General features: G+C 38.6%; 2 pseudogenes across 1 annotated transcript; both read right to left on the bottom strand.

Moving 5' to 3' along the window:
• Positions 1–41478: 41478 nt before the first annotated feature.
• On the bottom strand, positions 41479–42100 carry LOC149162837 (tobamovirus multiplication protein 3 pseudogene; annotated as a pseudogene).
• A 4990-nt stretch (positions 42101–47090) lies between these two features.
• On the bottom strand, positions 47091–157812 carry LOC149162836 (protein NRT1/ PTR FAMILY 5.3 pseudogene; annotated as a pseudogene). The gene is made up of 3 exons (XR_016261461.1): positions 157510–157812; positions 157161–157378; positions 47091–47657 (listed from the first exon to the last, which is right to left on the bottom strand). The product of XR_016261461.1 is annotated as a protein NRT1/ PTR FAMILY 5.3 pseudogene (transcript).
• Between the last annotated feature and the right edge of the window lie 130546 nt (positions 157813–288358).

The following is a 288358-nucleotide window of genomic DNA, read 5'->3' as shown; positions in this document are numbered from 1 at the left end:
TGCCATTGTTGTTCATGAAATCAAAACCTACCCGGATGCTAAACCCATTCGGCAACGGTTGCGTCAGATTCACCCTCGAAAAGCGGCTGCGATTAAAGCAGAAGTCGAAAAGCTGTTGAAAGCAGGTTTCATTTATCCGATCCCGTTAACGGATTGGGTATCGAATATTGTTCCCGTCAATAAAAAACAAGGAACAATAAGAATCTGTATCGACTATAGGGATATCAATCGAGCTTGTCCAAAAGACAACTATCCTACGCCTTATATCGATCAAATTATTGATGATTGTGCCGGAAGTGAGATGTTTTCCTTCATGGATGGTTTCTCAGGCTATAATCAAATCAATATTCTACCTGCCGATCAACCAAAAACGGCATTCATTTGTCCATGGGGGACATTTGCTTATTGCAAATTACCTTATGCCGGGGCCACTTTTCAACGGGCGATGTCTTATGCATTTCATGACATCAAGCACATTGTGCAACCCTATCTCGATGATTTGCCTGCTCATTCTTTACAACGAGCTGATCACCTTGTCCACCTACGAGCAATCTTTATGAGGTGTAGGCATTATCGAATTCGGTTGAATCCCCACAAGTGTGTTTTCTGTATAGAAACAGGTCGATTGCTGGGATTTGTTGTTTCAAAAGCCGGCATTCGCGTCGATCCCTCGAAAGTCGAGGCTATCATCAAATTGCCTCCTCCTTCGAGTTTGCGCCAACTCCAAAGTTTGCAAGGGAAAGCGAACTTTTTACGCCGATTCATCCCAAACTACGCCGAGGTCACTAAAGGTTTTACACGGTTGTTGAAACAGAACGCACAATTCTTTTGGGACGAGATTGCCCAACAATCTTTTGATGCACTGAAACACGCGTTGACCCATGCACCGTTATTGCATCCTCCCAACTACAACCAGGACTACTTCTTATACCTCGCAGCTTCGCATTCCACCATTGGAATGGTGTTAGTTCAAGAAGATGAATTCAAAGCAGAGCATGTGATATATTATCTTAGTAGAACCTTAAATCCCACTGAGTTAAAATATTCGCATGTGGAGAAATTGGCCCTGGCAGCCGTTCAAGCTGTCCAGCGTTTTCGTCACTACATTCTTCTCCGCAAAACTACAGTTATTTCGGATTGCAACCCTATGATTTATATTTTGACAAAACAACTGCTAGGGGGCAAGTACTCTAAATGGATTGTTATCCTGCAAGAGTTCGACTTGGAGTTCGAGAAGTCCAAGTCTAAGAAATCTTTAGTTTTTGCGGAATTGATGTGTGATTTCCCGAGTGCTGACACAGAGACTGTGGCAGAGGAGTCCATTGCGGACGAATCTTTGTTTCTTATTAGCACTTTAGATCCGTGGTATGGGGATATAATCATCTATCTCCAAACCCAAACCTTTCGGCCTGAAGCTTCCAAGGAAGACCGTCGAAAAATTCGGTTTCGATCCCAGCAATACAGAATTATTGGAGATACACTTTATCGCCGGGGGCAGACTTAGTTTTTCGACGTTGTTTAACTCACGAAGAGGCTGAGAGAGTTTTGAATGATTGTCACTCTGGAGCATGTGGCGGTCATATGTCTGGGTATGCCACAGCTCAGAAGGTGTTGCGCGCTGGCTATTTCTGGCCGTCTATGTTTAAAGATTGTATCCTTGCTGTCAGAACATGCCACAACTGTCAAGTGTTTGATCGAAAGATGCGCGCTCCACCTGCTCCTCTCCACCCTATAATTGCCGCTGGTCCATTCGCCAAATGGGGCATTGACTTTATTACTTGTAACCCTCACTCGGCCGGGGGGCATGCGTATATCATCCTCGCGGTTGATTATTTTACAAAATGGGCCGAGGCGATGCCTACATTCGACGCAAGCGGCAAGACAGCTGCAGTTTTCGTATTCAATCATATCATAACTAGGTTTGGTGTCCCACAAGCAATCATTACTGACCATGGGAGCCATTTTCGAAACGTCATGATGACTGAGCTTACAAGCCAGCTTGGTTTGCGCCACGATAGCTCTACTCCTTATTATCCGCAAGCCAACGGTTTGGTTGAGTCAATCAACAAAGTTCTAGTCATCATGATTCGACGGATCATTGGTATCCATCGAACGAATTGGCATAACATGTTATTTTCGGCGCTATGGGCATATCGAACTTCAGTGAAAAATTCAACAGGTTTCACCCCTTTCCAGCTAGTTTATGGCTTAGAAGCTGTGTTACCTATTGAATGCGAAATCCCATCACTTCAAATGGCTGTCGAATTACTTCCAGCTACTTCCGAAGAGGAGAAACGGTTATTATACTTGGCTAAATTAGATGAGACTCGACGTGACGCTACTTTAGCTATCGAGACTCACGCGAAACGAATGAAAGCTCAGTACGATAAAAATGTAACCCCTCGAAGTTTTTCGGAAGGAGACCTAGTACTATTATATGATCAAGCTAACGATAAGCTAGGTGCCGGAAAATTCGTTCCCATGTGGCATGGGCCCTACATTGTAAAGCGAAAGCTAGCAAAAGGGGCTTATGAGTTAGTTGATTTTGATGGGGACTCTTTGGGTAAACCCAGAAATGGACTTTACCTAAAGAGGTATTATGCTTAAAATGATGGGTATGGAGAAATTTTTAGATAGGTTAGATTTCCTTTCTAGCTAGCAAGTGTGTTAGTTTAGTCAGTGTGCTTAGCTTAGCGAGTGTGGTTTTTCGTCATTATTCTGGCTTATCTTGGTTTTACTCTTGATATTGTAGATGTCGACGCCTCTCCAAACATACATTGGATTTGCTGATGGTGCTTGTCGTAATACACGGAATATCTCTTCCGCAGCTTGGGTTATCTATTCGCCCTCTGACGAGTTAGTTTCTATGCATGGGGTAAGCCTCGGTCAAACAACGAATAACATTGCAGAATACAGTGCAGTGGTTGAATTATTATCCGAATCTATTTCATTTGGAATTCGACGTTTGATAGTGAGGTTAGATTCTGAACTTGTTGTATTACAGCTTAATAGAGTTTATGCCATTAGAAATCCTGTGTTATTAAGGTTGTTTTTGAGAGTGCGTCTCTTGGAACGTGAATTTGATTACATTGAATATCAACATATTCCAAGGTCTTTGAATACATTAGCAGATGCAATTGCTTCTCGAATGTTGGACAGACATTTACGATAATCATGCAAGTAAATTTAAAAACATTTCATCACATATGTTAAACAAGATAAGCCGGTAATAGTGATATATATAGATAGAAGTGTGTCAAAAAATATATACATCGTCTTCGATCATAGGTTTAAAACACCTTATGATCGGCAAAATGATAGTACAAAAAGTCAAAAATGTCACATGTGACTACAAAAGTGACTAGTCAATCACTGGTGGTGCTCTCTGTACGACACCACTGCGCGGGCTACCTTACGCAAAAATCTCCTAAACGGTCCAGGGACCGCGACTACGAAGCGCTGAAGCCTGATAGGAATGTCGTCCATAGTAGTCTCAGGTATATCTGCCGTGAGACGCTCTAGATCATGCTCCAACTCAGCTAGTACTTCTGCTGTCGCGTCCTGTGGGGCCGGTACCGGTGCAGCTGGATGTAGTCTATCATAAGGCCGGAGGTTGGCTGGACGCTGTGGACCAACATCTGCATTTTGAAAGATTTACTATTAGTTTTGAGACGATATATATAAAAAATACAAAAAATACATAACTAGAAAACTTGTGAAAATAAAAAGTACCTCTGTCGTCCCATTGTTCTCCCTGTGGAAGAACCATGTCCGGATCACCTCTGAAATCCATTCCGGCATACGGAAAGTCCTGTATCACAAAAAGCTGGCCCTCTAACCAGTCAAAATAACTATCTGAGAATCGAACTACTGTCGCGCCCTCGTCAGGATGCCGGGCCATCACCGCAACCCATCGTATCAGCTTTGGCTGCCGAGGACCCAAGATATCAACAGTGAGTTGCTGAGGGATCAGCATTGGAATTCTCTCCAAGGCAAAGCTCACGACTATAGGCCCATATCCAAAAGTCTTTAGTCGTCCGTTCTTTGCCTTGGTCAGTTGGCTCTTCATATGAGCCGACACAGCTTCACACCAGTTGAAAATGGTGCCTTGGTAACAGTCAATTGCCATCCGCATTTGGGATCCGGAAGCAATGTGTAAAGCGGCCGCGCCGCAAATTCTGGTAACCGTGAACGCTATGACTTTGAGTTCCGGTAGAGTGATGTGTTTTATCTCTATGCCTTTTGAATGGTGAGCCCCACGTGTGCACCAATCCTCGCGGAGACTATCAAGGGATTGGCCACCCGGCCTAGTCCCCGCAAGACTGAGTTGCTCACCTCTGTTTGGCAAGCCAGTGAGAAAGTATACATCCGAGGGCTCTATCTCGAGCTGGTGCCCTCCTATGTAAAAGCATTGTTCTTGTACGTTCCATCGCTCAACCAGCCATTCCAAGAATCTTACCTGGCCCCTCATGCCCGGTATGGTCCAATATTTGTATAATCCGCATGCTCTTAGGGCATCCAGGGAAGGTTGATGATTTATTGCAGCTTCATCTTCCTCTACATGCTCTCTTTCTCTCCAGTCTAACATGATTAATGCCCTGCATATCAAAAATAGCAATTAGAAATTGATTTGGGAATTTTTGGTGGTTTTTTGAGAGAGTTGGGGTTTTGAAATGCGCGTTTCTCGGAGGACGCACCCCGGCTTTGTAGCACAGGGCGCCCGGACGCAGCTGGCCTGAAGGCGGACTGCGTCTTTCGACCGTTTTTCCGTATGAGAAAAAGTCGGGGGACGCAGGTCACCCGAAGGGCACCTGCGTCCGCCGAGAGGCGCATTCCAAAACCAAAACCCCCCAAAAAATGAAACTAAGACCTAAAAATTAATTCTAAACGGATAGAAATGCAGAGTAGGATATGTAAAATACCTGGATGAGACGGCGTTCGATTCCGACGGTCAGATTTTCCGCAGCAACCACGGGAAGTTTCTTGTCAAAAGCTCCTTTTTCAACCTCAACAGTGAAACGGTAAAAATGACATGGTAAAAGGTCTTTTTATAGGTTTTTTGGATGAATTAGTTCATTTTTTACCATGAAAAGATGTTTTTGAATGTATTTTTGCCTATTTTAAACAGGTATGAGTAATGTGTTGCTTTTGTGCAGGACAAAGGGATTTCGAGGGAATCAGAGTCATCTTTTAAGCCCTTTTCTGACTCCTAAAACATGAAAAGATCGCCGAGTGTTTCTTTTTCGCTCGTTAAAACGGAATTAAAAGACGGTCCCCTTTTAGCTCTTTTCTGACCGCAAAATCAGGAAAAGATTGCCGGGTTTTTGTCGTTTCGAACTCGATAAGGAAATAAAACGACGTGTCCTTGATCGCTTTTTACTTTTCAGGTTAACGACACTATTATGAAAGTACTCCTTGGTCGCAAGATCAAGCGGTTCCCCCAGGTATTATTTTATACTTTTTCGGGCTTGAGGGACACAAATATACGAAAAAGTTCAACGTGGAGTCTCCTTTAGTTTTTTCAGACTCTCTAAAATTGAAAAACGCCGAGTTTCTCCTATACTGGGCTCGTTAAACTTTTACAGTAGAGGACCTGTTCAATTACAAACAGGAACGAACCACTCCTTCCTAGGGTTCGAATTTAAACTAGGTTGGACTCGTCCGAAGGATGAGCTTATAATCAAGCATATGTTATCCTCCTCAAGCTTGTTAAAAATAAAGAGGTACTTGCCAGAAATGGTGGGGGAAAAGAGAGAAGAATGAACCTGTTTGTCACCTTTTGTCTCAGAAGAAACTTTATTACCACTCTTGAACACGACACTTTTCATTCACCTGGGTTGGGAAATCTTTTACCTCACAGTTGACCAAATCACTTTGAAAGTCTTTAACCGGGTTTCGGGGATTAACTTTGAGTTATTCGTCACCAAGCCATCTGTTGTGTCGTTATGTGTTCAAGAGGTCTGCAAGCAAAACTTTCATCTGCAAAATACTTGTCATCCATTTGACCATCCCTGAGTCAGTCCTTACAGCAACATTTCTTCAACTTGAACAATGATTTCGTGTTGCGGGCTTGCCTGCAACGGGTCGCTTTCTATCGACATCGACACATTATCTAGAAAGATGACTTAGGAATCGACAGTACCTTGAAGTCTGCATGCATCAATGGCAGGTTTCTCGCCTTTGACGTCAGTTTACATCATTGACTTTCGATCAAAGGATTCCGTGAAGTGTTCGACATCAAAACATCTATTCACATTTCACGGGTTGTGCTTGGTACTTTGAGAACCATTGACATTACTGGTGGTCTCTCTCACGCTTGTTAACAGTTTACATCATCGACTGGTAATCAAGTGGTTTCTAACATTTTCGACATCGAATCATTTAATCACATGGCTAGAATCGTACCAATTCGGGAAGTAGAAGTGAAGACCCTGGATCTAGTTTCTACCATCCAGGCTGCGAGGAGTTTTGTATTCATTATCTATGTAGACTAATCATAAACAGATGGCTGCGTCCATACTGTGTCTACAAAAGTCTATTAAAATGATGTACTGCAAGATCATTCCTGTATCAGAATAGTTAGTCCATTAGTTAAAGTTTTGAATCTGAGTATGGGAATGCCTACCTCAGTGATGATATAATCTTATCCATGTATTTTGTGTTGAAAATTGCAGGTTCCAACCAGGCCATCCACAAGACAATCCTTGAAATGATAAAGCGCTTCACCCTTCCTAGAATTACAAAACCCTATTCTATTCCAGGCTTCGCACTTTAGGGGGCAATCTGTTACACTAAAAAATGTCACCTTGACTACTTACAGTTAGTATGGCTCAAATCAACAGTCATGCTACCCTCTTAGGCAAGTCTCATGCCTCTGTTATCCATCTCAAACTCAAAGAAGAGAGAAAGTCTTGTAAAAACTATGTTTATCTCTGGGGTCGCAGGTTCTCTCTAGCCTTACCTGCGGGGACGCTGACCATGTTCACAAAATCTGCGTCCATGGACGCTCTGTATGTTAAGGGACAGGTGCGTCCCTCTGTAAAAGGCAAAATGCGCGAGTTTTATCTTGAAAAAGTTACTTGTGGTTACTTCTAGAACATTCTAGAGGTCGGTTTGATGAAATGGATGCGCCTCCAGTTGGTTCATGTATCTCTATTAAGGGGGAACTTATCCCATCAATAAGGGAGCTATCCCACCCAAAGAGGGGGATGATCCCATTGATAGTGGACCTGAATAACCTCTTTACAGCACTATAAATAAAGGCATTGAGCCAGAAGGAGAAGAGGTTGGAGCTATACATTTTCTTTGGGTAAATGCTGCAGGATTTAGGTCTTCCATTAGAGCCTTTGTGAGGAGAGATTGTCTTCACTTGATTCTACTTGGGAGAGGGTGAGCTTTGTCAAAGTAGAGGAAAACCCTTGATGGACCCTGGGAGGAACTTGCACAACACCAAGGCCAGGTTGTAAGAGTTTCTTTGTTTCGTTATTAATACAAACTGGTTTATTTTTCTCAATAGCTTGTGTTAATGAGTTATTTCATGTGTTCCTTGGTCTGCATGTTGAATATATGTTTTATTATATGAAATGCAAGTGCTTGGTAATTGTTTGATTGTTTGTGGTTGCAGGAATTGACTTGAAGGAGGAGCTCATCCGGATCGTCAAGAACGGACTTCAACAACAGCGTTTTGGAATAAGGTAAGCCTAAACACTTGTAGTTTTCATGTTGTAAAAGGTGTATTTAGAGAAAGATCACTCCATTTTGTCTTGTTTGTCATTAGAACGTCTTAGACTTCTAGGAAGGTCAGTCGTGTCCGCACCCTTGACAAATTCCGTGTGACAATGTCCACAATCATGACATATCAAACATTCAACAGTATTCATCAAAGGAAAGAACTGATTATCACTTCCATAGTTAGGAGTAAAGGATTTTCTTTGTAAACTGTCTTTCCTTGATTGTTGATGGGGTTGACCTCTTACCTCCTTGTTGAGAATTTTAGATTTTCCACTAGAGTTCTTTGCTTCAGTTTGTGAGCTAGATTCTCCTTTAACAATTTCATGAAAACAAAGACCATATTTGATGGTAGGAGACCTTTGACCACTAAGAATGATATCTTAGTACTATCTTGAAATAGTAAAAGTTTATCCTTTTCTCCTAATTTACCTTTTAGGATATTTACCTCAACCTGATATTGCTTCTTCATGATTTCTTTAGGTTTTCTTCCTTCTTCCACTTGTTGCCTTAATTCGATAACTGCGTTTTGTTGTTCTTCAAATGCTTGGAGTAGTTCTTCATTCTTCTTATTTGATTTTTCAAGATCTTATTTTAGAGAGATGATATTAGCTTCAAGATTTTCATAGTAACTGGATCTATCTTTAAGTTTCTTGATTGATGTACTCTTTTCACTTACTTCATTTCTTAATGAGCTCACTTCATCCTGTAGCTTTTGACATTGATCTTCCTTTCCCTTGTACTGCTTCCTTACCTTGTTTCCTTCCTCCAACTGGTATTTTAATTTGGTAACTTCTTCTTTGTAGGAACATTCCCTTTTATTAATTAGATCTTATTGATCTATAATTATATCTGTGAGCCTCTTAAATTCTGCCTCTATTTTATTTCTTTCTCTTTCACCCATAAGAGAAAATTCAGTTGTTTCGCTATCACTTTCATTATCTTCAAATGAACAGAGAAATGTATCACCAGAGGACAACAAATTCATACCTGATAATTCTTTTTCTTGTTCATCTTCATTCTGAGGTGATTCTGAATCTAAAGAGTTGCTTCCACATAATCCCCAATTGTCTCTCCCACTGTCACAGTTCCCTTGAGATGCCTTCTTCTTTTGAGGTGCTTTCTTCTTTCGCTTCTTTTCCATTTTTTGTACGGATCTCCTTCAAGCCATCAAGCTTCTATCAAAGGACTTGCTTTGATACTAATTTTTGGAAATAATACTCAGATGGGGGGGGTGAATCAGTATTTAGAAATCAAAAAAAAAAAATCATTTCCATAATCAGATTTATATATGCTACTTCAGAGAAGGGAACTCACGTGTGCACACAACTGTTCTTAAGGCAACCAGTGGATATCCAGTGAACTTATGATTCAGTTAATTCATCATATGTTGATCTTTAATCATTGCATCAGTACATTATTAAACATTAAACAATAACTATGTGTAGTAGTAAACCATCACACATAAGCAACACACATGAACACCAATATTTAAGGTGGAAACCCAGTGTGGCTGAAAACCACCTGTTGTTGTCGTCTCTGCCTTCTTTTAATAATAAGAAAATATTTTTATAATCTTGTACTGGTGCAGACTCATACCAGTACGTAGGTACCCACCTGCAGAAGGCCACAACATTCTCTCATTTTCCAGTTGCTACTCGAAGGGAGCTACAACCCCTTGGCTCTTATACTGGACGATATGTTTACCAATACGTAGGTGCCATCCTAATGAAGGTAACAACCTTCTCTCTTCTTCTAGGGAGCACATTTCATGAATTTAAGACTGGATACTCCTAGTACACAACAACACTATATGTAGGCCACATTTCATCCAATCTTCATACCGAACCCATCAACAACATTGGAGATCAAAATTAATCATTACTGCAATACAACCATGAAATACATCTGCATCAACCAATCACTAAAAGCCAATCATCAATCTTTGATATAACTAACACCCAATCATCACTCTCTAATATAACTGAAGCAAACAGTCACTAAAACGTCTGGTGTACTGAATCAAACAATCACTGAAACCTCTGACATACCGAATCATACAATCACCAAACCTTTGGCAGAGCTAAATCAACCATTCATTCAAACTTAATCAAATTCAATAAAACAACTGGAACAGATAGATCATTGTAACTAGTACGCGGATCTAAAGCCATATCGCTGCATCAACAACCATAACTAAGTGTAACTTTAAAAGGCATGTGTCAAAATGTACATGCCCCTTCAATTAATCCAACTTGCATTTATACACTACTTCCTTTAGCCCAACCTGCGTATATCTCTAAACATACTGAATCATAAAACTTCTAAACCACAAACTGTACCAATCTGTGACATTCTAAAGATCCAATGTCATATTACAGAGTTCTAAACAAATAGCAACAAGGATCACCCTTCCTTCTCAATCAGTCAATCAATCAGACTCAAGTTCCTTATACACTCAGTTCTACTTTTAGATCTAAGAAGACATCATTGACAAACAAGAGTAATACAACAACAAAACAATAGTATTGATCTTATACATTAGTCATCCCCAAACATCAAGCTTTTCTTCAGCATACACTACTTGGAAGAGCCGAACTAGCCTGTATACGCACCTTCACCAAAGAGAACGAGCATATAGATATGCAAATACTTACTTATAACTTCGATACAATTCCAGACTTCAAACATACCCAGATAATCATATATAAAGGATAAAACATGTGTTGGCAATCATATCTAGCCTATCCATTGTCATATCACATAATGATAAGTAATTATGATATTGATCCATCATTTGATCTCATCCATCATCATCCATATAGGTGCATCCTTAGTTCAGATCAAGCAAAGCATCAAAAACCCATGACCTGCATATTTTATCTAACACTTCATCAAATATTCAATGCTTTCACACCTTGGCCTAATGATATTCTCCTCCTTATATAGTTTTAGTCCGTTCTCAATACCTTGGACCAGAACCACTTAGGACCAATACCTTGGACCAAATACCTAGGATCAATACCTCGGACCAAATACCTTGGATCAATACCTTGGACCAAACTACCTTGGACTAAATATCTCAAACCAAAACCTTGGTTTTACAACATGTACGCACTTTTCCTCCTGTGAAAGTGTGTGTATACATATATGATCCTTTTATTCTGTTAACTCGAGTCTATACACTGCTTAGACAAGGTGAACCAACGTATACTTCTTAAACTACTCTCTTTCATTAATCTCTGGAGTCTGATCTGCAATCCTTTGTTGTTAACCTATTGCACTGTGAACTCTCATGTGAGTGAGGTTCCATCAAGGGCAACACTTGTATCATAATGCCATTGTACATTATTTCTGAACTAATTCCTTTGAACTGTCCAGCATTTTGTCACATCTATAAGCACAACTTCCATGCATTTTGTCACATCTGATATCTCTTTTGTAGATTCATCTAGTTACCATATAGAAGTGATTTGTTCTACTACAAGTGGGTTGACATCAAGTACAACACATGCATCATAATTCCAACAAAATGTTTGTATCAAAATTAATTTGTTACAAGCCATAAAAGAAATACCAATATTTGCGAAAACAATCAATCAATGAAGTACTCAAAGTTCAGGAATAAAAAGAAAGGACATAAAAAGAATTCAATTAGTCGAAAAAATTGTAGAGATCATGATGGGGAAAATGACAATTAAAAAATAATAGATTGAGGAATCCCCATTATAAAAATTCACATCAATGGATCCCAAACATAGTGATTGATCTAGGAGAAGCCATAAACATAATGAGTAAACAACTTATGGACTCACTTAGGCTTCATAACCTATAATACACACCAACACTATTGCAATTAGTAGATAGGTATGTGATCAAACCTGATGGTGTATGGGAGGATGTTTGTGTATCCTTAGATTCTTGGGAATCTCCTGTTGATTTTATGGACTTAACACCCAAGAATAATCTAGGAGGACATCCATTAATCCTAGGAATACCTTGGTTAGCTACAATTGATGCTTTCAACAATTGTCGATCATGTGACATGTTTATTTCAGATGGAAATTCTACAAATAAATTTACATTATACCCTTGTGCAAGAACACTAATAGAAACACAAAATAAATAATGTATAGATGATGAAGATGATATACAACTTGTTCTTACTACTGAACAAGTAATAGAGGAAGACCAAATTTTAAATCTATTGGAAAATGATGAATCCTCCTCAAATTATGACCGTAGTCAAAATGAATATCTCCCGTCTGGACAAGTATCATTGCTCTCTATGGAAAATTTTGGGAATTATTTAATTGAAATATTTCCAGGTAAAACTTTGAATGTTAATGAACATTTGGAAAAACTACAAAAGAATCAATTGGTGGAAATATTACATAAACATTCATCTTCTTTTGTATGGTAATCAATAATATGAGAGGAATTGATCCTAAAACTTGGATACATCATATCTACATTGAAGAAAGTTCAAAGCCAGTTAGACAGCTGCAACAAAGAATGGACCCAAATCTAAAAGAAATTGTTAAAGAGGAATTGCAAAAGCTATTAAACGTAAATTTAGTTTATTCGATATTAGAGATTCATTGGGTTTCACCCTTAGTAATTGTTCCAAAGAAAAATGGAAAATCGAGAGTATGCATCGATTAGAGGGAATTAAATAAAGAAAAGTTAAAATACCACTTTCCACTACCTTTCACAGATCAAGTCTTAGACACATTAGCAGGGAAAAAGTATTTTTCATTTTTGGATGGTTTTCGTGGATATAACTAGATTCAAGTAGTACCTGAAGATTAGGATAAAACCACATTCACCTATCCATGGGGAACTTATACTTACCAAGTACTTCCCTTTGGATTATGCAATGCTCCAACAACATTCCAAAGAGCAGTCCTCAGAATTTTCTTTGATCTTATTCATGATTGTGTGGAAGTATACATGGATGATTTCAGAGTTTATGGTGATTCTTTTAATGAAGCATTTGGAAATTTAGGACAAGTGTTAATAAGATTCAAAGAAACAAATATTTTGTTAAGTCATGAGAAATGTTCCATGATGTTTAATGAAGGAATTGTTTTATATCACCATATTTCATGAAATGGAATTAAGGTGGACGCATATAAATTCGAAGTTATTTCTATGTTATTAGTGCCAAACTACCAACGAGATGTTAGAATTTTTCTTGGTTTTACTATATATTATAGAATATTTATAGAAAACATCACAAAAATTTCATCTCCACTCTTTAAACTTCCTACCAAGGACTGTGAATTCAAATGCAATTCTGAATGTCAAACTGTCTTTGAAACTTCGAAAAGGAGAATTTCTAAAGCACCTATTTTAAAAGGACCTAATTGGAAATTACCTTTCCATATCTCAATTGATGCTTAAGATTCAGCCTCAGGAGCTGTTTTATGGAAAAAATATCTTACTCCTTATGTAATCTATTATACCAATACAAATTTAACTCCCACAGAGTTAAATTACAATGTAATTGAGAAGGAGTTTTTAGTTGTAGTTCATGCCATTAACAAATTCAATCATTATATAACTGGATATGAAACTTTCATTCACACAGACCATTCTGCCATTAGATACCTAATGAATAAACTAATCACTAATGGGAGAATAACTAGATGGCTCTTATTATTACAAGAGTTTAACATGAAAATTTTAGATATCCCTGGACAACAGAGCACAATTGTTAACTTTTTATCTAGAATTCAAAATGATAATAAATTTCATGATGAATATCTTTTTGTAGTATCTAATAAATCACCTTGGTATGCAAATATTGCTAACTATTTAGCTAGAGGGAAAATGCCATTTCATTTATCTGCTAGAGAAAAGAGGAGAATAGTCAATAATAGCACATCTTATTCATGGATAAATGAAGAGTTATACGAAACAGGACCAGATCTCATCATCAGAAGATGTGTTCGAGAGGATGAAGTACCAGAAATACTTAAAGCTTGCTATCATGAACCATGTGGAGGACATTTTTATGATAAAAGAACTTCTTATAAAGTCTTACTTTTAGGATATTATTAGCCTTCTATTTTTAGGGATACCAATGAATATGTTAAAAGATGTGATAGTTGTTAGAGAATGGGTAAACCCACACTTTCAAATGAAATTCCATTACAACCACAGGTACTAATTGAACCCTTTGAAAAGTGGGCACTAGATTTTGTTGGACCAATCAGCCCACCTTCCATGAAAAAGAGGTATATTTTGGTATGTACTGATTATCTCACAAAATGGGTAGAAGCTAAAGCACTTCCTTTTGCTATTGAAAATACTGTAGTTTCATTTCTTTTTGAGGATATTTTCAGTCATTTTGGTGTTTTAGGAGAGATTGTAACAGATCAAGGAACAAAATTCACATCAAGATTAGTGCAGAAGCTTGTGGAGAAATACAGAACCAAATAGCGAAAGTCTACTACATATCATCAACAAGACAATGGACAAGTTGAGTGTACAGATAAGGTGATTGAAGCAATCCTTACCAAGAGTGCACACTTACATAGGAAGGACTAGGCATAAAGGATTCCAGAAGTTTTGTGGGCTTATAGAACTACATGGAGAAGTACTACAGGACATACTCCCTACGAGCTTGTGTATGTGAAGCAAGTCTTACTTCCAATAGAGTTCTAGATCCAAACTTATAAAACAATAGTCCAGCTAGATCTTGACCTATTAGAAGCACAGAAGAAAAGGGCGAGGCAAGTTAATGAGCTTGATGAAATATGACAAGAATCCCTCCAGATAACTAGCCTAGTTCAACAACAGAGATCCAGATGGCATGATAAGTACATTAAAGAAAGAAAATTTCATCCAGGAGGTTGGATATTACTCTTTGATTCAAATTTCAAAAGTTTTCAAGGGAAATTCCAAACCCACTAGCTTGGACCTTATGAAGTTGAAAATGTCTTTAACAATGGTGCAATTAGAATCAGGACTATTGATAAAGAGAAAACGCATCTTTAGTAAATGGGCATTGACTTTGAATTTATCAGAAGCCATTGACAAAAGAAGAATTTGTCAAAATTTTCCAAGATAATTGAAAATTGAAGATGGTTGAAAAGAGTTCTCCTTCTTTTCCACCTTAGAAATTTTACTCCATTTTATACATAATAATAATAATAATAATAATAATAATAATAATGGGAAATTTTGGAGCTCTACAACTAAAACCCTTATGGTGGAAAGGCAGTAAAACCCTTGGGTGGGACGAAGGGAGAGCCAAGGGGCAGAAAACAAAACGAACCAGCAGGAATCAGTAGAGAGCTAAGAGACAAAAGGCATGACAGAAGATGTCAGGAGGGGAGAGATCCCCTCCTATCAAGATACGGTGATAGGAGATGGCCAGAACAACCAGGTGACAAAGGAGCAACAGATCGTAGGACCGATGCTAGGAGCAACCTGGCAAGCAGGGCGCAAGGGAAGATGCCTGCCATGTGCGGCGGAGAGACACAGGTCCGTGATTCCAGCGAATAAACTAGAGAGATATAGATGCTACATGAGGGATCATGCCCTTATCTACAAGTTCGTAGGAGTCTGGCCATTGGAAAGAGATTTTACCAAGTGGATTCAGCAAAAAAGGCAGCCCCAAGGCCACATCGAGCTCAAGCTAGGAGCGAAAGGCTTCTTCACGGTAATTTTATCAAACCTGCAAGATAAGGAAAAGGTATTTTAAAATGGCCCGTATTTCTATTATAATGTTGGTCTGTTTATGCATTTCTGGGAGGAATGATACAACGCTGATAAAGAAACATTTCTAGCAGTGCCTATCTCGGTTCGTTTATTTGGGCTACCTATAGACTTCTGGGACCCAGAAATTTTGGAGGGAATAGGAAACTCAATAGGAAGCTTCATGAAAATAGCAGAAAACATGAAGAAAGAAAGGTACACCTCGTACACTAGGATATGTGTTTATATGAACCTACCAAACCCCATCCCAGACTCTGTGGAACTAGAATATCATGAAGAAGTTTGGGAGCAAAACTTAGATTACGAGCACATCTTGTTTCGATGTCGTAGGTGCCATGTCCATGGCCATCTGGTTAAGGAATGCCGAATTACAAGGGAAGAAGAGGAAAGGTGGGGCCCCCTGCAAAAGAAAGAGCCAACAGACCTGGAAGGATACCAGGAGGTGAAAAGCAAAAGGAAAACAAATAAGGAAACCCCCTAAGAAAACATGAAGGAAAGAAAATCATCCCCAGAGAAATCAAACAACTTCGCAATACTACAGGAAGAGGGAAAAGAGGATGACCAAACCATGGAAAACCAAGAGGATAAGGGGTCAAACAATAGTGAGAGCAGTGAGAGAATCCACCCAAAAAGGAAAGCCCTGAGTGAGCCAATGGAGAAAGGCAAGAAACAGAATGAAGAAGTTGAACAGATGGAGACAGACTTGGAGAAAAACAGGGAAGATCTAAGTTAAGGGGAAGAAGTCTTAAGAAAACTATTGCACGAATGGAGAAACTTAGATGAGAGGTTTATTCTGGAAGATCAAAAGAGGTTGTATGCTGAAACCTTTCAGCAGTATAAAGCTAAACTAGAGAAAGGCAAAGCCACACCAGAAGAACCCCAGGAGAGCCAGAAGGAAAGCAGAGCAGATCAGCAAGGTTAAGGAAAGGGGGGAAAGAAAAAAATAGGAAGGAGAAATCTCAAAGACTCCATACAAATCATGGGAAAAATGTTGGTCAATACAGGGAGAGTAGTCTCTTTGTCAGTAGTGTTTCACAACCTATCCCAAGTTAACCAATGATTTTGACATCTTCGAATATTAGAGGCTTAAACAACAAAGGGAAACAGAGACATTTGGTGGCAAGACTGAAGAGGGATAAACCACAAATCATGCTTATTCAAGAAACTAAAATATCAGGACAAAGGATGGAGGAAATTCCCAATAAAATAAACCCAAGATATGAACAAGTAACCATAGACGCCAAAGGAAGTGCAGGAGGGATAGCAATTATTTGGAATCCAGCAGAAGTCCTAACAGATTGGTGGATAGGAACGTCAAGAACCCTGACAGGAAGATTCAGGCTCATTGGGCAAAGTGAATGGGTGGCAGTCTCGACTGTCTATGGGCCCCATACCCATGTTGATAGAGTCTTGTTCCTTAACCGACTAGAAAAGCTAAGAAATATGCACCAGGAGTAGAGATGGATTCTTGCAGGAGACTTCAACTTGATAACCTCTAGAGAGGAGAAAAAAGGTGGAATAAGCAGGGAAGACCCGAAGATGGAAAGATTCAGAGACGTCCAAGTAGAACTAAGGGTGGTTGATATCCCAACTATAAACGGGAAATTCACCTGGAATAATAGAAGAGGCGGGACCAAACAAATCGCATCAATATTGGATAGATTTCTAATCTCGGAGTAGATAATCGGGCTGGATATCTTCTATGAAGCCTCTATCCTACCCTCAATAGGGTCTGATCACTGGCCAATTAAGCTCAAAATAGCCTTGAATGATCTAAATAAAAAGAGGCCCTTCTGTTTTGAGTCCTTTTGGCTTAGAGCTCTGAACTTCCTAGACAAAGTAAGGAACTAGTGGCAGGAAAGCAAGAGGGGAACAGAAGGCTGCAACAAAATGCACTTGTTCCAGCTCACACTCAAAGAAATAAAGAGCAAAATCAAGAAATGGAATAGGGAAGAATTCGGTAATATCGAGCAGGAGCAAGGAAAACTTCAGTCCAGATTGGAAGGAATACAACAACAAATCATCACGGATGGACGAAATGAGGAGCTAGCCAAGGAGGAAGGTAGGGTAATCAATCAATTGGAGGAAAGGCGAAAACAGGAAGAAATTCTGTGGAAACAGAAATCTCGTGTCCAATGGTTAAAAGAGGGGGAAAAGAATTCCAAATTCTCCCATAAAGAAATGTTGAACCACCGCCATCACAATAGAATCTTCTCCTTGAAAGACAGCCAGGGAAACAGAGTAATGTAGCAGAAAGAAATGGAACAACTCTTGGTGGAACATTTGAAAGACATCCTCACAGAGCCAAATGACAATAGAACCGCGGAAATAGACAAGGTCTGCCAACATATCCCAAGGAAAGTCTCTAGATAACAAAACCTAGCTCTGATCAGGGTAATCACCAAGGAAGAGCTTGAGGAAGTGGTAAACACAATGCCGAAAATAAGGCCCTGGGTCTTGACGGATTTACTATTGAGTTTTACCAGGTTGCCTGGAGTTTTATGGGAAATGACTTGCTAGACCTAGTGGAGGAATCTAGGTGCTCAAAGAGCATGCACCAGGGACTGAATGCCACCTTCTTGTCTCTGATCCTGAAGAATGGAAGCTCGGACAAATCGCAGGGATTCAGGCCTATATCCCTTTGTAATGTAGTCTACAAAATTCTAGCAACAGTTATGGTAAACAGACTCAAGCCGATCCTGCCAGATCTCATTGCACCGAAGCAAACAGGTTTTGTCAAGGGGCGGCAGATTATAGATAGAATTATTGTGGCCCAGGAAGTGATACACTCCTTGAAAATTTCCCGTAACCCAGGTATGATTATCAAATTAGACTTGGCTAAGGCGTTCAATCGCATTAGCTGGGGATACTTGGAAGGTATTATCAAAGCTCATGGATTTGAACAAAGATGGACAAAATGGATCATATCTATGGTTGGCACCCTGGTGATGTCAATTCTATTAAATGGTACCCCCATCGAAGCCTTCAACCCCTCGCGAGGGCTAAGGAAGCGAGATCCCCTATCTCCTTTCCTCTTCATCCTGGCTGCGAAAGGTCTGGGTAGGTTGGTCAAGGCCCAAGTCTCCAGGGATCAGTTAAAGGGATTATAAATCTGTGGGAATGATCTCTCGGTTACGCACCAACAATTCGTAGATGATGTGATGTTATATGGTCAAGCCACGCTGAAGGAGGCCCAAAGAGTAATCAAAACTTTATCTGAATTTAACCAAGCTTCTGGGATGGAGATTAATAAGGATAAATCTGAAGTGTTCTTCTTTAACACCCCGTTGGCTGCCCAAAGATTCTTAGCACGCACTATGGGCTTTAGCATTGGAACCTTCCCGTCAAAATACTTAGGTATTATGCTGCATGAGCACCAATACAGGACAGCTAATTGGGAACCCTTAATTAAAAAATCAGAAACAAGATGGAAAACTAGACCTTTCGCTCGCTGAATGCCCCAAGCCGGCTAATTCTATTGAAAGCTATTCTGCAGGCTATCCCAATCTACCAGATCTCATGCCAAGCTATCCCAAAGTCTACAAGCCAAAAGTTGGTTTCCCTGTTCAAGAAATTTCTCTGGCAGGGAACCAGCAAGACCAGAAAGTGGGCCTTAATTTCATGGGAATGGCTAAGCAGACTCTCCAAAGATGGAGGTCTAGGACTTCAGGACCCCTTCGTCCTTAACCAAGTAATGGGGGTGAAGCTTTGGTGGAGGTGGACTCAAGGCGGCCATGATCTGTGGAAGGTGATCTGGGAAAGGAAATATGAGGCGACAGGGGACCCCGCAGGAAGAGTAAGAAGCCAGACAGAGGTTAGAGGTTCCGCAATCAAGAACCTTGCGAGGGGCAATAAAGATCTAATAAAAGAGTATAGTTTTTGGGAGATAAGAGAAGGAGATAAAGCCATTTTCTGTGAAGAATCATGGCAGCAATGTGAAAGGCTTATCCATAAGGATAACCTTCAAGCCATACGCGCTTTGACGGTCGAGGCTGAGGCAAAAGCTGTCGACAAATTCTGGAAACCAGGTTAAGGAGGATACTGGCGCAATTGGAAACAGAAAGAAGACTGGGAAAGTGCCCCCGAAACAGACCAATGGCAGGACTACTACAAAGAGATGGCATCCCGTAAAGTGGAAAGGAAAACAGGGTCTGACATTCTAAGATGGGGAAACCGAATTCAGGGAAATTTCTCAATAGAAGAAGCCTATTACCAAAAAGCTAAACAGAATCAACAGGTGGAGACAAAAAAATGGAAAAATTTATGGAAAATCAAACACTGGACGAAAGTTTCAGTCTTTGTTTGGACTATGCTACATGGCAGAGCGCTTACCTGGGACAAGATGCAGAGAAAGGGGCGCCAAGGTCCTTCCTACTATGTGCTCTGTAATTCACAGGCGGAGACCATGGAACATTTGATGAACCGATGCATAGTCGTTATCGGGAAAACTAGTGTCTATGCAGAGCTGCTAGTCCCACTAAGGCTAGTAGCTACCATAGAAGGAAACAAAGTAAAACTACTTTCGTTTTCCTATATGAGAAATAGATAAGAAGGGAATAAAGGAGACCAACCTCTATCTTGCGCTTGGTTCCTTGCTTGATTCCTCTCCCTTCTAATAGATCTTTACCACTTGCTTCCTCATATACCCAGCTTCAAAGAGCACCTCTAGAACCAAAGCAGCATAAGACTATCCAAGAACATAGATCTATTATCATAAAAATTATAGGACCAGATATATATTGACCACAAAAATGCATATATCATCAATCATACAAGAATGTGGAGGAAAACTTGAATAGCTTTATTAATAATCAAGAGTAGCAAAGAGTATTACAACCAATTGTTCTGACCCAACATCATCCTCTTAGCAAGAAAGCCCTTCTTCACCCCATGAAAAGCTTAGATCACCCAACACTATGATGTTGCACCACGAAACTAGCACCACTTCCTTACAAGATACAAAATTCTAGCCTCTGGATCTCTGGGATGAGGGATCCATATATAGATGTTTGCAACGGGGGTGAGTCAGCTTTTGAGATTTGATTAGTGTCTTCTCTTTCATAGTTCTTGATTCCACTTGGAGATTGATGATCTCTTACTCATCCCTAGGTGAATGTAGAGAGGCAAGTGTCACAGGAGAATTTTCTAGAAGATTCCATGATCCTCCACCTTGCAGATTGACCCTGCCATTTGTCCACTCTTGCCCATCGCACCCCATAGAAGGGCTTTTCAAGATGCATCACACCTCCCATGTGTATTTAGGTGGGATGCAGCGCACTTTGACCATGGAGCAGGTGAGATGGTCTAGTTTTGAGTAGTTCTTTTAGAGGTTGGAACAAAACTTTTAGGGACTTAAGAGCCCTTGGTTTATGGACATTTATGATTGGGGTTGCAGTGCCCAAAAATGTCTATAACAGTTACCCCCTAAAGCATGAGGTTGTTAATCTATTGATGTCGGGTGAAATGCTTTATCATGAGGATCTAAAGTTTTTTCGAGCTAGAAGGCGACCTGTAATAAGATACAATACAATACATTATCTTCATAATATTTTCATGATCTAGCTGAGGCGAGCATTCCCATGCTCGGCTTTATAAATTCATTTTCATGTACATAAGATAGACAATCGTCTGAGTGTAGACTGATGATTCTGATAGAGCCATCATCCCTTAGATTGGATCATTATGTGTGCAGTAACGATGTACATTTGATGTTTTTATTTTCCTGAATATATATCACAGCTCGGATGGATGAAACTAGATCCAGGGTCTTCCATCTCGTTCAATCTTCACTTAAAGTACAAGTCGATCCATGTGAGAGATGTTTCGAGACGAACATGGAAAGACATCGCCTGATTGCCAGCCAATGATGTAAGTTGTTAACAGACGTGAGAGGAATCACCGATAATGATGATGACTCTCAAGTTACTACAGTACAATTCACGTGGTGTGAATAAGGGACCTAGCGTTGAACACCACGCAAAATCTTTCGGTCGAAGGCCATTGATGTAAACCTATCGTCGGAAGTGAGAAACTTGCCATTGAGACATGCAAGCTTCAAAGTACTGAAAGGGTTGTTCCTAGATCGACTTCTTGGATAATGAGCTGATGTTGACAAGAAGCGATCCGTCATAGGAGGGCCTTAGTGCATCCCACATCAATGACATGGAATGGAGCAAATGATTTTAAAAGAGATGAAAACGATCTGGTGATATAAGGTTCAGGGTGGCGGACATGAAAGAATGGAGCGTAAATGTGTTGCAGTGGGTGAGACACACAAGTGAATTCTCTGAGCGACTTCTCTTGAACATATCGGTGACACTGACATGATGGATTGGTAGAATTAACCCCAAATATGGGTGGTGTGACGGAACCATGGATATGTGACCAGTGAATGGAACAACCTGACCCGACTCGGATGCAGAGTGAAAGTGTCATGTTCAAGAGTTACTTTCTACCAATAAAGTTTCTTCAAGTTTTCTTCCCAATTTTCCCCAGTCATTGCTCACCAGTACCTATTTATTTTTGTCAAGCTTGAGGAGGATAACATATGCTTGTTCTATAATTTTCCCTTCTGGCAAACCCATCGCTATGTTTTAACGAGTCTAGCGATAGTGAAACTCGTTCTTGTCTGTATGGACAAGTTTGTCGCTATTCAGTTTTAACGAGTTTAACGACAAGGATAACTCGGTCCTTTTCAATTTTAGAGAGTCTGAAAAAGGGACGTAAAGAAAACTCCAATAATCCTTTTTCGTCATATAATCCCTTGAGTCTGAAAAAAGTATAAAACAATACAAAAGGGATGAATTTTCGGTACTTTTAACGAGCCGAACAAAACAAGCGCTCGATCTTTTTGTGTAATAATCCTTCAAGTCCAAAAAGATTAAAATCTAAAGGATGGATAGCACTTCCAGTCCTTTTAACGAGGTGGAGAGGCCAATCGCTCGGAAATGTTTTCATTTTTTACGAGTCAGTTGAAAAGAGCTTAAAGGAGACTCGTTTTTTGAGGAACAAGTGATAAATTCGGGTAGCAGCTGATTCCAAGTAAGGTTTGGAATTTTCCAATCATGGCAATGTCACAAGGATGGCTATCATGATCACTCTTCGTAGTTGTTCCTCAAAAAGAGTAAACAATCAAATGGAGGTGAATGATTGGCCAAAACAAAGTGGAGGTGATGATGAGAACATGACCAAGGCTTCAAAGGCTGATGGTAATACATTCATAATGGTTATTTACCAGAGAATGGTTCATTTTTTAATGAGCTTAAACTCTGGGGGAACATTTTCTCATTTCTTATGCTTATTTTTTAACGACCTTGAATTCCGCGTTAAAACTGCTCGATCTAGTCGTATAATAAGGATGTCTCATATGAAAATGACATTTTTTCAAAGCTTTGCCCCACATCCTTTCTTTATGCAAGTTAGGAAACGACCAATCCTATGAGTTTAAAGGGTTATAGGACCTACAAATTTAAAAAATAAATGGTCGCTCTTCGCTTGCACGCCAAAAGGTTTGCATGCCCCCAGGTATAGCGAAGTAGAGTTTCCCAGGTTACCCCTCAATTTGAAAACAAAACATTTGTTTTATCGGGAAAGGCCTACCTTCTCCAAGTTACCCTTCAATTTGCAGAGAAAACATTTGGTCTATCGAGAAAGGCCTACCTTCTAACAGAGGTATCTTATTCCGGTTTAACCCCATTTTCCTAACCAGACGGGTATGTCAACCAATCATATATCCTTCGCGGAAACCTACCATATACCCAAGGTTTTCTTGTTGAAACAGGACAGGGTGCATGCCCCCTGGGTTTCAGTCATATCCTTCGAATCACTCGCACTCATCAGGAGGACAGACTGGGGATGGATGAGACATTCCTTGCGTGAAAAGACCATTCAGGGATGGTATATGACTATTTGCTATGCGTGAACCGGGGAATGAAAGCTGGTCTACGAGCTTGACCACTCTTCCTTCATGCTGAAAACACATTACTCTAAAGAGTGAGGAGACAATGGCTCCCATGCAATAAATATAGTCACTTCCAAGGAGTAGATTATAATCCAAGGGCCCTTGGACTACCATTACGTTCATGTGAACGGTTTTCCTTCTCAATGTTATTGACACATTGGGAAGGATCCCTAACTGTCGACTGGTTCCTTTGTCAAAGCCTGTTAGATTTCTCATCTTAGGCAAAAGCGATGGTGAACCAAGCGCTTTCCAAGCAGTTGAGGAAAGGATACTTACAGAAGACCCTTCATCTATGATGGTACCGGCCATGACTATTCTATATATTTGAGAAATGATTCGAAATGGTACACTAGCCGGTAAACGGGGTCCGCCTAGTAGATTCTAGTTAGAGGAAACAACCAGGTTTCTTGGAGGTGGGACCGAATAGACAGCCTGATATGACTCTAACGAACCTCCTTCCTGTGGTAAAGGAACAGGTAGACTACCCCCATGTTCATCGGAGTCTGTGCTTACGAAGAGAATTTGAACGGTGTCATTCTTATTCTCTTCGGTGACTATATCATCTAAAGATGGATCCTCTGAAGGCAAAACCAGGTCAACTGCCACCTCGACCTTTTGACTTTCGTCTGGTGTAGATTCAGATGGTTTATCTTCAATGATAGACACTTCGGGCGACCACAAGGGCGTGTCAGCCAGATTTTCAAATAGTGACGGATTCAGCAAGAGCTTCTTATATCTAGGAGGGAGCCGTAACGGTGAAACTGGACAGTCGTCCAAAACTCTTTTAGCCTTATCTAAGAAGGGACAATGGTAGATGGCATGATTGCCTTCACACAGTTTACAAGGAAATTTACATTTTCCTTTTTGACCAGGGGCTTCACTGTCACTAGTTGACGGTGTACTTTCAACATGATCATTAGAGGTTGATGACATAGGATTGTGCAAACGAGGAGACCAGTCCCTTAAGATCTGAGGGATGCAAGGAAAATCTCGATGATAGTGGTCTCCTTTGCAAATGACACATGGCGATTTAGGCCTGGACGGTGCAGTGTGTGGATTTTCGCTAGACGATGCTTGGTTGCCCCTTTTCGCCTTTGGCTCCTTCTTCTTCTTCTCTTTCTTCTTCTTCTCCTTCTTCTTCTCTGTTACTTGATTTTTGGCTTTACTAGCTTCATCAAGCGAAGAGGAAGGAGGAGAGGAAGAATTGGATGAAGTAGAAGGCTGGGGAGTAACTCTGGTATCGTTTAGTTGCTGACTTGATTGTTCAGGAATCACAGTGTTCTTAATGACAAAGGCTGAGAAGAGCATACGGGCAAGCCGATTGACAATCCAAGAAGCAACAATGTGGCCATATGGGGCATACCAACATCTCCCAAAGAGGAGAAAGGACTAGGATTTCCTGCAAGGGGAACTCCTTGGTTGGTGGGCTTCATTATTTTGAACCTAAGACCAATGTAGGAAAGGTGAAATTTATTCCGATTAAACTAAATTTTAGATGCTTTGACACAACTTGTTTTTTCACTTTTTAAGAGTCGAGAAAAAACAAAAGATGACTCTAGTCGCCTTCGACTTTTAATGAGCCTGAAGTGACAAGTGCTCAGATGGACCTTTTCTTTTAAGGAGTTTGAAAAGGAATGAAAGAGACTGCTCTGGAAATCTAGACAGAGGAATTACCAAACCAATCGCAAAACTGCAGAATACTTTTTACGGTACGGCAGTCAATCTTCCCGAATGCTGTGTTCAGTGCATTGTGATTGATAGGGCGGTAGACATGGCTCCCTATAAATAAAGGATAAAGCCTATTGTGGTCTCCCAATATATACTCGATGGTACGTGGGAGTAGAAGTCCGTACTAGCACTTATCGTCTCAAAGTGGAGGAATCACCCAACCATCGATGACAACAACAGTTACCAGGATTTACGACGCCGGAATACGTCTCTAGCCTAGACTTCTAAATATTGTGCGTTAGGTTCCAAAGCGTTTTTAGATTCATTAAATTTATTTTACAGTTGATGTTGCTTAAGAAATTTTCCTTTCACGTTCACCGCGTGATGTAGATGTACAATTCCTAAAATGCAATCTAAGATGATAAACAATTGTTTAATCTTCTTTTTGCAATGAAAATCCTAGCTACTACGGAAAGAGAGATGACGTTCTTTCAACATAGAGCAGAGAGCACACACTATATGCACTCTCCTAAATCAAACCAACAAACAGTCTAAATGCAAATTCACGTGCATGTATTTGTTTTCAGCCTTCTTAATGTGTGAATGATAAAAATAAAACTAAGTGCAAATCTGAATTATTTTTCAAAGCGACATTACTAACAAGTTTCTTTTCAAGACAAAATGAAGACAATGACGACACTTTGCGATTTGGAATTGAAAACATACTTTCGACACTTGAAAAACTACTAATTCAAACCGAATACAAGAGTAACAGTGTAATCGACTATCAAGAACAATTGGATTCTCTTCTATGACTGAGAACAACACTTGCGACACTTTCAAATCAAGAAACGACTGTTCAATTACGCTACTTCTTTTTAAAAGAGAACTGAAAATGGATCACATTACATAAAAACATTTATAGTTCTTTGCACAATGGAGGCAGAATATTGGCAAGGAAGGGGGTTTCAATGGAGGTGTACTGACTACAGGTAGCAAAACTCCTGTAGAGCTTAAAAGAGTGAACACAGAAACCAAAATCTGAGAGCAGAAGAGGCCTTGTCTGATCAGCGCACCTGTAACACAGGGAAAAAGAGATGCAGCGCCCCTACTACACTCGGGAAGTGTAATGCATCCAGAATCCAAAGAAGAGATAGTGCGATGGTCCAGGGACGAGACTTCAACTGGGTTTCGGGTCATAGTTTGCAGCTCCGTTCAGGGATTTAGGCCGAGAAAGTGGTAATCAGTAAATCAATCATAGGGGTAGATCTAAAGAGGTTACTAGAGCCACCACAAGGGCAATTAGAGAGTTTGTAAATCAATTGTTCAGTTCATAAACAAAACCTGGAGATAGAATGAAGCAGCATTGATCTACTTTGCACTTGCATAGAAAATGCAATTCGAAGGCTAGTTGGATTAACTTCAAGCTCTGTCTGTAAGTTTATAAAGTAAACAAATGTAGATAAACAAACAATCTATTCACTCCCCAACGGAGTCGCCATTTTTTTATCGGGAAAATTAGTGTCTATGCAGAGCTGCTAGTCCCACTAAGGCTGGTAGCTACCTTAGAAACAAACAAACTAAAACTACTTTCGTTTTCCTTTATGAGAAATAAATAAGAGGGGAATAAAGGAGACCAACCTCTGTCTTGCGCTTGGTTCCTTGCTTGATTCCTCTCCCTTCTAATAGATCTTTGCCACTCGCTTCCTCATATACCCAGCTTCAAAGAGCACCTCTAGAATCAAAGCAGCATAACACTATCCAAGAACATAGATCTATTATCATAAACAATATAGGACCAGATATATATTGACCACACAAATGCATATATCATCAATCATACAAGAATGTGGAGGAAAACTTCAATAGCTTTATTAATAATCAAGAGTAGCAAAGAGGATTACAACCAATTGTTCTGACCCATCATTATCCTCTCAGCAAGAAAGCCCTTCTTGACCGGATGAAAATCTTAGATCACCCAACACTATGATGTTGCACCAAGAAACCAGCACCACTTCCTTACAAGATACAAAATTCTAGCCTCTGGATCTTTGGGATGAGGGATCCATATATAGATGTTTGCAAGGGGGGTGAGTCAGATTTTGAGATTTGATTAGTGTATTCTCTCTGATAGCTCTTGATTCCACTTGGAGATTGATGATCTCTTACTCATCCCTGGGTGAATGTAGAGAGGAATGTGTCACAGGAGAAGTTTCTAGAAGATTCCATGATCCTCCACCTTGCAGATTGACCCTGCCATTTGTCCACTCTCTCCCATCGCACCCCATAGAAGGGCTTTTCAAGATGCATCACACCTCCCGTGTGTATTTAGGTGGGATGCAGTGCACTTTGACCATGGAGTAGGTGAGATGGTCCAGTTTTGACAAGTTCTGAGCAGTTTTTCATGGAGAACTTCTGGGAGAATATGTAATCAGTTGACCTTGTTCTTTTAGAGGTTGGAACAACACTTTTAGGGACTTAAGAGCCCTTGGTTTATGGACATTTATGATTGGGGTTGCAGTGCCCAAAAATGTCTATAACAATAGCAAGCAATACCCAGCGGGAAAGCCACTTCAAAATGTTTGAGCGCCACCATAGAAATTATCAAAACATCATAAACACCATAGAAAACTGGTCGAGGAAGCCTTACCAAAATCTGGTGGTCAATCATGCATGGCTTCTTTCCATCGGCTTCTTGCTTTGGAACATCTCGAAGGCCTGGAATTGCGTAATCTTCAAAACAAAAAATATAACTCCAGCTGACATATGGGAACAAACCACCAGGAACCTGCGAGAAACAATCTTAACGGAAAGTTGGAAGGATGAGAATTGGCAGGTGTCGCAAAGAGAGGAGGAAATTTTGAAAAGATTAGAGGTAAACTAGAATATGGTAAGTGAGGGCGTCAAAAGAAAAGTCTAGGATAGAGAGGTGGCAGAAAGAAACTGGTATTGCCATCCCCTGCATGGGTTCATAAAACTTAATTTCGATGGTGCCGCTAAGAATAACCCGGGAGAGGCAGGTATTGGGGAAATCTTCAGAGATGACGGTGGAAGAACCTTGAGAACCTTTGCGATGGACTGCGGGGTGGCCACCAACAATGAAGCAGAACTGCATGCTCTAAAACGCGGCCTGGAAATCACAATACAGGTAAAATTCAAGAGACTCCAAATCGAGGGAGACTCGAAGCTGGTGGTCGACATGGTAAGGAAGCTACAATAGCAAAAAATAGTGGAAAAAATCAGTAAGAGCTGGAGAACGATGTGGCTTATTGGAGAAATAAGGAAACTCCTACCCAGAATCGACTATCTAATTCTTTCACATGTCAGGCGATTGGGAAATAAACTAGCTGACTGGCTAGCAAACTGGGGCAGACAGAATAGAGGTAAGGTGATCGATAGTGAAGGCCTACTTCAACTGCTCCCAGAGGAGCGCGATCGACTTCAACAACTGCTTGACGTCGATAAGGGCGATAATGGCATGCCCGAGGTGAACAGCTAGGATTAGGTGGCACGAAGCAACTACAGGGAAAGATTTCAGCGGGTGGCGATGGACAGCACATTCGTGGGAAAGGACAGGAGTAATAGGAATGATGATGCCGGACAGATGACGGGACAAGATAGGACTGGCCGAGGTGACGGGGAAGAAGCAAGAACCGAGACGTCATCAAGGAAATATCTGGAGCTCGTATGGGAAGTTAGGATAAATAACAGAGAATAGATGATAGGTGGAATAAGGGGTACAGAAAGGATACGGTAGGAGCAGTTGGGAGAATATTGGAGTAATGAAGCATAAAGAAGGACGGAAAAGTTTTGCCACATCCCGAGGAAGGGATGTGGGGATGATAGCCAGAGAATTAAATGGTCAAGTGGAGGTTCGGTTGCAAGGACAACAGATAGATAACAAACAATAGCCAAGGGTGGCAAATGGAACGCTCATACGACTTCGCGAGAAACATGAAAGAATGAGGAAAGGTGGCAGCATGACCGAGCGACCAGACTTCATCCCCGGCTGCAGCAAGGAAAGGTGGTATGTTCTCTCTCATCCATGTCTTTCTGCTAGAAATCGAATTGTCTATGCCTCTCCTAAATTGCCCCACCTCAGTCATAGGATAGGCAGAAGCCACCTCAGCAATAAATCGAATCACCTCTCTCCATCCAGATCTAGGGGGGTCTTGGATGGTGAAAATTTTGGCTCCTATCGGGAGGCTCACCCCATGCCCCATGCAGAGAGGTGTGAGGGGAGGGTAACATTGTTGGGCCTTGTCGCGCTTCATGATAGGCACCGGCACCCTACCCTCGTCTGTTACCTGGATATCTCCCACAGGACTATACTTGGATGCTCCCCCCATCAAATGGCCAGATCAGTTGTGCTCAGCCAAGCTAGTCTACTTGGGCTCTTCAGGGCTGTTGAGAGAGGGTGGAGTGACATGAGCTGCTTAGCAGGAAAAGTTGTGCTATGGCCCCGGACCGCAAGCTGGAACCTCCCTCAAGACCGACTTGCTAAATCTTGGGCGGTAAGCGAGTGGATTTCAGTTGAATTACAATTTAAAGGCACTGACTTATGGTTTTCTGTTATGATAGGTAGAAAATTCCCCATAAAACCAAGATCCCAGGACTGCAGTAGGATGGCACTAAAAAAGGAAAAACCAGCTAAGGCTCGGGAAGAAGGCTCCAGTAGCAAACCAAGGAAGAGGGGCAGGAAGCTGGACTCACACAATAGCATGTACATGATCAACGCGTATATGGCCGGAAATTCTCCTGAGATCTGCACTCAAATCAATGGGTGGGAGAGGGAGCTGAGGGATATTAGTGAGAACAAAAAAATCCCCTGCGGGGAATGGGAGGATCTGATCTCGGACCCAGGAAACACTAGAATAAAAAACTCTCTATTCAATAGAACGCTTCAACAGTATTGGATAATGAAACATGTGGTTGCATGGGCTAGGGAGAGAATCACGCTATCCGAGAAGAAGAGGAAGAGGAACGAAAGAAGGCAAAGGAACAGTTCAAAATCCAAATAACAGAGGGATCAAAGAATCTAAAGGATTTCGTCCTAAAAGAGCTTGCGACCGTCCAAGTCCAGGCAGTGAGAAACCACCTGCTGCTGAAGAACATGGAACAAATGCTGTTGGAACTAAAATGGACAATTAAGCAGAAGTCGGCAAAACCAGGGACCAGTGCCTCAACACCCGCCCCGGTCAACTCGTCAGACGAGGATTAACTGAGCTGAGTCTTTAAATTTTGTTTATAAATGTTGTTAAAACAGGACTGCGTCTGGTTGTTAAGTAATGCTCCTATAGCTAGATTAGTTAAAATTAGTCAAAATCAGGCTTATGACAAGATGAAAGAGAAAAACATTTTTAAATTTTGGTCTGGTTACAAGGCCGATAGGTGGCGGTCTGGTTTCCTCCGGGCAGACTAGCTACCTGAACTTTAGTCTGCTGTAAATCTGTTTTCGTAATATGGAATGAGGAATGCCTAACTTTACAATAATAATAATAATAATAATAATAATAATAATAAGAGGTATAAACATGAAAACAAACACATGTGCTGGAATGTTTATACATAAAATTTGAAGTGAAAATGAACTCCTATTGGCACCCTAAATTTTCTTTTGAAAAATAAAGTTCCTTACTCAAGTTTTTTTCTTTCTTTTCAGCTCCAGAATCAAAAGTTTCTATAGCTCGGACAAGTTTCTGCAGCTAGGAAAAGTTTCTACAACCCTAATAAATTTTTGAAGCCACTTGATAGGAACACTTAGTGATTCCAATTGAAGGATAATGGACAGTGCAAAGTAACAATAGGAGATATCAAAGAAAAATTAAGGTTAGAAAAGTTAATCAAAGGTATGCGATACTTTAATTTAACAATGAAGGTTAATGTATTGCATATACAAACTAAGAGGACATAGCATTTCCAAAATAAAATGAAATCATTGCAAACTAAGGGTGAAGGTCGCCTGTCAAAATCATCATAAACCACCATTTAAAACCTCTGTCTTGTCCTTATTCTGAATTGGTTGAAGTAAATCACTGAATCATTATTTTGAATGTGCTCCAATGGTCAAATTCATTCCCATTTCCTTCATTAAAATTCATATGTTCTTCCATTACTCCAAATTCATATAACCTTTCTATCTCTCTGCCACTAACTGAAACCATACCAACACCATTTCTCTTGTCAAAATAAGTAGTCCTTGAGAAAAAGCATCCTCCATAATGGGTATTTTTGTTTGAATTGAGCCAACGGGAAAGAAATTCTTAGAAGGATATCCTTAGACCATGGAGTTGTTGTAGAACAAACAATGGTTACAATTCATAGAGAAATTCAATGGTTTCCACAGGGAAGTAACGAAGACTTTTTCATGCTCATTTGATGGAACGGAGGTTGAGATAGGAGATATTAAGTTCACTATAATGAAGTCTTTGATCACAAAAGCTACTAAATTTCCCAGAAGCAGAGAGAAATGGTTCAGAAACAAGGGAATCAATGGAGAAAATTGGAGAGTCTTCCTAAAAGATCCAAACATGGATACCACAATCTTCAAGAAAGGTATTCCTAGTACAACCCATAAGAGTAAATGGAGGAATTTACTTCTTGTACTTCAGAAATTTAGTACTTGTGAGGGTCGGTTTGGATACATGTATTTCTACCACATTAGGATAATGATGCATTTTCTTGAGGAACATGAGATGAATATTCCTTATTTCCTCTTGCATAGCCTTAAGAAAATGTCCATGAATGTTCAAAATAAGATTCAATTCATAGATAGTACCATGTATCATCATGGATTGGTAAAGATCTTGGTTGAATTCCACCTTTAGAGTGTAGGGGATAACTAGGAAAATTTCTTGGCAAGAAACCATTTTGAAGAAAAATCTCTTGAACAGCCCAGCAGTAGTAGAACCCTCAGAGGAAAGAAGAGAACAATGGAAACAATAAAAGAACCCTAGTCTCAACAGGAACTATCAGAAGATGAACTTCCCATAGTGGATATTTTGTAGAAAATGAAAAGGTGAAATCTTAGAAGAAATAAATCTAGCAAAAGAACATAAGATTTACCACAAAAGAAGTGGATATTTTGTAGAAAATGAAAAGGTGAAATCTTAGAAGGAAGAAATATAGCAAAAGAATAGAAGTTTTACCACAAATCGAGACCCTTCGTCAAGAAGAAAATCCAAAAGCTAGAAGAAGGAAAGGACAAAGATTACAGACCCCAGGACTTAGGAGGAGTACTAGGTTGAACACAATGCAACAAGTAGTCTCAGAAGCTATGGAATATATTGATCTCTAGGAAAATGAGCCAACTGAAAACTCTGAAGGCTCCTAGGAAGGATCACCAAAACTATCACCAAGAGTGTCATCACCACTCTGCAGTTCACCTCCGAAAGGTTGAGTGCACAGTCTAGGTGTTGACTCGGTTCAACAAGAGATTTATGACTACATAGATTAATTATAAAGAAAGGAAGCATCAACTAAAGAACCTATCCAAAGCCTTGGTGAAGGGAGCAATCAGTTCAATGAGCCTTAAGAACCTTCAACATCCAATGTTTTAAAGCAAGAAATCTTTGATGTGGAGACATTGAACATATATCTCAAGAATGAAAATTAGACATTGAAAGCACAAAATGGGATTCAAATTGAAAAAAGTGATAAACTTATCCTTCATTTGAATTTGTCGTACAAAACAAACAAAATGTTGAAGAAAGAGAGTATGGCAATGCAAAGAGAAATCATCAACATAAAATACAAAATCCTTATGAGGAAAACAAGGATGTGAATCATTGTCAGAAAGAAGAAAAAAGTGAATCCTGAAGGCGATAATGAGAAGCAACAAGAGAGTAAAAATGATGAATTGTAAGAGGACATAGAAAACCTCTAGTGTGGGGAAATGTAGAGTCCAAGGATTGTCTTACATTGACACCCTTTCTTCCTATACTTCTTCCTTTTTTCCTATACCTATCACCTAAATAATGAAATAGACATAAGGTTTTGTTAAAGGTAAGAACTTAAAGGTATTCTTCTTCATATTTGTCTATATACCTTGTTGTTTTGTTAAAGTATACATTCAACTACAAAATTGGCCTATTTCTGCAGCTAATCCGGATTTCCGCAGCTATCTCCATTGTTAATAGGGTTCAAACGCTCCAGCTCAGCCAAGGAAGGTATGGATGGATGAGTAATGATCCCCTCGTGGATTGTTTCCTATTCTCTCGAGCGAATCCTTCAAGAATATTGCATGATAACACGGTCAACCTCAAAGCCAACTGCAAGATTATCACTGGGACAGAGACCAAGCTTTCTTGAAATCTTATCCATTTTAATTTCCAAATAAAAAATTTATTATTTAGCGATATAGTTTGATTTACTAGGATTGAAATAAATATATATAGGCTTGAAGCTCTTGTACTATTATATAGAGAAGTATTATAAAAGCAATGGCCACTCTATATTCTGGGTGCGCGTGATACATGTAAATTTTAAGAACATCTTGTTACACTTGTTTATGAGTAATAGACTTGGTTTATGTTTTCCAGATTCCGTTGATTGGAGATTGTCAACTGTTTCGTGGAGGGCCCCTACATCCAGTACAGGTATTTAACCAATTGCACATAGATTTCCTTAATTGCTTTATTGTAGATGCTTTGTTCTGTATTTGAAATGCAGTATAATGGAATTCACAAGAAATTTCCTTTTCTTTATACATAGCTTAATTCTGTTATTTCGTTTTCTTTTTATCTAGTAAAGTTTGATCATTTTCCTTGCTTTCTACCTAGTGCAGTCAACTGTATCATTTTCATAGCATAGTTGGTTTTCAATTTATTAGATTTATTACTTGTTTAGATTAAGATGAATGAGTAAAAGAGTCACAATAATTTTCTTGACAATTAAATCCAGAACACATTCATTTACAATCTGATAGAATAGATCTCTTTAGCACATAGTAATTTAGGCTTGGTTGCAACATACAATTCAAAGAAAAAATCCAAAACAGTCTAACAAGAGAAAATCTTAGAATCACACTTAAACCATCCATAAACTGATGCAATAGAAATCAATTTCTAAGATAAGTAACTAACAACTTTAAGGAAAAATTCTTTAATATACAAGAACATATATATCTTAATGACATCAAGTATCTTCTAGCACATATAGTACACTTGTGCTTCATCATTATACCTACCCTGGTCGATAATTTATGCTCACAATTTAAGGACATTAAATTGGCTAAACAAATATCCATTTTGATTCTATGTGGTTTTATTACTAAGGTAGAGATGATAATTGTTACAACTATAATTTTATGAATCTTTTGAAGCAATGACTGTTCTCGGCCTATTCCAAAGATATTTTTTCTATGACCTTATATTGTTGTCATTGTTTAGGACTAATTATAATTGCATATCTAAGGTTGACCTCAGAATATGTAATCTAACACAAAAATATTTTGTCTTCTAAAGTATAAGTCACAAGGATTGACACCATGTGTAGTAGTTTAGTTGGCTTGATACTAAACAGATTTGTATGACTGGTTGGCATCACATCAAATTTTGAGGAGACATGGTTAAATTTTCATTGGTATAGGCATACACATTTATATATGTGCCTATAGGCCTAATCAAGCTGACTTATTTGAAATTGTTAGGTAATCGTGAGAAAAAATGAGATAATGTTGGAGGTTCTCCCTTACAGTTAATCAAAGAAACCTTATGATTGTGTTCTTGTATAACCCTAATATGTGGTAGTATCAACATTAATACATCTTATCGATAAGGGTATAAAACAAATTTGACCAAAGAATCAGAAGTACATGAATTATCTGTAGTTAATAACATAGACATTTGTTCCAGTTTCACTTGACAATTATATATGGTATCTACAATATTGATGTCTGGTATATTCAAGGTTTATGCGACCTAGATGTGTGTCATCTCTTTTAACTCTATGACAAGATACAATAGTGATTTTATGAAAATCATGACTTAACCCTTGATATGGAAAAATATTTGTATGATAGTGACCTTGTTGTATATGAAAATGACCTAAATTTGTTTAACAACGACTTCGATATATGGCATCGAATTTAACAGAGTAGTGAATATTGTTACACAATAGTCACCTTAATGAAAGAAAATGGAAAAATCTCATGTGACAGTGGTGTTTTGATAGTGCATCTATTACAGTAACTTCGTGTTAAAATTTATATTGTGAAAATATCTCTGAAATTATGATATTGTTGTGGTAGTTTCAATGCTTAAGGTTTTGAAGTTGACCTGGTGTGTTTGGTGGGTAGTGAGTAACTATGACACCAGGACACTTAACATAAGTAAATGTATATAGTCTTAAGCAGGAACAAAAATAGATGTTAGATTATAATACTAAAAGTATGTTGACTGTATTAATGCCTTAAACATGGTAAATGGCAAGCTATGGTTTCATGATGTATTTTCGAGAAAGTGCTAATAAGCTTATATATTATTAATATAGGTTGATGTCATTGTTCTAGGGCTTAAGCTACAACATTTCGATTAATTTTCAAGGTTTGATACTACGCGATAACATATGAATGTTGTGACAAATCTTTCTCCTCTACTTCACTGAAAATGTATCTACACCATGTCATGTGAAATGAGGCACCAGAGTTTAGGTACCACATTCTCTCCATCACTCTGCTTCACATGCATGTGATAATGGTTAATTCAAGCTCGAACTATGAATCCAATGCTTTACTCATTTCTCCTCCTGATGTATTATTTGCTTTCCTTTTTATGTGGAAACTTTGTGGCATAGTGCCTAAATTCATGGCAATGGTTGTTAGGTCCCTATACTACTACTGTAACCCCTTATTGTTATTTGTAAAATCCCCTTATTATATTGTTGTGCCCATGTAGTCCCCATATTGTTATTATTGTGCCCTAACATTATTATTGTTATTTCGACTCTGATTATAGTATGACCCCTTAGACTCCTATATATAGAAAGGAGGCCTTGTCATTTGTGTAATGTAAAGGATGTTGTGCCCTCAAAGAGGCTGATTTTTAAGTAGTTGATTTATCCTTTCTATCATTTTGTGAGCTATTTTCATAGAATTTGGTATCAAAGCTTCAGATTCTAGGGTTTTGCTGCTCCAAACAGGTCATCATGGAATTTACGCTATAGAGTTTTCTCTATGACTTTTCTAAAGATAAAAAACCATTTGAGACGAAATTGTTCTGAACCTAGGTTCCAAATTTCAGATCTTGTCTCGCTATATTTTTGGAGATATGATCTAAGGAATTTAGGGTTTTTGCAAGTTCAAGAATTCCATCACAAATAGGTTATCGTGGAATTTTCACTATAATTTTTGTTCTACGAAGGTTCAGACTCTAAAACTAAAACCTATTTGCACTGAAATCTTTATGAAGCTCGAGCCCAAATTTGAGATCTTGTTTCACTAGATTTTCGGAGATATGGTCTAAGGCCTTTAGGGTTTTTGCAAGCTCTCGAATTACATCCCAAATAGGTGCCATAACAAGAATCGTCATGACTTTCTCTCTAGGTATTGGATTAAAATGTTGGTAGAACTTTCCAAAAGAGGACAAAATGTAGTTTACTATGTATCATTTCAGGTCTAAAGGTTGAAACAGTGACACATGGTAGGTGGTACAAGTTCGCTCTACTAGACGAGTCTATAGTCATGTCATCCTAGGAGATTCTCCATAACTCTTTAGTGAAGAATCCAATATTGATTAGACTTGTGGGCTTAGAAAGAGGACATAGAGGGATACCACGGGCCAAACATTCAGAACTTGAAGATTTGAAATTACAGAGTTACAGTCGTTTAAATATCAAGATATTAAAAAAAAGAAAAATAATGATTTGAATCAAGAAAATAGAAGCACCTAGTAAGAAAAATTGGATGGATGATTTGAACAATGCGATTGAATCTAAAATAGCTAGTTTTATATGTGCCATGGAAGCTAATATCGATGGTATGGAAGTAGATTTGAAGAAATACATGGAAGATTTGAAGAAAGATATGGAAGGTTTGAAGGAAGGTGGGACAAAGCTGCTACAAGAAATGCCTCCTAATGACAAAAAGGTAGCAGAGGAAACTCGTGATGAGAAAAAAAAATATTAATCCTGATTTCATAGAATCTAGCATTGGATTGAAGACCCATCATATTCCAAAGATCGATATGAGGAAGTTTGATTGCAAAGATCACATAACATAGATACTAGAGATGGATAAATATTTTGATCTACATGATTTGCAATTGTTACAAAAGTATGTATTGCATCTTTATATTTAGAACCGAGTTAATTTTTATGGTATAAAGGGCTTTGTTCTTGTAAACCGCTTGTCACTTGGTGAATTTTCACAAAGGAAATGATAGCACATTATGAGGATACAAAGAGAAACACCTTCTTTAGCCAATTGATAAATCTCAAGAAAAGGGTTTAGTGGCACAACACATTGAGGACTTCCAAAAATTGAATATAACTATAAATGATATTCCATAGAAGAATAGGATTGATGTCTTCATATGGACTTTAAAGGATAACATTCAACATGAGGTTCGTCTTTGGGAACCTGATTCATTCGAGAAGGCATTTGGGCTGGAAAGAAAAATTGAAAGAAAAATTATGGCAAGAAGAAATCCTACCACTCACAATTATAAAGATGGAAGTGTTGTTTCTCCTACCCTTCCACAACCTACAATGTTGACAGCACAACAATTGGAAGAAAAATGAGAAAACAAACTTTGTTATAGTTGTGATAGCAAATACACTAAAGGTCATAAGTGTGCTAAGAAAAAATTATTTTACATTGACTCTGAGGAAGAGGAAGAAAGGTATCAAGAAACATAAAAAATAAGAGGATATATGCCAAGAACCAACCCCAGAGAAAGAGGAAATAAATCTGACCATATCTTGTAATGCATTGGTAGGAATTATCACTCCTCAAACTCTCAAGATAAAAGGACATATCAAGAATAAAAAAGATAACCACACTTTCATGCAGAATCAAATGAGACGACAGGTAGATCAACATCACAACAAACGAAGTTTTGACATAGGCAACTGGGTACTTTTACGAATTCAACGATACAAACAAATTTCCTTCAAGCAAGCTAAGAAGGATAATAAATTATCAGCAAAGTATTATGGTCCTTACAAGGTGCTACAAAAGATTGTTTCTATGGAATACAAATTGGAGCTTCATGCATCTTCCCGAGTGCCCCTAATTTTCCATGTTTCATTCTTAAACAAGGTTATAGGTGACAAGCTCCGAGTTCAAGCAATATTGTTGGAACTTGACAAGGAAGGAAAAATCATATTGGAACTTGAAGCAGTCACGAAATCAAGAACCCAATAGCCACAAAATTGATCAATTTCGGAGTATCTCATCAAGTGGAAGAAATTAACCGCTGAAGATTCCACATGGGAGGAAGAGAATTTTATATAGAAGCATCCAGAACTACTCAAGCGTTGTGGAAAACACTTTTTGAAGGAGAGTGGCATGTTAAGTCCTTATACTACTAGTGTAACAACTTATTATTATTAGTGCAACCCCCTTATTATATTGTTGTGCCCATGTAGTCCCCATATTGTTAATATTGTGCCCCATAGAAGCCCACTATTGTTATTGTTGTGCACTTACATTATTATTCTTATGTCGGCTCTAATTGTATTATGACCCCTTAGAATCTTATATATATAAAGGAGTTCTTGTCATTTGTATCATCCAAGAATTGTTCATTTGTGTAATGTAAAGGAGGTTTCCCCCTCGAAGAGGAAAATTTTTAAGTCGTTCATCTATCTTTCCTATCTTTCTGTGAGCTCGTTTCATAATAATGGAAGCATTTAATTTTGGTAAAATCTTTCTTCTTTCCCCCTTGAATGGACTCTAGTTTTTTTCAAGATTTCTTCTATTTTCCATTCTTTTCCTTTCCATCCAATGCAAATTTTTCTTCATCCTCGCCCTTCGATGAATTCCCATCTCTAGTATTTCGCCTTATTTCCTCCTCTACAAAACCATACCATAAGAGTTCCCAATTTGGTAATTTTTCCCTTCCATACATCAAATCTTGCTAGTTATTCCACCTCTTCTGCAGGCCCAAAAGGGCTAGGATTACCAAATCATCATATGAAATAGTAACACCAATGCCTGCAAGCTCATCATGAACTTGTGTGAACCTACTTCGGCACTATAGAAAAATGTCATTCTTTTGCATATTCATATTTTGAAGTATATCCTTGAGCGCCAACTTCCTATGGCCACTACTATAGCATAAGGATTTTCTTTCCCATGGATATTGGTGACAATGTGGTCTCATACTCCCTCCAATATTATTCTCCTCACCTTGGCTACATCTTTCTTCCACTCAGAAGGGTTCTCGGCATCAAATTTCAGTGGGTTTGCAACATCAATGTTGATGTATTCTAGCAATCCATTGTCATCCAAAACAACCTCCATGTGATACTTCCATGCAAGAAAATTAGAGGTTCCTTCCAAGGCATACTCTATCTTTAATCCATTGGAGGCTATGTTCTAAGCTCTTAAGTTATCTTACTACTATGAACTCCAAATTCGATCCTCCTCAGAAACAACTTCAAAATTCTTGCACTAATGTGAATACAACTTTGTTGGACACCTAATCCTCAATGGGTTAGTGTGGAAGCCGAATAGACAAAAGGAGTCCAAGATACCTTAGGATGTGAAACCCAACGGTCACAATATGTACTATAAATGTATATCTCTTGTTAATAAAAATTGATTCTCATGTTTTATCTTTCATATTTGTTGTTTCCATGTGTGTGCTTAACATGGTATCAGAGCAGGTGTATTCCTGCCCTGCATAATTTCTTTGAGCCATTTGTTTTATGGTCTTTATGAGCAGGTCCTATTTTTAGTATTCCTACCTTTGTAACTACATTTTCTTCCTATTTTCCTGTTCTGCCCATATTTTAGAACTGACACCCCTGACCTGGTATTTTCTCTGGGCTCTCTGGCTTGAACGCTGAACATTGTATGGTGCCTCCACGCAAGAATACATATTGAATGTGTTACTCATTTGAATGTTGCTCCAAAGCATTTGTCAGTACAGAACATTGTATGCATAATCCTTCATCCGAACCCATGTGAACCAACGATTCTTCTGTCCTCGCTACCAATGGGATACAGTGCTGAATGATGAAGGACCCAATGGGCTACGACAGCTGGTGCTCTTAACCATTAGGGGAAGTTTCTTATTCATCCCTTGTTATCTCTCATTCCGCCAACTGTCTGGGTATGTGTTGTGTCTATGTTTATCTTAGCTTAAATGCTATTGTGTATAACTCAAGGATTTTTGTTGGTTCATAGTTTCTTTCTCTGAACCTGAATTGGTTTTGTGCGCATGTCGTTTACTAGTAGTTGTAGTAAGCATTTTTTTACATGTCTATTTGGTTTCTCAACCTCTATTTAAGTGGGTCTGCCCATTTTCCTACTGGAGCTATCTTGAGAACAAGTATTGTTCTGCGGATGATTCTTGGCCTAAGAAGTGTATGCTGACGGCGGTCGCTTGGGTTCTTTTCGGACTTAACTGCGGGTTCTTGAGTTTTTTAGAGAGAAGCATTTGAACAATGGTGACGTTAGCGTAAGATAAACTTTTACGCTTTCTGATATATATAAAAATAAACTTGCATACTTTCCTATATATCACCACATGTCAGACCAGAGTTCGAAGGGTTCCAAAATCTGTCGATTGGCATGCAATATTGTGACAAAGTAGTTATTAAACTTGTGGTTTTATAATGTCTACTGAAGATCTCACTGGAAAAGGATTATCTCTGTTTTGGTGGATGCTGGAGCATTTCCATATGGCAGAGACGAGGGAGAACTTATTTCTATCAAAGATTTATTCTCATATCGTACGCCAATCATCCACTAGTTATCATTCTGTTTGATGGCTTCAAAGTTCAAAGTGCACCATAGGAGGTGTTATTATATTGGACATATTCATAAGGACTTGATTTATTTAATGTGATTCGTGAACTCTCTTCTGACTGTCGTCGATCCTTGAAATGCTAACAAAATGCTCTCTTAGAATTTGGTAGAAGTTTGATCGAGGAGTCAAATCGTATGAAAGTGTTGTTCGGTAAAATTTTATGACAATGTTGGCTTTCTGCTTTCTTGGAACAAGTGGAACACAACATTTGCTGCTTTCTTGAAACATGAGCCACCGATTTTACCTCAACAGGCTGCAATCTTCTCTCTCTGCGAGAGAAATTCGACACTGTGAAGATCTGTCTGAGATAACCAAGTTGTTGACCAGCAAATAGAGATGGAGTGATTATCATAATACAAGCCTATAAATTCCTGCTGTCAATGTTGGCATAAGCTATGTTTTCACCTCATGTTCGCCTCAAAACAACCTTGCACTTGGTGACACTAATGAGGGCACATATGTAGGTTCCTCTTTGAAAAGCGGTAGAAGTTTTATTATGAGAACAAGTGAAGATGGAACTATTTCCACTATCAAGTAATACATGAAGTTCAAGATCGGATGATCCAAAACATCAACGTTTGCACCTTTGTCAAATGCAGAGAAAAACATCATGACACATCTTACGAAAAAACAAGTAAAGCAGATTGTAGTATCATAGCCGACCTCTTGCAACTTCTTTCTGCATCCTATTGATTCAACTAGAAAACATCGAAGCATGAAGAACAGTCTGCCACCATAAAGTAAAATCCCCAACGCTGCAAAGAAGGAGACACCTGCAAAGAATAACTTGGAGAGGATCTCAACAATTGGACTAGGGCTCCACCAAGAGTAAATCCATATGCATATCTGAATGAGATAGATGATACCATTGATTGTGATAAAAGCAGGTCTATAACTGTCTATTGATTGCCCATGCTTGATAGAGTATTTCTGCCCAAAATAGGACCAACAGAGTATACGTGGTAAAAAATAGTAGGCCATACATATCAAGCAAAACATGTAGCAAAATCGAAAGTTCCTCTCTGAAACGTGGTAGCATGTATGGTCCTTCTGATGGGTAGCAGTTTTATTCTTGTGGCTAGCATCATACCAGTGGCGTCTAGTGTTTGAGATTGTCCCCACTCTTCCAATTCCTCTTTTAGAATGTTGATTTCCCGGAAATGCAGCCAACATATGATCTGGTAGCCTTTTAAACTTGGAGCAGCTAGTCAAGTGAAAGATCACGAAGGTTTGTAAGATTCTCGAACGACTCAAGCAGCATTAGCAACTTCCCGCTTGCGTACATTCTCAAATGTTTAAGGGAAGTGAGATGAAAGAACTCTTCCAGCAATAATTCCATAGTGCATCTCAGTTCAATCTTTTCAAGTTTCCGCAGGATAGTAGTTCACATCAATGATTTTATTTGGGTTTTGAGTAATAATTGATGTAACCTCTCCTAGCTTATCAAAATCAAAGTATTGGTTCTTAGAACCCGGGCTACGACCAAGCTTTGAAGGATGAGAATCAATAGGAATACCCTTTTCTCTTACAAATCATGGCAGAGAAGTTGATACCAAATTACAACCTACACTTTCTATTGGTCTAGTGTACTCGATAATTTTTGTGCAAAGATTTGAAGACTTGACTGTTCCCAAATTCTGCTAATTTCTCTTCCTGTTGCATGAGTCCTTGTACAACATATAAGAATTGCCAGTTTCTATCTGAGATTCTAAAATTGCAAACCAGAGATTCTGCGCTTGTACAACCTTCCTAGCCTTGCCCTGCTGCTCATTTTTAAGGTGTAAATCAGACATTGAAGAAAAAAATGGCCAGAATCAGTGAATTATTAGAGTTCCTTAAAACTCTGATATTGTCTACTAATCATGATACATTAAAAGTTAGCAAAGTTTCTCTCACAGACATTCAGGTCTGTCTACAAAATGCACAAGAGAAAATTGATTTTTTGCAGCTTGAAACTCAGCTACAGCAAGAAGAATTAAAACATAGGAATCATCATAATGAACCTGTTTCTATTCAGAACAATGAAATAGACTCCCATAAACAGCAAGTCAATATTGTTGAAGTTCATTCAGATCCAGTTCCCAATAAAGTAGCATTTGTACAAGCAGATGCAGAAACTCAGTCTACACTTCCCAAGCCCATCATGAGACCTTGGGAACAACTTCTCCACAACAAGCACAGAATTTGTCTTGGATATGACAAGAACTTGTCCTTTCATATTCCAGACTACTGAAAGCCCATTCAGTTTCAGAGTGCTGGATTCATTCATGACAGTTCACCTGCTCTTCATTATATTCCTCTTTTACAGCAACAACAACAGATTGTGAAATGCCAACACTTTGACTGAGTTGGCCATTTGAAAGATCACTGTTTTGATCTTCATCCATGTAAGCATTGTCATAAAACTAGTCATTCTTCACACAGATGCTTCAAAAATAAAAGTCCTGCAAGAACAAAGATTCATCTTGGATGGATCGCTTCTTGGAATTGGGCATCAACAACCAAGAAGATATTCCAAACACATGACAGAACTTGTTCCAGAGTATTGAATAGTCTTGCAGTTGAGTTTTCTCCATCATCTCACCTTGTATAATGATGGTCATCTACAAGCTTCAAAGCCACATCAAGCGAGCCTGAGCCACAACCTGCCACACCAGTTTCAGAGTTGTAGCTAGAGATAAAGATGCCTGTGAACATGCCTTCAGTTGGTAATCTGGGACACTTCCCCTAGCAGAAGACTCCAGATTCTTGCCAGTTTCGGAAGAATTCCAGGAACAAAATTGAGAACACTTCATCTATCAAAAGGCTCCAGCTTCTTGCTAGTTTTGGAAGAGTTCTAGGAATTGCATTAAGCATTCTAGAGTTGTTGGCCATCCTTAAACCATCATAAGTTGAGACTTCCCTTTTTAGGTTGAAGTTCTCCCTTTTATGGAGGGTGAGACCTCCCTTTCATGGTTGAAGGTTTCCCTCTTCAAAACAATAGGAGCACTTCCTCTAGCAGAAGACTTCAGCTTCTTGCCACTTTTGGAAGAGTTCCAAGAACTACACTAAGCGTTCCAGTGTTGGTGGTCATCCTTAAACCACCACCTTTTATACCAACATTTCAGAGAGCACATTCAGCCTAGTGCTGCCATGCATTTTTGCACATTTTGTATTACAGCTCTCTTCTTAGACTCATGCATAACCCTTCGGATTAAGGGGGGGAATGTTGGACACCTAATCCTCAATGGGTTAGTGTGGAAGCTGAATAGACAAAAGGAGTCCAAGAGACCTTGGGATGTGAAACCCAACGGTCACAATATGTACTATAAATGTATATCTCTTGTTAATAAAAATTGATTCTCATGTTTTATCTTTCATATTTGTTGCTTCCATGTGTGTGTTTAACAAACTTTAACACCCTCATGAAGTTGTGGTGTAGATTTTCAAGTGCTTATGAAGTTTTAATCAAAATGACAAGACACAAACCTACTCTACTTCTTTGCAGACATTAATTCACAATTTAGAAAAAAATCTCAAACATGCAATAGTGAAGCACACATATGTAAATAATATTTGTCTTTCACACAACAATATGTTAAAAACACCAATGCGTGCTTACATTAATCTGATGAATATAGATGTATTACAATAGCTTTTCTCAACTGAGCACAATCTGCAACCACACAACCTATCTCTCTTCTCACTAAGAAGCTCTAACCGAGACTTGGTCAATTTATAATGCTACTTGAACTCCTATTTCCTTGCACAATTCATTGAGAAATTATACCCCTATTAATTACGAATTTCTCCAAAATGGATTACAAAATTCCTAATGTTGATCATGAGACTTCATGCAACAAGTGTACTCTCAAGACTAGTCTAAAACTAATATTACAATGCCTTGGAATCTGCGCTATAATTGGGGAACTCAAATTCTCTACATGTACTATCTATTTTGGGTTGATTGATCCGTTAACCACATGCTTTTTGAGTTTGAATGAAGTCCCACTACACAACTCACCCTCCACTAGTTCCTCCAACTGTTGGAACTAGTTTAACTGAAAACAACTGCTAACATTGATTGCTACAAATTAGCAACCACAAGTACTTAACTGAACTCTAACTCCTCCAATTTGAAATTATGGAGTAAACTAAATAACAAAAGCCATATGAAATAAGTTAACTGCATCCAAATTGTTTCTTGATATGAAAATTTAAATTTTCTCAATTTAATAAGACAAAATCAAATTTCCTTGGCCCATTTTCAACAAATTTATGGTTAGATTGATAAAACAATAAGAAGTAAATTTCAGATTGATTAATATTGCTCACATGATGACACCACAAGGAAGAGTTGTTGCAACGAATAATGATTTATTTAAGATACAAACATGTATGCAATATTTTAAAAAAATATTGGTTTTCCAAATTCATAGCTACCTTTATCTAAAAATATAAAACTATAATCATTACTTAAAGGATATAAAACAGGGAAAAAGGTATTGAGCATTATCATATTTATTTGATCTCTTTTCTTATAGTCCTACGAGTGAAATAGAATGTGATGCACTTTGAAGTATAATTTCCATGTTTTCAATTAAAATCTAAGGTTTGTTTAGGTGGGGAAACGAAAAATTCCAACTGAAATCTTGACATAACTACGTTGTTGCCATATTACATTATGATATGTATTTGATTTTCTTTGCTTATATTCCTATGAGTGAAACGGATCACCTGCATTTTAAACTATTTTATGATTTCTATAGGATTGTGTACCTTTGGAAATGAAAAGGTTAGAAAAAAAGGTGTGAGTTAGGTGATTGTAGCCGGTTTTAAATAATAAAGATGTTGTTCATAATAATAGATATGGTATAATGTTTTATAAATATTTTAATTAAATTAAATTAAAATAGAAATAATTTTAAATTATTATTATATTAATGGATAGATATGTGATAAAATAAAATAATTTTAAAAAAATAATAAAACTAGAAATTATAAGTTGTTATTTTTATTTTTATTAATTTTTGTTATGTAATTAAAGTAAATTTGATTTCTCCATATTATAGGTTGTTTTTAATTCCAAGTTTATGATAACCTATAGTATTCATGAAATTTTATAATTATAATGATCATCTTATAAATGTTTCAAAGTCCTCTTTCAAAGTAGGTTTTAGAATTGAACTATGTATCAAGTTTTGACATCCAGTATTTCCAATATGCACTCTACATATTGTGAGCCACTCCTCAAGACTAATATTTGAAAAAAGTGGAACTAAGTTAAAATATGGATTACAACTCACTATGTTATTATTTAATTCCTCATATATGTTTATATTTAACTTATTTTTTAAATTGGTGCCTACTTATTTCTTAACCTTTGTTCATAACTCCCTTGGTATTATTTTACTAATTTCCTTTTACAAACAACTAATTTTTTAATCTTCATTAAGCTTCATTAGTCCCTTAAGATAAGTTAAATTCTTACTCTAAACATATGATATTTAAAAATGTATATACATGTCAATTCCTAAAAACTCATCCAACATCTTATAAACGTGTTCACCAAAGGCATTGTTAAACAAAATCTTCTAAAAATTAGAGATGCTAAGAGTGATTTTATTGAGCATGAAGGGGGAGACATAAATAAATGATGATTGATCCCACTTGAAACTTTTGGGGATAATATTTATAGGTGGTTTAGTCTTTTTCTAAAGAATTGAGTCATTTCCCTTTTTTTAAATAATTACCTCAGATTTGATAAAATAAAATGATTTTACTCGGGATGATCCATATGTGTTCCTGATCTCTTTATTATACAAGACCGAAGATACCCTCCTTTTGTTAGCAGATTTTTTTTTGGTTTCGTTTGAAATGTATAGGCAAATCAACAATTACAATGCAATTATTTTTAGAATATAATAATTAAGAAAAATCTAGCACGGACTTATTTCCACTGCTGCAATCTATTCATAACTACGTAGCTTTCTTATTCATATTGATTTGTCTCCAAATAGTAATTCAGGCTGAAAAAATAACGATGGAACTCACCTTAATTTTGGAGTATGAGAAATGGGGAATCTTCCTTCAGCAACATACTCCTTGGCGTCCAATTCGTAGAGTTGGTTGGGATCAGAAGGTATCTTCACTCTCCAATTCCGAGCGGATGCAACAAGCACCTGTGCCATGCGATTGAATGGACTCCCTTTCTGAACTTTGTGTCTGTAAAATGGAGTCCCTATCAAGAAAATTACTAACGATATGATCAATCCCGCGGTCATAATCCCATATGCCACACCGAATCCGACGTGGGCCTCCACGTATACCATAAAAGTAAAGGCAAATAGCAGTCCAACAACAATACCAAACATCCACCAATTGAAGAAAGAGGCCTTCTGCTGCTTCTCCTTGGGATCAAATTCATCGAACTGATCTGCACCTATAGTAGAGATGTTTGGCTTTGTACCACCAGCACCGGAAGCAATAACGTACAATGCAAGGAAGAAAAACCCAGTCTGAAGGTGTGAAACTTTCTCACATGTGCTGGACCCCGGGTTGCACTCTGGCGGTTTCAGAGATGGCAATGAGACAGATAATGTCAAAAGCATCATTCCCTACATCATATATAGCAGGGAAAATATTTTGAGCGGATGAATCTATATAAACTCCTCGTTAAGAACACAAGTATTCAACAAATCAAAATAAAGATTAAAATTGACATGTATATGGCAGTATGCGAAATCGAAAATTCATTTTATTAAGGTTGCGTAAATTTACACACCATATTATTGGGTCTCAAATTATATAGATAAAGAGTAATTTTTTAAAGGTTAGGATTTTGTTTTATTAGGTCAAAACTATATTTTTCATGGAAAAATGTATTAAGTTTTACTTTTTTTCTAAGTTCAAAAATTTAAGTTTACTATTAAAAAAATAAATTAATAATAAAAGTATTTTAGTATTTATTATAAATCATTATAGATTTATGTAAATATAGATCTAAAATGGGTAGAGATCAATTTTTTTCTAATGGAATTTTTTTAAGTGTAAAATACAATGTTTTATTTTTCATTGTTTAAATTGTATTTTTAAATGCTAAATAAATTATATATAAGATGAAAAAATAAATAAAATATCTATATATATAAATATATATAAATTTGATATATCTTCAAATAATTTATTTAAATGTCTTATTCAAATATTTTTAAAAAGTATTTGATTCACACATATTTTCTACTTTTATTTAATTTAGAATGGATATTTAGAACATAATTTTTATTTTTTATTTTTATTTTAAAAAAATATTGTGCCACAAACAAACTTACTCATCATCATTTCATGTTGAACAGTAAAATAGACCTCTAAACTCGGTGAATCTCTCCACTTAATAAATTATTTTAATATTTATCTTAAATTACAAAATTAAGATTAATATTGAAAATTTTATATTCTTCAAAATATGAGAAATTATACGACCCAGAGAAATTATACATAACCGAGACTTAATAGATTAAGAATATTGTTCCTCTTAAAATACTCAATAATTTTCAGTTTCAAAACATTGAAAAGACATGTTTCAAATTCCAAAATATTATTAAAACGCTTCTCCTCATGTCCTTCCATTTGCAGGCCTCTTCCATTACCTATCGAGCCAAATATGGTGTATTAGTGCATTTCGTCTGGGTGACACTTGGACCTGAGCGTTTTAATATTTCAGCCTTCGGCTTTTTGGCTCATATCATGGTTACAAGAGAAATTTATTCAGATGCATTCGTATTTGAAGCCCTCGTTCTATTCTGGTATTTTTGTTTTTTTGGTACTGAATGCTTTGCCGGAGAAGACAAAGAGTTACTTTCAGAATTGGATAATCTTTCTCCTATAGGATCATGCAATCTAGAATGAAGAAAATCAAAGGTTAATGAACATTTTTGAAACCCCAGATAGAAAGAGCAATGTAAATAGAGGTGGCAGCAGAGTGTGTTGTACAGAAGTCGAAGATCGTGTACAAACATGCACAGGAGATAGTGAGAATATCGCTGATATAGCCAATCTGTGAATGTTGCACAGGAGATAGTTTTCAACTTTTCTATGTTGTTTAACTTTGTAAATTCCATTCATCAATCCGTTGCAGCCCAAAGAAAATGTCTGCATATAATTGTATGAAAAAAGTTATGAAGAAGGTCAAGATGCCCAGAATATACACTCGGAATAACACGGAATCTGTATTTAGATTCATTCTTAATTATAAAGTAAAAAATGTTAAAGAATGACCACTTGTTAATAATGTAATTACCTTAGTGATTTGGTTTTACAGCCAGGAAGTTAGGTAATGAAGTTTTTAAGATTAAAATGATGTTGACTGAGAGGATTGATGGATTGATTGAGTAATAAGAATTCTAATTTCTTTTTTTGAATAATAAGAATTCCAATTTCTTGTTTGTGGAAGTGTCCTTGACAATCAATTTCCATGTCTTGGGCCTGTATTTTCTCCTCAATTTCCCTTACAAAATCCTCATCGTTTTTGTTCTTTCTTTCTTCATTCCTTAATTGTTTATTCTTTTTGTTCTTCCTTCTTCCTCATTTTTTCATGTTCCCATATGTCTCCCTTTTCTTTCCTTTCTTGTTCCTCTTTCTGTATGGGTTATTGAACAGATGAAAAGAGAAACAGAGAACAGCAAGACAGATGAAAAGAGAAACAGAGAATAGCAAGAAATCGAATGCTCAATTGAAATTGGATCGGACTGTTTTTATTGAACAATGAGTTTTACACTACATGGCATTCAATATATTCATGAATAGCTACCGTTACATACATAACTAAACTACCCGTTACATAAACCATTTAACTACATTTACCAAAAAACCGTTGTCAAACTAACAAACTCCACCTTGACAACAATTTTCCCATTCATCATCTCCTCTGCAAGCCAAGAGAAGCTAAACACCACCGCAACTTCTCTACTGTAACTGGCTTTGTGAATATGTCTGCACAATTTTCTAGTGTGTGGACCTTTTTAAGAGCTACTTTGCCACCATCGATCACATGTCTCAGAAAATGATATCTCACATCAATGTGCTTGGTTCTGCTGTGATAGGCAGGGTTTGTGGCCAAGTGAATAGCACTTTGACTGTCACAAAGTACACTCACTTTCTCCTGCGTTCTTCCAATTTCATCGAGCAAACCCTTTAACCAGATTGCTTCTTTATTGGCATCTAAAGCAGCTATATATTCAGCTTCGGTAGTGGACAATGCAACCGTGTCTTGAAGCTTTGACATCCAACTAATTGCTCCACCTGCAAGAGTAAAGACGTAACCTGTAGTAGATCTTCTTTTGTCCAAATCACCTGCATAGTCAGCATCTACATATCCGCAGACTGATCCTTCACTACCATTAAAGACGATGCAATGATCTCTTGTGCCTCTTAGATATCGAAGCACCCATTTCACTGCTAGCCAATGTTCTTTACCTGGATTTGCCATGAACCTGCTGACAACGCCAACTGCATGTGAAATGTCAGGTCTTGTAGATACCATCGCATACATTAAGTTGCCTACCGCATTTGCATATGGTACATGAGACATATACTGCTTTTCTTCATCAGCTCTAGGACTCAAAACCGAAGAAAGCTTAAAATGGGAAGCTAGAGGAACATTAACAGGTTTCACATTATTCATAGAGAACTTTTCAAGTACCTTCTCCACATACCTCTGCTGTGATAACCAAAGCTTACCATTTTTCCTGTCTCTGTGTATCTCCATGCCCAAGATATGTTTTGCTGCTCCAAGATCCTTCATATCAAACACCCTAGAGAGTTGAGCCTTTAACCTGTTGATCTCTTCCATGCTTTTGCTTGCAATAAGCATATCGTCAACATACAAAGCTAAGATAATGAATAGGCCATTGAAACTTTTGAAGTACACACAATGATCATACTCACTTCTTATAAAGTTCTGGCTCACCATGAAAGAATCAAACTTCTTGTACCATTGTCTGGGAGACTGCCTTAGACCATACAATGATTTCCTGAGCTTGCAAACTAATCTTCCGCTGCGACCTCGTACAAAACCTTCTGGTTGTTCCATATATATCTCTTCGTTCAAATCACCATGTAGAAAAGCTGTTTTAACATCTAACTGTTCTAACTCAAGATTAAGCAACGCAGTTAGTGCCAACATAGTACGTATAGAAACAAGTTTTACAACTGGAGAAAAAATCTCATGAAAGTCTATACCTTCAACCTGAGAATACCCTTTTGCTACCAGTCTCGCCTTATATCTTTCGATACTACCATCAACTTTCTGTTTCAGCTTGAAGACCCATTTACATCAAACAACACTTCTCCCTTCAGGAAGCTCTACAAGATCCCAGGTATTGTTCTTCGCTAAGGAGTCCATTTCTTCTTCCATAGCCTTTTTCCATTTCTCGCTATCTGTATCATCTATCGCTTCCTGATAACAAGACGGTTCCCCATCTTCAGTAACCAAAGCAAAAGATGAAGCAGAATCTTCATACCTTTTGGGAGTTTTCCTTTCCCTTGTTGACCTTCTCAGAGTGACTGGTTGCTGAACTGGTTCAGAAACTTGCACTGGTTCAGAAGCTTCAATGGCTTCCTTTGTGTCTTCAACACCTTTGTCTCTAGAAGTCTCTCCTTCCTTTCGAGTGTCACCGAAAGATCTAGCCTCCAACTGAACTTGTTGACTCGGCGATACCTGTTCCTGTTCAATTCTTTCAACATTTGATTTTAACAAAGAGGATTCATCAAATGTTACATCTCTACTAATGACTATCTTCCGCAATGTAGGATCCCACAACCTATATCCTTTCACTGCATAGTCATACCCAACAAAGACATAACATTTCGACTTTGGATCTAATTTTGAACGCTGATTTTTCGGAATAAGAGAATAAGCATCACAGCCAAATATCCTCAAATGAGAATAGTCACAAGACTGACCTGTCCAAACTTCTTCAGGAATTGTACAATCAATCGCTACTGAAGGTGATCTGTTAACTAAATAACAAGCAGTAGATACTGCTTCTGCCCACAACTCCTTTTGCAAGTTAGCATTGTTGATCATGCTTCTGGCTCTTTCCATAAGAGTCCGATTCATACGCTCAGCAACACCATTTTGCTGAGGAGTATAAACAGCAGTTTTGTGTCTAACAATGCCCTCATCCTTACAGTATTGTTCAAACTCAACAGAAGTGAACTCACCACCATTGTCAGTTCTTATACATTTAATAGATTTGTCTGTTCTTTTCTCTACCATTACTTTAAATTGTTTAAAGACATTGAATACATCAGCTTTCCTTTTTAGCATATAGACCCAAACTCTACGAGAGTAATCATCAATGAACGTTAAAAAATACAATGCACCTCCATATGACATAACAGGGGAAGGCCCCCACAGATCAGAATGAATGTAGTCTAAAACATCTTTACTATTATGATTGCCAACTTTAAATCTCTGTTTACACTGTTTCCCATACACACAATGTTTATAGAAATCTAAATTCAAGGATTTCAGACCGGGAAGAGATTTACGTTTCATCAGTATGTGAAGACCTTTCTCGCTCATATGACCCAAACGCTGATGCCACAGACGAGTACCTGCTTCTTCCTTTTCTGACGCAACCGTTGCTTCACCAACCTGAGTACTTCCTTTTAACCTGTAAAGATTCCCGACCTTCTCTGCCTTCATAATCACAAGGGCACCTTTGAAGACTTTCAAGATGCCATCCTGACCTGTAAACTTATACCCATCTGAATCCAACACTCCCAAAGAGATTAAATTTTTCTTCAAATCAGGTACATGTCTAACACTAGTTAATGTTCTAACTGTGTTATCATACATCTTAATCCTGATATCTCCCATCCCAACAGTCTGACATGACATATTGTTACCCATAAACACAGAACTACCGTTTACATTTTCATACGAAGTAAACCAATTTCTATGTGGGCACATATGATGCGAAGCACCAGAGTCTAACAGCCAACTATCAAAACTCTGAGAGACATTACATTCAGGTGAAGTTTCATCTATCATACACAATTCTTCAGAAGATAAAACTTCATCTACAATACCTGAATCAGCCTGATTCGCTTCGTTCTTCAGGTTTTCAGAATCCTTCCATTTCCAACATTCCTTCTTCAAGTGTCCAACTTTACCGCAGTTCCAACATTTTGCCTTACACTTTTTGCCCTTCGATTTCGATTTGGAAGACCCCCTTGGTTTGTCTCCTCTTTCCTTTGAGCGTCCTCTAGCGACCATGGCTTCTGATGTAGTTGTATCGGTGCTGGATTTCCTTCGTACTTCTTCAGACAGAAGAGCTCCCGCGACTGATTCAAACTTCAAAGAATCAGCAGAGCTGAAGCTGATTGAGGTTACGAAGTGATCCCATGATTCAGGCAGAGAACACAGCAAGGTTATGGCTTTATCTTCTTCCTTTATTTTGACTTCCATATCTGTTAATTGACAAATTAGTGTATTAAAAACATTCAAATGTTCTGCAACGCTTGAACCTTCTTTCATTCGAAGACTGTATAACTGTCGTTTCAGATAAATTCTGTTGGTTAATGATTTTGTCATATAAAGGTTTTCAAGTTTTTCCCACAAACCTGACGCCGTAGTCTCTTCAACGATGTTGAAGAGAACTTCATCCGCTAGACATAACCGGATGGTACTGAGAGCTCGGGCATCCAAGTCCTCCCAGTCTGAAGTAGTCATGGTTGTAGGTTTCTTAGTAACCCCATCCAATGCCTTGTGCAACCCTTGTTGCACAAGCAGATCCTTAACCTTCAGTTTCCAAAGAGCAAAATTGCTCTTTCCGGTGAATTTCTCCACCTCGAATCTTGCATTCGACATCTTGGCCATTTTTCCTCCTTCCTAGGGTTTCAGGCTTTAAAAAAATAACTTCCCCAATTCAATCAAAAAGACAAGTTTCAAATCCTTTGTTTCTTGCAAACCCTTTTGTTTTTCTAGTTTCAAAACATTCTTGCAAATCTCTTGCAAACTTTTTCTTCTACAATATTTGTAAAAACCAACACTCTTTTCAATCTCTGCTGTCTTAAAAAAATTTTTGAACAACCTTTTCAATCTGTTGTTCTACAATACTGCTGTCTAAAAAAAAATTCAACCTTTTCAATCTGTTGTTCTACAATACTGCTGTCTAAAAAAAAATTCCAACCTTTTCAATCTGCTGTTCTACAATACTGCTGTCTTAAAAAATTTCAACCTTTTCAGTCTGCTGCTGTCTTTTAAAAAATTTCTGCAAACCCTTCCTTTTTTTTTCAATATTTTTATAAAAACCACAACTTTGACTTGATTTCAAACTTAAAAAAAAAATTCTGCTGGAAAAAAACAAGTCTGGAAACTCCGATCAATACCCGGATTTCACGCTCTGTCACAAATCCTCTGCTCTTCTGGCTCTTCACGCAGGGACAACACGTCTACAGGGGTTTAAAAAAAAAACGCCTGCAATTTCCCTCACGCACAGCAGCAATCCGCACAGCAGCAATCCAAGATCAGCAGGGTTTTGGTCACTGGACAGCCTCACGTCTCACAAACGCCTCACGCTGATACAGCCACACACAGAAATTTCCCTCACGCTTCACCACAGCCTCACGTCTCCTTCACTGGACAGCCTCACGTACAGCAATTGTCCCTCACGCAGGGCTTTGGATACACCAAGCTGATACAGCCACACGGGTTCGCACAGCGTCCAGGCTCTACAGCGATCACAGGTTCGCACAACGTCCAGGCTCTACAGCGATCACAGGTTCGCACAGCGTCCAGGCTCTACAACAATCACAGGTTCGCACAGCGTCCAGGCTCTAATACCACTTATTGAACAGATGAAAAGAGAAACAGAGAACAACAAGACAGATGAAAAGAGAAACAGAGAATAGCAAGAAATCGAATGCTCAACTGAAATTGGATCGGACTGTTTTTATTGAACAATGAGTTTTACACTACATGGCATTCAATATATTCATGAATAGCTACCGTTACATACATAACTAAACTACCCGTTACATAAACCGTTTAACTACATTTACCAAAAAACCATTGTCAAACTAAGATGGGTTCCCTCCTCTCGTGACTTTTATTCTCGTCACTTTTATTCTTCCTACTTCTTATTTAATTTTTATGATTGATTTATCCTCTCTTTTGTTGCAATGGATGCTCTCATAATAATAGGATCTTCTTTGAACCTTTGGGCTGCACTCTGTTACATGATTATGTACAACATTCCTCTTGTACTTAGCAATGGGGATTGGAGTGGGAACTTCCTTTTGATTCCCTTCCAAGATAACATCCTGCTCATGAGCTGCGCTGGAATGGACTACCTCGCCACCTCATTCTTGTAGTTGATAAGCATTACAAAAATTATTTATCTTCTCCTCCTTTGATCGGGAATAAGACTCTTAAGCCCCTGAAAAATGTAACATGGGACAATGTCTTGGGATCATACATGTCAAAGCTCATCTCAATTTCTAATTCCGTAGCCTTTATGATCTTCAGCTCATAGGATCGCACTTACAGAGGGAAGGAATCCCAATGGAATTTTTTCTTCTTTTGTGAATACTAAGAAATCCCTGTGCTAAGATGATAAGCAACCTCTTGCGTGACCACTTTATTTTTCACATACCTTGGAAAATTATGTGGAGGATTTTCAGAACCAAATAATATGAAGTATGGGCCTTGAGGTGAGTGAACCAATATACTATGTGTGCCACTTCCTTCATTGCCTCGTGGGAAATGAAATAAGCTTCTTCCTTGAAAATCATTTGATACAAAACCATGAAGAAGTGCTTAGAAATATTCTCTTACACTCCGTTGATGTGCTACGATGATAAGCAACCTCTTGCATGACCACTTTATTTTTCACATACCTTGGAAAATTATGTGGAGGTTTTTCATAACCAAATAATATGAGGTATGGGCTTGGAGGTGAGGTGAACCAATATACTATGTGTGCCACTTCCTTCATTTCCTCGTGGGAAATGAAATAAACTTCTTCCTTGAAAATCATTTGATACAAAACCATGAAAAAGTGCTCAGAAATATTCTCTTACGCTCCGTTGTAACTATACTCTGAGAATAATTTGCAATACACTTGGGGTCTACTTCCATTCTAGACTCCATAATTCATTGCCATCAGGTATTCCATCTAGTATAAAGGAAAACAGGTCAAAGTGTGGCCATTTGCGTTGAGGTGTGCTTTTCACCTTATTCAAATTGATCTGCAACTATTGCGACACTAGATGTGACCAATTTAATATCTCTCCCTCAGTGAAAACTAGATACATCATGTAGATCCACACTTTAAGGATTTAGTATACCTCTTTGCATAGATCCACCAACACATAGCCATCAAGTACTCGTAAATTATTGTGAGAGACGTGGCATGGAAAGTACTATTAGCCTTCTCGGGACATTTGACTGGCTCTCCCACTGATGGCTTGATTACTTCTTTGGTATTTAGATAGCTCCAAGATGCATAAAATTGAGAATCCAAGTGTTGTTAAGCCTTGGGAAAGTTGTAATATAAGGGAATTTCATGTGGCTTATAAGAGGCAAGTGTTTCTAAGGCTTTGGAAAGTTGTAATATAAATGAATTTCATGTGGCTTGTAAGAGGCAAGTTGTTGCCAAGTGACATTTTTCAACACCATGTTCTTAGTGTCTAGGCCCTGTAGTATCCAATTAATGACATGGACACATGATAACACACGATACCTGTAGGAAACGTTGTATGATAACACACGATACCTGTAGGAAACGTTGTGGAACCCTGATAGTTTGATGTTCTCGTAGAATCTTCCGATCCTCTATATATTTTGTGAACTAATATGAATTGAATACAACTTTGATAGTAGCCATGTGTCAATAGAATCCTCGTCGATAAAGAATTCACTATATGGCAATATAACAACTCCTCCCAAGGTATTGTTAATGGCCTCTTTAGTGTTTTTTTTTCTGTGACCTCCTTAGATGATCCCCTCTTTGAAGGCATGTTGCTATTAGATGATCAAACACTAATGTGTCATGGATTTGCAGTACTTGGTAAACAAGATGCACTTATCGCGATATCAAGTTAGTTATGTAAGAGATTAGCTAAGCAATCAACTTACAAGTAATATATAGTCACTGAGAAAAGGGATTATGTAATGGTGTGCTCAAGAGGGGCAAATTGAGCATACACTACGTAGATTCTAAGAGAAGATTGTGCAGCTCATGTTTCTGAGTAATGCCCATATTATGCTCGGAGAGGGTCCTAGGTTGTGTAGTTTATAGTTGCAGAGGAAAGGAGGCCTCACTTCTACTTGTCATTGCGCTGTGCATAATTGGGGATCCTAGTGATTTCACAATACAAAATTTCAAATGGCAGAGGGAGGCATGTACTCAAAGATATTGCATAATGCACAATTTTATAAGGAAAAAAGGTCCATAGATTGTAAAGTTTTTTCTCCCATGGGACTTGTCTTGAGATTTAATGACTGAAAAGAGAAAGGATGTCATTTGAGAATCATTCAAACAAGCTATTTACATCAAGAAAGAAAGCTAGTGAAGATAAAAAGACATGCATACATAAATACACCCAACAACAATAATCCCTCGCAGGAAAAATGACAAGAAATGCAATCGAACAATTGAAAAGAATCCCAAAAGAGTGAAACAACACTTATAGAAGTTAATAATAGCATAAATTCCACTTGTTATAGGAAAGTGGGGAAAAATGACACTTGCAAAATAAAAATTGACAAAAGAAAATGAAAAAAGTGGCAAAAAGAAACAGTTGGGAAACTTACCAAGAAAAACAACCCAAATGGAATCCAAATCTTCATGTGCTCATTAGAATGATTAGAGCTGTAATGAAAAGTGAGAATGATCTATATGATGCATTTCTTATATATATTAACACTCACGAGATTAGGGTTAGGTTTTTGGCTATGCGCACCTAAAATCAAGGATCCACCTCTACTTAATTGACACTTGTCTGAAGATCAAATTAGAAACATGTGCCACTGTGTTGCATAGGAATGTGCGCTTCCTATTTTCTAGGAGTGTGTAGTTGGATAACTCGAGGATCTATGCAGTTAACTAGATGACGATACAACGTATTTTAGTGAGACAAGGGGTTGTGTATTTCAGTCTGTGAGTAGATTGCGTTGTTTATTACCACATAGGGTTGCACAATTTTCTTTTACATTTGATTGCGTAGCTATATGCTTCAAGACACTGCATATTTCACTATGATAAGGAATTTCCTAGTTTCTCATGGAAAGGCATGCAATTGGTGTTGATTAAGGTGAGACCAATGTTTTAAAAACCGTTTTTAAAAACCAGTTACCGGTCTAACTGGCTGGTTAGCAAACTAGCCGGTCTAAACCGGCCAAAAAACCCGGTTTGAATGCCCATTTCTCCAATTTTTTGCCCTAACCGGTGAAAACCGGACGGTTTAGGACGGAACCGGCCGGTTTTGTCCTAAACCGGCTGGTTTTAGGCATGCCCACTGTAAAGTTAAAAAAGCATATTTCTGACTGTGTTTTAGGGTTTTTGGGGGAAACTAAGGGTGTTTCAACCCTAACAATGTTGGCAATAAATGGTAATGTTAAATTCTTAAATTAAAAGTGACATTTCCTTTAATTTTCATTTTCATCCTTTTACTTAAATTTTTAACATTACCATGAAATGACTCAGGATGTTTGAGAGTGGTTTCGACCTCATTGGATTTCATATGGAGAAACTAGAATTTTAGATTTCACTCAAAATTCAGCAGACTTAATGGTTTTCAGGATTTCATGGTTTGGGGGTAAACAATAAATGCAATCGGAGCTCCAAATGATGAGAAAAACTCCCGATCTAGATCCCATTGTGTTGGACGATATTGATCCAACATCAGAATGGGTGGAGGAGACTGAAGAACCTGTGTTTGACGCTGATTTTGATATCGACATGGCTTTAGCGGGGGATGAAGCAGATTATGTGGTGACATCAGAACTAGGATCAGTAGCGGCGTCAAGGAAAGGCAAAGAACCAATGGAAGGCACTAGTCATGCAGGTCGACAAACTCGTGCTTCCATTAGGTCCACTTCTGTTGTCATTGGCCACATTGATACTGAGGTTGTAGATCAGGCTGAGGCATCCTCAGACTCTGAACCAGATGATGTCTATGTAGCTCCTGATGATGATCCTGTGTCTAGTAGTGGTGATGAACTTGATGATTGATCATGTGTACACTGTAGACTTGTAGTAGGCCAATGGCCTCATAGCTTGCGACATTGTTTTTGGACTTTATAGGCCATTTAGAGCCTCATTTCTTATGTATTTTGCTATTTTTTCGATGTTATGTATTACACTCGGTTCCATTTTGATATATTCACCTTTACATGGTATATAAATGAGCAAATTTTGCATATTTTGTCTCTATTGGCTTGGAATCATGGTTTTATATCTTAAAAATAGTTTTGTTTCATTAAAAATTAATTATTTAATATATTTTTTTAAAACTGGTTCGTTTAGACCAAACCAGTCCCGGTTAGACCGGTTCCGGTCGGTAAACCGGTTCATTAGGTGGACCGGTCCGGTCACCGGTTCCGGTTTTAAAAACATTGGGTGAGACTCGGCGTATGTTTGCAATATGTGCTTTGGTTTTTTCCAAACATTGAGAAACTATTGTCGACAAGGCCTAAATATCATCATGAAAAGCATAGTTAAAACATCACAAGCTTAATATGAAATAATGAGATGTTACGAAACCTAGGAAGACAAGACGATATATTGACATAAGTTGAAATGACATTTCTTATGCCGAGACGGCCACTCCAAAATCAATGCATGGGAAAAATGTTGGAGGGGGGTTGTAGTAGCTAAAACATTTTGCGACTCACTCGAAGAACTCCAAATTATCTACTTGGGTCTAACATTATGCACCAAGTCTATTCCATTAGGATGTATTGATTCACCATGTTGATTGCTTTGGCTCTACCATTTATCCCATTTATATATGTAGTCTCTTTCGCCCCCTTTTCTCGACTAAACGAATTGACAAAGCTTATGATATCACAATTGTTTCCATCTCGGAGAAGGTTAATATAGAGTCACGATTTTCAAATGATTTTAGTTCTAGATAAATTCCATATGTTTCTTTGCTTCCAATAGTCCTGTTCATAACCCTGTCATATTCCCTATGGTATCGCAATCATTGATTCGCTACTAGTGAGCCTCTTCAATACCCAAGCTCAGTTGCTTGCTTCACCTTTGTGTGCAAAAAGCCTTTCTCTTCTTTCACCCATTTCTTTATTCATTATTATTATAGGACATTTGGTCACATATCGTTAATATTCATTCAACTGAACCAATCAACATCCTCTGACCTCTTTTTCATCATCCTTGCACAAATCCCTAAGCATGACTCATTCTAATCCCTGCTCTTCTACCTCAGAACACCTTGTTTTAGTCATTGTAAGGGCTAATGCTCCCTTGTCCTCGAATGGGGGTCCATTGATTCTAGAAATTTAGGAAAAAGAGAGAGAATCATGAAGCCTGTTCTTCGAGATGCTTCCAGGATTTGTTGTGACAATTTACCTTAGATAAAAGTCTTGAATCCTATCCTATCCTACCTTGGAGTTTTCATCCCTTATCCATTGTGGTCATCCTCCCAGCAAGAGTGGATCTTAAGCCCTAATTGGTAAAATGATGAGAACTCGTGAAATACCTCTGTTACGTGTATATTTACTCTCATCCATAGGAAAGGGGTTGGATTTTGGAAAGTGATTCTACCCTTATGTTTCTAATGTGATATATATCTTTCCATGCTTTAGGGTGACTATAGGTGCACTTTGTGACAAGGAAAGGAGAAGTCAACTTGGAGGAGCTCTTTTACATGATCAGCACCTATTTTTGGTTGTAACTCACTCCATTTCTATTAATGAAAATAGTTCTTTGCTTTCCTATATATGATTTCATATATTTCAATACCATGTTGATCTATTGAATAAAGTGAAAATATGATGCTACATCAATTTTGTGGATCATTGGCTTATGTTATCTGACTATACAAGTTCTAATAGGAGCGATCAAAGCTACGATTGGAGCATTTGAGCCAAGGAAGGAGTGAATCGTACAAGATATTGTAGGTAGACTTTATCCCATTATCTATTTACTTTAAGGAATATATTAGTTCATTTTCCTTTCTATTGTTCTAGGTGAGTCCACTAGGCCTAGGGAAGATACTTTAGGATAACACAACTCATAAAGCATTTGATGCCTTGAAAGATGTACTCGTTTGGCCAAGTCTATTATATCCCCCTCATTATGAGTGCAACTATTTCTTGTATCTTGTTTTTTTTTTTTTTTTTCTCGTTAAAACTGAGCTAATTATATTACAAAAATGCCAAAATTACAGCAAAAATTACATCTGGGCCGAGGCCCTGTTCCTTCAGAGAGATTTTCCCCATGTATTAGCAGTCATAGCAGAACTAGCAGAGAGACCAGTTTACCTTCCTTCTAACATGTCCGACACAGTGGATACATAATGCAACACGGTGGATATATAATTCAACACGGTGAATACATAATTCGACACGGTGGATACATAATTCGACACGGTGAACATGTAGACTGACACGTAGACTAACACTGTGGTGATTTGGACCGACACGATAAACATAAACCCCATAACAAACATACAAAGTGAGCAAAATGAAATAGTCAGAGAGATTCATTCCTTGCCGCGAAGACAGAGCGTCTGCAAAGTTAATCTTCATCCGTGGTATGAGGCTCGTCCATTGCTGGACCCTTGAGCTTCTTCGAATCTTCCTCTTCCTGGCGCGGGCTTCGCTGAACAGGTTCACTAGGGCCGGCCTCATCCTTCTGAATTGGTCGCCTGAAGTCGACAGTGGGAGTTTCCATATCAACCCTCGGCACAGTCACATTTTCCAGACGACCCCGTATATTGCTGCAGTGCTCCACGGTGACCGAAACGATGAGGGTGTTGTTTGCAAATGCGCAGGGGATTCGGTATCGAATGGCCGGGTGTTCCGTGTGCCCACACTCCTGAATTCCCCTGCTGCCTCTTACATTGCCGCTCAGAGGCCTATTTTGCTCTGAGGTGATCTCCACTGAAGAGGAGGGCGAAATGTCAGGCCTCTGAGAGGCTGAACGACCCCTTGAACCTCCTCTGCGGCTGCTCATCCTGAGCCTTTCTCTGGACATCCAGCAATTGCCTTCCAAAACAGAATTCCCCTGAGAAACCTTACACCGGGCCAGCGAATGTTCTGCCTCTGCCAACACCCACTCAAATTGCTTGAAGGAATGCGGAAGAGTGGTTTGGGATTCAAACTTAATAGCCTCCATAATCCTCGAATGCTGCAGCGCATTGAATGGCGCCTGCACTGGACTGAACATTCCAACGACATCACCCTCCGCGAAAACCTTACCATTCGAGCCCATTGCTTCACCTTCCGGCGAATTTAAGGGGCAAGCGTACTGGTGTGGCGTGGCTCGTCCGGGCTGACAGCTGCCCATGTGACGAGCCACATGCCCCTCACGCGTCATTAACACCATTAACACCCGCATCCGGGAGTATCTTGTTGTTTTTATTTGTACTATAGAAATGGTATTGGTCCAAGAGGATGATGTAGGGACAAAACACCCAATATATTATCTGAGTCAGAATCTCAATGATACCAAGATTAGGTATACCCTCATAGAAAAGTTGTCTTTAGCAGCTGTTCAAGATGTCCAAAGGTTCTGCCATTACATCTTTCTCTCGAAAACTATGGGTGTTTCAGATTTCAATCCAATGAAATATATTTTTTCACATCTTTTTTTGGGGAGGGAATACTCTAAATGGATTTTCATCCTGCAAGAGTCTGACCTAGAATTCATCAAATCCAAGTCAAAGAAATCCTTGGTTTTTCTAAGCTTATGTGTGACCTTCTTTTCCCTGATTTGGAATCAACATATAATGATTCTATCCCTGATGATTCATTGTTTTTGACTTGGTCATCTGACCCATGGTATGGAGACATTTTGATTTATCTCGAGACCGAGACCTTCTAGTCTGATACCTCCCTCTCCGAGCAATGACATATTCAATACTAAGCCAAAAATTACATCATCATAGGTGACACTTGTTATCGATGCGATATTGATACAATTTTACGAAGGTGCCTAACACATGAGGTGGTCAAGAAATTCCTTAATGAATTCCACTTGAGCGCACGTGTTGGTCATTTTTCTAGTTATGCTACTGCACATTAGATCTTACGCCTTGGTTACTTTTGGCCTACCATTTTTTGAGACTATATTCTCACTATCTAGAAGTGTCATGCATGTCAAATTTATGATCATAAGAGCCATGCTCATCCTACTCCATTGCATCCTACTATCATTGTTTGACCTTTTGCGAAACGGGGTATCAGTGTCATGACATGGAACCGTCGCTTGATCGGGGGCACAATTCTATCATTTAAACAAAGTCTTTCAATAGAAATCACATGAGAGAATTTTTGGTCGATGCACTTTGAACCAACAAGTGTGGTTCATCATGAGGACTAGATGAAGAGGTAAACCATGACAAAGGCTTAAATGGAGAGCAATGTAGAGACATAATTTCAAGTAACGACTATATTTGAACAATAGTGTTTAAATTATAATATTAATTTATTAATATATTAAAAACAAATATTATTAAGTAATGACTATATTAAATGGCTATTTTTAAAAAAAAATATTTAAATAATGATATTATTTCATTAATTTATTAAAAATATTAATAGGTAACGACTATATTAAGCGGCTAGTTTTCGAAAAATAATATTTAAATTAATTTATTAAAACCAAATATTACTAGTTCTTGAAAGATAATATTTAAATAATGATATTAGTTTAGTAGCTTATTAAAATATTAATATGTAACGGCTATATTAAAATGCTAGCTTTTGAAAAAATATTTAAATAATGATATTATTTCATTAATTTATTAAAAATATTAATAGGTAACAGCTATATGAAACGGTTAGTTTTTGAAAAATAATTTTTAAATTGATTTATTAAAACAAAATTTTACTAGTTCTTGAAAAATAATGTTTAAATAGTGATATTAGTTTATTAATTTATTAAAATATTAATATGTAATGAATATATTAAACGACTAGTTTTTGAAAAATAATATTTAAATTAATTTATTAAATCCAAATATTACTAGTTTTTGAAAAATAATATTTAAACAGTGATATTAATTTATTAATTTATTAAAAACAAATATTAATAAGTAACCGCTATATTAAACAACTATTTTTTATAATAATCAAAGTCAAACTTTAAAGAAGAGGAGTCAAAAATTATAAAAATGAGTGAACACCCTAATCGAGACAAGATCATTTGATAAATAAAATAACTAATGGAAATAAAATAAAATAAATTAAAAATAATCAATGGAAAAATAAATAAAACAAAATATACACAACTCTATATATATATATATATATATATATATATATATATATATATATATATATATATATATATATTTTGAAATAAAAAATAAAAAATCTAGGAGGACAAGAGAGGGACCCAACTTCTACTAATATTCCAACTATCATTTGTATTCAAATTATTGGGTCTTTTTTCAATTTCTTGGGCCTCCTTCAATTTACGATGATGAAAATGACTAATGTTGGCAACGACTTGGGCCTCCTCAATGCAAATGTGATGCTTATATTTATTTTCTTTGGCAAAGCATGCAGATAAATCTAAGCATCACATCTGCATTGAGGAGGCCCAAGTTGTTGCTAAGCTTAGTCATTTTCATCATTGTAAATTGAGGGAGGCCCTAGAAATTGAAAAAAGACCCAATAATTTGAATAGAGATGATGTTTGGAATATTAGTAGAAGTTGGGTCCATGTGTTTTCCTCTTAGGTTTTTTTATTTATTTATTTTTTCTAATTTTTTATTTCAAAACTATGTAGGTATTGACATCCTTTTTATAGTACTTGTTTTTGATTTATTCTTCATTAGAGTTTATTTTCTTGATCCTTCATGTTTTTTTTTAATCTATTTTATCATCACATTCGTTCTTAAATATTTTTAATATTTTTGTTTTTTTTTATGGGCGTGAGCGCCATATTTTATTGTTGACCCCATTATATGTGTGTGTGTGTGTGCGTGTTTTTAATATATATATATATATATATATATATATATATATATATATATATTGACTTAGGTGTAGGAATTTACAGGGTAAGTTCCTCAGACAGAACACCAAAGGACACCGCTCACAACCAGATCTCAGATCAATACACCAGTATTTTTGACGTGGTTAAAACCCTCAAAGAGGGAAAAAGTCCACGGCCTGAGCCAACGTGGCCACTTCAGGCAATTTACTAATAAAAGAATGAAAATTTACCCAAGCTTCTCTCATAGACAGATTACCCTACAAATGACCCTCCATGCGCTTTAAATAGAAATCATGGACCAATCGGGTGTCAAGCCACGGATCAAGTGTCAGTAATACCGAGGAGAGAATGAACCGTCAGATCACTACATATTGTGACTGTCGGATTGTAAGTTACAAAATGTACAAGGTAAAGAAACACACTTTACCTAACTCTATACCTAACTCTATACTAGACCAAGTTGTACTTAACTATTTCCTATGTGTCGAATATCCTAACATCCCCCCTTAAGAACAACTTGGGATAGGATTGAAGGATTTACAAATATGACACAATAGGAGAAGGAAGGAGGCATTAGAGCCTATCCCCCCTTAGTGACAACTTCCTGAACTCCAACCATAAATCGAAGTTTAGTGAACTTCACCTCTGTGAGAACCTTTGTAAAGATGTCTGCAACTTGATCATCTGTTGAATAATATTGCACTTCAAGAACATGGTCATGAATGAGCTTTCTGATGAAGTGCATGTGCAGTTCAATGTGTTTGTTGCGCTGATGTTGGACTGGATCTTTGCATAGCTTAATGGCACTTTGATTATCACACCAAAGTGTAGTCGGATGCTGCTGCTGAAAGCCAAACTCTGACAGGATCTGACGAAGCCACAAGGCTTCCTTACTAGCTTCTATGGCACGACGATATTCTACTTCTGCTGAAGAAAGAGAAATGGCACCTTGTTTCCTGCAAGCCCATGTAATAGGTCCTGAACCAAGAGTGAACACATAACCTGCAGTAGACTTCCGATCATCAGGGTCACCAGCCCAATCGGAATCAGTGAAACCAACGAATAGAGGAGATGCTTCGGCACTGTAATGAACCCAAACTGAACTGTACCTCAAACATAACGAAGTATTTTTTTAGCTGCTTTCCAATGAATTTCACGTGGGTTTTGCATAAACCAAGCAACAAGGCCAACAGCAAAGGAAAGGTTAGAACAAGTATGGGTTAGATACAAAAGTTTTCCTACAAGTTGACGGTATAAGGTAGCATCAACTTCAGGAGAAGTACAAGTGACTGAAAGTTTGACTCCAGACTGAAAGGGAGAAGGGGCTGGCTTACAGTCTTCCATGTGAAAATGGCATAGAATATCACAAGAATACTTGGACTGGGAAAGGGAAATACCCTCCTTGGATTGCAAGACTTGAAGACCGAGAAAATAATGTAAGTGTCCTAAGTCTGTCATTTCAAATTTCTTTTTAAGGCTGGACTTCACATGGTTTATAAGGTTGGGATCACTACCGGTAAAGATAATATCATCAACATAAAGAACAAGAATGATAAGAGACTTTCCCACTTTCTTGGTGTAGATAGTATTGTCAGAATGACACCTAGAAAAGCCAGATTCTAAAAGAAAGCTATCCATTTTGGCATACCAAGCTCGAGGAGCTTGCTTGAGACCATAAAGGGATTTCTTAAGCCAGCATACAAGGCTGGGGTCTGTTTGTATAAAGCCAATAGGTTGTTCCATATAGATTTCTTCATGGAAGTCCCCATGCAAGAAGGCAGATTTAACATCCATCTGATGGACTTCCCATTTGAACGAGGCAGCAAGGGAAAGAACAAGGCGGATAGAGTTCATTTTGGCAACAAGGGAGAAGGTTTCAGTGTAGTCAATGCCTTCAACCTGTGAAAAACCTTTAGCAACAAGACGAGCTTTATGTTTATCAACTTTCCCATCTGGTCCATACTTGGTTCTGTAAACCCATTTGCATCTAACAAGTTTTTGTCCCTTTGGTAGAGGAACAAGATACCATGTATCATTTGCCAATAATGAATGATATTCTTCATTCATAGCTGCTTCCCAATATGGATGGCCTGAAGCTTCTACAAAGGTGTCAGGATCATAATTTACTGGAGCTTGAGCCAGTAAAGAAGAGGCTCTGTCAAACTGAGAACGTGTGCGTCGCTGAACTGTAGGATCACCGGCAAGATCACCTGCTGCATCTCAAGTAGCACGAACCCATTTTGGAAGCTGAGGAGCTGAAGGAGGATCCTGAGATGGTGGGGGAGGATTTTCATCCTCACTTTCGTCGTCTGAAGAAGAAATGTTTTCAAAAGTAAAAGAGATAGGGAGAGGTGGCACATCTGCCGGACTAGGCTCGCAGGCCGATATATTTTCATCAAATTTTACATCTCTTCTAATGATAACATTTTTGGACTTAAATGGAATAAGTCTATAGCCTTTGACATCTTCAGAATATCCAACAAAAGTACATTTTTCACTCTTAGTTTCTAAAGCTTTATGCTTTTCATCTGGAATATGGGCCCACGCTTCACTTCCAAAAACACGAAACTGACTTACATCTGGTTTGATTGAGCTCCATGCTTCTTCTCGAGTGATATTCTTTAAAGCCTTAGTAGGAGTGCAATTTATAATGTAATTTGCACAGTTAATTACTTCTGCCCAAAAACTAAGACCAAGTCCTTTAGATTGTAGCATACAATTAGCCATTTCCTTTAAGGTGTGATTCTTCCTTTCAGCTACACCATTTTGTTGTGGAGTACATGGAACAGTATGTTGCATTTGAATTCCATTCTCAGTGCAAAAGTTGATGAATGTGTGTTAAAATTGGCAACTAGGGAAAAACTTCATGTGGGTCATCTTATTCATGGCTAATAATATTTTTATTAGATTCCTCTCATCGATAGGTGTAGGATTGATATAAAGTTCATCCGATTGCGATAAGTATTCATGGAGATATGAATTTATTCTGATTATGGAATTATTATCAAGCTGACCTACAACTCATGTAGGCTCAGAAGCCTAACAGTCGCATCTATTGACCCACCAATGTTGTGTATAAATATAAGAGGACCTTTCCTCATTTATACTCACTCATCTCATCACATATCTACTGCGCAGATATGAGTCTCTTCTCTACTGCACTGAAATGGGTCTCTCTCTCTCAAACATGTGAAGCCGGAAACTGCTAAAACTGAAGCTGCAACTGCAGAAGTAAAGATTGACTTGCGTGGCATAGAAGATCTCCTCATCTGAATTGTGCTGTAGGTTCATCTAAACCTCCTTTGGAAGCCGAAACTTTTGGTGGTGGAATGAAGTCAATCCGACTGTCGGTTTGTGAGATATGGTCTGCCCTAGTTTGATAATGAAGCCGCTAATGCTGATGCTACTGATCTAGGGTTTGCTACTGCTGATATGAATCAGATTTATTGTACTATTTCTCTCTGCTGAGTTATTGAAGATAAAAGAAGATTTGATCAAAGGGTTTCCCCACACATTGTGGGGTTTGTCCCTGGCTAGCCGCCACATCTTGTGTCTCTTGTCTTGGCTTATTTTTTGTCGATCGTTTAATGTTCTATGTTGACAGCTAATCCTCAATGGATGGGTGAACTGGAATGCAAAAGTCATCAAGAAGATGAACTAATTCGTCCCATTTCTATATATAAATGATAGTTAGCTAATGAATTATGCAATCATTTTTTTTCTATGCCCATTGTGGAGTTACCCTGGCCTGACATGGTATTAGAGCAGAAATTTCTTATCAACAGAAGTTTTTTTTAGCAGAAGTTTTTTTTTTACAGAATGCATTCAATCATTTCTATGGTAGGAATAGTTCTCACTAGCAAGGAGAACTATTCTGAATGGTCTCAGATGGTAAAACACACCCTCATCTACAATGAGTTGTGGAAAGGAGTGTGTGTCGGAGAGGAAGACAAAGACCCTGTGCAACCTACATCAGATAAAGACCTTGTCATTTGGGAAAACAAGAACAACAAAGCCTATGCATTGATGACAGCATCTGTAAATGAAGAAGTAAGTCGTCATATTTCATCCTATTCCACTGCCTTTGAAGTTTTACAAAAGCTGAAAGAACTCTATGATTCACATTCTGCACTTGAAGTTGTTCAGCTCATGATTAAACTCTTCACTCTTGAACTAAAAAATAATGATCCTCTTGCTCTTGCATCTGAAATAAAGTCTATAATGCATGATATTAAATCCACTAAGGTTGAGCTGGATATCTCTCTTATTTCCTTTCTCAAAGCACTCTATCCTACCTACTCCAATTATCTTGAGTCTTTACAAGCAAATGGAAATCTTAAAGACATAACCTTTGAGTCTCTTGTGAAAAAGTTTGCTGAAAGAGAGAAAGCCTTTGGAAAGAAAACTGTCCCTGAATCTTCTGTAGAGACTGTTTTCCTTGCTCATAAAGAAAAGCATCCTGCTCAAGATTCTACAAGAGGAAGAGGTGGACAAAGAGGAAGAGGAAGATACTTCAGAGGCAGGGGGGCAGACATTCTCAAGGTGAAAAAGCAGATCTGCATTGCATTCGCTGCAAACGAAATGGATCACATGATGCTGCTACATGCAAGCTACCATGGGACAAAATTGAGCAGAGAAGAAACCAGCAGAAAGGTAAAACTGATGACACAGACAAAGTTAAAGCACCTGAATCCGCTCACTATATTGAGGCACAATGTAACATTGGAGTAAATGAAGATTTGTTTACTGATTCACTTGCTTCTTCGAAAAATGATTGGTTGCTTGATTCAGGAGCAACCTGTCATATGACTCATAGGAAAGATTTTTTTGAATATTTCACTGACAAGGTTGATGCAGCAGTATACTTTGTAGATCAGTCAAAAATCAAGCCATCAGGGCTTGGCACAATCAGGCTTAAACTGCCTGGTCTTCCAGACTTTCTTCTGGATCATGTTCTATATCTTCCACAGCTCAAGAGAAACTTGTTGTCCTTGGTCCACATCCGCCAGCAAGGTCACTCCATTCATATGTTTGATGGAAAGCTTGAGCTAAGAAAGGCATCTGACCACTCACTTGTCATGAGGGGTATAGAAGAAGAAAGACTTCTTAAACTGCAAGGAACCTCTGCTCATGCACAACATTTCTCATATATTTCTCATCATGAAGAAGGTACACTTCCGTCAAGTTTATTATGGCATGCTAGATTTGGAAATTTAAACTATGATAGTCTCCGCTTGTTGAAGAAAAATGGTGTTGCTGGTTTGCCTACAATTCCTAGAAAACATAAGCAATGTGATGCTTGCATTCTAGGAAAGCATAGCAAACAGTCTTTTCATGATTCACATTCAAGAGCACATAGGAAGCTTGAACTCATTCATTCAGATTTATGTGGTCCAATTCCTGTTCCTTCTGCAAATGGAAATAAATATATCATGACATTTATTGATGATTACACCAGAATGTCTTGGGTTTATTTATTGAAGAACAAATCTGATGCTTTTCAAACATTCAAGAATTTTCATAAATGGATTGAAAATTATGCACAATCTCATATTGGGTCTATTCGCACTGATAATGGAAAAGAATATACATCAAATGAATTTGAAAACTATCTTCGCCAACATGGGATCAAACATCAAACAACTGTGCCTTATAATCATCAACAGAATGGTGTAGCTGAAAGAATGAACAGAACAATTTTGAATATGGTACGATCCATGCTTTTCTTCAAAAATGTAAAGATAATGTTTTGGGTTGATTCTGTTCTATGTGCTGCATATATAAAGAATAGATGTCCATCTAGTGCTATAAGAAACAAAACTCCTTATGAATTGTGGTATGGACATGTTCCTTCGGTAAAACATCTCAGGATCTTTGGTTCCACCTGTTATGCTTTAATACCAAAGGTACATAGAAACAAACTTGGTGCTAGAAGTCGTAAGTGTATCTTCCTGGGGTATTCAAACACATCTAAAGCATACCGTCTCTATGATGAAGCAAATAAAAAGTTTGTTGTATCTAGAGATGTCATTTTTCTTGAATCATCCAAATCTGACAGTGTTGTTGAGCGACAACTTGATCGCTTGGATAGATTCACAAAACTGAAATCCAAGGAAATTTTTAAGAACCCCCCCTAAATTTATAAATATAATAAATGGGCGAATCTCCATGGTATATAGGAAAAATGGAAGGCGATTTTATCAATAATATAATAAGTATATATAATTTTTTGGCGAATCTCTCACCAGGCATGGCGAATATTTTACTCAATTATAAAATCTTGTAAGATCTTTGCGAGTCTTTCACTAAATAATAAAACTTTGTAAAGTCCTAGTGAATCTTAGCATAGGCTACATGCTGGTTTAATTCCCCCATTTAAATAGGCTACATTCCAGGTGAATACCATGGGTCAATACCATGTGCCATTTTGGTGAATACCATGGGTGAATACCATGTGCCATTTTTATTTTTATTAATTCTAATATTAGGGTTAATAATGGTTTTTTGCATGGTATTAATAGCAATCTAGTCCATGGTATTTGTCCCATAGTATTTTGGTCATAGGTTTCACCTAAATATGACCCATTTTTTGAGTGTTCGTAAATATAAGGCGACTTATGGAGTAAATATAAAAAAATGTTTTATTTGTTTACCATACCTCTCGTTTATTTATATTTTTATTAATTTACCATACCTATTTTACAAATATGGTATTTGGCCCATAGGATTCACTTAAATAAAACCTCTTTCTTGAGCCTTCATAAATAGAACGAGGGTTATGGACTAAATATAAAAAGAGGTTTTATTTAGTTACGATACGTCTAGTTTATTTATATTTTTATTTATTTACCATACCTTTTGAGTAACTATAAAAAGACGTTTTATTTATTTACCATACCTCCACTTTACTTATATTTTTATTTGTTTACACCCTTACATGTATATAAGGTGACTTATGGAGTAAATATAAAAAATGTTTTATTTATTTACCATACCTCTCATTTATTTATATTTTTATTAATTTACCATACCTCTCATTTATTTATATTTTTATTAATTTACCATACCTCTTTTATAAATATGGTATTTGGCCCATAGGATTCACTTAAATAAAACCTATTCTTGAAAATGGGTGAATGGAAGGTTGTAAGTCCTAATTTCAAGGGCTAAATTTACCTTTTTTACCCTCTCCCTTAAAATAAGGTGGGCTATTTGAGGTGATTTGTAAAAATGTTCTATGATACAAAATATTCGCCCACTAAAAATTTAAAACCCCTTAATTTCCCCAAAGGGCGAACATTCGCCCCTAAAATTATCCTTGCCGAAATCTGTTGTAGATCTAATACCAAAATTATATGATAATAGAATTAACCCAAGAAATAAATTCACCCCTAAAGTTATCCTTGCCGAAATCTGTTGTAGATCTAATACCAAAATTATATGATAATAGAATTAACCCAAGAAATAACAAGATCTGAATATAGATATAAATGATTCACTTTATTGATCAAACCCTTAAGGTAGGGCAACACCATACATTCACTCCTTAAGGAAGGAGAACACTCCACAAGCCATATGCCTGTTCATACAAGAATACTTCTCTTCATATCTCTCCATGTGGAGTCTCTAGCCTCTATATAGGCCTCATACATACAATACCATGCATCATTACCATGGCTTCCTCATACCATCAACTAATACCATGGGCCCATTACATTATTATTAACTACTTGTGGTCCCTTACATGACATGGGTTAACCACCTTATTTATTACCATTATTACATTATTACCTTGGGTACCTCCCTTGGTACCCCATATTATCTCCCCTAGGTATATAACAAAATCATTCCAAGAGTTTGATAATCAGATTCCACATCTTGAAGAGGGGATTCCTACACTAGATCAACATGTGGAATCTTCTTCTGAAGAACAATCTCCCCTACATGACACTCCAACAACGGATGATGCTTTAAGTGATGTAATTGATAGAATTGGGAGACTCAATCTTGATTCAGACCCAACTCAATCAACAGAGCAGCCTGGACCATCTCAGAAAGGTCCCCCAAAGTGGCTGACAAAGACACTTGAAAGTGTTCATCCTGATGAAATTGGAAAAACAGGAACCAGAAATACAAACCGACAAGAAGGAGGTGATGTAGATAACTCTAATTCACCTGTTGATATGGATGTTACTTATGATTGTGAATTGAACCTGTCTACAGATTTTGAACCAACTTCCTTCAAAGAAGCTGCTTCTCATGATGAATGGAAAGAAGCGATGCAGAAGGAGTATGATGCCCTCATAAAGAATGGCACTTGGAAGCTGGTTGATCCTCCATTTGGAACCAAACCAATTGGCTGCAAGTGGGTCTACAAGAACAAATACAAAGCTGATGGCTCACTTGACAAGCACAAACCTAGGCTTGTGGCAAAAGGTTTTGCACAGAAGGAAGGGGTCGATTATGAGGAAACTTTTGCCCCCACATCAAAATGGGCCACCATCCGGACACTCTTTGCACTAGCTGCTCAGAACGGTTGGAAAGTCCATCAAATGGATGTAAAAACTGCATTCTTGAATGGAGATCTAAAAGAGAATGTTTTTATGTCCCAGCCTGAAGGATTTGCTGTGAAAGGACATGAACATAAAGTATTCAGACTTGTGAAGTCCTTGTATGGCCTCAAACAAGCACCACGAGCTTGGTATGAAAAACTAACTGAGCATCTTCTGAAACTCAACTTTAATCATTTTGATCTTGATGATGCAACTTTATTTGTCAAGAAAGTTGGCAAAACAGTTGTATATCTTGTGGTATATGTAGATGATCTTTTAATGACAGGGAACAATGAAAGCTATATTGCATCCATAAAGAAAGAATTAGGAAAAAGTTTTGAAATGACTGATTTGGGCTATGTTCATTACTATCTTGGCATTGAAGTAACCCAACATCCAAAATCCATATTTCTTTCTCAAAAGAAATACATTGGAGATTTGTTAAACAGATTTGGCATGACAGAGTGCAATCCTCTTTCTACTCCAATGGAACAAAACTTGAAGCTCACATCTATTGAAGGAAAGGAATTTGAGGATGCAACAAAGTATAGACAGCTTGTAGGAAGTCTCATCTACCTCACTACTACCAGACCAAACATTTCATTTGCTGTTGGAATCCTCTCCAGGTTTATGAAAAAGCCTTGTGAGGGACATTAGTCTGCTGCAAAAAGAGTTCTAAGGTACTTGAAGGGAACTCAAGACCTTGGAATCAAGTATACACAGGTGGACGACTTCAACTTGATTGGATACTCTGATTCAGACTTCGATGGAGACAAAGAAACTGGGGTATCTACTTCAGGATATGCTATGAGTCTTGGATCAGGAGCTGTCTCCTGGAGATCACGCAAACAATCAGTACCAATAGATTCCACAACAGAAGCAGAATATGTGGGAGCAGCTGAAGCAACGAAAGAAATTGTGTGGCTCAGGAAAATTCTTGAAGATTTGCAGGTAAAACAAATACAATCAACTCCACTCATGATTGATAACACCTCTGCAATAAAGTTGGCCAAGAACCCAAAGTTCCATGATCGTACTAAGCACATCAATACTAAATATCATCTGATCCGACATCATGTTGAGGCCAAAAAAATCCATCTCCGTCATTGTTCCACAAACGAGCAAATTATAGACATCTTCACCAAAGCGCTTGGAAGAGAAAAGCTTGAAAGATTCAGAACAATGCTTGGACTCACCAACATCCCTTCAGATTAAGGGGGGGAATGTTGACACCTAATCCTCAATGGATGGCTGAACTGGAACGCGAACAGTCATCAAGAAGATGAACTGATCCATCCCATTTCTGTATATAGATGATAGTTAGATAATGAATTATGCAATCAGTTTTTTTCTCTGCCCATTCTGGAGTTACCCTGGCCTGACATTCTATCTGCACTTTACTTTATGTACATGTAATTGCTAATTGGTGGAATATAATAAGAAAAAGAGGTAAATTGTTATAAGCATAGAACATACCATAACTTAACATGGTATCAGAGCTGAGGTGAAGACAAAGCCCGAGCAAGAGCAAGAGCAATCATTGAAGAGAAGATTGGCAAGGCTATCCTAAAAGAACTATGGGGTCCTCAACACTCTTTCCTGCTGAAGACAAGCTCTGTGAGAAAGCTGACTATCACGGATGGAAGATGTCTATCGATCTAACCCTTGAATATCAAGGAGTGCTGGACCATGTAAGAGGCAATATTGTTGAGCCTTCATCAAATGCATCTGCTGCTGCCTGGAACAAATGGAAAAATGGAGAAGTCAAAACAAAGAAGATCATCCGGGACTCTATCGACAAGTGCTTGGTGGCTTACATCTCTAATCTAGACACCTCCAAGGAAATCTACGACAGACTAGTGAGTTTATTTAAAGTTAATGATGCAAATCAAGTTTGTTTCTTAGAAATAAGTTGAGGGAAATCAAGAAGGGTAAAGATGAAAGTATGCAAGCATACCTCTTAAGAATCACCGAGATCAAGAACAATCTCCTATCTATTGGGGAAACCATTACTGACAGAGAAATGGCACTCACAACTCTCGGAGGATTACCATCTGAATGGTATGTGTTTAGGACTACTCTTTTGAACTTAATGTAATTCCTGGTTTCGAGGAATTAATGGCTAGATGCATTCAAGAAGAAACAAGGGAAGAAGTGCAAGAAATGCCCATGCCTAAAGGTCCTCCTGCTGCCTTTTCTTCTCATGCAAAGAAAAGAAATAATTCCAGGACTAAATCAAAAGGAAAGGCTGGACCTAAGGCTAGAACAAAATGATGATGTTACATTTGCGATAAAGCAAGTCACTATGTATGAGATCATGAGAATCATGATGAATGAGATCATGGACATAAAGGGCAACATGAGATCATGGACATATAGGATAGCACGATGATGATGCACACTAGTTTGAGTAGCATTATGATGGATAAAATCATGGACATGGGCAGCATGATGATAATCATGATTAGAGAAGCATGGTACAATATGCAGTGGTGCAACTCGAAATCCCTCTGATGGAAATCAAAGGAATGACAAATTCAACAAAAAAGGTAAGAGGAGAGCTGGGAATCAAGGAAGAGGACAAGAATTCAAGAAGGCTAGAAATTCTAGGATGTATTAAATGCACCTGACCTCAAAAGGAACCTAGTTTCCATCTTGGCAATGGAAGACAGAGGCTACAAGGTAACCTTCAGCGATGGCAAGGTATGTATATGGAAAAATAATGTTAAAGATGCCTTTACTCTTGGGTTTAGTGTTGATTCATTATATCAGGTCGATGGAAGTCTGCTAGGTGTCATGTCTTGTGACACAACTCTTTAGTCCGAACTTTGGCATCGGAGGTTTTCCCACCTTCATTACAAAGCTCTACCCAATGTAAGACAGATGGTAACAGGGATGCCCAAATTCCAAGAAGAGAAAGAAGGTGTATGTCCAGGATGTGCCAAAGGAAAGCTCAAAAGGGGACCATTCCCCTCAAGCCAAAGCAAGACCTCCGATATATTACAATTGGTTTACACAGGCATACTTGAGGCTGACATTAAGAGGGAGACTACTACATCACATACTCCTGAGCAGAATGGTGTGGTGGGAAGGAAGAACCACACGATGATGGAAGCTGTCCGAGCCATGCTACATGATCAAAGACTTCCAAAGTTTCTATGGGCTGAAACTACAATCACCGCCGTATATGTACAAAATCGATGCCCTCATCAAGCATTGGGTTCCTAAACTCCTGAAGAAATATTCACCACCAGTCAAAGGGAAGTCGTGATTAGTCATGATGTCACCTTTGACAAAGATATCATTCTCAACAAGGTGGAAAATCTGCTAACTTTGAGTAGCTCTCAAGAAGCCGACACCAGGGAACCGAAAGAAAATGATGATGAATCAACGCCTGATGTAGAAGAACCCATGGATCCGATTGATCCTCATCCACATGAGCTTTCCTCTTCTAGGAAGAGGCCTTCATGGCTTAGGGGGATACTTGATGATGCTGAAGGACATGCTGCACCCTGAGGAGCCTTCCATGAAAGTAAGAAACTTAACGGGTATCAGGGATACCTGACCATCATGAGCACGATCATACAAAATGAACCTTCATCATTCTCAGATGTCATCAAGCATTAACTATGGAAGGATGCTATGACCATAGAATATGAGTCTATTATGGAGAATGATGTCTGGGAAGTAGTTCCCAGACCCTGGACAAGAAAATTGTTACTTCAAAATCGCTTTACAAGATAAATCATGCAGCAAATGGAAGTATGGAAAAGTATAAGGTTCATTTTGTTGCTCGTGGTTTATCTCAGAAGGGAGGTATAGATTATGATATTTGCACCTGTTGCCAGATATATGACCATCCGCTTGATCATAGCCCTTGTGGCTTCACAAGGATGGAACCTACATCAGATGGATGCTAAGACTGCGTTCTTGCATGGTTCTATCAAAGAAGAGGTCTATGTGGAGCAACCTGAAGGATTTGAGATTTATGATTGAAAATCTCATGTATGCAGGTTGAAGAAGGCTCTCTATGGGCTGAAGCAAGCACCCCGAGCATGGTATGAGAGGATCAATAGCTACTTGATGAAGCTGGGATTCACTAGGAGTGAAGCTGATCCTAACCTTTACTTTAAGGTTGAATATGACAAGCCTCTCATACTGGTGTTGTATGTGGATGACCTCTTTCTAACAGGTGCAAACCCTCTCATTCACAAATGTAAGAGGGAGATGGCTTCTAAATTTGAAATGAAGGACCAAGGACTTGAAGTGTGGCAGAAGCCAAGGGAAATTTTCCTATCTCGAGGAAAATATGTGGTAAAGATATTGGAAAGATTCGGTATGATGGAACGCAAGCCTGTGACTACCTCGAGGATCTTAACTTTTAGAAGTTATATGGTAGTGATGTCAGACCAGACTTGGGAAATGCCTCTGAGTTTCAAAAACTCATTCGCATTGATGTTCTTGGTGAACCTCCATCCGAACATATGTTTTGCAGTTAGCATTGTGAGCTCATATTTGGTTGAGCCTCACTGGATTGATGCCAGGAATCTTCTGAGATGTCTTCATGACGCAATCTCTCATGGATTAAGATACACTGCCGGAGATGTGAGACTACTTGGATATACTGATGTTGATTGGGCAAGTAGTGTCGTGGACCGTAAGAGCACTTCTGGGTGTTGTTTGTCCTTGGAATCGGCTTCGATATCTTGGATGAGCAGGAAACAAAAGTCGGTGGCTTTGAGCACCGCCGAAGTAGGATATATTGTTGCTAGCATAACCTCGTGTGAGGCAGTCTGGTTGCGAAAGCTCTTCAGTGAACTGTTTGGATTTACATTGGATACCACTGTGATTCTCTGTAACAACCAGAGGTGGGATTCGATTATTAAGGAATCCCGTATTCGTCAATTGCTCCAGCAGATAGACATCATCTGGGATATGGTAAGTCGATGAGCAAGGAAGCTCCATCACATTAAGATGATGTACAGGTTGATACACCTTGTCAAAGCCCCGAGGAAAGATCTAATCTGTGATTTTCCCAAACGACTTGAAGTCGACAAGAAACCCTTGTACAAGGGTCCTGCATGTTGCATACATTGAGCTCTAGGAGCTCTGAGGGCTTGCGGTTCCTACTGGAGCAACATATGACCACAGGGTGACTCAACCTCCCCTGGTGGTGCACACTGGAACAAGATGATTCACTCTCTTGTGGGACAAGATGATTCGCTCTCTTGTGGAACAGGATGATTCGCTCTCCTGTGTAGCAGGATGATTAGTTCTCCTGTGAAGCCTGGATTGATGTGTTCTCCATGGCAGCCTGGATTGATGTGTTCTCCATGGCAATTGTAGTAGGATTGATGTGTTCTCCATGGCAATTGTAGCAGGATTGATGTGTTCTCCTGTGAGGCCTAGATTGATGTGTTCTCCATGGCAATTGTAGCAGGATTGATGTGTTCTCTTGTGAGGACAGGATTGATTAGTTCTCCTGTCGAGGCATCCTACCCATGTAGTCTGGGACTCATGGGAAGTACCTCTCATCTGATCAATGAGCAAGGAAATGAAGTTAGGGACCATAGTAGTACCAATGGACGCATCGTTGTAACTACCGTACTCCCTACGCTAGGATGACCTCCATTGATCTAGGATCAATAATACTGGTCTGGGACCAGTGGTAGGAGTTGTACCATACAATGACGCTGACTTCGGGTCGGTTGAGACTGGTCTGGGATCAGTGGTACATACTCTAAGACTGACTTTGAGTCAGTGGAGGATGATATTGGTCTGGGACCATTGGAGTTGTACTCACTATGACGCTGACTTTGGGTTGGTTGAGACTGGTCTGGGACCAGTGGTACATACTCTGAGACTGACCTTGAGTTAGTATGATACATCCTCGATCATTTCTTCTTCTTCATAATTCAGACAAAAGCAGAGTAGAACAGAACAATGCAAGAGCAGAGCAAAACAATACAGATCAGTGCAGGGCAGAACAAGACAAAGCAAAACAGGCAGAATAGAGCAGAGCAGAGCAAGGGTCAGGCTGTACAGGGCAGTGCATTTGATGGATGAATAGTAATGACCGATGGACAGATTGCAGATGAAGTTCTCCATGGTTGAGAGGGAGTGTTAAAATTGGCAACCAGGGAAAAACTTCATGTGGGTCATCTTATTCATGGCTAATAATATTTTTATTAGATTCCTCTCATCGAGAGGTGTAGGATTGATATAAAGATCATCCGATTCTGATAAGTATTCATGCAGATATGAATTTATTTTGATTATGGAATTATTATCAAGCCGACCTACAACTCATGTAGGCTCAGAAGCCCAACAGTCGCATCTATTCACCCACCAACGTTGTGTATAAATATAAGAGGAATTTTCCTCATTTAGACTCACTCATCTCATCACATCTCTCTCTCTCTACTGCGCAGATATGAGTCTCTTCTCTACTGCGCTGAAATGGGTCTCTCTCTCTCAAACATGTGAAGCCGGAAACTGCTGAAACTGAAGCTGCAACTGCAGAAGTAAAGATTGAATTGCGTGGCCTAGAAGATCTCCTCATCTGAATTGTGTTGTAGGTTCATCTGAACCTCCTCTAGAAGCCGAAACTTTTGGTGGTGGAATGAAGTCAATCCGACTGTCGGTTTGTGAGATATGGTCTACCCTAGTTTGATAATGAAGCCGCTAATGCTGATGCTACTGATCTAGGGTTTTCTACTGCTGATATGAATCAGATTTATTGTACTATTTCTCTCTGCTGAATTATTGAAGATAAAAGAAGATTTGATCAAAGGGTTTCCCCACACATTGTGGGGTTTGTCCCTGGCTAGCCGCCACATCTTGTGTCTCTTGTCTTGGCTTGTTTTATGTTGATCGTTTAATGTTCTATCTGCACTTTACTTTATGTACATGTGATTGCTAATTGGTGGAATATAATAAGAAAAAGTAGTAAATTGTTATAAGCATAGAACATACCATAACTTAACGATCTATTTTTAACATATCCTCCACCATTATTAGATCTTAGCTTAAGAATTTGATGTCCAGATTGTTTTTCAAAAAAGGCCTTGAAGGCGAAAAATGTGTTAAATACTTCACTCTTGAGTTTTAAGAAGTATACCCAAGTGCATCTGGAGAAATCATCAATGAAAGTTAAGAAATACTTGTAGCGAGAGAATGAAACAACTGGAAGTGGACCACATAAATCACTATGCACAAGATGTAAAGGGGCTGAGGCGTGCCAAGAAGCATGTTTTTCAAAGCTGTCCCAATTATGTTTTCCGAGTACACATCCGGAACAAACACCATCTCTGCAAGATACCATAGGAAGACCTGTCACCATATTTTCTTTACATAGAGTTTGAAGGGAGTGATAGTTTAAGTGACCAAATCGCTCATGCCAAAGTTTGCTCACTTCATCGTTATGAGCAACAAATACTGAGGGAAGATTTGATGACCCAAAGTTGTGAAACTTATACAACCTTGTAGAATCATCAACAATGCCAGTAGCTAAAATCTGTTTAGGATCTCTTAGGTCCTTGATTACAACATCATGAGGTGAAAATTCAACGATTTTACCTTCACCTGAATGAGTTATCTGATATACAGATAGAAGGTTGCAGGATAAGGTTGGAACACATAATACATCATTAAACTGACCATTGTCTAGATGAGTTGTTCCAGTCCCTACAACACTAAGAGATCTATCATCACCAACATATATATTTTTGGTGTTACAATCATTTAAAGAAGAAAACATGGCTTTGTTTTTGGCCATGTGATAAGAAGCTCCAGAATCAATGAGCCACTCATGACAATGAGAAGAAGAAGATACATTTAGTGCATAGCCAGACCGAGATGCTTGACAACCACATGCAGAAAGTGGCATTCCTGAAGATGAAGTTGAAGTTGAAGATTGCTCCAAATGGATGTTATGTTTCTTCATCGCTGCTTCCAAGGCTTCCATCTTCTTAAAGCATTTGGATTCTAAGTGGCCATCTCGATTACAAAAGTTGCAATGTCTATCAGTCTTCTTCCATTTGTTTTTATTTGTCTTATCATTTTGTTGAAATGATTTTTCATTTTGAGGCTGAGATTGCTTAGGACCCTTACTTGGTTTAGGACCATTATTTTTAGGATATGACTTCTTAGGATTCCTTGAATTTGGTTGCTGCTGGGCGGCTAACGCTTTCTTGGAAGAGTTTCCAAGATTAAGAAGACCAAGGTGTAAGAGTTTTTATTGTTCTCTTATTAAAGAATCACAAAAAGTGTCAAAGGAAGGGGACTTGTAGTCTGTTCCTTGAGAAATGAAGGCTTCTCTTGTAGAATGGAAGGTGGAAACAAACACAGAGTAGGCTGGTCCCAACTTAGTAAAAATGGAATATATAAGGTTACTATATTCTTTCTTAACCTTAACACCTTCCAAGAGATATCTAAGGGTCTTGAACTTGGACAAGAAATCTTCAATGCAAGAAAAATTATTAGAGTCCAATATAAGCAACTCATTTTCAAGTTGATGGGCTGTAAGTTTATTTTTAATCCCAAAAACTTTATTGATTTGTTTCATTGCTTCATCAGGAGTATCAAGTTATGCAATATAGAATCTAAGATCTGGAGAAATAGACATCCCTATCAATCCACGTGCTTGATCTTGCCTATTTTCCCATTTAGCAGCCTTATCTTCATCCTTTGGTTTCTTTTCTTGGCCTGAGGCTATTCTGTAGAGACCTTTACTTCTAAGTAAATCCTCAATGTAGGACAACCATTGGAAGTAGTTGGTGCTGTCAAGGATAACTTGGTATTGACTTTCCATTTCAATGGGAACTGAAGCAAAAGATGTCAAAACTAAGTGCTCCAATGGATAGATCTCGAAACATTAGGCTGGTTTAAAAAAAACGGCTCTGAAAACGGCTTCCGGATGAAGAAGTTATGGCTTTTTGAAAAAACATTTGCTTTGAGAAAGCTCTTTTTCCCTACAAAACAAAAAACACAAAACCCAACACGGACATACAAAAAAAATGAACCTTGCAGCTCGAAGTTGGCTTTAGCCGAAAAACTAAATATTTTAAAAAATGAACCTTGCGGCTCAAAGTTAGCTTTAGCCGGAAACTAAATAGTTTCCTCAATGTTTTTGATTTTCCGAGATCACACTAAGGCGCAGGGAAAAGAGCATACGCAGGAGAAAATTCCTTCCTTTCTGTTTCTGACTTGCCCAGATCGCACAGAGTCGTAGGGAAAAGAGCATACACAGAAATGAAAGGTATAGATCTGGTAATAAAAAAAGCTAAATAAACTGAAACCGAAATAAACAGAGAGAGAAAATAACTGTAAACTGCAAATAAACACTGTATACCTCCAGATCTTAAAAATGACGCAGCTAGGGCTACCAGAAAACTTTACGCGTGAAACGAAAGGGGTTCCTCACTGGAACAGATGCTCCCAACACAACAGAGCAGTCCTCTCAGCCCGAAAGTAGTCAGAAACAATAGATCTAGGAAACGGCAGTCAGATGCAATTCTACCGGCTTCAGATTTGGATCACCAACGGATGTGGCCCTCAAATAGCTCTGATACCATGTAGGAATTTATAGGGTAAGTTCCTTAGACAGAACACCAAAGGACACCGCTCACAACCAGATCTCAGATCAATACACCAGTATTTTTGATGTGGTTAAAACCCTCAAAGAGGGAAACAGTCCACAGCCTGAGCCAACGCGGCCACTTCAGGCAATTTATTAATAAAAGAATGAAAATTTACATAAGCTTCTCTCATAGATGGATTACCCTACAAATGACCCTCCATGCGCTTTAAATAGAAATCATGGACCAATCGGGTGTCAAGCCACGGATCAAGCGTCAGTAATATCGAGGAGATAATGAACCGTCGGATCATTACATTTCGTGACCGTCGGATTGTAAGTTATAAAATGTACAAGGTAAAGAAACACACTTTACCTAACTCTATACCTAACTCTATGCTAGGCCAAGTTGTACTTAACTATTTCCTATGTGTCAGAATATCCTAACATTAGGTATATTTACTTTATTTTATTTTATTTCTATCAGTTATTTTATTTATCAAATGATCTTGTCTCGATTAGGGTCTTCACTCATTTTTATAATTTTTGACTCCTTTCCTTTAAATTTTGAATTTGATTATTTATTTATTTACTTTAAAAACTAGTTGTTTAATATAGCGGTTACTTATTAATATTTATTTTTAATAAATTAATATCACAAGTTAAATATTATTTTTCAAAAACTAGCTGTTACATAATAATATTTTAGAAAATTAATAAACTAATGTCACTATTGAAATATTATTTTTCAAGAACTACTAATATTTGGTTTTAATAAATTAATTTAAATATTATTTTTTCAAAAACTAGCCGTTTAATATAGCTGTTACTTAATAATATTTGTTTTTAATATATTAATAAATTAATATTAAAATTTAAACATTATTGTTCAAACATAGCCGTTACTTGAAATTATGTCTCTATATTGCTCTCTATTTAAGCCTTTGCCATGGTCTGTCTCTTCATTTGGTCCTGATGATGAACCACACTTGTTGGTTTGAAACACATCAGCCAAAAAATTCTCTCATGTGATTTCTACTGAAAGACAGTGTTTAATTCATTATGAATCACAAAAGGTTATATACAACAATTATATCATTGTCACAGTAGATTATTTTACTAAGTAGGTTGAGGCAATGCCTACATTTAACAACACTAGCGAAATCGATTCTTATTTCTTTTTCAATCATGTTATCACATGGATTTGTGCTCTACAAGACATTGTTATGGATCACGGAAAGCATTTCCGAAATCATATGATGACCACACTAACTAGTACGCTGGTAATTTCCCATGAAATTTGTACTCCCTACTCTCCTCAGGCTAATGGACAAGTTGAGGCCATCAATAAAGTTCTCAAAACTATGATTCAACGTATGGTAGGGGTCCATAAATCAAACTGAAATTTACTACTTTATGCTTCCATGTGGGAGCACCAAACCTCAGTGTGGACTAGTACTAGATTACACCCTCTCAGTTGTTTTATGTTCTCGAAGCAATTCGTCTAATCGAATATGAGATTTCGTCGCTGAAACTAGTTGTTGAAATTATTCCTACCACTTCAATATAAGGGGATCATCTTTTACATCTGACCCGATTAGACGAGACATGGTGCAATGCCGCTATAACTAATTAAGCTCATAAAATATGTATCAAGTAATAATATGACAAAATTTCCAAGCCTCGTGTCTTCTTAGAAGAAGAACTTATTCTTTTATATTACCAAGAATTTGATAAGTTAGGATCAAGGAAGTTCAAACCTATATGGTTAGGTCCATATATTTTCAAGCGTCTCCTTACAAGAGGAGCCTATGAGTTAGTCGACTTTCATGGAATTTGTAACAACCCTTGTGAAAATTCTATGTAAAAATATATAAATACCACAGATGATGGGACATATATTCCAAGCTGAATGGTGGGTGAAAACATCCTAGTGGGTGTTGATTTGATTTATTATGGCTAAGGAAATTGGCAAAGGAAATGGCTAAAGTTTTGGAAAGGAAAAATGGCATTTTTGGCAGCTTTATTTATGAAAATAACGGAAATTAGGGGAAAAGAAAGGTGAAAGGTGACAAGTTGCATTTGAGGAGGAAAATGAAGAAAATAGAGGCCTCATTAATAAAAATGCTTTTGAGGATCAACGGGCAGGAGTTGGTAAATTCAGTTTTGGAGCTCTCTCATTATTCTCTCTCTCTCTCATACTCTTGGTTTTTCTTGGAGCACTCTTGGTGGGTGTGACATACTTTGATTCTTGGAGAAAGAAGGCAAAGGAAGAGAAGTAAAGTGCAAGAAGGCATTAGCATCAGCAACTACATCATATTTGCTTGCAGGTACCGAGTTTCATGTATGATTTCTTCACTAGTTTTCGCATGCATGGCACATGCATGTGATTTCTTATTTATGATTTGTCATTAGTATGGAGGATGGTCGGGATTGACAGTGGATTACCTAGCCTTGCCATTTCCTGGATAGCAATGGTGAATGTCGGTTTATTTTAATTTATTTTCTTTGGTTAGTTCTCATGTTTCCTTATCTTCGGTTGAGTTACTAGTCGTGGAAGCCCTGGTTGAACAAACACTCTAGAACCCCTGTAACATCTTGGGTTGAGTTACTAGTCCTCGAATCCCTAGTTGGAAAAATTCTCTGGAAGCCCTTGGTGGGTTGACTTACTAGTCCTAGAAACCTTTGTTGGATAAATACTATGGAAGCACTATATAAGTTTTGGGTTGAGTTACTAGTTTTGGAAGCCTTGGTTGGACAAATGCTCTGGAAGCCCTGGAAGGCTTGGATGGAGACCGATTTGATGATGGTTTCGGTGATGTCCGAGTGTGAGGTGGAATCACTATTTGATGGGTTGAGGTGGATGGCCTATCGAAGCCCTGGATGAGTTTTGTTTGATGTGTTCTATGAGATCCCATATACATGCTTGGAATATGGCACATGGGTGAATGGCTGAAGAGATATTTGGCTAAGCCATTCTACGGTCGGGCAGGACGTGGTAGTCACATCTCTGGTTGGTTAATTTCATCCGTTAATGAGAAATCTATTCCCTTGATTTTCATGTGTAATGGCACTGATGTATTTATGGATTTGATAGCTAATATGTTTATTGCATTTATGTTCCTATTATGCTGGTTATATGGATATTTCATGATAACATCTATGTTCTCAGCATGTTTTTACTTGAATAGGAATGGATAAGTGTTTATGAGTTAATAGAGGATAATTCAGCAAATGATATGAGGGAAAAATGGTTCATATCGATTCTTAGATAGGTATCATATCCCTACACTTAATTTTTTTATTTACACCTATCGGTTACATGTTGATGATATGTTTGACGAAATGCCTATCATGGCTAGTAGGGATCTGGTTATGATCTTGTTCACTTTATTTCTTTTACATCCTTGTTTCCTTACATCCTTACTAATTCTAAGTCCATAGTAATTCAAAGTGATCATTCCATTTTGGGCAGTGTGCCAGGATCTACATCAAAAAAGGTGGCTCAAATCCTAAAATGCTAGCAAAACAGAGCATTAGTTTGAGACTAAATCACTCGGGCAGTGTCTGGGAAGTGTTATAAAGCACCTAGATAAAGTCTAGGGAGCATTAGTCCTGATACTAACTCGCTTAGATAGTGTCTGGGAAGCCTTATAGAGCACGTGGGCAATTTCTGGGTAGCATTAATCCTGATACTAACTCACCTCGGCAGTGCCTAGAGAGTGTTACCCTGCCCTAAGTCTCTGAAACAACAGTAGGATCCAAGTATAGGAATTTTGAGCAGATCACTTCTCTCTTGAAGTTTATTTGGATGATTTTGGATGATTGTATGTGATATTCCATCGATTCCACTTCCTTAAAGTCACAAAGGAATTTGACTATTATCATAGTGGCCTTTCATCGCATGTTTACCTTGACTCGCTAGTTGCTTGGGTAGATGTGGAAGAATGGTGTTACAGAGTGTTACCATGATTTGATACCACTTTGTAACACCTCCTCCCACATCTACCCAAGCAACCATCTAGCCGGGGTAAACATGCGACGAGAGGCCACCATGATAAGATTCAACCTCCTTGGTGACTTTAAGGAAATGGAATCAATGAAACATCACATACAATCACCCAACATCATCCAAATAACCTTAAGGAGACAAGTGAGCCACTTAGACTTCCTATCCCTAAATCCTACTAATGTTTGAGAGACTTAGGGCATGGTCACACTCCCTAGACACTGCCCAGGTGAGTTAGTATCAGGATTAATGCTCCCGATGCACTGCCCAGGCGCTTTATAACACTTCCCAGACACTACTCAAGCGACTTAGTATCAGGACTAACACTCCCCACACACTGGCCAGGTGCTTTATAACGCTTCTAAGACACTGCCCAAGTGAGTTAATCTCAAACTATTGCTCTATTTTGCTAGTACTCTGGGATTTGGGCTACCTTTTTCGGCCTAGAGCCTGAGACACTGCCCAGAATGTAATGATCACTTTAACTTAATAAGGATGCAAGGAAACTAGGATGTAAAAGAAATAAGGTGAACAAGATCATAACGAGATCACTACTAGCCATGACAGGTATTTCGTCAAACATATCATCAACATGTAAGTGACAAGTGTAAATAATATAATTAAGTTTAGGGATCTCATACCTATCGGAGAATCTATACGAACCATTTTTCCCTCATTCTATTTGCTGCATTATCCTCTATTAACTCATAAACACATTATCCATTGATATACAAGTAAAAACATGCTGAGATCCATACATAGATGTTGTCATGAAATATGCATATAACCAGCATAATAGGAACATAAATACAATAAACATGTTAGCCATCAAATCCATAAATACATCAATACCTTTAAACATGAAAATCAAGGGAATGGATTTCTCATTGATGAATGAAATGAACCAACCAGACATGGGACTACCACGTTCCACCCAACCATAGAATGTCTTAGCCAAATCTCTCTTCAACCATTCACCCTCCTACCATATTCCAAGCACGAATGTGGGATCTCATAGCACACATCAAACAAAACTCATCTAGGGCTTCAAGAGGCCATCCATCTCAACCCATCAAATAGTGATTCCACCTCATGGTCGATCATCACCAAAACCATCATCATATCGGTCTCCATCCAAGCCTTCCAGGGCTTCCAAAGCCTTTCTCCAACCAAGGCTTCGAGAACTAGTAACTCAACCCACAGTTTATACAGGGCTTTCATAGGATTTATGCAACCAAGGCTTCTAGGAATAGTAACTTGATCCACCAAGGGCTTCCAGAGCATCTGTCCAACCAAGGCTTCCAGGACTAGTAACTCAACCCAAGTTGTTACAGGGGTTTTAGAGTGTTTTTTCAACCAGGGCTTCCAAGACTAGTAACTCAACCCAAGCTAAGGAAACATCAGATAAAACCAAAACAAAGCAATGAAAGTAAATCGACAATCACCATGGCTATCCAAGAAATGGCAAGTATAGGCATCCACTTTCAATCATGAACATCCTCCATGCCAATGACAAATCATAACCAAGAAATTGTAATCATGTTCCATGCATGCCAAAACTAGTGAATAAATCATACATGAAACTCTATACCTCCAAGAAAATCTGATGTAGCTGTTGATGTCAATGCATTCTTTCACTTTCATGCTCTTCCTTTCCCTTCTTAATCCAAGAGTCCAAGTATGCCACACCCTCTAAGAGTGCTCCAAGAAAACTTTAAGTAACCAAGAGTATGAGAGAGAGAGATAATAATGAGAGAGCTCTAAAACTTAACTGACCAACTCCTGCCCACTCATCCTCAAAAGCCTTTTTATTATGAGCCCTCTATTTTCTTCATTTTCCTGCTCACATGCAACCTATGACATTTCATCTTCCTTTTCTCCTAATTTCCATTATTTTCATAAATAAATATGCCAAAAATGTCATTTTTCCTTTCCAAAACCTTAGCCATTTCCTTTGCTAATTCCCTTAGCCATAATAAATCGAATGAACACCCACTATGATGTTTTCACCCACCATTTAGCTTGGAATATGTGTCCCATCATCCATGGTATTTATATATTTTTACATGGAATTTTCATAAGGGTTGTTACAAATTGCATGAAAATCGACTAACCGATAGGCCCCTTTTGCAAGGACATGCTTGAAAATATACGGACCTAACCATATAGGTTGGAATATCCGTGATCCTAACTTATCATATTCTTGGTAATATAAAAGAACAAGTTCTCCTTCTAAGAAGACACGAGGCTTGGAAATTTTGTCGTATTATGATTTAATACATATTTTATAAGATTAATTAGCTATAGTGGCATCACGTTGTGTGTCATCTAATCCGGTTAAATGTAAAATACATTCCTCTTATACATAAGTGGTAGGAAGAAGTTCAACAACTAGTTTCAGTGACGAAATCTCATATTCAATTAGAAGGATTTCTTCCAGACCATAAACCAACTGAAAGGGTGTAAATCTAGTAGCAGTCCTCACTGAGGTTTGGCATTCCCACAAGGAATGATAAAAGAGTAAATTCCAGTCCGATTTATGGACCCATACCATACATTGAACCATATTTTTGAGAGCTTTATTGATAGCCTCAATTTTTCCATTAGCCTTAGAAGAGTAGGGAGTGGAACTTTCATGGGAAATTACTAGTTAGATGTTAGTTTGGTCATAATAAGATTCCAAAAATACTTTCTATAATCCGTAACAATGGATTGCAGAGCACCAATCCATGTGATAACATGATTGAAAAATAATTATGAATCCATTTCGCTAGTGTTGTTAAATGTAGGCATCGCCTCAAGCCACTTAGTAACATAGTCTACTGTGACAATGATATAATTGTGCCCCCCAATCAAGTGAGGGTTACTGGTGAGCACCAGTATTGCAGCAATAATGTTGCAACTCCTTGGGCTTCCTATTTTACTTTTATCAATCTGGTAGTTCGTAACAAACTTGGAAGCAACAATGTTGTATGCACAAGTACTAGCTCTTACTGCAGGTTGTCACTTGGTCAGCTGGCGCAAGATCACTAGGAGCTCAAGCCAACTTCTATGAGTTTCCAGAAGAATATTTTAATTGTGATGAAAGAAAGCTAACTCTACAGAGGCTAGTATATTTATAGAAAGATAAGGAAGACTGAAATGTAACGCAAACCATAGCAAACCCTAATATTTCCAACTAACCCTACATTTGTAGGAAAAGAGATGAAAAATAATGAAATGAGTGCCATTGACTACTGAAAAGGTAAATTGCATCTATTCAAGCTACTTTTGAAAGGAAATGAGAAGAAAATTTCTATTTTTTTTAGTGTTTATATGTGAGATTATTATGCTTGTAATTTATCGGATTGTGATTGTGCAGAGGTTTGGTGGCGATGGAGGATGGATTTGATTTTTGCAGAGGTGGAGAAAGGTGTGGAGAGGTCCTAGGAAGTCCCTATTACCATTTTGAAGACTTCCCTTGCAACGAGATTTCAAAAAATCACTTACAGGAAATTCTACAGGAGGCTGCACGGGATCTACAAGAGGATCTAGAGAAGGATCTACAGGAGGATACCGAGAGCTATTTTTGAAGGTTTTGAACCTGGAAAAATGGTGGGAAAGGGTAACTGAAGGCTAGATTAAGGTGTTGAAGTTTCTGGAGCTTGTCAAGGAAGATTAAGAGGGAAAATGATGGTTTGATTTGTTCAAGTGGCAGGAGGGAAGCTTATGGAGAAAAATGCAGAAATTAGGGCAGATTGATGAAATGTTGCGAATGACATGGGAAATCTATGAGAAGTGAGCTGATGCTAGCTGATTTATGGATGTATGGTGAGATGAGGTGTCCTACAAGAGATCTACACATCTACTTACAAAAACTGATCAAAGAAAGGACTAGCTGTACCATGGAAACATAAATTTCTTTAGCTTGACCTAATTTCTAACCTACAAAAAAAAAAATGTTGAAAAGTAATCTTTGAACAGAAAACCATGCAAAGAGATCTATTATAAAAGAATAGGAAATTCTCTAGGCAACTAAATCTAAAGCAACACATTAACTTTTGAATTAAGTCATCACACTATAAATTTCATGGAAGAGCAAAATTGTGTTTTTGGTGGCAGCAATGGTGCCAAGACTTGAAATCATGATCCCAGGAAGGGAGAAAAGAGATCAGGGTCTGTTTTTTGCCTTTTTGAATCTTAGCCTATCACTGTGTGAACCTGCTTCAGTAACTAAAACAAAAGCAACTATGCAAACCATCAAAAGAAACCTATTCTAAACAAGGTAAAATGAATCTATGTAACAGAAATTAACTCATGAGCTGAAGCAAAATCATATAAGTAAAAAGCAAGAGGTGTTGGGTAGCTTGGGTTGGGCCCTGACCCATGAGCTTCAGCCCTCTGAGAGAGATCAGTGCTGGCTCAAAAAATATGTCATCTCCATTATGAAAATAAATGTAACATTACATAAACTGTTCACAAAAATAAGCTCGAAAATGAGCTAAAAAAGAGCTGCACAAAAGTGTGAAAACTCTACTAATGACTAGCTAACATCCAACTAAAAAACCTAAGCATCTAAGCCCTACTATTTGTAGAACTCGACCCTCCAATAGCTCTCCTAAAATCAAGGAGCTCAGCTTCCCAAAACTGCAAATAAATAGCAGTCCCTCTTTACTTGTTCGGTTTCCCCTTGGATGCACTAATGTGGCTACTTGTGCTCCGAGTTTATTATGGAGAATTTGAGGTAAGGGATCATAAATGGAGGGGACACCCCCTACAAATCCTATTCCCTGTTTTCCAAAATTGAGCAAAAAATCTGCATAAAGCACAATTAGACTTCATGGCATAATGACTAACCAAATTCACTCTATTAGCATAAATATAATCAAAAAAATGCAATAAACTAATGATAAGGGTGGATTAAGTCAAATTAAGAGGCAAAATGAGCCCATATAATTACCCATTTCTGGGGCTCATCAGTTACATGTCATGAAATTGATACCCCCTTGTGAAAAAGGTCCAACAATGATAATGGGATGCAATGGAGTAGGCAGAGCATGGGTCTTACAATCATAAATTTCACATGCATGACACTTTTGGATAGTTATAATACAGTCTCAAAAAAAGGTAGGCAAAAAGTAACAAACGCATAAGATCTTCTGCACAATAGCAGAACCAGATAAATGACCACCACATGCCCTTGAGTGGAATTCATTAAGGAATTTCTTGACCACCTCATGCATGAGGCACCTTTATAAAATTGTGTCAATATCATGTCAATAATGAGTGTCACCTATGATGAAGTAATTTTTGGCTTGGTATTGAATTCATCACTACTCGGAGAGGGAGCTATTAGACTAGAAGGTTTGGGTTTGGAGATAAATCAGAATGTCTCCATACCATGGGTCATATGAAAAAATAAAAAACAATGACTCATCAGTGGTAGAATCGTTAGATTTTGATTTAGAAAAAGGGAAGGAAGGCTGCACATAAGCTTAGCGAAAACCAAGGATTTCTTTCACTTGGATTTGATGAATTCTAGGTCAAAGTATTGCAGGTTGAGAATCCATTTAGAGTATTTCCACCCCCAAAAAATGATGCGAAATAAATGTATGTCATCGGATTGCAATCTAAAACAACCGTAGTTTTCCAGAGCAATATGTCATGGCAGAACTTTTGGACAGCGTGAACGATCGCTAAAGCCAACTTTTCTATGAGGGTATACTTAATCTCAGTATCATTGAGATTCTAACTCAGACAATATATGGTGTGTTTTTCACTACATCATCCTCTTGGACCAATACCAATTCTATAGTAGAAATGGAAAGAATGAGATATAGGAAATAGCCACAGTGGTAATCAGGGGGATATAATAGACTTGGGCAAACTAGTACATCTTTCATGGCATCAAACATTTTTTGAGTTGCGTTATCCCAAAGTATCTTCCATAGGCCTAGTGGACTGACCTAGAATAATATAAAGGGAAAGGGATTAACGTTTTCCTTAAAGTAAATAGATAATGGGATTATCCTACCTACATTATGTTGTATGCTTCGCTCCTTCCTTGGACATAATGCTCTGATCATAGCTTTGATCGCTTTTATTAGAACTTTCAAAGTCAGATAATAGAAGCCAATGATGCACAAAATCTATGTAGAATCATATTTTCATTGTATTCAATAGATCAACATGATATTGAAATATATGAAATCATATGTAGGAAAACAAAGAACTATTTTCATTAATAGAAATGGAGTGAGTTACAACCAAAAATAGGTGCTGATCCTATAAAAGAGCTCCTTCAAGTTGATTTGGCCTTTCCTTGTCACAAAGTGCACCTCTAATCACCCTAACTCATGGAAAGATATATATCACATCAGAAACATAAGGGTAGAATCACTCTCCAAAATCCAATCCCTTTGCTATGGATGAGAGTAAATATACAGGTAAAGGAGGTAGTTCACGAATTATTATCATTTTCCCAATTAAGGCTTGAGATTCACTCTTGATGGGAAGATGGCCACAATGGATAAGGGATAAAAACTACAAGGTAGTATAGGATAGGATTGAAGACTCTTATCTAAGGTAAATGGTTACCACAAATCCTAGAAGCTTCTCGAAGAAGAGGCTTCAGGATTCTCTCTCTTTTTCCTAAATTTCTAGAATCAATGGACTCCCAACACTGAGAAATGTGATATTGATCAACGTCGGTGTAGAGTGGAGCAACTTGGTAGTCAACGTTGTCCATTCAGAGGCTAGGGAGGATTAGTCCTTACAATTTTTGAAACAAGGTGATCTCAGGTAGAAACATAGGGATTAAAATGAGTCATGCATAGGGATTTGTGCAAGGATGATGAAAAGGAGGTCAAAGGATGTTGATTGATCTAGTTGAATTACTATTGACTATATGTGACCAAATTTCCTATAACAATAATGAGAAAAGAAATAAGTGAAAGAAGAGAAAGCCTTCCTGCGCAGAGAGGTGAAGCAGGCAACTAAGTTGGGGTATTGAACAGGCTCGCTGGTACCGAATCAATGCTTGTGATACCACAGTGAATATGATAGGGTTAGTAATAAGCCTATTCGAATCAGAGAAACATAGGATATGTAGCTAGAACTAAAATAATTTCAAAATCGTGACCCTATATTAACCTTCTTTGAGAACAAAAAAATTGTGATATGGTAAGCTTTGTCAATGTGTTTAGTCGAGAAAAGGGGATGAAAGAGACTACATATATAAATGGGATAAATGGTGAAGCCAAAGTAATCAAAATGATGAATTAATACATCCTAATGGAATAGACTTGGTGCATAAAGTTAAACCCAAGCAGAAAATTTGGAGTTCTTTCAGTGTGTTGCAAAGTGTTTTAGCTACTACAACCCCACTCCAACATTTTTCCCATGCATTGATTTTGGAGCATCCATATTGCCATAAGAAATGTCATTTCAACTTATGTCAATATTTCATCTTGTCTTCCTTGGTGTTATAACAACTCATTATTTCATATTAAGCTTGTGATGTTTTAACTGTGATTTTCATGATGATATTTAGGCTTTGTCGACATTAATTTCTCAACATTTGAAAAAGCCCAAAGCACTTATTGCAAACATAAGCCGAGTGTCGCCTTAATCAGAACTAATTGCATGCCTTTCCCCTAAAAACTAGGAAATTCCTTATCATAGTGAACTGCGTAGTGCCTTGAGGCATATAGATATGCAATCAAATGTGAAAGAAAATTGTGCAACCCTATGTGGCAGTAAACTGCAATCTACTAAGAGACTGAACTACGCAACCCCTTGTCTCATTGAAATATGTAGTACCATCAACCATTTAACTGCATAGATCCTTGAGTTACCCAACTACACACTACTAGAAAATAGGAAGTGCACATTCCTATGCAATAGTGTGGAATATGTTTCTAATTTGACCTTAAGACAAGTGTCAATTAACTAGAGGTGGCTCCTTGATTTTAGGTGTGCACCCAAAACCCTAACCCCAATCTTCTGAGTGTTAATATATTTAAGAAATTCATCATATAGATCATTCTCACTTTTCATTACAACTCTAGCCATTCTAATGAGCACTTCAAGATTTAGATTCCATTTGCATTGTTTTTCTTGTTAAGTTTTTAGACCATTTCTTTTTGCCACTTTTTTTTTCTTTTGTCAATTTTTATTTTGAAAGTGTCATTTTTCCCTACTTTTCTTAATCAAGTGGAATTTATGCTATTATTAATGTCTACAAGTTTTGTTTCATTCTTTTGAGTTTCTTTTCAAGTGTCCCATTGCATTTCTTGTCTTTTTTTCTACCACTGATTATTGTTGTTGGATGTATTTCTGTATGCATGTCTTTTTATCTTCGGTAGCTTCTTTTCTCAATGTAAGTAGCTTGTTTGAATGATTCTCAAACCAATCCAAATGCTTTCTCTTTCCAATCAGTATATCTCAAGATAAGCCACATGCCAGAGAAAACTTTACAATCTTTGAACATTTTTTCCTTTTAGAACTGTGCATTATGCAATATCTTCCAGTACAGGCCTCCCTTTGCCATTTGAAATTGCACATTGTGAAATCACTAGGATCCCCAATTACACACTGCACAACCACAAGTAGAAGTAAGTCCTCCTTTCCTCGGAAACTACGTGCTACACAATCAAGGACCCTTTCCCAGTAAAATCTGTGCATTACTTAGATCAAATTGACATTCAAGCTCCTTCATAAACATGTGCTGCACAATCTTATTTTAGAAGCTACATAGTGCTCATTTCCAATGCTCATTTTTCCCCTCTTTTGCACAACATTCCATAATCTCTTTTCTCAGTGACTATATTCTACTTGTAAGTTGATTGCTTAGCTAATATCTTACATAAATAACTTGAGATTGTAATGAGTGCATCTTGTTCGCCAAGTACTACAGATCCATGACACATCAATCTCTCATCATCTAATAGAAACATGTCTTCAAAGAGGGGATCATCTAAGGAGGTCACAGAAAACAATATTGAGGAGGCCATTGACGGTACCTTGGGAGGAGTTCTTATATTGCCATATACCCAATGCTTTATCGACAAGGATTCTATTGACAGATGGCTCACTATCAAAGTTGTATTCAATTCATATTAGTTCACAAAATATATGGAGGATTGAGAATTCTATGAGAACATAAAATGTTCAGGGTTCCACAAATTTTCTGACATGTATCCTATGTTATCATGTGTCCTTGTCATTAATTGGATATTTCAGGGCCTAAACACCAAGAACATGGTGTTGAGTAACATCAGTGGGCAATAACTTGCCTCTTATAAGCCACATGAAATTCACTTATATTACAACTTTCCGAAGCCTTAGCAATAGTTGGATTCTCAATTTTATGAATCTTGGGGGTATCTAAATACCAAAGAAGTAATCAAGTCATGGTGGTGAGAGCGAGTCAAATGTCACAAGAAGCCTAGTACTTTCCATACAAAGTCTCTCAGAATAATTTACAAGTACTTGATGGCTATGTGTTGTTGGATCTATGCAAAGAGGTATGCAAATTGTCAAATAGGCATGAAAGAGAATAACATGTGACAGTATGCATTGCATATTGTTATTATATGCTATTAACTTGATGATTAGGGTTATTTCATTGAGATATTGATGTTGTAATTTGGATTGGTCATATGCATGATGGTTATGCTCATTGCATTGAAGATATTGATCTTATATGTATTGCGTTAACTTAGTTTGACCTATGCAGATGGTTATGGTTGTGATATTCAGGTATGAGTAAACATATTTGTGATATGGTCATGTACTAATCTAGATTGACTTTGCATATGTGCGAATGATAATTGTGTATGAGCTTATGATGTGAACATGTTAGGTAGTGACTATTATGGATATCCTGACCTTATTTATGGTTGAGTTGATATGTTGTGAACTTCTATCGTGCTAACTAGCTCAATTTTGAGGACAATATTGCCTCCCCTTAGGTAAACTAAGGTATGAGTTTTCGTATATGGTATATTTGGCACTTAGTTGTCTGATTATGACATCTATTTGTTGTTTGAGTGTTTGGTGCCTAGTTAATTTATTTAACATGGTATGTTGCCAGTTGGTTGAATGTTTGATGAATTGCATAATATGACTATGTGTTCAAACGACCTTGTTTTAATATGATGGTACTAATACATATGTGTTAAGATAGTTGAGAGGAACTTGAGTGTAGTAAGTGATAGCTTTAGTATTATGCCTAATGGCTATGAGTTGAATATGGGTTATGAAATGTTTATTAGTCTTGCTAAATGCTGATTTCAAATTGATAGATATGATTGTCTTGATATTTGGAACATGTGGTTGACATGTGTGAGCAGTTGCAGGAAACATGATGGGTAGTGTTGTGACAAGGTAATAGTTGATGTGTTTACATAACTAAAATTTGGATGATGTGACATCGCATAGTAAGCTTCGATTGTAACAACGTAAAAGGATAAAAGAAAGGAATTGGGAAAGAATTCCTTGGTTATGTTTGGAAACCCTAATTCCCAGTTAATGAGTGTTTCGCATGTAGGAAGTCTTCTTAAACTTGATTTTTCTTGACATTATGTGGATATGTGATAGATGCATGAACTTGTACATGACAGGTATATTATCTATTCTTTAGTTACAGGTGGATCTATCAAATGGTTGGAGTCCCTTGAGAGATGGTGTGGATGTGCTCAGTTGCAGGCAATGTGTTTGGCACAACAAGATAAGGTAACTAATGTGTTGTTATGTTTAATGATACACTGACAATTGTGTGCTTATTGAAATACCATGTAGGAGTTGCATGGTAAGAGAAGTTGCCAAGAAATCTTGAAGAAGGCTCAGGTCGAGATTTCCTTGGGAACAATGGGGATTGAGTCACGGTGTTTGTTTTAGTATTTTGATTTTGGTCTTTGTTATTTTCCTGCGATTGATTTGCATTTTTGTTATGTCTAGTGCATGATCATGCCACTTTGTTGTGTAGTCGTGTTGTTATTTTTTTTTTGTCGTTTTCTTCTCATTTGTTTCTCATCTTTCCTTTTATGTTTTGAGTCTTGGGAATTGGTTGGGAAAGAGAACAATTAATGGAGCTCGGGGAGAGTTGTGTGGTACCCAAAAGGTAATGTAAGATTCCAATAAAGCTTGGTGCATGAGTAGGCACAGCGGAAGGTCACACTATGATAGTTGGTTAGACTAGTTGGGTCCATTGTGGTAAATGAACAATGGTAGTATAGTCATGAGAAAGGTAATAGGAAAACGTAAAGTAAATGGATTTGAGGCATCATATGCATTGGCCACGTTGGGAATGATGGTTCTTAACGTTGTGTATGAATAAACGAAGTTCTCTTAACCTAGACCTTATGTTATCTAGTTATTATGTTATGTTCATGATTCTATTGATGTTTATATGTATATATGTGTATGTATGCATATTGTTGCCCAACAGGATCATGATTGTTTATGATAATGTTTGTATATGTGTATTTATCTGTGTCACAGTCTAATAGGGTTGTCAAGGATCATTCTTGTAGAGCAATGATTGCCTATGCAAGAGAATTGCATGAAGAGGTCCCTTGTCTTACAAGGAATCAAGTGGGAAGAATAGTCATGAAAAATATATGAGGTCAGTATCATGTGGTTATGATTTGATATTATGTGATTATATCATGTTGTTGAGGGCCCCGAAATCGGGTCAACAACAAGGGGGATACCCACCCGGTCGGGAACCTGGTTGGCGGCTCCATGCCCGTTTGGAGTAGCGGGTCCGACTGGGGATAATGGGACCAGTTTCCCAATATGAGGGGTGTGTGTGTGTGTGTAGAGTTTGATGGTATTGATTTAGGGGTATTTTAAGCTAATTTAATTCTAACTTCTAAACTAACTATATGCTATTGTAATCTAATGAAAAACAATACATCTAATCTACGCTAACCCGGGGTAAAATTCTTTCATTATGCGATCTAAAAAGATTTCGAACAATAGCTGGTAATAAATATCATTCAGCTATCATAAGAATATTAATCAATTAAGATGAACCATTCTGCATAAGAAGTTAGGCAAAACAGTTCTGAACAGCATATCGCATAATTAGTTATTCATATGTCAAGCACAAATAAATGACTCCACCGTACAGAAGTGCCAAATGGTAATACACACATTCATACATTAACATATAAAGAACTCAGCTGCATATCACTTTAGGAATACAAGCAGAAATTAGTCAAGAGATAAAAGTACCATTTATGACTGATTTCACTAATAAACTTCAAGCAATAACGATTTATTTCTACTTGTTCTAATATCTGCTAAGAGTACAGAAGTGCAACATCAGTAACAGACATTAAAATGCAAACATAAATAAATCTCGATCCATCCATTCATCAAAAACCCCCTCCGAGGGTGCAAAAGTGCATGTTCTGAGGACAAGTTTTTTGACAGATTTCCGGACCCTTCTCCAAATGCCATGAGAAGGGTTAAATACAACTAACTAATTAATCTTAATTACACAAATTTAGGGAACGGCTTCAAATGACCGCCCTTTTACTAAAAGCAAATTTATTTCTAAAAATCAAATCTAATTTCTAACCATTTCTGTATCTGCTCCTTAGTGCTGTAAGCAATGCGCTGTTCGCCGTGAAAGAGTCGGCTGGTTGTCCTTTCCTTTTTTTCGAGCTTGAAAATTAGAAATGACAAGAGCTGGCACCTCTTTCTGACAGACTAGAAGGTATTTTCGAAAACCTTTCTCTAGCTGGGTGTATTCGCTGTGCGTATACTTAGTACAACCCAGGTTCCTTTCGAACTGATTTTGCTGTTGCTATTTCAGTTTCCGGTCGTGCGAATGACTCAATGAGTTAGGAGTCGCGTTGTATGGACAATCCCCTATATCGAGAATTGCTTCCGTTCTTTGTTCCAAGCTTTTCTGGAGCGTCCTCCTTCTATTGCGTTTCTCTTTTTACTTTACCCAGTCTGAGCTTCAAGATCTTTTGCAAACACACTGCTTTTGTGCGCCTTTGACTCTGAGTCTTAGATAGTCTATTTTCATCAGCGCCTGTTGGGTGATACTCTGGAATCCGCGGTCCTGCTTCATGTGGCATCCATTTGTGGAGGCATCTTCTCTCTGTTACCCCATTGGCGCTTTCCTCTTTTCCTTAGATGTTTCCTGCATATAGATTTATATCAGTTACATGTCTTGCAGTTTACGCAAAGAAGAAGAGAAATGACGAAAAGATTGACATGAAAGCATTAAGTTCTAATGAATGCGTAATTCTGACACTCATCATGATTTGACTCTTCGAAAAACGCGACACAATCATTCTTGGATACTGAAGCATGCGATAATTAATTTCCCTTAAGGTGCGCGCTCAATTTTGGGTTTACCGTTTATGTCAGTGAATTCTTGCGATGAGTCCTTTCTGCGATTGGAATCGCAGTATCGAGGACTGCGACGTCATTAAGTGTTATCGCAAATTGCCAATATCGCAGATCGCAGATTTGTATGATTGCAGGTCGTAGATCGCAAGATCGCAAGGTCGCAAGGTTTTTGCTTTATCACTCTGTGCTGCTTATGCGACGTTGCGACGTGCGACGTCGCTTATCGGCCGTCGGTGATTCGTTAGGTTTTCCCTTTTTGAGCGCTTTTAATGCACGCGATGCGATGGGTTCTCGCATCGCTCTTTTTCAGTGTATTTATGCGCTTTGGGAAAACGCTTCTCTCTACCTTTGCGACGCAATATAGCTCTTGGGGAGTTAATACAAAAGATGTTTTAAACAAAGTATTTTTTGGATTTTTTTGTTAAGGGTCCCCCTTTGCTTGATGTTATTACTAATATCAAACAAAGAGGGGGGTTGTTGGTGACCACAAAAATGGCAATTCACTGTGAAGAACCAGTTATCTCTGCTTTTCTATTGACCGTTCACTTCCAAAACAACAAAATTTTTATATGTCTAAATTTTTTTATGGACAGATATAGTAGATTACCCCTCACCTTGTCAACGATACTTTGTCTCAACCTTTTTATATCCCAATTGCTTACTTCCTCAGGCTTTTTCTTGCATTCGCACCAGACATTACTTGGTCTTGATTAAAGATAAAATAAGGTCTTTTCTGCGTACTGGCTTAAAAGTATGCTCATTTGTCGTAGGTAGAGCCTCTGCTGCCCGCAAGCGTCCATAGCCTCGACAGGGTTACCATGTTATCCAGCAATGATCCTTTTTCCTGCTTGAGGTTACTCGCAACATTCCAGAGAAAAAAAATCCTTTTTGACACACTTTTCCTTTTTTAATTCTCTAAAGAACAATGTCTTGGTTTGGTGGCCAAATTATGACACAGTCATTCACTTGATTTACACTTTTGCTGAACAAGCCGGCTCGTGATGAGACCTCTTGTCTTTTGATTGCAACAATCTTAAGTCGTTGCCCTGTTTTGATAGACAGTATTGGCAAAGTCAGCAAGTTATAATATCTGTGATCATGATAAGCCGGCTCATGATGAGACCTCTTATTCTTTGAGATATAGTGTTTTCCTTGGATTGTTTCTCTGAATGCTGCAATTTCCTTTTAGCAGGGAGGAAGTCATTGTTTTTCCTTAAGAAAGCTCTGGACGACAATAATAGAGTTTTTGAAAACAACAGTTTTGCAGAGAATACTCATTTTATTATTGATGATACCTTTCATTGTGCTGATACAAAACAATTCTTTACCAAAGGTTGCTTTTGTCAAAGTTTTTTGAGGTTGAAACTAGCATCGTAATCAGGGTGAAGTTAACTCTATTTGTCAATAATAAAATTCAGATTTTTCAAGAATTTTGTTATTTGTACAAGCGAAATCAAAATCTGATAGAGAATTGGCGTGCTCTTTCATGAATCCTTTTAAATGATCATTTACAATGGGTTTTATTCATAAAAAGCGAAAAACAAAACAAAATAAAAACTAAAAATTAAATCTATCCTACAAAAATTAGAAGATTTCTCTTCTATGGAAAATACATTTTGAGAATTTGTCCATTCACAGGCAGAGAATCTCTCTTGCCTGTTAAATCCTGCAACACAAAAGTCGATGGGCCTATGACCTCTACAATCTGAAAAGGACCAAGCCACAGCTTCTGGAATTTCGTATGTTTGCCCTTTTCTTCATGAGCCTTATCCCATTTTAAAACTAAATCACCCATCTGAAAGTTTTTTCTGGTCATGATGCTTGAGTCAAAAGAAGATTTTATTAGCGCTTGGTGATGAGCATGGTTTTTCCTAGCTTCTTCTCTTTGCTCTTCTAGTTTGATTATTTCCATTTGTCTTAATCGTAAAGAGGAAGTAGATACTTCATCGATATATTGCACTAAAGACAAAGAGGGAATGACTAGGTGAGTCGGAAGAACCACTTCTCTCCCATAAACTAAATTAAAGGGAGAAGTGCCGATAGAAGCTTTCTTTGTAATTCTATCTGCCCATAAGGCGTTTACCAGCGCTTTGTGCCAATTCTTTTGGTTTTGGTCGACTGTCTTTTTAATAATCCTGATTAGGTTCTTGTTTGTTGATTCGGCCAACCCGTTACCTTGCGGATAGTAGTTGGCAGAATATTTCAGTTTGAACCCTCTTTTGAGCGCAAACTCAGTCATTGCATTTCTAGAAAAATATGACGCATTATCAAACATTAAGGCCGTTGGCAATCCAAACCTAGTGATGATAAACTGATCTATGAATTCAATAATGTTTTCAGAATTAGCTGTCTTGATAGGAACTGCTTCTACCCATTTGGTAAAATAGTCAGTTGCCATGAGGATATACCTATGTTGTTTAGAAGAGTGAGGAACGATCTCACCTATTATGTCCAGGCCCCATTGACTGAACGGTTGCTCAATGTTAACCGGCTGCAGTGGCATGGATGACTTCTTTTGTTTCCCTGCAGCAGTCTGGCAGACTTGGCATTTCCTTACGTAATTGTATGAGTCTTTGAACAGCGTGGGCCAGTAATATCCTGCACGCAAGATTTTATGTGCGATGGCTTCTCCAGCATAGTGTCCACCTGCTGGTCCATCGTGAAGTTCCTGCAAAACCTTTTTGGCTTCAGTTTTCTCAAGACATCTAAGAAGAACATAATCGTAATTTCTTTTAAACAGAACATCATTTATGAGCTGGTATTGTTTAGCTTTCAACCTCAGGGCTCTTTTCTTGGTGTGATCCAGGTGAAATGGAGCATACCCATTCTTAAGAAAATAAATGGTGTCAGCATATAATGATTCTGCGTCGTTTAGGCTTACCTCATACGTGTGTACCTCTTCAGACGAGTTCTCAGGAATTTGCGATGCTCCAGCTAACATCTTGCAGAAGCCTTGACCTCTCACGATGTGTGCTGGCTTGATCTCAAGATCGTATTCTTGTAAGGCGGTGATCCATTTCGCTCTCTTTTCACCCACGTCCTTCTGTATCAGGAGGTTTCTTACCGCTGGGAACGGTACTATGACTTTGGTATGGGCTTTTAGCAAGAAAGGTCTGAAATATTTGATCTCTTTGAAAACGGCATATGCCTGTTTCTCTACGTCTGAGTAATTAAGTTCAGCACCTTGTAAGTTTGAGCTAAAGAATGCGATTGGAGCTTCTGCCTTTTCTTGATTCGCTTGAGTTAAAATCGCAGCATAGGATTTCTCTGAGGCAAACGTGTATAAGATAAAAGGTTCTGAAAAATTTGGGGTTGCTAGAGATGGAGCGTTGATGATAGCTTGTTTGATTAAGTTGAATGCTTCGTGCTCATCTAGACCCCATTTGAAATTTGAATTCTTTTTTATCATATTTTGTAAGGGAGAAATAATACGTGAAAAATCCGGGACAAATCTTTTGACAAAATTGATCTGTCCAAGGAAGGATTGCATGGCTTTCTTGTTATGGGGCATGGATATCTCGGAAATTTCCTTGATTCTGTCGGGTTCTATGTGAATACCAGATTTCGACACTATGAATCCGAGCAATTTCCCTTCGCTTAATGCAAAGAAAGATTTCTTTGGGTTGAGCGAAATCCCATACCTCAAACACCTTTGAAAGATTTGCTTCAAATCTTTGAGATGGTTGCTTCGTTTTTTGGAGTACACTGTTATATCATCCAGGTAAATCACTACTGATTTATTGACTAACCCTTTAAACGCGATGTCCATGGCTCTCTGAAAGGTAGCTCCGGCATTGATCAGACCAAATGGCATCTTCCGATATGCATAAGTGCCCCATTTGGTTTGGAACATAGTCTTTAACTGATCATCGGGATGCACCAGTACTTGATTGTATCCTGAAAATCCATCCAGGAAAGACATTAATTCTGAGCCTGCTACTGCCTGTAATATTTGTTCCATAGGTGGGAGGGGAAAGTTATCTTTCTGACAGGCTTTGTTGAGATTTCGGAAATCGATACAGATTCTAATGTCTCCGTTTTTCTTCCTAACGGGTACCATATTGGATACCCATTTGGAATGCCTGACGGGGAAAATTATTCTGGCTCTCAACAACTTATTAAGCTCAGTTTTTATCTGATTTTCTAAGTTAGGGTGTATTTTTCTGAGCTTCTACTGGACAGGTTTTTCATTGTCAATCATAGGGATAGTGTGTTGGATGATATAAGTGTTGTAAGTCTTCAGCTCATCGTAATTCCAGGAAAAAACGTTTTTGTACTGTCTCAGAAGATGGATGTATGCTGATTTCTCTTCAGGGGCTAGGCCGTGGCCTAGGTTAACGTTTTGTGGCTTCTGATCGGTCCCTAGGTTCACCGATTCATAGTTCAGAGTTGAACTGTAGAGTTTGGCATTAGCTGACCTTTTGAACCGACTTTTCAAATCATATAGGTCTTCTAACTTGACCACCGATTTGGGTATAGCATTGTCAGTGCTACTTTGTTGTATTTGGTGATCATGATGGCCTTCGTCGATTATTTGATTTGAGTAGGATCCTTCAGAGGTGAGGAAACATACGATATCTGGATCGTCGTTGAATACTCTCCAGTTGGTGATGTTGTCAGGGATGGACGGTCTAAAGATTAATTCTATTGAAAACCTATCAGGACTAAAATCTTCGGAAGGAATCAGTCTAGAGGCTACGTTAGCTAACAGGTCTGCGCTCGCATTTTGAATTCTTGGAATTGACGAGATGTTGAATGCTATGAAATGTGCAGTGAGATCTTGAACTAACGATTGATTGTGCTTTAAATGACTTGACAGGCAGTGTATGGTGTTACGTACCTGTTTTACGACGATCTCAGAATCTCCAAAGACTTGAAGATACTTAACATTCAATCCGATTGCTTTGTATAGGCCTTGAACCAAGGCTTCGTACTCCGCTGTGTTGTTCATGCAATCGAACTCAAGTCTGCATGTGAGCATAATCTTGTTCCCGTCCGGGCTGATCAGAATGCATCCTGCTCCTGCTCCCTCATTGGATTTAGACCTGTCAAAATATAATTTCAAAAATAAAGATGTATTTACAGAATTATCTAAAAAACTAAAACATTTTGAGTCATCAGTTTGGGAGAAATTTTCAACTTGGGATAAAACTGAATTCTCTAAGTAAGGTGAAATATGAGCATTGAAATTGCCGAGGAAAGAATCTACTGTGTAATTGCCTACAATGCTGCTATTGTATGTTATGGCTTCATTTTCTCCTTCTAGTTCTGTCACTATGTATTTTTGGTGCAACTCTCGTTCAACCTTTATCTGATTTGGTTTACCATTGTATGGTAACCACATGTGCGACCAGTCGGTTGAGAAATATCCATGGAGTTTCTCCGACCAATCCCTGCTAAGAATCAAACCATAGAACTCACGGATATCGGCTACTAGAATGTCGATAACCTGACACACTTTTGGGTTAGACGACAATCGTATGGTCACCTGATTAAGTTCACCAATCACTTCGACTTGGGATCGATCAAGTTGAACTATACGTACTGCGGATTTTTGAGGTTGCACATTCAATTTGGCACATATTGACCTGGGTAAAATATTCGTTGAAGCACCAGAATCGACCAAGCAATTGTGCACGTTTTTATTGAAGATTTCATATGTGAGAAGAAAAGGAGGAGTATGAGATCTTGATCTTCCTCCAATCAAGGCGATGTCATTTGGATCAATCTTATTGATCGCGTTGGTTGGAGGCCTTCCCAGATTGTGGGAAGCTACAGTTGTTGGTAAAGATATAGTAGGCACAACATGTAATTCTTTCATCATTATTTTCTGCTGGTGTTTCAATTTACTCAATTCATAAAGAGTAATGTTAGCCCTAGTCTTCTTCATGTCATCAATGATGTTATACTCCATTTCATCCGACACTATCAGTGTTCTTGATGGAAGTGCTTGATCAGATTGGACTGGGCTAAACTGGGTCGCTTTAGCAGTTGTCTTTTTTGTTGCGACCTTATCTTTTGTTGCAGGGCTTGCGCCCTTTTGTTTTGGGGTAGTTTGGGGAGGATCAAGTTGATTTCTGCTTCTCATGCTAACAGGAAATGCTTCTTGATCCTCTTCTTGTGGGAGGATGAAATCCCACATTCCTTGTAGTTCCACCACCTCTTCATCGTCGGTCTGCCCTTCAGTGGTATTCTCTTCTTCTTCTTCTTCAGATTCAACGTTTGAGACAGCATTGGGTGGCTTCGTCTCCATGGGAGGGTTTCTTTTAAAAGTCCTGAAAGGCTTTCTTGAAGACGTTTCTGCTACTTGTTTTTTAATATCAATCATCTCATTGGACATGGCTTTCAACACTTTTTGTAATCCTTCCATATCGAAAGGATCTTTCGTTTGCTTCTTCTTGGTGTCTTCTTTGAAAGAGATCTTCTTAGATTTGCGTTCTTCAATTGCAGATCTCTTTTCAAGGGCTACTACGCGTTTTTCAACTGCCAACGCCTCTGTCAAGTTGTCAACTAAGGTGGTCTTGTTTGCCCTATCTACGAAGATAGCCAAGTTTGGAGGTAAAGCCGTGATGTACCATTCACATCTTACTTCCTCGCTGGGTTGTGAAGCAGCGGGGATTTTGTTGAGGATCTTATTGAACCGTAAGTTAAAATCTTTAATGGGTTCTCTAGCCTCAGCCTTAAGATTAGATAGGTCATTGATCAATGTCGCCATGGATCTGTCATCACCAAACTTGGTGAGGAACTGACTTTGAAAAATGTCCCAGCTTGTGATGGATCCGGAAGGTAACGAAAAGTACCACGACCCGGCTGTTCCTTGCATTGTATAAGGGAAAAGCCGGACAATAGCGTCTTCGTTAGTAACTCCGTTGAGATTAACAGAAAGCATGAAATTATTGATATGTTCTTCGGCTAGCATGCCTGCTTCTGGATTGAATTTAGGCAGCCACTTCTCAGGATGGGCCGGTATAGGGCTCAGGGGTGGAGGCATTAAGACCGCCCCAGGATTGTTCCATGGAGACTGGGCCATCGTTGAGCTGCTAGTCAATGGAAGTGCAGAAGATGATCTCTGATGCTGAGAAGATGGAGATATTATGATCTTCGATGATCGCGGAGGAAGGGTTGTGGAAGATGGATGAGTGATCTGGGGTGAAGATGTGGGTGGCTAACTTCGCGGTGAGGGAGTTGAAATGGACGAGGTAGATGAAAGAGTCTGTCTGTCAGACTCTGGAAGTGCTTTCCTTGCTCTTTTCCTAGTGGGGAGAGGGATTTCAGTTGGCTGGATGCCAAACTTTTCACTCTTCAATCTGGTCAGGGGATGAGCAGGATTGTACTGCGAAGTCACGCTGCCTTTAGATTTATCAGACCTCTGAGTAAAAATAGAGAATCCCTGGAGTTTATGAATCAAAGTTTGAAGTTCAGGGGGATCAATGATAAGTTGGTCTGATATATTAGAGTGTGTAGCAGCGGTGGATGCCCGAGCGACTTCTAGCTCCGAGTTTAATCGTACCGGAGAAGTCGGGGGAGTTGGTGAGGGTGATTTGCTCTCAGAATGGTATTTGGATTTTGACTTATGCGCCATTCATAGCTCGGGACCTCCTTCTAGCACCAAATATGTTGAGGGCCCCGAAATCAGGTCAACAACAAGGGGGATACCTACCCGGTCGGGAACCTGGTTGGCGGCTCCGTGCCCGTTTGGAGTAGCGGGTCCGACTGGGGATAATGGGACCAGTTTCCCAATATGAAGGGTGTGTGTGTGTGTAGAGTTTGATGGTATTGATTTAGGGGTATTTTAAGCTAATTTAATTCTAACTTCTAAACTAACTATATGCTATTGTAATCTAATGAAAAATAATACATCTAATCTACGCTAACCCGGGGTAAAATTCTTTCATTATGCGATCTAAAAATATTTCGAACAATAGCTGGTAATAAAGATCATTCAGCTATCATAAGAATATTAATCAATTAAGATGAACCATTCTGCATAAGAAGTTAGGCAAAACAGTTGTGAACAGCATATCGCATAATTAGTTATTCATATGTCAAGCACAAATAAATGACTCCACCGTACAGAAGTGCCAAATGGTAATACACACATTCATACATTAACATATAAAGAACTCAGCTGCATATCACTTTAGGAATACAAGCAGAAATTAGTCAAGAGATAAAAGTACCATTTATGACTGATTTCACTAATAAACTTCAAGCAATAACGATTTATTTCTACTTGTTCTAATATCTGCTAAGAGTACAGAAGTGCAACATCAATAACAGACATTAAAATGCAAACATAAATAAATCTCGATCCATCCATTCATCAAAAACCCCCTCCGAGGGTGCAAAAGTGCATGTTCTGAGGACAAGTTTTTTGACAGATTTCCGGACCCTTCTCCAAATGCCATGAGAAGGGTTAAATACTACTAACTAATTAATCTTAATTACACAAATTTAGGGAACGGCTTCAAATGACCGCCCTTTTACTAAAAGCAAATTTATTTCTAAAAATCAAATCTAATTTCTAACCATTTCTGTATCTGCTCCTTAGTGCTGTAAGCAATGCGCTGTTCGCCGTGAAAGAGTCGGCTGGTTGTCCTTTCCTTTTGTTTGAGCTTGAAAATTAGAAATGACAAGAGTTGGCACCTCTTTCTGACAGACTAGAAGGTATTTTCGAAAACCTTTCTCTAGCTGGGTGTATTCGCTGTGCGTATACTTAGTACAACCCAGGTTCCTTTCGAACTGATTTTGCTGTTGCTATTTCGGTTTCCGGTCGTGCGAATGACTCAATGAGTTAGGAGTCGCGTTGTATGGACAATCCCCTGTATCGAGAATTGCTTCCGTTCTTTGTTCCAGGCTTTTCTGGAGCGTCCTCCTTCTATTGCGTTTCTCTTTTTTCTTTACCCAGTCTGAGCTTCAAGATCTTTTGCAAACACGATGCTTTTGTGCGCCTTTGACTCCAAGTCTTAGATAGTCTATTTTCATCAGCGCCTGTTGGGTGATACTCTGGAATCCGCAGTCCTGCTGCATGCGGCATCCATTTGCGGAGGCATCTTCTCTCTGTTACCCCATTGGCGCTTTCCTCTTTTCCTTAGATGTTTCCTGCATATAGATTTATATCAGTTACATGTCTTGCAGTTTACGCAAAGAAAAAGAGAAATGACGAAAAGATTGACATGAAAGCATTAAGTTCTAATGAATGCGTAATTCTGACACTCATCATGATTTGACTCTTCGAAAAATGCGACACAATCATTCTTGGATACTGAAGCATGCGATAATTAATTTCCCTTAAGGTGCACGCTCAATTTTGGGTTTACCGTTTATGTCGGAGAATTCTTGCGATGAGTCCTTTCTGCGATTGGAATCGCAGTATCGAGGACTGCGACGTCATTAAGTGTTATCGCAAATTGCCAATATCGCAGATCGCAGATTTGTATGATCGCAGGTCACAGATCGCAAGATCGCAAGATCGCAAGGTCGCAAGGTTTTTGCTTTATCACTCTGTGCTGCTTATGCGATGTTGCGACGTGCGACGTCGCATATCGGCCGTCGGCGATTCCTTAGGTTTTCCCTTTTTGAGCGTTTTTAATGCACGCGATGCGATGGGTTCTCGCATCGCTCTTTTTCAGTGTATTTATGCGCTTTGGGAAAACGCTTCTCTCTACCTTTGCGACGCGATATAGCTCTTGCGGAGTTAATACAAAAGATGTTTTAAACAAAGTATTTTTTGGATTTTTTGGTTAAGGGTCCCCCTTTGCTTGATGTTATTACTAATATCAAACAAAGAGGGGGGTTGTTGGTGACCACAACACATGTCTATGTTATGGACAGGTTATACCAGGGGATACATCATCGAAATGAATGCAGTGTGGCTGCAACATGCTAGAATAAGCATGAATAAGACACTGGAAGCAAGGTTTCTTAGTAAGGGCAGTGTAGCTTCGAATGTGTGGTAGTATTGTTTTGCATATGTTGTATATGTTGTACATGTTGAATCTGTGATGATTGTGCAAATGCAATATTGTGCATATGTACTATGTGTACATGATGTTTATACAATATTATGCACAGGGTGTTAGTATAGTTAGTGTTGTATGAATTTTCCATATTCAGTGATGGGTATATATGGTGATATGTACATGTTGGATATACGGTGCTCTGTAAATATTGTACTATGGGCATGATGTGTTAAAATTGGCAACCAGGGAAAAACTTGATGTGGTTCATCTTATTCATGGCTAATAATATTTTTATTAGATTCCTCTCGTTGAGAGGTGTAGGATTGATATAAAGATCATCAAATTCTGATACGTATTCATGGAGATATGAATTTATTTTGATTATGGAATTATTATCAAGCCGACCTACAACTCATGTAGGCTCAGAAGCCCAACAGTCGCATCTATTCACCCACCGACGTTGTGTATAAATATAAGAGGACTTTTCCTCATTTGGACTCACTCATCTCATCACATCTCTCTCTCTCTACTGCGCAGATATGAGTCTCTTCTCTACTGCACTGAAATGGGTCTCTCTCACACACATGTGAAGCCGGACGCTGTTGAATTTGAAGTTGCAACTACAGAAGTAAATATTGACTTGTGTGGCCTAGAAGATCTCCTCTTTGGAACTGCGCTGTAGGTTCATCTGAACCTCCTTTGAAAGCCGTAACTTTTGGTGGTGGAATGAAGTCAATCCGACGAACGGTTTGCAAGATATCAACTGACCAAGTTTGAAGCCAGAAACTGTTGAAACTAAAGCTGCAACTGCAGAAGTAAAGATTGACTTCCGTGGACTAGAATATCTCCTCATCTAAACTGTACTGTAGGTTCATCTAAACCTCCTCTGGAAGTTGAAACTTTTGGTGGTGGAATGAAGTCAATCCGACTGTCGGTTTATGAGATATGGTCTGCCCTAGTTTGATAATGAAGCCGCTAATGTTGATGCTACTGATCTAGGGTTTGCTACTGCTGATATGAATCAGATTTATTGTACTATTTCTCTTTGCTGAATTATTGAAGATAAAAGAAGATTTGATCAAAGGGTTTCCCCACACATTGTGGGGTTTGTCCCTGGCTAGCTGCCACATCTTGTGTCTCTTGTCCTGGCTTGTTTTCTGTCGATCGTTTAATGTTCTATCTGCACTTTACTTTATGTACATGTGATTGCTAATCGGTGGAATATAATAAGAAAAAGAAGTAAACTGTTATAAGCATAGAACATACCATAACTTAACATGGTATCAGAGATGAGGTGAAGACAAAGCCCAAGCAAGAGCAAGAGAAATCATTGAAGAGAAGATTGGAAAGGCTATCCTAAAAGAACTATGGGGTCCTCAACACTCTTTCCTGCTGAAGACAAGCTCCGTGAGAATGCTGACTATCACGAATGGAAGATGTCTATCAATCTAACCCTTGAAGATCAAGGAGTGCTAGACCATATAAGAGGCAATATAGTTGAGCCTTGATCAAATGCATCTGCTGCTGCTTGGAACAAATGGAAAAATGGAGAAGTCAAAACAAAGAAGATCATCCGAGACTCTATCGACAAGCGCTTGGTGGCCTACATCTCTGATCTAGACACCTCCAAGGAAATCTACGACAGACTGGTGATTTAATTTAAAGTTAATGATGCAAATCAAGTTTTGTTTCTTAGAAATAAGTTGAGGGAAATCAAGAAGGGTAAAGATGAAAGTATGCAAGAATACTTCTTAAGAATCACCAAGATTAAGAACGATCTCCTATCTATTGGGGAAACCATTACTGATAGAGAAATGGCACTCACAACTCTTGGAGGATTACCATCCAAATGGTACGTGTTCAAGACTACTCTTCTGAACTATAATGTAATTCCTGGTTTCAAGGAATTAATGGCTAGATGCATTCAAGAAGAAACAAGGGAAGAAGTTCAAGAAATGCCCATGCCTAAAGGTCCTCCTGCTGCATTTTTTTCTCATGCAAAGAGAAGAAAGGACTCACACCAGGACGATGATCAAAATCCCTCTGATGGCAAATCAAAGGAATGACAAATTCAACAACAAAGGTAAGAGGAGAGCTGGAGATCGAGGAAGAGGACAACCATTCAAGAAGGCTAGAAAGTCCAGGATGTATTAAATGCACCTGATCTCAAAAGGAACCTAGTGTCCATCTTGGAAATGGAAGACAGAGGCTACAAGGTAACCTTCAGCAATGGCAAGGTATGTATATGGAAAAATAATGTTAAAGATTCCTTTACTCTTGGGTTTAGTTTTGATTCATTATATCAGGTTGATGGAAGTCGGCTAGGTGTCATGTTTTGTGACACAACTCTTTAGTCCGAACTTTGGCATCAGAGGTTTTCCCACCTTCATTACAAAGCTCTACCCGATGTAAGACATATGGTAACAGGGATGCCCAAATTCCAAGTAGAGAAAGAAGGTGTATGTCCGGGATGTGCCAAAGGAAATCTCAAAAGGGGACCATTCCCCTCAAGCCAAAGCAAGACCTCCGATATATTACAGTTGGTTCACTCAGGCATACCTGAGGTTGGCATTAAGAGGGAGACTACTACACCATATACTCCTGAACAAAATGGTGTGGCAGAAAGGAAGAACTGCATAATTATGGAAGTTGTCCGGGCCATGCTACATGATCAAAGTCTTCCTAAGTTTCTATGGGTTGAGGCTACAAACACTGCCGTATATGTACAAAATCGATGCCGTCAAGCATCAAGTATGGAAGGATGCTATGACTGAAGAATATGAGTCTATCATAAAGAATGATGTTTGGGAAGTAGTTCCCAGACCCCAGGACAAGACTGTTGTTACTTCCAAATGGCTTTACAAGATAAAGCATGCAGCAGATGGAAGCACGGAAAAGTATAAGGCTCGTTTTGTTGCTCGAGGTTTCTCCCAAAAGGAAGGTATAGACTATGATGAGATATTTGCACCTGTTGCCAGATATATGACCATCCACTCGATCATACCCTTGCCGCTTCACAAGGATGGAACCTACATCAGATGGATGTCAAGACTGCATTCTTGCATGGCTCGATCAAAGAAGAGGTCTACGTGGAGCAACCCAAAGGATTTGAGATTTATGATCGAAAATCTCATGTATGCAGGTTGAAGAAAGCTCTCTATGGGCTGTAGCAAGCACCCCGAGCATGGTATGAGAGGATCGATAGCTTCTTGATGAAGCTGGGATTCACTAGGAGTGAAGTCGATCCTAACCTTTACTTTAAGGTTGAAGATGAAAAGCCTCTCATACTGGTGTTGTATGTGGATGACCTCTTTCTAACAGGTGCAGACCCTCTCATTCACAAGTGTAAGAGGGAGATGGCCTCTGAATTTGAAATGAAAGACCTAGGATTGATGCACTACTTCCTAGGACTTGAAGTGTGGCAAAAGCCAGGAGAAATTTTCCTATCTCAAGGAAAATATGTGGTGAAGATATTGGAAGGATTCGGAATGGTGGACTGCAAGCCTGTAACTACTCCGATGGAGCTTGACTTCAAGAAGTTAAGCGGTAGTGCTGCTGGACCTATTTTACGAAATGCTATCGAGTATCGACAACTCGTCGGAGCATTAATGTTATTAGTGAACTCGCGTCCAGATATATGCTTTGCAGTCAACACGTTGAGCCAGCATATGGTTGAACCCCACCACATACACTGGATTGGTGCCAAGAATCTGCTGAGATATCTTCATGGCACTATCACTTATGGGTTAAGATACACTGTCGGAGATGTGAGACTACTTGAATATACTGATGCTGATTGGGCAGGCAGTGTGGTGGACCGTAAGAGCACTTCTGAGTGTTGTTTCACCTTGGGATCTGCTTCGATATCCTGGATGAGCAGGAAGCAAAAGTCGGTGAATTTGAGCACCGCTGAAGCAGGATATACTGTTGCTAGCATGACCTCATGTGAGGCAGTCTGGTTGTGAAAGCTCTTCAGTGAGCTATTTGGATTTACATTGGATACCATTGTGATTATTTATAACAACCAGAGGTGGGATTTGATTATTGAGGAATCCCATATTCATCGATTGCTCCAGCAGATAGACATCATCTAGGATATGGTAATTTGATGAGCAAGGAGGCTCCATCGCATTAAGATGATGTACAGGTTGATACACCTTGTCAAAGCCCCGAGGAAAGATCTAATTTGTGATTTTTCCAGACGACTTGGAGTCATCAAGAAACCCTTGTACAAGGGTCCTGCATATTGCATACATTGAGCTCTAGGAGCTCTAAGGGCTTGTGGTTCTTACTGGAGAAACATATGAACACAGGGTGACTCACCCTCCCCTGGTGGTGCGCACTGGAACAAGATGATTCGCTCTCTTGTGGAACAAGATGATTCGCTCTCTTGTGGGACAAGATGATTCACTCTCTTGTGGAACAGGATGATTCGCTCTCCTGTGTAGCAGGATGATTAGTTCTCCTGTGAGGCATGGATTGATGTGTTCCCCATGGCGACATTGTAGCAGGATTGATGTGTTCTCCTGTGAGGCCTAGATTGATGTGTTCTCCATGGCAGCCTGGATTGATGTGTTCTCCATGGCAATTGTAGAAGGATTGATGTGTTCTCCTGTGAGGCCTGGATTGATGTGTTATCCATGGAAATTGTAGCAGGATTGATGTGTTCTCCTGTGAGGCCTGGATTGATGTGTTCTCCATGGCAATTGTAGCAGGATTGATGTGTTCTCCTATGAGGACATGATTGATTAGTTCTCCTGTCGAGGCAATCCTACCCATGCAGTCTGGGGCTCATGGGAAGTACCTCTCATCTGATCAATGAGCAGGGAAATGAAGCTAGGGACCAAAGTGGTATCGATGGACGCATTGTTGTAACTACCATACTCCCTATGCTAGGATGACCTCCATTGATCTGGGATCAATGATACTGGTCTGGGACTAGCGGTAGGAGTTGTACCATACTATGACGCTGACTTCGGGTTCGTTGAGACTGGTCTGGGACCAGTGGTACATTCTCTGAGACTGACTTTGAGTCAGTGGAGGATGATATTGGTCTGGGACCATTGGAATTGCACTCACTATGACGCTGACTTTGGGTTGGTTGAGACTGGTCTGGGACCAGTGGTACATACTCTGAGACTGACTTTGAGTCAATATGATACATCCTCGATCATTTCTTCTTCTTCATAATTCAGACAAAAGCAGAGTAGAACAGAACAATGCAAGAGCAGAGCAGAACAGAACAAAACAGTACAGATCAGTGCAGTGTAGAACAAGTCAAAGCAGAACAGGCAAAATAGAGCAAAGCAGGGCAAGGGTCAGGCTGTACAAGGCAGTGCATTTGATGGATGAATAGTAACGACCGATAGACAAATTGCAGATGAAGTTCTCCATGGTTGAGAGGGAGTGTTAAAATTGGCAACCAGGGAAAAACTTCATGTGGCTCATCTTATTCATGGCTAATAATATTTTTATTAGATTCCTCTCATCGAGAGTTGTAGGATTGATATAAAGATCATCCAATTCCGATAAGTATTCATGGAGATATGAATTTAATTTGATTATGGAATTATTATCAAGCCGACCTACAACTCATGTAGGCTCAGAAGCCCAACAGTCGCATCTATTCACCCACCAACGTTGTGTATAAATATAAGAGGACTTTTCCTCATTTGGACTCACTCATCTCATCACATCTCTCTCTCTCTACTGCACAGATATGAGTCTCTTCTCTACTGCACTGAAATGGGTCTCTCTCTCTCTCACATGTGAAGCCGGAAGCTGTTGAATTTGAAGCTGCAGCTGCAGAAGTAAAGATTGACTTGTCTGGCCTATAAGATCTCCTCTTTGGAGCTGCGATGTAGGTTCATCTGAACCTCCTTTGGAAGCTACAACTTTTGGTGGTGGAATGAAGTAAATCCGACGAACGGTTTGCAAGATATCGACTGCCCTAGTTTGAAGCCGGAAACTACTGAAACTAAAGCTGCAACTGCAGAAGTAAAGATTGACTTGTGTGACCTAGAAGATCTCCTCATCTGAACTGCGCTATAGGTTCATCTGAACCTCCTCTGGAAGCCGAAACTTTTGGTGGTGGAATGAAGTCAATCCGACTGTCGGTTTGTGAGATATGGTCTGCCCTAGTTCGATAATGAAGCCGCTAATGCTGATGCTACTGATCTAGGGTTTGCTACTACTGATATGAATCAGATTTATTGTACTATTTCTCTCTGCTGAATTATTGAAGATAAAAGAAGATTTGATCAAAGGGTTTCCCCACACATTGTGGGGTTTGTCCCTGGCTAGCCGCCACATCTTGTGTCTCTTGTCTTGGCTTGTTTTCTGTCGATCGTTTAATGTTCTATCTGCACTTTACTTTATGTACATGTGATTGCTAATCGGTGGAATATAATAAGAAAAAGAAGTAAACTGTTATAAGCATAGAACATACCATAACTTAACATGATGGATATGCAGTGTTGTGTGCATATGGTGCTATGCGCATGTTGGATATGCGGTGTTGTGTGTGGTTGATGATGTGTACAGATGATGTTATGTACATGTTGGATATGCAGTGCTATGCACATGAGGTGTTGCATGCATGTTGTACATGTGGTGCCATGTACATATGGTGTGGTGTGCATGACTGTACAAGTTGTGTTGGGTTCATATGGCGTTGTGTACATGTTGTACAAGTGGTGTTGTGTGCGGGTGGTGTTATGTACATGTCATGCATGTGGTGTTGTGTACATGCGATAGTATGTACATGTGGTATTGTGTACACATTGTACAAATGGTGTGATGTACATGTGGCATTGTGTACATTTTGTGCAGGTGGTTTCGTGTACATGTGATGTTGTGCACACGTTGCGTTGGTGGTGCAATGTACAAGTGGTACTGTGTACATGTTCTATATATAGTACTTGTGTATGTGTGGTATTATGTGCATGTCATATATGTTGTGTTGAGGGCATGAGTACTATGTATGTGGATTGTGTAGTTTTGGTGTTGTGACATGTGTACTTGTTTTGTTGTACTATGTGTGGGTACATATATTATGTGGCATTGTACATTGGTTATATATGTATGAGTTGTGTTGTATATCGGGTGTATGTGTATGGATTTTGTGGCATCAAAAGTTGTCTGTAGATGCATGTCTTGTGATGTATATTGTGTACATATACGTAGATAAACTGGGTGTAGGTGTATGTGTTGTATGTCATGTATAGTTGCATGGTGGTTGTATGTGTGTGATGCACACTATGCGTATGTGTACCTGGTGGAGGAGAAGGCCTGGGTGTTTTTTGGGTGTGGCAACCGATCTAGTGCATGTACAGAAAGAACAAAAGCAAAAGTAAGGATCAATGAAGGATAACTATCATTATATTATTTTAGTTTTATTATGCATGTGATTGATGATTATGGTATATGATGATTATATATGATTTATGATGGTTATGTTTTGGGCTAACGTAATGATATATTTTTATACATGTTGATTTGGTCAAAGATGCTAGTTTAACTTGTTGTGACAGGAAGTGAAAAAGATTACAAATGTACCTTATGATGAGCTACCAATGAGGTATGATGTGAATTTATTTTAATTTACTTTAAAAGTGATGGAAGCTATGTGTGTGATATAGGAAGCATGAACATTCCCAGTTGGGTAGTTGAAATCAACTACAAGAATGGTAGCAACAACAAAACAAATTGGAACATGTAGTAGCATGCTGGTAAAGTATTCAAGAGCAGGCCATTGTGGGGCACTAGTACCCAATAGTGTCCACTAATTTCGATGAGCATGATGTCATCGGTATGATTTTTTGAGGTAGGGATATGCCTTAGTTTTTGTATCTTCTGATGCGAGGAAGCTTTCCAAGGGATGGATTGCCTAGGATGGGGGTTCCAGTGGAACTTGGAAGGTGAGTGACTAAATGGAAAGGGTGACCAGATTCCCGAGGGACTATGTAGCAGTGAAGGGAAGGTAACAGATGGATTTTTTTTGTCATTAGCATTGCCAGATGGAATCATGTTGAAATTTGCTACCGGAGGATAGGTGGTTCCCTTAGGCTTTGATCTTTGGCCTAGGGAAAAGTGTCCAAAAGAATTTAATTTTTCTCCTAAAGTGACTTTATAATTTTATAAAGTTAAATCTAATTTAAAATTTACTTTAAGTGATAAATTTACTAAGTCTAATTTTAAAGTGACTTTTATAAAGTCAATGAAAAATTAGAAAGGAAAAGTGACTTTGGAAATAAATGACTAAGTGGGTCTTTATTAAAGTGGGGTGAATTAAAAAATAAAAAGTGAGATTTAAATGAGCATTTAATCTCAGCCATTGATCTAAATCTATTTCAGCCATTGGATTTAGAGTCACTTGGAGTTATATTAAGGGAGGAAAATGAGGAAAAGATCACATTCGATTCAATTCTTTCATGAGCAGATTGAGAGAAGGAGAGCAAGAGAGAAAGGGAGATTTCTGGGCGGTGTAACAGCTGCGGAGTATCGGCAACAGTGTAACAGCAGCGGAGTATCAGTAGCGGTGTATCAGCAGCGGTGTAACAGCAACGGAGTATCAGCAGCGGTGTAACAATAGTGGAGTATCAGCAACGGTGTAACAGTAGCAGTGTAACAGCAGTGGAGTATCAGCAGCAGAGTATCAGAAGTGGTGTAACGGTAGCGGAATATCAGCAGTGGTGTAATAGCAGCGGAATATCAGCAGTGGTGTAATAGCAGCGGTGTAACAACAACGAAGTATCAGCAGCGGTGTAACAGCAGCGGTGTAACAGCAGCAGAGTAACAGCAGCGGAGTATCAGCAAGGCTGAGTTTCAGCAAGGCTGAGTTTCAGCAAGGCTGAGTTTCAGCAAGGCTGAGATAAGTTGTAAAAGTCTGTTTGCTGATTTTTTTGCTGAACATTTCTCTTACTGTAAAAAGGCATTTTCCAGAAATAAAGAAGAGCTCTCAAACTGGTTTTCCCCAAGGGTTGTAGGGGGTTTTTCCAGGGTCACATTAACCAAAAATCTCAGTGTTTAAATGTGTTTTAATGGTTGTTTATTACTGCTGATTTTTATTTATGCAATTTCCAGCATTCTGTAAAATTTCCAGAATTTGTTTTATCAGCAAATTTATTTTTTCATCTTGTTAAATGTATGGTTATGGGAAAGGGCATTTAACTATATGGGAGAAATAAGGAGAAACTAAAAACTGGGTGGGAAATGAGAAATTTCTACATGGTATCAGAGCTTGAGTGCTGAAGGGCAGTTTGGCACAGCAAAACGAAAAATTACAGTTGCTGATTTTTCACTCAGAAAATTCTAGCAAGCCGATTTTTCATAAACAACAGTTTTACCTTTACTACAGCAGTGTTATTTTTCAGTTTTAGGACAGCAGGATGTCATTGGGATTGAGGGTGGAGGATAGGCTGGATGGGCATACAAATTGCGGTGTTTGGAAGGAGAGAATGCAGAGTATCTTTGAGGAGGCAGAAGTCTGGGATATCATGGTGCATACCACACAGAACCCTGTTGTTGTGCCCACTGATGCTACTCAGTTGACAACTTATAAAAAAAAGAACAACAAGGGTAATAGGTTGATTCTAGAGGGAATCAAAGACGATTGCATTCCTCATGTGAGAGGAAAGAGAAATGCCCATGAGATGTGGACATCATTGTCCAATCTCTACCAGAGTACCAATGAGAACTGGAAGATGGTCCTGAAGGAGAAGCTGAAGAACATTAAGACGGGTAATGATAGTGCAGCTGGATATCTCACAAATATTACTGATATGAGAGATGAGTTGGCAGCGATTGGAGAGGCCATTCCACCCACTGAGTTGGTGCGGATTGCAATGTATGGCCTCCCCCGTTCATGGTTGAACTTTGCTGATGGGGTTTGTGCACGTGAGACCCTTCCCACATGGGAGAGGTTTTGGGATGATTGCATTCAGACAGAGATCAGGAAAGGTCAGCTTGGGGTAGCCAAGCTAGTTGAGCAAGATGAGGATGTAGCACTGGTGGTAGGAGGCAAGAAAGGCAATGGGAAGAAGCAAGCTTTCACAAGTAGTGGTGGGGGCAAAGGCAAAGGTAAAGGTAAATAGGGGAACACACAGAAGGACTATTCCAAGGTGAAGTGTTGGAATTATCAAAAGATGGGACACTATGCAGTTGTGTGTCCGGAGAAGAAGAAGAAGAAGGGGAAGAACCAGGATGTGGCAGCTTCAGCAGAGATTGAGGACTTTGCTGGTCGTTTTGACCGAGAGTTTGCATTCACTACGTGTGAGTCCTCTAGTGCAGGATCACCTGCCACACAGGTTTAGAGGGAGCATGATTTTCCCTCGATTAGCGGAGCATCTTCAGGTATCTGGTATGTGGACAGTGGGGCTTCACGTCATATCACAGGAGTCCGTGAGTACTTCTCAGAGCTTTCAGAGAGTGGCACTGATATTGAGGTAGTACTCGATGATGACAGAGTTGTTAGAGCAGTCGGGGTGGGGACAGTGACATTTCAGAGGGAGTCCAAACCTCCCTTAAAGGTGTCAGAGGTTCTTTATGTGCCAGGGATGAGGAAGAACCTCATATCCGTCTCAGCTTTGGAGGACAGAGGATATGAGTTACTGTTCAGGGGAGGACAGTTGTTGATGTATCCCAAGGGCACTCCAGCTAATTCAGCTAGAGTGATAGGTGTACGCCATGCAAAAGTGTACAAGTTTGCATTCCAACCCCTTTTGGCATTGAGAAGTAGTACCGACAGCAGAGCTAGCAGTTCTGAGCTGTGTGAGATTTGGCACCGCAGGATGGGACATATGTATCATGGAGCCTTGAGGACATTGCAGCAGATCACTACAGGTGTGCCAGATTTCAGTACTGATCACTTTGATACTTGCAGAGGTTGTGTAATGGGCAAGTTTGCCAAATCCCCTTTTCCCAGCAGTGATAGCAGAGCGACGGGGATACTTGATTTGATTCATTTCGATGTGAGCGGTCAGATGTCTCATGTTTCCTTGAGTGGATATGAGTACTATGTTTTATTCATCGATGATCACTCTAGGAGGACCTGTATTTATTTTTTGAAGACCAAGAGTGAGGTCTTCAAGCGGTCTCAGGAGTTAAGAGCTCTTGTGGAGACTCATACAGGTTGAAAGATCAAGTCCCTGAGGTCGGACAATGGAGGAGAGTACACCCTTGGAGAGTTTGTTGACTATTGTGCGGAGGCAGGCATTACGAGGGAGTTCACTGTTTCTTACAACCCCCAGCAGAACGGGGTTGCGGAGAGGAAGAACAGATCCATCATAGGGGCTGCCAAAGCCATGCTACATGATCAAGGGTTGCCATTGTTCTTGTGGGCAGAGGCCTGCAACATAGCTGTTTACTTGCAAAACAGGAGTCCGCATCATGCCTTGGGGCACATGACTCTGGAGGAGGCTTTCTCTGGGAAGAAGCCTGATATTGGTCATCTTCATATCTTTGGATGCATTACATACTCCTATATACCCAAGGAGAAGAGGACCAAACTAGAGCCCACGCAGATAAGGGTATCTTTGTGGGCTACAGTGAGACCTCAAAGGCCTTTTGGATTTACATTCCTGCACAAAGGGGAGTTGTTGTCAAACGGGATGTGAAGTTCGAGGAGGACAGGGCCTTTAGGAGGTAACGGGAGTTAGAGTATCTAGATTAGCCAGACCCTCAGCAGCAGTTGAGTCAGTCGCAGGGATCCAGTGGACAGGGATTAGGAGGATCAGGAGGTACATCTATGAGGATTTCAAGTCCGTCAGTGAGAAGTGGCTCACCGAGCCAGAGGGGTGGTGCTCCGGGCAGCATGCAGAGCAGTTCACTAGGAAGTCCACTGATGGACAATTCACACGGTGCCTCAGCCTCTACAGGTTCAGGTGCAGGCAGGAGGACAACAAAAAAACAGTCAAGAGTTCAGGCTACTGATGGTGATGAGGAGGAGGAATTTCATTCTCATGTGGGAGAAGCATGCTCAGGGAAGAGGAAGCCCAAGTGGCTTCAGGACACCTTGAGATATGCCACATCTGTTTCTGAGCCGAAGAGGCCGGTCAGAGAGAGTAGACCACCTGAGAGGTTTTGTAGCTATATGGCGATGGTTACCAGCATCCTTGACTCTGAGCCTTCTAGCTATGAGGAGGCAGCTAGCCAGCAGGTCTGGAGAGAGGCCATGCAGGAGGAGTATTCTTTTATCATGAAGAATGATGTTTGGGAGGTGGTGTTGAGGCCTAAGGGCAAATCTGTGGTTACTTCCAGATGGCTTTACAAGGTAAAGCATGCTGCAGATGGCAGCATTGAGAAATTCAAAGCAAGGTTTGTGGCTAGAGGGTTCTCCCAGGTAGAGGGAGTTGATTATGAGGAGACCTTCGCTCCCGTGGCTCGATATACTTCGATCCGCTCCAATATATCGATAGCAGCAGAGATGGGTTGGAAGATCCACCAGATGGATGTGAAGACCGCATTTCTCAATGGCTTCATATAGGAGGAGGTGTACATTGAGCAGCCATAGGGCTTTGAGGTGCATGGGAAGGAGTCCCATGTGTGCAGACTGAAGAAGGCCCTTTATGGCCTGAAGCAAGCTCCCAGAGCTTGGTACTCCAAGATAGATACATATTTGCAGGGGATGGGTTTCGCAAAGAGTGAGGCAGATTCGAACCTTTACTTTATTGTGATTGGTGAGGAGCCTCTCATTCTGGTCCTATATGTGGATGACTTGGTCATTACAGGTGCAGAGAGACTCATAGAGCACTGCAAGAGAGATCTTGCGGCGGAGTTTGAGATGAAGAACATCGGCTTGATGCATTACTTTTTGGGTTTGGAGGTGTGGCAGGAGGAGGGGCATTTTTTCCTGGGGCAGGGGAAGTATATTCTGGACATCCTCAGCAGATTCCACATGGAGGATTGTAGACCCATGTTGACACCGATGATCACCAACTGGAAGAAGCTTCATGCTTCAGATTCCGAGTTGGTGGATCCCACATTGTACAGGCAGTTGATTGGTTCCTTGATGTATTTGGTCAACACTAGACCAGATATCTGTTTTGCAGTCAACACGATGAGTCAGTTTATGTGTGAGCCTAGGAAGGTTCACTGGGTGGCTGCAAAACACATTTTGCGGTACTTGCAGGGGACAGTGGATTATGGTCTAGACTACAGGCAGAGAGATGGAGTGAGATTGGTAGGATACACTGATTCTGATTGGGCAGGTTGTGCTTCTGATAGGAAGAGCACATCAGGGTGCTGTTTTGGGTTGGGTTCAGCAGTAGGGTCATGGTTCAGCCGGAAGCAGCAGTCAGTAGCACTGAGTTCAGCGGAAGCAGAGTATATGGCAGCTAGTCTAGCTAGTTGTGAGGCTATCTGGCTTCGCAAGATGTTGTTTGGCTTATTTGGTCAGCCGTTGAGACCTTCAGTGATTTACTGTGATAATCAGAGTTGCATTAAACTCACGGAGAATCCAGTATTTCATGACAGGTCAAAGCATATCGGGATCAGATATCATTTCATCAGAGACTATGTTCAGAAGGGAGCCGTGAAGCTTGAGTATATTTGCACTGATGAGTAGGTTGCAGATATTCTTACCAAAGCCTTGCCACTGGGCAAGCATGTCTACTTCAGAGACAAGATGGGTGTGGTGAGGAACACCTTCCTCCGTAAGAGGGAGTGTTGAAATTTTCTACCAGAGGACAGGTGTTTCCCTTAGGCTTTGATCTTTGGCCTAGGCAAAAGTGTCCAAAAGAATTTAATTTTTCTCCTAAAGTGACTTTATAATTTTATAAACTTAAATCTAATTTAAAAGTGACTTTAAGTGATAAAGTTACTAAGTCTAATTTTAAAGTGACTTTTATAAAGTCAATGAAAAATTAGAAAGGAAAAGTGACTTTGGAAATAAATGACTAAGTGGGTCTTTATTAAAGTGGGGTGAATTAAAAAATAAAAAGTGACATTTAAATGAGCATTTAATCTCAGCCATTGGATTTAGAGATCACCCAAGAGTCACTTGGATCACCCAAAAGTCACTTGGAGTTATATTAAGGGAGGAAAATGAGGAAAAGATCACATTCGATTCAATTCTTTCATGAGCAGATTGAGAGAAGGAGAGCAAGAGAGCAAGGGAGATTTCTGGGCGGTGTAACAGCTATAGAGTATCAGCAGTGGTGTAACAATAGCGGAGTATCAGTAGCGGTGTATCAGCAGCGGTGTAACAGCAGTGGAGTATCAGCAGCGGTGTAACAACAGTGGAGTATCAGCAGCGGTGTAACAACAGCGGTGTAACATCAGCGGAGTATCAGCAGCGGAGTATCAGCAGTGGTGTAACAGCAGCGGAGTATCAACAGTGGTGTAACAGCAGCGGTGTAACAGCAGCGGAGTATCAGCAGCGGTGTAACAGCAGCGGTGTAACAGCAGTGGGGTAACAGCAGCAGAGTATCAGCAAGGCTGAGTTTCAGCAAGGGTGAGATAAGTTGTAAAAGTCTGTATGCTGATTTTTTTGCTGAACATTTCTCTTACTGTAAAAAGGCATTTTCCAGAAATAAAGAAGAGCTCACAAACTTGTTTTCCCCAAGAGTTGTAGGGGGTTTTTCCAGGGTCACATTGACCAAAAATCTCAGTGTTTAAATGTGTTTTAATGGCTGTTTATTACTGCTGATTTTTATTTCTGCAATTTCCAGCATTCTGTAAAATTTCCAGAATTTGTGTTTTCAGCAAATTTATTTTTTTCGGCTTTTTAAATGTATGGTTATGGGAAAGGGCATTTAACTATATGGGAGAAATAAGGAGAAACTGAAAACCGGGGTGGGAAATGAGAAATTTCTACAAATCATGTGCACATTGGGAGTGTTCCCTGGAACAATGAGCCGGTAACTATTTGCTGAGAGGACAAGTGGTGCAGGAATATAACACTGGAAATTGGATGTAGATTTGACTTTGTAGTGGATTCTGGACTTCCTGGGAAGTAGATGAATCCTAGTATTACTTGAGAGTGGAGATGTGAGCCTCTGGATTCCCTTGTTGATTGATACAGGAATAGTATTCTCTTTTTGCTGGTTAAGAAAATGTGTATATGTGTATATGTGTATATCAATGTAAATACTCTAATGAGTTATGTTAGAAAGCTCCATTATGTGGTATGTTATCATGTTGTCATGAGGTTTTCATTTTGAGTAGGTCTTTCATTATAAATACTGCAACGAGTTGTGTTATAAATCCCCATGGGCAGTATGTTTTGTTTTCAGCAGTCTTGTTGGTTATAGGTCTCATTGAACATCGATGACGGTGTTCCCCCAAAGGGGAGGATTCTGTAATTGCCCTTGTGAAAAATCCATGTAAAAATATATAAATACCATGAATTATGGGACACACATTCCAAGTTGAATGGTGGGCGAGAACATCCTAGTAGGTGTTGATTCGATTTATTATGGCTATGGAAACTGGCAAAGGCAATGGCTAAGGAAATTGACTTGAGGGACACTATCTTCCTTCTCTTATTCAATATATGCAAGTGTAGAAGGTGGAGGGTTATCTCAGAGAAAATTCCTAGAATGAAGGTCGATTTCTTGGATTTCCACAATATAAGCAGGATAAGATGTCTCACCACTGTAAACTTTTTGTGTCACTTTCTTATTTGCATTCAGATTGTGTTAAAAGGCATTTGACATTGTTTATGTGGATTTTGGTGAGGATTTTGTGGTTGAGGTTGAGGTTGAGGTAGAGGTAGTAAAGTAGGAGGTTCAGTTGTTAGAGGCCTCCACCCATGTGAAGGGCTTCCCCATTGGGAAGTTTGGGTTGGATATGGATGAAAAGGAGGGTTGATAGGCTAAGGAGGATATTAAGGAGCATAAAACTAAGGAGGAGGTGTGGACTATGATGGATGAGTGGAAGGATACAAAGGGTGGAAAGGTGCATTCTGATTTGGATTGTAGTGAGGATAATGCACACCTTGCATGCCTTGTTGATATGGTCAAGGGCCTGGGGGTCTACTTTGGTTAATGAAGCACAACTTCTCTAACCCACCTTCTACCCCTCCTTGGTGTACAACCTTTACGCCTACTAGAGAGGGGCATTTATCTATTGCATGAATCCCTTGACACACTAAGAAAACTTCTATGTCATTCAGTTGGCATGCAATCCTAGGATGCCTTTTAGTACATCCACAGAAAAAGATAACTAGTGCCCTTTCTGATTCCTCTTTCCTCATTTTGATTTTCATTAAATCCATTTGCAAGGTAAGGGTTTGCAACATTTCACTCTTAAAATCTTCCAACTTACTTCCTATCTCATGTTTGATGGCTTTTGTGGAGGGAGAGGAACTGAACAAGCTTTGGCTAGACCTACTCTTCTTCCTAACACCCCTAGAGTGATTATTGAATATAGTTTTGATGTCATCATAAGGAAATTGGTAGATATATCCTCCAAATTGAATTTTGAGGGTTTCCATTACATCCTCCTCAATCTCATAGAGAAGAACTAGATTGAGTGACTTGGGATCAAGGGTACAGTAGGCCCTCTTATAATTGAGATAAAACCATTCCTCATAGTCATGTAAATATTCATCGAGTCCAAGGGTCATAATAAATATTTCCTCCTTTGTTTCTTTTGACCTATAGTAATTCTCATATTTATCAGTGAAGGCTTCTTGAATTAGGGCCCAGGTACTGATGTTGCCTCTAGGTAGACCCATAAACCCCACAAGACTACATCTTTGAGCGTAGAAGGAAACAATTTCAACTTCTGCTCATGAGACTCATAGTCATAGGTCCTACAAACAACAAAAAACTCAAACATGAAGGTGTCAGTGTCCTCCAAGGTCAGGCCATGGAAATGTGGAAGGGTAGCAAGGCTTAAATTCTTCATGTTGGCCTCTACATTAGTTTCTCTGATAAAGAAAAGTTCATTGTTCCTATTTTTAGCCATGTTTTAGGTAGGTGAAAGAGGTTATTCTTCTCCTATATATTCCTCAAAAATTTCAGGTTGCTCACATAAAGGGTTTTCTAACTCCCCTGTTGTTATAGCTCCAAATCTCACTCTTATGGTTTGTGATGCTGCACTTATGGCCTAGGGCAACCCCTCCTTCCAGACCTGGTCCAAAAATTTAAAAAACAGTGTTTTATTCCCTATACGCGACTTTGCCCTGTGTTAAACGCGTGTACACGCGGGTCTGTCATACCCAACCCGCGTGTATCTATTAAAACACTTAAAAAAATATAATTTCCTCTTTTTCGGGCGGTGATCGCGGGTTTACCTGCTGGATCACCTGTTAGTGCCCGTGGCCCAACTGTGCCCAACCAACTCCTAACTAAAAAACTACTTTGGAGAGGGTATAAAAAGACATCAAAGGGAAGGCCAAAGGGAGAGAAAGGAGAGCAAGATTATTATGCTGAGATTTCCCTTAGACCAGGTCTGAAGTCCTTGGTGCATTCTGCACTTCCCCCATTTTGCATACGAAACCCTTGTTTCCATGTGTATTGGTGATCATTCATCCTTGACATCATCATTGAGTAAGACTTGGAAGGAGCTCTTGTTGGAGGCTTGAGGCTGGAACGAATCCGGGAGGAAGCTTGCTTGGAGCCTACTGAAGGTGTTCAGGTGATATCTTTCCGATATATGTACTTTATTTGCCTTTATATATAAAGAAACACGTCTTTGTTCCCGAATAATCTTTCTTTACGCTTATGAGATTCTTGTGTTGAATTCTTATGAAAGTGGTTACTTAAAGATTTTTTATAACTAACTTTATAGCATAAAGATGATTTATATATAAACTTCTATACATGTACTGTTGTGTTCTTTGATTTGTTTGTCTTGCAGGTCAAAGAAAGAAGAAGGGAACTCCAAGAAGGGTTTGCACCCTAACGGTCTTCTCGAACGTAGGACCTTAGGTATGTACCCTAAACATTAGAATTTGCTTAAAAGTAAAAAAGATGGCTGTGTGTGTGTGTTTCTTTGAATAAGCAATTTTCAGTTTGGTAGAGTCTTAGCCCAAAGGACCCTAGGGGTACTTTCCCTTCAACCACCTGTAGTTAGAGAGGAAAGTTCACAGTCACCAAAGAAGAACGAATGTTGACTTCTTGAGGGGGTGGGCATTAAATTTGTAATAACTTCCCTTGGTTTTCCATACTCCTACGAGGCATGAAATAACTAGTTTTTTGGGATTTTTCACTTTTTTCAAAGCACTATGACTCATGCTGTTAGGTTCCTCTACCAATAGGAGTCATAATTTGGAATGGCTAAGGTTAAGCCTTGTAATATGTACATACATTTTCTTTTTGCAAATGTTTTCCATATTGAAAAATCAAAAAATGAAAAGAGGGTATGTCCTAAAAGAGAAATCAAAGGACAAAAAAGAATAAGAAAAGGTCCCAAAAAAGTGAAAAATATGAACCCCAAAAACAAAATACCATGAAACTGTGCAAGTCAAAATGGCACTACTATTTACTTAGCATAATAATGATTGTGTCTAGCTTGTTATTCATGCCACAATCCATGGTAATCAAACTATTTAATCTTGATTATCCCATGCTTTAAATTTCATGTTAATAGTTAGAAAATAAAATCTAACCAAACTGTTTAATCTTGGCAGAACATTAGATAGGTAGAGTAAATAAAAGGAGCTCATCAATTTAATCTGAGCCCTTGGATGATATAAGGTTATAATTATATAGTTTCCTACTTTAAAAGAAAATGGATAAGGGTTTGCTAGCCTAAGTGCACCCAAATAAAATGAAGAAAAAATGGTAGGATGAGTAGATGGGTAAGTAGAATAAAGGTTGTAGAAGTATGTTGGTTGATTAGACAAAAGCACACTTATCATCTTTCAACATATATTTCAAATGTGAATGGGAAATTAAGCATGCATAAGGTTTACAAAGTCAATTAATTAACTTCCCCCATTCATTTCACCCCTTTAATTTACTAATTTCCCATAAATAAATTCAAAGTGCTCAAAAAACTTTAAGTCAAAGAGGCTCAGAGCATTTCTCTGACTTTTGGAGGGACCGGACCCTTGGCTTAATGACTTAAGGACAAAAAGTACTAGATTCCCCCTCATCCAAAATTCATCTCCCTTCATTGCCCCTCATTTCCCTAATAAAACCCCTTTTCCTAAGATTAAAACACTATTTGCCTAGGGAATGTAATCACCCCCATGTAATACCCCTTTTTCCCAAAAAAAAGAAAAAAAACTTTAGCCTAGGTTATAATGCATATATGCGAAAATCAAACAAATCACAAAAAATACATTATGATTAGCACAATTCATTTCCGTTGTTTTCATATTAACTTCTAACTTTTATATATTAATTCCCATTAATACTCTTTCCCGTATGTATATATTAAATCCCTTACATTAATATCCCTAGACATAGTTTTAACTATAAAACTACGAATTTTACCCAAACCCCGACAAAGTTCATTAACTGATTGATTCACAATTACGATAAGTAAAACTCTGCAAATCACCCTCGCTGCCTAAGTTCGTTATTAACCCATGCTTAATCACTATACGACCACAGTTAAACCATTGGGCCTCCATGCTCGTTCACAACATGATCACTGTCTGATCTGAAGGCCCACATCCAACGCTCATAAGAGATTTCGGGTGGGATTATCCGACGAAGAATACCCACATGAAAAAGTGGCTTTCCGACTAGCCCCTGATGCTACGTGTCATTCAAGGAATGGAATCAGGCAACCCATCCCGAATACCATCAAGCCCACAAAAGTGATGTGAAATAAACCACTTACCACCCTCTCGCTAAATGAAAAAATCGTTTATTGTTCACTTTGCGCCAAAATTCAAAAAAATCAAACCTTTACCCATTTAAACATGAAAACCCTAGTTTTTCTCGTTTTCATCTGGTTGTGCAGTAAAACCTTGTGTAACTCTTTTGCACCACCTGAAGCCTCTGATAACCAATTCAAGCATGGTTCACCTCTCGAAAGAACTTTGGACTCACTCCATAGACCTATAAAGCTTGATAAAGCCATTAATGACCCTCCCTGTCAACCCAACGTTTTCCTAATAGTTTTTTTTATTTTACAGGTGACTAAATGACCACAGCCTTGGATAAACGGTCTTAATACTAGTCATAAGACCTATTTACTTTGAGATTGTTATCAAATATATTCAAACGAATATGGAAAATAAACATACAGTTAAAAGGCAAGGGGAGGAAACATGAAATTAAATGATTTACTGTTGAAATAGATAGTAAAAGCCTAAAATATACAGTGAAGCTAAAAGGACATCGTAAAGAATAGTCAAAGTGTATCAGGGTTAAAGAGTATTAGATTGAAGACCAAGTCAAGTAAACTAGCTATCATGAAGAAAAATAGTAGGGAAGATAGTTAAAAGCATACATATTCATGTGAAAGTTAAGATAGATGAAAAAATAGCGCTGTAAAAGTAAATAGTAAAATTGAATAGTAAAAGTAAACATGGAGGTAGTAAGGTTTAAACAGAGATGAAAACACCTTCACCAGAAAAAATGAAGCTTATCCAAAGTAAAAGTGAAAATAGTTGAAAGAAATTTAAGGTTAAAAGATGAGATCATAGCAGAAATGGTACATTCTTCAGAAATTTCATGTTTAAGTCATAGTTTTATAGAAACTATTGTGACCAATCCAAGATGAATTGTGAGAAACTGGAGGGTTTGTGCTCGTAAAAGGCTAATTTACAAAAAAATATCTCACTTGTTACACAAGTATTACCAAAAGTGGGATAAGTGCATGTCTTCACAGCCTATGTTTCGGACTATGCAAAGTCTTGTTTTTGACATCTATTTGCAGAGAATAGTGTGAACTGCTGGAGCTGAATTTAGGGAAACTAAGAGAGGTTTATCTCACAAACATATTGATATACAATAACCTATTTCATGTTTTACATATATATCTCATATTGAGATACAAAAATGGTATCAATGGACCCTAATTTTTCAGAATTGTTGTGGCATAATGCACAAAGAAAGGATGCAGTTAGTGACTTGGATGCCTCATCCTCAATTAAGAGTTGATATAAAATTCGACTTTCTCTTCTTTGTCACCCTCAATCCATAAATATAGTGCCAAATAGATTCATTAGTTTTGAGTGTCATTTATTTAAGTTCTATTAATGTAAAACAGTTTGAGATATTTGTAAAACCAATCTTGATATTTTTTCAAGATGTTTCAATTTAGAGTTTGTATAAATACTTCTACATTCGAAGTATTTTGGGTGGATTCCAAGACATTTCTATAGAATTTTCTCTCAAATCAAAGTTCTATTGTATCACTAATTAGATTGGATTGCTGGATCAAGGAATAAAGATCATATATTTTACAGGATTCTTGTGTGAAGCTTAATAGAAGTAAGTATTCTTCCATGTTTAATGTTGTTTTCCCTTATGTTTTTTCCATAATATTTTGTGTAAATTTCTAAAATCTAAATGTATAGCAAGGAATGATATTTCAGAAATTACTTAAATGCACTCTGTTTGACTACTTTACATTCTTAATATTTTCTCCTAAACTATCTTAGGTAGGGAATTCTTAACTACTCCTTAGCTTCCGTAGTTTCTCCTCTCGTCTATAGCATAGGATTCTTAAGTGACCTTTGTTCATGAACAACCTCTGTTCTTTGTTTTGATCCCGGTCCAAGGATTTTTAAGTGCCCTTTCACCCTGGTTAGAATCACTTCACCCATTAGGCCTAAAGATTTGCATTTTCCTTTGCTAGCCTGCCCTATGAACATTCCCTTTAATGATCTAGTCCAATTATGTTATCCATTTGTTGACTCCATAGCCCAATGGTTTGAAGAACTAGCTCTATCCATTTGCTCCAAGAATTCTACCACCCAATCTTCAACACAAATCAAAACCCTCGTTATCCATTTGTTGACTCCATAGCTCAATGGTTTGAAGAACTAGCTCTATCCATTTGCTCTAAGAATTCTACCACCCAATCTTCAACAAAAATCAAAACCCCCATGAAATTTCATAAATAGCCTAATATCCCATCAAACAAAGCTAAATCATATAGAGAGAGCCCTCTCTGGACTTAGGTTGGCTAGAGCCTAAGCCTAAAATATTGGTTTGTGGTTACCTCGGGTGCTTCCTTATTCTGATAACTTTTAAGGATAATACTGAGTGATAACATAGTGGTCACCATAATGGGGAGAACTAACATTTCTTCAGAATCGTTTTATAGGTTTAGATCTGATCTATGATGGTGGACAGTGATCAGACAGACAAAGGTTAAAATCACCCCCCTCGAGACTCCAAATCAATTCCACAATAGAGACTCCATTGGAGGAATGAACCTGAAAGAACTATGTGAAAAGTTTAGGCTTTTAACTTGGAATTTTATCCAGGACATTATGTTCTTTCTCATTGATAAATTTTCTCAATCTATATTGTATTTTAGAGAAGATTTTAGATTAATCTTTTATTATTTCCCTTTGAAAGTTGTAGATATAAAGTCTCCTTAGACTTTTGAGCATCATTCTTCTAACTCTTATGAAGATCATTTTTCAATTGAGGAGCATTAAACAATCAGGACTAATCATACAATCCCTGTACATATTCTAGTACCTCATAAAGTTCCTGATAAATATAAACCACTCATTTTACCTCCTACACTCCATGCTTTCCCTAACAATTATTACAAGCAACTCCCTAGGATTGATGGAGAGAATGGTATCACTGCTCAAAAACATATTCAAATTTTTGAGAATTGTCTAGACTTATTTGAAATTGATGAAGGTGATATGATTATTGGGATTATTTCTCTTTCTTTGCAAAGCAGATTAAAGAGTTGGTTCAAGAATTTACCTAATGCAAGCATCTCAAATTTCCAAAAATTTGTCAAAAGTTTCCTTGATAAATGGATAATCAAAGTCAATCTTCTAATAGAAGAATATAATCAGTTAAGAAGATAGCCAGATGAGACAATACAACAATTTTCAAATAGATTTAATCAAGCCTATTATTCAATGCCATCAAATATAAGACCTCCCACTAATTCAGCTCTTTTACATTACCCAAGAGGATTTGATCCAGAGATAGAATTTCAGCTAAGATAAAGGAACCCCTCAACACTGGAATAGATGCAAAACATGGTAGTAGATGTAGAAGTTAATCTACAAATTAGAAGAGAAAAGTTGAAAGCAAAAGCAGAGGAAAACAACATTGTAGAGGAAAAAATCGACATTTTGATAAGAAAAATAGAGGAAATTATACAGAAGATCACCATGAAAGATAAATTTTTTGTTCAAAATCACCATGAGACATTTATTTCACAAAAAAAGAGGTTGATAGCCATGAACAAATTCCTTCTAATTCCAAGTACCGTAGATCAGAAGATAGATTTATAGAGAAATATGTGGAGAGGCAATCTATTGATATAATGTGTATGTTTGATGACATTACTTTTTATGATTTTCCTAAGTATGATAAGTTTGATGATAATTATGTTCTTCAAATTCAAGCTATCTTTATAGAGCAATCAAAAGCTAGTTTGCGGAATAAGAAAATTCAATTTTAGCAATTTGAGAATAATGATCAACTTGTTCATTTTAGCTATGAGAATGAAGGAGAAAGTGCAGAAAATTTTGAAATAAGTGAAGCTTCTTTGCCTCTTCGTTTTGCTTCATTTCAGTTCATCAGAGAAAACCTTAAAGCAATAAAAAATCAGCAGTCTTTAGGCATTGATATTGACAACAAAGGAGAAAATGAAAATCTTAATCAGGATTCTTCAGTTTCACAAGTGTAGTTATACAATAAAGCATATACATGTGTGGGATTGTCCTAATGGATCCGACTATTAGTCAGTGGTGTTCTTGACATTTCACAAGGAAATTCCATCCCCAAGTGGAGCCCCTGTTAGGTTCCTATACCAATAGGAGTCATAATTTTGAATGGCTAAGGTTAAGACTTGTAATATGTACACACCTTTGCTTTCTGCAAATGTTTTCCATATTGAAAAATAAAAAAATGAAAAGAGGGTATGTCCTAAAACAAAAATCAAAGGAAAAAAAAGAATAATAAAAGGTCCAAAAAAGTGAAAAATATGAACCCCAAAAATAAAAGACCATGAAAGTGTGCAAGTCAAAAAGCCACTACATTTACTTTTTTGCATAATAATGACTGTGTGCAACTTGTAATTCATGCCACAATCCATGGTAATCAAACTTTTTAATCTTGATTACGCGATGATTTAAATTTCATGTTTATAGCTAGAGAATAAAATCTCACCAAACTGTTTAATCTTGGGAGATCATTAGATAGGTAGAGTAATTAAAAGGTGCTCATCAGTTTAATCTGAGCCCTTAGATGATATAAGGTTAGAATTAGATAGTTTCATTCTTTAAAAGAAAATGGATAAGGGTTTTCTAGCCTAAATGCACCCAAATAAAATGAAGAAAAAATGGTAGAATGAGTAGATGAGTAAGTAGAAGAAAGGTTGCAGAAGTATGTTGATTGATTAGACAAAATCACACTTATCATCTTTCAACAAATATTTCAAATGTGAATGGGAAATTAAGCATGCATAAGGTTTACAAAGTCAATTAATTAACTTCCCCCATTCATTTCACCCCTTTACTTTACTAATTTCCCATAAATAAATTCAAAGTGCTCGAAAACCTTTAAGTCAAACAGGATCAAAGCATTTCTCTAACTTTTGGAGGGACCGGACCCTCGGCTTAATGACTTAAAGACAACAAGTACTAGATTCCCCCTCATCAGAAATTCATCTCCCTTCATTCCCCCTCATTTTCCTAATAAAACCCCTTTTCCTAAGGTTAAAACACTCTTTGCCTATAGAAAGTAATCACCCCCATGTAAAAACCGTTTTTTCCAAAAAACACGCAAAAGAACTTTAACCTAAGTTATAATGCATATATGCGAAAAGCAAACAAATCACAAAAAATACATTATGCTTAGCACAATTCATTTCCGCCATTTTCATATTAAAATCTAACTTTTATATATTAATTCCCATTAATACCCTTTCCCCAATGTATATATTAAATCCCTTACATTAATATCCCTAGACATAGCTTTATTTATAAAACTACGAATTTCACCCAAACCCCGTCAAAGTTCATTAACTGATCAATTCGCAATTACGTTAACTAACACTCCGCAAATCACCCTCGCCACCTAAGTTTTTCATTAACCCATGCTTAATCACCATATCGCCAAAATTAACCCAACAGGCCTCCACGCTCATTCGTATCACGATTATCGTCTGATCTGAAGGCCCACATCCAACACTCATAAGCCATTTCGGGTGGGATCATTCGCCGAATGATACCCACCCGAAAAAGTGGTTTTTCGCTCGACCCCCAATGCTACGTGTCATTCAAGGAATGGAATCGGGTGACCCCTCCTGAATACCATCAAGCCCACAAAAGCGGTGCAAAATAAACAGCTTACTGCCCTCTCACTAAATTACAAAACCGTCTACTATTCACTTTGCGCCAAAATTCAAAAAAATCAAACCTTTACTCATTTAAACACGAAAACCCTGTTTTTGATTGTTTTTGCCTGTTTGTGCAGTAAAACCCTGTGTAACCCTTCTACACCACCTAAAGCCTCTACTAACCAATTCAAGCATGGTTTACCTCCCAAAAGCACTTTGGACTCACGCCATAGACCCATAAAGCTATATAAATCCATTAATGACCCTCCCTATCAACCCAACATTTTCCTTACAATTTGTTCTATTTTAGAGGCAATCAAAAGACCGCAGCCTTGGATAAACAATCTTAATACTAATCATAAGACCCTTTTACTCCGAGATTGTTATCAAATATATTCAAACAAAGATTTAAAATAAACATACAGTTAAAAGACAAGCAGAGGAAACATGAAATTAAATGATTTACTGTTGAAATAGGCAGTGAAAACCTAAAATATACAGTGAAGGTAAAAGAACATAGTAAAGAATAGTCAAAGTGTGTCAAGGTTAAAGAGTATCAAATTGAAGACGAAGTCAAGTAAAGCAGCTAGTATGAAGAAAAACAATAGGGAAGACAGTTAGAAAGCATACAAATTCATGTCAAAGTGAAGATAGATGAAAAAACAGAGTGGTAAAAGTAAACAGTAAAAGTAAACATGGAGGCAGTAAGGGTTAAACAGAGATGAAAAAAATTCACCAACAACAATGAAGTTTATCCAAAGCAAAAGTGAAAAACAGTTAAAAGAAATTTAAGGTTAAAAGATGAAGTCAGAGCAGAAATGGTAGATTCTTCAGAAATTTCATGTTTAAGTCATAGTTTTGCAGAGACTATTGTGGCCAATCCAAGATGCATTTTGAGAAACTGGAGGAGGTTTGTGTTCCTAAAAGGCTAATATACAAAAAAATATCTCACTTGTTACACAGGTCTTACCAAAAGTGAGATATGTTCATGTCTTCACAACCTATTTTTTGGACTCTGCAAAGTCCTGTTTTTGACATCTTTTTGTAGAGCATAGTGTGAACAGATGGAGCTGCAGTTTGGGAAACTAAGAGAGGCTTATCTCGAAAACATATTTATCTACAATAACCTCTTTCACTATTTACATATCTATTACATATTTATATATACAAAGGTATCAATGGACCCTAATTTTGCAGAATCGCTAGGGCTGAATGAACAAAGAAAGGATGCAATTAGTGACTTGGATGCCTCATCATTAATTAAGAGATGCTATCAAATTCGACTTTCTCTTATTTTTTACCCTCAATCCATAAATATAGTTCCAAATAGTTTCATTAGTTTTGAGTGTTCTTTATTTAAGTTTTATTAATGTAAAACAGTTTGAGATATTTGGAAAACCAATCTTGATATTTTTTCAAGATATTTCAGTTTAGAATTTGTATAAATACTTCTTCATTTGAAGTATTTTGGTGGATTCCAAGACATTTCTATAGAAGTTTCTCTAAAATCAAAGCTATATTATATCATTGACTGGATTGGCTTGCTGGATAAAGGAATAAATATTAGATATTTTACAGGATTCTTATGTAAAGTGAAATACAAATAAGTATTCTTCCATGTTCAATGTTGTTTTTCCTTATGTTTTATCCATAACCTTTTGTGTAAATTTCTAAAATCTAAATGTATAGAAATGAATAATATTTCAGAAATTGCTTAAATTCACTCTCTCCTGAATGCTTTACATTCTTGATATTTTCTCCTAAATGATCTTATCTAGGGAATCCTTAACTACTCCTTAGCTTTCGTAGTTTGTCCTCTAGTCTATAGCAAAGGATTCTTAATTGCCTTTTATTCATGATCACCCTCTGTTCTTTGTTCTGATCCTGATCCAAGGATTCTTAAGTGCCCTTTCACCCTGGTTAGAATCACTTCACCCATTAGGCCTAAAGATTTACATTTTACTTTGCTAGCCTACCCTGTGAACATTCCCTTTAATGATCTGGTCCAAATATGTTATCCATTAGTTGACTACATAGCCCAATGGATTGAAGACCTAGCTCTATCCATATGCTCCGATAATTCCACCACCTAATCTTTAACACAAATCAAAAACCCCCTGAACTTTCATAACTAGCCTAATATCCCATCGAACAATGGTAAATCATATAGAGAGAGCCCTCTCTGGACTTAGGTTGGCTAGAGTCTAAGTCAGAAAGATTGGTTTGTGGTTACCTCAGATGCTTTTTTCTTCTGATAACTTCTTAGGATAATATCGAGTGATAACACATGCAAAATAAGAAAAAATAGGCAACTCTTAAGTAGAAACAACACCTAATTAGATACCTCCCCGATAAAGGTGTCGAAAAGTGATGAGCCCTCATATTTCACGAAGGATGTTGCAAATACCAATGACTTCTCAACTTAAATTATCAACTGAGGGTTCATAAAAACTCATAGGTGACAATGCTATATGCACATCAAGTTAGGTTCTACTCATGTCACACTCATTCATGAAATCAAATGAAGGTGTTGAGAGACCACTCCTCCAACTAATTATAATGAAATATTCTTATGAAAGCATAAATGAACATGATTCTATCTTCAAATGTGAAAATTCCATTCATTACATGTAAATGCTAATTGAAATTTCATCAAAAGAAAAGGTTGAGCTATTTACATAAATAAATCATTCTGCTTTACTTTCACACTTAACAAAATCAATAAAATACTTGCATGCATCATTTATGTACATACACTTTGTTGAAAATGAGGCATCAAATATTTAACATACCTGTGAAGAAAAATACTAATTCTAACTTTGTTTTTCTATCCCATGGTGTTGGAATTTCTAAATCTAACCCTTTACAAATTCTTCCTATACTATCTGGTTTATTTCACCTACCTTTTTAATTACTTAGCAAGTTATTTAACCATATAAATACTAAAGATAAACACAAGTACAATTTGAACATCTACGGATCATCCACTGAAGGAAAACAACCACACAAGTGACACCATTACTTCTGGAAAAATGTCCCCGAAAAAACCCAATGCGGGAAAATCAGTGCATCTATTCTGAGGGTTATATTATTATGAAGTCTATCTAAGTACAACAGGGTTCCTAATCTGGCTCACTCAACAGAGAAATACACGGTAGTAATACCTCTATATCCAAAAATAGGTATTCATAAAACTTGTCCCACGAAACCCTCTTCGGCACAACTAAAGCTCAGTGTTGGCACTCTTGGCCTCTATGTCAACCTCCTGCATCAGCCCCAGGACCCCTTGCATCAACTCTCTGAGGCACTGCGCAGCCTCTGGGACCCTCTTCGTCACTCCAACAACCTCTACGTGGATGACATAGTCTCTCCGGGCTCTGTATTGCCTCTGCTGGGCTCTACGTAGCCTGGACTGACTGTTTCTCTCACTCTCACTGCTTCTATGTTGGCCTCCCAGTATTTTCCCTACCTCTCTACGTCATAGTCATTGCCCCTCACTACTAATCATTGATTCAACTTTGCTTAGCAACCCCGCTCTAGCAAAATGAATGACTGATTACTCTGGTGTATTCTCTAATTGACCCTCAAGCATCCTCTTATAATTTTCTTGATGGTCCTTCAACTGTCGAGATTAAATATATAATCAATGACTAATATTAGTTTTGGCTTGATCCATGTCTTTTGGAACATTCTAGCCCAGTTTTATGTTAATACCCCTTAATATTTTATTTCTCCTAGGTTTACACTTAAGAACTCCATTAAAAATATTAATTATTTTAATATCCCCCAAACTGATTAGAATCTGCCCAAACCATCTCTGTGTCATGGAAATATCATGTGCTTTAGCCTGACCACCAATTTTCATGGCTAGAGCACATCAGATGCTATCTGAAATCAACGCTTTGTCTCAGCAAGGACTGTGCTATAGTAATACTACTCACTGAGCATTACCCTAATCATTTGGCACTGGTCCATGTGTTGATGCTAGGCCTTCTCGCCGAACATCCTCTATACTACTACATCCTGTACTACTCCCCATGGCCCTGCCACTACCAATACTTCATCTGTACAATAGCTCACTCTGCATTCGTGATGTTGTTGGTCCATCCTCTCAGCACTGCATCTACACTGTATTACCTCTCATCATGATGCATCGTGCTACTGCATATTGCTACTGCACTGCAACCCAGTTGCTGAGAAGTAAGTAGCTGATCCACCCAACTTCTAAAATCCCTGTCAGGCTAGAAACACTCCAAATGCTGAAGTGCCCTCTACTGCTAACAAGTGCTCCCTCTACTAACCTCTGCGTTGCTGCAACAACTCCTTGCATCTTGCACCATTGCACACCTCTCTATGCTATCCTACACTGGTGTAGCACTCTCTTGCCTCTTGCACTGTTGCATCTTTATAGCCTTGCACTGGCCCGGGACTCCTGCACTATAACACTCTCTATCGCCTCATCTACATCCATCTCTACCCACGTCCACTAGTCCTGCAATGCCTCTTTGGGGCTTCCATAGCAAGGAATAATCCAAGGGGTGGGGTACCTCAAGGATCCTGCCCCTCATCGCTTGTAGTTCGCCTTACTACAGCTCGATGTCTTCACACTTATTCTCAAGTGGCACATGACCACTCAAGGCACAATCATCGTCATCCTCGACTTCTTTCTCCGCCTTCTTAGCACTACCTTCAAGTCAGAAGCCTCTCCCTTACTCTTCTTCCATGGACACTGGTTCACAAAATGACCGAGTTCCCCACAATGGAATAACTTGACCTTGGAGAGGTCCTTCCTCTTCCTTTTCTCTTACTTTCTCGCAGATGTTAGAGTTGCATCCTCTTCTTCCTCCTTCTTGATCCTAGCCCATTTTCTGCTACTCCCCGCCTTGATCAACCATCTAATCTCCTGTTGATGAAGAGCATCCACAGTTATTCTCATTCCAAAAGACCCGCCCTACCAAGTATGCTTTGGAAGAATACCTCCCAATCCTCGAAAAATGTGTTAAGTGCAGTCCTCACCATTAATTCCTCCTTCGACGTGGCCCCTATGGAAGTTAGCTGGTCACAGATCTCATTCAACTGACCGAGGAAGACATCTATCTGCTCTCCCTTCTACATCTGGTATGCCCTTAGCTGATTCTGTAGGAGAATCTTCCTCTGCACAGAAGTATGCTGGTACAATGTCTTCAAGGCATACCACATCTCCTTTGTTGTTTCCTTCTCAACAATATGTGGCACCACATGATCCTTGACCCCATCAAGGACACTTAGCCTTAGCCATTACCTCCTAGTACCTGTCATTTTCTACTGAGTCAACTTGGATAGCCATCATTTTCAAGGAAAAGCGCTTGATGTGATGTTTGTTTAGAATGGAGAAGATCCTGGCCTTCTAGAATAGAAATTTGGACGCTTCGTCCAGCCTGTCCCGATCTCTCAGCGCATTCACAACCATCTCTCTACTCTTCTCTATCAACTCCTCTCGGTTTCTCTACTTCCCGCCTAGAAGTTCTCGGTTCGACTTGTACTGTGTCTCTCTACTTCCCATCTAGAAGTTCTCTTCTGGACTCCCTCTGAGTCCCAATTTCCCTCTTCGAGATCCTTCTTCCAACATCAAGTTGACCCACTCCGATCGTTTCTGCAACTGCAACACTCATTCAAATTCCTTGGCTAGACATTTGCTTTAGCAGCAACTCTGTCCACATTGGTCTTCCCTTGTTAGGTATTGGTCTGACGACAATACCCCACCAGGTTCGCTCTGCAAACTACTCACAGTCTCTTATGCCCTAGCAACTGAAGTATTGAGCCTTTTGTCTCTGCACAATCCTATCACCGGAAAAACATCAGCCAACTGTGTTAACACTCCTGGCCTTTGCATGGTTCTGCGTGAGCTTGTTTCTACCCTCCTCAGCCTCTGTGCTACCTCTTTCTGGCCCAAACTGATGGAGCAGTCCCTCTGCATCACTCCTTCCTCTGTCACTTTATGCGAGGATCATCTCTATCACTCAGGATAGGCGAATCTACTACAAATTCTCTCCTATGATGATGCCTTTAGTTTTTTTGTGGTTTGAAACCACCCTCTAATACCATGTTGGAATTTCTAATTCTAACCCATTATAAATTCTTCCTGTACTATATGGTTTATTTAACCTACTTGTTTAATTACTTAAGAAGTTATTTAACCATATAAATACTAAAAATAAACAAAAGTATAGTCTCAACATCTACAGATCATCAACTGAAGGAAAACAAGCACACAAGTGACATCGTTATTTTTAGAAAAATGTCCCCAAAAAAAATAATGCAGGAAAACTGGTGTAGTAATTCTAATGGCTATATTATTATGTAGCATATCTGAGTACAACACGATGCCTAATTTGGCTCACTTGACAGAGAAAAATACACCATAGCACAATTGAAGCTCAACGCTTGCCCTTCTAGCCTCTACATCAGCCTCCTACTAACTTTCACTAGCCATAGGACCCCCTGCATCAGCCCTCTGAGGCATTGCGTAGCATCTGGGACCTTCTGCGTCACTCCAAAAACCTTTGCATGGATGATGCAGTCTCTTTGGGCTCTACACTACCTCTACTGGGCACTGTGTAGCCTAGACTGACTACTGCTCTCACTCTCTCGGCTTATGTTCTTATCTCCCAATATTGTCCCTACCTCTATGCCTCGTACTCGCTGCCCCTTGATACTAATCATTAATTCAACTTTGCTTAGCCACCCTGCCCTAGCAAAATGAATGACTGATCACTCTCGTGTATTCTCCAACTCACCCTCAAGGCTCCTGTTATACTTTTCTCGTTCATCCTTCAAAGGTCATTATTAAATCTCTAATCAATAGCTAAGATTAGATTTGGCATGATCCATGTCTTTTGGAACTTTATAACCCAGTTTTATACTAATACCCATTAATATTTTATTTTTCTGAAGTTTAGACTTTCGAACTCCATTAAAAATAATAATTATTTTATTATCTCCCAAACTGGTTGGTTCTTCCCAAACCATTTCTAAGTCTTGGAGATCTCATGTACTTTAGACTGTCCACAAATATTCATGGCTAGAACACATCCAATGCTACCCCAAATCAACACATGGTTGCAGTGAGTAAAGGATGAGGTTGGAGTGGTCCTAGAGTCTTCCATAATCATAAAAGCACAATATGGCGGGGGGAATTATTCAACTTGGATATGATAGAGTCAAAGTATGGGGAAAAAATAATTGAAGAAAATAATGTTGTACGTGTGTTATAGGAGGTGCTACAGGAGGTCTTGTATTACTACAAGAGGCTTTGTTTGGCTACAACAGGAGGGTTTGAGAGATTTTTTAAGACAAAAATGGTGTCTTCAAGGAAGAGGAACGTGGATGAAGGTAGAAAGAGGTGAATGAAGGGTGTGGGATCCCCTTAGCTAAGCCTAGTACCCCTCAGACGTCTATCTTGCACTAAAGTTGTTTCCCATGGTGTCCTTCATTCACCTTAATAGAGTGAATCTGGAGACAGAGTTTGGAAGTAAGGTGAGGTTCCTAGGGGGAATATGGAAAGGACAAGTTGGATGTGGAAAGGTGTGCCCATCCCTACAACTCAGCCAAAATCTTACAGCTATCCAAATACATGCATCAAATGATAATTATTGATGCAAAGTAAATAATCCTGGAGAAATGAGTTGAATTTTATTGAGGTCTACTCTAACCTATAACACAATTCCAATTTACAAACCAACGCTACTAACTCCTAAGTTGCATAGATTAAACATGCAAAAAGATTGCAATCTATTACTTAACACTTTCCAATAAATCACTCTTCCCATGAAGGAGGTGATAGATGTTATCCTCCACAATGTCCCAGGCTGCAATGAGATCAACGGAGGTAAGCACAGACCAAGATTTTAGCTTGGTAAGTAGCCCTACCAAACCAGAGGGGGATCCCTCTATGAAATTACAGCCAACAGATGACTGAGATGTGAAATATTTTAGCCTAGATAACTATTCTGAGGTTTTGAATTGATTTTGATTATTTGCTAGATGAGGGCTTAAGTCCAGGGAGCTAGATCTAGGCTTTCAGAATCAAATTTGCAGAGATGTAATGGGGTAAGGTAGGCACATACTTTAGCACTTTAGGGTTGTCATTGTGTATATGGGAGATAGATAGGGTTTCTAAACGAGCATGAATCTCATGAAATCATTTTTATCAGAAGAAAAATGAACAATAATGTCAAAGCTTCTCCAAAACATAGCATTACATGAATGAATTTTGTTTATTATCTTAGGAAAAAAGAACATGAAACATGGAAATGAAAATGAAAGATATGATACATTCAAACTTATGATCACAGAAGGAAAAGCACTTCGAAAACACATACCACATGAATCCTACTATAATAGCTGCAAACTCTGTCTATTAGTTCTTGCCAAATTCTCAATTACACTGGCATTCAAGGCTTAATTCCACTGCATCCAACCCTTGAAAATGATTATAAAAGGCATCGTATAGACTATAAAGTTGATATACTCCCCAGAAGGTCAAATTTCTAGCAAAGAAATTCAAATACATGCACCTATCTGATCATTGCTACATAATAGGGAGGTTACTCAACCATTTCCTCTTTTATCTAACTATCAAAAGATATTTATCCAAAGCATTAAATGGAGGATAACACACCTATTTACCCATATAATAAGCCATTTAAATTTGCATCTGACCATTTACATTCATCCACTTTCACCTTTTGAGTTTTACGAAAGTCAAAGTAGAAACTTTGTAAAATTACACAGTGAAAATTTTAATTAAAATGTCAGAAAATTGGAGAAGCATAGTGGCAAGTTCTAGTCCATTTTTGGGTAACTTCCTAAAATCAAAATTGAAATCTGAAATAATATTAAACTCACTTTTTCTGTCTAGTTTCTAGAACATTTTGAATTTTTTAAAATTACCCATGGGAAGGCCTCCAAAAACTCATTCTCCCAAGGTGTCTCCAGAAGGGTCGCGCAAGGCCCAGAAGGGTTGCAGCAGCCAACAAAAGGGTAGTGCCTGTTTGAGGCCATTTTTAGGTGCCTTTCTGAAGTCAAACTTGAAATCTAAAAGAACAGTAGACTAGCCTTGTCTATCTAGTTTCCATAACATCTTGAATTTTTGAAAATGACCCATGGGAAGGCCTCCAAAAACTCATTCTCCTATGGTGTCTCTAGAAGGGTTGCGGTAGAACTAGAAGGGTCACACTTCTCCTCAGAAGGGTCACACTTCTCCTCAGAAGGGTCACACTTCTCCTCAGAAGAGGCACACTTCTCCCAAAATGCAACAAAACCCTTGATTTTGACAAATTTTTCTCTTGGGTGACGATGACAGAGAGATTCTTGAAATTTTAAGAGTGCAAATGAGTTAAAAACAACTCATCGTACCCTTTTAAACATGAATTTGGAATCTTGACACTTTATGACCTTTGAAATTTGAAAGTTGGTAACTCTGTTGGCTTTCTTGAGACATTGGGTAATTTTGGAACTTTGAACTGCAGTATTTGGAACTTTTAAGTACTTGTTACATATAAAAACATAAAATTATATTTGATATCAAAATTTATTGAAGAGACTTGCTTATTACCACTCCTCCTTTACCAGATTTTATGCATGAAATGAAAGTTTTAGTGACCTTGAAAACCTAATGACCTAATCGAGACACTCAACTGAATGAAATCATGATGGTGATGAATGACATGGTGATGAAATTGATTGACATGTGAAATTCTTGAGAGTGGAAATCTCCCTAGACCCACTAACTAGTGACCAAATTTTATTCTAAAAATCTGTGACATGATAAAATTTGACTTTGAAACTCCTAAAAAAACTTGGTAAAAGTATATTTGACCACTAGTGATAGGAAAAACTGAATGACACTAACATTGGCTGCAACTGGGGATGGCAGCTCCTTGGAGGTGTCAAGAACACCATAGACCTGGTAGCCTTGTTCATTAGGCATGGAATCAAAATGCAAAGACTAAACTCAAATTGAAAACTGGCTGAGTAACTGACTTAGACAAACAATTTTGTGTAATGATCACTCCAACGTAACCAATCTAGAAAATGGCTACTTACTTGAATCCTGCTCACACTTTCCTTGAGCAGGCAGAAAAACAAAAGAAATGCCACTCCAAGTGTGCACTTAACATGTGTACATGATCCATAAATACAATAAAATTCATCTCCCTAGATGGCTGCAACAAATTTGCAATAGGGTCTTCAATAATCTGGAACATTACCATGTCTTGAAAGTTAGCAGAAATACAAGAACACCCCTCATTTTCCAATGCAAAATTTTTGTCAGGATGAAAGAAGAAAATATGTTCATCAAGTTTTTCATTCGCATCAAGAGAAAGGGAAATTTGTTCTTGAAAATCTGTGTTTGAGGCAACCATATTATTAATAGAAAAAATGTACACATCCATAAGATCTGGGACAAACTGCTCTTCTTCAATGGACTCTTCATTTTCTAATCCTAGAGGAAAATCGTCCTCTCCAAGAGGCTCTAAAACAACTTGTTCTTTTTCACAGCTTTCCTATAAGTCATGATGGTCAATTTGAAATCTAACATCCTAAAAATTTGAAGCTACATGTATGAATGTCTCTTCATGTAAATCTGGATTGAAAGTTTCTAGAGCAACAAATTCAACAGTTATTTGGAAAAGATTTCTTTCAAAGTATTCTTCCACAAATGGCACAAGAGGATGTAATTGTATAGCACGTACGCTTTTAATTCCATCACCTTGGGTTGCATTCTTCTGCTCATGAGAATAATATTGATTAAAAGGATCTAAAATATTCCTTTTATCCATTGGTTCCTCAGAAGAATCATAAAGCATTTGACTATCTATTTCTTCTTTTCCTTGATGATTTAAAATCTATTGAATAGGTTGATCATTAAGTTCTAGGAAACAAACCTAATGCTCATTAATTTCAAACACAATGGATGAATGATGACCCTCAAGAATATTAATGAAAAAAATCAGAATTAGAATCTTTATGAAGGAGGGGAGGGTATTAGAAATGGCCATTATCATATGTGTCTTGTGAACTAAGAGAAAGGCATGACTGCTGCAAATTATCACCTATTTTATATGATAGAAGGTCATTATCATCTATTGGAGAATTCTGCTCAACTTTGACGTCATCCAGGGTAGAATCCATGATCTTAACATGGAGGTGAAAAGGTTTTTTTTTCAAAGCATCCAAGAGTTCATCATCCATAAACTCTTCATCGCAATAAGCACTTTCCAACTTTTGAATAAAATTTTCAAAATTATCACAGCAATCCTCGATCAAAAGAAAAGAAGGATAGGCTTCTCTATACTTCTCAAAAAATACTAAGTGAATATCCTTGAGATAATAGATACAAGCAGGAGGAAAGCTTTCATACCAAAACCATGCTCTTTCTTCTAATGTGACCATGAACATCTTCAATAAACAATCTTCATGAAAATTAAACTTGATCTTATGCACATGCATATGAAATATTATTAAATGAAGTGTAGCATCATCACCTTTTCCATCTCTGAATTTTGGCAAGTATGTTTTCCAATCTAGCCGAGGCATGTGATTTGGAAATCCCAGAACATGCTCTCGATTCATAGGCACATACCTTCTAGATTGAGAACTCATTTCGATTTCTGGATCCTACTACCAGTGGAGTCTTCGAATAGAATGTGATTCACCAGGTTAATGGTTCAATCTTCATATGTTTCTGATCATTGTTCACCATCAGAAACTAGATCTGATCTTCGTCATTCATTCCCAAGGAAGATATGATCTCTCGTTTCCTCGGAAATGATGCCAAAATGTTATCCTCCACAACGTCCCAGGTTGTGAGGATATCGACAAAGGTAACCACAAATGAATCTTTTGGTTTTGTAGCTAGCCCTACCAAACCAGAGAGGGCTCTCTTTATGAAATCACAACCAACTAATGACTAAGATGTGAAAGATTTTAGGCTAGATAGCTAGGCTCGGGTTTTGATTTGATTTTGATTGTTTGTTTGATGGGGGCTTGGGTCTAGGGAGCTAGGTCCAGGATTTGAGAATCAAATTTGAAGAGATGTAATGGGGCAAGGTAGGAACACACTTTAGCACTTTAGGGTTGTCACTGTGTGTATGGGAGATAGGTAGGGTTTCTAAATGAGCATGAATCTCATGAATTCATTTATATCAGAAGAAAAATGAACAATAACGTGAAACCTTCTCCAAAACAGAGCATTGCATGGATGAATTCTCTTTATCATCTTAGGAAGCAAACACATGAAACATGGAAATGGAAATGAAAGATACTATACATTCAAACTTATGATCACATAAGCAAAAACACTACTAAAACACATACCACAGTAATCCCACTACAACAGATACAAACTCTGTCTATTAGTTCTTGCCAAATTGTCAATTACACTAGAATTCAAGGCTTCCACTACATCCAAACCTTGAAAATAAATGAAAAAGGCCTCATATAGGCTCTGAATTCAAAATCCTCACTAGGAGGTCGAATTTCTAGTGAGGAAAGTGAAATACATGCACCTATCTGATCACTGCTACATACTAGGGAGGTTACTCAACCATTCTTTTATCTAAATATGAAAATATATTTATCCAAAGCTTTAAATGGAGGATAAGACACCTATTTACCTATTTACATTCACATTGTACCATTTACATTCATCCACTTTCACTTTTTTACTTTTACAAAAGTCAAACTAGAAAATTTGAAAAATTACAGAGAGAAAATTTTAATTAAAATCTCAAAAAATTGCATAAGCATAGCACCAAGTTTGAGGCCATTTGTAGGTGCCTTCCTGAAATTAAAATTGAACTCTGAAAAAATGGTAAACTAGCCTTATCCATTTGGTTCCCATAACATCTTGAATTCTTGAAAACAACACATGGGAAGCCCTCCAAAAATGCATTCCCCCAAGGTGTCTCCAAATGGGTGGCGCCAGGCCTAGAAGGGTCGCACCAGCCAACAAAAGGGTTGCACCTATTTGAGGCAACCCTTCTAGGCCTTCCTGAAGTTAAAAATGAAATCTAGAGTAACCTTAAAATAGCCTTATTTTTCTAGTTTCCAGAACATCTTGAATTTCTTAAAATGATCCATGAGAAGGCCTCCAAAAAGTCATTCTCCCAAGGTGTCTCCAGAAGAGTCGTGCCAGAACTAGAAGGGTCCCACTTCTCCTCAGAAGGCTCGCACTTCTCCCAAAATGCAACAAAAGCCTTGAGTTTCACAAATTTTTCTCTTGCATGATGATGACTAAGAGATTCTTGATATTTTAAGAGTGAAAATGAGTTGAAAACAACTCATCTTACCCTTTTAAACTTGAATTTGGAACCTTCACACTTTATGACCTTTGAAATTTGAAACTTGGTAACTTTATTGGCTTTCTTGGGACATTGGGTGTTTTTGGAACCTTGAACTATAGCCTTTGGAACTGTGAAGTACTTATTACATATAAAAGCATAAAATTACATTTGATATCAAAATTTATTGAAGAGACTTGCTTATTACCACTCCTCCTTTCCTGGATTTTATGCACGAAATGAGAGTTTTAGTGACCTTGAAACCCTAATGACCTAATGGAGACACTCAACTGAGTGAAGTCATGATGGTGATGAATTATATGATGATGATAGTCTCTTAATGATGATACAGTTAGCTGAGTGATGAAAGTGACTGCCATGTGAAATTCTTGAGAGTGGAAGTCACCCTAGACACACTAACCAACGACAAAATTTTATTGTGAAAACCTAGTGACATGATAATATTTGACTTTGAGACTCCTAAAAAAACTTGGTAAAATCATGTTTGATCACTGGTGACAGGAAGAATTGGCTGACACTCACAATAGGAAGGCCTGAAATTACAAGTTTTTATGATATAACGTTTACTCAAACAAGGAAAGAATTACAATGCTAGAAACAAGAACAAGAAAGAAATACAAGAGAGGGACTAAATCCTATGTGTTGGGCCTAAACCCAAGGGTTTGATCCCTCCAAAACTAACTCATTTCTAGACCAATGGTAAAATTCTCATGAATAGAAAATGATAGTCACATACATCATATGAAAAATAAGAATAACAACGTCAAGCACTACGCTCTCAGTAACTACTCCTAGATGCAACAAAAATTTGAATCCTAATGAGTGTCTTGGCTGGTTTATTTATACAAAAAGGTAGTTGATGGAAGCTCCCTTAAAAATAGGAGTGATTCCCTCCAAGATCAAGAGATTTGTGGATCTAGTCCTACTTGATCTTTACATGTACTTGGAGTCCTTTGGCTGCTATTTAATTTGAGCTATGAGGTAGGATTCTATGATCGCAACTTGAGTTAGAGAGTTAATGAGGTGGGAAAACCCCCTATATTCTCTCTTGGTTGTCTCCAACAATACCTTGAATATGAAATTCCTCCAAAATTCTTCTAGGCCATACAATATGGCAATACCTTGTGGTCTTCCTACTAAGCATATTATGGCTAAAAATGTGAATTAATGGGAGAAAAGGAGTGTTTTAAGAGCTAGAGGATAGTACAATGAACTTAAAAATATACCTATTGATGTGACCCATCACTGATGGCACACCATTTAAAAGGATGTGGTTGGGGTCATTTGAATAGGTGTAAAGGGACTAGTAGAACATGTACTCTTGACAAGTTGTGGTTTTATTTTTTGTTTGATCTTCAATTTGGCCTTGATACATGGGGGAAATTTTAGAAGTGATGAATAATTTTCTGGGAAGTTTCCCTTCAAAGTGTTTTTCAATAGATCTAGTCAAGATATTCTTTAGTTCCCATGAAGGAAAGAGATACCTTCATTATCATTAGAAATGCAGGACCTACCTTATTGCCCTCCTGAAAGGACCTTTGAAGATAAGGGCCAAACCCCTCATTTGAACTGAGTGAGACCAAATAAGAACTATTTGATGTAATTCCCTAGTCAGGCTTGGTTCCCAAAATGGTTCCTTTGTGTCCATACCCTCAATCCATCCAATTTTTCTTTGGTGTTCAAGATCTTCAGTTCCCAAAATTCCCAATTCTTGTTAAAACCCTGTGTGGAAAATCCATTTGCCTCATGGTATATGAAGGGGACGTTGTATCATTTCTTATAGACAATTCATAATCCAACAAGTATCCCTGTAGGGTGTGAAAATTCCTCAATCTAATGCATCAGAAACCCCTACTGCAATAATTGGTTTAAAATATCCAACTTCTTCTTTACATTAACAAGTTCTTTGATTGCGTAAACATTGAAGTAAACACTATTGCAACCTTCACAAGTATATAGATCATGTATTGAAATAAATTGAGACAATAACACAAGGGACCCTATTAATCTTGAACAATTGTCCCTGGAAAAATCCAATTAGGGAAAACCGATGCAACATGTAGAGGGTTTGTATTATTAAGCAGATTCATGAATATAACTAGGGTTCCAAAAATGTCTCACCCAACAAAGAATATCCTTGACAGTAGTACCTCTATCCGGAGACAGATATTTCGAAAAATCAATAAACGGATGAACAAACCACATAGTGACTTGGCCTGTTCCCTATGCTGGACAATGAAAGCTTCTCCAATCTCTGCTCTAGAAGTCCATGACTCCTCTAGGAGATGTGTCAGCCTGACAATGAGCCTCCCTTGCTCAGAAATTTGATTCTACTGACCTGCTCCTCGACTACCCCATAAAATCTCTCAGCACTACCTCTAAGGTTTAGCGTCAGCCGCTACACTTTTCCATCACCTTTATCAACCCTCTGCATCCTTTGCATCATCCCATTGGCCTCTACATCAGCCCTTCTAGGACTTGTGTTGTCTCTCCTAGCACTTCGTTGCCTCTCTGCTATGTATTCTTGAGCATCAGATGAAAATCCCTTCCTGAACTTCCCCTCGCTGCAACTTTGATTACTAACTCAATTTCCTCATAAAATCTCACCCCAAGAAATCAAATTCTTTGATCACTTGGTGTATCTCTGACTGACTATCAAGCCTGCTCTTATACTTTTCTTTTTGACGAATCCACGGCCGAGATTAATTCCCTAATCAATGGCTAAGATTAAAACTACCTTGATCCTCTTCACTTACAACTTTCTCACCCATATTTTATTAATATACATTAATATTTTTATTTTCCTAAGTTTAGACTTAGGAACCCATTAAAAATATTAATTATTTTCCTCATCCATGTGAAATTTTGATAAACAATTTATGAGTCTTGTAAATTGCATGCACCGTAGCATCTCCACCAATTTTCAAGGTTAGAGAACATCTAATGCTAGCCAAAATGAACACTCCTTGTTAGCAAGGAATGTTCTCTAGTAATGCTTCACCATAAAAGCATCACATTGATCCTTTGCATCAGTACTCTATTCTCATGCTTGTTTTGTGGCCCCACATCCACTACACTGCGGCTTCCTGTATTGGTACCCATGACACTGTCACTGCCGCTGCTACATCTGTACTACAACTCCCTCTCAACATGCTACATCATGCTACCCATAGCTCTCCCACTGCTAACTGCTTCACCACAACACAGTTACTGAGAAGTAAGTAACTGACTTCACCCAAACACTGACATGTTGAAGCCTCCTCGGTTGCTATCTTGTGCTCCCTCTGTTGCCACTGCGTTGTTGCAACCTCTTCTCTGCCTCTTTCACTTCTACAACCTCCACTATGCTACTATAGACTCCTGCACTCTAGCACTGCCTTGCGCTCCATCACACCTTGCTCCACCCGACACCTGTTATCATGCTATTGTCTTTAAGGACTCTCGTAGCCGTATCTCATCAAAGAGTTTGAGCACCTCAAGGATCCTCCCCCTGTTTGTAGTCCTTTCTACTACAACTGCAGATCACCCCACCTCTTCTCTAGAGGCACATGAGCACTCATGGCATAATCATCATCAATATTGACATCCTTCTTCGCCTTTGCTTGAGCGGCCTTTGAGTCAAAAGCTTCTCCCTTGCCTTTCTTCTTGGGGAACTAAGAGCCATAATGTCCCAGCTCCCCACAACTTAATCACTTGACCTTGGAGATGTCTTTCTTCTTCTTCATTTGTAGCCCCTATTGTCCCACTGATGCGAGAGCTGCATCCTCCTCCTCATCCTTTTTTACTTAAACTCCCTTACTGTTGCTGCTTGCCTTGGGAAATCTCCTGAGCTCTTCCTATCAAAGAGCTTCCCACACATCCTCCCAAATAGGGAGAGTCACTCTACCCAAAATGCTTTGGACAAACATCTCCCACTCCTTGGATACATCATCCATGACAATCCTAACTAAGAACTCTGGATCTAGAGTAGACCCCAAGGAAGTAAGTTGGTCACGAGTCCCCTACAACCTGAGAAGGAAGGGATCTATTTCTTCTCCTTTATGCATATGATATGACCTCAGCTAATTCTCCAATAACATCTTTTGCTGCACAGAAGATCCCTAGTATAACATGGTCAAGGTGTCCAACATCTCCTTTTTTATTGTCTTCTCAGCAATATGTGGTATGACATGATCCTTGACCCTGTCTAAGATCATGCATTTCGCCTTCACCTTGGCCTCCTCATTCTTATCAACTGCATTAACATCAACCAGGACAACTACTACTTTCAAGGCATAGTCCTTGATGCAATGTTTATTGAGGATTTTCAGGATCCTAGCCTTCCAGATGGAAAAATTGGAACCTCTGTCGAATCTATCCCGATCCCTCAATCTGTTCACTGCCATCTCTGCTCCTTTTCTCTAAACTCCCTCTGAGTCCTGATTTCCCTCTCGGAAATCCACCAGCAAATTGTCGAATCACTCCTCTCCAATCCTCCTTTGCCACTGCAACCTAGATCTAGATTTCTAGGCTATAAATTTTTCGAGGTAGTGCTTCCCTCTACCTTGGTGTAGTCTCCTTTGACATTGTTATGCATCGACAGAAATAACATCCCACCATATTTACAAATGAAAATATACACAACTCCCTTAGCCCCAAGAACTCGAATAATTTGAGTCCTTTAGGCTCTAAATAATCTCTACGTGGGTTGGATCTGCTCCTCCTGACCAACTCCGTAAATCCTTCTAGGATCAGAAGGATAACGTGGCTCTATGTGACCCTGATATTCCATCCTCTACTTCTACATTGGCCCTGATGGCTGATGCAACTACTGCATGGACTCGTCCCACCTACTCCGTCTTCCTCTCCCAGCTGAGAATGCTGACCCAGGCATGGCGTGAGCCTCTGTGTCACCTCTTCTCCACTGCGTCACTCCTCCTTCTACCTCTCCAGCTCTGGAACAATGTTGTCTCTTGGGACTGTCACTTCTCTGCTGCAAATTCTCAAATTTCTTCTCTAGTGTCTTCAGTCATTTATGATTTGCAATCGCTCTGATACCATATGAAAATTCCTGAATCTAATACATCAGAAACCCCTACTGCAATTATTCGTTTACAATCTCCTACTTGTCCTTTACATTAACAAGTAATCTAATTGCATAAACATTGAAGTAAACACTATTTGAGCCTTCACAAATATACAAATCATGCACTTAAATAAATTGAGACAATAACACAAGGGACATCTTTATTTTTGGAAAATTGTCCCTGGAAAAACCCAGTTCAAGAAAACCAGTGCAACATATAGAGGGTTTGTATTATTAAGAAGATTCGTGAATACAACTAAGGTGCCAGAAATAGCTCACCCAACTAAGAATATCCTCGACAATAGTACCTTTATCCAGAGGCAGATATTTCAGAAAATCAAAAAACATATTCTCAAATGCCACAACGACTCCCGATATTCCCTTTGCTAGAAAACAAAAGCTGCTCCATGCACTACTCTCGAACTATGTCATTCCTATATGAGCTTCATCACCCCGACAGTGAGCCTCCCTCGCTCAGAAATTTGATTCTATTGATCTACTTCTAGTCTACCCCGCAAAATATCCTTAGCACTGCCTGTGAGGCCTAGTGTCAACCTCTACGTCTTATGCGTCACTTGCATTGGCCCTCTGCGTCCTCTGCATCAGCCCTTCGACCTCTACGTCATCTCTTCTAGGACCTGTGCTATCTCTACCGACATTGTGTTTCCTCTCTGCTATATCTTCTTCAGACTTAGATGAAAATCCCTTACTGAATTGCCCCTCGATGTAACTTTGATCACTAACTCGATTTCCTCGGAAAACCTCGCCCCATAAAATCAAATTCTTTGATCACTTTGTGTATCTCCAACTAACACTCAAGCCTCCTTTTATACTTTTCCCGTTGAGGAATTAATCACCGAGCTTAAGTCCCTAACAAATGGCTAGGATTAGAACTAGCTTGATCCTCATCACTTAGAACTTTCTCACCCATATTTTATTAATACAGATTAATACTTTTATCTACCTAAGTTTAGACTTAGGAACCCATTAAAAATATTAATTATTTTAATAACTCCTCATCGGGGTGGAATTTATCCAAACGATTTTGGGGTCTTGGAAATCTCATGTGCCTTAGCCTCTTCATCAATTTTGAAGACTAGAGCACATCCGATGCTACCCAAAATCAACACGAGGGTGACGAGACTCCTTTTTGAGGGGAGGAAAATAAATTTGAAAATGGATCTTAGGGATTATGACATCAAGAAGGATGCCTCTATCTCCCTTATTGCATGACTAGAAGGAAGTATTAGAGGAAATGGGGCATCGTCGGCCTCAAAACCATTGTCTTTTAAACATGCCTTTAAACAAGGTGCTATTTCCCAACCCCCAAAATCTCTTTTGGGTGAGGCCTTTGAGGTGGAGCATTCAACTGAAACCCCCACACCTCAAACGAATGTGTTCTTCACTAATATCAAGATAATTGGTAATGAATGAAGTGTCGTTATTTTCCAATTCAATGGATTCTAACCCCCAACTATTTCCCTCATGATTTGGTTTCATAAGAACTAGACCAAGAACATAGATCTTTTATTCTTTTCCAAAGGATATTTTGTGGTTGTCTTCAAGGACCCTGAAGACCAAAAGAGAATTTTCGACAAGGGGTCCTAGTTCTGGGGTTATGCTTGAGTTTCAAACTAGCCATGGTTTTCGAAGTTAAACTCTCTTTCTTTGAAGTTTGTGGCTATTCCAGTGTGGGTAAGGCTCCAAAACTTACCCCTCTACTGGATCTAGTCAGATCTCCTCGGAGCTATTGGAAACTCAATTGGACGCTTTGTCAAAATTCTGAAATCAGATGAAAAGGAGCATCTTCATTGTTTGGACTATGAAAAATCTACTTTTAGGTGCATATCTTGTGAGTAGCCTCGACAACATTAGAATGCATGCCCTGCCACAAAATGGTTGTCTCGATTCTAGGAGGAGTGAAAACCCAATCACGAATGACAGAATGAGAAGGCAACAACAAGGGTCGAGAACGCAACAAGCCATAAGAAGGTCTTGCTCTCAACACCAAAAGACAACTCCTGATACTTTGGATTCACAAGATCAAGTGTAGACCCCTATGGATCTCCCTCATCCCTGAATAGAAGAGAACACTGAAGAAGAATGAAATCACATCAACATTAATCTTTGTTTCAACGGAGAGGGAGAAACCTCTCACAAATTGGACCATTCAAATAGTGATAAGATATGTCATAGAGATACAACTTTCTCAAAAAAATGAGTACCATTAGAGAAACAACTTTCTCTATATAAAAAATAAATAAATAAAAATAAAAATAAAATGTAAGTAGGAGAAACAACTTTCTCTATATAAAAAATAAATAAATAAAAATAAAAATAAAATGTAAGTAGGAGAAGGGAAAACCAAAAGATCTGTATTACCAGAAATAACCTTTGATGTTTCTAACTTTATATATATAGATCTTAAAATTATATACCGCACATACCAGCATTTCTCAATTTTTTTTACTAATTAATCTATATTTATCAACTTTTTAATATTATTTAAAATATTTTTGGTTGAATAGTGCTATTGTTAACTTTTGAAACTTTGGGAACGATGCACTCCATGAAACGCTCTTGCAAAATATTTGAAGTATCATATTCAGAAACGAAGAAGCCATGGGGAAACGAGGATAGAGATGAGATGCGGACCAGTATATAAATACAAGAGAACACAATAAATGTCCAATAACGTCCCCAGTGACTGTCTGCAATATACGCGCCAATGATAGGAGTGATCCAAACTGTACCAGACCAATTAGCAGCATTGGTTGCAGAAGCGACAGTGCCCTCCTGCATGTTGTGTCCCAGGTAGATCACTAAATTGGCGAGAACTCCATAGAATGCCATCCTTTCGAAAATCTCATAGCCTGCAATATTTATACAACAAACATCCATCAGTCAATACATTAATTACTAATTCCCAACAAGAAATCAAGCACAAAAAGCTCATGAGTAAGAAAGAATAATTTATCAGCCAAATGTTTGGAATGGATCATACCAATAATGAAGGAACAAGCTTTCCATCTTCCAGTTTTGGACTTGAGAACGCGCTTTCCTTTGAGGTCGACGGAGCCATCCATTGCGAATCCCTGAGACTCGATGTTCCAATTCTCTGGGAATTCATTTTGAAATTCAGCCATTGCTGAATCCTTGAACTGTTTCGATGAGGTGGTGGAGCCAATTTTTTTGAGATGATCCCTGAAACTGCTATCAGATCAATTATTAGCGATGGAACTATCAAATATTGACTCAGTTACTTGGACATTGCTGCGAGTTCTGTCTGGATTTTATATTTAAAACACAATCTACGGACCCATGGTAATGTGAGAAGCACGGATCACTTGAAAACCATGGCAACCCTCGCAAGTGGATGGCCATAAATTTATTTCCCTGTACGTTGCATACTATGTGGGTCCTAATTTGCATAGCTTTGCAAGTGGATCTGCCGTTTACACTGTATCTTATTACACTGCCGTTTGCATACAAGTCAATGACAACGATTTTATTGGATTTTAGTTTGCCTTCCTTCAGAAGAAAACGATTTTTGAAATTGTTGTTTGCACGCATTGGCAAGTCAATGCGAGCGATGATTGGATTGCACTTTGCATGGAGTTATATTAAAATGAATTGTATACATTGGTTACAGTCATTTTTATTGCGAGTGGATCTGCCCTTTTCTATCCAAGTAATGTTGAGATAATTTAAATTTAAATTTAATTTAATTATGAAATTATATATATGGGTTTAATTGTGAATGGCGTGTATATTCTTTGTTATAGTGACTAGTGGCTAGGTGTCTAGATTGTGATTTGCATACTATTACAAGTCAGTTTGTGAATGGCGTGTATATTCTTTGTTATAGCGACTAGTGGCTAGGTGTCTAGATTGCTATTTGCATATTATTACAGGTCAATGACAAAGATTTTATTGGATTGTAGTTTGTATGGGTTTATATTTTTATTTTTGTTAAGATTGGTAGATCTTTCTTTTTTATTATTATATATGCAAGTATGTTACAACTACTTAGCCTAGTTAGGTGGTCTTACCCTGCGCGTCGGGAAACTAGGTTTGTTGATGACCTCACCTCATTATACGAACTAGGTTTGTTGATGACCTCACCTCATTATACGCCATCCAGTAGAAAAAAATAGTTAGTCTATCTATCCAATATATTTATCCTTGATTATCATGTCCACAATCATGAACTGTCTTTCTATATATATAAACTAGTGCAAACTAGAAAGTAAATGTTATCCGCATATAAACTTAAGCAAGAAGACTATGACTTCATCCTTCTAGTTCTCATGATCCGTCGAGGCCAAGATACCTAGGGCTAGTTCTTTTGCACTTGGTCCAGTAGTTCGATCGGTAAGAACACACTTGAGAAGTTTTCCTCGATTCGGCCGAGACGAACATCCTATTTCTACAGTTGAGCTTGAATCGTTTGAAAGTCATGCTTGTAGTTTGGAAAATCCTTAATGACGGTTATCCAGATTTGTTCCATCGCCTTCCCTAGGAGGCACTTCAGTGGCCAATACAGGTGTAGAGTCTCTTTATATTGTGTTTTTTTTTTTTTTTTTCCGCGAGTGTGTCAGAGATCAGGAACCAGGACCTTCCACTCTTCCACGTCCACTACACTCGTATTCTCAAATCTCTTGATTTCCTCCTCCCACTTTGCGATGAGCCTTTGAATCTCTTCTTTGGTGCCACCCACCAATCCAACCACCACTTCTTGGATCAGTATGTCCACTGGTTTCCTCCCACAAGGTTTTCCATCATTGCTTGGCTAAGCCTCAGCTGCGCTCCCGCGATCTCCTTCCTCTACCCTTTGATTTCACTCCTCGAGCCATTGTTGTATTGTCTCGTGTCCTTCTCGCTTGTTGTTGATGGTGGCCCGAAACTAGCTTAAGCGCTTTCTTACTCCAAGGGGAGTTGCTTGCTTCAAGAACAAGCAACCATGAATTCCAAACCATTATTTTCATCATATTTGACAGCCACTCATTCTATTCATCCATCATTTCTTTCCCCCATGCAGCCTGCTCAAAGCTCGCAAGCACAAAAGAACCCCACCTAAGACGTCCTAAACACCCTTGCATGCCCTCTGACTGTGCCCATAATGGCCACTATCTCGATCACAAATTGCATGGCTGCTCACAAGCCTAGAGATCCAAAAGCCCAGTTGAGAGGAGCCCCGCTCCTTCTCCCCATTGCCCCTTGTTGTTTGACCTTTTCCCTTGTCCCCTTGACTGCATCTCTGTCATTATTTCCTTGACTCAACTCGTCCTCCCATATTTGAGCCCCTTCCTCGACCAAGTATCCCTCCCCTATTTTCTAAACCATCCCTCACTGCCATCGCAAGTCGACGCCAGCCTCGTCGACTTTCCTAGCATACCAATTCTGTAGTTCCGGAGGACTCCTATCCTAGACACACTCCCCTCTACAAACTTGCTTCGTGACCTTCGCGTCTGCCCTCATGGATGTGAACCTCCATCGAGCTCTAGCCTTCATGCCTCATTCTAGGACATAGACTAGAATTATCTCTACAAAAATTGTTGCTACCCTACCGTTTCCCCTTAGGTTTTCCATGTAGATGAGCAGACAAGCTTCATTCAACTAGCATCATACCCACCCTGTCACTATGATCCCCATGGCCGAGAGGAGAATGCCAAAGCAGAGCGAAACCCCAATAGACCCCATGCATGAGAATGGATTGCCTAAGCAAAGTAATATCCCTGACAAGATTTTGCAGCTTCATTGACTCCCGTCACCCTTCACCTCCCAGCTATTCCAACCACCCCAATTTCTCTCTCTCCCCAGCTTCTTGCCCCCATGCAATCCCAATTCAACAAACCAGATGTTGGGGAGAATAATGAAGTGCAGGTAAAGAACATAACTATTAGCCAATACTTGGGATCGTTGTGTTTCTTTGCCATCCAGGAAACATTGTGCCACCTTTGATGATATCTCCTCTTGGTTATCTCCCTCCTTCCTCTTAACCCTCTTTGTTGTCAACCACCTCTTATGCATGCGTATGCCACCTCCCATCTTTTGTCTTATTAAAATCATGCTCACTGCCACCGTGCCCTATGCTTCGAGCATGTAGGAGGCGGTGGCATTACCTTTGTTCATACTTGTCATAATGACTCCCTTAATGGGTCTGTCATCCACCTCTCACCCCGGTCGGCTGTCTGAGTGCTTTGACCTCTTTTTCTCTAGTTATGTTCCAGGATCTCCTTTAAGGGTTGGAATGTCTCATCTTCTTGTTGTTCTAGCCAATCTTGCTCAAGAGGTGCATCTTGGTGATTGCAACCCTAATTTTCTAAGAAGTCTAATTCTTATTTCCATCCCTCCTAACATGATTTGTCATTATATAGTTGAAGTTTCTAATAAGGGTTCCTATCTCTTGGATTAGGCTCGCTTTTCTCTAGCTTTGGTTGAGCTTTTCCCATTTAGTTTCTTGGTTTAATTTTTTTATCGTGCTTATTACAAGCATTGAATCCCTTTCCATTATAATAATGTTGTAGCTCCTTTTGATTACGACTTAGAGGCCTTTCCTTGTAGGTGCGAATTCAACTTCATTGTTACTAGCAACCCCACAATGTTCAACATAGATGAGCTTGGTGTTGCTTCTGGAGTCCCGAAAAAGTCCTCCAAGGCTAGTTGGTCCCGGGTTTCCTTTCGATGCTCCATCGAAGCTTAGCTTCACAAATCCTTATGGATGTGTTGTAAAATAGTTAAGGGAGGTAGCTCCTCTCACTATTACCTTCCAAGAGGCTTGGTTTACCATGGTCGGCTCTATGTTCAATTTTTGCATGATTCTAGCCTTGTTGGGTGGGACCTGCCAGTCCTCTCGGTACCACTTCTCTGCGAGAATTTTTTCCCTGATGTTCTGTATCATCCCTTCCTACACCGCCTCTTGAGGGAGAAGCTGGTGCTTGAAGATTCAGCGATTCCTTTCTTTCTATATGGACGAAAGAGTGAATCCCAATGCTAGGCCCCGAGCTCTATTTATGACTAGGCTGGAGAAAATGTCTATTCTCTAGATGAGTATGGTTTCTTGAATGATATCCCTATCCCAATCCATTCTTCTGAAAAGTTCTTCCATCTGTCTCCATTTTTGTTCAGCATATGGACAAGTGTTGAGGATATGTTCAAGGTCCTCATTGTTTTCATTACAGAGCTTGCATAGCAACAACCCATAGAATCCCCTTTTTTGGAGCTAATCCCAAGTAAGAATGTGACCTATTCTTACAAGCCATAGGAAGTAGGCCACCTTCGACCACTAGGCCCCGCCCCATATCTTTTTCTAGATCAGGTTTTGTCGTTCTCTAGTTTGGCCAGCTCTTATTCCATATGCTTCTTTTATTGTAAATGTCTCTTTGGTAGTGTATCCCCATCGTAGGATGTCTGGTCCATTAAGGATAGTTATTTTCCTTGATTCAAGATCCTTCTCAAGTTGTGTCCATTGATCTGATTCCAAGGCTTGTGGCCAATCTGTCCTCTTCCTCCACTTCCTCCAACCTTCCCTCTCCTGGTTTGGTTTCGAGAATTGTTCCATTGTATAAAAATTCCTCCCACTTGTATGTAATAGGAGGTCACTTAGGTCTTTTTTTTTTTGTAGTTTCTCTCTTTGTTTCCATGACTCATGCCAAAAAAGGGTTGTTTTCCCATTCCTAATTTCCCAGAAAAAGTGTTGTTCAACAAGGTTTCTATTTTGGGTTGCGAAATTCCATATGGTCAACCATTTGGGGGAATCCCTGTACCTCAGGATGTCTTCCATTCTTACGGGCATATTGTATTTTCTTGTCCATATTTTTTTCCATAGAAATGACCCCCCACTCATCCAGTGCCACCATAATTTTTCTCTTGTTACTTGATTTAGGATGTAAGGGTCCATCAAGCTCAAGCCTTCATCCATCTTATGATTTGTTAAGTTTTGCCATGATACCAGTGCCCATTTGTTAATTTGTCGAGCTCCTCCCCATAGGAACTTCTTAAATGTTTCCATCATTTTTGCACATAAGGTTTTTGGCGCTTCCTTTCGAGAGAGCTGATAGACTAGGATAAATTGGAGGATTTCTTTGAGGAGGACTGTCCATCCTGCTAGATTTAACCATCGAAAAAGTCCAACTGTTGAGTTTACCCATTATTTTTTGAAGGAGGGTTACGAGCAGGATGCCTTGAGGAAGTTTACCATCAAAGGACATTCCTAAATACTTGGAAGGTAGAGATCCAATAGCAAACCCTAGGACCCGGAAAAGGTAGGCTTGTATGCCTCCAAGGGTATTGAAGAAGAAAATGCAGGATTTTTCATTGTTGATCATAGTTCTAGATGCTTACCTGAATACTAGGATTAGTTCTTTGATGCGATGCGCTTCCCGAAGTGACACATGACAAAAGAGCATGATGTCATCTACAAACTGTTGGTGAGTAATAGGGATGTCATTTCCCCTTAACGTCAGGCTTTTGATCTAGGCATTTCTGGCTTCAACCTTGAGGTAGCATCCCAGTACTTTAGTCGCAATAATGAAGAGAAAAGCGGATATGGGGTCACCCTGGTGGAGGCCCCACAATGGGTTTAATGTTTGAGAGGGGGAGCCATCTAGGAGGATAGAGAATACATGGGGTGACACCAAGGCATGGATCAATTTAATCCATCTTTGATCAAAATCGAAGGCCCCAAGGACTTGGCTCGGGAACTCCAAGTTGAGGAAATCACAGGCCTTTGACAATTCTAGCTTAATCATCATGCGAGGGAGTTTTTGGGTTTTGATGGAATGCACAATTTCCTGGGAAGCCACAAAACCATCCAAGATTTCCTGGCCTTCTACAAAACCTGTTTATTTTCAAGGAAAATGAGGAGAGGAAGTAGTGTCTTTAGCCACTTAACAATCATCGTGGATATAATTTTATAAATGACATTGTAGAGGGAGATAATTTTAAAACCTTGAGGCTCGTTAGATTTGGAGGATTTCATAATTATAGCAATGAAAGTTGCATTTAGGCTGGGACATACCTTTTCATTCTGATGTGATTATTCCACCACATTCAGAATGTATAGCCTCATGAACTTCCAGACCGCCTGATAAAATTCTTTTGTGAAGCGATATGGTCCAGGTTCTTTTCTCTATGCCATGCCCTACACCACTTCCTCAACTTCCTCCAGTGTTACTGCTCACATGAGGGCTAGGTTTTGTTCCCTGGAGATGAGTTGCAGAATGTTTCTCAAAATCTATTGTGTAGCCTTAGAGTGATTTTGGGATGGTTCTATTAGAAGGGATTTGAAATGATGGACCAGAAGCCCCTCCATCTCTTCATGTTGTACTACCCTATTACCTTCTTCGTTCTTCAGGGAGTAGATATGGTTCTGTTGCTGATGTTGAATCATTGCTTTATGGAAAACTCAATTGTTACTTTCTCCTTCCTTCAAAGAGTTGACTATAGATTTCGGTTTCCATAAGATCTACTCTTAGTTTCTCCTTTCCTCAAGCTGATTGATTATCTTCCCTTCTTCAACTACAAGGAAATCAAATCTACCATGTTGGATGATTTTTTGTTGTATGTCCTGGCTTTTGTTGTTCAATTGGTGTTGGTCCCTCATTATGTGGCTGGAGTCTTCTCAATTCCATTTCTTGATCTTGTGTTTAATCTCCTTTAACTTCAATTGGAAGGTGTGCATGAAGTTCCTCCCTTCTTCTTCACTTTCCTCCACCATTCTTCGATTTTGTTTACAAGAATGGTGTCTCATAGCAAGAAGGCTTTGAATCTAAACGGGCGATTCCTCAGTCCAATTTTCAAATCGATTTCTAATCGAATGGGCCTATGATCCGAGCCCATTCATGGTAGGATTGAGGCCTATTGATAAATATCTTTGCTGATGTCTTTCTCTGAGGCCAGGAACCAATTGAGTCGATATGCAATCTAATGGGTTGCTCCATTATGATTGTCCGATGTGTACACTCCATTGTTTGTTTGGAGATCCACTAAGTGTAGATCTACTATGATCTCCCCAAAATCCTCCATCTCTGTCTCAGTGCGCCGAGTGCCTCCTCTCTTTTCTTCTAGCAATGTTATCATATTGAAATCTCCACCAACTATCCAGAGGTATTTCATATATGCTTCCCTTAATTTGATGAGGTTCTGTAAGAAGACCCCCTTTTCTCCTGGAATGTGAGGCCCATAAACTCCTGTCAGAAGGACCCAGTCTCTTGAGCCCACATGTCTAAATTTCCCTGATAATATCCTTGGGAGGCTAACCCAATCCTCAAAAGTTACCTCTGCTAGGTTCCACAAGATAGCTAGGCCACCAGCACTGCCTCTAGTGTCCTAGGCCATTACCTCATAAGTTGGGTTATAATTTTGCAAAATTTCTTGAGCTTGCCTTCCGCAATCTTTGTCTCTTGAAGAATCATGATACTTGGTTTATCTTTTCTCAGTCACTCCTTTAGGCACTACTATTTTCCTCTATTATTGAGGCCTCTAACATTCCAGGTTGTAATTATCATTTCAAGGGTTTGTTGAGTTGGTGAAACACCAGTGACAGGGGTATCATGCTTCCCGAGTTACCAACATTTCCCCTACCATTTGAATGGACTCGCTCAAGTTATTTCTCCCTCATTTATTTCCCCCTTTTCCTTGGGTTCCTTGCTTTGTCCCCTGGTTGGCTTGGGACCCCAAGTGATCTAGTTGATCCACTACTATCATACCCTACTTGGCCTGATATTGCTGAAAAGTCTCTTTATACAGTTGTTTTTGATCTTCTGGAATGAATCTCTCATCTAATTGTCTCCATTCACACAGCAAGTGCTTCATCACTTTTTCTTCTAGGTTGAGGTCATCCTTTTGGCTATCGATCTCCATGTTGTCTTAGTCTACTAACTACATGGTTACTTCCTTTTTTTGTGGTTCCTCTTCCACTATGCATTTGGAGTTACTTCCTCCCCTTTGGGTCTGTCAATGAGTTTCCAGATCTGTCTTTGCCATAGGGGTTTCTACACTTTACTCATCTTCTTATAGGATCTCAAAATAGTTATGATTGTGTATGCCCTTTCCATTTTTTCCCTAATTATGGTTTTGAAAAGTCTTCTGGTTGCGTTTTCTTTTGTGGACTTCCTAGAATCCTTCTTCATTTTCCTTAGCTTTGTTATCTCTCACAACTTTAGGGTCTTCTAGAAATTATTTCTTATTCAAAAGGAATGCCCAAAATAGATGACCGTGTTCATGGAACCTACGACATTTAAACGGTATGTTTTTAGTCTAAGGGTTGTTTAAATACCTCATCGTGGTATTCCAGCTCTACGAATTCCGATAGTGGCTCAATTATGCTCATGTAGACATAGATCTTGGCATAGGAAGTGTATTCTCCCTTTCTGGTGGAGTGTACAACCTTGACAAAATTTCTAGTGGAGTTACCTATCCCCTCAAGGATCTCTAGGTCCCAAAATTCCATTGGAATAGAAAATAATATACCAAGATAGGCGCCACTAAGATTTTTTCATGGTCTGGGTTATAGCATTCCTCCCAATGCCTCATAAAGTGACCTGCATTGCTGAATAAGTAAGGCCCTTCTTTGAAGACCCACTCCTTATCTTCCAGTTTGGAAAAAATCACTTTAAAAAAGCCTTTAGAAACCAACTTTAGCTCGATGTGTCCTTTTGACTACCATTTGAACTGGATCCATCTAACCATCGCCTTTTTCGTCGTCCAAGCCCCTATGAACGTGCATATGAGGGCATGGTATTTCATGTACTTCACTTTCTATTTTGTTATTTGGGATGATGAATCTTGGCTTTTTCATGGCCTTGGGTAGGCGTTGTCCCCCCATCCTTGCCTTCCATTAGGCACCTAGAACCAACGGTCCTTTGGTGCCGCCTCCTTGGTGCCCCATTGTTGTAGTCTCATGGCTACTCGTTTCTCATGCCGCCACATCCTTATATGAGGAGATCTCTCCTCCCTACTTCCATACTCATTCTATTTTCAACCGACCTACTCTTGGAATTGTCTGATTAGTTGTGTGTTTGGTAAGGTCGATTATCACAGGTTGTCAGTGTTTACAGTCTGAAACCCTAACTATGACAGTCACCTCAACTCCTCTTTTTGTGATGGCCCTACATGGACTTATATTAAAATGAATTGTATTGTGGATTTTTTTTTGAAAAACTCACATGACACTTTTTAGTCGAAGTGTTCATCTTCACCATAAAATGAATTGTATCCATTGGTAATAAGAATCTCATTGTGATTGGATGGATCCTCTTCCATCCAATAAATGGGATAGCCCTATTTAGCATATATATATATATGGGCTTAATTGTTAATGACATATACTCTGAGTGTTATAATGACAATTGCTTGGTGTCCACATCATTCCAACAAATTATGATTCATCATTATAAAATACATGTTTAATTTTTCCTTCTCTTATTATATTTTAGTATAAATTTTATAAATATTAATATTAAGAACATAAAAGTTTTCATTTTCATATAAATTAAAAATAAAGTTTGGAATAAGAATGAAAGCATTACTATAAATTTTTAAAATAATAAATGATTTTGATGATCCAAATCACAAATCACTACATAGAGTTGGGTTTATTGTCCCATAAAGAAAATCATTGAACAAAGTAGGGTTTCTTGTCCCATAAACAAGGAAAAATCCTCAATCTTAAAATTAAATTATTATCATTATAATACTTTTAGTTTTTTCTTCTCTTCTTATATTTTAATACTAGAATTTTGTAAATGTTAATATTGAAATTATAAAAGTTATCATCTTCATTTGAATTAAAAATAAGCTTTGGAATGAAATCATGAATGCCTAGTAAGCATAGAACATATGGTGATCAGGTGTATTCTAAGCCAATCCATGATGTAAACGTCACTGGTTCCCCATGGGTCATGGTTTCTCAAGCCAAAAGTGGGGTGTATGCTAAATCAATCTGTGATGTAAATGTCACCGGTTCCTCGTGGGTCATGGTTTCTCAAGCCAAAAGTCAAGCACACAACTTGATAAAGAAAAAAATGCAACCATTAATATAATATTTTAAAATAATAAATCATTTCCATAATACAAATCACTACAAGAAAAGTTTTCACTTTCTTATAAATAAAAAATAAGATTTGGAATAAGAATGAAATCATTAATATAACTTTTTAAAAGAATATATGATTTTGATGATGCAAATAAATTCACAAAAATGGGTCCCTTATCCAACAAATATGATAATCTTATACACCAATTTGATGTTGACTCTGAGCTTAAAATTAAATTATTATCATTGTCTCCTTAGGGGACCACTGAGTGGTGGCAACAATGGGATGTTATCCTCTCCACCCACTTGTAGATCCTACTAGGGACATAATTTTCCCCTTTTGATAAGGCTTAAAAAGTAGGCTTCCCACCCTACTGGAGCCTTGACTCTTGGTTAGTGATAAATTCACCATTGTAAAAAATAAATGAATAAAATATATTATTATCATTACCAAATTTTTACTTTTTCCTTCCCTTGATATATTTTAATGCTAAAATTTTATATACGTTAATATTGAAAACATTAAACATTTCATTTTCTTTTAAGGTAAAAAAAAAGGTTTTGAATAAGAAGGAGATCATTGATATAAATTTCTAAAATAATAAACTATTTTGTTTGTGGTGGTGGTTGTTAAAATTTACTAAGGCCAAATTTCAAAATTGAGAGTTTTCTTATTAGCTTGTGCCAAGGCAGGACTCTAGCAGTCCATTTGATTTTGATTACCCATTAGTTGAGATTTGACCAATATATTCTATAATTTTTAACTTTATAAGATATATATATATATATATATATATATATATATATATATATATATATATATATATATATATATATATATATTGTTGGGCAGCAGAGGCCCTGCGTAACAGTTTTGGAGATCAAAGCCCACACTTTTGGTAATAGTATGGTAAAAGGCTCTGTGAGATGCGCGGAGCATGAATTGTAATGAGTCAAGTTAAAGGGTTGTCCGCCCAAAAATAATGTAAGAAAATAGAAAGTGAGTCGAACTACCCATGGTCTGCGGACCATGGGAATGTATATATAGAGCAAGGCTCTAAGGTTAGAAGGCAGTTCTTTGTTTTGATCTTGAATGGTATGGGTTTATGAAGGAAATATTCTCTCTGTGTCTGTAAGTCCAAGTCAAGGGTGTTGGTAGATAGATAGAGGCTCTGAAGCTGTGTGCGCAGAGGCTTGGTAGAGTCCACGACTATGTGCGCTGACCCCTGACTGAGTGCACAGGGTGGCTCTGGTTGTACTGGGAAAGAAATCAATAAAGATAAGCAATTCTTAATCATTGGTTTTTTTTCGCAAATCTATCTGTTGTTTATGTTCTGAGTTTATGCATAGTTTTTCTTGCACTGGGTATTATCGTTAAATGTTTGATTAAAGACCCTAAGAAGTAAAGTAGATCTATAATAAATGCATAATAACCAAAGTGCATTGGTGTAGATCTGCGTGAAAGCCTGATAATATTACAGAGTAGTGTGAGGCTCTAGAGCAGTTCCCTACCCCATCCATACCACATCAAGACATCCCAAGGGTGTGGAAACCTAGTTCTAGCACCCTCCCCTACCACCTCGAGTGACACTTCAGTTTGCGCTCCATGGACTGTTCTCGAAAGGGCCGGTAGCATGGTATATATTTGGCTAATAAATATTTCAAACCTAGGTCATGTTAGGGCCTAAATCTACCTCAGGCTAAGAAAGGTAGAATCTAGGGTAACATCAAACCATGCTTCACCTGGTAGCTAGCCCTACCAGGTTGGGAGAGGGCTCTCTCCTTGTCAATCTCCGAAGAAAATGGTCAATAAGGCTTGAGATGATTGATGTAAAGACTAATTTTAGGCTAGGTATATGCTGAGAGGAGTTTGATCGAGTTTAATGTTGGTTTGTTGGCTCAAATGTGAAAGGCAGATTTGGGTTCGGGGAATGGACATAGTCTTGCAGAGGTTTCTATGGGGCGAGGTAGGAAAATGGTTTAGTACTTAAAATTGAGTGAGATGGAGAGCTTTAAGACTGGTGAGGAGTTGGACAGGGCATGAAAGTCTCATGGATCCTCTTCAAACAGTTGAAAACATAAGTAACTAAACAAACCCTAGGTAGAGCACTGCAACATCAATGAATTCTATCTTTATCCTTGATTCATTCAGTTAAGCTGGACAAGAAGAAATGATGGCATACATAAACACATGTAAACTTGCAATTATAGAAGGAAAAACAATACCAAATAAAGTTGCCACAAGAATCCCAAAAAGTGCTACAAACCCTAGTCTATTCCTTTTCCAAACTCTAGAAATAAATGTAAAATAATGCTCAAAACATTCACAAGAGTCCAACCTTTACCAATGACTGAAAAACTACTAGATATAGGCAACAAACAACTCATGCTAGGCCTTAGGGGTTTAATTCACGAGTTTAGGAGCTGTTTCAACAAGATCTAAACTAAGAACTGAAAAGTAGGCAGTGGAACAGCTTACCTCTAAAACCTAGGAAACTGATTCATTAAGTTGAAAACTATGTTTTCATGATGTATCGACCTCCATGAGTGAAATTTTAGCATATTTACATCAAATTCCATCAAGTTACATCAAATTACATCATTAGATTGACTATGAGGGAGAGAAAGTCAAACTGAGAAAAAACTAGGCGAAAAAATAGAGTTTTTGGGCAAAAAAGTCAATTTTCCATCGTGTGCGTCGCGCCTCTGTCCCTATGCATCGCGCTTTCTTGCAGCCAATATTGGAGGCCTTCCTGTTCACCAAAGTTCCTCCAAGTAATCTTGTTGGAAAGGTTTGACTGTCTAGTTTACAGAACAGGTGGAATTTATGAATTTGGTGTCCATTTGCCCCTCCAAAAATGAGTTCTCCCAACACTGCTTCCTGTGTGGCCAAAAAGGGGCAGAAAAGGGCATTTTTTAGGTGTTTTTGACTCTTTTGGAAGCTCAAAACTTGACAAAATTTCTTGGCCATGTGTGGGAATTCATATTTTTCCCTCAGGAATCTAAAAATGCCAATTTTTCCTCCAAAGGAGGTCCCTAGCAAAAGCGCATGCCATGTGGCGCGGCGCTCCAAGCAGAAAAACCTGTGTTTTGCTCCAAAAATTCAAAATTGACAAAAAGTATCCCAATTTCTTGAAATTTGGGTTGGGTGTCCTGCATCAAGTGCTATGTTGGGCTATGGAAGCCTTAGCAAAAATCTTGAGCTTTTCTTGCTCTTTCCTCTTCCTCAAAGCTTTCCTCAACTTGACCTTCAAAGTCCTAATTCTCGCTTTGCAAACTTTGTTTCTCACCAAATAGTGATAGGCCATGTGCCACAACATGTCCTTATCCTTGTTAGCCTTGTACAATAGCCTCTCCAAGTGCATGTTCATCTTCTCCAACCAAGACTCCTTGTCATTCTCTATCTCTTGTTCAATGGAAGTCAAAGTGACATGGTCCTCTTCGTCATTTTGCTTCTTTAGTTTCAACATTTCTAGCTCCATTAGGCTTTTCTTATCCTCCAACTATTTGTTTTCTTTCTTGTTTGTCATCTATATCATCCTTGTGCATCTTCTCTTTGCCTTTTCTTTGCTGCTTATGTTTCTCCATAGAACTATCACTGAGTGTCTCTTCCTCATAGTGCTTGTCTTAGGAAAATGATGAGATGAAGGTATGGTGGAAAAAATGATGATGAAAGAGGGATGAAAGAGGACAATGGTGATGAGTAGGAAGAGATTTTAATCTTGGGAAATGAAATTGGGGAAAGAAGGGAATAGTTTTGGGGTATTACGGTTTAGTGCGGGATTTAGGGTTTTATGAGGGAATTAGTTACTTTGGGGGAGTGAGATATGGAAAAATAGGATAAATGGAGTGTATTAGGGTAATAAAAGAGTAAAAGGGGGTTTTGATGACGTTTTTGTGGTGATGGAGTGAAATTGGCATAATGAAATGGAAAATAGTGAAGAGAAACTAGGGTTTTAGGGTTTTGTGGATAAGGGGGTAGGATTAGTGTGAATGAGAGAGGGAAAGGGAAATAAAATTTAGGAAGTGTGGTGGAGGGATGTGAAAATGATACAAGGGGTAAAACAACAAGAATTGACAATTTTGCAAACCCTAGGAAGTTTTTAGTGCAACTATGCAACAAACTAGGGTTTGTATTTTCACCTATTAGAACACCATTAAAGCTGATAAAATATCTTTCAAAGACACTTTAGGATGCTTGACTTACTTGAGGAATGAATCTTGCAAGAATTTATAGCTTGGGAGGATCGATTTGGTGAAATTTAGGCTAAGTAGGCAGGTGCGTCGCACCACTACCCATGTGTGTCGTGCCTTTGTGCAGACCAGTTTTGGAGGCCTTCATGGTGTCCAAATTGGGCGTGGGATAGCTTTTTGGAAATCATATTGAGTCTACCTTCCAACACAACTTGAATTTTTTAATTTGGAGTTCATTTTCCCTGTCAAAAATTAAATCTCCCAAGACTGGTCAAAATGTGCAAAATTAGGCTGCCTAAAGGCAAAGTGTTGTTGCAGTCAACTGTTGAAGGTGTTCCTCAACCCCAAGTTGAGCTCATCATAGCTCATTGGAAATATTTTTGTGTATAGTTATTATTTGACCCATCAATTAAGTCATTTGGCCAACCAAGCTAGGATAAATCTTGATTTTCCCAAGGTCACTTCAGAGGTGAATCAATTCTTCTAAGGCAACTATATTTTGGCCATTTCTCTCAAAAAATGACAGCTGTGTAAAAAGTGAAGGAATTTTTTCTTCCTTAGCCTATTGTGGACAAAACCTCTCTCAGTTTTCTCAAACTCATCTTTTCTTGCTTAGAAACATCATTGGAGTAAAACCTATCCCGATGTGTGGAACAGGGGATTTGTTGAAATGAAGTGAAATGAAGGGGATAAGGGCTTATAAATTCTTGAGAAAATTTTGGGAAGTAGGGAGGGATATTAGGAAGTAGGCGAAAGTGGAATTTCAAAGATTGAGTGAGCGGAAGTGATCCAAAAGGAAAAAACATAGGCCTAGCCTAGAAAATTGTCAAATTGTAGCAAGAAACTAGGGTTTGTGTGAAAATGAGGAATTTGAGGGACATCAGTGATGGGAAGTGTTTAATAAGGTACATTAAGGATATGGGAAGGTGTATGAACATTTGTATACAAGTTTTTGCTGATGATTTGACCATCCAAGATACATTACCTTCAAAACCCTAGGAGAGGGAAATGAACCTTACCTAGGCATAATTGAAGCACGAACAAGGTGTAAAATGACCCATTTTAATCTGACATGATGATGACAACCCTCTGAATGATGGTACACTTAGCTGAATGGTGACATGAACCGACATTTGGAAAACTTTGAAAGGAGTGAAAGCAAACCCTAGACCTAATACCTAGTGACCAAATTTTGCTTGAAGACTCACTGAAATGACAAAATTTTACCTTGACACTCTAAAATAACTTTGTAAGAGCATGTTTGATAACTGGAGGAAGGTTTCAAAGACTGACACTAAAATTGGCTCCAATGGGGATGGTAGCTCCTTGGAGGTGCCAAGAACCGCAGATCTTTGGGAGAGCAGACAAGTGCCTTCATCCATTGGGAAATGGAGTCAATAACTTCAAAACACCCAAAAACCAATCACTGTGAAATTTTGACTCAAGGCTCATAGTTGAACTGACTAATTAAAAACTAAAACAAGACTCTCAAAAGCTAAAACTGGACACTCAGCTGAAACTATCTTTAAACTGACTGAAACAAAAAATGACTCAAGACTAAAACACAACTGACAAACTAGAAAATATTCTCAAAATGGAGCTTATTCAATACAACTTACTCTAGTTGTTCCATTCATCACCTGATCAAGTGAAATGAAACGACCAATGCAACCAAGTAAGTATTCTAGCTGCTGTTTGAATTCTCCACAAGTGCTTTCTTTTGAACAACAAGAAAGAACTACTGAAAGGCAACTCCCATGAAAACTTTGAAACAGATCCGTTGAATGATATGGATTCTCTATCTGCCTCCGAAAGAACTGCATAAGGATCTTGAAGTTCATGCACACTAGGACTTAGCTCATCCAATGGATTACCTTTCTTCTCCTCATACCATGAATGCAGACTTTCATCTGAGCTTTATGATGAGACTCCTGCTGAAAATGACAAAGACACCAACTGCTGGGTCAAGTTTGTATCAATAATTTTGTCAAGCTCACAAATAGGAGAAGGACTTTAACTACAGACATAATCCAACACATCAACTATTGGATCATGAAAAACATGAAAAGATTGTTGCAACCCATTTTCTATTGGTTCCGATGAGATTACATGATTTGTTACAGGCTGCTCATTTGAAGATATGCTATGCAGTTTTCCCTTCAAGAACTAAAATGATTAAAAAAAAAAGGTACGGAATCATATTGCATCATTTGATCATATGGTCCAACTTCCAATTCTTCATCTGCAACTTGACAATCAATGGGATTCAGGGGCTACAACTTTGGATGTGAAAAGTCTTGAAAAAGGTTTTCATTACTCTCAAGATGGTCTAGATCAAGACTTATCATCAGTTGATTTCTGATTGCATGAAAGTTTTATCTGATGAACTAAAACGAAGCAAAACAAAAAGGCAAAGATCCTTCACTTAGTTCAAAATTTTCTGCACTTTCCTCCTCATTTCCATAGTGGATATGTGATGGCGGAACATTGTATTCGAGCTGCTGAAAATGAACTTCCTCCTTCCACAAACTAGCTACTAATTTGTCTACAAGATTAACTTCTGTTTCGAGAACATAATCATCATCATACTGATCAAACTGAGGCAAATCGTCAGTAACAAATACATCGTTTAGAAAATCTTCGGCAAAATCACATAACCAATCTTTTGTCGACGCATACATGTCATATCAATAGATCTCTCTTCTCCAAGATGATCTAAAAAACAATCATTACCTGATCTATGACAACTGGGATAAGGAAGAAGATGTTTTGGATCAGCAACTTGTTCTTCTTCAATCAACGAGCCATGGGCTTGAACATTATACTCATTGCTTATGATGATCTTTTGCATCATCTCTTCCACTGCACTTACCAAAATATCAAGCTTTACCTCTAGAGATGTCGATTCCTCTGGATCTATGTTTTTCATCTCTTCTTCCTTCAACTTTGCCCTTATGATCAACAAATGAGTCTCTACATCTACTGCACTGTTATGCATCTCTTCAAGTGTGGAAAGATTCCTTTCTCTTAGATTAAACTCCATTTCTAGATCAAAGGCACCCGAGTAGTGCAAGAGAGTGGATCCAAGAGGAGGCCTTATATTAACCAACATCGAAAATAGACTTGGTTAAATCTAGAAGAAAATTGTTGTACTGTCTCCCCTAGAAATATTTTAAGTTGGTTATACTCTTGTATAATCAAGAAATGGTTTTGTCTAATCATCTACCTGTCGAGGAAAACTTTGACGAACTGTTGGAAATCTGAGATGCTCGCATGAGGTAGGGTTTTAAACCAACTCTTGACTTTGCCTTGCAAAGAAAGAGCAAAAAGCCTAATGCCGACATCTTCTTCATCAACTTCAAAAAGGTCAAGAAAAGACTCAAAATTCAATACATGTCTCTCAACAATGATATTGTCGCATTCACCATCAAATCTTGGTAGATATAGATCATGATTTTTAGGGAAAGCATGGGATATAGGAGGTAAAATCAGAGGCTTGTATTTATTGGGAATTTTACAAGGTATAGGGGAATGTACAAAAAGTATAGAATCAGTCTTGGTCTCTTGAGGCTCATCAGTTTGAAGATGGTCATCACAAGATTCGGGAAAAGGGTCTTGATCAAGCTCAAAGGCATGCAAATATTTGGTATTCACAATATTCAAAGGGAAGGAATCAAATGCAGGCTGAGGATCTTTTCTCAAATACAATATAATTTGCAAAGCCTTCTTGACATTTTTGTGAAAAGAGAAGAAATAATTTATGAGAAAGAACAAAATGTCTTGGATGAAATTCCAACTTGAATACCTGATCTTTCCATATTGTCCTTTCATGTTTCTAGTTTCTACTGGTCAGGTTCATCCTCCAGTGGAGTCCTTGGATTTGATCTTGAAACTGATTTGGAATCTCGAGGTGAATTACTTCAGCCTTCCAGTATCTGATCGTTGTCCACCATCAACAATCAGATCTAAACTTGATTACATTTTGCTGAGGAAACCAGATGTTTAGTTCATAAACTAAACCGGAGATTGACTGAAGCAGCATTCATCTACTATGCACTTGCAGAGCAAGAGCAGTTCGAAGGCTACCTAGCTAACTTTCGGCTCCATCTGTAGTTTATAAATCAAACAAAAAACTTTTCGTCTCCCCATTATGGTCGCCAATATGTTAGGGCCTAAATCTACCTCAAGCTGACAAAGGCAGGATCTAGGGTAACATCAAACCATGCTTAACTTGGTAGCTAGTCCTACCAGGTCTGGAGAGGCCTCTCTCCTTGTCAATCTCAAAATAAAATGGTCAATAAGGCTTGAGATGACTGATGTAAAGACTAATTTTAGGCTAGGTATATGGTCAGATGAGTTTGATTGAGTTTAATGTTGGTTTGTTGGCTCAAATGTGAAAGGCAGATTTGGGTCCGAGGAATGGACACAGTCTTGAAGAGGTTTCTATGGGGTGACTTAGGAAAATGGTTTAGTACTTCAAATTGAGTGAGATGGAGAGCTTTAAGACTGGTGAGGAGTTGGAGAGGGCATGAAAGTCTCAGGGATCCTCTTCAAACAGTTGAAAACATAAATAACTAAACAAACCCTAGGTAGAGCACTGCAACATCAATGAATTCTACCTTTATCCTTGATTCATTTAGTTAAGCTGAACAGAAAGAGATGATGACATACATAAACACATGTAAACTTGCAATTACAGAAGGAAAAACAATACCAAATCAATTTTCCATAAGAATCCCACAAAGTGCTGCAAACCCTGGTCTATTCCTTTGCCAAACTACAAAAATGAATGTACAATAATGCTCAAAGAATTCACAAGAGTCCAACCTTTACCAATGACTGAAAAACTACTAGATATAGGCAACAAAAGACTCATGCTATGCTTTAGGGGTCGAATTCATGAGTTTAGGAGTTGTTTCAACAAGATCTAAACTAAGAACTGAAAAGTAGGCAGTGGAATAGCTTGCCTCTAAAACCTAGGAAATTGATTCGTTTAGTTGCAAACTACCTTTTCATGATGTATCTACCTCCATGAGTGAAATTTTAGCATATTTACATCAAATTACATCATGAGTTTGACTACGAGTGAGAGAAAAGTCAAACTGAGAAAAAAATAGGGGAAAAAATAGAGTTTTTTGGCAAAAAAATGTGAATTTTCCATCCTGTGCACTGTACCTTTGTCACTGTGTGTCGTGATTTTGTGTAGCTGATTTTGGAGGCCTTTCTGTTCACAAAAGTTTCTCTAATTAGGCTTGTTGGAAAGGTTTGTCTGTCTACTTTCCATAACAAGTGGAATTTCTAATTTTGGTGTCCATTTGCCCCTCCAAAAATGAGTTCTTCCAACGCTACTTCCTATGTGGCCAAAAAGGGGCAGAAAGGGCATTTTTGAGGTGTTTTTTATCCTTTTGGAATTTCAAAACTTGAAAAAATTTCTTGGCCATGTCTGTGAATTCATATTTTTGCCTGAGGAATCCAAAAATGCTAAGTTTTCCTCCAAAGGAGGTCCCTAGCAAAAGCGCCTGCCAGGTGTCGCGGCGCACCACGTAGAAAAACCCGTGTTTTGCTCCAAAAATTCAAAATTGACAAAAAGTATCCCAAATTTCTTGAAATTTGAGTTTAGTGTCCTATGTCAAGTGCTATGTTGGGCTAAGGAAGCCTTAGCCAAAATCTTCAGCTTGTCTTGCTCTTTCCACTTCCTCAAATCTTTCCTCGACTTGGCCTTCAAAGTCCTAATTCTCGCTTTGCAAACTTTGCTTCTCGCCAGATAGTGACAGGCCATGTGCCACAACATGTCCTTCTCCTTTTTAGCCTTGTCCAGAAGCCTCTCCAAGTGCATGTTCATCTTCTCCAACAAAGACTCCTTGTCATTCTCTATCTCTTGTTCAATGGAAGTCAAAGTGACATGGTCCTCTTCGTCATTTTGCTTCTTTAGTTTCAACATTTCTAGCTCCATTAGGCTTTGCTTGTCCTCCAACTATTTGTTTTCTTTCTTGTTTGTCATCTATATCATCCTCGTGCATCTTCTCTTTGCCTTTTCTTTGCTGCTTATGCTTCTCCATATAACTATCACTGAGTGTCTCTTCCTCATAGTGCTTGTCTTAGGAAAGCGATGAGATGAAGGTATGGTGGAAAAAATGATGATGAAAGAGGGATGAAGTTGGACAATGGTGATGAGTAGAAAGAGATTTACTCTTGGGAAATGACATTGAGGAAAGAAGGGAATAGTTTTGGGAGATTAGGGTTTAGTGAGGGATTTAGGGTTTTATGAGGGAATTAGTTAGTTTAGGGGAGTGGGATATGGGAAAATAGGATAAATGGAGTGTATTAGGATAATAAAAGAGTGAAAAGGGGTTTTGAGGATGTTTTTGTGGTGATGGAATGAAATTGGCATAATGAAATGGAAAATAGAGAATAGAAACTAGGGTTTTAGGGTTTTGTGGATAGGGGGATAGGATTAGTGTGAGTGAGAGAGGGAAAGAGAAATAAAATTTAGGAAGTGTGGTGGAGGGATGTGAAAATTATAAAAGGGGTAAAACAACAAGAATTGACAATTTTGCAAACCCTAGGCAGTTTTTAGTGCAACTGTGAAGCAAACTAGGGTTTGTATTTTCACCTATTAGAACACCATTAAAGTTGATAAAATATCTTGCAAAGGCACTTTAGGATGCTTAACTTAATTTAGGAATGAATCTTGCAAGAATTTAGAGCTTGGGAGGATCGATTTGGTGAAATTTAGGCTAAGTAGGTAGGTGCGCCACGCCTTTTTACACTCCAATTTTGGAGGCCTTATCGGTGTTGAAATTGGGTGTGTGATAGCTTTTTGGAAATATTATTTAGTATAATTTCCAAAACAACTTGAATTGTTCAATTTGGAGTTCATTTTCTCTGTCAAAAATCAAATCGCCCAAGACTAGTCAAAATGTGCAAATGAGGCTGCCTAAAGGTAGAGTGTTGTTGTAGTCAACTTTTGAAGGTCTTACTCAACCCCAAATTGAGATCTGGATAACACATTGGAAATATATTTGTGTCTATATATCATTTGACTCATCAAGAAATTCATTTGGCCAACCAAGCTAGGAGAAATCTTGATTTTTCCAAGGTCACTTCAGAGGTGCATCAATTCTCTTGAGGCAACTGTATTTTGGACATTTCTCTAAAGCCCTGACACCTGTGTAAAAAGTGAAGGAGGTTTTTCTTCCTTGGCCTATTGTGGAAAAAAACCTCTCTTAGGTTTCTCAAATTTATCTTTTCTTGCTCAAAAACATCATTGGAGTAAAACCTATCCCTATGTGTGGAACAGAGGATTTGTCGAAATGAAGTGAAATGAAGGGGATAAGTGTCTTCTAAATTCTTGAGAAAATTTTGGGAAGTAGGGAGGGATTTTAGGAAGCAGGAGAAAGTTGAATTTCAAAGATTGAGTAAGGGGAAGGGATACAAAAGGACAAACCACAGGCCTAGCCTAGAAAATTGTCAAATTGTAGCAAGAAACTAGGGTTTGTGCGAAAATGAGGAATTTGAGGGATATCAGTGATGGGAAGTATTTAATAAGGTACATTAAGGATAGGGGAAGGTGTATGAACATCAGGATACAAGTTTTATTGATGATTTGACCATCCAAGAGACATTACCTTCAAAACCCGAGGAGAGGGAAATGAACCTTACCTAGGCACAACTGAAGCATGAACAAGGTGTAAAATGACCCATTGGAACCTGACATGATGATGAAAACCCTCTGAATGATGGCACACTTTGCTGAATGGTGACATGGACTGACATTTGGATAACTTTGAAAGGACTAAAAAAAAACCCTAGACCTTATACGTAGTGACCAAATTTTGCTTGAAGACTCACTGAAATGACAAAATTTGACCTCGACACCTTAAAATCACTTTGTAAGAGCATGTTTGATTGCTAGAGGAAGGTTTCAAAGACTTATACTAACAGGTCAGGCCCCAATAAGCTAACAAATGGCTCCATTTTCGGGACCTGGATCTACGTAAGGGATGTCTAATGTTGGAACACTAGAACCCTATGAAGAAAGAGATTGAAGATTGGTTGGATTAGAAGCTACACGAGTTCGTAGTACAAGAGAACAAAAATCGTTGATATCTGAGGAAAGGTGGCTGGATTGCTACATATACACAGAAATTCACGAGATCTTCTTTGCGACATTCTCACTGGAGTTGTACGAGTGGATCGCGAGGCTAGCTGACAGTGTGGGAAGGTGCAAATTAGATCAATCCATTGCGTGGACTCTAGAATTGGTGCACAGGCTAGAGGCATCTGAAGATAAAATCACACGCATAGTAGATCACTGGTTGGATCGGATAATAGGAGGGTTTATCACTAAGTTCACGATAGACACAACTGTGAGTTACAGCGAAGCAGAAAGGTGATTTCTCCAGGGATAGCAAGTTAAGTACATGAAATCGTTGAATACTTGGATTACAATGTTGTTATGTGAAAAATGGGTTATGCACATCCATTAATGTCTAGGGTAACAGGGAGTGGAAGAGGCTATCAAGGGATTGGAAAATAGTCCATTGATTTCACTCTCATGAGAAAGTGAGGAGGAGCTCGTAGGGTTCTCTCTGAGGAGTGCAGTCTGACTGATAAATAAGCGCATTTCACTAATACCACCATTGTCCATGCCATCACCTACTTCACCTACGTTAAACCCATCTTCACCTACCCCACCTCCGCCACCACCAAGGGTTGGAATGGCAAGTGCGATCAAGTTGCCGGTATTTAGAGGCATAGGAAATGAGGAACTAGGTCAGTTCTAGTTCATGGTAAAGGTTGTATGGGAAGCCCAAGCCCTAACGGATGATAACATCAAAAAGGCTACTCTGGTTAGCGTGCTGCAGGACCACGCATGGACATGGTATATAAGGTACTAAAGCGATCACCCGAATCTGGGAATAGCGGCGAACCAGGATGCTTTGAATAAATAATATAGCTAGCCAAAATTAGAGACGCAATTGATCATCAGGTTCAAGGAGATCATGATGTTAGCTGGTGAAACCTCGTGGGATCTGGATCAAATATTGAATAGTATGATACACAAATCTAACATGACACTGATGGATGCGCAACACTGCATGTGGTTTTTGGCATCTTTGACACCACATCTCAGGATGACGTTGTCACAGCAAAAGATCTCAACCCAAGCTAAATAATTAGAGACAACGATGAGGTTGCATGAAACTCCAATACAGGATATGGGGTTGGGAGTTCAGGAAATCCACGTGCAACTACAAAACCTATTCCTAGAGATGCAAAGTTTGGAACAATATAAGGCACCCCAGTTAGAGACGTGCGCAGAGGTATGGTGCATAAAGTGTAAAGGCCAGGGCCACGATAAGGATCATTGTCCGATATTCATGAACTATTTGGCCAGAGGGGGACTAATGCCATTGCGACTAGGGGCACAAGTGGGGCCAAGAACGATGCCCACACTCTGGTGTGCGATATGCTAGATGGGAGGAAAGCACACCACATATAACTGTCATCTATTGTAGAAACCTATACAACCCCCTCAACAGCTATTTTGCAATTTTTGTAGATCGATGGGCCATGACAAGCGAAATTGACGAAGTTATGAATTGTTGATGGATTGAACACCTGCTTATAGGATGTAGACTGAAGTGCGAGGTCAGGATCCCGCTGCAGCGATAGCGTGGGGTGGATTCCATGGATGCAGATAGGGATGAGAAGGAATGGGACCTGGACAAGGGCGGGGACAATTAATTTGCTACAATTGTGGAGGACCTGGGCACTACGTGCGTGATTGCACGAATCCAACCACAACATGTTACCCATACTGTTACCAATTTGATCACGAAGCAGTAGAGTGCCCCACACTAATTGCACAGATGTGGGAAAAGGTGCTCCTCTCGGCTACTCCCACTCAGAACGTCCAAATGATGAAGGCTGACCTACACGAGGAGGATCCTAATGTGAACATGATGCTTAGAAGTGGTGCAACTACAGGAGAAGATAAGGGGAAGCAACCTGAGGAGGATGCATGGGTTCGCAAGGCCCCTACAAAGCAACCTGAATTTGATTTGGAGCCTGTGAAAGAAACATTTATGGAAGCTAAGAAGAGCTTCGAGGAGGCTTCTACTTCAGGTAGCAAGGATCCAACTGAGCTGGAGATGGATACTTATATGCTAACTACCTTTTTAGAGACATGCATGAAGCTACTACGGGACACTAAAGTGGTGAAAGGATTGCAAGAGTTGATAACTAGGTGCACAGGGGTGGACGAACCGTGCATGGTCCGGAAACTAGGCAAGCGTGCTTTGTGCACCAGGTGAGAAATGTGGTTAACTGCCCAAATTGGCGAAAATGAGATGGATTAGGTCGTTCTGGATTTGGAGTGAGTGCCAATTTCCTACCTAAATAGACCTGGGAGCACATGGGTAGGCCCACACTATAATGGTCTCCTATCCAATTACGGATGGCGCACCAACAAAGATCCTACCTATGGGGAGACTGCAAGGAGTCACAGTGGACATTGAAGGTGCAAGCACACAGACCGATTTTGAGGTAATATAAATTATGGATGATAGTAATCCTTACCCCGCATTATTAGGGATAGACTGGGCCATGGAAATGAATGGGGTCTTCAACCTGAAGAGATGAAAAATGATATTCGAGAAAAAGTCTCTCTGCGTAGTGGTCCCGCTAGATCCAGCTGAAGGGGTGCGATACACTGAGCCTATGCACAATGAGGACAATGAAGATGAATTGTACTTCATCTACCAGATCACAACGCAGGATCAGGATCGGGTGAACTCGACAATGGAGAGGAGAATCTCATGGGAACGTGACAATTCCTGCACATCGGACTTAGAGGAAGAGATTGAACAGTGGCAGAACCGGTTTCATGAGGTCACATCGCTAAATTGTAATATGATGGTTAGATCATTACGCCACATAACAATAGAAGCAAGGAAGTTCCCAGTCGACACAACAAAAATGGAAGAACTAGTAAACTGCTGTGAAAAGGAAATTCTAGAGAAAAAGCAGCAAGGTGTGCATCTAGGGGTGCTGTGCAAAACAACTGCACAAGGGTGGAGGACACGCCAATAGACTAGGAGAACGTGGCGCGGACGTCGAAGGTAAGTGTGTGTCTGCATTAGAGGTCAAAGAGGGGGGAGTGATATAGGATACAGGTGTATATGGTGCACACACCAAACCGGCTAAGAATCAAGAATCCAAATTCACCACAGCGATGCATTCTTCCATCTAATCATGACAAAACCAGTACAAAAACCGGGGGAAGCAGGCACAACGTCCCTCTAGTAAGATGAACTAATAAGAATCTATAGATACCAAGGTTTTGATGGGCCTCTAAACTCAGCATCAAAAGGAGGGGGGCGAAGGTGATGGCAATAACTACTTAGACCGCAAAATCCTCAGTTCACGAGGGCCTGGGCAAAGAAATTTGGCAGTTGCCAGAAGCTATTCAGTGAGGTAGTAGCAGGCTTCGCAAAATAGAGGAAGAACAGGCACGACTGAGGAGGAAAAGTGTGATGTTGGATGAAGATATTAGCAAAATAAAAGCTGGCATCACATAAGCGGGCATCATGAATCTACAAATAAGGGAACCAGGCTTGGTCGGGTCTAGCTTGGTACTAGAACAATCTACGAACCTACTATCATGGCTGCAACCGCACCAACGATGACGTGTCCCATATACGGCAACGCTTGATAGGATAATGGATACGAAGGCACTCAAAAGGTGCCCGCAGCTCGGGCTAGCAAGGAAGTTGAAATCTTGCACCTGGGGTGCGACCACCTGACTAGTAGTGGAAAGCATAGTCTCAACACTCCACATAGTTGAATGGAGGTGTGGGACTATAAACAAGTCTGCAGGAGGCATGCGCGAAGGGAAGGTTCCATGTAGGGCCAGTCGGTCAGCAAGATAATGGACGTGCTGAGGGGGATACACTACCGCGTGGACAGGCTTGGAGGTGACTGTTGCCATCAATATTCATGACAAGAAGTTTGAGTTACAGTAGAAAAGAGTGGGCGGAGGGTCATTAAGACTGGGGCCATGAGCTAGATACGAAAAGATCTGTCACCCAGAAGATATTAATGAAGTGAAAAAGGAGGGAAGGGTTCCATTCAAACTTACGCGCTCATCTAAAAACCCTTGGGCAACACTGGGAGTTCTGAGATTTGAGCCGATACATAACAACAAACATCTAGCTACTAGGCCCCCCATGAGTACCATAGCTAGAACCTGAACATGGTTCATGGTAGAGCTATATCCGACCCAGAAGGAGCCAGAAGAAGTGACTGCCACCCTCAAAGTTACAAAGTCCCCACGCACACCGCGACCCTAGAAAAACAAGAAAACTATGGGACCCGTCCAGGCATCACCGCGACTCAGTAAATTATTAGTGGCCACAAAGGGCAAACCAATCACCACGGAAATGGATGAGGACGAGGAAGATTTGCAGGCCCTGATCACTCAAATTGAAGCACAGGATGAGGAAGAAGAGGATGATTTCCAAATACCTTCACTACCACTGTATATCTCTCCATGGAACGGGACAGCCAAGATACCAAAGGACCTGGATGCTGCAAAGAGTACCCTTCAAACCCCGCTCCTTCCTGATGAAATAAGGTTTGACGATCTACCGCTGGGCTGAGTACTGAGTATAAAGTTTGAAGATTGGGATCTTACAAACAGCGAGAAGTTCCCCTAGTTGGCCGAAGATAAATTATTGCCGCGGAAGTGGTTACTAGGTGTGGAGAAGGCGAGATTACTCAATCTAAGGTGGATACCCAACTATCACCACGCGGCCATCACCATTTTTGTTATCGAACAGTTGCTATGTCTGGTAGGTGATGGGTATCTCTGGTTGGAGGAGTTGATTCCCATCACAGCCGATTTAGTACACCGCATTACTCACCTGCCTATTAAAGGGAACAACCCCACGGACATAGTTGGAACAAGTAGCAATGTTGGTCTTGTATAAGTAATGAAGGATAAATATAATCCGGAAAAGCAAAAGAGCAGGTATGTAATAGCAATCATCAAAGATCGAGGGGTGCGGGTCACCATCTAGTTACTGGAAGGAAAAGTGATGTGAAAATGCTGAGGTAACGAGGTCCCAACAATAGTTGTCGCGCTAGCTGAGTAATGCACAGCAGGGGAATGGTTCAATTGGGCACCGTTCTGTTGTGACGAATTCCTGACCAACTGTAGGGAGGCCCAAGAGGAGGGTAGGACCTTCCACTATGCGTGGTTGTTGTTACCCATCCTTTTGGTTACAAGAAAATTACCCGAAGATAGTCAGTTTCCATTCCTAGACCAGGATTGGCCAAAGGCCGCAAAATACGCATCGCTCTGGGCGACGAGGGACACTGCAAGAATCCGAGAAGTTAAGACTTTTTGGATACTAATGGACGGAAACATCCGACAGTGAATCAACCAACAACCCTGTCTATCTGCTGAGGTATATGATAGTGTGAAGAATGTAGCTGATTTTAAGGCGAATATGCACCATGTATACATCCAGGCACGTAAGGGTCCATCACAATGTGGACCACACTTCCCTTCATTGCCATTGACGAAGTTTTTTTTGCGGTATTGGAGATCTGGCCACCAGAGTGGCGCGGCCCCGATGCGATAGGGCGCGATGAGACCACCATGTAGAAACAGAAGGTTGAGGCCAAGCGCTTAGCACAACAGAAGAAGAACGAGTAGCACGTTGTGGAAGTATACATAGCCCGGGAGGCAACGTAGACTTCTATAGGTAAAGCAGTAGCAGGAGGAGCTGCTACGACAAAGGATGAAAGTGGCTTGAAGGTGACCACAGAGCTGGCCATGGATATAGGGACGGAAGGTACAACGCCAACCACCATCGATTCACCATTAAAATGACCATGCTCGATAGAACGACCAAAGCTGCAAAAGAACACTGAGGCATATAAGTTGGACAGGGAACTTGTCACATTGACTGAAGGTAACCTAGGCGACATAGGGGATACAGTTCGCGATGTCACCCGGGAGGCACTCAATGAAGCCATGATGGAGCAACATACTGTGTTGGGGGCGCTCCGCATGCAACTATAGGAATTGGGAGCATGAGCCCCATAGCCAGGAATCGTCACTACCAATGGAGATATGGGTATGTCAACAACTGAGCAGCTGCTACAGGGAAAACTGGTTAATGCTATTGCACTCCTGGTAGGAGCAGTGACAGCAAAGAATGAGGCAGATAGAGCTGTTGTAGGTCGGCTTACAAGGCTTGGATTAAACTTTTCTACCCTCCCCCATGAAAGCTTATACCAAATCCAGGATGGCGCAACGATGGAGCTCCGCGCTAGGGACAGAGGCATGGTACATGTACTTAGTGAGTAGCGAATTAACATAGAACAGTTGAGCCTCCAGCAGGATGAAGAAGTAACACAAAATCAGCAACTAGAGAAAATTGTGGGGGAAGCATGTTGTCGTGCCCCTAAGCTGGAGATTGCAGAAGATTTACCTATCGGCATACGAAACCACAAGTTGGCTAGTGGGTTCTGCGAAGCAAAGGATGAAGCCATGAGGATCTAGGTGGCCCTCAACTTGCATATCACCAAAGTGAAACTGAAATCATAGCTCTCTATGCCACTAGAGATCATAGAGTAGCAGAGAGGTATGATTCAATCCGAGTGGGAAACAATAGCACGAGCCATGCAGGAGTGCGTCAACTTGTTGGATCAGTCACTAATTATGCTCACTTCACTACAGGAAGACCGAACATTACAACGATTGGAAACGGATGCAAGAGAACTACAACAAGCCTATGAAAATGTCAAGGGGACCACACAGACGGTTGCTATTGCATAATGCTTGGCCAAGATGAGGTAGGCCCAAGCCCTTAAGACACAAGCTGATGCTGCTTAGCAAAAGGAAGCAGTGATTAAAGAACACATCTAGTCGTGGCTCAATGAGGCATTCGCGCTTTCAACCACCATTGAGCGAAAGGTGGCACACATGTAGGCAGTATATGAACCCGGACAAGAAATTGGCACTAATACTAATGCATCAGTGGCTCATTTAGAATAGGTACAACAGATGGCTGAAGATTTTGTTTCCAATGTAAGCGAAGCACAGAAGTTGCTGAATGACCTCTGCGCAAAGATTAACACACCAGCCGAGTGACTCGGGATGAGTCACGATGATCGTGTTGGGGGCCTATTGGGCAACAAAGGCCCTGCATAATGGTTTTGGAGATCAAAGCCCACAATTTTGGTAATAGTATGGTAAAAGGCTCCACGAGATGCATAGAGCGTGAATTGTAATGAGTCAAGTAAAAGGTTTGTCCACCCGAAAATAATGTAAGAAAATAGAAAGTGAGTTAGCTTGCCTGTTTTGATCTTGAATGGTATGGGTTTATGAAGGAAATATTCTCTCTGCGTCTATAAGTCCAAGTCAAGGGTGTTGGTAGATAGATAGAGGCTCTGCAGCTATGTGTGTAGAGTCCTAGTAGAGTCCATAGTTGTGTGCGCGAACGCCTGTAGCTAGTGCACAAGGTGGATCTGGTTGTACTAGGAAAGAGATCAATAAAGGTAAGCATTTTTGAATCATTGTGTGTTTTATCATGAATCTATATGTTGTTTATGTTCTGATTTTATGCATATTTTTGAATGCACTGGGTATTATCATTAAATGTTCGTTTAAAGGCACTAAGAAGTAAAGTAGATCTATAATAAACTCATAATAACCAGAGCATGTTGGTGTGGATCTGTGTGAATTCCTGATAATAGTACAGAGTAGTGTGAGGCCCCAAAGAAATTCACAACCCCATCCATACCACATCAAGACATCCCAAGAGTGCAAAAACCTGGTTCCAACACCCTCCCCTGCTACCTTGGGTGAGACTTTAGTCCGTGCTTCGAGGACTATTGCCAAAAGGGCTGGTAGCGCAGGATTTGTTTGGCTAATAACTCTTCAGAACCTAGGTCAGGCCCCAATAAGCCATATATATATATATATATATATATATATATATATATATATATATATATATATATATATGTATATTGTAATCATCTAATTGGTTCATCTTCTGAAGGTCTTATTTCCATGCATTGGAGCAATCCGATTTTGTGCCACACTCAAGGTTTGTGCAACTTCCATCACTATCATTACTCCTCTTTCTTGTGAGTTATATGCAAGCTATTGAAAGTTATTATGGATATATGTCATATCCCATTATTAATTCCCTCTCGAATTATTTTCTTTGTAATAATAAATTTAGATTTCCCATTTCTTTCCTCCATCGTTCTTAGGTTTTATCCCTTTTTTATTTTTATTTTTCTTCTATGATATCACAAACTCATAAAATCTCTGTAGAAAAACCTAAAGGTTGGTGTTGCTATGTTGAATGAAAGCTTGTTGTATATAGTTGGAAGCTAAGTCACCTCACATGGGGACATGGGACATGTAGGGCACACAAATTCTAGTGTCCAACACATGGCATGTAGATCCCCCAGAACAAGACATGTAGGATACATTATATATATATATATATATATATATATATATATATATATATATATATATATATATATATAGATATAGATATAGATATAGATATAGATATAGATATTTCTTGTACAAATTCTAACTCATAATACCAATTCAAACATAGATCTAGATTCTAGAGTGTAAATTTAAAATTTTTAAGTTGTACAATGTAACATTATGCATACAAATAAACTATAATAGATTTATCAATGATCCAATAACCAAAAGACAAGAAACTACAATGTTTTCAATAGTTCGTCAAAATCAAAATGTGTTACAAAGGTCGTAGCAACGCTAATTGCAAAGATAGAGAACAAATACAAAAAAGGTACAAGGTAGTAGGCAACTCATCAATCACCATCATCAAAATCAACATCACTATAATGGTAACCATTTCTCTCCTTCACTACATCATCCTCCTCTATATCCAATGTAATCTCTACATCTGCTAGTGGAACAACCTTGAATTAAAATGTCATGTAATAAATTTAATAAAAGAAAACTAAGACCAAAATCATGGTACACGTACGTTGAATGTTGGGAAAAACATCCTGGTGGTTATTCCTTTGGTTTATTATAATTAACGGGAAAATGAAAAAAGCAATGGCAAAGTCTCTGGAAAGGAAAGAGGCATTAATTGTTGTTTTGTTTATGAAAATTAAGGAAATTAGAAGAAAATGAAGGTGAAATGTCACAAGTTGCATGTGCAAAGGAAATTGAAGGAAAATAATGGAAATTGAAGAAAATAAATGCCCCATTAACAAAAAGGATTCTAAAGATTAGTTCACAACTTTTTCCAGTGTTAGCTTTTGTAAGTTTAGTTTTAGAGCTCTCTCTCTTTATTCTCTCTACTCTCTCATACTCTTGCACACTTAGTGCATTCTTCGAGCACTATATATTTGGACAAAGGAAGGAAAAGGAAGGACATGGAGGCAAAGGGAAGCAAAGATCAAGCAAGGAAGAGTTGGATCAAGTGGATACAACAAGATTACTTGCAGGTATTGAGTTGCATGTATGATTCCCCTGATAGTTTTTGTATGAATGGTACATGCATGTGTGTATTTGGTTCTCTTCCTGTCATTTTCATGGGTCTTGTTGAAGGTGACAGTGATTTTAGCTTTGCCTTGCCAATTCCACATAAGCCATGGCGTGATAGGGTTTTGCTAAATTTAGATAATAATGGTATGTTCTATGCTTAGCACAATTACTTCAATGTTCCTTTAGCATCCCGATGACAATTTCAATTTAGTTTTCCAATAGCAATCACATTAACCAGTAATCACCTTGATAGTAACAATAGATAGAACATGAAAGAACATGTAGAAAACAAGCCAAGACAAGATGACACTAGATTTGGTGAATGTCAAGGAAAAACCCCAGTGTGGGGAAAACCATTTGATCAAATCTTCTTATTATTTTATCAAATGTCGAGTAGAAAAATAGAGAGTAAAAAAAGTCAAAATTGACTAGCCAACAGAAGATCAAAACAACTCTGCCAAAGTTATGCAATATTGTCCCAGTCAATAGTGGTCAAGTCAACCCTAACCAAAAATTCAAAGATGGTCAACACATCAGTAAAACCTCTCCTTTGAATCTCGGTCAATGGCAGTCAAATTAGGTCTCCAACAATGGTCAAAGTTAACCCTAAAAAGTCATAAAATCTACGATCAAAATTGGACAATCCATAGTCAAATAGGATTTTCATCAACTTAGTTCAAAATATTCCTTTTGCCCCAGTTCTTGTGCCCAGTAATGTGGCCCGCTGATATAAAAATCCACCCTGGAAATCGAAGTCATAGGATTCCCAGAAATTTAGTTAATGTTGATCAAACTATAGAATCTTCTAAGATTTTCGGCCTTGCAATTTTGATTCAACCTCCTTGTCTCGCACATGGGAGAGAGAGAAAATGCCCAATGTTGTATGAACCAAAGAGATAAGGAGAGAGAAAGTGTGATTGATGATGATTCCAAATGAGGTGAGAGGTCAATTTTATTTATACAAGTCATTGAGGGTGAAGAGTCATGTCTATTAGGCTTCATGAGCCTACATGATGATGTGGCTGACCTAAACAATTTGCACATGTGTGGGAATAAATTCAAATCACACTTCTTCTTGTCTAAATGAGATGATCTTTATATAAAATTTGGTCCTCTTGAAAATATGAATTTAATTCAATCATAATCTCCAACAAATGAGTTTCTCCAAGGTTGAATTTTCCTCTAGTTTCCAATTTTAACACTCCCTCTCAACTAGAGATAATTCCACCTACAAATTATTGATCATCATGCCATCCTATCTTCATGCAACATCTTTATGTCTCATCTGATCTGTGATCTATTCAACACTGATATGAATAATGAAGAGGAACCAATCGAGAGTGAGTCAAGAGACCTTATCACTCTCCACTAATAAATGTCAGTCCTGATCCCAAATCAAGTTGTTGAACACCATGCATCCTAGACATAAGGAGTACGATAGGACATGATGTGTCCAACAGTAGTGATATGGTCCCTATTGACGTTTCAAAACTCATTTTCCAAATGAGAGGTAGTTTTCATGAGTCCTAGACTACATCGGTAGGATGTATGTCAAGTCATCAGTAGGAGAAGGTGAACCACTCATCCTATGCATATGTAAATTTTAAGGGAAGGTGAACCACTCACCGTACATACATGTGTCAATCGTAGGGCAAGGTAAACCACTCACCCTATGCACATGTCATCATGGGGTATCATAGGGGAGGATGAACCACTCACCCTATACATAACACCGATAGGGGAAGGTGAACCACTCACCCTATGGTCACTCATACCTCCAAGAAGTACCCCAAGCCCCCAAGAGCCCCTAGACCTCAATGTCCAACTCAAGTGGGCTCCTTAGAGGAGGGTCTTTCGACGATTCCAATTATCTCTCAGAAGGCTAAGAATTTGACCTTCCCTAAGGGCTTTGTGAGGAAATTTGTGACCTACTCCAGTCCTAATGTTTTGGAGACTTATACTTCCTCATTGTACCATATCCGCGATAGGGTGGTACTTGATATGAATGTGCTTGGAGCATTTGTGGAACAAAAGATTCTCTGAAAGGAGAATACCACTTTGGTTTTTTCAGTATATCATGGTGGTATCAAGCACATGCTCAACTATCTCATAGGAGAGTTTCCTCAACCCCATAGCTTCACAACAAGCCATACTAGCTGCAATGTATTGTCCTTGGCTATACTTAAAGCAACCAATTTCTAGTTCCTTGTCATCCATGAAATCAAAGCAAGCCCTAATGAGAAACAACATCTTCATGTGATCACTTTATCCAATACACTACCAACATAGTCAACATCAATATATCCATGTAGCTTCAAATTCCTGGAATTATATCTCATTCCATAGTTGATTGTGCCAGGAAGCTATCTCAAGAGATTCTTAGCAGAAATCCGATGTATGTGATGAGGCTTGACCATAAATTGAATCAATGTATTAACAACGAAGAATATGTTAGGATGAGAGTTTACCAAGAACATCATGGCCCCCAAAATTTGTCTATATTCAGGAGGGTTTACTAATTCAAGCCCAGAAGCACTTCCACATAGCTTCTTGAAGTTGAGTTCCATCGGAGTAGACATAGACTTGCAATCCACCATCTCTCATCTCTCGAGTAGCTTCATAATGTACTTTCCTTGAGAAAGGAAACTCTCACTTGGATTTTTCTAGACCTCAAGGCCTAGGAGGTAGTGCATCAAAACTAGGTCCTTCATCTCGAACTCAGAAGCCACCTCCCTCCTACATTGATAAATGATAGGGTCTATACCTATCAGAAAGAGATCATCCACATAAGGGAAAAAAATGAGAAGCTTGTCCTTTTCAGCCTTGAAGTATAATTTAGGATCAACATTGCTCCTCATAAATCCCAACTTCATAAGATAGTTATTTATCCTGTCATACCAATCCCTAGCGGCTTACTTCAACCCATAGAGGGATTTCTTCAACTTGCATATGTGTGTCCTTGAATCTTGTACTTCGAACCCATGAGGTTATTCTGAATAGACTTCCTTGACATCCATTTGATGTAGCTTCCATCCTTGAGAGGCAACGAGAGCAATAATCAATGGAATAGTAGTATACTGGGAAACTAGTGCAAATATCTCATCATAGTCCACTCCATGTTTTTGAAAGAAGCCTCGAGAAACAAACCTCACCTTATATTTTTTAGCACTTCCATCAGCTCGATGTTTAATTTTGTATAGCCATTTTGAGGTGATTACAGAATTATCCTTGGGTCGAGCCACCACATCCTAGACATAAATTTTCATGATAGATTGATATTCCTCATTCATCGTGTTGTACCTTAAGAAAACGATTTCCTGGCTATGTAGAAATTGTGCTTAAGATATAAATGATTGTAATTATTATCACTTGATTATATGTTGTGTTCTCAAATGAAGGACCTGGAAAACTTGTTTCTTAACTCTTAATATATATGTGACCTAAAAATATCAGAATGCCATTTACTTGTTGAATATAAACAATAAATGAAGAAGGAAGAAGTCAGAGACAATATGTTGTTTTACACAGAATCTATTAACTATGACACTTTGAAAAGTTAAAGATAATATGCTGATCTTTCACAAAAAATACTATCTGTAACTTATAAGATATATGAAGGTGAGAACTGAATCATAGACAATATGTTGTTTAACATAGAACCTACTATCTGTGACCCTTGGAGAAGTTAAATATAATATGTTGGTCTTTCACAGAAACTATTATCTGTAACTTAGAATGGGAGGTGAAGACTTCAAGTGTAGGAGTGCTCTTTTAAGGAACTTTAACTTTATCTACATAAGCAAATAAATACTTGCAGCTTCATTACTATACTTGAAAGAAGAAAACATAAGATGTTACATGAGAGAGAAATTACAAAATTATACCCAACAGTTCATAGAAACTTTTGATTCTTTAAAAGTCAACAGTTATATCAGGAATACAGTGGCCTAGTCTTCGGGTTCTCCAAAAATTGAACAACAACCCCTTCTCTGTAAATTTTCCCCTTCTTATACATTGTGAAACAGTTGTTGATCATTGAAATTGTCAAACTACTAAATTGTTTACCTAACTATCTGAAGTAAAAACAATTACAAAATATTACGCAGAGGGTAAAAGACACCTCAAAGAACATGAAAGAATAGAAAATAACTGAGCTTAGAAGATGACAAATAACTGCTGGCTTTTCGACTATGTTAATCGGCCCTTGAGTTCCTCTGTAGATGCTTTAATAATGATTGATCCGATTTATCCATAATTAACTGCATTAAAGTTTCAGTTGTATGTAGACTGGGGCTTACGTATATATCAGGCGCGCTTATGTTAGCCAAAACTCAAAAGAACCACACTAATTACCTTCCTTTAAATTCCCCTCTAACACTGAATTTTCCCTTTACACAGTGAAATCAACGCAAACCTTTGATTAATATGGAACTCAAAAAGAATTAATTTTTCCTCATAAATCCATTGAATCTGCCTGTTCAATGGTCCATTGACTTTCCATCGCAAATCGCAATCGGATTTCAATTGGTGTATCACTCCAAAACTTAACAATATGTGATATAATGGATGCGACAGGAAAATTAGACATAATATATGTAATATCGGGTCCGGCCTATCACAAATCACAATCAGCAGAACACATATACCCAAACCTTAACGATTTGTGATACGACAGACCCACAAAAATTATAAAACACTTATAATTCTCCATAAACCTTAGTTTAATCTTTCATTAATCCTTCGTTAATTCTTCAATCGGGACTCTATACTCAGCCCTTCATTAAACTCCACCCAATCTTTAATTCCACACATATATAACCAAATCCACTCTATAACTATGGTTATTCACCTTTTCCTTGGTTCTCGGACATTACTTGATGCTTCCCTTTATCACAATATCGCATTATCACATCAGGCCATTACGTGCCTCCTTTGCCTCTCACATGCGATATGCAATTACAACCGGACTTCAAATAACCGAAAGTCGCACCTATAACCTCTTCAATACACCCTTCCAATTCCTTTATTGTGACCTTTCTCCACTGTTGATCTTGTCCTCGATCTGACAGCTAATGTCTATTTTTTATCATCAAAATAGCTCGACACTTTTGTGACTATTGATCTAGATCCGCTTGATCTGACAGTCCAAACGGTGTCGGGTGTAACACTTACACGAGGTTTAACACATTTTTGGACCCAATGGGAATTATAAAATCTCAACCTATAAAATTTCAGGTCCGGCTTTTGAATTAAGCAGCGTGCATCTTCTGACCTAATATCCATTGATTTCACCCATCTATAGATCTGACGATCTAGATTGATTCTCGACTTTCTCCTTTCACCAGCGCTTAGATTGAATCTTCACCGTTCGTTTCTTAGCTCCATCTTATGACTTAATCCTGGTTTCTTATTGCGAACAAATCTCGTCTATTGATCTTCTAGATCCAATGGTTCCTATGCGTTTATTCTTCATCTCTTTGCTACTCTCATACTTGGGTTTTTACGTTGTTCTTCATTGTCTCCTCTGTGTTTCAGGTTTCTTCAATGTTCTGGGTCTTCTGCTATGTCACTATCACTTCTTCCTCTTGCTTTTAGCTTTTTGAAATATTTTCGAGTTCTTGAAGGAAAATTGAATACTATAAGCAACAAAATGCATGTTACAACATCTAGCTCCACTTGGGGATAGTGCTTTTGACACAGAAGCACTAAGAACCATAGATTAGTGCCTTCACTTCGAGCATGGAGTCATATATGACTTCGCATAAATTTAAATTATATGGCATCTGTACACTGATTTCACACTGGTATTTACAATGAAATGACACTTATTCTTGAGAACTAGAAGTAATGCTTTAATTATTTCCTATTGAGAGGTAGCTGTAGAGCTTCACCGTCAATATTGTCAAGAATGAAGGTATTATTGGATCTTACTTCAGCAATTCTAAAAGGGCCATACCAGAGAGGATCAAACTTCCCATGTTTACCCTTATCTTCTCTTCTCGTATCCCATATCAATACTAAATCTGCGACTTTAAAATCAATTTCCTTGTCTTTTCTGTCAAAAATATTTTTCATCTTGGATTGATACATAATCAAGTTGTCTCTTACCTTGTCCCTATTCTCGCTTAGCTCCATCATTTTATTCATTCTTCTTATCAAAGCATTTGGTTCTTCTTTCGCCTCCTGAATCATTGTAATCACCAGCTTCACAAGTTGACCTGGAAACAGAGCCTGAGTTCCATATACTAATTCAAAAGGTGATTTCCCTATAGATCTTCTTGTAGTTACTCTAGCAGCCCACAGAGCAAACTTTAACTTATAATCCCAATCTTTTTGATTTTCTGCAATGGTTTTCTTAAGGATCTTCATCAAATTTTTGTTAGTAGATTCAGCTAATCCATTTCCTTGTAGATGGTAAGCTATTTAATGGGAGAAAATAACATTATACTTGTGAAAAAAAGAAATGAACTTACTTGAATTGAAGACTTGAGCATTGTCAGTTATAATTTTGATGGGGCATCCGAACTTGCTGAAAATATTCTGCTCTAAGAACTTCATTACTATCTGATCATTTTCTTTCTTAGTAGGTATAGCCTCTACCCATTTGGGTGAAATAATCAGTTGCTGTGAGAACCCGCTTGTGTTGTCTACTTGAAGGGTGATTGATTTCTCCAAAAAAGTCCAATCCCCATTGTCTAAATGGCTCCTCTACAAAAACTGGAGTCAAAGGTAAAGGGGCTAATCTCTTTTTCTTGGCAAAAAACTAACACTTCTGACAACTTATAACAAACGTATATGTATCACCAAATAAAGTAGGCCAATAAAATCCTGCCTGAAGGATCTTATGTGTAGTTACTTTCCAACTGTAATGTCCTCCACATAACCGCTCATGATAATATTTGATTGTTTATGTAAATTCATCCTCTGTTAAACACACCAATAAAATTCCAGCAAGATCCTTCCAGTACAATTTGCCTTCCACAATCATATATGGTTGTGCCTTGATCTTTAGTGCCCTATACTTTGTTATATCTAAGGATTGGGGACAGGAAAGAAAGCACAAATAATGAATTATATGATTATACCATCCTGAACACAAAAATTTATACCTGATCTTCATACCTAGATCTTGCTTTCCTTCGCTTTCTTCAGCTGCCTTTTCATCCACAGGTGCGAGCAAGTTCATTCCCAATGCCTGAAAGTTTGATTATGTCAACATTTTTTCTAATCCTTGTCCTTTCACCAACTTTGTGGGTTTTAAGTCCAAATCATATTCTTGGATCTTGGCTATCCATTTTCCTCTTCTGCCTTCTACATCTCCCTGTATTAATACATCTTTCACTACATCATTTGGCACATAAGCAATGATTTGTGACTATAGCACATAAATTCTAAAATCTTTTAGGGCTTTTACCAAAGCATACCCCTGTTTCTTAAGAATATTATATTTCAGTGCATAATCCCTAAGAATATTACCGAAGAATGCAATTGGTCGTTCTTTCTCCATCATTCTTCTACAATAAGACAATAGCTATTAAACTTGATGATGCGAATGAAAAAACTTGGAAAGGCTTTTGATAATCAGGGATAATTAAGACCAGAGCTACCTGTAATTCCTCTTTAATCTTAGAAAATGATTCTCTAGCTTCTTTGGTCCAATTCACTTCATTCTCCTTCTTTAGCAAATTAGTAATTTCTTTTACAATTTCTGCATAGTTGGATACAAATCTTCTCAGGAAGTTTATCTTTCCTAGAAACTTTTGAATATCCTTTTTACTCCTAGGAAATGGTATTTTTTGCACAGCTTGTACTTTGGCCAGATCTATCTTCACTCCATCTCTTGAAACAATGTGTCCCAATAGTTTTCCTTCTCCCATAGAAAAATGGATTTCTTGGGATTTAAGGAAAGTCCAAATTTTCTACATTTGTCAAAAGTCCTTTTCAAATGATCCAAATGTTTTTCATCAGACTTTGAGAAAACAGTGATATCATCCAAATATATTTCTACAAACTTATCTCCAACAAAAGCAATTTCCATACCCCTTTGAAATGTAGTACTTGCATTCATCAATCCGAAAGGCATTCTAGCATACATAAAAGTTCCCCAGGGAGTTGTGAACGTTGTTTTCTTTTGATCCTCCTTATCCATAGCCACCTGGTTATAACCAAAAAATCCATCTAGCATTGACATTCTAAAAGATCTTGTTACCTTTTGCAGCACATGATCAATTTTAGGCAATGGATAATTATCTTTCAAAGAAGCCTTGTTAAGATTTCTGAAGTCCACACATAACCTTATTTCTCCATTTTTCTTTCTCACAGGCACTAAATCAGCCACCCAATCAGAAAACCTGAGTGGAACTATTATTTTGGCATCAAGCAATTTTTTGACCTCTGTCACACGGAATGAGTCGATCTTGCGGACAAGATAGACCTTCCTAGAATCTAAAGAAGACCTAATGACAAGCAAACCAACCAGACACTATCTTTCTCTAAATATGCTTTAATAAAAAATAGAAAACAAGTGTTTTTAGGGCCTACCTTTGGTCCAACGCAAGCTTGTGGATGCCCTCGCTCCTTCGATCCAAATGAGCTCCTTTTTGCGAATCTGCAAACACAAACAAGGCAAACAAATTAAATAGCAATTGAAAAACCAATTGCATAAAACATGTTTAACATGAAAGTCAAGGAGTCCATGAAACAAATAACATAAGGTACTTGTTGAGAAAAATGAGTTTGATTGTATTCATTCAAAAGAAAAAGAACCTTACAACCTTTGCCTTGACGCTGTACAAGCTCCTCCCAGGGTCCAACAAGAAGTCTCCTCTACTTTGACAAGTTTCACTCACTCCCCAATGAAGCCAAAAAGGTATGTGATCTCTCCTCTTAAGCTCAACTAGGAAGTCTTAATTTCACCAGCATTTACCCTCAAAATGTTCAGCTTCTAACCTCCCTAGTCCTCACCCCAATGCCTGTATTTATAGTGCAATGGAGAGAAGTTACTAGGTCCTCCTCCAAAGGGATAAAGCCCTCCTTCAAAGGGATAGCTCCTTTAGTCAAGGGATTATCTCCTTCTCTTTTGGGATGCATGAACCACCTCAGAGCGAACAATCCACGTCAAAATTCCTTCTAGAAAACTCTAGAATTAACCCAAAGTGAGTTTTTTAAGATAAAACTTGAGCCTTTTGACTTTCACAAGGGTCTGCACCTACACCGCTAGGGACAGAGCGGGTAGGTACGCAGCTTTTGTACACAGAAGGTGCGAGACCGCAGGTGACCATGAGAAAAAGTGTGGAACCAGAGTTACATTGATTTTTAATGTCTTTCTCCCATTTCCAAAGCTTGATTTGAAGAGCTGAGCTCTTAGACTTACTCAGGAGGACAGTACAAGTGATGATAGACCCATACTGACTGCAAATAATCATGGTGACGATATTTTTGTGTAACAACCTCCTTTTCAATTGATGGTAGAAGGAACGGATTAATCTATCTAAGCTTCTGTTTGTAGGGTTTAATTCCTTCCTTCAAGAGAATCTTGTGGTGAATAACATTTACATCATAGGTTTTGAGACATTCATAAGACCATGCAAAGACATCAACATAATTCTTGAAAAGTTTAATATATCTTTCTTGGAAATTAGATGGAACTCCACTGAATAATTTCACTAACCTCGGATTCTCTTGAGTTCCAATGTTGTGATCCTGAATATATTCTTCCTGTGAAATTTTCCTTGAGTCAATAGCCACATCATTGGGATTAAAATGTCTTTCAATGGGAACAAGTCCATTTGGCATAATATTATCTTTCAGTTGAAAGATATTCTGATTAGCTATTGTTTCTTTTAAACCGTTGACTTCTGAAACTTCTATTGTTCCTTCTACATCCTGATCAATTTCTGTGCCCTAAAATTCTTCAACCATAGTAAAAAAACTCTTTAATTTGTTGATCATCCTTAAAAGCTTGCCAATCCTTAACATTATCAGGAACAGAGGATCCGTGTCTCATCTCTACCTCGTATCTTAGTCTTGGATTAATAGGATGCTTGAAAATACTAGCAGCCACAGCCAATGAATCTGCTAATCTATTCTCATCTCTAGGAATAAATTGAAGATTAAAAGCTTCAAAAAAGTTCTCAATCAAATCCGCACCCTGCGAAGCCTCGAAATCCTTGCACTAGGAAGTGCAAGCCCCTCTGGGACCTTGCCCCTTCGTCTGATGTCTACAGTTCGGCTAGAGTGGATCCCCCCTTTGGCTGGCACTTTCCCTCATAGCCGAGCCGATCATGTTGGGGTGAAGCGATGGGCTTGACCGACCCTCTTTGGTCCATTAGGCCCCTCCCATAGTGATTCTGCAGGGTGTGTAAGTATGCTCAACTGATAAGGAGAGGGTGAGCATGTCGAACTCTCGACCAATGGGAGAGGAATTCCTATGACCAACTAGTTAGTTTCAAAATGGAAGGGATGGTGGGAAGGATGCTAAGGGTGCTGAAACCACTGCCTCTGGATCTGCATCTATCTTTGCTCTTGGTCGGAACTAGACTTCTTGGATCACTTGCTAATATTGTAACACCACCTATAGGAGCTTAAATTGACTCGGATTCTTGATGGATTGACTTCCTTATTTCTATATGCCCTAAGCCTAGGGTGCTTTGTTTGGCAGTGATATTTTATTTTCTTAATAATTAGCTCTGAATGTCCAAAAGCAAAAATTGACTTAACTCCCATCTATTTAGTTGTTTGTAAAGCAATAAGCAAGGACTCGTATTCTGCAACATTGTTTGTTGCCTCGAATTCTAATTTAAAGGAAAAAGGGAACATATTACCGCCAGGTGCAATTAGATGAAAACCAACACCTGTTCCTTCCTTAGAATAAGCTCCATCAAAGAAACATTTCCACACTTCTTCAGTTTGTAGCTCCATAATTACATTGGCTGAAGCAAGCTGCTTCTGATTATCTTCAGCTAGCTTTGCATTCTCATGCAGCATGAAACAAGAAAATTCGTCCTTCTCCTGGCTATATATAGGTGAATTACTTGCTCCATTTTTTGTTATTATTTTTTACAAATCTAGTTTCTCTGTACAATCTCCTCTCTTCCACACCAAAACTTGGTATAACAGCATAAGTAAAATCTAGCTTCAAAACACCACCCAATTTAGCCCACCGAAACCTAGATAGGAGCATTCCAAATCTAGCAGGAATGTCTGCTACTACTACATCTATGACCAAGCTTCTAGCTGGAATTGAGCTAGTGACACTACAAGATCCTTAATGACCCCAAGACACTTGACTTTGATTGGATCAAAAGAATACAAGTCCCTATAGGGTTTGGTAACTTGTATATTTAGTTTCTTCATTACTGGCAAGGCATAAGATTGTGGGAAGCTCCCAAATCAAACATACAATTATGTAAAGAGGAAATCATGGAACAATAAATAAATATAAAAGGCAGTATTGAAGAGTTTATTTCCTCAACATGTGGACCAAAAACCACTACTGGTTTGTCTTCCTACAAATTTATAGTGTTATTTATAATCTCATTTTCTTTCAACTGAACAAATTGAACAATCTCCTTTTGATAAATAAGTATTCTTGCCAATTCTGTAAGAGGAACCTGAATTCTTACCTTTTCCAACTCCTTAGTAAGACTAAACAAGTGACCCTATTTAGCAGTCCTTTCGTTATCCTCTTCACATTTTTTCATGACTGGAAATACTTGAGGAATTGAAACAAGCTTCTCCAAAGGAATTTTTTCAACTTGATCTTGAAAAGACTCACCTTGAAGTATCTCTATCTTGCCATTTGCATTCTGTTGCTGCTTTCCTTTATTCACTTGTTTTGCAGGTTTAGATTCTTATGGAGTCACCTTTGGTGAGGAAGTTGAAACTTGCTGCTCACTTTCATTTTCTTTATTTCTTGATCTTTTCCTCGATCTCAAGTCATATTTCTTATGTAGTTCAGCCTGCATAAAATCAGAGAATTGCTTCCAATATTCATCAATTTATTTTCATTGTGAATGGCATATGTTTCATCATATTCATACTCTTCTTCTTCGATACCAAGTTCATCTTCATCTACTACATATAATGTAGAAATTTGATCTTCAGTTTGCTCCTGTTCTTCACCAGGATCTACTTCTATATATAATGGTGCTTGAATCTAATTTTGATCTTTTCTTTCCCTCTGCAAGATTTTCAAAGGCTGTCTTCTGTATTGGGGATTAAATTTCTTATTATATTGTGTTTGTTTCTGAAAATTATTATTTTCTAACTCTAATTTATTTAACTTATCTAACAAACTTTTAATTACATTACACATATCCTCCAATGCTTGACTTTGAGAGGATTCCATCATTGCCTTTCCCTTGTCTTGGATATGCTATGTCTCTGGTGCTTTTCCTGCAGCCACCAGATTTTCTTCTATCTCTAATGCATCTGTTTGGATTTGATCAAGGGTTGGATATCTTCTTTCCCTTAATGTGAATCCAAAATTTGATTCAAAAGCCCCTGCAAAAGTTATTTTTTCACCAGGAGGAGGAGGCTTTATCTCCACTGGAAGACTATTGTACAATTTGTTAAATCTTCTGACAAATTAGGCCACAGTTTTATCAGACTTCTTCTTTATGGCATTAAACTTTGTTAATGAATACCCACGGTCTTTTTTTTTCTCCCCATTTATGAGTGAATAAATGTTCCATCTCTTCCAAAGAAGGAATAGAATTGTTGGGAAGTCCTTTAAACCATTTCCTTGCTTATCCATCCAAGGATTGAACAAAAATTCTTAGAACAACATCTACATGTTCAACATTTTTGTTTTCTACAAAATTGCAAAATACTGACACATGATTCTCTGTAGTTTGTTCATCTTCCCCTGTAAAACGAGGAAGAATCTTGAGGTATTCTTGTGGCATTTGATTTAACAATTGTGGCAATTGAATAGGTGCATACCTATTCATCAAGAATGTAGGTAATGCCATGTTTATAGAACCTTGATTGCCAACAAATGAAGAACCTAACTTAGAAGTAAATGGTGTAGGCAGAGGTCATAATGTGGTTATTGGTTTAGGTTGAATAATTATAGCAGCTAAATGAAAAGTAACGGACTCTAAAGATTTCTCTTGACAGTTAGGTTCCTGAAATGAAGATGATGAAAAAGATGACTCTTTATCAGATGAATGTTCAGATAAGTTTCTGCCTGATAAGAACAATGTAGGAATTGGTGTAATTGGGATCTTAGACTTTCCAACCCTCCTAGAAACTAGCCTTTCATGATCTGAAAGAGCTTGAACCTTCTATTGTGAGGTGTCTGATCTTGTATAGGGTCTTCCTGAAGCCAAAGTTATTGCTTTGATTGAAAACAGCCAAATATTTCCTCCTCACTGAACAACCAGATGAAAATAGTGAAAACACAGGGAAAAGTATTCTTGTCTTCTCTCCTCGGAAATGATGCCAATTAATGTTGTACCTTAAGAAACCAATTTCCTGGAAGTGTAGAAATTGTGCTTAAGACATTAACGATTGTAATTACGGTCACCTGATCATATGTTGTGTTCTCAAATGAAGGACTTGGAAAGCTTGGTTTTTAACTCTTAATATATATGTGACCTAAAAATATCAGAATTCCATTTACTTGCTGAATATAAATGATAAATGAAGAAGGAATAAGTGAGAGACAATATGTTGCTTTACACATAATCTATTAACTATGACACTTTGAAAAGTTAAAGATAATATGTTGAACTTTCATAGAAACTACTATCTGTAACTTAGAAGAATTATGAAGGTGAGAACTGAATCATAGACAATATGTTGCTTAACACAGAACCTACTATATGTGACCCTTGGAGAAGTCAAAGATAATATGTCGTCTTTCACAGAAACTACTATCTGTAACTTAGAATGGGAGGTGAAAACTTCAAGTATAGGAGGGCTCTTTTAAGGAACTTTAACTTTGTCTACATAAGCAAATAAAGACCTGCAACTTCATTACTATACTTGAAAGAAGAAAACATAAGATGATACATTATAGAGAAATTACAAAATTATACCCAACAATTCATGGAAACTTTTGATTCTTTTGTATATCAATAGTTATATCAGGAATATAGTGGCCTAGTCTTCGGGTTCTCTAAAAATTTAACAACAACCCCTTCTCTGTAAATTTTTCCTTTCTTATACATTGTGAAACAGTTGTTGATCATTGAAATGTCAAACTGCTAAACTGTTTACCTAACTATCTGAAGTAAAATCTATTACAAAATATTACACAGAGGGTAAAAGACACCTCAAAGAACATGAAATAACAGAAAATAACTGAACTTAGAAGATGAAAAATAAATGTTGGCTTTTTGGCTCTATTAATCGGCCCTTGATTTCCTCTGTAGATGCTTTAATAATGATTGATTTGCTTTAGCCATAATTAACTGCATTAAACTTTGACTTGCATGTAGACTGGGGCTTGTTATCGGGAAATCTAGTGTCTATGCAGAGCTGCTAGTCCCACTAAGGCTGGCAGCTACCTTAGAAACAAAAAAACTAAAACCACTTTCGTTTTCCTTTATGAGAAGTAGATAAGAGGGGAATAAAGGAGACCAACCTCTATCTTGCGCTTGGTTCCTTGCTTGATTCCTCTCCCTTCTGATAGATCTTTACCACTCGCTTCCTCGTCTACCCAGCTTCAAAGAGCACATGTAGGATCAAAGCAGCATAACACTATCCAAGAACATAGATCTACTATCGTAAACAATATAGGACCAGATAGATATTGACCACACAAATGCATATATCATCAATAATACAAGAATGTGGAGGAAAACTTGAATATGTTTATTAATAATCAAGAATAGCAAAGAGGATTACAACCAATGGTTCTGACCCAGCATCATCCTCTCTACAGGAAAGCCCTTCTTCACCTCATGAAAAGCTTAGATCACCCAACACTATGATGTTACACCAAGAAACCAGTAGCACTTCCTTACAAGATACAAAATTCCAGCCTCTGGATCTCCGGGATGAGGGATCCATATATAGATGTTTGCAAGGGGGTGAGTCAACTTTTGAGATTTGATTAGTGTCCTCTCTCTGATAGTTCTTGATTCCATTTGGAGATTAATGATCTCTTACTCATCTCTGGGTGAATGTTGAGAGGCAAGTGTCACAGGAGAAGTTTATGGAAGATTCCATGATCCTCCACCTTGCAAATTGACCCTGCCATTTGTCCACTCTCGCCGATCGCACCCCATAGAAGGTATTTTCAGTATGTGTCGCACCTCCCGTGTGTATTTAGGTGGGATGCAGTGCACTTTGACCATGGAGCAGGTGAGATGGTCCAGTTTTGACCAATTCTGAGCAGTTTTTCATGGAGAACTTCTAGGAGAAATGTAATCAGTTGACCTTGTTATTTTAGGGGTTGAAACAAAACTTTTAGGGACTTAAGAGCCCTTTTTTATGGACATTTATGATTGGGGTTACAGTGCCCAAAAATGTCTATAACAGTTGCCCCCTAAAGCATGAGGTCGTTAATCATTTTGATGTCAGGTGAAATGCTTTATCATGAGGATCCGAAGTTTTTTCGAGCTGGAAGGCGACCTGTAATAAGATACAATACAATACATTATCTTCATAATATTTTCATTTTCTAGCTGAGGCGGAAATTCCCATGCTCAGCTTTATAAATTCATTTTCATGTACATCAGACAGACAATCATCTGTGTGCAGATTGATGATTCTGGTAGAGCCATTATCCCTTAGGTTGGATGATTATCTGTGCAGCAATGATGTACATTTGATGTCTTTATTTTCCTGAATATATATCGCAGCTCGGATGGATGAAACTAGATCCGGGGTCTTCAATCTCATTTTATCTTCACTCAAAGTACAAGTCAATCCATGTGAGAGATGTTCTGGAGTTGAACACGGAAAGACATCGCCTGATTACCAGCCAATGATGTAAGTTGTTAACAGGCATGAGAGGAATCACTGATAATGATGATGACCCTCAAGGTACTACAGTACAATTCACGTGGTGTGGATAAGGGACTTGGAATCGAACACCATGTAAAATCTTTCGGTCGAAGGCCATTGATGTAAAACCTGCCACCGGAAGTGAGAAACTTGCCATTGAGGGATGCAAGCTTCAAAGTACTGAAAGGGTTGTTCCTAGATCGAATTCTTGGATAATGAGCTGATGTCGACAAGAAGTGATATGTCATAGGAGGGCCTTAGTGAATCCCACATCAATGACAGAGAACGGAGCAAATGATTTTAATGGAGGTGAAAATGATCTGATGATATAAGGTTCAGGGTGGCGGTCATGAAAGGATGGAGTGTAAATGTATTGCAGTGGATGAGACACAGGTGAATTCTCTGAGCGACTTCTCTTGAACATATCGGTGACACTGACATGATGGATTGGTAATTTTAACCCCAAATATGGATGGTGTGATGGACCCATGGTGATATGACCAGTGAATGGAACAACCAAACCCGAATCGGATGCAGAGTGAAAGTGTCATGTTCAAGAGTGACTTGCTACCAATAAAATTTCTTCAAGTTTTCTTCCCAATTTTTCTCCAGTCATTGCTGACCAGTACCTCTTTAATTTTTTCAAGCTTGAGGAGGATAACATATGCTTGTTCTATAATTTTCCCTTCGGGAAAACCCATAACTATGTTTTAATGAGCCTAGCGATAGTGAAACTCGTTCTTCTTTGTATGGACAAGTTTGTCGCTATTCGGTTTTAACGAGTTTAACGACAATGATAACTCGGTCCTCTTCAATTTTAGAGAGTCTAAAAAGGGACGTAAAGAAAAATCCAATAATCCTTTTTCGTCATATAATCCCTTGAGTCCGAAAAAGTATAAAACGATACAAAAGGGATGAATTTTCGGTACTTTTAACGAGCCGAACAAAACAAGCGCTCAATCTTTTTGTGTAATAATCCCTCAAGTCCAAAAAGATTAAAATCTAAAGGAGGGATAGCACTTCCGGTCACTTTAACGAGATGGAGAGGCCAATTGCTCGGCAATCTTTTCATATTTTACGAGTCAGTTGAAAAAGAGCTTAAAGGAGACTCGTTTTTTTTTACGAACGAGTGATAAATTTGGGTAGCAGCTAATTCCAGGTAAGGTTTGGAATTTTCCGATCACGACAGTGTCACAAGGATGGCTAATAGGATCACTCTTCGCAGCTGTTCCTCAAAAAGGGTAAACAATCAAATGGAGGTGAATGATCGACCAATACAGAGTGGAGGTGATGATGAGAACACGACCAAGGCTTCAAAGGTTGATGATAATACATTCACGATGTTTATTTACCGAAAATTGGTTCATTTTTTAATGAGATTAAACTTTGGGGGAACATTTGCTCATTGCTTATGTTTATTTTTTAACGAGCTTGAATTCTGTGTTAAAACTGCTCGATCCAGTTGTATAATAAGGATGTCTCATTTAAAAATGGAAATTTTTCAAAGCTTTGCCCCACATCCTTTCTTTATGCAAGTTAGTAAACGACCAATCCTACAAGTTTAAAGGGTTAGAGGACCTACAAATTTTAAAAAATAAATGGTCGCTCTTCGCTTGCATGGCAAAAGGTTTGCATGCCCCCAGGTATAGTGAAGTAGAGTTTCCAGGTTACCCCTCAATTTGCAGACAAAACATTTGTTTTATTGGGAAAGGCCTACGTTTTAACAGAGGTATCTTATTCCAGTCTAACCCCATTTTCCTAAATGGACGGGTGTGTCAACCAGTCATATATCCTTCACGAAAAGCTACCCTATACCCAAGGTTTTCCTGTCGAAACAGGCCAGGGTGCATGCCCCCTGGGTTTTAGTCATATCCTCGGAATCACTCGCGCTCATCAGGAGGATAGACTTGGGATTGATGAGGCATTCCTTGCATGAAAAGACCATTCAAGGATGGCATATGACTATTTGCTATGTGTGAACCGGGGAATGAAAGCTGGTCTACGAGCTTGACCACTCTTCCTTCATGCGGAAAACACATTACTCTAAAGAGTGAGGAGACAATGGCTCCCATGCAATAAATATAGTCACGTCCAAGGAGTAGATTATAATCCAGGGGTCCTTGGACTAGCATTACGTTCATGTGAACGATTTTCCTTCTCAATGTTATCGGCACATTGGGAAGGATCCCTAATGGTCGACTGGTTCCTTTGTCAAAGCCTGTTAGATTTCTCATTTTAGGCAAAAGTGGTGGCAAACCAAGCGCTTTCCAAGCAGTTGAGGAAAGGATACTCACAGAAGCCCCTTCACCTATGATGGTATCGGCCATGACCATTCTGTATATTTGAGCAATGATTCAAAATGGTACACTAGCTGGTAAGCGAGGTCTGCCTAGTAGATTCCAATCGAAGGAAACAACAAGGTTGCTTGGAAGTGGGACCGAATAGACGGCCAGATATGACTCGAACGAACTTCCTTCCTGCGGTAAAGGAATGGGTAGATTGCTCCCATGTTCATCGGAGTCTGTGCTTACGAAGAGAATTTGGACGGTGTCGTTCTTGTTCTCCCCAGTGACTATATCATCTGAAGATGGATCCTCTGAAGGCAAGACCGGGTCAACTACCACCTGGACCTCTTGACTTTCGTCTTGTGTGGATTCAGATGGTTTATCTTCAATGATAGACACTTCGGCTGACCACAATGGCGTGTTAGCTGGATTTTCAACTAGTGATGAACTCGACAAGAGTTTCTTATATCCAGGAGGAAGTCGTAACGGTGAAACTGGACGGTCATCCAAAACTCTTTTAGCCTCATCTAAGAAAGGAAAATGGTGGACGGCGTGATCGCCTTCACACAGTTTATAAGGAAATTTACATTTTCCTTTTTTCCAAGGCTTCACTTTCACTAGTTGACAGTGTATTTTCAACATGATCATCAGAGGTTGATGACACCAGATTGTGCAAATGAGGAGACCAGTCCCTTAAGATCCAAGGGATACAAGGACAATCTCGATGATAGTGGTCTCCTTTGCAAATGAAACATGGCGATTTAGGCCTGGACGGTGCAGTGTGTGGATTTTCGCTAGAAGATGCCTGGTTGCCCATTTTCACCTTTGGCTCCTTCTTCTTCTTCTCTTTCTTCTTCTCAGTTACTTGATTTTTGGCTTTACCAGCTTGATCAAGCAAAGAGGAAGGAGGAGAGGGAGAACTGGATGAAGTAGAAGGTTGGGGGGTAACTTTGGTATCGTTTAGTTGCTGACTTGATTATTTAGGAATCACGGTGTTCTTAACGACAAAGATCGAGAGGAGCCATGGGCAGGCCGATTGTCAATCCTAGAAGCGACAATGTGGCCATATGGGGTGCACCAACATCTCCCCAAGAGGAGAAAGGACTAGGATTTCCTCCAATGGGAAATCCTTGGTTGATGGACTCCATTTTTCTCAACCTAAGACCAACGTAGGAAAGGTGATGTTTATTCTGATTAAAATAAATTTTAGACGCTTTGACACAACTTCCTTTTTCAATTTTTAAGAGTCGAGAAAAAAAAAAGATGACTGTAGTCGCCTTCGATTTTTAATGAGCTTGAAGTGACAAGTGCTCAGATGTACCTTTTCCTTTAAAGAGTCTGAAAAGGAACGAAAGGGACTGCTCTAGAAATCTAGACAGAGGAATTACCAAACCAATCGCAAAACTGCATAATACTTTTTACGGTATGGCAATCAATTTTCCCGAATGCTGTGTTCAGTGCATTGCGATCGATAGGGCGTTAGACACGGATTCCTATGGATAAAGGATAAAGCCTATTATGGTCTCCCAACATATACTCAATGGTACGTGGGAGCACAAGTCCGTACTGGCACTTATCGTCTCAAAGTGGAGGAATCACCCAACCAACAATGAAAACAACAGTTATCAGGCTTTACGACGTCGAAATACGTCTCTAGCCTAGACTTCTAAATGTTGTGCATTAGGTTCCAAAGCATTTTTAGATTCATTAAATTTATTTTATAGTTGATCTTGCTTAAGAAATTTTCCTTTCAGGTTCACCTCTTGATGTAGACGTACAATTCCTAAAATGAAATCTAAGATGATAAACAATCGTTTAATCTTCTTTTATGCAATGAAAATCATAGCTACTAGGGAAAGAGAGACGATATTGTTTCAACATAGAGTAGAGAGCACACACTATATGCACTATCCTAAATCAAACCAACAAACAGTCTAAATGCAAATGCACATGCATGTATTTGTTTTGAGCCTCCTTAATTTTTGAATGATAAAAATAAAGCTAAGTGCAAATCTGAATTATTTTTCAAACCGACATTACTAACAAGTTTCTTTTCAAGACAAAATGAAGGCAATGACAACACTTTGCGATTTGGAATTGAAAACTTGCTTTCGACACTTGAAAAACTACTAATTCAAATCAAATACAAGAGTAACAATGTAATCGACTATCAAGAACAATGGGATTCTCTTCTATGACTGAAAACGACACTTGCGACACTTCCAAATCAAGAAACGAGAGTTCAATTATGCTACTTCTTTGTAAAAGAGAACTGGAAATGGATCACAATATATAAAAACATTTATAGTTCATTGGACAATGGAGGCGGAATAATCGTAAGGAAGGCATTTCCAACAGAGGTATACTGACTACAGACAGGAAAACTCCTGAATAGAGCTGAAAAGAGTGACACAGAAACCAAAATCTAAGAGCAGAAGAGGCCTTGTCTGATCAGTGCACCCGTAACACAGGGAAAGTGAGATGCAACACACCTACTACACTCGGTAAGTGCGATGCATCCATATTCCAAAGAGACAGTGCGATGGTCCAGGGACGAGACTTAAACTGGGTTCCGGGTCGCAGTTTGTAGCTCAATTCAGGGATTTAGGCCGAGCAAGTGGTAATTAGTAAATAAATCATAGGGGTAGATCTAAGGAGGTTACTAGAGCCACCACAAGGGCAATTAGAGAGCTTGTAAATTGATTGTTCAATTCATAAACAAAACTCGGAGATAGACTGAAGCAGCATTGATCTACTTTGCACTTGCATAGCAAATGCAGTTGGAAGGCTAGCTAGCTTGACTTCAGGCTCCATATGTATGTTTATAAAGCAAACAAATGTAGACAAACAAACAATCTATTCGCTCCCCAGTGGAGTCACCATTTTGTTATCGGGAAATCTAGTGTCCATGCAGAGCTGCTAGTCCCACTAAGGCTGGTAGCTACCTTAGAAACAAACAAATTAAAACCACTTTCATTTTCCTTTATGAGAAGTAGTTAAGAGGGGAATATAGGAGACTAACCTCTGTCTTGCGCTTGGTTCCTTGCTTGATTCCTCTCCCTTTTGATAGATCTTTGCCATTCGCTTCCTCATCTACCCAGCTTCAAAGAGAACCTATAGGATCAAAGTAGCATAACACTATCCAACAACATAGATCTACTATCATAAACAATATAGGACTAGATATATATTGACCACACAAATTCGTATATCATCAATCATACAAGAATGTGGAGGAAAACTTGAATAGCTTTATTAATAATCAAGAATAGCAAAGAGGATTACAACCAATTGTTCTGACCCAGCATCATCCTCTCAGCAAGAAAGCCCTTCTACACCTCATGAAAATCTTAGATCACCCAACACTATGATGTTACACCAAGAAACCAGTAACACTTCCTTACAAGATACAAAATTCCAGCCTCTGGATCTCTGGGATGAGGGATCCATATATAGATGTTTGCAAGGGGGGTGAGTCAACTTTTGAGATTTGATTAGTGTCCTCTCTCTGATAGTTCTTGATTCCACTTGGAGATTGATGATGTCTTACTCATCCCTGGGCGAATGTAGAGAGGCAAGTGTCACAGGAGAAGTTTCTGGAAGATTCCATGATCCTCCACCTTGTAGATTGACCCTGCCATTTGTCCACTCTCGTCCATCGCACCCCATAGAAGGGTTTTTCAGTATGCATCGCACCTCCCATGTGTATTTAGGTGGGACGCAGCACACTTTGACCATGGAACAAGTGAGATGGTCCAGTTTTGACCAGTTCTAAGCAGTTTTTCATGGATAACTTCTGGGAGAAGATGTAATCAGTTGACCTTGTTCTTTTAGGGGTTGGAACAACACTTTTAGGGACTTAAGAGCCCTTGTTTTATGGACATTTATGATTGGGGTTGCAGTGCCCAAAAATGTCTATAACAAGGATTACGTATATATCATGCGCACTTATATTGGCCAAAACACAAAAGAACCACATGAATTACCTTCCTATAAATTCCCCCCTAACACTAATTTTTCCCTTTAAATAGCGAAATCAATGCAAACCTTTGATTAATACAAAACTAAAAATGAATTAATTTTGCCACATAAATCCATCGAATCTGCCTCTTCAATGCTCCACTGACTTTCCATCACAAATCACAATCGGCTTTCTATTGGTGTATCAATCCAAAACTTAATGATATGCGATATAATGGATGCGACGGAAAAATTAGACATAATATATGTAATATCGGGTCTGGCCTATCGCAAATCAAAATCGGTGGAACCCATATACCCAAACCTTAACGATTTGCGATATGGCGGACCTGTCGAAATTATAAAACACTTATAATTCTTCATAAACCTTAGTTTAATCTTTCATTAATCCTTCGTTAATTCTTAAATCGGGACTCTGTACTCATCACTTCATTAAACTCCACCCAATCTTTAATTCTGCACATATATAACCAAAAATACTCTATAACTATGGTTATTCACCTTTTCCTTAGTTCTCGCACATTACTTGATGCTTTCCTTTATCGCAATATCGCATTATGGCATCAGGCCATTACGTGCCTCCTTTGCCTCTCACATGCGATATGCGATTACAAACGAACTTCAAATAACTTAAAGCCGCACCTATAACCTCTTCCGTTCCGCCCTTCCAATTCCTTTAGCGCAACCTTTCTCCACTGTCAATCTTGTCCTCGATCTGAGGGTTGATGTCTTTTCCTGATCACCAAACTAGCGCGACGCTTTTGTGGCCGTTGATCTAGATCCACTTGATCTAACGGTCCAAAATGGTGTCGGGTGGAACACTTACGTGAGGTTTAACACCTTTTCGGAGCCGATGGGAATTATAAACTCTCAACGTACAAAAGTTCGGGTTCGGCTTTTGAGTTAACTAGCGTGCATCTTCTGACCCGATATCCGTCAATTTCGCCCATCTGTAGATCTGATGATTGAGATCGATTCCCAAATTTGTCTTTTCACTAGTGCTTAGATTGAATCTTCACCGTTCATTTCTTATCTCTATCTTATGACTTAATCCTCATCGCTCATCACAAACAAATCTCATCCATTGATCTTCTAGATCCAACGGTTCCTGTGCATTTATTCTTCATCTCTTCGCTACTCTCATACTTGGGCTTTTATGCTATTCTTCAATGTCTCCTCTGTGTTTCGGGTTTCTTCAATGTTATGGGTCTTCTGTCGTGCCATTATCACTTCTTCCTCTTGCTTTTATCTTTTTGAAATATTTTCAAGTTCTTGAATGAAAAATGAATACTACAAGCAACAAAATGCATGTTACAACACATCACATCCTTCCATACTTTGTGTTTTACAACATCTTTGAATGTACATGTGTTAGTGAGAGAAAACTCCCTGAGGTAAGGGTTGAAAACCTTAACAGAGCGAAAGAAAATTATCAACAAGAGGCACTCATTGAAGCAAGAACACTACAAAAACTAGTAAAGTGGGTTGAGGAAGAATACCCTGAGGTCCTACCTGTGATGTAGATCCCATAGGGTCAAACACTCTGATTCCTCCAATACATTCTGTGGAGCACTTGAAAGGTATGTTTTTGACAAACAATTTAGTGAATTTTCAGTAACATTTGTAACCTTTTCTGCATCATGAACTCAAATAAATAAAGAATTCTAATAAAACGAGTAAGAACTAACATGGAAAGCTTAATCGCTAATAATTGTCATTTTTCTATGCAGGGAAAGGTGGAAACGAAGAGCTACCATTCAAAAGGGAAAGACAAATGAGGAATAACTGTTGTCCCTCTAGAAGGGAACCGGATGCAAACGAGATCGAGCAGATCGAAGCAGAACAACCCAGGAAAGGAAGAAGGGATACCAATTCGGCGGAAAAGGGAAAGAAAAGTAAAGGATTAACAACTTGGCGAATCCCTCAGGATCTTTGATCCTGAGGGATCGATGTTTTACTTATTTTGTTACCTAGATATCTCCCCCGTTACTTTTATAAAAAGGAACAACATCATTAAGCAAAGGGACTTTTTATGTAACTTTCAGTTTCAGACTAAACTTTGATCATCGAGTCTCACTGAGACCTGGTTTACTGTACGTTTGTTGATGCGTTAATATAAAAGACTTGGTGTTTATTTCATCTCTGCGTCTGGAGTAATCTAAGGCAGTGTACCATTGGAAGCTAAGGGCCCGGCTCCGAAGGACACTTGCTTTTGTATCATTATAACTTGATTTCTGCGCGGTTTGCTTATCTTTATTGTTCGGTAATCTCATATGCTTTTCATGTGCTGTTCTATGCTCTGCTACGATTAATTCATTAATGGTTCTTTCAGGAAATCCATGTAGTGACTCTGCATTGCATGATTGAATCTTTTCAGAGTTGATTGCTAAACCAGCTATTTCTGTTACAGAGCGTTTGTACTGAATATTACTGTTATTGGATTCATTTGAAATCCCGATTATTGGAATCCGAAAGTAATGTTATTTCGAAACACAGTCATATTCTCCTTAATCGTCAGATTACTATATTAGCGTGTTGTGTGTATATATGATTGACCTGCTATTCCATAATTCATCAATGAGTGTTGTTCCATAAAGTACATTCCATCCAATTTTCCTTAAGAGAGAATATTGTTATTTTATTGCAGAGTGTGAGTTTGGTTCAATAGAGAAAGTTTGGTTCTGACTCGCGAGACATAGTTCATTTGATTGTTGTTCCATTTACTGCTGTTCCATTTTAGACTTGCTGATCCATTTCCTATTTGTTGTTCCATTTTACTTTCTGTCATTCCATTTACTTGCATTTGCTGCTTTGGTGTGAGAGAAGGTCTAAGGCTGTAGTGAGACTCAGCAGTCGCTGCCTAGCTCCCAGACCTATGGTCCATGCTCTAATTTCCTTTCCATCAGTTTCTAGAGGGATGGGTTATCGTTTTCGCACCCTTGACTGATAAGCTGTCTTGTGTGATTTTATCCTTTTGAAGTAATAGTTTAGCATCTGTTTACTCTTGTATTTTCTGAACGCAGTACTACTAAGCATTACTCTGACGAATAGCCTCGGATTGAGATACTCCTTGCAATAACAAAACGTTCCCGAATTGACTTGTTAATGTGGGATAATTAGAGGTGAAAGAGACCCTTGTTACAGCTCCACATTTTGGCGCCGTTGCCGGGGAAAGAGTATAGCCATTTGTCTTTTATAGAGTAGTGTACGAATCTGCTAGGGGAGAGTTGGATTTTAAAAACGAAAGGTAAGAAATTGCGTACGGAGCATGTAAAAGCCCTGCTCCACCGTCCGCTTTCCTAGCAGAATTGTTGGTTGAATAGGATTTAGTAGTTTATTAGAGTGCATGACTAAGCAGAAAAAGCCAGAAAAGAATATCAAACCTCCATTCAAACTCGAAAAGGCCAAAGGGCCGGTGACCCTTGGCCGAACAACCTTCATAGACAAAATCTATAAGAAAACTGAATCTTAGCCATCAGTAGGCCCCAGGAAAACCAATTCTAAACAACCTACTAGCTCCCTTCAGGCCACAGGATCACCATCTGTAGCCTTCGCTGAGGTGCATAGTCAGACTGATGAACATGACTTTCAAGAAATTGAAAATTCTATTCCAGAACGACTGCAGGAAGGGAATCTAAGAAACCTTTGTGAAGGAGAAGGGGAAACAGGGGAAGTTGGGGAGCCAAGATCTCCTCCTAGGATAATTCAGCCATTAAATAGCCCAGATAAGGGGAGCGCGGTAAAAATTATTATTGAAGAAACCCCATTTCCTCAGACAGAAATTCCAGATAGGGGAAGTGCTATTAAAACTGTTCCTGTTAAAAATATTCTTCATCAACCTAGGAATACCCTCTTAGATCTTCCGGAAGGTTATTGGCATATATTTGACCTAATGGCTCAAAATCCGCCAAACACCCAAACTTCTACATTACAATATCCCATAGTGGATTCCGCAGCAAATGCTCCTATGAAAGCAACACCCCTTCAACACATTCCTACATTTCACGGACTTACATCAGAGGACCTCGATGCATTCTTATTTGAATTTGATGTGCTATGCAGAGGATATGATTACACCACTGACCCCTAGAAATTAAAATTGTTCCCCTCCACTTTGAAAGGGGTGGCTTTAAGATGGTTTATGGGTTTAGGTGGTGGAGTTATAAATAACTGGGAACAAATGAAATAATCTTTATTAAAGAAATATCAAGATTACTGTAGGTCTAGAGAACTGAAAGATGAGATATTTCAGATGATAGCTAGACCAAATGAAACATTAAAAGAATACGTAGAACGTTTTCAGTATAATTTACAAAGATCTCCCTATGCATCACTACCTCTGCCTGATAATGTGTTAAAAACTGCATTGATTAGAGGCATGAAGGAACAGTGGATTGAAACATTAAATATCATGGGAAAAGGGGATATTTATAAAGAGAATTTTGCTGACGTCATTGATTTATGTATCGGGAGTTCGAGAGGCAGCACAAGGATAAAACTAGCAGAATATGATCGGTTTGTCAGAGATAACAAAATATCAACAGAAGGAGTAACACGTGTAGAACTTGGAAATTTATTAGAAAATTTTAAAATAGATATTCTGGGGACATTAACTACACAACTTGATATTGTGCAGGCTAAACAGAAGCAGATGGAGGCAGAACAGAATTTGGCGATCTTCTGCCCCCGATGTAGAAGAAAACATAGCCACAAGGAATGTCCACTGGATATAGTTCAAACATGTGCTATCTGTACAAAAGATCACCTTACTGAGAGCTACCCCTCACTTCCTGGATTGAAGGCAGTATATAAGGAAGCGGAAGAAGAGCCAAAATCAGCATACTTCATTAACCAGCGTCGCCAATGGCAACCAAGGCAATCTGGTATGTTTACAGACCCAACTTCTTCTTTCCAGCCTCCGTAGTATAATGCTCAGCAATATAGTATGTGGCAAAACCAATCTCAACCCCCATTTTCAAACTGGTCACCACAGTCGTTTCCTTCTCCAAATCCGTGGATGAATCAGACAAGCCAATTTGGTTGGCCGAATTTTCCTTACGCCCCACCATATTGGCAGAATAACCCATATCCTCCACAATGGACTCCCCCTACTTCACAAGGTTTACCCTGGCAGACGAACTGGCCAAAATCGACATATCAGCCAGCAGGAACTATTCCGCTCCCTCAACCAACTCTGCCAGCTTTACAACAAAACCCCCAGTCTAATCTGAGACCGCAACTCCCAGCCCAACCCAATCCCAATCCAAATAATAGACCGGTCCAATCCCTCCAAATCATGGAATCATCAGAAATCGGACCTGACCTGAAGGAGTGCAATGATCTTCAGTTAAGATCTAGACGTATAATAGAAACGGAGGGAGACAAGACAATTCACATTGAAGATCAGTTACGAATAGAACAACCGTCAGAACAAGAGGGTGTAAATAAGGAGCAGACCCATCATCAAGCAAGTACATCCTCTCCTCCCTTCCCAGAATGATTAGTCATACCACGACCTATACAATATCCAGACTTTGACATTCTGGGAGAGTTACAAAATCTGTACATAAGAATTCCATTCCTCCAAGCCATTCAAGACATCCCTATATACGCAAAAACTATAAAATAATTGTGCATAAAAAAATCGAGGAATGCAACCACTAACCCAAGAGTCCAAGTAGTCGGTACTTTATCTAACCTGTTATCAGGAAAAGAGACACCCATTAAATATGAAGATCCGGGAAATCCAATCGTAACTATTCAAATCTATGGTTAGACCCTGACTAATGCTTTAGTTGATCTAGGAGCTGCAATTAATATTTTGACAACCTCTACTTGCCAAAAGCTCGGCATTACATCGGTAGAACCTACTTCTAATTTGTTAGAATTGGCCGACCGATCTGTAGTTCAACCAGAAGGTACTCTATACGATGTCATGGTCTCTGTAGATTCCTGGGAATACCCAACCGATTTCCTGATAATTAATCCAAAAACCCGACTCGATGGACACCCGTTAATTTTAGGTAGACCTTGGCTTGCTACCACCGATGCTTACATTGGTTGACAGCAGGGAAATATGACTATAACCAGAGGACCAGATATTAAAAATCTAGTTCTATACCCTCTAGCACAGCCAAGTCTTACAATGATAAAAACTAACCAATGCCCTGTGTCATACCTTACTGACAATATCAGATCCCCATTGACTGTACAGAAGGCTCTAGACTTTAAAGACCAAACAGAAGACGATGCCATCAATAATTTCATTAGTCAAACGGAATCTAGATCTCACACACAATGTTTCATGATAGAAGCAGCATTCGATAGTGAACTAGAAGAAGATCCTTTGAAAGATGCGCATGACCAAACAATACCTGTGACTTCTGTTGCCAACAGTAAAGTAGTGGAAATTGAACTGGGAAAGACCCTAAATATCAATGCCAACCTTACACCGGACCAAGAAATAAAGCTCATCCATCTGTTACGAAAGTATCAAGAAGCGTTTGCGTGGGATTACCCTGATATGAAAGGGATTGATCCCCAATTGTGCACCCACCATATTTATATAGAAAAAGATGCAAGACCCATTCGTAAGCCGCAAAGAAGACTCAACCCTCATCTAAAATATGTTGTAAAAGCTGAACTTCAGAAACTTTTAGATGTTAATTTTATCTATGCTATTTCTGATAGTAAATGGGTCTCTCCGCTTGTGGTGGTACCCAAGAAGAATGGGAAATGGAGGATTTGTGTGGATTACAGGGAGATAAACAAAGCCACACAAAAAGATCACTTCCCTCTCCCATTCATAGACCAAGTATTGGACACTTTAGCAGGAAAGAAATTCTTTTCTTTCCTGGATGGCTTCAGTGGATACAATCAGATTCAGATTGCCCCTGAAGACCAGGATAAAACTACTTTTACTTGTCCTTGGGGAACGTTTGCCTATCGAGTTCTACCCTTTGGCCTATGTAATGCTCCTACCACATTCCAAAGGGTTGTCCTTAGCATCTTTGCAGATTTAATAAATGATGGACTTGAAGTGTACATGGATGACTTTACACCATATGGAGATGATTTTGATCCAGCTTTAGACACTCTAGAAAAAGCCCTACAACTTTGCATTGCTACCAAGCTTTGCTTAAGCCACGAAAAATGTTATATGATGATGACTGAAGGGCTCATTCTAGGACACTATGTTTCAGCAGCTGGCATTCAGGTAGACCCGGCCAAAATTCAAATACTTTTGCTTATCCCCACCCCCACTACTCAAACAGAGGTACGCAGCTTTCTTGGATTTTCTGGGTATTATAGACGATTTATAGAACATTATTCACACATTGCTGCACCTCTATATTCACTAACTGGTAATGTTGATTTCTTGTGGACAGAAAAATGCGACCGTGCTTTCAAGGAATTAAAGAAACTTGTATCAACAGCTCCAGTCCTTCGAGGACCAAACTGGAATCTACCATTCCAAATCTCATCTGATGCCTCAGATACAACAATCGGTGCAGTCCTTGGGCAGGAAGAGGATAAAAAACCATATGCTATCTATTATATCAGCAAAAATTTATCCCCTGCTGAATTAAATTACACTGTCACTGAAAAATAATTCCTGGCTGTAATACATGATGTCAATAAGCTTAGACATTATATCACAGGCTATCCCGTTATTTTATATACAAATCATTTTGCTATCAAATATTTAGCAAATAAGCTTGTTACAAATGCTGGAATAACTAGATGGTTGATTTTATTGCAGGAGTTCGATATCACAATCAAGGATCGACCTGGCAAGGAAAACCCTGTAGCTGATTTTCTCTCACGAATACCAAAATCAATTGAAGCAACAGCAGTGGAAGATCAATTTCCGGATAAGCACCTGTTTGATGTTGCTGTTCAAACACCCTGGTATGCTGATGTTGCCAATTACCTTGCAGTAGGTAAGCTACCAAAACACTTAACCCCTAATGAACATAAGTAGATTGTTCAGAAGAGTACTCGATTTTCGTGGATTGGGGGCTATTTGTTCCACACAGGGGCAGACATGCAAATTAGGAGATGTATTTGAGAAGATGAAATTTTCGACATCTTAAAAGCCTGTCATGACGGACCATGTGGGGGACACTTTGCTGAACGAAGAACAGCACATAAAGTATTGCAGACAGGATACTACTGGCCTAAAATTTTCAAAGATGCGAAGAAATTTGTCGAAGCTTGTGATAGCTGCCAGCGAGCAGGACGACTTGGTCAAGCCGACAAAATTCCTCTGAGGCCACAATTAGTCATTGAACCATTTGAACGATGGGCTCTTGATTTCGTTGGACCCATCAACCCATCATCAAATCAGAGAACATATATCTTGGTGGCGACAGAATATGTCACCAAATCGGTTGAGGCCGAAGCGTTGCCTAGAGCTACAGAAGATTCTGTAATACAGTTCCTGTTCCATTTGTTTGTACGTTATGGCCTTCCGAGAGAAATAATTACAAATGGAGGACCACAATTTGCCGGAAACAAATTAGCTGCAACACTTAACAATTATCACATCCAGCATAAAATTACTACCCCATATCACCCACAGGTGAATGGGCAAGTAGAAAGTAGCAATAAGGTAATAGAATCAATTTTAACAAAAACCATTGCGTCACATAGGCGTGATTGGGCTGCCCGATTACCCGAAGCACTGTGGGCTTATAGAACCACATGGAGAAGTACCACCGGTTATTCACCCTATCAATTAGTGTTTGGAAAACAACCTATTTTCCCCATAGAATTCGAAATCCAAACGTTACGAACTGCACAGGAAGTTGGCCTAGATCTAAATGAGGCACAAATTAATCGATTACAGGAGATTAATGAATTGGACGAAATCAGGCTCTCTGCATTACAGAATACAACACTTATTCAACAACAGCGAGCTAAATGGCATGATGCACTCATCAAGAACAAAGTCTTTCACGAAGGAGACTGGGCTCTGTTATATGACTCTCGGTTTCAGGACTTCCCGGGGAAACTTCAGACTCGTTGGTTGGGACCATACGAAATCCAGAAAGTACATGATAATGGGACCCTCACTCTGATCACAATCAACGATTCTGGATATGCATTCAAGGTAAATGGCCACCGAGTTCGTCTCTATAGCAAGCCACTCACTCGGGAATCCTTCTGTCAGCAGCTACGTCGAGACACTGATATGGAAATTTTAGGAGAGGAAGCAAAATCTTCCTCACCTATAATTCAGTAAGGAATTCATTTTTTTTCTATAACTTGTACATAAGTTTTTTGTTGATCTTTCTCTTTTTTTTTTTCAAAATTTTGATTTTTGCATTCTGCGTGGCTTTGCTGTTCCTTTTCCAAAAGGAACAACATTTGCGTGTTTATGTGTTTTTGCTGTTCCTTTTCAAAAGGAACATCATTTGTGATTTTCTGCTGTTCCTTTTCAAAAGGAACAACATTTGTGATTTTCTGCTGTTCCTTTTCAAAAGGAACAACATTTGTGATTTTCTGCTGTTCCTTTTCAAAAGGAACATCATTTGTGATTTTCTGCTGTTCCTTTTCAAAAGGAATAGCATTTGTGATTTTCTGCTGTTCCTTTTCAAAAGGAATAGAATTTGTGATTTTCTGCTGTTCCTTTTCAAAAAGAACAACACTTGTGATTTTCTGCTGTTCCTTTTCAAAAGGAACATCACTTGTGATTTTCTGCTGTTCCTTTTCAAAAGGAACAACATTTGTGATTTTCTGTTGTTCCTTTTCAAAAGGAACATCATTTGTGATTTTCTGTTGTTCCTTTTCAAAAGGAACATCATTTGTGATTTTCTGCTGTTCCTTTTCAAAAGGAACAACATTTGTGATTTTCTGCTGTTCCTTTTCAAAAGGAACAACATTCGTGATTTTCTGCTGTTCCCTTTCAAAAGGAACAACATTTTTGCTCTTCTACTGTTCCTTTTCCAAAAGAACAACATTCTTTTTGTTGATTATTTTTGTTGTTCCTTTTAAAGAAACGGCATCTCAAGTATTTGTTTGCATGGATTCTTCTCTGATGTTCCTTTTTCAAAAGGAACACCATCGGCATGTTTTTGCTCTCTTTGATGATTTATATTGAGTATGCTTTTCGCCCATGTTCTCTCCAGTCTTTAAGATACAGCTATGCACTTATGCAATGAACATAAATCATGACATACCGAAATCAGCGGATCATAGATCGCTATCTTTATAAGGCCTAGTATTGATAAGAGGACAAGAGGAGGGACACACTTACTTCTCATCTTTGTTGTCATTGTCTTATTACTGTTGCTCTGGTTGGTTATCTTTATCATGACGATTTCCCTAAAAAAAAAATTTTGATAATTACTTAGGAATAAGAGCAGAGGATTTATATCTTCCTGTTGGGATGATAAGACTTCTTCCACCATTCCCACTCTTAAGGAGTGCTGAACCACCCTTATCTGTAAATAAATAAGAAAAAGTGCTTTGCAAGAAAAAAAGAGAGTAAATATGGATTATAAATTGTCAAATGCAGGGTAGGGGGTCTCATCAAGAGCCAGCCTACCATGATCATAAGGATGGAAGCGAAGTGGCATTCCCATTATGGCCACCACACCAGGGATATGGTCCAAAAGGTACACTAAATAAACAGACCTTGGAACAGGGGGTCTCATCACGAGCCGGCCTGCCCACGTTTCGCACCTTCCTTGTGAATGGCATTATGGCTACCTGGTTACCAAGCCAGCATCATGGCCTACATTTTGACAAAATACTCTTCAAAATACACACAAAGGATCATGGTTCCAGGGGTGCAATAAACAACTCTGCCAAGGTTATGAACACCTGTTGGCAGCAGAGCTCTCTTAATGGTATTGAAGTCGTAATGGTTACAGCAATAGGTATGATATCAATACTTCTTTGTCTCTTATATCCTATGAATAAATCATATTTTATGTCCCGATGTATACATCACATGAACAATCATTACCACCAATCATGGCAAAGGAACTGACAATGACCTCTGGATATTTCGTACGATTGACAGACGTCCCATCCCCCGGCCTCGCATCATATCACGCAGGCTCTTATGTAAAACCCGATCCACCTTTTTGCCTCGATTTCGGTATTTCGTTGTCCATCTAAAACATGGCATAATTTCATATGTTGTTCCTTTATGACTTGGTTACAGAATGGTTGCTGCTCCTCTATTTGACGACTAGGACAACCTATCATATTGCGGGGGGCAAGGTAACCTCATTACTCCACGAATTATGTGTCAGCACACCATTCGGGGAAGATAGTGTACGAAGGTATGTCATGGTTTAACGGTATGATAATTCTATTTTTACGAAAGTTGCCATCCACAATCCATTTTTGTTGCATACTCTGTGTTTTTTTCCAAAACCTTGCGACGATCACCCTCTCTGCGTCTCAAACAGCACAGGCAGTTGCTGTTCCATTGGGAATTCTTAGTGGAACCATGGGGGGAAAGGCAATCCGAAGCGAACCTCAGGAGTTGACAGTCTCCGCTGCTGCCCGGGAGATCCTGGAAAAGGCAGGGTGGCTGAATTATTTCAGTCGCCTACAAGAATTGAATGAAACAGTGGCGTTGGAGTTTCTGCAAAACCTGCAGGAGAACTACTCCATAGTAAGAGAGAGGCAGATAGCGGTCACTGATGATATAATTGCAGAAGTCTCGGGACTACCAGCCGTCAGACCTGTATGGACGCTGAAGAAAGAAAGATTACAAAAGATTATGGAGATTTTCCAGGATGAAGGCCAAAGCTTGACAGTTAAGGGGAAGGGAGTTCTGCCAGCAACGTTAGGAGAACCCTGGACCGAATTAGCAAAGATAGTGCAGAGCTACATCACTTGCGAAGGAAGGAAAGACGTGGTAAGACCACGTCATCTTAAACTCTTAGCTGTTTTGAAAGAAAAATGTTCTGTAAATCTGCCTGCACTTTTAAATTCATTATTGCATGATGCGGCCCGAAGCCTGAAAAAGGCACAGCACGTAGAAACAGTTGTTAGCCACCATGGATTGATTCGATTGATAGTGAGCCATAGTCTCACTCAACAGCAGAGCAGCTGGGAGGAGCTCATTGCAATGATCGAGGGGGGATTGGCTGCACCATCCCCAAAACCTAAACATTCCTCTAGCACACCAGAACGATCAGAAAAACGCAGAGAATTGGCAGCAGAAAAACATGTTGCTCCAAAATGAAAACATTCTTCAAGTACACCGGAACGACCAGAAAAACACAGAGAATTGGTAGCAGAAAAACATGTTGCTAGTACACCCAAACAACCTGAGAGACCAAGGAAATCAGCCCGGCTAGCCCGGATACGAGCAAGGCTGGAAAAGATCCAGGAGAGCACGAGCTAGCCAATCGAGATTACGAACGAACCTCTAGAACCAGAACGAGGACCTTCCGAAGAAAATGCTGAACAATCTGGGGGCGAGGCTGAGCAGCCCGGAGAAGGAGTCGAGGAGGGAGACGAGCACTCCGAAACAGAAACAGAAGCTGAACACTCCAAGGCAGTCACTGAGCAATCCAATCAAGAGGAGGTAGTAGTACAGCTGGAGGGCAGCCCGCCGCGGGACTCTGTGGGTGAAAACAAATTGGCCGCAATCCTGGTCAATATGGGGGAGTATGGCCAACCCTCTAGCCTAGCAGGCCTCCCTGATGGACCTTCGGAGGAAGACACACCTGAGAAATCACATGCAGAAAAGGCAGGAGAAGAAAACCTGCCCGTTCATGATGAGGAAATAAGAGACACCAATCAGGAACAATCTGTTCCCAAGACACCAGAAGAAATTCTAGACGGAGTAGGAGCATATTTAAGGGCCAGTCATGAGCCCTCTGCTGAGGCAATAGAAATCAAGAAATTAAGGAGGAAACAGCAGAGGTTGTTGAACACTATAGCCCAGCTCCGACAGTAAATTCGGATTTTGAAAGCCAACCTGAGGATACGAAGGACCACAAGGAAAAGAAAAAGGGCCACTGCAGCAAAATCCCATAGGACAAGAAGACGAAGGACTTATAGCCGCCCTGTTGGTCAAAACCCCATTGGAAGACCTACTGCCATTCCAAATGACATTGAAGAACAGACTGCTATTCCAAATGACATTGAAGAACAAACTGTTGTTCCAAATGACGTTGAAGAATAGACTGCTGTTCCAAATGACACTGAAGAATGGACTGCCGTTCCAATTGAGGCAAAGGAACAGGATGATGTTCCATTAACAGGGGGACCACATCAACCTTTCATTCGTGTTAAGAAAGAAAAGGAGAGTAAGGAGATCCAAACAGAGGCACCACCCTCAGGGGTAATTGGGGTTCTGAACTCCAAGCAGCATAACAAAAAGGTTCAGGTAAAACTCCCGGCCTCTACGGCTCTATGGAAAAAGGATCCGAAAACAAGAACCTTGCACAAGATGATGAAGCAAGCTCAGCAAGAAGCTGAACAACTGAGAGAACAAACAGTACCCCGGGAGAAATATGAAGAGTTACAGCAGCAACTTCGGGATATTAGTCAGTCGGAGAGCTAGGCCTTCGAAGGATGGCAAAAGGAGCAAGAAAAGGTTGCCAAGGTAACTTGTCGATTAGATATTTTTATTAGGCAGATGGACACTGTGTGTTCATTGTATAATGACGTTCTGACCTGTAGGGCCCCTGCTAAAAACTATGCTTTATTTTTGCTTGAACGATATTTACGATTAAAGATAAAAGCTGTTAGGGCAGGTGCCCCTATACAAATCAATACTGTTAATGATTTCATAGATTGTTGCAAGCATTATGGAATTAAGGTTCAAAGATTATTGTGTGAATTTTACTTGCACAACCTCGTGCTAGACCAGGAAACTGACTTAAATCCTGGCCCTTTTGTTGGGGACATACAATTGCAAGCCTTCGTTTCATTTTGGGTTAATCAGCTGAAATGGCTCAAAGCTTATAACACTTTTCAGAGACAGGAAAATAGCCTAGACTTGTGGGTGAGAGCCGAGCCTAGAGACCCAGTGCTGTTATGGAGAGCACATAGGAACCTTATGAGAACCCCGGGTGTCATGGAGACATTAGGACCAATGCACGAGGACCTAATCCGACACAGTCTGGAATATTTTTTGACTATTAAAGACCTCGCCATTGATGCTGCAAAATTCTGATACCGGATTTCTAACCCAAACATCTAGCTCAGGGAACCATTCAAATACGAAAATTTTGAGTTGGCTGCTAGCCGATTGAACCTTTATGGCGAGCGTATTTTGCAAGCAGGGCCATCCTGGTTAGGGTATCGATTTCGTAGTCCAATCATTTGGCACCCTGCACCCAGATATCAGGCCTTGTATGAAATGCCTGAAGGTCAAACAAATCAGTTCTTTGATGATCTAGTTGCTCATCACGGTTGTAGGCCTCCACACGAGGTTCCCTCTCCGGCCTATTCTCTTACCGCCTTGCATGTCAACTATAATGTTTTCATGAGGGCATGAAACAGGGTAAGCAGGGGGTGTGTGGAGCACTTGAAAGGTATGTTTTTGACAAACAATTTAGTGACTTTTCAGTAACATTTGTAACCTTTTCTGCATCATGAACTCAAAGAAATAAAGAATTCTAATAAAACGAGTAAGAGCTAACATGGAAAGCTTAATCGCTAATAATTGTCATTTTTCTATGCAGGGAAAGGTGGAACCGAAGAGCTGCCATTCAAAAAGGGAAAGACAAAGGAGGAATAACTGTTGTCCCTCTAGAAGGGAACCAGATGCAAACGAGATCGAGCAGATCGAAGCAGAACGACCCAGGAAAGGAAGAAGGGATACCAATTCGGCGAAAAAGGGAAAGAAAAGTAAAGGATTAACGTCTTGTTGTTTTACTTATTTTGTTACCTAGATATCTCCGCCGTTACTTTTATAAAAAGGAACAACATCGTTAAGCAAAGGGACTTTTTATGTAACTTTCAGTTTCAGACTAAACTTTGAACATCGAGTCTCACTGAGACCTGGTTTACTGTACGTTTGTTGATGCGTTAATATAAAAGACTTGGTGTTTATTTCATCTTTGCGTCTGGAGTAATCTAAGGCGGTGTACCATTGGAAGCTAAGGGCCCGGCTCCGAAGGACACTTGCTTTTGTATCATTATAACTTGATTTCTGCGCGGTTTGCTTATCTTTATTGCTCGGTAATCTGACATACTTTTCATGTGTTGTTCTATGCTCTGCTACGATTAATTCATTAATGGTTCTTTCAGGAAATCCATGTAGTGACTTTGCATTGCATGATTGAATCATTTCAGAGTTGATTGCTAAACCAGCTATTTCTGTTACAGAGCGTTTGTACTGAATATTACTGTTATTGGATTCATTTGAAATCCCGATTATTGGAATCCGAAAGTAATGTTATTTGGAAACATAGTCATATTCTCCTTAATCGTCAGATTACTATATTAGCGTGTTGTGTGTATATATGATTGATTCCTGTTGTTCCATAATTCATCAATGAGTGTTGTTCCATAAAGTACATTCCATCCAATTTGCCTTAAGAGAGAAGATTGTTATTTTATTGCAGAGTGTGAGTTTGGTTCAATAGAGAAAGTTTGGTTCTAACTCGCGAGACTTAGTTCATTTGATTGTTGTTCCATTTACTGTTGTTCCATTTTAGACTTGTTGTTCCATTTCCTATTTGTTGTTCCATTTTACTTTCTGCCGTTCCATTTACTTGCATTTGCTGCTTTGGTGTGAGAGAAGGTCTAAGGCTGTAGTGAGCCTCAGCAGTCGCTGCCTATCTCCCAGACCTATGGTACATGCTCTAATTTCCTTTCCATCAGTTTCTAGAGGGATGGGTTATCGTTTCCGCACCCTTGACTGATAAGCTGTCTTGTGTGATTTTATCCTTTTGAAGTAATAGTTTAGCATCCGTTTACTCTTTTATTTTCTGAACGCTGTACTACTAAGCATTACTCTGACGAATAGCCTCGGATTGAGATACTCTTTGCAATAACAAAACGTTCCTGGATTGACTTGTTAATGCGGGATAATTAGAGGTGAAAGAGACCCTTGTTACAGCTCCACACATTGAAACCTACAACACAAACCAGAGGATAAAATAAATAGAAAATGCTTCAAAGAATGTGCATATTAGACATGTTAGGTGATCAATTATAGATATAGAAATCATAGTATGTTAGAAACGAATTATACAAACATGAGATCAAAAAATTTTAGGAACAAGACAAAGCTTCTTTTACTAATACCAGCAAATAAGAGTGGAAGAATATAACCTAATCCATTCACAACACCAACAAAAATTCCTCTACATCCATTCAACCCAAGCCTGAAATATCACCTCAATATGTGCGAAAGGATGTCATATAATGGAATATGAACATCTCTGCAAGGAAACAAGGGTTTCCTATGACTGGAAGTGCAGGAGGCACAAGGGAAATCAAACTTGATCGACGGACAAAAGGGATATAATGTCGATATCCTATCTCCTTCTATGAATTAGGCCTTCCCATGAGGTGTATAAATACCACCATAAATCAGCTAATTTAGTTAGGCCGCAGGCTGCTATAAGTGGGCTTTTGGTGAAACCCGTAAACCCCGCCTGAGAAATAGGAATTTTTTTCTTCATATTTTAAATTATGTACGAAGGTTTAATATTTTGGTACCCACATGTACACACCCTTTTATAAGGGTAGAGTTGCATATCTATATCTATATCTATATCTATCTATATATATATATATATATATATATATATATATATATATATGATCAAGTCTGAATGTGAAACGGCTTCCCAAGGCCATATAAAAGCATCATTACTACATGAGTGTTGATTAATGCCATAACAACATGGAGATTGAAGAATAGTACTCATATAAATTAAGTGCCCTTGATACCTCTTTGACTTCTAGCTTTCACAGAATGTCTCTCTTGGAGCAATATGTCTCTTAGCATCTTCTAGAGTATCCTTGAGCCACGAAGGTCTTTTCCTTAAGGTATAGGGATCACTAGGTGGTTGATGAATGGCATCCATCGGACATTCAACATTAGGCATATCTTCTTCTATAGGAGATTCATCTTATTTTTCTATAGAATAATCATTATTATCCTTTGTTGGAATGGGGATACCTTAGGCTTTCCCATGGGTAGTATCTTCATCGAAGGTGACATCATGGTTAATTTCCACATCTCTTTGTCTAGGCACATAAATTCTATATGCCTCTGAATTTTCACTATATCCTATAAATATACCTTTCTTCCGAGATGCTTCTAACTTGTTTCCTTTCTCTTTAGGCACACAAAAATACATGGGACAACCAAATATTATAAAATAAGAAACATCAAGTTTCTTACAAGTGAAAACTTCTTTAAGTATCTTGAAATGTAGTGCTTGATGCAGGCTTCTATATTGAACATGCATGAAAGTTTTGGCGTCTTTTCCCCATAATAACTTTGGTAGACCTTGATAATGAAGCATAACATGAGTGGCTTCCATGATTATTCAATTCTTCCTTTCAGCAACACCATTTTTCTCAAGAGTGTATGGAATGGTTGACTCCCTCTTAATGCTAGCCTCTCTGCAAAACTCATTGAATTCATTTGATTCATATTCAGCTCCACTGGTAGTCCTCAATATCTTGATCTTATTTCTTGTTTGATTTTCCACCATGGCTTAAGAATGAAACCATTTGAACACTTTTTCCTTATTCTTCAAGAAGTAATTCCATATTTTGTGAGAGAAGACATCTACAAAAAATGTATAATATGATTACCCTCCTAATGATGTTACACGAAGCCATAATGGGCCAATTGAATAATATTGGAAGTTTGACTTTCACTTTAAAGGAATAGTCCCCTTCTAACTTTCCTAGGTTCACAACCTTGAAAAACTCCTTCATGGTTCATGTTGAACTTAGGAATACCAATAAACATCTTCCTTACCCTAGGTAAGTCTTTGTAATGAAGGTGAGCAAATATTTGGTGCCATAATTCAGATTGAAGAGAGGTAATGCAAGTCAAGGCTCCAAAACGACTTCCTCCAAATTGATAGAGACCTTTAACCCTAAATCAATGTGTAAAGAATCTTTGGGGAATACACACCTTTCCATCAATTCATGCTATCTTGAAGCCTTTATCTTCCATTTAAAAAATGGACACGAGGTTCTTCTTCAAATCAGGCACATACAACACTTATTGTAGATGATTTGTTTGAAATTTATTCAAGTGAAAAGTGACAATACATAATCCTTCCACAAGATAGGTGGAATTATCTCCAGGTATGATTTCCAAATTAGTCTTCTTTTCAACAAAATTTTAGAGCGACTCCTTGTAACCAGTGAAGTGCCTTGAGGCTACACTATCAATAAACCAATGATCCAAAGTACCTGGAGGAGAGGCATGAGATAAAGCAGAAATAAGATAAAATTCTTTCTTCTTTCCTACAACATTACTTTCCTCATACCTGGAATTTCTTGTCCTTTTAGGAGGCTGACCATTTCCATCTCGACTAATGGGAGCATTCCTCTTTCCTTGATTGTTGAACATGTTGTTCCTTTTATTTCTATTTCCTTTGAAGTTGATGTGGCTATTTTTGTCATCATCCCTTGGAGTGTCCTTCTTATGAGGACACTCTCTAGCATAATGTCCAAACCTGTTGCAATTGTAGCACCTTCATTTTATTACTTCATCCAAGATTTGCTTGAATCCTTGACACTGTTTTCTTGGACTAACATTATTCTTACTCTTAGCATGAGCGGAGAAGGCAGTGGGATCATTTCCATTTCAGGGCTTGTCTCTCTCCATCATCCTTGTCTCTTATTGAGTGCATCTAGCCAACAATTCATCAAAACTAGGAATATTGTCATTGTTAAGAATGGTTGTGTTAAACACGTCCCATGATCTTGGAAGACCTCCAAGTGGAATGAGAGTGATCTCCCTATCAATAATATGTTCTCTAATAGATATAATGTCATTCTTGATTTGAGTGATCCTCATGAAGTAAGATTGGATAGAATCTCCTATATCCATCTTGATGTCATTCAACTTGTTCTTGAGAAAGAGGATTTGATTTGCATTGTTCACTTTGAACATCCCAAGCAGCTTATCATACATCTCCTTGGATATTCCTAAATAAGAAATATGCGCAATTTGAATGGAGTCTACATTAATTCTTTTAGCTTTAACCTTGCCTTTATTGTATTTTGTCTTTGCAGCAACAGGTGCATTTGAAGGAGGCTCCACCCCTCTTCCCTTCACATAGTGCATGGCATCATGCTCTTCAAAGGTCAAGTCCAAATTCATGCTCCATGCATGATACTCAGATTTTTCCTTGAGATTATCCTCATATTTAAATTAAGATGTAGAAGCCATTGAAGCTATATCAATAGTCTTGACCAACAAATATCTCTTAGTTATTTCTTTTCTCTCTCTTGCTTGGACTTTGTCTTCACTTGTACTCTGATACCATGCTAAATTTAGATACCAGTGTTTTGTTCAATGCTTAACATAATTACTTCAATGTTCCTTTAGCAACCTAATGAAAATTTAATTTATTTTTCCAATGCAAATCACATTAACCATTAATTACATTGATAGTAACAGTATACAGAACATGAAAGAAAATGCAGAAGACAAGATAAGAAAAGAGGACACAAGATTTGGCAGATGCCAAGGAAAAACCCCAATGTCGTGAAAATCCTTTGATTAATTCTCTTTTATTATTATATAAAATGTTCAGAAGAGAGAGGGAGTATAAAAAGTCAAAATTGACTTCCCAATATAAGATCAAAAAAATCCTGTCAAAGTTCTACAATACTATCCCTGTCAACAAGAGTCAAATCAGCTCTAACCAAAAATGCAAAGATGGTCAACGCAACAGTCAAAATTATTCTTTGAAACACGGTCAAAGGTAGTCAAATTTAGCCTCCAAAATTGTCAAATTTAGCCCCAAAAATTCATAAAATCTACAGTCAAACAGGCCTGTGCTCAATGCAGGTCAAAGTCCTCCTTTTGCATCCATTGTTGTGCCTAGTAATGTGGCATGTTGAGACAAAAATCCACCCTAAAAATTGAAGTCAAAGGATGCCCAAAAATTAAAATTCAACATTTGTCCAACTGCATAATTTTTTCAGATTTTCAGCCCTGCAATTTTGTCTTATAATTTTACCCCCTTGTGCCACACATGGGAGAGAGAGAAAATTCCTAATGTTGTATGAACCAATGAGAGAAGGAGAGAGAATGTGTTAGTGATGATGATGCCAAATGAGGTGAGATGCCACTTCCATTTATACAAGTTGTTGAGGGTGAACAGTCATTTCAAATGATGTTGCCAACTTGAACAATTTGCCCATGTGTGGGAATAAATTCAAAATTACAGTTCTACTTACCCAAATGAGATGATCTTTATATCAATTTTGGTCCTCTCGAAAATAGGAATTTAGTGAAATCATCATGTCCGTCAAATGAGTTTTCCAAAGGTGTGATTTGGCCCTAGTTTCCATTTTTCATAGGTTCTTTCATTTGGCGGAGCTAGATTGCTCAATGGTTTTGGAATTGGGTGAGGTGGCCTCAAGAAAATTCTCAAAGGCTGAGGAATCCCTTGACTAGTAATGGAAAGATACACAGTAAAGCTTGAGGGTGGAGACAAGAAAATTCCTCAAGGTATTGGTGAAGAAATATGGAGGCATCCATGTTTTTTTAGGCTTAGTAATCCCTTTGTCGTTAATGGAAGGATTGCGGTAAAGCCTGTATTGTATGTTTCTTAGTTTGGGCCTAGGAATCCCTTGATCAGTAATGGTGGGATACACGGTAAAGCCTGGTTGTATAGATGGGGGTAAGTGAATGGTTAATCTATGATTTAATAGATGATAATGCAGCTATTGTGAGAGGGAATCAAACTTTCTTGATGAATCTCAGATAAGTATGAGGCCCTATTGTTCATATGTGTATTTATGACTTGCACATTACATGTTCATGATGTTTTTGACGAAATTCCTGTCATGGTTAAGATGAGTTAGGTCAGTTCCTTTATCAAGTTATTATTTATAGGACTTGTCACCTTATTATTTATCATATCTAAGAGGCTCACTAAGTTCTAGGTAGAGGCTTGGGACCTAGCCCTGAAAGAGTGTCTCAAATCTTGGGGTCACTGGCACAATATTGAGTCAAAAAGGCTCCATTCGTTGGGATGCAAGCTCATGAGAACTACTGAGGGGTCTCAACTGTTGGTGTGCCTTGTCAAGGGAGTGACTGAGAGACAAGGTTAGTGAAAAGTGAAGTTAACTCAGGCATTGGGCACCTGGGGTGGTTGGTTAGCTCTTAGGGGTCTTGTAGAACCCGAAGGAGGTCTATAAAGTTTTAGCTGGTTGGTTCCACTTCCTTAATTTTCTTAGGCAGTTGAATCATGTCATAGTAACTCTTCATCACATATTTACCTTGGTGGACCGGTAAGCTTGGGTGAGTGTGGGACGAGGGCATTACAAATTTGTATCAAAGCATGATTCAACCCTTGGGATCGATGATCATAATGTGTTGTCATGCATGCATGTAGGTTGTATATGTGCTTGATGTGTATGTATGGTGATGGTCATTTTTATATTTGTGTTATAATATAGAATTTGATGATGTTGTTATTGGGATGCGTTTGTCGTGAAAGCGTGTCGGTGATATATGAGTTTGTTATACATGTGAGTGTCTATATGTTATTATGCATGCATTGTGTCTAATTAGTGTTATAGTTGTGGCATCATGCATGGTAACTGGGATGATTATCGAGATTATTTATATATATTGTTATGATTATGATTATACACGTATTATACTAATCTAGATTGATCTTGTAGACAATAAATCCTCCCCTAAGCTATACTGAGGTATGTTGGTTATGTTTATATTTATCTTTAGTCGACATGATATACTTGTAGGAAGAAGAGGATTAAATATGACTAGAAAAATTGTGGATTATAGTTCAAGAGGTTATCCCTGTAGATCATATTAGTAGCATGGTGATGAGTACTCCCCTCACATAGTGAACAATTTGAGAATTTTGAAGGAAGAAATAAGAATTTGCAAAGAAGATAATGAAAAAATCATTTAGTCACAATAGAGACTTGCCAGGGGACAGGAGAAAAAAAAGTTCAATGCAGTTATTCTTTAGAATTTTTCATAATTGTAGAGACAGGGACCGCTTACGATCAGTCATGGACTGAGGATAGGACTAATGGATCATATGGTAGCATACCTCATGATGGGCACTTGTCAAATAGGGATGATACTGTCAAGGATGGAAGATTCTTGGATACACCTGATGGGAGAGGTAGTGGACATAGACCTTGTTCTAGTTCTCATTTGGATAGGTACCATGGTCATCATCACTATCATCATTATAGGAGGAGTGACATGGGATTTTTTCTAGATGAGTTGAAGAAATCCAATCCACCTAAAATTGATGGAGAAATGAAGATGTCACAGGATGCATAAGATTGGTTTCTTGGGACGAATAAGTTTTTCAGATTACACGACTATTCAAAGAGACATGATAGCCACCTTTAGTGTTAAAAGTAAAGCATACATTTGCTGGGAAGACATGATAATGTTAGAGGCATTCATGAAGAGGAGTTGACTTGGAGGGAGTTTGTTAAGTTATGGCATGTTCTATGCTTATAATAGTTTACTTATTTTTCTTATTATATTCCACAAATTAGCAATCACATGTACATAAAGTAAAGTGCAGATAGAACATTAAACGATCGACAGAAAACAAGCCAAGACAAGAGACACAAGATGTGGTGGCTAGCTAGGGACAAATAGTACAAGATGTGGCGGCTAGCAGAGAGAAATAGTACAATAAATCTGATTCATATCAGCAATAGCAAACCCTAGATCAACAACATCAGCATTAGTGGCTTCATTATCAAACTATGGCAGACGATATCTCACAAACCGACCGTTGGATTAACTTCATTCCACCACCAAAAGTTTTGGCTTCTAGAGGAGGTTTAGATGAACCTACAACGTAGTTTAGATGAGGAAATCTTCTAGGCCACGTAGGTCAATCTTTACTTCTGCAGTTGCAACTTCAGTTTCAGCAGTTTCTGGCTTCAAACTAGGGCAGTCGATATCTTGCAAACCGTTTGTCGGATTGACTTCATTCCACCACAAAAAGTTGCATCTTTCAGAGGAGATCCAGATGGACCTATAGCATAGTTCCAAAGAGGAGATCTTCTAGTCCATGCAAGTCAATCTTTATTTCTGTAGTTGCAACTTCAAATTCAGCAGTTTCCGGCTTCAAACTAGGGCAGTCAATATCTTGCAAACCGTTCATTGGATTGACTTCATTCCACCACCAAAAGTTGTGGCTTTTAGAGGAGGTTCAAATGAACCTACAGCGCAGTTCAGATGAGGAGATATTCTAGGCCACGCAAGTCAATCTTTACTTCTGCAGTTGCAGCTTCACATGTGCGAGAGAGAGACCCATTTCAGCGCAGTAGAGAAGAGACTCATTTCTGCGTAGTAGAGAGAGAGAGAGATGTGATGAGATGAGTGAGTCCAAATGAGGAAAAGTCCTCTTATATTTATACACAACGTTGGTGGGTGAATAGATGCGACTGTTGGGCTTCTGAGCCTACATGAGTTGTAGGTCGGCTTGATAATAATTCCATAATCAAAATAAATTCATATCTCCATGAATACTTATCGGAATCAGATGATCTTTATATCAATCCTACACCTCTCGATGAGAGGAATATAATAAAAATATTATCATCCATGAATAATATGGCCCACATGAAGTTTTTCCTTGGTTTCCAATTTTAATAGAGTTTGAAAGATTTCTCAAGAAGAAGTATCTATCTGAGAGATACTATGATGACAGGGTGAAGGCGTTCTATGAGTTGAAGATGGGGTCTATGACTAATGATGAGTATACTATTATATCCTTGGAGTTATTGATGTATGTGCCTTATCTTAAGGAGGAGAAAGTGAAGATTCATAGATTTATAAGCAGGTTTTCACTAGAGTTCAAAAACAAGACTAAGTTTGATGACCCTATATGCTTTGAGGAAGCCATCGAAAAGTTGAAACATTGTTATGAGCAATGGAAGTGTAAGATAGAGTCTCAGCATGTTTTGAAAGGGATAGACAAAGTTAAGGGAAAGTGGCCACTAAAGTGAAGAAGGCCTCAGGTTTTTAGGTTCTTAGGTTTGTAGGTTTACATGTTTGTAGGTTTGTATGTTCACAGGTTTTTTTGTTTGTAGGTTTGCGGGTTTACATGTGTGCAACTTTGGTTGTTTATAGGTTATTTATAGGTTTGCAAGTTTGCAAGTTTGTAGGTTAGGTTATTTACATGTTTGAAGGTTAGGTTTCTTACAAGTTACGAGTGCAATTACAGGTTACAGGTTAGTGCAGTTGGCTACATATACTAATAGAAGAGTTCGCCATTAGGTAAGTTCTTGTGCATTTGAGTTCAATAATATGCCTACATTAGCGCATATAAATGTACTTCCATTGGGGGCATACAATATGTTTCTAGGTATAGATTGGATGTAACTTCACAAGACCAAAGTAGATTGTTATGAAAAGGCTATTGAGTGTTTGGATGAAAATGGAGAACATAGAATCTTGTAGGGTAATAAGAAGGCAACGTTAATTAGAATGGTTATAGCTATGAAAGTATAGTCACTAAAAATGATGTGTATTGTTTGCAATACATATTTTGAGTGATAAAGGTGAAGATGCCAATGATGTGAAAGTCTTCAAGAAGTATCTGGTTTTGCAGTAGTTCCAGGATTTATTCCCAGTAGATATTTCAGAATTGCCACCTCATAGGGAAGTCGATTATTTTATTGAGTTTGCATGAGGGGCAACAACAACATCGAAGGAACTATATAGGACAAGCACTCCATAGCTAGTGGAATTTAAGTTGTAGTTGAAGGAAATGCATCACGAAGGGTACATTAGGGCAAGTGTATCATCGTGGGCCGCACCGATATTGTCTGTGAAAAACAAGAATGGTACTCTTAGGTTGTGTATTGATTATAAGTAGTTGAATAAAGTGACGATAAATAACAGGTATCCGTTGGCAAGGATTGACGACTTATTTGACCATTTGAAGGGAGCAATTGTGTTCTTGAAGACTAATTTGAGATCGATATATAATCACGTATGCATTAAATAAGAGGAAATCTAAAGGACCGCTTTCTGGACCAGGTATGAGCATTATGAATTTTTTGTGGTTCCTATTGGTTTGACTAATGTTCCATCTACTTTCATGTTCTTGATGAATAGTGAGTTGCATCCTTATCTGGACAAGTTTGTTATTGTATTGATTGATGATATATTGTTATATTCTAACAATGAGGAAGAGAATGTAGAACACTTAGAAACAATATTGATATTGCTAAGAGATCATCAGTTGTATTCCGAGCTTAGTAAATGTAGTTTCTTTTAGACATAGGTAAATTACTTGGGACATGTGGTTTCCAAGGAAGGCATAACAGTGGATCCAGAAAAGATAAGAGTTATCATGGAATGGGAAGCTCCTTGGAATGTGGATGTGGTCAGGCCATTTATGGGACTAGCATGTTATTATAGGAGGTTGATGAGGAACTTCTCATGGATATCCTATCCCATTACATTATTGTAGAATAAAGGAAAGAAATCTCAATTGGCAGAGGAATATGTAGAAAGTTTGGAGCAGTTGAAGAAGTTGTTGAAAAATGCTCCAGTTCTCAAGATTGCAGACTGAGATAAAGATTCTGTGGTGTGTAGACATGCCTACAAGAAAGGACTTAGTGGGGTTCTAATGCACGAAGGATAGGTAGTGTGCTATGAATCAAGGGAATTGAATGAGCATGAGCAGAATTATTAAGACAACCCTAGTCAAATATTCATGTAATAATGTTAATAAAGGAAAAATAATAACCAAGGTCATGTGACATGTATTCCAGCCTATGTGTTCGGAAAAACATCCTTGTGTGGGCATTCATTTGGTTTATTATGGATAAGGGAAATTGACAAAGGAAATGGAAAAGGCTTTAGAAAGGCATGAGGCATTAACTGGCATTTTATTTATGAAAATAATAGAAATTAGGAGAAAAGGAAGGTGAAAGGACATAGGTTGCAGGTGAAGAGGAAAATGAAGGAAAATAATGGAAAATTGAAGAAAATATAGGCCAAATTAATAAAAAGGCTTGTAAGGATCATTTGGTACATTTTTTTTTTCCAGTTCCATTTTGGAGATCTCTTCTACTCTCTCTTTCTTTCTCTTGGACACTTAGAGTTTTCTTATAGCACTTCATCATTGGATGAAGGAAAGAAAAGAAGGTAAAGAGAAAGAAAGAATAAAAAAAAGAAGAGCAGGATCAAGTAGCTACAACAATATTACTTGCAGGTATCGAGTTTCATATATGATTTCCTTGCTAGTTTTGGCATGCATGGTTATGCACGTGTGTTCTTGGTTCTCTTGTTATCATTGACATGGGGTTTGACATGTGTGACAATGTTCTTCAACATTTTCTTGCCATTTATAGATAGCTATGGTGTGGTGGGTTCTCTTGTAGTTGGTTGACATTGATTTCTAGATGGATTCAAATCTGAGTGGGGTGGTCTTAGGATAATTCACAAAGAATAGGAATCTCAGGATGGAATATATGGTAAATTCTAGATGTGGAAACTTTGATTGAGCCTAGGAATCCATTAACCTGTAAATGGCGAGATACATGTAAAACTCAGTAGTGAATACCATGATTGGGCTTAGGAATCCATTAATCGGTAACAAATGGATATACGGTAAATCCCAGAGGGTGAACACTATGTAGGCGTAGGCATTGTTGGACCTATAATGGAGACATACAAGGTAAACACGAGCAAATTCCTCATGATTTAGGCGAAGAGATCCAGAGGAATCCATGCTTGTTTAGGGCCTAGTGATCCAATGAGAATTCCAGTACAACCTAGTTTTATTGATGAGGGTTGAGGTGGTTTGGCCTCAAGAAGCCCTGGTTAGTTTTGTTATGAGTCCCACACTGATGCTTGGAATCTGCCACACGGGTGATTGACTGAAAGAAAGATTTGGTTCAACTAATCTATGGTTGGGTGGTTCGCAGAAGTCCCACAACTGGTTGGCCTATGTATTCATTAATATGAGCTCATTCTCCTTGGCATTTCATTTGTAAATATACTAGTTCATATGTGATTCTTATGGTTGTCACATCATCATTATTTCTGTTGGCTATATGTTGGTTATGATAGACTTGATGTCTTATGATAGACTTGATGTATGGCTCTCATCATTTTGATTAACAAGTAGATTTACAATGAATATATAACCTAATAGATGATAATTTAGCTATTGTAATAGGTCAACAATGCTTCTTTATAAATCTTAGATAAGTATGAGACCCCTATACTTAGATTTGTTGTTATGACCTTTAGATTACATATTTGTGACATGTTTGGCAAAATGATTGTCATGGTTAGTAGGGGTCAAATCAAGAAATTGTAAGGTTAAGTGCATTAGTAGCCTTATTCCATTGTTATTATCATTTTTGAAGGTTTCATGAACTTCTGGGCAGTGGCCTACGTATTGGCCCTAAAAAAGTGGCACAAAATTTGCAATCCCTCACTCATAAATATCTGAAAAATCCCATAGTCGTTGGCATGCCTTGCTATGGGAGAGACCAGAATGCCTCAGTTGCATGTATGGATTGTCATGGGAGTGGATTGGGGTCCATATCAATCAAATTTAAATTTCTCTCATGGGTTAGTCACCTGGAATAGTTGGTTACCTCTTGAAGGTTTTGTAGCATGTGTGGAAGGTCAGCTTGGTTTGGTTTTGTCAGTTCCACTTCCTTAACTATACATGGAAAGTTGAATCACATCATAGTAGCCTCTCATCACATGTTTACGCCAGTGGACAGGTTAACTTTGGTAACTGTGGGAGGAGGGTGTTACAATTATGTTACAAATGATCCTGAGTTGGAAACAATCATCCATGCATTGAAGATGTGGAGACACTATCTTCTTGGCAAGAGGTTTGTATTGATGAATAACCATAGTGGATTGAGATACCTATTTCACTAACCGAATCTGAATGCCAAGAAAGCTATATGGCTGGCCCCGATCACTGAGTTTAACTTTGAGATAAGGTATGTTAAGGGAAAGGAGGACACTATTGCAGATGCTCTTAGTAGAAGAGTACATATAAATCATATATCAACTATGAATTGATATGTGATAGATTCAAATGATTGGATACTATAAGTAGGGCAACAGGATGACACCTATTAGGAGCTTAGGCACAGGTTACAACAACATGGTACAGGTGATCAAGATGTGGACTATTATGTCACATTGGATGGTTTGGTAAGATTTAGGGAAAAGATCTGTGTGTTGGAAAATAGTGAACTCAAGAAGCTTACCTTCATATAATTTCACGTTAAGCTATATTTAGGCTCTCTGTGATATCATAATACATTGACAGTGGTGAATAAGTTCTACTATTGGTTTAATCTAAAGGAAGAAGTGGGAGAGTTTATGGCTAGATGTTTGGAATGTCAACAAGTAAAAGAAGAGTGTAATAAGTTGGGTCATCTACTACAACCAATTATGATTATAGAGTGGAAATGGAAGGTTGTTACCATGGATTTCAATACAGGTTTTCCGAAGACATCTAGACAATATGATTATATTATGGTTGTGGTTGACATGTTGACAAAGGTAACACACTTCATTCCGGTGAAGTCTATTGATTCAACTAGTGATGTAGCACAATTTTTCATAACAGAGATAATGTGATTTTATGTTGTTCTGAAGAAGATTATGTTAGACAAAGATGCTAAGTGCACTTCTACGTTTTGGAAGGAATTTTGCAGGTTTGGGTAAAGAATTGGCCTTTAGTACAACTTATCATTTTAATACATATGGACAGAAAAAAAAGGTCAACAGGATTTTGGAGGACATGTTGAGAATGTATGTTATGCATCAAAAATGGAAGTGGGAAGAGTATCTTCCAGTAGTAGAGTCTTCTTACAACAATGGGTATCGAGAGTCACTAAGGATGATTCCATTCGAGGCAGTCTATGGGAGGATTTGTGATACTCCAATTAGTTGGAGTGATCCAGTGAATATGATGTTGTTTAGATTGGAAATGTTTGTAGAGATGGAACAAGAAATCCAATTTATCAAGAAGAATCTAAAGGTAACACACGATAGTCATAAGAGCTATGTAGATTAGCATATGGAATTCAAGGAGTTCTGGGTTGGGGAGCATGTGTACTTGAATATCAAGTCCAAGAAGAGCTTCTTAAGGGTTGGGTCATGTGCGAAGTTGGCACCTTGATATTGTGGGCCTTTCAAGATCCTTCAGAGGACTGGACCACTGGCATACAAACTTGTACTACCTTCGACACTGAAATTCCATGATTTTTTCCATGTTTCATTACTTAAAAGATATGTGATTGATGTTGACCATGTTATTGGTTGATGTGTATTACAAGTGGATCTAGAAGGAGAATTATAGTTGGAACCTCAGTGCATATTGCAGTGAAAGATGCTCATGCTTCAGAATTGAGAAATCAAACAAGTTAGAGTGCAGTGGAAGCACTTTGGGCGCAATGAAGCTACATGGGAGATGGTTGATCAGATGTGGGCTATGCATACCTCATTATTTTTTGGTGAAGGAAAATGAATTTTTGTATATGTACATATTTATGTATGGTTGTTATCATAAATATTGCAATGAGCTATGTTATAAAGCTCCAATAAGTGGTATGGGTGTCATGTCGTTATGTTGTCATGTTGATTTTATTTTTAGTAGGTGGATCATTGTAAATATTGCATTGAGCTAAGTTATAAAGTTCCATAAGAAATATGTTTTGATTTTTAGTGGCCTTTCTATTCATAGGTGTCATAGAACATCGAGGATGGTGTTCCCCTAAGGGGGAGAGGTTTGTAACATCCCCAAGTTAAAATTTCATGTAACAAAGTTAATAAAGGAAAAATAATATGAAGGTCATGGGATACGTATTCCAACCTGAATGTTGGTAAAAACAACCTAGTGGGTGTTCATTTGGTTTATTATGGCTAAGGGGAAATTGGAAAAGGAAATGACAAAGGATTTGGAAAGGAAAGAGACATTAATTGACATTTTGTTTATGAAAACAAAGGAAATTAGGAAAAACATAAGGTGAAAGATTATAGGTTATATGTGAGGATGAAATTGAAAGAAAATAATGGAAATTGAAGAAAATAGAGACCTCATTAATAAAAAGGCTTCCGAAGATCAGTTCACAGCTTTTGCCAGCATTAATTATTCCCAATTGAGTTTTCGAGCTCTCTCTCTCTATTCTCTCTACTCTCTCATACTCTTGCACACTTACAGAGTTCTATGAGAACTCTAGCTTTGGAGAAAGGGATGAACAGAAAGGAAAAAGAGGAAAAGGGAAGAAAAGATCAAGAAAGGAAGAGTTAGATCAAGCGCCTACACTAAGATTCCATGCATGTATTGAGTTGCATGTATTATTTCTTTGCTAGTTATGGCATGCATGGTACATGCGTGTTTGTATTTGGTTTTGTTTTTATCATTGGCATGGGTGTTGCAAGGGGTGAAAGTGGTTTTAATATTACCTTTCCATTTCCAGATAGCCATGGTGTGATGGGGTTTTTTCATTTGGTTGAGATGCATTGTCAGATGGTTTTGGAACTGGGTGAGGTGGTGTCAAGAAAATTCCAAAAGGCCGAGGAATCCATTGATCGATATTAGCAGGATACACGGTAAATCCTGAGGGTGGAGATGAGAAAATTCCTCCAGGTATTGGTGAAACTTTCTGGAGCCATCTGTTAGTGTCAGTATTTCCAACCTTCCTCCAGTGATCAAATATGCTCTTACAAAGTTATTTTAGAGTGTCAAAGTCAAATTTTGTCATTTCAAAGAGTTTTCAAGCAAAATTTGGTCACTAAGCATTAGGTCTAGGGTTTGCTTTCACTCCTTCTAAAAGTTGTCCAAATGTCATTCTATGTCACTATTCAGCTGAGTCTATCATCATTCATAGGGTTGTCATTATCATCTCAGTGTCTAATGAGTCATTGTACACCTTGTTCATGCTTCAGTTGTGCCTTGGCAAGGTCATTTCCCTCTCTTAGGGTTTTGAAAGCCAATTTCTCTTGGACGGTCAAGTCATCGGCAAAAATTGTATCCAGATGTTCCTACACCTTCCCCTATCCTTACAACACCCTATCAAATGCTTCCCATCCCTTAGATCCCCCAAAATCCTCATTTTTGCACAAACCCTAGTTTCTAGCTACAACGTGGCAATTTTCTAGGTTGGGCCTGTGTTTTGCCCTTTTGGACCCCTTCCCCTCACTCGATCTCCGCGATTTCACTTTCCCCTGCTTCCTAACATCCCTCCCCACTCCCAAAAATTTCCCCAAGAATTTAGAAGCCCCCTATCCCCTTCATTTCGCTCCATTTCGACAAAATTCCTTGTTTCACACATCGGGACAAGTCGCACTCAAATGATGTTCCAAAGAAATAAAAGATGAATTTTGGAAAAATGAGAGAGGTTTTTGTCCATAACATGCCAAAGAAGAAAAAACTCCTTCACTTTTTGCACAGGTGTCATGGTTTTAGAGAAATGTCAAAATTGCAATCGCTAGATCCAAGGAGGTTGGCCAAGGCACTAAAACGACGGAAAAGGCCCGATCCACTCCACATTTTGGTCAAAGCCTCTTTGACTGAGCATGGTACTTTATTTGGGACTCCCAGCCCAAATTTCAAGAAATTTGGAGAAAATTTTATCATTTGTGAATTTTTTGTGCAATTTACAGGTTTTTGTCCATTAACGGGTCTCACCCCCTGCGCGACCCTTCATCCCGGCAACTCCATTTTGCAAAAACTCAGCATTTCCAGATTTTGCATGAGAAGTTACATATGCTCATCAATGGACTTGAGATTTTATGAAGTTTTGGGCCTCCAGAAAGTCAAGAAACAAGCAAAAATTGACTTTCTGCCACATTTTTGAGTTGTAGAAAGCAGTCTTGCGAGATTGCAATTTTGGAGGGGCAAATGACCACCAAATTCATAAATTCCAGTTGGGTTGGAAAGTCGACTCACAGAAATTTCCAACTAGACTATGCTTACTCAATTTGGCCACCTGGAAGTGCCCCAAATGTGGTCCCATAGGTGCGCGACCCGTCAAGCAGAGGCGCGCGACCCGTGAGGCAGATTTTTCCAAAATGCACTATACAGCTCAGAAAAACGCAGTTTGACCCAGTTTGACTTTTTGGGGTGAATTATGATTCTCTTTGATGTAATTATTGTAATTTTAAGACACTTTTACTCTTATGTAATACTTCTAGAAGATTCATTCATGAAAAGGGTAAATATTAAATGAATGAATTGGTTTCCTAGCTTATAGAGGCAAGTTGTTTTGACTGCCTAGTTTGTAGTGCTTAGTTTAGAAGTGGTTGAAACAGCTCCTAGGATAGTGAGCTCGACCCATGGAGGCAGGGAAAGAGGTTAGATCATCTATATTATGTACTTTCTTGCTCATTTTCATGGTTGGACTCTTGAGGGAGAAGCTATCATTGTATTATTCACTGTATCTCTGCAATTTTTGGCTAAGGAAGACCAGGGTTTTGCAGTCCTCTTTGGGATTCTTGTGGACTCATGTGTTGATGGTGTGTTTCTCAATGTAATTTTAAGATTTTTATGTGACTCATTTCCTTCTTTTATTTCTGCACATTAAACAAATGAAGTGTTAAAGTAAGAATTCATGCCTGCCATGCTCTGCTTTTAAGTTTGTTTAATTTCAATGTTTTCTACTGTCTAAGGAGAATTCAAAGTTATTGTTTGCTCTCTTTAGCTCCTCACCCTTCATTCCTGACCATTCACCTCAATCAAAGGCATCAATACTGTCTCCTACCTCGCCCCAAAGAACCCCTTGCAGAAACTGTGTCCAATCCCTGCACCCAAAATTGCCATCCCCTCAATTTGCCACCAAAAACCCTAAAAACCTCAAATCAACCTTTTTTATCAGTTTACTAGCCTAAATTCAGTGTTACCCTATTGGTTATCTCATCCATTGAAGATTTTATCGAGATAGATCAGAGAGAGCCCTCTCCTGCCCCGTAGGGCTAGCTACGAGGCTAAGTGGTTTGATGTTGCCTTGAGGTTTACCTTTCTCAGCCTGAGGTGAAATTTCAAGCGCTAACATATTGGCGACCATACTGGGGAGAACAAACTAACCATTTTCTCATTGACGTGTTATTTCATAAGTCTTAGACGGAGCCTGAAATTACGCCAGATAGCCTTCGAAAACGCTATTGTTTTACATCAGCGTTAGTAGATAAACGCTGCTTCAGTCAATCTCTGTGAGCTTGTGAATACAACACTTCGATTGTATTTCACCCCAGTACATGTATCAAGTTCAGATCTGATTGTTGATAGTGGACAACGATCAGACACTGACAAGGCTGAAATCATTCGTTGGCGACTCTTTCACTGAAGAATCCAGCGATCAGTGCTTCATGGTGACTTCACTGCAGAGAGATCAGTAGCTTTGAGATTTTCAAGATGGATCGAATCACAAGAAGATATGCTCCCTTGAGCCGAGATCACATCCCTAGTTTTCCAAATAAAATTCTGAAGGTAGATTGGTCAAGGAATCTGCCTATATTTAATGATGATGGTAAGAAGGATGCTGCTCTTCATCTAGTTAGATTTCATATGCATATTCGCAAGTTGAAGGTGGAATTTCCTGAAGATTGTTTGATGAAGATATTCCTGGCCACTCTGGAAGGTGAAGCCCGATCATGGTATGAAAGTTTGCCGCCTGCTTGTATTTACTGTTTAAAGGATTTTCATGCCTTGTTTATTGAAAGATATCAAGCATCTTATCCATCATTAAATTTAGTTCATGACTGTTGCAAACATGCTTCAACTTTTATTGAAAGCCTTGAGAAATATTATGAAGATGATAATTTTATGGATGTTGAGATCATGGAGGCTCTGTATGAGAATCCATTTCAGCAGCACACAGAAAACTTAGAGGATACCCATCAAGATGATCAAAAAATTTTGCAGCAGAACCAAGATCAGCAGGCTGAAGATTTCCATATGGTTGAAAATGAGGAAAGAGAAAATGTTGTTTCAGATCTGTCCATAGAAGAAGACAGCATGCAGGTAACACAGGAAAGTAATGTTCCAATCTCAGAAAGTGATGATGATAAATTAGATCGGGAGATAAATTGTGATGAGGCAAAACATGTTGTTCCAGATCTCATAAAAGAGAGTTGTATTGTCACGACTGCCTCAAATGAAGAAAATGGAGTAGCAGACCTAAATGCTCTCATCTCACCAGTACTAGATCTTCATGAGGAGGTAGTTTCTTGCCTCTGTGAAAAACAAGACAAGATCTTCATTCAAGTAAGTGAAAAGGTTTCTCTGGATGAATCTATGATAGCTGATAGAAATGTTAGTGTTGGGTTTCACGAAACATCTGAAAATTCTTTTCTCATGATTGATCAATGTAATGAGAATCTGGCTGTAATATCCTATGAGGATGACCTACCATGTTGTCAGACTACTGAAGATCAAAGCATTCAGGATTCCATTTCAGATTCTTCCTCATATGTCTCATGTTTTGAAATGTTTTTACAAGAGGAGATCCGCTCATCTACCTGTTCAGAGTTTTTTGAAGCCCAAGAGCATACTTTTACTGAAGTACATGATAAGGGCAGATCATAATTTGAAACAAAGGACACCTTGATCTTTCAGCAGGAAGTGGCAAATATTCATGTTTTTCAAGATCCAATGGCAGATCTCTTGCAGTCAACAATGAAGGTGATTATTGCAGTATTCAGTGATGAAGGAGAACATGGTCAACTATGTTTTGGATGCCCAGTGATAGGTTTATACTGTTGACCAGAAGATCTGATAAGAAGAATCAATCAAGAAGGCATCTGCTTGATTGGTTGCATTGGCATTTTGATATAGTTTGATGTATATTGTCTTGTAAGAAACACAGGTGGTTGTCATCATGATTTCACATCTTGATGGACTGCTGCCCTTCAATAAGCTTTGTAAGTTCTTGTTTTAGTTAAGTCAGTCATGAGTCATTTGTGAGTCAGTTTTCAGTCATGTAGGTTTCATAATTGTGTCGGCTTGAGTCAGGTTTCAGTCAATAAATGAGTCAAAGTCTTGTATTTTTTGTCAAATAATGACTCCATTGCCCAATGATTGAAAGGCACTGGTCTGCTCTCCCAGAGGTCTAAGGTTCTTGGCACCTCCAAGGAGCTACCATCCCCATTGGAGCCAATGGTGACTCCGCCGGGGACTCGGTAATTATCTCTTTTCTTGAAAGTAACATATTGTCACGTTTCGGCTATCCACATAAGTTGATTACAGATAATGCAGCAGCATTCAAATCGAAGAAAATGGTTGATTTTTGCTATAAATATAACATCAGCTTGGGGCATTCAACCGCCTACCATCTGCAAGGTAATGGGCTGGCTAAATCTTCGAACAAATCTCTAGTGAACATCATAAAGAAATTGCTGGAAATAAATAAGAAGAGCTGGCACAAAAAGTTAGTAAATGCATTATGGGCTGATCGGGTAAGTCAAAAGAAGTCAATTGGTATGTCACATTTTGAACTGGTTTATGGAGTAGATGTAGTGTTTCCTACTTCACTTAGTGTTCCAGTAGCCAAGTTGTTTCAAGAAGCTAGTGGCGAGGAGGATCCTATGCAAAGGCGGATCAGTCAAATGATTCATTTACAACAGACACGAGAAGAGGTTCATCAAAATTCCCTTAAGTTGCAGGAGCGCATAAAGAAAATCTATGACGAAAAGGTCAAATCAGATGATTTTCAGATAGATGATGTTGTTTTGAGATGGGATGCCCGCAATGAAGACAAAGGGAAACATGGAAAATTCGACAACTTGTGGAAAGGTCCCTACAAAATTGCAGCGTACCGTGGTCCAAATGCTTTTCTTCTCAAAGAAATGAACGGTGATGAATGTCTTGGTGGGTCGGTGAATGGCCGGCTGCTCAAAAGATATCATGCTTGAACATTTTCTGCTCTAATCACTCTCATTGTAATTACCATTTTACTTTTATTCTGCAGCAAGTGTGAAACTGATCTCCCATCTTCAGTTTGGGGCCCGAGGTGAAGGCTATAATTCTGAAAATGGTGATTAGTTGGTGTGAGTTTTTAAAGTTGTTTTAGTTAGTCTATTTTCTGCGTAAAGTGAGTCGGTTTATGTCAAAGTTAGTTTAAATTTCAGTCAAATTTCATAGTCAAATAAAGTTGTCAAAATTTGGTCACATGTGTAAAAGTTGACTCCATTGCCCAATGTTAATAAAGCATTGGTCTGCTCCTCCAGAGGTCTAAGGTTCTTGGTACCTCCAAGGAGCTACCATCCCCATTGGAGCCAATGTTAGTGTCAGTCTTTCCAGCCTTCCTCTAGTGATCAAATATGCTCTTACAACGTGATTTTAGAGTGTCAAAGTCAAATTTTGTCATTTCAAAGAGTTTTCAAGCAAAATTTGGTCACTAAGCATTAGGTCTAGGGTTTGCTTTCACTCCTTCTAAAAGTTGTCCAAATGTCAGTCTATGTCACTATTCAGCTGAGTCTATCATCATTCATAGGGTTTTCATTATCATCTCAGTGTCTAATGAGTCATTGTACACCTTGTTCATGCTTCAGTTGTGCCTTGGCAAGGTCATTTCCCTCTCTTAGGGTTTTGAAAGCCAATTTCTCTTGGACGGTCACGTCATCAGCAAAACTTGTATCCAGGTGTTCATACACATTCCCCTATCCCTAAAATACCCTATAAAATGCTTCCCATCCCTTAGATCCCCCAAAATCCTCATTTTTGCACAAACCCTAGTTTCTAGCTACAACGTGGCAATTTTCTAGGTTGGGCCTGTGTTTTTCCCTTTTGGACCCCTTCCCCTCACTCGATTTCTGCGATTTCACTTTCCCCTACTTCCTAACATCCCTCCCCACTCCCAAAAATTTCCCCAAGAATTTAGAAGCCCCCTATCCCCTTCATTTCGCTCCATTTCGACAAAATTCCTTGTTTCACACATCGGGACAAGTCGCACTCAAATGATATTCCAGAGCAATAAAAGATGAATTTTGGAAAAATGAGAGAGGTTTTTGTCCATATCATGCCAAAGAAGAAAAACCTCTTTCACTTTTTTCACAGGTGTCATGGTTTTAGAGAAATGTCAAAATTGCAATCGCTAGATCCAAGGAGGTTGGCCAAGGCACTAAAACGACGGAAAAGGCCTGATCCACTCCACATTTTGGTCAAAGCCTCTTTGACTGAGCATGGTACTTGATTGGGGACTCCCAGCCCAAATTTCAAGAAATTTGGAGAAAATTTTGTCATTTGTGAATTTTTTGTGCAATTTACACGTTTTTGTCCATTAACGGGTCTCACCCCCCGCGCGACCCTTCATCCCGGCAACTCCATTTTGCAAAAAATCAGCATTTCCAGATTTTTCATGAGAATTTACATATGCTCATCAATGGACTTGAGATTTTATGAAGTTTTGGGCCTCCAGAAAGTCAAAAAACAAGCAAAAATTGACTTTCTGCCACATTTTTGAGTTGCAGAAAGCAGTCTTGGGAGATTGCAATTTTGGAGGGGCAAATGACCACCAAATTTAGCATTTCCAGTTGGGTTGAAAATTAGACTCATAGACCTTTCCAACAAGCCTACTCTTGCTCCATTTGGCCACCTGGAAGTGCCCCAAATGTGGTCCGAAAGGCGCGTGACCCGTCAGGCAGAGGCGCGCGACCCGTCAGGTAGATTTTTCCAAAATGCACTATACAGCTCAGCAAAACGCAGTTTGACCCAGTTTGACTTTTTGGGGTGAATTATGATTCTCTTTGATGTAATTATTGTACTTTTAACACACTTTTACTCTTAAGTAACACTTCTAGAAGATTCATTCATGAAAAGGGTAAATATTAAATGAATGAATTGGTTTCCTAGCTTATAGAGGCAAGTTGTTTTGACTGCCTAGTTTGTAGTGCTTAGTTTAGAAGTGGTTGAAACAGCTCCTAGGATAGTGAGCTCGAACCATGGAGGCAGGAAAAGAGGTTAGATCATCTATATTATGTACTTTCTTTCTCATTTTCATGGTTGGACTCTTGAGGGAGAAGCTATCATTGTATTATTCATTGTATCTCTGCAATTTTTGGGTAAGGAAGACCAGGGTTTTGCAGTCCTCTTTGGGATTCTTGTGGACTCATGTGTTTATGGTGTGTTTCTCAATATACCTGTAAGCTTGTTATGTGACTCATTTCCTTCTTTTATTTCTGCACATTAAACAAATGAAGTGTTAAAGTAAGAATTCATGCCTGCCATGCTCTGCTTTTAAGTTTGTTTAATTTCAATGTTTTCTACTGTCTAAAGAGAATTCAAAGTTATTGTTTGCTCTGCTTAGCTCCTCACCCTTCATTCGTGACCATTCACCTCAATCAAAGGCATCAATACTTTCTCCTACCTCGCCTCAAAGAACCCCCTGCAGAAACTGTGTCCAATCCCCGCACCCAAAATTGCCATCCCCTCAATTTGCCACCAAAAACCCTAAAAACCCCAAATCAACCTTTTTGATCAGTTTACTAGCCTAAAATCAGTGTTACCCTATTGGTCATCTCATCCATTGAAGATTTTACCGAGATAGACTGGAGAGAGCCCTCTCCTGCCCCGTAGGGCTAGCTACGAGGCTAAGTGGTTTGATGTTGCCTTGAGGTTTACCTTTCTCAGCCTGAGGTGAAATTTCAAGTGCTAACAACATCCATGCTTGTTTAGGCCTTGTAATCCCTTGACCAGTAATGGTGGGATTATGGTAAAGTGTGTAGTGTATGTTTCTTTATTTGGGCCTAAAAACCCATTAACTAGTAACGTCACGATACACTTTAAATCTTGGCTGTATAAATGAGAGTTTCAAGCTTGGGAATCTCTTAACTTGTTGGTTTTGTTGTGAGTCTCATGTTCATGCTTTGAATATGTAAACACGTTGATTAGGTGAAAGAAAGATTTTGTTCAGGCCACTCTATGGTCGGGTGGTACTTGGCAATCTCTAACTTGGTTGGAATTGCATATTTTAATAAGAACTCATTTCTTCTTGTATTTCATGAATATTTATGTTTGTTATTATGTGGATTTAATGGTTGTTTTGTCATTGATATTATTATGGTTATATGTTGCCTATAAGCATGGTTCTATGGCAAACTCTAGATATGGCTCTCATCATGTTTCCATTAGTAAGTGAATGGTTAATGAACATATGACCTAATAGATGATAATGGAGTTATTATGATAGGGCATCATACCTTCTTGATGAAACGCAGATAAGTATGAGGCCCCTATGTTCAGATATGTATTTATGACATGTACATTACATGTTCATGATGTGTTTGACAAAATGTCTGTCATGGTTAGGATGAGTCAGGTTAGGTCATTGTTTAAATTATTCTTCATAGGCCTTGTCACCTTATGATTTATCATCTCTGAGAGTTTTGTTAATTTTTTGGAAGATGCCTTGATCCCAGCCCTAAAAAAGTGGCTTAGACCTCAGGCTCGCTTGCACAAAACTGAGTGAAAAATCCTACATTCGTTGGGATGCAAACTCATGAGAGTGACTAGGGGGTCTGACCCATTGCCTCTCATTGTCAGGGGAGTGACCGAGAGCCTATGTTAGTGAAAATATATTTTAACTCATGGGTTGGGCACCTGCGATGTTTGGTTAGGTCCTAGGGGTCTTGTAGCACCTAAGGGATGTCTGTAAAGTTTTGGTTCATTGGTTCCACTTCCTTAACTATACTTAAGGTGTTGAATTATATTATAGTAACTCTTCATCACATATTTACCTTGGTGGACCGGTAATCTTGGGTAAGTATGGGAGGAGGGTGTTACAACTGGTGTGGATGATGACCCCTCGAGAGTATCACCATCATCAAAAGTAACAAGCTCTAGCACTGGGTCATTAAGATGCAAGTTGGACAATGCCAACCCAACATTGTTTTCCAAATCCATATCATTAGGAAAGGCATCTGACATCTTTGTCTTTCCCTTCAAACACTCATCCCTCTACATGTAAATAAGAGAAATGCTAGTGTTCACATACATGATTGTCGTTGCATTGGGCCGTTGAAGCTTGCCCTTCTTAACACTATATAAATTTCCATATGTACTCCAATTCCTCTTGCATCAATATGATGAAGTCACCCGAGGGAGGAACCTCATGTCTAACTGTTGTATAGGAGGGCTTGCTTCCCCATGAGTTTCCCACCAAGAATAAGGTTTCTTAGCCCCCCTATCTCTAATTGTTGTGTGTGGAGCATGATTGTTCAGAGGTCTTTGTTTCAGTCGGATGTATACCCTAGGAAGTTTGTACACCCCTCCACGCGGGGGGGTGCGGGGGGGACTTGTCCCCCCCGCGGGGGTCCGGGGGGGGGGGGGGGGGGGTGCCGATCCCCCCCGGCTGGGGGATTCGGGGGCCAGCGGTCCCCCGGCGAGGGCTCGGGGGCAGCGCCCCCGAAGCTAAAAACAAATGTAAAATTGCCTTGTAAAAGTATAGTAATTTCTAGTCAATCTGGGCCGTTCATTAGGCAGATGATCTGACGGTAGAACTTATGTTTATTTTAGGGTTTTTTTCCCTATAAGGCAACCCCCTCTCTTTGTATGAGGGCATTGTATTTGAGGCTGAGATATAGATGTGTATTCTGTGAGCGAGAAACAGAGAGGTGAGACTGTGAGAGAAAAAAGAGGATATTACAGCGGATTTGTTGTAGGTTGTGTCTCTTCATTTTGCTAGATAATAGAAAGGAAGGACTGGCTGTTCGGGTGGACGTAGCCCAAACTGGGTGAACCACGTATATCTGTGTCTCTCTCGTTTTGTGCGTTTTCTGTGTTTATATTTTTGCAATATTTTATGTGTTCCATTGCTCCATAATATATAATTTTCTAACACTAATCACATCATTGCCTACAAATCACCCAGTGCTAGTCGAAAATTTTGGAAAGGCAATCCTACACCCCAGCAAGGGATGCTCTATCCTGAAATATCCATCTCAATGCATCCTTCCTCCCCTATGAATTTTCATCATCCATGTGAGGAGGGAAACTGTGGGAAGGTCCACCATTCAGTCACTCACGGTTGTATTATTTTGGGTTGAGTAAGTTAGCCAAACAATGACAAATTGTATAATTATTGTCCCATTTGCTCACAAGAATATCATGTATGGTGGTAAAGAAGGCCTTTTATTACTTAGGGCACTCACTCTGTAAAATAATGTTCCTTATGAACTCAATCATGAAATCCCATCCCTCATAAACCTCACCTATGATGGGTTGGTTTTTATTTGGAAATCATAGCAAAGAAATGATAGGGTCCATGATCTGAATAATGAGCTTTACCCTCTCCCACGAAGCATCATCTAGCACTATGTACTTTACTATTATTGAGGTTTCTTGATCTATCTTTCTCCAAAATGACCAAAACAATAAAATAAACATGGCCCCAAGAGCGGTCCTGAACTCCCTCAACCTATTCAACGAGATGAATGAAGAGGAAAACCATGTATCTACAATATTCAACAATGATATATGGGTGTACTCCTTGTACATTGTGAGGGAATTCATATGATTTTGTACAAAGTTGCATATATGTCATACATCCTCAATAATATTCCCAATCCAAGGCACATCAAAAGCAAGAGTTTGAAGTGCTAAATTCAAGGAATGGACAATGCAAATTATCTAAAATACTTATGGATATTTAGCTTCCACAATCATGCCAAAATCTTGCAAACAGGTGCATTGTCTGTAATGAGTTTCATGCAAGAATCAAAACCTACATCTTCAATAACTTTAATGAAGAACTCTCCAATATATTATGAATCCTTGTGTTGTCCAATTGCATCCACTCATTTCAAGAAAACTGGTCCATTTAAGAAAGACACCATTAAGTTGATGAGTGGGTGGTGTGTAGGATTTTTCCATCCATTAGAAATAATACTCACTCCAGATGTTGGCCATGCTAATTTAATAGGCTCAAGAATTTTGACAACCTCTTTCTTTTGCTTAGTCAACATTGTGGTTCTAAGCTTTTCTAACCTAGGAGGCACATACCATGATGGAGCTGCTTGAGTTACAGCTCGGCACATGTCAATAAATAAAAGTGAACATGCAACATTAAAGAATATGAAGTTCAAATAGAAAAAGAATGCAATGGTGATATCAGACTCTTCCCATCTCTCTTTTTGAAAAATCTTGTACATTTGACCAAATGCCACTACCTTTGTTTTGGATTCTTGACCCACACCCCCACTAAAACTCTCAAAAGAAATTTGTTGTTGGCTTTCCTCAATAATGAAATGGGATCTTCATTCTTGCCTATTTTAGATGATGCAACCACCATTGCCACACCAACATTGGCCTCTTTTTCCATTCATTTCCTCTTAGATAAAGACACATTTGCACATGCTCCAATTCCACAACCTAGTAAGGCCAACAATTGAGCTTTTGCAAAGTAATAAGTTCTCTTGAAATGATTGTTGCAATAATTGCATTTCCAAGTATCATTGCCTCCTCCCTTCAACTTGTTTTCTAGACCTTGATCTCTTACAACATACTTCCACAAACGATATTTTCTTTCTTGAGCCCATTGTCTTTCTAAATTTATTTTTCCCTCAACATTTGAAGATGTTGCTGCAAACCCACTTCCAATAGACAAACACTTGCAGACCCTCATGAAATTAAAACATGAAGGGAATTAATAATGGCGACATTCTTCCCCTTCCTTTGCCCCTTCTTTGTTGTCCTTGATTGAGCCATGAATGCTATAAAAATAAAGAAATAGTGCATTATCTTGTAAAAGAAATGGACACGTAAACTGTTGTAGAAAAAATGCAAAAAAATAGAAGCAAAATGTAATTACCTTGTTTCAATCACCTCCAAAACGCTTCCAAACCATTTGCTAGTCACTCCCACACACTCACAACTTGAGAGACACTTAAGAAAAAGTGAGAAATGGGCCCAAGTCAAGTTTTAAAGGTTTCTAGATGATGCAGGGTCACCCCCGCTTACACCAACAATATGCATCTAGAATGCATAAATACACTGGTCCTAGGAATTTTAACTCTCTAAGAAGTCAAATATTCAACCATCAATGGTTAAGGCCCCATTAATCAAGTCCTATGTGAAATGATTTACTAATCCCCAACATAGGCTAACCCTTAGGAAATATCCACTTATCGGGGCTTTAATCCTTATACACTTCATTCACTTTAATATCGGGACTCATTCCACCCCGCTTAAACCTTCATTAACCCTTTATTAACCTTTAAGCCGCATATATATCAAACCCCACTTTCCTTTGTTAAACCGTCTATTGGCGCTTGACTCATTATAAACCTTTTATAAGGGAAATAAGCAGAAAACATATGATTGATACCTTTTCCCCTTTAACTTGGGTTTGCACTCTTCCCGATGCACCCTATATCGCCATCGCAATCGACATCCTCCATGGGTTACATTAACATGTGTTCCCCATCTCCTGCGATATGTGATTAACCTCCGAAACTCAAATTATTAAAAGCCGCACCTCAACACTTTATCGGGTCTGCTCCATCGCTCATGGCATTACTTCTCTGCCAATACAACTCCATTCACAGTTGCGATCTGACTTAATCTCCACCATTTCTCTTCTGCCATCAGATCGACAACAGATCTCCTTTCTTGTTCACCAAACTAGTCGGACAATCCTTCACCGTGGATGTGCACTCAACGGATCCAATAGTCCACGATGACTTCAGGTGAACAAGTAGTACGGGGAATACCCACCCGATAAGGCATTTTTCGTCTCTCCTCGGCTGCTACGTGTCGCGATATGTGTGGAATAGGGGACAATGAGAGAAATACCACTTATGGCCTTCACCTCGCCTAAAATCCACTTATGTGTATAAGCCCGCCTTTCTTCATTAAATTTCACCGATGTAATGCTTCAGCACTGCTCTATGGAACATGATCCGGACCATTGATCTATGGGATCCAACAGTTGTTGTGTATCACCATTGTACTTCTCCGCTCTTCTCTTTGCTTATGTTTCATGATATTTCTTCAGCGTTTTCTTTGTGGTTCGGGTTTCTTCAAAGGTTCTCATCCTTCCACCATTCCACTGCACACTCTCTCCTGAGCTTGCCTTTTGTGAATTCTCACTTCGCTATCTCCCTAGAGCTTCACTCTAATCATTCAATTGGATTTCAAAGACCCAGTATGATTCCTCTGAATCGCTCTCCCCCTTTGTGTATTTCTTCAGAACTCTGCCTACAACCACTATTATAGAACCTATGAATTCACACATAAATCAATCATTAAATACTCTATTCACACACTTATACAGTTCTAGGATAAACCACTATATAAACAAGCATAAACAATTGATTACATATCAAGATCCTCTGTCTCACAAGCTTGATCTTCAATATCAGTGGCCTCTTCCTTTACTCTGTCTGTAGGCTTACATTTATACTAGAAAGGTTCTGTTGAACTAATTCTAGTTCAAATCTTAGATCTACTGAACTGAATCCTAAATGTCCTCTATGTCCACTTCTAACATCAATTAATTTCTAAGAACTCTCTCTCGTTCCTCAAATCATGAAACTACCTTTAGAGTTATAATTGACTTCTAACTCTCTTGTCATTATTAACCACTCATGTTCTCCTTTATTCTAGAGTATTTATAGACATCTTCACACATCTAATTAATTCCTATTCTAATCACTTAAAAGCCTAAATATTACATTAATTTGAGACTTATGAAACCAACATCCTTAAAACACATGAGCCCCCTATGTCTACTAAAATACAATGATTTTCCTTGGGTTGAATGCTCTTGCATCAGACTCCCAAAGTAGAAAATATTCATGATCTCCTGATCATGTATCTTCATGTGTGGATAGAAAACCTCCAAGGTCACAAACTTTAGTTTGTAACTGTCTGAAAGATCTGCACCTTTGTTGTTGTTCTATGTCTACTATTTTCTATTTCATCTTCCTCTCCTTGTCAATTAGGTTCAAATTTTGATTGATCATGTTTCCTGCTGCTATCATTTTCCTCCCTATGGCATGTTTCATCATTAGTTTCCATAATTCTTCAATCTCCATCTTCAGTACATCCTTGGACTGGTCTATACTTTGCCACTTACTTCTGCCTCCTTCTCTTTGTTTCAGGTTGTTGCTGCTATCCACCAACTCTTCAATATGTTGTTCTTCTTCTTGGTGTTATCGAATGCTATCACTTACTCTTACTCTTCCTCCAATTATTTCTTGTTCTGTTATTCTTACTACCTCTCTTTCATCCTTACCCTCTTTCATGATTATTTCTTTCTGCACTGAATCATGACTTTCCAGTATTCTCTCCAGCAATTGAGTGTCTCTATTCCATGGATTGAATTATTCCATAGAATCTTCTTCTTTCATATTTATTTTGCTGCTCATTTCTACCAAATTTCCTTCAACATTTGCAACAAAACTTGCACTCACAAAACACTTGTTAAAATAAAAATCATAAGCCTTTTGTGCCTTATCTTCCTTTGGCAACAATTCAATTTGCTGCTTCGTTTGTTTCTCCTCTGTCATCACATCAGTTTTTTGTTTTGAATTCTCAAAAGAATTCATGAGACTATCAACTAGTCTCTCCCCCACATCATCTGCTCTAATGATGTCTTCCTATTCTTGTCCACTGTAGTGAACTCCTTCTTCTGCAATCACAATGTCATACTCTGAATTTTCAAGCAAATATTCCAGCAATGCAATTTATCTGTGACTCTTCATAAGTACTTCATCATCACTTATAATTCTTGCATTTATAAACAAATTATCAATTTGAAAATCACAAGGTTCAATAGTCTCAATTGTTGCTTCACATATCAGCTCTTCAGACTCAATTTCATCTCCTTTTTTCACAAGAAATTCTTCCTGTGTTGTCACAGTTTCAAATATCAATGCATTATTAAGTTCTTTCTGCTGCAATAAATTACTGCTTTTCTCATCTAAGAGACATTCTCCATCATCCTTTACTTCAGAGTTTTTATCTTATGAAAGATACTCTTCCATAATTCTGACAGCTTCAAAAGATTGCTCATCCTCTGCAAAACACTCCTTTGTTAGTGTTCCTTCTCCCAAGGTTAAATCCTTTGCATGTTTCTTCCTTCTTAACATCTTTCAGTAGATGTCCTTTTTTCTTACTCATTGTCTCAACAGTTTCCATGACTATTTCCACTGTGCCTATCATCATAGTGAATTGATGATCCTTTACTATGTTTTCAGCTAACATAGTCTCTTCTTCAAGTTTTCCTTTAATCTCTTGTTGTTTACCTTCTCCAATAGCTATCCTTGTCTCACCATCTGCATTAATATTATCCTTCATTTGTTCTGCATCCATAGGCAAACTATCAATTTTAAAGACATAAGACCTTGTGGTCCCACTTGATGTTTCAACCATCATATCTCTTTGTTGTTCTAAATCCTTCACATAATTCAGAAATTCTTTGATGGTCTCCTCTTCAATCTCCTCAAGCCCTTCTCTTGGTTGCTTGATATCTTTCCCCAACTGTGTATGAGACCTATCTATCTCATCTTATTCCAGAACATAATTTAGATTATGCTTGTCTTCTTCTTCCTTTATGACAATTTCAACAAATTGTCTTTCACATGTTTCACCTGCAAACATACACAAATTGTCATATTTAAAACCATGTGACCCTTCGGCCTCACTTGAAGTTCTAGTCTTCATCTTCAGTCAACATCTCCTCATGGTATTTTGAACTATCCCAATAGTCCATGAGATCTTCACTTGATATCCATTTTTTAGCTTCACTGTAGTCTTCAATTTCTCCCAGAATTTCTCCCTGTTCTGGTTCACAAATGCACTCTTCCATTTCCAACTCAAATTCCTTGAGTTTTTCCCTCAGCCACTTTAGTTTCTTTTGTTGTAGCCTTCTGTGCATCTTATGCCACTCCACTAGCTTCTTCTTTAGGACCCAACCTAGTCTCAGCCTTTCCTCAAGTATTCTCCTTAATGCATCGAGTTGTTATTTTAACTCTGCAATCTCTTTGTCAATTTCCTCTTGACTCATCCTCTTGCCATTTTCCTTGGCATCCTCTTTTTTCATATTTCTTCTATTGTGGTATTCCTCAGAACCTCTGCTATGACTATCAGTAGCTATCTTCTTCTTCTCTATCTTCATGAGCTCCTTACTCACTTACTTTGGGCTGCATTAAAGCCTCTGCAACAACAAGTCCACCTTATTGCAACTTACCTCACCAAGCTTTCCTTTGTACTTGGTCTTTTGGCAAGCACTTGGTTCTCTATCTCTGGAACCTCCTTTGAGCACTTTTCTTTGCACCTTCTAGGCTTCAACTCTTCTGCACTTCTCAAGAACATAACTGTCCTCTTGTATTTCAATCACAATGAAATACTTGGTTCTGACCACCTCTTCTTTCACTTAGAAAGTCTTACGAGCTTCCTTCATCCCTTAGCAATTATACCCACATCCTTTGTGGAATTGCCTTTGTGACCTGTAACAATCCCTCTGCAGTAACAAGTCTCCTTCTTGCTACATATGTCTCACTAAGCTTCTCTCCTTGGAGCTCAGTCTTTTAGCATCTCTATGGTTCTTTCCTTTGGAACCGATTGAGCACTCCTTGCTCTAGATTGCCACAACCTTCACACGTTCTTATGTTGTCCCCTGCATATCAATGTATAAACACACATTCTTAAATCAAAACAGAACACATCACCTCATCTTCAAGATCTCTGCATGATCTTGTTCCACCATTCCACCTGTACCTTGAATGGATTGTCCTATGTCTCTTGCATCTGTAAGTTCTGATACACATCACCTGTGTGCCTACTTTCTGCCATAATAGAATCTGATCCTTCCTTGCCTGCCTAAACATCTTTGACACATAACTTTTTTCTCAATTCTTTCACATATAATTTATTTTTTCTGTTTTAACACCAATTGTTTCAATTACAATTCTGCTCCAATACCAAATGATACATGGTCACCCCCACTTACACCCATAGTATGCATCTAGAATGCATAAATACATTGGCCCCAGGAATTTTAACTCTCTAAGGAGTCAAATACTCAACCATCAATGGTTAAGGCCCCATTAATCAATTCCTACACAGAATGATTTACTAATACCCAACATAGACTAACCCTTAGGCAATATCCACCTATCGGGGCTTTAATCCTTATACACTTCATTCACTTTAATATCGGGACTCATTCCACCTCGCTTAAACCTTCATTAACCCTTTATTGACCTTTAAGTTGCATATATACCAAACCCCACTTTCCTTTGTTATATCAGAATTAACCGCAAACCTTCTATAAATGCTTGACTCATTATAAACCTTTTATAAGGGAAATAAGCATTAAACATATGATTCATACCTTTTTTCCTTTAGCTCGGGTTTGCACTCTTCTCGATGCACCCTATATCGCCATCGCAATCGGCATCATCCGCGAGTTACATTAACATGTGTTCCCCATCTCCTCTGATATGCAATTAACCTTTAAAACTCAAATTATTAAAATTCACACCTCAATACTTTATCGGGTCTACTCCATCGCTCATCGCATTGCTTCTTTGCCGATACAACTCCATTAACATTTGCAATCCGACTTAATCTGCACCGTTGATCCTCTGTCATCAAATCGATGGTTGATATCCTTCCCTATTCACCAAACTAGTTTGATAATCCTCCGCCATGGATATGCACTCAACAGATCCAACGGTCCAGGATGACTTCGGGTGAACAAGTAATACGGGAATACCCGCCCAATAAGGCAGATTTCCTCTCTCCTTGATTGTTACATGTTGCAATATGTGTGGAATCGGGGCCAACGTGAGAAATACCACTTACGTCCTTCACCTCACCTGAAGCCCACCTTTCTTCGTTAAAGTTCGTCACTGCGATGTTTTAGCAATGCTCCATGTAACATGATATGAACCGTTGATCTATGGAATCCAACGACTGCTATGTATGACCACTATACTTCTCTGCTCTTCTCTTTGCTTATGTTTCACACTATTTCTTCATCGTTTTCTCTGTGGTTCGGGTTCCTTCAAAGGTTCTCGTCCTTCGAGCAAACTACTGTGCACTCTCCCTTGAGCTTGCCTTTTCCGAATTCTCACTTCGCTACCTCTCCAGAGCTTCACTCTGATCATTTAATTGGATTTCAAAGACCCACTATGATTCTTCTGAATCATTTTTCTCCTCTGTGTATTTCTTCAGAATTCTGCATGTAACCACTCTTACAGAGCCTATGAATTCACACATAAATCGATCATTAAATACTCGATTTACACACTTTCACAGTTCGGGAATAAACCTTTGAATAAACAAGTATAAACAACTGATTACATATCGAGACCCTCTCTCTCATAGGCCTCATCTCCAATATGAGTGGCCTCCTCCTTTAGTCTACCGTAGGCTTACATTTATACCAGAAAGGTTCTATTGAACTAATTATGTTTCAAATCTTAGATCTACTGAACTAACTCCTAAATGTCATCTATGTCCACTTCTAACATCAATTAATTCCTAAAAACTTTCTCTAGTTCCTCGAATCATGAAACTACCTATAGAGTTGTAATTGACATCCAACTCTATTGTCATGATTAACCACTTATGTTCTCCTTTATCCGAGAGCATTTACAAACATCATTAGACATCTAATCAATTCCTATTCTAATCACTTCAAAGCCTAAATATTACATTAATTTGAGACTTAGGAAACCAACTTCCTTAAAACACATGACCCCCCTATGTCTACTAAAATACAATGATTTTCATTGGGTTGAATGCTCGAGCATCACTAGAGTAGCGAATCAGACACAACCCTAGAGAATCTTGTCAAATTAGTGAGCTTCATGACACTAGGGGATGATGAATTCGGTTTTCTAGTGAGTTGTCTTTAGTGCTACTTTTTGGTAGCTTTTTAGGTGGGGTTTTTCCAGCCTAATTTCTCTAAAATCTACCAAGAAGTTATTGAAATCACAAGCTTGATGGGTAACACTTGCATAATTGAAGTGCCCTAGGGGTTTTTAAAGGTGCTATTCTATATGTAAGATACAAAAAAATCTCTTTAAATAATACAAATCAAGATTTCAGATCAAAAGTTTCTGCCAGATTCCAACACCTGAAAGTCCAAAAGATCACACTAAAAGCCACTCGGCTTTAGAGGTATTGATGATTGAGAATAACAAATTTACCAGTTAACCAATTAGAGATTATTCAGTCATTTTCCATCCTCATACTTGAGTGGGTGAATACGACGCATGGTGTATAACGCACTACTACTACAAGAGGCTTTGTGCTCGGCCGAATCAATGTTCATTCACTTTTTTTGTTGTGTAAATGTGAAAGAATTGTGTTTGGGCATATAATGCAGTACTCAAGAAAGAGCACCGGGGCTCGAATCCTTCTATTCCACGTATGCATATTATGCAAATACTTGGCGCAGGTTTGCAGTATATCTGAAATACCATACAAGAGGTCCCACGCACAGGGCTAACCCGTGAAGGGCTTTACGACACAACTCTACAAGATTCTGCTACACTAGAATGTCAGTCGGTTACCAGTTTTATTTATTTGGGGCTATAGTCTCAACGATTGACTTTAGCGCTGTTAATCATATTTAAGGAAGAAATTTTAAAACTGTTTATAGTCTCAGCGATTGTCTTTAGTGATGGAAATCAGATTTGAGTAGGAAATTTTAGAACTGTTTATAGCCTCATTGATTGTCATTAGTGATGGCAATCCGATTTGATAAGGAACTTTTAGAACTGTTTGGTTTTTTCTATCTATTCATTTGTGTTTAAACAAAATTTGAACTTCAGCGATGTTGATTTCTGCATCCAGAAGAAATACATTTTATGATGTAAAATAGACTGTTAGGACTAACACAACCATGGAAATGTGGTTTTTTCACGTTGAAAAAAACACTGCCTATACGTATTAGCCCAAATGGTTGAAGATTGTACCAGACAACTATTTACATGTACAAATTTAAATTTAGTGAGAAGTATCGAGGTTGGGTTTGCATCGACGGTGGAGTATTAAAAGCAGAAGGTGCGCTTAATATCAATTTTTTACATGGAAGAAAACCCTATCTATGTATCTTCTGGATGACTCGAAGCAGCACTAGCAAGCGCGGACAAAATGGTTGAAGATTGTACCATACAACCATTTACATGTTCAAATTTAATGAGAAATGTAGGGGGTTTTGCTCTCTTATAAACCTCCCTTTTTTTTCCCAAAAAAAAAAAAAAAAAAGAAAAAGAGGAAGCATAGATGGTGGAGTTTTGACCATGGTATTAAAAGCATGTGTGTTTAAATTAAAGCACTTTCACATCTATATGCTTTAGGGTTTTGTTTTGACCAGTGATAGTGGACACCTCACCAAAGATATTAATTAATTTATAAAGGTGAGGTAACAGTTCCTCCGAAAAACAACTAAAAGTAAAGAGATTAATAATATTAATAATTAATAATTAATTAATAATGTGTTATAAAGGAAATTATATTAAACAAAAGATTATTATAACAAGGATTACGTAGTAGTTAGTATATATATTTTAATTTAAATATAGATTAAATAAAAAAAAATAGTAAAGATAAAAATTTCATTATAAAAATAAAAATAACTAATAAGAAAATACTATATTATGGAAGGTAATCACAAAAAATTAAGAAATATGATTAATTAATATTATTTATGATGATAATGATGGTTAATGTTTATTAAGACCAAAGTTTGGTCTATGGGACCTAAAGAAACGAATTATTTAGTTTGATTTAAGATTTTGCTCCTATGCAGCTTGGAGAGAACTCGTGAGCTCACTATAATTTTGACAATGTAAAACACTAGGAAGGTCACTATTGCAACAAAGATTTTGAAACTTAGATCTAATGTGGTTATACGTGGGGCACTCTAAGAGGAAGCGATTTTCATCATCGATGTTCGTATTCTTACAGAAATGGAAAAACCTTTCCATCCATGGTGTTTAAGGAACTGCCCAGTGACCTGTTTCACTATGGAGCTCATGAGAGTTCGTTCTAATCTTGGCTATATTAATTTTACTCTTTGAACTAGTTAAAACAGAGAGATACTTTCTTCTAGGATGGGGTTGACGACCTCCTTATAATATCTTAATTTTCTTTTAGCTGTTAAATCTTTCTCACACCACATTTTTTCTTTGAACTTAGAAGTAAGAATATTTTTATTTTATTAATGTTTTGCAATGCAACATCCTCGTGGATGTACCAATGGTTTAACGAGGCCCTCGTGTCTTTATACCAACCTCGTTTGAACCTTAGGTGGTTTTGGATGGAATTTAAAGCTAGCTTAGGAAGTCTATGGTCTCCTATGTTATTGAGTTTGTGCTTGTACAACAGAAGCCTAGTCATAACTAGGCTCTAGATAGGGGAAGGAGCCACTTCTATAAGGAGAATAGGATAGGGCATGTTTTTTTTTAATTTTGAAGTTATACATTATAAAACGCTCCTGGATTTGCTCATTCTTTCTCCATGATTCTCTAGAGATGCTACAACCCCAAACCTCACATCCATATAAGATAACCGAAGTGATTAAAGTTTCAAAGAGGAACTTCTTTCTATCCCACATTATGAGGTTTGTCGTTTTACAGTTATTTTCAAGACCAAAATAAGCTTTCCATCCCCCATTAATCCTTTTCTCAATCCTATAGTTCCATTTGAGCTTGTGATGAATATCAATTCCTAGGTACTTGTAGGAAGACACTTCCTCCAAGTAACTATTGTCATTAGCCTAAGTGTCCTTCTTGGATTGATATATATGTATGTGTGTTTATTTATTTATTAATATATAAAAAAATTTATAATTAAAATTATTAAAATATGTTTTAAATATAATAATTAGCCACCCTAAATTGAAAATATGGAAAAAAATTATGTATTTCATGACTATGAAATTAATAGAAAAATAAAGTAGTGAGTAGCATAAATGGAAGTTACTAAACAACCTATAGTAAGACCTCAACTAATCACCTTACAAATAAATAAATTTAAATAATAATAAAAATAACAAAATTTCAATCAAGAATTTCAATAAACAAATTAATACAAAGGCAAACTAATAATAAGCCTGTTGAGTCAAAACAAAACCAAAACCAAATGTATAAGACTATGATTGGGGCAAGTATAACCAGCCTTAATCTATTCGAAAATATTGAAGAGGTAATTCTTATGGAAGATAATTCTCTTATAAGAAAATGAGTTGATTGGAACAATATAGGAAATTAAAATTATTACTAATAATATTTAATATTTAATATTATTACTTTAATATTAACTCGTGTAAACTAATGTTGTTATTTCTTATAATATAAAAAGAAAAATACTAAGGTATAAAACAACTAAATAACAACAATAATAAAAACTAAAGGAGTTACTAATTTAATTATAGTAATATTAATTCTTTAATTAAAACAATATTATTTCTTATAATAAAAAAAGAAAAATACCAAAATATAAAACAACTAAATAATAACAGTAATAAAAACTAAAGGAATTAATAATTTAATTATAGTGATATTAATTCTTCAATTTTAGAACAATATTAAAAATTAATATATTAATGATTCAATTAATAATATTTTAACATGTTTTAAAATATATAAATATTAATGATATTAGAGTGTATAGTTTAACTAATAGACAAAATGATCAATATTTTTCCTTGTTAATTTTAGATATTTTTAAGAATTATAATTTTAAGTTGTTTAGTATGTAAAGTTTGAGTGCCTCAAGGTTTTTTACAACGCTGAATTTATTTCTGAATAACAAGAAATCACAATCTTGCTCGAAATTGTATTGCTATAGTCCACCCAAAGAAATAATTTTATCTATTAATTAAACTATGCCATTTAATAATAATAATAATTAAATTATTAATAATAACATTGAGAATTTATACTAAGTTATTAAAAATTAAATTTATATCTATATAATTATTATTATTATTATTATTACTAATATTATTAAATCTAAGGGGTGGCATGAGGTGGAGGGATTCTCTTTAATCTCGATGAAATAATTGTGGACAAGTATGCATGGGGACTAGGCATCAAGATCAACAATGACGCTAAAGTTTACAACTTGTATATGAGACTCCTTTTAGCCAAGAAGAAGGAAGTTAACAGCATCACAATCCTCGATGACTCCTATCTCATTATTAGACACCTCAGAAAATGCTCCCATGCCTAGGACAATCACCTAAGCTAGACTCTTCTCATGCTCAGATCATTCTTCCTTCATTTGAAATCTCTCAAGCTTGGCACATCTTCTGAAACCTAAAGACAAAATCATATATGATGGAAAATAAAGCATATCATTTATCGAAAGGAACATTGGAAATCAATGAGGGATTTAGTTCATATCCTATACCCTAAGCCCACCCATGATTATCCCCCCCATGTGCTCCCCTCACCCTCTCCCTCATACATGGTATAATAGGAATGTTTGAGCCACCATTGAAATCCCTCGTCACTTCCCATACATCAGTTGCATGATTACCCCCATTCTTCCTTGTAGGCTTGTGTGATGACACCTCTCCACTCTCCTTTGTTGCTCGTCCTCCATTATCCCCTCCATGTGATGCTATTAGAGATGGGTATGCAGTTAAGCGTGATATTTCACCACCTCCCTGACTTCGACTTTGTGCTTGCAGTGTGCAAAGGAACTGACAAAAAATAAAGTGCGTTTCTTGGACATAAAGGGCCTATTGTATCATCAATGGGTGATGACCTACAAAAATTCAGAGAATAGTGATGTCAAAGGAAGGCATGTCGATAAACGCGAGGACGAGGTTGTTGCACTCCTTACCATGATCAAAGACCTACAACTATTGATGTCAAAGACAAGATCTCCTTTGGAAGAACGTAGCAACCCATCTAAAGTACATAATTCAAGCATTGATTTGAACTACTTGATTGACCCTATCAGCTAACTACACCTTGCAATATATGGTTTCTTCTTTGTAATTTTGTTGTCTCAATTTTCTCAAATATATACTTGTAGGATCAATAAGCGTATTGTGCCAACTATAAGCTTTATAATGTTCATGAATATATGAGTCTGCAAATCAGGATGGAAATGGTAAAATAGAAGCCCAAGGACAAATTCAAATGTAACTCACCCATGTATTTTGTTGTGATCGGGAACATAATGAATATAACAAGTACACATTGTTGTTAAAAAAATGTTATTAAAGCTACAATAAAATGATAAAAGCTCATAAAGTTATATTATAAAAACTATAAAAAATGGGAGGATAACAGAGTGCAACATGGAACAAATAAAAAGGGTTAGAGCTAATATGGAAAGGAAGAATCATAAAATTATAAGTTAGGGTAGGAATTCTAAAAAAATATTTTTATTATTTGAAAATTTTACTTTTACATTTGAGAATCTTTCAGAGAAATGTTCCTATATTAACATAGTTTTGATGAATTAAAGCATTACACTAGTACAAAATGACTAATTAGTTACTAAAAAACAGCTAAAATTTGCATATAAACAACCATTTTTTAGGCGTTGACCAATAGTAGCTAATTTACAGTATCTTATAACGCGACCAAATTTTAGTCATTTTTAGCTTACTCATTAATTGGTTTCCTCAATTTTACCATCTAGTAGTATATTTAGTCATAAATCCGGTCACTATTTTTTCATTGGTTTAGTCATTAATTGTTGCAATTAATGACCCAATATACAACAAAATATGTTACTATATGAATCCTCGAGAAAACTAATTAATGACCAAATAAATATGACCAAAATGTTGGTCATGTTATAATATACTGTAAATTAGCCACTAATAGTCATATATATGCAGATTTTAATCATCATTTAAAACCAATTAATGACCAAAGAAATATCATTAAATTTTAGTCGTGTTATAAGATACTGTAAACTAGCTACTAACAGTCACATATATGCAGAATTTAGTCATCATTTTAATCTAAAAATTATCATTTGCAGTAGTGTTTTGGAGAATTTGGTATCTACGGATAAATACGAATTCCCTAGATAAGTATCCATATCTAGAACAACAATTTAAAGCAATGTAGCCTTTTCCTATAAGCAATAGATAAGACGAAGAAGATGAGAAGACCTACCTGTAGTTCCGCTTTCCTCTTGTCTTCTTTGTATCGATCCTGTCACTCCTTCCCGTACTTAACACGCTTGAGAAGTACCTGTAAACATAAACAGAAGACAAAGAACTGATCAAAGAGAAAGATCTATTGAATACAAGTAAATGGAGTGAGATACATTCACACATATAAGCATCATATAAAAAGATAAGCATATGGGAAAAAGGTTCAAATACTTTATTGAATAGAGGAAGGAATTCCAAAGATAAAGTCTAATTTGAAGTCACTCCTGCAGCTTGGACCCCATCCACATCACATCAAAAGCATGACAAACTTGTAGCATAACAATACTTGTCTCAAAGTCAATTCTCATAACAACATTATCTCCTTACAATTCAACATAGTCCACCAATTGATCACATAGATGATTGTTCAATTTATAGGAGGATGAAGGAGGTTATGTCATAAATGGGGGTATTGAATGGCCTTCCATACTTAGAAATAGTTCCAAGGCGGAAGGGATGAGAGGATAGAATGCATCTTAAGTCATTCCTCATCCATTTTCGAGTTGATAAGAGTTAATAAGTGAGGGAAACTTCTAGATGACTCCAAGAGATAAGAATATTCTCCAAACCCTATGTGAATTTCTCTCAATCATGTGCAACACAGGTGAAAGAGGGCCTAAGTACTCTACAAAGAACCTTGGCATGGACTCAACTGCTTTGCAGTGCACCCTTACATGGGCCCACCTACAGTGGTCCCTTTAGGGGTCATTTCAAGATGTCTTCAAGTCATGAAACTGTCTAGGAAGGAGCCATTCAAAAGGGTGACTTGTTTACAGCATGTAGCAACTGAAATTAGGGTTTGATGAGCCCTAAACCATGGATCTGGATGATGGGAGTGATGTGCCCAAATGGATTTGTAACAGCTAACCCCTAAAGCATGAAGTCAAAAAAATGTTAATGTTAAATGAAATAGTTTACGATGTGATGAGGAGGTTCCGAAGTGGTTGTTGTCCTGCATCGATTACAATACATAATATCATGATATTTTGATTTTTTTCTCATGAATCGCTGAGGGAAGGCATACCCATGCTCAACATATAAACTTTCATTACAATTACATAGACAGGTCTACAGATATAGACCCATGATAGGATGACTATCAATGTAAAGCCATTGTATGGATGATTTGGTACATTTCCTGAAATCGCAACCCGGATGGATGAAACTAGATCTAGGGTCTTCTATCTCATTCAATCGTTCGCTCAAGTATGAGTTTAACCATGCGAATATGTGATCTAATGTTTAACATGGGAAGACACCATATGATTACTAGCCAATGATGTAAGCCATTAACAGACGAGAGAGAAATCACCGATAATGATAATGATCATCAAGGTACTGTAGTACATTCTGCATGGTGTGAATGGATGTTTTGATGTCGAACACCATACAAAGTCTTTCGGTCGAAGATTAGTGATATCAACCTATTTTCAAAATAGAGAAACCTGCCAGTGATGTATGCAAGCTTCAAGGTACTCGAAGGGTGTTTCTAACTCAACTTCTTGGATAATGTGCTAATGTCAACAAGAAGCAACTCGTTGCAGAAGGGTCTTGATGTATCCCAAATCAACGACACGAAACGACTTTAATGATTTTGGAGACATAGTTTGACTGACGACACAAGGTTCAGGAAACAATCATGAAAATGAAGGTTTATGAGTATTTCAAAGGATGAATTTCAAACTGAGTGACTTCTCTTGAACATGTCGACGACACTGAATGGATTGGTAGCATTGAACCAAAACAAAAGTAATGGATGGTATGATAGACCAAGGTATGATGACCATCAAGCAGATAACCCAATCGAAATAGTCACAATGATGAAGTGAAAGTGTCATGTTTAAGAGTGACCTGCTACCATAAAGCGGTTTACCTCTTTTCCCATTTTCCCTAGTCATTGTTGATCAGTACCTATTTATTTTTATCAAGCTTGAGGATGATAACATATGCTTGTTGTATAATTCCACCCTTCGGGTGAATCCATCGCTATATGATGTTTTAACGAGTCTAGCGAAGGTGAAACCCGGTCTTGTCATGATGGACAAGTTTGTCACTATCGAGTCTAAAGACAATGGTAACTCCATCCTTTTCATGTTTAGAGAGTTTGAAAAGGGACAAAAAGAAAACTCCACAAGTTCTTTTTCGTATATTTGTCTCTCAAGTCCAAAAAAGCATAAAAAAATACAAGAGATAACCTATTGACCATGTTCAGTCAACGTATTTCTTTTTTGTAAATTATCTATCTCAGCCCCAAAAAGGGTTAAACTTATATTGAGTAGATGTCGTTTCCAATCCATTAACGAGCTGAAAAGGACAAGCACTCGCCAATATTTTCATATTTTGAGTCTGAAAAGAGTTTAAAGAGGACTCTACTTTGGGGAACAAGTGTTGTCTATGATAGCACCTGGTTTCGGTGATGTTGGAACTTCTCAAAACATGTTGATTTATGTGAAGAGGCTAGCTAATAAGACCACTCATTGCAACTATTCCTCAAAAAGGGTAAAACAACAAAGTGAAAGCGTGTGACCAGCCAAGAAGATAGTAACAATGCAAGTAGAAAAACCAAGGCTCGTATGATGTAAAAGGCTGATAAAATGGCAATCATGAGGGTTAAAATGGATATGGGTTCATTTTTACACAAGATTGAACCATAGGGAACTATTCTTGGATTTAGTTTCATGTTTACACAAGCTTGAAATGAAAAAATATGCTTGGATTCAGTTTCATGTTTACGCAAGCTTAAAACAAAAAACTATGCTTGAAATTGGTTTACATGCCCCCAACTAGATGACTTGATTCTAGGTGCATGCCCCCCAAGCTTCATTGCATTCACCTAAGTAGGCTACTCATGGCTATCAAGTGGATGGAATGAAGGTTAATTTCCGAGATCAAGTGAAAGACTCGACTGGGATTTTATGAGATCTAATCAAAGACTCGAATTGGAACTTTACTCCAGGGGACCTTGTTTCAATTTTTAATGAGCTTGATACAAAACAATGAACTTTGCTCAAATTCCTTGTTTCAATTTTTAACAAGCTTGACACAAGATAAGGAACTATGCTCTGGGACCTGTTTCATTTTTTTAATGAGGTTGACATATTAAAATAACTATCCTCATATTTCTTGTTTCATTTTTTTAACGAGGTTGACACAAGACAAGGAACTATGCTCAGATTCCTTGTTTCATTTTTTAACGAGGTTGACACAAGACAAGGAATTATCCTCATATTCCTTGTTTCATTTTTTAATGAGGTTGAAACAACACAAGGAACTATCCTCACATTCCCTATTTCATTTTTTAACAAGGTTGACACAAGACAAGGAACTATCCTCATATTCCTTGTTCACGACCCATAAGAGGTCATGACTTCCAAGAGGTTCTCATCAGATGGGATAACAATGCTCTAGAAGAGCTTTGTAGCAAGGAATCCATTGGAGAGATCTCATTCCAATGCTCCCAGTATATAATGTACAACATCGCGGAATTGGTCGCCCATTGGTGTAGGCATGGAATGGGTTGCCACATAATTGACCCATGGCGGGGATGATACCAATGGGACAAAAGGACCATTTAGGGAAGATGGTTGACTAGAAGCCATATTTGGATCAGGAAATTAAAGCTGGTCAACGGTGATGATTTTTCCTTCATTTGGGAAACACATCAATCGAAAGAGCATTGAAACAATAGCTCCCATGTCATAAACATAGTCGCTTCCAAGAAGTAAATTGTAATCCAAAGTGCCTAGGACTACCATCACATTGAGATAAACAATTTTCCTCCCAAAGTAATAGGTAACTGAGGAAGGATCCTTAATGGTTGATTGGTTCCTCTGTTAAAAGCCAACAGATTCTGGGTAATAGGCACAAGCGGCGGCAAACCAAGCGCTTGCCAAGCAATGGAGGAAAGGATACTCATAGATGCACCTTCATCTATAATAGTTCTAGATACAATCATATTATAAACCTGCATTATGATTTGGAAAGGCACATAAGAAGGAAGACAGAATCTTGCCATTCGATTCCAATCAAAGGAAGTGACGAGACTACTTAGAGGGGGTCCTATAAGAACGAGACAATTATCCCCTTGAGTTATGATAACAGGAGGATTTTCCCCTATCTTTATGGAATAGGAGGATTGCCCCCAAGCTCATTGGAATCTGAAAAAATGAAAGGAACCTGAGTGGTATCATACTTACTCTCTATGAGAAAGGTACGATTAACTGAAGGTGAAATCAGGTCAACTATTACCTCGACCTGTGATCGATTAGGTATAGACTCATGAGATTTACATTCAAAGAGAGTGGGTTTGAATGATGGTTGATTTAGGTCAGCCACTTTATCAACTAGTGAAGGATTAAGGGAGAGTCTTGTGTAACCACATGGAAGTCACTGCGGAGAAGCATGATGGTTATCCAACGCTTTTTTGGCTTCATCCAAAAAAGTGAATGGGATGATTCCCTTCACATAACCTACAGGGAAACTTAACTTTACCCTTATATCCATGAACTTTACTACATCTAGTTGATGATGTGTCACCAACATCACCTCCAGAAGTTAATGACACAGGATGATGTGAACGGGAATACCATTCTTCTCAGATCTGAGAAATACCAGAACAGTTTCGAAGAATATGGTCTCCCGCACAAAGTTTACATGGATATCGAATTTTGTTAGGCTTTACAAATGGTTTCTCGTCAGATGTTCCATTCAAAGCAATGGTTGCTTGGTTGCCTCTCTGTTGAATTTTCTTCTTCTTTTTCCTTTTCCGTTTCTTCTTCTTCTTATTGTTATAAACATATTTGGGCACTTCAACCACAATCATATATGTCGATAAATTAAGGCTCATAAACCCCTTGAACATTTGTTTCATACCATAAAAGAACATGGTCATCTGATTACATCATTCCCCAAAATTTCCATCTAAAAACCATCCAGAAATGGCCTAAACTGAACCATACTAACTGCTACTCTGGCCAGGCGCAATGCATACTGAGTGATACACTACTCAGGTATGATGCATACTATTTGGGCCTTCTATAGGGTGTGATGGGCAAGGATGGAAAAATTTCTGAGACAGTTTTCTAGGTGTTTTCTCATGGAATCTTCTAGAAACCTCTCCTATGACACTTGCCTCTCTGAATTCGCCCCAAGGATGAGTAAGAGATCCAAAACTCAGTTATCTCCCCTCTTGTGGAACCAAATGTAACAAATGAAATGACACTAATCAAAACCCCAAAGATGACTCACACCCTTGCACACATTTGTAAATGGATCCCCCATCTAAGAGACCTAGGGGTTGGAATATTGTGAATTGCAAGTAAGTGTTGATAGTTTAAGGAAAGAGAATTGTATTGTTGGTGTGATCTTGCTATTTCATGAGGTGAAAAGGCTTGATGCTGGGAGGATGATGCTGGATCAGACAACTGGGTTGTAATTCTCCCTTCTATTTAATAAAGTTCTTCGAGTTTTCTTCCATATAATTGTGCATTGGTGAATGTCATTATTTGTGAATGCCATTTTATGTTCATTATATATCTAATTCTATAATGCTTATGTTATAATAGATCAAGATGCTTTGACAATTCTTTGTTACTGTGTTTCTACAGGTCCTCTCCAAGTGGGATAAGTACGGAGAGGAGTTGCAAGTTCTGTCAAGGGGGAGAGAGATCAAATAAGGAGTTAAGTGGAAGATCCAGGTTGGTTCCTTTTTCTTTCTCTTATCTATTATACATAGAAGAAATCACGAATTGCTTTAAACTGTTGTTTCTAGGATAGCTGCCAAACCTAGAGGGCTAGTCGATCGAAAAGACACTATTTTTCCCAGAAACAAATTGGCGACCCCACTGGGGAAACAAATAGATGTCTGTTTGTTGCTATTGTTTTTTTTATAAACTATAGACAGAGCCTGAAGTTAGCTAGGTAGCCTTCGAAATTCTCTTGCTCTGCAATTGCATAGTAGATGAATGCTGCTTCAGTCAATCTCTGGTTTAGTTTATGAATTGAACATTTGACTTACAAACATTCTGGATGCCCTTTTGGTAGCTCAGTAACCTCTCACGACATTCCTCTGTACTTTTTCTTTATTGACCATCATAGCTCAGCTTAACTCACTGAAAACAGCTGCACATCTGAGCCAAAACCCACTTCAATTGCACTCCCTAGCCCATCGCACTGTCTGTCACTGTAAACTAGTATGAATCTCACCTCTCGAGCCTCTAAAGTGCGATGCATCCCTATTTCTGTGAAGCCTAGGTGTGATGACTAACTCAACCTATTTCCTTTCTAGAATTTGGGGGGTTTTGTCCTTGTTTTCAGTTTTCTTCAGTTGTTTTGCTACTTATGAACAGTGCCTCCTTACTGAAGCCTGCTTGAATCACATATATTAGTCTCCATTGATTAGGATTAGTAAATGTTTTTATGTATTTGTCCATCATTTATAGTCCTTTGTCGAAAAGTTGCTTAAATCGATCTATCATTTTGGTACAAAAAGTGTCGTAACTATCGTTTTGTGTCAAAAAGAGAAGTGTCATGGAGTCTTCCTTCCCTGGATAATCAATTGAACTTTCTGTCATGTATTTGATTTGATTTGTTGATATTTGAAGTGTTGAAAACATTTTCTATTCGAAATTGAAAAGTGTCATTTAGTCTTCCTTTCTATTTTGAAGAAGAAATTGTCGAAATGTCGCTTTGAAAGAAATATTTCAGAGCTTTACTACATTTAGTTTTCCTTTTTGACATCTTCACATTAAGGGGAACGAAAAACAAATACATGCATTTGCATTTGCATTTATTTTGTGTGCAAAAAATGAAATGCATTAGTGTATGCTCTTTGCTCTTTGTTTGAAAGAATTTTAATCTTCTTTCCCTAGTAGATAGGATTTTCATTGATCGAAATAAACAAAGATTGTTTATCATTATAGATTGCATTTTAGGAATTTCAAATCATCATCACACGGTGAACCATTGAAAGGAAAAATTTAAACAAGATCAAATTTAAAATAAATCTCAATGAACTTAACAACGATTTGGAACTTAACACAACATATCTAGAGGTCTAGGCTAGAGACGTGTTCCGGCATCGTAAAACCTAGTAACTATCATTTTCATTGAAGGTTGGGTGATTCCTCCTCGTTGATACGACAAGTGCTAGCACGGACTTGTGCTCCCCATACTATCGCGTATATATTGGGAGACCACAATAGGCTTATATCCTTTATCCATAGGAAGTTGAGTCTACCGCCTTATTGATCGCAATTCACAGAACGTAGCATTTAGGAAGATTGACTACCGTACATAAGTCCTTGGTAATTTCTTTTTAATTTATCACCAAGGTGTATTTTGCAGTTTTGCGATTGGTTTGGTAATAACTCTATCTAAATTTCCAGAGTAGTCACTTTCGTTCCTTTTCGACTCTTTAAAAGAAAAGGTCCATCTGAGCACTTGTCACTTTAGGCTCATTAAAAATCGAAGGGGACTAGAGTCATTTTTAGCTTTTTCTCGACTCTTAAAAACTGAGAAAGAAAAGTTGTGTTAAAGCGTAATTAAAATTAATTGAGCTCGGAATAACATTATTTTCCCCTTAATTTTGAGTTGATCAAGTAATCTACAATCATGGAAGAAAGTAAATAGAAACCCTGTCGTTCACGGAGACTAGCAAGTCAACCATCTCAGACTCTAGAAACGAAGCCATTCTGGGAAAAACGGTCTCATTTACCTAAGTCAAATTCATCTGGTCTATTTGAAACTTTTTTTTCAACATCATAAGAGACTATAGTTACTCCGATTATTTCAATACATCTTCCTTTAGAGAAGAAGTTTGGCAGTTACAAGAGGACACTAGAACTAATCCTAGTGTAACGGTAGACACTTTTATACCTGAAACAACTCCATCTAGAGTTGATCTAGAGACTGAAGTTCATTTACCTGAACATCTAGAAGTCAAGTTTTAGAATTCAGAAGGTTTCACCCCTCCAGTATCTGTCACTGCAGAAGTTATACCTTCTTCGGCTCCAACAATCTTTTACGGACCTGACAGTCTACCTCTTCCACCTGGTATGATTGCTATAGAAGAGATAGTAGAGGATCCTCTATCCAGTACCCCGATACATTTTGGAACTGGAATTCATTTGTATCCTTCTACTCCTGAGTTTGGTTCTTTTAATCATCCTTCATCGTGAGTTCCTGTCAAATCGCTAGGAAATCTTTTGGATAGACTAAACATGTCTGAACAACCATCAACATCTAGGATTGTGTCATCTGATATTGCTATGGTAGAACTTCTTGTTGCCATTCCTACAATGTTTAATGGTACACCATATGTTCCAGCTAGTTATCAATCACTAGCGGGAGTCCACTTAGAGGTTATTTCAGTAGCATGGTCTGCTCCTATTTATTCATCTAGAGTTCCATCTGGTATTTCTTATGTTGAAACTCAGCAAATTGATCCTACATGCCAGTATCAATTTGGAAAAACCAGTATTCAAAGACCGATATATCCTTTGAACAATGGACTACCGCCATATGGAGGGCGGTATGCTTTTTCATTGTTCCCTCCTGTGGAAAAACCATACGAGAGTTTACAACGAAACTTAGGTCAAACTAGAATTACATCCAGTGGTTGGGTACCAATACTGTCATAACAACCAAAGGTTGTATATTCAATGCAACCAATCCAACCTATGTCAAAAATTCCCACTACACCTGCTATTGTGATTGTCTCTATGGCTCAATCGCAACCTCAGGTTAATGCTTCCTTACCTGGAATGACTCAGGCTCAAACGGGTATTATCACTCTGCATCCTGGTCAATCTTCTAGTATTGGGCAACAACAAATAGTCCAACAACCATGGCTAGTACAATACCAACAACCACAATTCTAGCAAACTCAACCTCAGTTTGGGCTTGGTCAATATCAAACCTACCGAGGACCTGAGCAACAAGGCTTTGTAGGTAATGGACAGCCGCATTTTCAAAATGGTTATCAACAACCACACTATACTGGTTATGTCTAACAAGCTTATCAAAGTTACCAGCATCAGATACACTATGCTGGTATGCAAAGACCTACTATTGAGGTGATTCCATCTTATCCTGGGTATGCTTCACCTAACTTGAATCAGTAGTTGCCTTTCGTAGCAACTCTAGAATTACTAGATTTGAACGGGCTTACGAATGATCCAATTGCATACGCTCCTTGGTGGCCAGCGATTCCTCATAAACTTCCCTCCGATATTCCTAAATTCAATGGAAATCTAGGAGAAGATCCATCGAATCATGTAATGACTTTTCATTTATGGTACTCATCTAACACCCTAAATGATGATTCAATTAGGCTTCGCCTTTTGTAGAGAACGTTCACTGGTCTGGTAGAGAAATGGTATATTGAATTGCCTAGAGCTTTGTCTGATAACTTCAACGCCCTTGCCACTACTTTTCTAACCCACTTTCAGTTACCCATAAGGTACGAAATAGGAACAAAAATCCTTACCTACTTTAAACATACCATGGCCACTCACATATCTGATCATATTCATGAGTGGCGCCGTTGTCGTCGAATGGTAAAGACGTATTTTCCTGATCAGCTTTTAGCCGAGTGGTTTATTAAGTCCTCATTGCCTTCTATCACTAAAGACGTGGCAAAGGGAGGAGTTTTCACTGAAGAGCAAGTCATTGCACGTGCCCAATATTTAGACTTGATCTATACTTAGTTTGGCACACTCTACAACAAAATTCCTGATGCTCCTATACTAGAATCTTCTGTTCTACCCCCTCATAAATTGAACAAGGACTCTCACGTCGGTGATGGTGTGATCGGTGCCTCAAGCACGAAAACCGCAAAGGCTCCATCTGGTAAAGCCCTTGCAGTTTCTAGTTAAAAAGCAAATGACAAGCGTCTTGCCTTAGAGATTAATGTTGTGTCATCTGATAAGGGAAAGAATCCAAAGCAACCAGGGGGAAAGAAGAAATGGAAAAATAATAAGAAGAAACAGGAGAATTCAACTCCTGAAAAATCTTCTGAAAACCCTACTGGGCCGAAGAAACCTCCTCTTTTTCCATGTTATATATGTAACAAGGAGCATCATATGAGAGATTGTCCACATCAAGTTGAGGTTACGAAATTTTTAAAGACTTGAAGTAACTCAGCAGTGTTGACTGACCCATTTCCAAACCTAGAAAATAATCTAGTTGCTATCGATAAAGCTTCCACATCCCAAGTGCTTATGCTATCCATCTCAAAATAGAAAAATGATGCATTGATATCGACAAGGAATAAAGACTATGGGAATCCATCATCCTCAAACAACCAGGCTACAGATCAACCTAGTAGTTCGAAAACAACTTCGCCAGAAGTTGTTCCACCCATTATTCCTGAATTAACTATAAATCCGCCAAAGGGAGTCGTACATAAATCGACATTTAATCCTCATGCTCAAGCTACACAGAATTATAATATAGTGGAGGATCTAGCTCAATCGCCATCTGCTTTGTCGACACATGAGGTACTACAGAATTTCCCCTCCCAAAAGTAGGCTTTGTTATCAGAAATAGGTGGGATTGATCTAGTAGATTCTAATCTTGTTTCCTTTAATCATAAAGGATATACACCTCAGTTACTGGCCCAAATTGCTTTCCTTATACAGGTAAAAGCCCTCAATAAAACTATTCATCGAACAATCATTGATGAGGGGGCATCTACCTATATTATGTCAATGAGTTGATGGAAAAATTTAGGTTCACCACCCTTGTCGCAATCATCAATGACATTACAAGCATTCGATGGAAGAACATACATGTCGTATGGGATTTTAAGTAACTTGCAAGTTGAACTGGGGGGCAAGATAGTAGAGATTGAAGTCGAGGCATTGATGGAAACTTTGATTAAAATATTTTACTAGGAAGACCCAGGATTTATGTTATGGCTGTCGTTGTGTCTACATACTTTAGAAAGATTGCATTTCCCTTCCAAGGCAGAACACAATCGTCGACCAACTAGCCTTTTTTCCCAACAATTCACAAGCTACTAGAAGCATTCCATTTATCCATGGAAGTCATCAATCACTTCAAAATGTCGAAGTAGGTCTCCTAAAAGACCCTTCCTTAATGGGTACTTTTTCCCTCCCACCTCCACCTGCACTTGCGGAAGTGGCCACAGTGGAAACCTATCATATGATATATTCTACATCCCTTGAAATTAAGAAGAACTCTAACAATTTTGATAGTGCAGATCACCACGAGGTGTTGCCACCAAGCCCCATGGAATCTTTGTAGCAATCAATTTTTTGGGCCTGGGCGGCAAACCTGAATAAGCACTCAAGGAGTGTTTGGATAGATAGGTCTTTAGAGTATGGTACCTCTTCCGATCCTTGATCTCGTATACATTCTACAGATGAAGGAATCATCCATTCAATGATAATAGGAGAGATGCCATGGGAAGATTACCACCATCATTCCCACCTTCAAGATAACAAGAAAGATTATTCAAACGACCTGAATCATCCTTCAGTTTTTGATATTTTATCAAATATTGTAAATACAGTAGATTCCGAGCAAAATCTGTCCAATATTGAAGAAACTATCGCCATTAATATCTCGACCAAACCTAATGTTGTAGAGAATATTCACGTTGGAAAATCTTGTTCTCCATCAGAATTGGAAATTTACTACGCTCTCTTTCGTGAATTCAGAGATGTCTTTGCATGGTCGTATGAAGAAATGCCAGGCATTGACTCAAGAATTGTTGAACATGAAGTCAAGATGTATCCAGATGTTATGCTCTTAACTTGCAAAATGATAACCAAATACAGAATATGCAAAGAAAAGATACCCAGAACACAGAATAGCAATGATTTTATTATTCAGAGAGTAATGTTCACTTGCCTCTTCAAGGGGGCAACCTCCAATAGAGCAGAGCTCGATTACAAAATAAGACATGATGCTCCTCGCAGGGAGTCTCTATCCTTTATATATGACTCATACATGCAATACCACGGACCAATACCGTGGGTTTTATTAATACCATCTATCTAATACTATGGCCCATTTGCAACTAACTGTGGTTCCGTCATTAATTGCGGATTAACCACATACTATTATTAATATGGGCTTTATTGACTCTTGACTATGACGTGATCCCATTACATAAATAAGGGAGTTAGGGTGGGACCCTAACATGCCCTCCCCCTTAAGACTAGCCTTGTCCTCAAGGCTGAAGCTGCGGAAACTGCTGAAGAATAGTGGTTGGTTCCCAAGTTGCATCTTTCGGAGAGGTGTCTTTCCATTTGATGAGGACTTCCTTATTCATGTGGCCACGCAGTTGCTTGTCTCGTGTGTCTAGGACCTGTTCAGGTTGAAGCCAGATGGACCCTTCTTCGTCCAATTCAGGTAGACTGGTCTAAATTCTGCAATTATTCCCAATCACTTTCTTGAGGCATGAGACATGGAAAACTGGATGGATTTTTGCAGTAGGTGGCAAGGCCAACTTGTAACCCACTTCTCCAATGCGTTGAAGTACTTGATATGATCCGTAGAATTTGGGAGATAGTTTCTGACACCCCTTGTCTTTGAGTGATGTTTGCTTATATGGTTGTAGCCGTAAAAAGACCTGATCCCCTTCTTGAAATCGGCGCTCAGAGCGATGTTGGTCTACTTGTTGCTTCATGCGGTTCTGAGCTTGATGACGATTCTCTCGAAGATGGGAAGCACGGTTGCGCGGTGTTGTAGGAGTTGATCCATTGCTTGTACTTTTGAGAACCCCTTGAGATACGAAGTAGGTGAAGGCGGGAGTTGACCATATACTGCTTCATAGGGAGTCATTTTGGTGGTGGCATGATAGTTGGTGTTATACCACCATTCAGCCAGAGGTAACCACTGTACCCAAAGGTGTTGCTTTTCTGAAGTGAAACACCTATGGTAGGTTTCTAGACATTTGTTGACGGCTTCGGTTTGACCATCTGTTTACGGATGATAGGAAGTATTGAGTTTTAGTTGAGTGCCTTGTATCTTGAAGAGTTCCTGCCAAAAATTACTGGTGAAGATCGGGTCGCGGTCAGACACAATAGAAGTGGGCATGCCATGCAATTTGAAGATCTGATCCATGAAAGATTGAGCAACCAAAGTTGGTGTAAATGGGTGGGGTAGGGCGCAGAAATGAGCATACTTCGACAGTCGGTCCACAACCAACATGATGACTGACTTGTTCCCTGACTTTGGAAGACCTGTAATGAAATCCATAGAAACATCCATCCAAATTGATGCCAGAATGGGCAATGGTTGTAATGTGCCTGGTGTGTTGACGGTTTACCCATTGTGGCATTAACAGACATCACATTCCGCTACGAAAGTAAGGATGTCCTTTTTCATTCCTGTCCAAAAAAATGATCTTCTGGTGCGAGTATACGTCTTCTGAAAGCCCGAATGTCCTGCAATGGGAGATGAGTGCAATTCTTCCAAAATGCGACTTTTGAGGGTGGATATTGGTGATATTACGACTCGGTCCTTGTAGCGAACAATATCATCCTGCCACGAGTAGCCCTTGGTGGAATTTGGATCTACCTACAATTGAGAAATGAGTTGGGAGAGCCCGGGGTGTGAAAACCATTCCCTGCGAGCCTCTTTAATCCATTCTGGAATGGGGAGGGAAATTGCTAGCAGAGTACTTTCCTCCTCAAATTGGCGAGATAATGCATCTGCTACACTATTGTCTTTCCCTTTCTTGTAAATGATCTCATAATCATATCCTAGCATTTTGGCGAGCCATTTATTTTGTTGTGGGGAGGATAGGTGTTGGTCCAAAGAATATTTAAGACTGTGATGATCTGTGCAGATTTGGAAACGTCACCCCAATAAGTAAGGTTGCCAGGTCTCCACTGCATGTAAGATGGCCATCATTTCCTTCTCGTAGGTAGATTGGCCCAGATTCCTCCGACTTAGTTGTTGGCTTTTGAAGGCCAACGGTCACCCTTCCTGCATTAAGACTGCCCCAATACCTGTACCCAAAGCATCACATTCAATGACAAAAGATTTGGTGAAGTCAGGTAGTGCTAACACTGGAGTGGAACACATGGCATTTTTTAGAGTTGTAAAGGCCTGTTGTGCTTCCTCATTCCAGAAGAATGAATTTTTCTTTAGGAGTTGGGTGAGGGGCTTCGCTATGCGACCATAGTTGCGGACAAATTTACGATAATAGCCTATGAGACCCAAAAATCCTCTCAAGCTCTTCAAGGTCTTAGGTTGAGGCCATTCTTGCATTGCCTAGATCTTTTTGGGGTCCACCTTGACACCATCACGCCCCACAATGTGGCCCAAATACTCTACTTCTGCCATGCCAAACGAACACTTGGACATCTTGACAAATAATTTATGCTTGCGGAGCAGTTGCAAGAGTAGATCTACATGCTGAAGATGTGCAGCCCAAGTGCAACTATAGATGAGGATGTCATCGAAGAAGACAAGAACAAATTTCCTGAGATATGGTTTGAGAATGTGGTTCATAAGGCTCTGAAAAGTAGAGGGGGCATTACAAAGACCAAATGGCATGACCAAGAATTCATAATGGCCTTCATGAGTTCTGAAAGTAGTCTTGGGAATGTCGACTTCCTTCATGCGAACTTGGTGGTAGCCTGAGCGAATATCCAGCTTAGTGAAGAATTGAGCCCCATTGAGTTCATCCAGCAAATCATCAACCACCGGGATGGGGAATTTATCTTCGACTGTCAACTTATTGAGGGCCCTGAAGTCGGGACACATCTGCCACTCCCCATCTTTCTTGAGAACCATGACCACTGGGGATGAATAAGGACTAATGCTCGGACGAATAACACCTGCTTCCAAAAGTTCCTTGATGATTTTTTCTATTTCATTCTTTTGGGTGAACGGATATCTGTATGGGCGCACATTTGGGGGTTGGTCCCCTAGAACCAAGGTGATGCTATGATCATGTTCCCCTCGCGAGGTTGGAAGCTCATGAGGCTTGTCAAAGACCGGCAGATGGTTATTTAAAATTTGTTGCATCTTAAGATGAATTGGCAGAGGCTTGGTTTCGACTTCTTGGATGGAATTAAATTGAGCTACAACTCCATGATTGCCCTTTTTTAACAATTTTTCCATCCTATGCGAGCTGATGATAGAGGGGGCTCGTGCCTGGAGTCCACGGAGGGTATGTGTGTAGTTGTTCTGCTTAAAACTCATGTATAACTCCTGGAAATCCATTGTGATTGGCCCAAGAGTGCGGAGCCATTCAGCGCCAAGGACAATGTCGTAACCCCCCATGTGTATGGCAAACATGTGGGTTTTCAACTGATAATCTCCCATTTGAAGTTTGACATTTTCATAGCGGCCTTCACATTTCATTGTGCCTCCATCCGCAATTTGAACTTGGAAGTTAGAAACTGCTCGTACAAAACAATTCACTGCTTCTGCGACTTTTTGATGGACGAAATTATGTGTACTTCCACTATCAATCAAGACTACTACTGGGTGATGTTTAATAAAGCCTCTGACTTTGAGAGTTTGAGGGGAATAAATTCCTGCCAAAGCATGCAACGAAATAACTAGTTTGTCAGAGACATTGTCCTTTTGGTTGTCTTCTTCTAGCAGCTCATGTTCCTCAAGTGGTGGATCTTCCTCTGTTGAGCTGTAGTCAGTGGCATCAATTTGAAAAAATTTGGGCTCCTTGCATTTATGACCTGGGGAGTATTTTTCATCACAGTAGTAACATAGTCCTTGCTTTCTTCTATCGGCCATTTCCACAGGGGACACCTTTTGGACCTTAAGTGTTTGAGTCGTGTTGTGAGCCTGTGGGGGGCGACCTTTAGCAGAGAAATTTGGGCGACTGTATTGGGCTGCTAATGCACGTTCCACGTTACGAGCTACCTTGCAAGCCTCCATCCACATGGGAGGGTGGTGCAGTAGGACTTCAGCTTTGATGGCTTCTTTAAGACCGCTAATAAAAGATTCCGTGTAGAACACATCTGAGAGACCCCAAGTGCGGAAGGCTAAGGTTTCAAAAGCTGTAATATATTCATCCACTGTACCAGTCTGTCGGAGCTTAGTAAGACGACCCAAAAAATATGATTCCTGGTCAAAGAGATCTTGAAGAGCTTTGGTGAATTTGGTCCAAGTCCTAAAAGGTCCAGTGCAACGTTGATGCCATTCCCACCATTGCCACCTTTCATTGTCCAAGTACATGCTCCCCAACATAAGCTGAGTCTCATCATCTAAGATGTGATTCAGTTCGAAATACTGCTCCATTTGTGTTATCCAGGCTGACGGGTGAGAACCATCAAATTTATGCATATCCAACTTGGGAGGTCGCTGACTGGGTTGTTGGTGGGTGTGCCAGATGTGAGGAGAGTGGCTAGACTCACCCTCATTGTGTCAATTGCCATTATACGCCTCCTCGTGGGCTTGCTCCTTGCCCTTCGGGATTATTTTCTTGACCATGCTACATAGTCCGCTAAGCTGAATGTGGAGGGTTTTCACTGATTCTTCAACTTTGTCCATCCTTTCATTGGCCATCGCTTGAGCTCTAGTTTCTACCATACACCAACCTGATTTTTTGAAAATTGGGATCGCCTAAAAAAAATTTCCACTAAGAAGTGAATGGTACCACCGTGCTCAGCTCGTCGTCCTGATTTTGATGGGCTAGATCACTAATAAGCGCCCTGAAAGATCTCAGACTTTTTTTTTTTTTTTTCAGAAAACTCCTAACGGAGTTTTACTCCTTCCTTATCAATATTGTAGTCGCCAAATCCTCAAAATGTCAATGCGGCCAAAAGTCCTGCGAAAATTATACCCTGGTATAGGAACCCTTTAGAACGACTCTGATCTGGTGGATCTGAGAGATCTGAATGGCAGATCTGATAGCTCTGCGCGGTGGAACAGACTGCTTATGCGGATCTGATGGATCTAATAGATTGGAATGGCTGATCTGCGAACTTGAGACTGCAGGATTGATGTCTGTTGCTGCTGCACCCCTTTGCACAAGCGGATCTGGAAGAGATGATGTGTGATCCTCCGATAGAAAAGGGAACTATGGTCTTGAGGAGTGTCAGGTGCTACAGATCGCAATATACATAAGGGTCTGGTAGTAGTACTCGGCCCAATGTTTCAGGGCTCTACCTAAGGAGGATCGACTGTACCCTTAGCCGTACAACCCGACTACCCTATCGTACGGGCGAGTAATCTCTCTGAGTGATGTTCTCGGTGTACTATAGCCGCAAGATGGCTGACGGTTTATCTATGGCGAGGTTTCAAGGGAGCCTAGGGGCCTTTCGATATACCCAAAGGGTACGTGGAAGACAGTCCGTGCGCGGTTCTGTCTAATGCGCTACTACTCGAAGGGGTACCCACAAGGGTTACAAGGGAGTCCAACAGATGTGACCACCTCTTGTATTTCCTGCTTGCATGCCTCCCCAAATCCACAGGTTTATGCGCTCAATGACAGATCTCGTGGTTTAAAGACGCCGTAACACATCTCTAGCCAAAAAAAAAAATTGCTAAGAAATGGAGATCCCACCAGGCTTGGAAAGTTCTCTGATACCACTTGTTATGCTCTTAACCTGCAAAATGATACCCAAATACAGAATATGTGAAGAAAAGATACCCAGAACACAGAATAGCAATGATTTTATTATTCAGAGAGTAATGTTCACTTGCCTCTTCGAGGGGGCAACCTCCAATAGAGCAGAGATCGATTACAAAATAAGACACGATGCTCCTCGCAGGGAGTCTCTATCATTTATATATGACTCATACATGCAATACCACGGACCAATACCGTCGGTTTTATTAATACCATCTATCTAATACTACGGCCCATTTGCAACTAACTGTGGTTCCATCATTAATTGCGGATTAACCACTTACGATTATTAATATGGGCTTTATTGACTCTTGACTATGATGTGATCCCATTACATAAATAAGGGGGTTAGGGTGGGACCCTAACACTAGATGTCAAATCGGTATGACAACGACTCTGACCTATTCATCCAAAGAAGGCCATTGCCATTAAAGCAGAAGTTTAAAAACTTTTGCATGCTGGTTTCATTTACCCTATTCCTCTCACTGATTAGGTATCGAATATTGTTCATGTAATCAAAAAGCAAGGAACAATTAGAGTGTGCATCTATTATAGGGATGTAAATCAAGCGTGTCCGAAGGACAACTATCCTACACCCTTCATCGACCAGATAATTGATGAATGTGCTGGATGCGGAATCTTTTCATTCATGGATGGATTTTCCGGATAGAATCAAATCAATATTTGCCCACAAGACCAATCGAAGACTGCATTTATATGTTCATGGGGCACATTCGCGTATCATAAATTACCTTTCGGTTTGAAGAACTTAGGGGTAACTTTTCAAAGGGAAATGAATTACGCCTTCGATGACATCAAGAAAATCGTTCAACCATATCTCGACGATCTACCGGATCATTCACGAAAGTGGATTGATCATCTGAAGCATTTGACAGCCATATTTCTACGTTGTTGACACTACAAGATAAGACTGAATCCGCACAATTGTGTGTTTTTTGTTGGTTCTGGTCGACTACTTGGTTTCGTAGCTTCTAAGAACGAAATTTGACTCGACCCATTTAAGGTTTAGGAAATACTTGACATGCCTCCACCTTCAAATTTACTTCAGATTCAGAGATTCCAAGGCAAAGCTAACTTTCTGAGGAGGTTCATTCCACATTATGTTGAACTCGCTAAAGGTTATACACATGTTTCGAAAAAAGTAGTAGCCTTCGACTGGGATCAAGTTGTGCAAGCTTCATTTGATGCTTTAAAAGATTCCCTGATAAAAGCATCATTAATGTATGCTTCTGACTATCAAAAATACTTTAACCTGTATCTTGCCACTGCAGATACGACCATCACCATGGTTTTAGTGCAAGAAGATAGTGGAATTGAACATCCAGTATATTATTTAGGTCACAATCTTAATGATACAGAAATAAAGTACTCTTATGTTGAAAAATTGGCTATAAAAACCATTCAAGTAGTACAGAGATTTCAACACTACGTTCTCTTTCGCAAAACTACCATTGTGTCAAATTGCAACCCTATGACCTACATTTTTTCGCGTCAATTGCTGGGGGGAAAATATTCCAAATGGATAGCCATTTTGCAAGATTTTGATCTAGAATTCACCAAAATCCAAATCAAAGAAATCTCTCATCTTTGCGGATTTACTTTGTGACCTTCCCTCATCATCCAACGATTTAACATCCAAAGCATCAATCGTGGATGAGACTCTGTTTCTGATATCATCAAGCGATCCATGGTATGGGGATATACTGGTCTATCTCCAAACCCAAACTTTTAGGCCTAACACCTCTTGCTCTGAATAGTGATGTACTCGATACCAAGCCAAAGACTACCTAATCATTAGCGATATGTTTTACCGTCGTGGTGTCGATACAGTTCTACGAAGGTGCCTCACACATCAGGAGGCTGAAAAAGTTTTTAATGATTGTCATTAAGGTTCTTATGGGGGGCATCTATCTGGTTACACTACTGCACAAAAGATCTTACTAGTAGGCTACTTCTAGCCCACCATATTCAAAGATTGCATAACTGCAGTCAGAAGCTACCATGCTTGTCAGATTTTTTATCACAAAACCAGATTACCACCTGCACCACTACATCTAGTAGTTGTTGTTGGGCCATTTGCTAAATGGGGCATTGATTTCATGACATGTAACCCCACCTCGGATGGGGGGCATGGGTATATTATAGTCGTTGTCGCCTATTTTACAAAATGGGCTGAGGCGATGCCTACATTAAACAACAGTGGCAAAACAATTTCTCTTTTCTTTTTTAATTATGTAGTTTCTAGATTTTTTGTTCCGTAGGCTATAGTTACAGATCATGGGTCGCATTTTCATAATCACATGATGATTGAATTAACTGCCAAATTATGATTGTCCCACAACAGTTTTACTCCATATTATTCGCAGGCTAACGGATAAGTTGAGGTAATCAACAAAGTCCTTTAGCGCATGTTGCAGAGAATGATTGGAGTCCACAAATGGAATTGGCATTTAATCCTGTACTCAGCTCTGTGGGCATATAGGACTTCAGTGAGAAATGAGACCGGATTTACACCTTTTCAATTGGTGTATGGTCTAGAAGTTGTCTTACCAATTCAGTGCGAAATCTCGTCCCTCAAGCTAGCAATTGATCTGCTTCCTGAAACTTCTGAAGAAGAGGCTCATTTCTTGGAACTAATCCACCTGGATGAAACCTGTTGTGATGCCGCATTGGCTAACGAAGCACATAAGAAACGTGTCATGGCACAATTTGACAACAATGTCAAGCCTCATGTATTCTCAGAAGGTGACCTGGTCTTGCTTTACGATCAAGACTCTTACAAATTAGGAGCAAGTAAATTCGAACCATTATGGATGGGCCCCTACATTGTTAAATGGGTATTGACAAAAGGAGCCTACAAGCCGGTTGATTATGATGGGATTCCACAATCATAGCCCCGAAACTGGTTGTATCCTAAATGTTTCT

The sequence above is a fragment of the Pinus tabuliformis genome, chromosome 5_2, assembly GCF_031772625.1.
Source record: "Pinus tabuliformis cultivar Carrire ecotype Pingquan chromosome 5_2, CPIR1, whole genome shotgun sequence".
In the NCBI taxonomy this organism is placed as follows: Eukaryota; Viridiplantae; Streptophyta; class Pinopsida; order Pinales; family Pinaceae; genus Pinus; species Pinus tabuliformis.
Note: the sequence above shows the minus strand (reverse complement) of the source record. Positions and strands in the feature narration are given on the sequence as shown.